This window comes from Ammospiza caudacuta, chromosome Z, assembly GCF_027887145.1.
Source record: "Ammospiza caudacuta isolate bAmmCau1 chromosome Z, bAmmCau1.pri, whole genome shotgun sequence".
Classification (NCBI taxonomy): Eukaryota; Metazoa; Chordata; class Aves; order Passeriformes; family Passerellidae; genus Ammospiza; species Ammospiza caudacuta.
In genome coordinates, this window is record NC_080632.1 from 55,290,334 (window position 1) to 55,578,691 (window position 288,358).

Genomic DNA, 288,358 nt, shown 5'->3' on the forward strand with positions numbered 1-288,358 from the left:
GCTGACTTCCCAGAGATGGAAGTCCTACAAAAGATGCACATTTCAGCTACTTTACAAACTACAGAAGAATAAGCAACCACAAATCCATGCTAAGCACTAGATATTGTTTCTCATTTCAAATACTCATCTGAAAACAGTTCTAGAATAAAACAAATCTTAATTTTATAGTTTTCCCTGTAATTCCTCCTTTGTTTCACAACTTTTTCATTATGATTATAGACTTGTAATTCCCACTTATAATGGTAAATGAAGTTTTATTAGCATCCATTGAACAGTCTGAATCCTCATAATATTAATATAAATATTAGTATTTACTATGAGATGGATTTCATTACCATTCAGGGTTAGGCATTACTGCTTTTTCCATATTTTTTCCCTGTTATTTTTTATGGCTGAAAATAATGGAAATATCTCTCAGAATTTCTTGAATACATGCAAAAATCATACCTATCTAATAAAGTAACTTACCCTCTTTTACTGATTCCTCCTTTGATTGGCTTAATGCTAGCAATCTGTTACATTTTTCCAGCTGATGAATCAGTAGGTTATTTGCATCATTGATTTCTGATATTTTCTAGAAAATTGGAGAGGGACTAACATTATATTAACATGTTTTAAGTTTTGAGTTTTAAGTGAATAAAAAATTTAACAATTCCACAATACTGCAGTCCAAACCTGTAATATTTCCCATTCAGGATATTCCTTTATATAGAAAAATGATACTAGACTTGAGATCCTTTACTGTTCCAAGTTTACCCTGCAGAACTAAGAATGCTGACTTACATAACGAGTTATAAACTATTTTCCTCTCAGTCATACAGCCCAGAGTCCGGGTCAATCCCCTGCAAGGTTCTTTCTACTGCTTTGCATATGAGGCTGTCAACACTCTTGCAGAGCAACAACTTGAACAATATGTGGGAATAGGAACTGGTATAATAAGTTTATTCCAAGAGAAATGCTAAATTTATTTCAGGTGCTCCTTTTATACTACCTCTAGTATGGATTTGCTGGCCAGGAATCAGCAGAAAGCTGATCAACATCAGTCTAAAAGAAACGCAGTACTGATTTTCTTCAGAGGGTCAATCATTGGAGAAATGACCCACACATAAGATAAAGGAAGATCAATGCATATGGAATGTAGGAATTCATGCTCCTGATAAGGGAATGACATTTTTCTAGGACAAGGAACAACTTCTGAAAGGATACCCCAGCATTAGACCATGTGGTCTAGCGAGGGGAGGTTGGAACTAGGTGGTCTATAAGGTCCCTTCCAGCCAAAACGATTCTGTGATCCTATGAAAGCAGTGCAATGCAGTTAATCTTCAACATCATCTTCCAGAGTCTTCCTAAGAAAGCCAGTTTGGCCTCTGGATGATTAAAATCCTAGCACAGAAACAAAGGCTTCTCAGATTTCACTCAGAGTCCACTCCTATGTCTCCAGGATACAGTCAATACAAAGAGCTTTCCAAAGGAAGTTGGTATTACAAGGCATAACAGTAATCTGATACAATTTAACATTTTCAAAAAAATTTTGAAAATGTCACACAATAATTATAGGTGGCAGTCTCAACATTTTTTACCTTCTTCACTTACTTTTTCTATCTCTGAGAAGTCATATAAAAGCTTATCAAGGTTCACTATACTGGTTTTTTTCATAGTTTCTTCATCACTATGATTCATTTATTTCTGGATCGTATAATCAAATGATGACTAGATATATGTAAAAAAAACCTATAAATTAATATATTTATCATTAACGCGACATAAAATCTAAGGCAAAAATGTAAGAATAACAAAGAAGACTCTTTTTAAAAATTAAAACTATTTTTGCATTGAAGATAAACTTCAGTCTATTTAAGATCTTGCATTTCTGGGAAATACAATGAATGTCAGAAAGCCCAAACAATACCCCCCAAGCTGATGTATTGTGGCTGAATTTGGAAAGTTTGCTGTAATTAAAAAAGTTAATCTGGATTCACTTCCATAGACAGAATAATGCACCGGGCACATATTATTTCAGCATCTTTTATCTGTGTAGATGCTCTAATACTTGGCTACTCAGGTTTAAAGGTACTTACATATTTTCTTATAAACAACAAGCGCTAAATCAGGGATAGGCACATAAACCTTGCTGCAGAATAAAAAGACAGTATTTTGAAAGGCACCCATATAGTTCCAGATTTTTAACATAACCCCTATTTTTGTAAATTCTACTTACAGAATCTTCAACATGTATTTGCAAGATGGATCTGAAATACACAACATGAATGCTTCTAAAAATATTCAAACTATTTCTCAACATCAGGCTCCATGAGACAAAAATTCCAATACCTACTAGTAAACCATGTGGTCCAAACAAAATCACCACTTCTATGTGGAAATGTGTGAACAGCCTTTTTACAAATAACAAAAAAATTGCAATCAGAGAGATGAACTAGAAGTTAAAATGTGTTCACTACCCAGAAACTGAATGAGTTTCCAGACAGAAATACTTGCAGTACAGTTAGGCAAAAATAGGTAAATACACAACACTAAGGAGAAACCAAAATTACATAACTGAGTAATTTTCTTAGTCATTCAATATTTACATGCTTTTGTGTATATGTAACTTCTCGAACAAAGCAGTAAGATATTGGTTCTGTGTGTTTAATATTTTTTCCTTGTGCCCACTCCTTCCTCAGTGATACTAAAACTAATTCATAAGCCAAAGCTCATTTTTTTACATTAACAGTTTTAAATTACAGAATATAGGAAACTTTGAAAAATTAATGCTTCTTAGTTAAATTAACGGGGATTTTGTTTTTTAATTAATTAGTAATCTTAATGACTTACAGCTTACTACAATGCAATGATTTGTCAAATTGGGGTTTAAAATATGTATTCAGAACACTCAAATTTTTAAAACAATTACCCATCCTAATATTCTGTTAGTTAATAGTCTAAATGTACACTATGAATGTCGGTCATTTGACTTTTCCAATCCTTATCATGGGCAGTATCTTATATTTGTCAATCGCCATTTTTTTCATTATACTTTTAAAACTGTGTTGTACTCTCCACATTTAGACAGCGGATAGAATTCAGGGACCTGCCGTGTTTTGTTTGTGTGTTTCCTTATTCTATGGCATCACTTGTTTTCTCGGAGACAGGATGTGCTCAGTACTTGGCAGCAGTACCACTGGGTACAAAACTCCTGCTGAACTGGAACAGTAAATTAAAAATGATGTTGTATTATTAATGTTGTATTTTTTTCCAGCAGGAAAACTCATCACTGTTATTTTTGTTCATATTACTATTACACATTATGTCTTCAAAAGGCATTTTTGTCAAATCTCCCACTCCTGTTTTGAACGGTACTTATGTCACAGAGGAAAAAATTACAGATTTAAATCGTGGGTTTGATTGCTGTGACACCTTTCTTTAATGCCTCTTTGACCGCTTGCCACCCATGCTTTCCCAGTATCACTTTTGAAACTATTGTAGCTGGTGATCCCGTTTTGAAAGTTAAGTTTTCCAATTTTTTGCTGCATATGGCAGTAAAACATATATATATATATATATATATATATATATATATATAGGGAGGGAGAGAGTGAGAGAGAGAGAGACATTAACTGAATGTAGGAATTATTCAGTAGCAGGCACGTCAGCGCTCCCCGTCCTCTCCCGGTCCCCGCCTACGCCGCGGCCCCTCAGGCACCTGAGGGAAACGCGCGCGCCCGCCAAGGCGGGAAATCTCGCCCCGCCGCGGAGCGTACCACTACCGGCCCTGCAGGGGGCGCGCCATCCCCCCCTGCCCCGCGGGTGGGCTCGGCCGACCTCCGCTGTTTACAGAGTCCCCTCAGGTGCGATGGGCTCCCCCTTAAACCGGGGATATGTCCTCACTTGGCTAGCTGTTAATTTACTTTATGGACCTAGGTTTTTTACAAAAATAGGCTTTATATTGCATTCCTGGAGCCCAAGGTGCATTCTAGTTTGTGACATTTCACCCTTAAGCTGAAGGGAGTAGCTGAGATTCATAAATGCTTGTAGTTGAACAGAACGACAAAAGTCGGGGGAGTCTGCACAAGTGTGAAGTGGTATGTCAGCTCCTGACCTACTCTGTAAGCACATGGCAGTGGGCTAAAGGGATAAGATGGAGGGGAAGGGAAGGGAAGGGAAGGGAAGGGAAGGGAAGGGAAGGGAAGGGAAGGGAAGGGAAGGGAAGGGAAGGGAAGGGAAGGGAAGGGGGCTTGGGTGGTCTTGATCTCCCCTGTAGTCCATGTCCACTTGTTAGCCTCATTCCTGCATTTGTACTGTGCTGGGTTGTGCTCCAGAAACTGGAACAACTTTGTCCTGGAAAGTGCTGCGCTACTTCGACATGGCCTTCTCCAGCCACATCTTGTTCTTTCTCACACTGTGTTGCTACCAACAATCCTTGGTGATTACCAACAATTCTTGTCTGTTGGTAAGCTGTCCTTTCTTGGCTCCACAGCCCTCCAGGTATCTGTATTCAAGACATACGCATCGAGACATACACCTTTATCTTCTGAGATTCTAGAGTATAAATGAACTTCTTGTCCAAAAGGCTAAATACTGCATAGCTTTCTCAGATGAACGGTTTTTGTCTGTAATAGAGTGGGAAGATGTTACATCTTGAATATGTTTTGGTGCTGTCCCCATGATCAGAACTGTCTGCTGTGCAAATCGGAAGATGTGGGTGCATGCAGAACCTTTGTGCCTGCTAACACCCAGAGAAATAACAACGTACCAGTCAGAGTCACACGTGCTGTTTGGCAGGCAGCTGCTTTATCAGAACATCTGTGGGTTGGTTGTGTGCACTGGGACATTGACTAGGCAAATTGATAAAAATAATTTTCATGGATAGAAGGTCTGCAGCTGACATATCAGTGGGGAAAGGACGCAGTGCCAAGTGTATCATGGGCAGATATTAATAGAGAAAGAGGTACTCAGGGAACTTGGTACAGGCTACTCACATTTTCTAGCTCACTTTCCCTGCTTCACATACCCATTTTTACAAAAACTCTTTCACAGTTTCAATTGTCCTTGTAAATTGCACAAATTTTTCAAAAGATTGGAACTTTCAGAAAATTAGAATGAAATTTTTTAAATTAAGTTAACAAAATTGTTAATCACAGCAATTAATGTTCTTCTTAGACCTAGAAAAAAGTCCACTGTCAGTTACTAAAGAGAGAAAACCCCACCAAACTGTTGAGTAGTGAGCATTTTACCACACAGTAAACCACAGCATATTGCACAGACTGGTTTTTATGTTATTTAGCTGTATTTTTGTTGTATGGATTACATTCATAGGAAGACAAAAAGTGAAGACTAAAATCCTATTCTTACAATTAAACAAAAATGTTACTCAGTATCCACATGTTAAATTTGTAATAATGCTATGCTAAATGACCCATGTGTAAATATGTCATCTGACTTCTGGGAAGGTGATTACTGTGAACAGACTGGGCAAATATGCAGAAAATAAACATTGAGGAAAAAATGTTTGACAGATTTTGACGCAGAAATACATGGAATGAAGTCTATAAGCCAGGGTTGGAACATTTAGCTTGTAAAAGATTTAACAGTCAGCAAATATTCTTTTGTTTTAAAATATTGCTGCTAAAATAAGCAGTTTAACACTGCATGCTTCCAAAAGATGAGATTTTTATCTGTAGTTCATTTAGAATTCATTCTCAATTTTTTTGTCCTTTTATAGGGTAGTAACTTCTCGCACAAGGCAGTTCAAGCATCTGGTGGTCACTGAAAAAATGTTTGACATCCAATGTGTATGAGGCAGGAAAGCAGCAGGTAGCTGATGATGCATACTGCAACATACAGGGAATTTCTAACATGTATGGAAAATACTGATGCCTTTTATTGCCATTGTGAGCATCCCTGTAAGAGAAACTGCTGCACCAAAGGCCTGTGACAAGACATTGTTTCATATTGTTTCTCACAAACAGCACTATCCATGTACATTTAAAATCTCATGGCTAGGCGTGGGCTTGAGCAGTGTTTTAGTGATCTTCATGCTGTTTTGATGGTCTTATACAGCCGTCTGTACAACCCTAGCCATCTCAAATGGATGTGTCAGATTCTTTCACAGAGTTAAACTTTGCAACATTCAATGCAGTTCACAAAATTATTTGTTTTGTCTTTTTCTGAAGAACACACAGAAGGAATAGCATAGGTTTTAACCTGCTCTAGACTGCCAGAGCACTCATCCCAGTGTTTGGCAGAGTATTACGTTGACTTTAGCGTCAGACTGCAGGGTAGCTTAATATGATGGGAATATAAATTGTACTCTCATGTATCTGGGGCATCAATGTACTGTTTGACATGTTATATTCCTTTTGACAAAAGGATTTGTTTTTCTGGTTTAGGAGATGAAAGCTGTCAGAAAGGGTATTTGGTAAGTACCCATTTCTGTTGCATTCTCCAAAATGTTTAAATTTTTCCAAACAATGAAAGCAGAAATATACACAAAATACATACAAATGCGTGTTTATTTGTATTGAGTTTGCATGGCCAAGTTTTGGTAGCAGGGGAAGAGTGGGGAGAGCTACAGGAGTGGGTCCTTTGAGATGGTGCCAGAAGCTTTCCCCATGTCTGGCAGAGCCAGTGCCAGCTGGTTCCAAGGCAGACTCACTGCTGCCCAATGCCAATCCCATCAGAGACAGGAGAACCACCTCTGTGATAATGTATTTAAAAAGGAAAAAAGTTACTGTGCAGTTGTAATTGTGCTCAGAGAAGAGAGGAGTGAGAATATGAGAGAGGAGCAGCTCTGCAGAAACTAAGGTTAGTGCAGAAGGAGGGGCAGGAGCTGCTTCAGGTGCTGGAACAGATTCCCCTGCAGCCTGTGCTGAGACCCTGGTGAGGCAGCTGTGCCCCTGCAGCCCTTGGGGCTCAGTGCCAGAGCAGGAGGCTGCCCAAGGGAAGGCTGTGATCCTGTGGGAAGTCCACGCTGGAGCAAGCTCCTGGCATGGTGTGGCAGGTTTGCTGGGAGGACCAGTGACGCTGTGGGGGACCCATGCTTGAGCAAGCTGTTCTTGAAGGACTGCAGGACTGCCCCCCATGGAAAAGGACCCATGGTGGAGCAGTTCATGAAGAACTGCAGCTCATGGGAAGGACTGACACTGGAGAAGTTAATGGAGAGCTGTCTCCCATGGGAGGGACCCCACACTACAGTAGGGGAAGGACTCCTCTCCTTGAGCAGCAGCAGGAACAACATGTGGTGATGTGACCATAACCCCCATTCCTGTCTCCCTGCACCACTGGTGGGGAGGAAGTAGAGCTGGGAAAGGAGGGAAGTGTGGGTGGAAAGTGTTTTCAGGATTTGTTTTATTTCTCATTATCCTGCCCTGGTTTTGATTTGTAATAAATTCAGTCTGTCTCCCCCAAGTCAAGTCTGTCTTGCTCGTGATAATTGATGAGTGATCTCTCTGTTTTTATTTCAACTCACGAACCTTCTGTTTTACTTTCCGCCCCCTGTCCAGTTGCAGAGGGGAGTGATAGAGCAGTGTTGGTAGGTACGGTACCTGTCATCCAGCCAGGGTCAACCCACCACATCCCACCACATTCTTGAGTATAGTAATATAGTAGAACACATTTAAATACATAAGTATATAAATAAATATATCTATTTCTGTTGTGGTGTGCTGTATTGTCCCATTTTGGCCTTCCAGGTCACTTCCCCAGGTGTGCCTATACTCTCTCCCTTCCCCCTTACCCCCATGCTGAGTGAGTCCTGTCACTCAGACTTAACATTCCAGCAAGGCGTCGTGTGGTTGGTCAAGTTCAAAGGATGCCACTCAGGCCTGGGGGTCATTGGCCTGTCTGGGTGTCATCTTCCCCTGAGACCCTGCCCCTCTCACCTGGTTGGTGGCTCACGTGTACCTCCCCTCCCCCTGTCCCTGAGCTTAAAAAGGTGATCAGACCATGTGGTCAGTGTTCTGTTGGAGCAGGTCCTCACGTTCAGACCTCTGTAACCATGGAATAAACCTCTCGACATTAAACCTTCCAGCAGAATCCTCTCCTTTTTCTCTTCACCATCACCTGAAGCTATTCCTCTTGAGGTAACGGGGTTCCAACAAGCCTGGACTTGTTCAGTGCCCAGCTGCAACCACCAGCAAGCTAAGGTATCTCTGGAGTGATACACCGCAGTTGCTGCCTTTGGCCCAGCAGCGAGGGTCAGACTGGCCCAGGCACAATCCAACTGGTAATATTGGGAGCTTTTTTTCCAATAATTTCTATGAACAAATATACCTGCTAAAACAGTGTCTGTAGCCATAAAAATCACTTCAGGAAAAAATGTTGATTTCATGTTTGTTACCTAAGTATTAGTGTGGGAGTCTTAAGGGGGAAAAAAATATTTGCTTACTTTCAGCATGTGTTCTAGCTGTTATTTTCCTCAGAAACAGAACAGAAATTTCTGTTCACAAAGTATTTTTTTCCTCTCTTCAGGTGTCCTTTTGCTTGTTAAAGGATGACCTGATCTCTGCTTTATAGCTTCAGTAGTTGGAAAAAAAAAAGGTTTAGCATTAGAGATTTTCATATGATTAAAAGTTTCAATTTTTGTAACTTGAGACTGGTAAGCAGTAAATTTCTTTTCTTCCTTATATGAATCCCATACCTTGCAATTTTAGCAGGAATGTTGTGTGATGCAATATGAACAAAAAAAAAAAAAAGAAAGAAAGTAAACACTAGCTAAATGACAAATGAAATCTCCTAAAATGTGTATCATTCCGTGAATCTGTGAAATCATCTTCTTTGTGAGCTCTTTTACATGCTCAGTATAAAATGGCTTTTTTTGCCTTGAGAAATAACTTCCCAAATTACTACAGATGGAAGACTATCTCACTGTATCTTGCTGTCTACAGGTCTTTTTCTGGAATAGCCTGTGTTCATCTGCAGCATAACTCATAATAAAGTACTTAGTCATATGGAATGAAGGTAGCCTGTTCCAGTGCTTTGTTGTGAAGACTGGCATGTGCTTTTTCCAAGAGGTAAAAAAGCCCCTCGTATGCCATTAGACCTTTGCAGTCATTTAGCTGGTCAGAACAACGCTTTTGTTTTAAAAGTTTCAACCATCACCCAGGCAGGAGGAAAAGCTTTGATTTGTAGCAGAGCTTGTTGTTCTTTTTCTGACACAGTTTTTTTTTTCATAGATCACAGAATAATAGAATGGCCTGGGTTGGAAGGGGCCTTAAAGGCACTGTAGTTCCTACCCCCTTCGTGTGGCCAGGGACACTTTTTGCTGGGTCAGGTTGCTCAGAACTCCATCCAGCCTGGCCCTAAAGACTTCCAGGGATGGGACAGCAACAGCTCCTCTGGATGTGTATGTATCTACGGCAAAACAGAAATCAAATACCTAGACTAAATAATTTAACTATATTAAAATAAAAGTTTAATCTATGCTACAGGGAAAAGAATGTCTATCTATATTCAGTTATTCTTGTGCCCTGAGTTCTTTAGTGGTCAAGTATTCTTCAGTAGTGTATCAATATAATCCATTTGGAGGCACTTCCATAGACAATATAATTATGCAAAGCCAGATTCTCGATCTTGCTGAAAATCTTGAAGTCATTAGTATAATTTTATCCTCAGAAGATTTTCACTTTGCAAATTACTATTTACTTTTTATACTGCATCCATGTCAGCATTCCAACCATGTCAAAACTCTATCCTGCAAGCCATGGTGCAAGCCTACAAAAACTCAGTCTTTTCTTGGAAGCATTTAACAGATATTCTATCCACTTTAAATAGAGAATGACAAAGATGACTGATGGAGCTCAGAGATGAAGAATAATAGAGAAAGAATTAACTCAAGAGAAGAAATTGCTTTCTGGTTTTCTAATTAAGCTCACATGTATTTCTGTGCTTTCCCATCTACATTAGATTTCTGTTTTTGTTGTACGCTGATGGGTCAAACTATTATAATTTCAATTTTAAGCAGAAATGTAACAATTATATTCTTACAATTTATTTGTAATTCTTGATCTCTTGTTCTCTTAAAGTAATGTTGAATTTCTTACCTAGTTTTTCTTGTACACCTAAAAAAACCAGGTTGGTAGTGAGTCCTTAAACCATGCAAACGTCTGGCAAGGAGCATATTATCTGAAATACATTTCGCTGAAATCACAGAATATTCTGAGATGGAAGGGACTGAGAAGAATCACCAACTCTAAAGTGAATGCCCCATGCAGGGATCAAACCTATGATCTCAGTGTTAGCACCATGCTCTGACAGTACACCATAGGATGTTTTGTTAGGGAGTATATTTTCCAGCAATTATCAAATCTTGTCTTATTGATCCTATCTGAAGCTGTCCATTTGGATGGTATTTTCTTTGTTTTCTTACTTGTCCCTCCATTAACTATTAGTCCTTCTCCTGTGGAAGTTAAACAGTTGGGGGCAGTCTTGTGAGAAAGGAATACTTGTGCATAATTTACTGCATCATTCCCTGTGGAATCAGGAATGTAAAGACATGCATATGTCTATTTTATTTCTGTTTATGACAGTGCTCAATTTCAGTGCCAAGCTGAAAGCATGCATCTTGCTTCTAAATAGTCATTTAATACATTCCTCAACAAAGTAAATTCAGAAGGTTTTTGTAATTGATTGATTGGTGATTGGTAGAAATCAGCTAACTAATACTAACCACATTCAAAAGAAGGTGACACGATTTTGCCGTTATTTATACTATAAAATCAAGAGACCACGTGTCTTTTGGAGACATGGAGTTTTTATTAAAATAGGTCATTCTTTGGCTAGTCTGTTCTTGGTATCTGACTGTGACTATAAAGTGTATGAATCCTATCTAAATAAAATTTTGCATTTTCAAACACAGTAGGTTTACAAATCTAATTGCAGTTAACACAGGAGCTTGTCGAGAGTTACACATTGTTCCAGCAGTAGTTTCACTCAGAAAATGTGACTTAAAATTTTCATGACATTTCAGGGCACCAATAAATCTTTTTCATTCCGCCAAAAAATATGCTGCAAGAAAGAAGGAATTCCACCACATAGTTAAAATCTTGGCTTAAGGAACCCAACACAGCTAGGCCACAGGTGGAGGATAGGATGCTCATCATGATCTCTGGGTCGCAACTATACCTCAGATGTGCTCAGATGTCTGTTGAAGAAGGGTTGGACCAACTTATTTGGTACCACAGTTTTCACTAGATGTCATATTGTCTTTTGTAAATTTCCAAGCCTGAGACTTACTCTTCCAAGGAAAGTACATTTAGTTGGCTCACAGAATTAGTTCCTGAAGGAGTTTTTAATGCAGAAGGGCAAGGTTGGTATTTCTTCTGTAACTTGAGACTGTAGCACAGTACATGCTACACAGCTGCTAGGAAATAGATCTGAAAAGTTTTAGTATGAGGAAGTTAACCGATACTGTATTGTTCTATACTTTGTCTTTCTAGTATAATATTGTAAGGTTTTGTATTCAAGGGAAAAAATACATATTAAAAAGAAAAATCTGTTGAAAATTCTCCTAAAAAATAAAGAGACAAATCAGTTTCCTGGCATGTCTAGGTCTCAGGTGTCTGTTATGTAACAGATTTAATTTCCTTCAGTATGAGCTCAAAAGCAGACCAAGGACAGTAGTGGGACCATAATTTGTAGCATTGTGATGGGAAGCTATAGAAAGTTGTAAGCATAAGCTCATTGACTTTGCTTTTACTCCCACTAAGCCTTCTGCAGACTTTTGTTTCTTCCAGTGTCAAGGGGGAGTTCACCTATGTTTTCTCACAAATTACCACATGATGTGGGATGATCTGCTTTCTCAGACTGATTGCAGGAAGCTAATGTTTCATTAGTCAGCTAATTTTCATATATTAAAGAAGCTTGTATTATGCAAAATAAATACCAAATACTGTAATGATAAAAAATTAAACCTGTCAAACAGTGTGCCAGTTTACTAGATGCATTGGTTTTAATAACTGCATCTGCTTATCATGCTGACTCCTGGCAGCCTCTCTGCTGTGCCTGTTTCTCTGACATCACTGGTAGAGTTTCTCTTCTGCTTCTGCATGTTACCTACTCTAATAGCCGTGATTAGAGAAGATAAGTAAGCACTCGCTCAATACAGTTATGCCAGAGTGTTTAAGTAGTATACTAATCACAGAAATGGATTTGGACTACATCTTGCTTCTCTGTGGCCTGAGGGCGTGGTTTCTATGGCAGTTAAAGCACTGATTGTGTAGCAATTAATAATGATTAGTCAGAAAGAAGAATTTGTACTGCTAAATTACATCTAGACAGAGTCAGTTCCAAGAGAGAACATATCCACTTGCATCTCAAAGTTAATTGATTATAAAAGCTGGTTAAATTCTTACCAATTCCACCATCTTGGTGAAATAGATATTCTGAGTTAAACTGAAAAATTTGTATTGCAAAACTAAGATTCTGTAGTGTTTACTTCTTGTCCCACCACCCAAATTTGCATTTCTTCTGTAATAAAATAATATCATGCTCCAAACATTTCCACAGAATTCACAGAATGTCTAGGTTGGAAGAGACCTTAAAGAACATTTAGTTCAGCCCACGCCCCAACACCTCAAGTAAACCATGCCACTGAGTGCCACATCCAGTCTTTTTTTAAACACATTCAGGGATGGTAGCTCCAGCACCTCCCTGGGCAGGCCATTTCAGAACTTTATCACCTCTTTCCATGAAAATTTTTTTCCTAATATCCAACCTGTATTTCCCCTGATGCAGCTTAAGACTGTGTCCTCTGGTTCTGTCAGTTGCTCCCTGGAGAAAGAGATCAACCCCGCCTGACTACAGCCACCTTTCAGGGAGCTGTAGATGGTGATAAGGTCACCCCTGAGTCTCCTTTTCTCCAGGCTGAACACCCCAAGCTCCCTCAGTCGTTCCTCACAGGGTTTGTGTTCCAAGCTCCTCACCAGCCTCATTGCCCTCCTTTAGATGGGTTTGAACATCTCAACACCCTTCCCAAACTGAGGGGCCAGAACTGGACACAGCACTCAAGGTGTGGCCTCACCAGTGCCGAGTACAGGGGGAGAATCACCTCCCTGGTGCTGCTGGCCACACTGTCCCTGATACAGGCCAGGATGCCTCTTTTCTCCCTTTTCTCCCTTTTCCTCTCAGATGAGGTAGTCTGCAACAGGCACATATTTTTTGTCTGGTAATAGGCCCCTGAGCCAATCTCAAAGGAAAGAAAGTTGCCTGTGGCTAAATGTCATATAGTTTGAAGTTCTTCTTTGAACCAGAGAATTATTTCCCATTCATACAACTATGCTGATGCATATGTAATTAAATATACTAAACTGTAAATGACAGTAAAGTGTTCCCAATAGAGATTGCCATCTATAAATTGCAGTGTTTTAAAAATCATGGCAGGTGTAAAGAGCACTCAACTCTTCTTTAATACTTCATTTTAAAATAGAAAATATACCTTTTATAATGTTATTTTTCATTCAGACTGAACAGCCCTCATAATCTGCTGATCTCACTCCCCATATCATAAGTCAGAAAAAATATTTCACCCTAAGTAGTAAAGAGTAATAGTGCAAGTCATTATGTTTGACAAAATTATTTCTTATCTTAATGGAAACTAGTATAGATGAAGCTTTTTTCAGTTTCTTGTAACACTAAGCCTTGGAAATTTACATTTTCTTTGATGGATAAAAAGAGGCTCAAACTTTTCCAAACCAAGGTAGCTTCTTGCTGACACCAACAGACAGGCAGCAGAGCAACTTGAGTCCTTGCTTTTGATAACCAACATGTTTTCTGAACAGAGATACTAGGACAGATTAAACACTGCCAGGTAATCTATGAACAAAGTGTCGTTCCAAGAAAGGGAACACAGGCAGGCAATTTATATGCAGGCTGGCCAACGTGTTTGAGACGGGTTTTAATGTGAAGGACTTTGGAGATGGGATCCAAAATGGCAATGCTCACACCTTTCCATCAAGTTAGGACATAGACTAGGCCAACCAGAGCAGTGACAAATGTTCCCTAGCTGCCTTTAAGGGTAATAACCAAAAGGTCAGTCACCTCAAGGAGGTGGGTGTGTGTGGCTGTGATAATTCACCAGTACCCTTCTTGGGAGACCTGCATGCCCAGCTACCTCCCTGGAAAGTTTCTAGACCAATGCATGCAGCATAGGGAATAAAAAAACCTTCTGATATGTAATGCTTGGCTGGGTAGAAGAGAGAGGAGCTGTGGATGTTGTCTACCTAGATTTCTGCAAGGCTTTTTAACACTATCTCCCGTAACGCCCTCACAAGAAGCTCAGGAAGGATGGGCTGATGATGAGTGGACAATGAGGTGGGTTGAGAATTGACTGTCAGAGCTCAGAGGGTTGTGATCAGCAGTGCAGAGTGCAGTTGGAGCCTGCAGTCAGCCGAGTTCCCCAGGGCTCAGTACTGGGTCCATCTTGTTCAGCTTATTGATCAGTGACCTGGATGAAGGGACATGGGATGAAGGGACAAGTTTGAGGATGGCACAGGGCTGGGAGGAGTGGTTGATACTCCAGGTGCTGTGTGAGACCTGGACAGGCTGGAGAGTTGTGTGGAGAGGAACGTAATGAAGTTCCACAAAGGCAAATTTGCAGGGTCCTGCAGTAGGGGAAGAATAAACCCATGCACCAGTACAGGCTGGGGACTAGCCTGCCCATCACAGGATGTTCCAGCAGCATGTAAATGTGTCAGCTAAACTGGCAACACATCTTGGCCAGCTCTGGGTGCAATATGTCCTATGTCTCCATACACATCCATTAGTGAAAACACTGGTTATATAAGGCATTGTTTCTATTCTAAGGAAAGTGGCTTTATGCTTTATTCTATGAGAAATACTTGTTTTCTCCTAATAAAATCTATTTTCCCTTAAAAAAATTACCTGCAAAAAGCCACATTGTGTCCAGACAGATCAAAGACAATAGATTTATTAAACTTTGAGAAAAACAAACAAAACACTAACATAGAGAAAGTTAAATAGAAACTGAAAGACACGTCTTCTGACCGGCATATCATGGCTTGTGTGACCAGTAAAGTACCAAAATGACATTCTGAGTTTGACTGAGGTATTTAACTATTTTTGGCAGTCGAAACAGAGTAAGAAACTTCTTTCAAACACACACATAGGCATTACTTGCATTAGTGTCTACCATCTATGAAATTTTATATGAAACTAAATAATGCAGCTGTTAGAAAATTGTAGCAGCAAATTAGCAGAATATCTAATGCACATTTACCATAAAGTACGTGCTAAACTTAAAAATCCCACCCAGTAGTTGGGCCCAGTTGTGTAGCACTTGGTCACAAAAAGAGCATCAGTGAGTTCAGTTGGAGACATCATAAGCAAGACCTGAATTTGTTGCACATCATACACTTCTCTTCAGGTCAGAGTAAAGAAATGAATGTTCCTATTTGCCCTCTAAGAAAGAACCCTGCTGTGATGAAACCATGGCTTAGGAAGGTAACTCCTGAAACAATAAGAGTTAATTGCAAAGCTCTGTCAGGCTCTTAACATGTGCAAGAACAAAGAGAGCTTCCCCACTGAGTTTCAGTTTTCTCTCCTTTCCTTCTGAAAGTGTGCCTAACACGGTCAGAGGAGATGCTGTTAGGCTGCAAAAACGAAAACCATGTTTGAACAATACTGCACTTGATCCCCTTGTTCCACTGAAGTATTTTAATCCTGTTATATATTTAAAAATTAACTGCTGGCTAACTTCTGAAGTCCTTAATTTATTTTTTTAAAATAAAGACTTTATGTGGCACTGACTAATAAATGATACCTTTGGCTCACGAAGGGCTTCAGAAGTTGGTCAAATATGAAGATACTATGCTGCTAAGTTATCAGAGCTTATTCACGTGTTCTCAAAAATATTCAGTGAAAATTTAGTTGCACAGTGCTTAATACTGTGCTCAACAAGATTTTGTTTATAAAAAGTGTATTATTATTATCATTAACTAGATTCTGATGAGGAACAGAATAATTTGCCCAAGTATGCTGTATATTTAAAAATTTTACATAGAACTTTAAATTGCATGTATATTTCTATAACAGTTCCCATAAGAAAGTAATAGAATCAGTTACTTTTAAGTTTCTACAATATTCCAAAAATTTATATAGGTTTCTTTGGAGGTATAAAATGGCTCTGTAAAAACCTATTTTTATTTTAGCTGTGAACAAAATTTTAAAAACCAGAAAACTCCTTTTTAGGACTGCAGCAATTACATTACTTAAATGGGTCACCATAATTGAACAACAATATTTGGTGTAATAGAAAAAACTTATGGTTTTACAACCAAAGTATTAAAATATATTTTACCAATTTATAGAAATCAAAATAGATGTGTTATTTAGTCAAGCTACTTTTGTGTTTTCACCTATATGATCAGTTCCCAACTATTGATATAAAGATCTCTGCCAACAGCAGTTTTTTCTTAAATTCTTACACTTTTAACCACCTGATTTTTAGCTTTATTAAAATGCACAATTTACTGTAAATTAAACAGCAATTTCAATGTTTAATTTCACAAAAATCAACACCCACAAGAACAAGACAAAACAGCCTCAAGACAAATTCATAGATAATATTTACAGAACACAATAGGAATATTTTGATGTATATTTTACGCTGCAACATTTCAGATAAAATTATAGGAACCACGAAAAACTTTTAGACTTCATTTTGGTTTCAGCATACAAGCCCGAAACTGACTCTCTGCTGTGAAACACTACACACACTTAGTGAAAAACAGAGCTATGGCATGATTTTATTCAGCTGGTCTGTGCTCACATAGCCACAAGACGTGTTGAATTCCTTGTCTGGCACTGGCAGCGCGGTGGCATTGAGCACAAGGCCTTGTGGAGACTGAACGATGTGGATCGATGTATAGTCTGCCACAGGCATCTCTGAACTTGGGGCTGCTGCTGTTGAAGCTCCAAAATTGGCAACAGTAGTGGTAAGGCTCTCTGTGGTGAAGTAACCATCTTCATTATAGCCTTGTTCCTGAACACCTGGCTCATTCTCTTCGTGAGAAGTCACAGCAATGCATTTTTTCACATCTGCCTCACAGAAATAGGTGTTGTCCATGGTGAAGCTTGGTTCTGTGCAGCCTTCACGCTGTGCTCTCCCCAGCTTGGATTTCTGCCCTGGTGAAAGTACAACCCTGCCTGCTGGAGTAATATCACTCACTTGAGCATAAAAGTCAGTACTTGCCAGTGAATTCTGGTTGCTTATCTGGGTATGGACTGACGGACGGGGTGACTCAACGCTGTCTCCAAAGGGTGCCCACAGGTGGCTGTTTTCAGACTGAGTACTCCTATGTTGGCGTTGCAGGTCTGTGTTGGCAAGGCTTGGAAGTGACTCATCATTATCTTGCCTGTCAAGACACAAGAGATCCTCTTCTTTTTCAGTAGCCTTTTTGAACTGATCACTATCAGAGGTGGCATCACACGTGTCGCTTGCGCTGAAGTCTGTCTCTGGAATATCTGGTTCACAACAACTGGCCCGTCCAGAATCATCATCCTTAGCTCCCAAGGAGCTGTGAGATTTCAGATGATCTTCACTCAGGAGCCTGTCAGTGTCTGAGGCTCTGTTCTTTTCATCAGGGTCTTCGATGTCCAACTCAATAAACTCAACCCACAAGTCATCAATGTAGAGCTGTGTCTTGTAGTTGTCATGGCAGGCTAAGATGGAATTCACTTCATCTAGCTTTCCTTTCTACAAGGCAAATAAAAAAGAATTTTATAAACGAAGTAATAGAAATGCTTGTCCTTTTTATAATGTTGACTTATGCAAAGGGATTCAAAATTATTTTATGCAAACTAATTCTATGGCAACTCCCCAACTCCCCAAATGTCAGAATTTTCTTCTACAAAATTTTTCTGCTTGGGACAACAGTTGTCATCTTCTACTACTATAAAGATTCCCACTGTAGATTTTAGAGTTCGATATTACCTTCAAAAGATCTGGGTCAATCCCTTTAATCTTTGGAACTGGCACAGGAGGAAAAATAAGCATTTTTAACCTGAAAAAAAAAAAAGGCTTTTAATTGACAGTGGTCTTTTTTGAGGAAGTTAGAAAGAAGACAGGCTTACATTGCATTTATATTTAATTACTTGAAAACTTAAATATTTGAAAATAAAATTTCAAATACTCCTAGGGAAAAGAATATTTTCTCTCATTGCAAATTAAGAAACAAGTTCTCTGCAAGCTTCCTTTTGGAAATCACTTAAATTTATGTGGGAATCCATTTTGGAGTCTGGTCTTTGACAATTCAATGCTGTATAGAAAGAGAGCAAATTCCTAGAGCTCTGTGAATATATTCCCTGTATACATACTTTCAATTTAACCTGATACAAACCTCAGTATGTGACCTTTCCAAATTTTTTTTTCAGAGATACAGCAGCCTTGCATATGCCCAATAAATTTAAATAGGGGAACAGAAAATAGGAATTGGTGGAAAGAGTGAATTACTTTAGAACTAATAAATAAAACTGATAAACATCTGCAAAAATTTAGGCTAGCATTTTGCCATCGCTATGACATTTCTGCTTCTTGAATTATTAGTGCAACAAATAATAAAATAATTTGTAATTAAGGCAGGGGGTTACCCTTTTGGAGAAAGGTCTAGTAACTTCTTGGGCATTTGCAGGCTGTGGAAATACATACTATTCTAATCCTTCATAAAGTGCATTCCTAATTTTTAGGGGACAAAAACCCCCTCCAAACCAAACCACTCCCCAGTTCTTATTTTCCCTTAATACAACAGTAGCTGTTCATGCCTGTCTCCTCCGTGTTACCTCTCTGCTTCTTTTACAAACAGATGAACAAAAGAAAAATTCAAAATTCTCTTTATACTGGGTTAATTGCCTATTTTAGAAAGTAAGGTGTGGAAAGTGGTTAATACAAATTCAGGTATTAGTTTTGCTGCCTTTTTAGGGACATTGGTGAGGTCCAGAGAGGGTAGCAGATGTCTTAAAAGAGAGTGCCTAGGGAGAAATCTAGGCACCTTTGGCTTAACCATGGCATGTCCAAATTCCTCAGATGTTTCTGGTTTTGAGCAGATCCTCAGTGTTCTGCCCAGAAAGCTTAGTGAGAGCTAGAAATACAGTAATTTTCCATCTAATCTCTGGAGAGGCAGTGTAAACTGGTTGGGTTCTCAGAGTTCGGACTTGTGCTTTACAGCTGAATCCACAAATCAATTATTGTGACAGGACTGGGCATTGCTTCTAATGAAACAGACAAAGAATTTTACCACTCACTGCCTGGAGAAGACATTTGGGAGGGAGAACTGTGCTCTGCTCCTTTCTTAGCCTAGCATAATTCAAGCTTTCGTCTCTCAACTCGAATGACCTAAACCTATGGCATCTGTCCTACAGAGACTTGCTCAGAGCCTGTGAGATCATAACTGAGGAAAATATTAATTGGCATCTTTCAGAATCAGAAGGTAACCAAGCATGGATATTTTGCATTATGGAAAACCTATGCAGGCTGCTTCTCTGCAGAAAATATTGCCATTTCACCACTAAATGGCAATGCTTGAAGGAAAGGGTGTATACCTGCAGTCCAGAAAAACTTTCCACATGAGATCCTCAGTGGAGAAAAGCTTCTTCCAGCATTCATGACTAGCGTGGAAGATATTTATAAAATCTGATTAGAGATATGCTTCAGACTTGAGGATTTTCTCACTGAGAAAATTTCTCAGTCTGAGCCACCTGTTGTTCAGTGTGCTGACCTTAGCTCCTGGTGCTACATGCACATTGCTCCATTCTGACACATCAAGCTTTTGTCATAAATTGTATCAGGAGCCTTGCTCTTAAATCTGGGATTGGGATGCTATTGCAGGGAATGGTTTCCTGAAATTAAACTCTGTCAAAGCACAGAGCTTGCCTAAATAAAAAATTACTGCCTAATGAAATTTTTTTTTTTTTAGATCTGCTCCAAATGCACCAAATTGTTGTAATTTCAGAATGTGAAATGAAATTTCACCATTTTTTGGTATGTGCAAAACTATTCAGTGTTCATTTTCAAAGTACATACACAAGACCACTGACAACACCCATGTGTGCACTGGGTCTTGACCATGGTGTTGCTCCATAGTGTACAACAGTACTGATATGACATCCAAGTTGAATTCTGCCAAAACCTACCCCTGAAAAAACATATTAGAAGATTCATTAATTTTAACACCTGTTATTTTTATTTATGTTTCATTCTTTCATTTTTGTATATGACACCATTTCATAATTTTTACAAACAATGCGATTCTGTGCTTAGTTTCATTTTATTCCTGTTATCTACAGAAACTGCACTTTATCCACAGAGACCAAATATTGCCCTATGAATCAATCTCTTTCCCTTGGTTTCCAGAAGTAGAGTTTAGTGGAATGGTCTAAGAACAAAATCAAATATATAGACATAGGTTTGTATTAAATTTTTGAACCGCATGTGAATAAAAAATAATATGTTCAAAATTTGAGTGAACTAAAAAAAGGAGTTCAAAGTGTAAGTAAATCAATCATGTCAATTCTGCAGAATAAAATGTACTGCAGTGAGAGGAAGATCAAGATAATCAGATTCCCCATGCTGAAGGCCCCATACATACTAATCTCAGTTATATGTAATTTACAAGAATAGACAGAAATGCTCAAAATGGTTCCTTGTCCCCCATATTTGAAATAATCGAAAGATCTTATTTTTTCCTTTTTTTTTTTAAGCTACAGGTACATAAAATCCAACAAATAAAAAGTCTCTACCTTGGTTGTTTAGACAGCATGATTGAGATCACTGTTACAGCCAGCCCACACACTCCAAAGACAACAACTAAGAACCATGGAAACTCAACTTCTGAAAGAACAAAACATGAACATATAAGCAGGAATGTCACATCTTTAACTTTAGCCTTGTCTTCCACCACTTGAGGATTCCAAAATGGTAAAAACTGATGAAAATGTCTGTTACTCAAATGTAAAAGTTCTATGTTCAGCAGAAATAAAAATGTGCTTTTGTCCTAGTTCTGGCCAGCACTTGGATGTTCCTGGATACCACCTCATGTCACAGCCAGGGGCGGACGAAGGGACTCACTGCCTTCCAAGAAGAAGGGTGTAACTTCTGGTTGAAAAATGTGGTGGCATTGTCTGACATTGCTTGTTGTCTCTGCAGTGAGCATCTCTCACTCAGAGGGTGTGAACCACACTCTCTTTTGTATACTTTTGCTATTAATATTGTGGTATTAATATTATATTAATATTGTGGTATTGTGGTATATTATTATGCTTTTACTGTTTGTTTTCTTATCTCATTGCTGTTTCCAGTAAACTGCTTGTATCTTGACCTGTGATCTTCACTTTTTGTGTTATCAGTTTCAACTCCTTCCCACTGGAGCAGAAAGGGGAAGAGGGACTGAGTGAGCAGGATGTGGTTTGGGAGAGCCTCAGTCACGGCACTGAATTGGGAAGTATCATTCCTAATCCATGGCAGCTTTTGTTCTCAGCAGTTTCCATGCATTTATGAGACCACTGGGACTCCTTGCTAAACCAGACTGATTTCATAAATCTAAACAATATCTTAATAAAGATAATGTCTATAGCAAAACGAGCCATGAGGAACATGCTTGGAACATGGTATCAAGTAGTCCTGAGGGCATATAATGCCACAGACCATGCTAATACTTGTTCATTCACGCTGAAAGAACATTACTAATAGCACATAAGATCACAAGCAAACTATTTGTCTCTCACAAAAACTAAGGTATGGTGGTGTCAAAAAACATACCACTTCTCTTTCTAAAGGTCGAACATTAATTATTTTGTGGACCAACTGAAAAAAAGTCCCTTTTATTTACCTTTGCAGGTAGCTACAAAGAATTTAGAAATTATTGAAATAAGCAATTTAGTAGAAATTACGAACAATGCTGATAAATGCAATGTTTTATCTCTTAAATACTAGCAATTCCCTTATTCTTAATATTACATTGTAAACTACAAAGCATAGAGAAATTTTTTCTAGCTTTAGTCTTAGATTTTTCTAATTTTTTTATAATTTAAAATTTCCTACAGAAATGTCACTCTTATTTTTTTGGGCCAAGGAACACTGGACAGAAAGCTTTAAAACTCTTATTTACCTTCTGTACAATGATCACATCCAATGCCTATTTGAGAAAATGATACATAGAGGATTTCACTGAACTCCCCAAATTTTTCAGAAGTTCGTTGTCTTGATCGGATTCGTATCTCATAATCTCTCGCTGTCTTCAGAGAGTACAGTGGAACCATTGTTGAGAGCCTGGGTTTTAACTGTAAAGACAGAAGAACTGTGATTTATTTGTTTGAGTTGTACTGGAAATTTTACAATGTTGCTTATTTCTGAAGGCATTTTTGCTACTGAGCATTTTAAGGATAGCACAAGAACAGTTCAGAGAACATTCACACCATTTACTGTCAACTTAGTAGTCATCAGGCATTTCTGTGATTCAGGGGACCAGAAGCAGACAATCCAAGCTCTGAAGATACAGTCAGTGAAGAAAGGCAGCTTCCCCCAGTTACATACCATAAGTAGGTGGTGTGAACATCTTTCACTGATCTTTCAGGTTGTAAATACTTTTTACTGTTATAACACAACATTACTGATTACAGAATGCCAAAAATGCTGTTAAAATAACACAGGAGTTCTAAATTACTGCAATCTCCACTACGGGTTTAATGGTTATAACGAAACATTTTGCATGCTATAAATGTTTTTATTTGGTGAACAATCAAAATATCCAGCTATATACAAAATGTGATAATGGAGACTGTGTGGCAGCTGGCATCAGATTGTGGTCTTTGAAACTTCTATATTAGCTGAAACATTACTTAGATACTGCTGAATATGAAAATGTTTAGGAAATCACACTGGAGGTCGTAATAAGTAAAATTTCTGCCTTTTTCTATTATACCTCTATATGCATTTTCATTCCAATAACCCTACAAAAGTATACAAAATAAGGAAAATGCACTCAAAATAGAAATCAAAGTGGCAGATATTATATTCTACTTTTACTTTAGAATCAAATATGATACCAGAAAAAAAGCATCATGGCTAGAACTTAAAATATCTGGACAACAGCTGCCTTTGGGAATTTGAAGGAAGCTTCAACAACACAGTCTCATAATCTCTATAGCTGCATAACCTCAACTTGAGACAATATTTGTTGGTAGGTATGATCTCTGGAGTTGTCTGATCCCTGGTGACTCCTGACTCCAATGTTCTTACAACCAACCAGTCAGATTTTGGAGGAGACAGACTGCTCTTCTCTCCTAGGAGTTGAGCATTGTGGAGAACCATAGCTGTACATCACCAATGTTTTTAATATGTGTAGAATATCCATTTGGAAATCATTGGGAAGGATATTTCATATATACCTATTTCATGGTATTAAGCCACAAAGAAATAATTCACTGAAGTTTTACGGATAAGTTTACATGCATCCCAAATAATGGTCTTACTTGGAAAAAGCCAAGAAGAATAAATCAGAGCCTTTATGAAAGACTCCTGGATGGAGCAGGATGTATGGAGTGGGGAAAGTTCAGCAAGAAGTGAAAGGATGAACAAACAGCATTTGTCATAGATTAATTCAAGTAAAAGTCATATGAGAGAGACATCATAAAAGGTAATCAAAAATTTATCTCTGTCTCATGAACACCCATTATGTCAGGGTGGATTTTATTCATTTAGAACGTTTCTCAGAAAATAATTTTGGTCCTCTTATCACTATAACTTACTGTTTTAACACTTACTAATTAATGTTTAATCTTCTTTCAATTTAGAAATTATTTATTTTCAACTAGTAAATATATTGAGAAAATAATAAAAGCAATGAATCGTCCCAAAAAATCTTGAAAAATTACAAGCAAATCTTAGTAAGGAGGGACTTAGTACCATAAAAGGTACTATAAATCAATTTTTTTATTCGTTACATGTACAAAGCATTATGGTGTATTTAAGCAGTCAAGGATTATCCTTGGTGTAAAAAACTAGTAATAAGTAGACATGTATAACTTAACCATGTATAAGCAGACATTTATGTCTTAATGTGCTTCAACATTGATTAGAGAAGGCATTTGTAGCAAGGAATCCAAAGAGTGAAATTGTAGCCTTGCTCCAATGCTGTCATTCAGAATTTGCTTTTGTTCTAGGCCAGACCAGGATTTTGTTCAGAAATTTGTCTTTTGTACTCTCATATATGAGTCTCAGTGAATTATGCTATGTTTATATTCCTAAGATGAAAGGCTTACAAAACCTTCCACTACACACAGGTTAAGTCCAACATAATCTATAACACTTTGTCTCTTGAGGCAAGTATCACAATCAGGAATTCCTTATCTGTGTTCAGAAGGAAGACTGATCTTCAAATCTTTCCTCTCCTGAGAAGAACTATTCTCAAAGCGTTCTGGGATTATTGACAGTACTGGAGCAAGAACAAAGCTTTACTAGGGTATTTATATGACTGCTATCAAAATTCTTATTAAAAAAACATTAAAATGGTGCATTTTTAGAGACATACCTGTATTCTGCTTTTGAACATTTACAGATTTTCAGCTTCTTAAAGATTATTGATTTACTGCCTAAACTTAACACATTTCACAGGCTTTAAAATAGAAGCTAATACACTAAGTATATATATATTAAGAGGCTAATATATTAAACCAGTATAGATAGAAAGACAGAGAATTAATGGGAAAAATCATTACAGACATTATAGGCCTGTTTGGCTGTAGACTTGTTAATAAGGACTAGGTTAAAGAGAAAATACTAACACTGGGAAGGACCAGAAGTGAGGAGTGAGCCAAGGTCTTTCGCAGGGGAAGGCAAACAGACCAGTTTGACTACATTTCAACTGGTAAATCTAGCTATGTTCAAATTGTTGGAATTTTCCTTTTGTAGTAAATGACAAATTTGTAACAGTATTTTCTGGATTTTTTTCCTGCCAATTAACTCAGTTCACATTAATAAGAAAGCAAGGGAAGAATTCTGCTCTGACATAATGTTCTTACTGAATCGAATAAGAGCTCTCCATATGCAAATATGCCATGACACATTGGAATTTAGCCTATGCATTCAGGTAAGATGGGCACAATATCTTACCTGTAACAGAAAAGCTAACTACATGAGAAATTAAGTGGTTTTCAAAAAGTAAGCTTAAAATATTTATAATATATTATTTTATATTTTCACAGACTATCCCAAAACTTCCCATTGATGTCTGGTATGAAATATGTAAGTCTTATCTATGTTACATTATTTTTATTTGCTTATTGTATCAAATTTTAAATTGTAACTCAAAGTCAGTTCCTTCCTTCCTTCCTTCCTTCCTTCCTTCCTTCCTTCCTTCCTTCCTTCCTTCCTTCCTTCCTTCCTTCCTTCCTTCCTTCCTTCCTTCCTTCCTTCCTTCCTTCCTTCCTTCCTTCCTTCCTTCCTTCCTTCCTTCCTTCCTTCCTTCCTTCCTTCCTTCCTTCCTTCCTTCCTTCCTTCCTTCCTTCCTTCCTTCCTTCCTTCCTTCCTTCCTTCCTTCCTTCCTTCCTTCCTTCCTTCCTTCCTCCCTCCCTCCCTCCCTCCCTCCCTCCCTCCCTCCCTCCCTCCCTCCCTCCCTCCCTCCCTCCCTCCCTTCCTGCCTCCCTCCCTCCCTCCCTTCCATCCAAGTTACAGGTACTCTGAAGAATCTGGATTAACATGGTGATATTTGCCAAACAAAATAGTCCTGTTCAGACTACTGAAACATCATGCACTGTTTAAATAGTTGAGGTTTAAGAAAACAATAGATTAATATTTTATCCTTGAAAACACTTGTATATATCTGACTCTTCCTATACTTACTAATATAACACAGGTGTTTCTGGGCTTTTCATTACCCTGCCTGTCAACTATATTGACACATAAAGTTACAGCATGTGCTAGAAAATGTCAGAAAAAATGCAGGTATATTGTTTAAGAAACAAGGCATTGTCTGATTAGCAGTTACAAACATGTTTTTCATAGTGGTACAAGAGTGTTAGGGATAGAAAAAGCCTGCACTGCACTATGACTAATGTATAATAAATATTTGTTTCATACCTCCTTCCATTTTGTCTCATTAACTTCTTTGTACTGCAATTCATATTCCAGAGTAATCCATCCCTTCCGAACATCTGCTGTTGGTGGTGGATCCCATCTTACCTGGATATCCCCATGGATCCCAGTTTGACTAGTATTTAACAGAGTCCAGTTAAGGTTGACAGGGGGATCAGGTAGTACTGTTTAAAAGAGTATTTGGAATAAAACAGCCAGTTTTCAATGTGAAATGACCATTCTTAATACATAATGATAAATTATTTCAGGACTTTAAAAGTATATTAACCATGTATTTTCTGATTAAAATAAAATATATTGCAATGTCAAAGCTATTGCAAGTTTGATAACAAGAAGGCACTCTGCCAATTGGTAGTAGATATGTTCTGCACAAATCTCACCCAACCAACTAATAAAGAAGATTAAGAATGAATGCTCAGCTGAATAAAAGACAGCATTGGGTATTCTAGTTAGCTGTAGGAATAAATTATCTGGATATGCAGAATGCTTGTTCAGAGTGGTACACTACCACTCTGAACAAGCAATAACATCTGTAAAGTCCCAGGCAGTCAAGATTCATATTGCCGTAAATATAAATCCTAGCTTAGAAATACTAGACATCCTGATCCTTTAGATTACAGTTGATTCAGGAAAAAATAGTGTTTGGCTTCCAGAGTTTTGCAGGATCAAGGTTTTAATGCCAACTTTGCTCTACAAGGAGATGTAGTATGCATTAGAAAGGACTCAAAGTGAAAGCAAAGACAAGCTCATTTGAGCATGCACACATTTGAGAGACCACTGGTATTTAGAAAAAGAAATCGCATATTTGATTTTATCCTTTAAGCTTTCTTCCAATCTAGGCAGTATTTTCTGGTGTGGATCACATTACAGTGTTGCAAAATCAAATCCCTTCCCACGTATCATATATTTTAGGTACTAACTTTTCTGAGAGGCAATATTTAAATACAGCCTAAGTAATACAAAAACTTATAGAGGTAAGATACATAATGGAAGCATACCTATTTCATCAACACTGAAACATTTTTTATCATATACTTCACTTTTACTGGCAAGTTGAACACAATATGGTGTCCACACAGAGGTGTAGGATGCATTGAAGTAACAGCTGTTTTGTCCTGAAGTCATATAATCAGGGCATTCTTTCCAGTCTTCCTCATTACTAGAATGAAAACAAAAATGCAATATTCGTGAGAGAGAGATTTACAGACCTTACAAAGTACAAATTACAGATGTTACTAGACACAGTACTGATAAGTTGTAAAATTTATAAAAGGGATAAAAACATGTCAGTACTGATGGTGATTTACAATTAAACCACTGTTGAAGAAACCTGTGTAACTGAGTTTAGATACTCAGGTACTTAGTGGCCTGGAAAATAGCTAAACTTTAAGGTGCCTTCTAACCCAAAGCATTTTATGATTCTGTTATTCTATATTCCTATGATTTCTGAGATGTCTCAGAGTAACTAAGAAAGCCAACGTTGCTATTAGGCTTAAGTCTGCTAGGCAAATGTATCATTACCATCATCTGTAGATCAAAAAGATCAAAACCCTGTTCATTAGAGGGAACAGAAATGCACGTCCTCCTATTCCTGTGAACAAAAGGCCTATTTACTTAATAGCCATTACTGGTAATGTCTATGTCATTTTTCAGGCTAATCATTGTAGCAACCTGAAATTTAAAAAAGCTTAAAGTGGAGCTGAATCATAATTGAACAGGACTCAATGGAACATTATCCCAGTATCATAGCAGCCTTTTCCCCTGGACCAGTACATTCAGATTTTATCACATCAATTGATCAATGGGGGCTTCATAAAACTTTAATAAAAATTTGAAAGGGCCTGTATCCAACCTCCACATTTGTGCACACCTATAAGGAATCTTAGTGTTGCAGGTGAGATGGATAAAGAATAAACTGAAGTTGCCTATTAAAAAATCCTTACCCAAGCTATATAGTGTTCAGTTTTGGATTCTGCAACCTGGACCTACATTTAGTAAGAATGTGTTCTTAATTATCTGTCAAATAATGCTTGTTGCTGCAAATTGCTCAGTAACTACCAACAAAATTTAACATTGGAAAAAATGTACTTAAAACATGGGTTTATACCCTTTAAAAGAGTATGGTTCATATCGGAGCAAAAAATTAACAGTAGCAACCTAACAAACATGCCAAAAAATACTTTTCTCTTTTCCTTTTTCAGCTTTTATTACCTCTTCTTGTACAACAGCTGTAGTATTCTTGGAACAGTGAGGTTATAAAAATTTCCAGCAGTCCAAAAACATGAAAACGTCTCCATTTCAGGTGATCTGCATTTACTGATTTGTGGCCACTGCAAGAGGTCTGTCAGAAAAAAAAAAAAAGCAGGGGATAGAAGGATACACATTAAACAAATCCAAACCCCAGATAACCTGCTGTTAAAATGAAACAGCACCTTTAATGAATAATTAACTTTTCTTTCAATCCCTTATGTACAATGAGGCAAGATTTAAATTCTTACATGCATACATATAGAGGGATATAGAAGCCATAAATTCAAAAGACGCATCAAGCTCTCTTTTGTGCCATGTAGAAGTGAATATAATCACAGCTTGACACTAGGCAAAGGGATTTGCCAGCCCTACAGCTGTAACTGAACAGAAAAGTCTGTTTCAGATGGAAGGGCCCTAAAACAATCATCCAATCCAACTGCCTGACCACTTTAGGGCTAACCTAAGGTTAAAGCCTGTTATTAAGGGCACTGTCCAAATGCCTCTTAAACACTGGCAGACTTGGGGTGTCAACCATTTCTCTAGGACGCCTGTTCCAGAGTTTGACCACTTAAAGAAGCTTGTCCTAATGTCCAGTCCCAAGCCCTCGGGTGCAGTTTTGAAACATTCCCAACATGTCCTGTCACTAGCCCTCTTATCAGCTTTGTTTCCCTCCTCAGGATGCAATCAAGGACATTCAAATCTTCTTAAACTGCAGCGCCCAATACTGCACACAGGGAGGTCACACCAAGGCTGAGCACAGTGGGCACATTGCCTTTGGACTAGCTGGCTGTCCCCAGTTTGGTTAGTTCAGTACAGATACATCTGAATTAGCACTTCATTTGCTTTGAAGAAGGTGTGGTACTGCAGAGCTTCCATCAGACTCACCACAGCTTAGCACATACCCAGCTGATGCATTTCATGACACCTGCTCATGACAGAAGCTACCTTGAGCTGAGCTACCTGAGCTAAGCATGGGCATGTTCTGCCACATGCCCACTTCTATATCCACAATTTCTATTCTTTGTCAAAACTGAAACAAGGAAAGCTCATAAAATGACTGCTGCAATAAGTCAGCCACATCAACTCTTGTGAGAAGTATAAATGCAAAAGTTGCAGGTATGATTCACTGCTTCCAAAGCCAAGCCTTAACTTTTCCCTGAGTTTGAAGGTTTTAATTGCCAGTCTTCCCTATTTGGCCTGAAAAGCTTTCAGAGAAAGTACATGGAATTGTCTACCTCTCTTCACAGACTATCTGGGAATATGATTGTTTATTTAAGAAAATTTCTCCAAAATGCATTTAAGATGTAGATGTTAGTCAGGTATTTATGAGTGGTGAAATGATCCCTGAAAAGGGAATAACATGGTGCTCCTCGACCCTGCATGCAAAGTTCTTTACAAAGGTTTTGGCCGCTGGAAATATATATCACAGCTGTGAATATCAGAATTTCAGACAAAATAATAAGGAAGAAATATGTTAATGTCAGGTTGGCAAAACATTGGAACATATAGCCCAGAGAAATAGTGGGTGTCCCACCCAGGAAACATCCAAGACTAGGTTGGACAGGAGTCTGAGCATCCTGGTCTAGTTGAAGACAGCCTGTTTGATTGCAGGTGGGTTGGACTAGAGGATCTTACAGATGCCTTCCAGCCCAAACCATTCTCTGATTCTGGGATAATACTTGATACAAGACATTTACCTTCAAAGTCAGATGCAGTTATCCACAAGCACTAGGGACTTCCTGCTACACTAGAGGATATTGTGGCCTTCATGAATGCTGACTCCTTTATTTATGGCTCAGACAGACGCAGCCACTCCATGCCTGAGCAATCTGTTTTTCTCAGGCTCAATGGTTTAAATTGTGTACTTTATATTACAAACTGCCAAGTGTCCATATCAGGCACTAACTGGTACATGAGTATTATGAATTTCTGTTTTGCTCATCCCATAAAATTGTCTGATTTTACACTTTGGACAATGAACAAGGCCTGAGAACATGTCTGTAAATAGATTTCACAAGCTGGTTAGATTAAATTTCTTTGCTCTCCCCTTCCCTCTCCTGCCTCCCAAAGCATTGAGAATTCATCTTGCCACCCTAAAATAAGTGAAGTTTGATTGGAAAGATTTAAAAAACTGGCTTTTTTCTTAGCCAGCATGTTCTGTTTCACTCAACTTTAAATAAGTTTCAGTTTAAAACTGAAACAAATATTGAAATGAACTGTTGGTGCAAAGGGAAACAAATTGCACTGTTCTTTTTCCAGAAAATATTGAAACAGAACATTTTTACTATTGTGTCTAATTATTTTTAGTGTGATATTTAGTGTTTGACAGCTTTGGCAAAACTTCAAAATGCTTCTGGGATTGATGTTGATTTGAGCTTTTACATAGTTTCACATCATTTGTCAAACAATTTCTATGCAGTAGACGTCTTTGTTAGAAACAGCACATGATCACGAAACTGCAAATCGTTGCAACATAAGTCCAAAACAAAATAGGATAAAAGATTCAAAAACAGTATTGTATTTATAACTTTTACCAGTGCAAGTGTCCCAGCTTTCAAATTTGAAGTTTCTTATTTAATTGAAAATCAAATTACTATATAAAAACAAAACAAATGAAAAAATGTTTAAAAACAGAAGAAAGAAAAATGAATTATATTTTCTGCTTTTACTTCAAAGACATGAATAAAATTGCATAATACCTATAATCAAGAAGACACATGTCTCTCCCTTCTTCTATAAACACATAGTGTGCAAGGAAATACATGCTATGGCTTTTCCTGTTTCTATCCTCAGCTACATGCAAATATAGTTATTTTTACTGCAACACATTAAGAATTTGAGAAAATGATATATTGGAAAACTACTAAATTAGAGTATTTCTGTTGATGTATTTCACTTAGATCTTGAGAGGTCCAGCAGAATCTTAGATATAGGCTCTACCATGTCTTACTAATCAATTATCTGCAATTTACCAGCTTTATGCACACTTTCAGATGTACAAACTCTTTTAGGAAAACAGATCATAGCACAACCAGAATGGCATCATTTACAATGGAGAGGATTAGAAATGCAGAGTACAGATTAAGACTTGATCTCTTACATCCTAACTTCAGAAGAATGTATCCCCAAGTCTCTCATTTTCACTTCATCATGACAGGAACATTAATTCTCTGTCTCATAGATGTTCCATCAACAGTCCCAAGAATTTTAGAACAGGGAGTATTTTTGTTTGGGATTCAGTACTCCTGGTTAACCAGTTTATATGAATACGTATATTTTTATTTTATGACTATTTGAAAGAAATACTATCTTATGATAAACGTTTCCAGTTTCTGTATCAAGTTTTCAGCCGCAGATTTTGTGACTGACTGAAGAAAACTTTAGCATATTAACTTGTGTAAGGCTTGGCATTCCTGGGGTAGAGCTCATGAATTCCTTGTTTCCCACACAAGTCAATTATCAGCATTGTGCATCCTCTGTGAGCTCCATCTGAACAAACTGTCCCAGAATGTGATAACTGTAAGCAATAGCTCAGCTGAATGCATTTAGGCATAAAGACAGCAGGGCAATAAAAGTAAAGGCTGTCAAACGAAGATTTGAAATAGACTAGAAGAGAAAAACAAAGAAGAGCAAAACAAAGCATGGATGCATACTTGCTCATTTCCTATCTAAACCAGTAAGTTCCAGTCAAACTGTCATTAATAAAACCACTTGCTTTACTCAAGATAATGGCTTGACCAAATATGCCATTTCAACAGGAAAAAACATGGGAAAAAAAGTGTCAGAAGGCTAATTCTTTTAGAGATTGAATTTACTTTTTTATTTTCCTTTTCTTCCTCTTCCTGCCCTTCCTCTAATAAAATATAACTTTAAAAGGAGCTGAAAGTGTGGAAGACTAAAGAACTGACATATGTAACCAGGGTGCAGCAAAACAGTTTATCATCATCTTGGAGAAAGTCCTACTGCTACCAGACCTCTAGCATTTCTGCAGGGACAACAGTGGAGGAGTATACAAACTGTACAGAAATATCTCACTTATTGGTGTAGGACTTTGGTAGGTGAAATGATAATAAGCATATGACTGATAAAACTCAAGCTAACTAAACACAAAATGATAAAAGGGGCTGCACTTTTGCTGAACAAAATGAGGTGTTTCTAGTGTGAATTTTAGAAGCTTCAAGTAGAATTATCCATTATCAGAACTTCCTGTACCAATCAAACCTACAGCAAAGTTAAACTCACAGAAGAATAACATGCCCCAATATGCAAATCACTGATAACTAAAATCTTATGCAACAGCACATCTCTTAATATAATCCATTCTCAAAGCACATACAATGTGTCACTGCTAGAGCGCAATACAGAAAGTTGGAAATGGCAATACAATGAAGGGAATTAATTACAGTTAACACTGAAAACAGCTATGAAAAGCTGGAGTGCTATTTCCTGTAGCTCAAATTTGTACATTGGCAGTAAATGCTCTGTCAATTAGCTCCTGCTCCTGAATCCACCAGGCCCATCAAAGGTTGGGTCATTTAATTAATAAGAGACAGTTGATTTCTGTGCTACCAGGAAATTCTAATTTGTTTAAATTAGGCAGTAAAATGGACCACATTTGGTGTCAGTGGATGATATGTTGAATAGGTACAATCTAGTACTAATAAATTGTCAGACATCCTATACAGAGAGCAGGAGAAGCAGTACAGGGAGACAAGAACCAGGTCACCTCTTCACATCAGGCTGCTTGCTAATCTGACCCAGTTTTTGCCCTAAGTAAAAGGGACCCATAAAGGACCAACAAGTTCTGGAATATATTTTTGTGGAAAAGAATAAAATTTATTTAACATCAGTAATAAATCAGATCCTTTTGTACAAAATAGTTGACAGAAACAAAGCAAAGCTTGATAACTCTGATATGCTGTATCACAGTGAAAACAGAATGGAAATGTTGTGTAAGAGAATACTATGACCATGAAGTAAGCCTAAATATATTAATAGTTCATGATAAATTCAGGTGTTTTTTTTAGAAGAATGAAAGTGGGATGTTTACTTCTGCATTGAACATTAATTTGGTGACTGCTATCTCAAAATACATTATGTAGGCATCCCTGCAAAGCAGCTAACTATTCTGGCTGATCTTTCAGAAAAAAACTCGAAAAAAACTTCTTCTATCTTTAGTCTAGTGAGTCTGATATGGTTAAAAGCACAAAAGCCAGGAGAAACTGAGCTTATTCCATAGCATAGAAGTCTAACAGCTGTGCTGGTTTCCCACACTTTCTATGCTATCAAGCATCCACAGAACAGAAATCAATGTGGCTCACACATGTAAGGGTAATACACACAAATGAAGTAAATAAAGCTCAGGACTGAGAGAAAAAACAATCACACAGCATTACTCAGTACCATTGCCCATGGGAAAGTACAGGGAGGAGAGTGGATGTGCACATGTGCCATGTCCCATGGTACTTGGTATGTGCTTTCCAAATCGCGCCCTACCATGTGCAGTGGTGGAATCAAGGGATTTCTGTTTCAGGTAATCACTGTCTACTGGCTTGTCTTCATATACAACAAATAAAGAGAAGCAAAGCCAAAGGTCATGGTAATTGTAAATGAAAGGCAGTTAATGTAACAAGCCCATTTTCAATTCTCTCTTAATTGCTTATGTAGTTGTAACTTAAATTGAAATGACCTTTTCAAGAAATTATGTACAAAAAAAAAAAAAAAGTGTAATGCTTTTATCTGTTACAGCCATTGCCAGAGATGTTCAGTATTGGCTAGCATTATGTGGAAGATTATGTGAGGAAATATGGAAGCACAAATGAGGTCCTGTGTCAAACAGAATGTGCAATTAGCAAACACCACAAAAGGTCTTCCATGCCCTTCTCAGTGCAAACAAATTTTTCAGTTTGCAAACTGAAACTGAAACTGATAAAAATTTTCAATATCCTTCTTTCTCCTGCATATGTACTAGCAATTTATATTCTGAAGCCCAGTTCAAAGTTAACACTGTCTAAAACCAAATGTATTGCTCCCTACCATGCAGCAATAAGGGGTTATCTTTGCTGAGATTGGTGCTCAGAACCAGCACCAGAAAGACAAGCTTTTCAGAAAGAGAAGCTAAAGTTCAACTTGGCATTCCCAATCCAGGACCTAACACCTTCCCAAACTCTAAGAGAGTACTCAAAGGACATGGGGAGTAAGATTGTCAGGTGTAAGAACTGCAACTTGACAAAACAATGAAAAGTCACTCTAGGGCATATTTTAATGCTCCTGCCTAAATGTTGCAACTTACTTCCCTTGTTTTAACATTAGCTCCCTTCCTATAAACAAGAAACTGTGCAGATGGGGCACTTTGACTGCACTGCAGTGGCTACTGGCACTGGGTAAGGGAAGCCAGGTCTTGGTCTGACCAGGGGATAAGAGGGGACCAAGCCTTGAGCCCCAGAGCCTGGTGGAGGTGGCTGGGGCATGGAGCCCATGGAGGGCAGGGTACTGCGGGGCACACCTTGCAAAACCTGGCAGCAGCAAATGACTGTGGAGTGATGTTAGGAAAGCAAACAGCACAAGTGCCAGCCTGACAACAATACAGAGACTGTTTTAAAAAAAGAAGCAGAGTAGTGGGAAGTAGAGGAGTGGGAGTAGACAAATGGAGCCAAAACAGGGAGAAAAAGAAAAAGGAGAACAAAGGCACAGGTGAAAAGAAGAATGAGAAAACCACATGTTTGGAAAGAAAAGCACAAGAAAGCATAAGTGGTTATGACAGGAAGATAAGTAAGGGCAGCAAAAGACTTGAGGTAAGGCAGAACAAGCATAACATTGAAAAACTATAAATGAAACACATGAGCTGATGTAAGCCTGCAGTCACTGTTACTCAGTTCAAACAGTGAAGACAACAATTTTGGGTCTGGCACATGCATACCTTGATAATGTAGAGCAGAAACTGCATGTACCTGGGATCACCCAAGAGAGATACTAAGGCAACAGACTGGAGGAGAAAGCAGATGGTTGCAAGGGCAGTGTGAAAAGAGACAAGCAAACACTGACACAGCAAACCTGTTTAAGGACTACTGCAGAATAATGCAGTTCTGCACAACAGAAAGACTGAGGTCTTCCTCACAAATCTAAGTGTCAGACATCAGGTCTAATACAATCAGTGCTCCATGAAAGCAGGGCTGTGAGTTTGCCTGGTTTCATTCATCACCAAGATGCAGCCATGCACTAACAGTGATATTATATCCCAAAATCCATGGGCAAGATGACAATGACACTGTGTCCTAAACATCATCAAAACAGTGCTGGTTATACAGAAATGTGTCCTGATATTTCTTGTTTATTTCCTATCCACACCCTTGTTACACTTGAATGAAATAACTCACAGAAATATGGCCCCCAATCTGGCCTTGTTCTTGACATTCAGTCCTTTTAATTCACACTGCTTTTGGGAGATGAGAGTTAATCTCTTAATTCTTGTACTTTCCACAGTTAAACTTTCAAGTTATTTCTGACTTCTGTGGATTTTAACCATTCTTCAAAACAATGGCTGTCTGGTATATTTGCAGTATCTCTTTCTACATGGCAGGAAAATCCTACCTTTTACTCTACAGAGATTTTAAACCATCGCCATTTGAAGCAGTAAAATTTGGCCTTTATTCAAGTGAAGCAAAAATTCTAGATCTATCCAGAGAATAATTATCTGAATATCTTTGAAGGGCATTCCAAAAAGGCAACAACAATTTGTTCCTTAGTCTGGAGGGAAGTTCCCTATTACAGTCACCATATAGCAATTTAAAAAATATGGAGATAAAAAAAGATATGGAGGCTGCTACTACGAGAGTCATTTGTTACCTTCACCTGGAATGAAATTCCATAGCATTTTACTGAGCCATTCCCTGAGAAGTGCTACTACAAAAAATATCCTTGGCAAGCAGAGTCACAGGCACTCAACAGAAGCTGAATTCTCAAAGGAGTCCAAGGATTCCTGTGGCAGTGATGATTGAAAACTTTTTGAAGACTGCAAGTCTAGTGATTCTTCACAATTCTTCATCACGACAACCACCCAATTTCATCATTAGACAGACTGTGAAGTACACAGGGACTTACATGGTATTTTCAGTCTTTTTGCAGCTCTAGGCCATAACACTTTCTTTTGGATCCCAAAGAAAACTTAATTGAGTATTTTAGAATATTCTGTTGTGCCATATTTCTCTTGTGCTTTTTTAAGTATCTGTTTTATTACTGTGGCCAGAATGTTTATTCATTCCATAATTCAGAGCTTTATTATTGCAATAAATCGTGAACTATGGGTTTCCAACTTCAAAGTGAAATTTAAAAATTGAACCCAAGAAGAATAAAATAATTGTTTTCTCCTCCTTTTACCTTCAAACCTAACAAGTACATGAGTCTTTGCAGTTTTGCAGGGCTCTTGCTTTTGTAAGAAAGTTTTTTTTTAGTAGGTTTTAAAATGAAAATCACTGTGACAATAGTTCTGTCTCCTCTTAAGCAAAGTTCTAGTAGCCCTACTACGATTGTCCTTTTAATCATATTTATAAAGCAACAATCTCCATCTCCTAATGGTCAGAAATGAAGCCAATATTGTGATAGATCATTTAAAAGTCCTGCTAATTTACAAACTACTTTTATTTGAAAAAACCCCAACCAAGAAATTGGAGTACCAAGCAGTTCTCACAGCCATGACTTGACACATGTGCTGTGGATCCCAGCTGGATTCCTGCACATGAAAGGAAATGTATGTGACACAGCTGTAAATTACAAACAGGGAGTATCTGAAGCTCTTCCCAAAATGGGAAAGTTGCTGAGCTGGATGCATCTTGACTTTATCCGAAATTCAGGATGATGTAAATACCAAACAAGAGAAGAGCTCATGTCAGTGATGTTAGACTGGTGGAATTAATTCAACAGTGGAAAAACACACACCCCACCCCCAGAAGTACTGGCAATTCAGCACTAGGAGGAACAAAACATCAGAGAACATACAAACGGGGGACACTCATGACTAAGAAGTGAGTTTGGCTTAAGGGAATAAAACATATTTTCCTTCAGCTTTTATTTCTGTCATCTGGTTTTGAACCTAAAAGATCTTCTGATCATCTCTATGGCACTGGGTGGCCAGAAGTAAGCCTCCAGACTAATCCTTATTTTACTACTGCAGAGTAGTAAAATGGAAAATCCAAAAATCACAGTGGACAGATTTATAGAGGATTTTTTTTGACAGACTGCCAAAAATGATTTATTTACATTATGTATCCTCTGCTGAACTTGACTTTCTCTGGCACCTGTTTTGTCTTTCTAAGAATCCAGTGCTATCAGCCCTGAGCTTCAGAGCTTACGTAGGGAAGACTCATGGACAGAATACTTGAAGTCTTTGAAATAAAGGCTCCTGAGATATTCTTTAAGTTTGGTGGCTATTAAAGAATGAGACTTTCCCATCTGGCTTGTTTTCCACCTTCCATTTCATAAACTAGTCTTTTCAAATGACTACAGGAGGTATTTAGAGGGAAGATGTGTTTTTTAAAATTTGAAAATACAGACATTTCCTGACAAGAAAGAAACCAAGCCCAAACATTCAAGTTAACTAAAGACCAACCTAGGTTTCTTGAATTACTGTAGTCTTTAGCATGCCTCAGAAGACTTCATTTCTGATAAAAGCATGGACTTTTAACAATACTATGCCAAGGAGAGATCCATTCCCCTGAGTGCCATTCATGCAAAAGGAATACATTTTTCATGCTTTATTTGGATTAACAAAAGATTAATAGGCACTATCAATAAGGGAAGATCTAATGAGCCTTTAAAACAATCAAAGAAATAGAGGTCAGTCAGGAAACAGTCTTACATATTATTTATAGTAACACACTTCCTTCTCCTCTAGGAGCTCTCCAATATGCAGTTAAAGTCAGGAGGTCACGAACATTTTACACACAATACATGAAGACTTTTGCAATTGCCCTCATTCAATTTATCATTAAACATTTACACATCATCTCCCCAAAACTACTGCTTTTTGCAGGGAAGAAACAGGAGCAGCAGAGAGGTTTGCTTCAAGTGAGCTCAGATGGTTCAAAGGAAGAATAGTTCCTAAATCCCAAATGGTTACTCAGAAAAATCCTGCCATCAACAATTTGCTTCACTGTGTCAGACACACATTAAAGAACACACTAAGTGCCAGTCAGTTAGAAAGCTCCATTTGCAATCAGTTTTCTAGATGCAGGTGGTTAGTCACTGATGTATGCGCTATTCATTGACACTGGGTACTACAATGAGATACACCTTGCCTGCTCTAGAGACCCTGTAATTTTGGAAACCGTGAAGGCAAGTACTGCAGAACTTGTCTCCTACAGTAAACATGCGTCACCTCCCTTCCCGCCCACTTTTCCACGCTCTCTTGAGTTTTCTTACAGTATCCTCTCCTACTTTGTAAATGTCAACAAACGCACCATTAGAGCCAGAAGCTGTGATTTTGCTCCAGCGCGTTAGTAAGAGCAAATTGGTTTTAAAACAAGTCACAGACCACTTTTGTGCATTCAGCCAGATTTTCCTGATATAGTCTCAGAACTGTGATGATTCCATCTACCCCTGCACAGTAAGGGGTAGATTTGCTACTCAGACAGGTATAAACAATAATGTTATAATCACACCATCTCTTCATCAAAAATGGCAAGCTGTAATTATATAAATTGACCAAACCTACATTTTTGGCACACTGAGGAACATGAGATTAAGGGATTAATTCACTCCATCTACAGGTGAAGAAAAAAACATGTTATTATGCTGAGCTAAAAGCAGCACACAAAAAGTAGATGAAAAAAGACAGAAGAAAAAAAAGGAAAAGCATGCAGAAAGAAGACAAGAACCCAAGTATTGAATAAATCCTATGACACCTACCTGGAAGCACCTTTTTAAATGCATGTTATAGAAAGAAGCTTAAACGGAAGCCTGAGAACAAAAAGCCAATGCACAAATGTTGCTATTCAACTGAAATAAGTGACACTAATTAGTCTGTATTACAGCCATAAGTGTATATTTATTCTGGTTTTCCAAAAAGTCAGAAGGGCTTGCACAAATTGGCATCTGCCTGAAGAACCAGCCTAGGCTCATTCACAAGCTCTGAGTAACTGACGAAACCCCCCTAATTTTAAACAAACACTGCTTCTTTCAAAATATTTGATCTTTGCTACTCTGAGTAGCTACAAAATTAATTTTTAATGAAAACATAAAAAGAAAGAGCAAAATATTTCTGTGGAAAGTTGACATTCAAGAAACTCAACAGAAAGGCAGCAGTTACAGCAAAACGTTAGATCTGAAAAAGCTCAAAACTGAGGAAAAAGATTAAATGGCAAAAGTAAGCATACAGTCTGTTTAAAATGTTGCAACATTTTAGACCTACTTGCCCTTACTGACACATCTAAGAAGTAAACTTGTCAATAAAAGTCCATCATGTTTGTTCTCTGTCATTGATTTTGAGGCCAGAACAATCCCGAACAGTTGGACAGGTTTACATCAGCCATTACAGTTGAACTTTGCAAACTGTGAAAAACATGGATTTGTTTTCTAAAACACTGCAGTAAAGACTCTACCAAAAGAACAACACTATTTCCATTAAAAAACCCTTCCTTGGCAGATGTTCATTAGTGTTTAATGCTGGTCACAGCTGGACTAAACTCAGGAAAGCTGAGCTCAGCGCTTCAAGCCTGGAAGTTTATTTGCATCTCTACAGACAAATTCTTCAGCTTGCAATCCAGCTGAGTATAGCCAGGCAAGTGTTACAGGTTTTCCCATGGTGTTCAAAGCTGACTTGAAAGTCTCTGAGCAGGGGCTCAACTGTGACTTTCATCACCTTCCTTTCATAGCTGGGTTAAAAGTAATGTTAAAACAGGGGATGCAGTTAGACCTTGGAAAAAATAATTACACCTAGAGAGAGGCTATCTGATTGTTTCCACTGACTTTGCACTGCACCACACATAAAGATAGTCCCCAGACTGAATATGAAAACTGCAGAGGTGACATTCAAAACTCAAGTCAGCCTCAAAATCTGCAAAGTTCTGAGTTTATGGTGAACTTCTGGGTTTCTGTCACCTTGCTTATTTCAGTGACCAAGAAAAAAAAATATACTGAATGACATCAGCCATCACATTCTGATGGTTAACCCAGAAATAAAGTGCAAATAATTTCTGCTGTGTCTGCACAAGATATAGTATTAGTATAGTGTACAGTATAATATGATGAGCTTCTGCATGTAGGCCTAGCACAGACGGAGACAGGCCTAAGACAATAAAAATACATATAAGTATACTACTACTACTACTAACTGTTTAATTTCAAAATAGGAAAAAATGGTAACTTAGGTAATGTGAAGATCATTTTTTCTTCAGATGCTCTCAGCTCTTTGTTTTGAAAAGGTAAGAAAAATACAGATCACATCAGACAGTGTCCAGGCAATGACAGAGATCTCTTTAGCAAATTAATCTTTCACAAAACAATAGGAAATGGAAATACATAACAGCTTTGTTTTAAAAAGTAGAAAGATCCTCAAGCAATGATATCCAGTAATGGTCCTCTATGTATTAGTATTAGGCTCACCCTTCTTCCCTAAGATAGAAGAGTAATACAATAGACAAGAGGGCCTGACATGGAGACAGAGGCCTCACTGGTGACACAGAAAATTCCATCTGTATTTTACAATATGTATCTCTGTTCCTTTTCTCACTAGCAAGCCAAGAGACCTAACTGCTTCAGGACTCAGAGAAAAAGAGACATGCAGACATGATCTACGTACACTTTGTCCTGGTGAAAGCATGCAGATGTTACAGAAGAAAAAAAATGACAACTGCTCTGAGAAGAGAGGACAATTGAAACGTGACAGATTATATTCCCCACCATGTTCCCTCTGCTGCACCACATGCAGTCAGGATTTTGGAGTACATACTGCTCCTCTTGGGCAATGAAAACACAAAATTAACAGTGAAGTCACAATCCACAGCTCAAAAGCCCTTCTTCATACTCACAGGACCAACAAAGTGTTTCGATACAACCATTTGACAGAGTTTTGCCATTATGTCAGACTCCCAGGAACCTCACTACCTTGACTTTGGTCAGTATGACAGCAACTGAAGATAGCTGGGATTTTGCATGCACACATCACATCTCCCTTCCCCCCAGGCCCATCCTCCTTGTCCCTCCCACCCTTTTTTGCTTTTCCCTGATGTTCAATGTGGTTCTTCCTAACAAAGGAACATCATGTGGGTATTGCAGGAGGAACTGTCTGTATGATCGCACAATCAATGCATTCCAGAGATGGGAGAGCTGACATGTTTGCATTTACTTTGGAGGACATCAGCCAGTAAAAGTGTAGGGAATGCTGCTGGAGACTGGGACAACTGGGCAAACTGGCCTCCCAAGGTTGTAGGCAGCTTCCAGGTGCAGGCCTCCTCCCTGCCAGGGATGCCAGCAAGGTCCATCCAGGCCGAAGACTGAACATTCCCTTTTGGATATCTGAGTAAAAGCGAGTAAGATTCAACCAAATATGGAGAAAAGAACCTAGAGCATCTCCATAGGTGCTTTGTTGCTTTGTAATGAAGTTGTGAAGTCTGCAAGGCCGAAGAAACCTGTATATTTCTAGCTGAACCTGCTTATATTATAACTCTTTAGATACTATAATTCATTGTAATAGATTATAAAGTTGTTATTTAGATACTGCACTGGCAATTTTTAGAGACTCTATTAGCCATAAATCCAATAATAAACATCCTCACAAACCCTGTGTCTTGCTTCTCATGTGCAGCCAAGAACACTTCCCTCTGCAACTCTGCTACACACAGTTTGGTCCCTTCATTGCCCAGGAAGTATCCCATGCTATCAGGCATTTCCTTCAACATCTCAAGACACATATAAGAAAACTAAACAGTAAATCAAATCACTTCCTAAACCAATTGTTTGCCCTAAACAGGAGACACAGGATATTTAATAGGTACAAATTGGATAATCTCTCTGTGGGTTTCCTGCTACTATCAAAGCAAGAGAGCACAGGGAATCTTTCCATGATGCAATCAGTTGTTCCTGATCTCTACAAACAAGCCTGGCATCACTTCTTTAACATCTGTAGCACGGTGATGTCAAAACAGCCCCACTGAACACTTCCCAGGGTGCTATGGATACATGCCACTACTGTTGCCCTAAAGGTTTCCTTCTCCCCGGGCTCCCTGGCATGCTTTCTGAGTGCAAAGACATGGAATCTTACCTTCTGACTTCAAAGGGCTTAATTCATACCCTGAAGAAAGGAGTTGAGGTGCTTTGATCTGCCATATGAAGATATTGATCTGCTACCTGGAGATGCTGATCTCTCATCCTTGCCTGCAGTTCCTTTGCCAGCTCCTCCAGCAGGCACAGCTGCCTGTGCTGCAGGAAGGAGGAAGCTCCAAGGCCACTTCTCTCCCTGGCCCAACAGCCTGTATGATCAGGTGGTATAATGGACTAGGAAAGGGATGCAGCTGACTGCTGCCATGGGGGTGGTGGTGAGGTGGGCTGGGGGCTAGTGGGGAAAAGAGTATTTTCCAGCCAAATCAGTTTATCAAGCCAGCCTTCCATGTGACTGCAAAAAAAGCTTTTGCCAGGCATGTGGGAGGCAGCCATGGTTAGGAAACAAGCAGCCAGGCACAGATGAGCTCAATTCTTTCACTTGTAGTGAAAGTATTTATTTTGGGGAATAAAGAAAACAAGAAACCACCCTTGCTCCTCATGAGGTGTCTTAAGGCTGAGTGCCAGTGATTTTGCACAGCTTAAACATCATTCAGGGGTACGTTGGGTGGAGTAACAGCCACAAGCAGAAGAACATTTGGTCCCTTTTCTTGGCCTGTAGTGTGGCTCCAGCAGCAGGAATGAACATGAAAGACAAAAGAAATCAGCTTGTACTGCTTTCACATGCCACACATGAACTTAATGAGAGCAATTCATACCAATTAAGTGAACCTGAAATTTGGAAGAACATTTCTGTGTTGACTGTACAACCAGCTCCAGCAACTTAGGCCCCAACAAATCTGAGAACCATGTATATTAAAGACAAATAAGCAAGCTGGTTTAGGAAACAACAACACAAAGTTTTATATACGTTTAATGTCCAGCTTTGCCTTATTTGAAATATGAAAGATTGAAATTTTTTTACAATCCTTCAATTTTTCTTAATCTTTAATTATGTTTGTTAGTTCTACCAGGAAGAGTAAAATGAAAAGTCAAATTATCAGTAAAAATATTATTTTCAAAGTAAAAATTATTCCAACAAAACCAGAAACCAAAGAAAATGGGAAATACTACAGTATAATATGTAAGACTTCCAGGTTCATTTCTAGATGATTAAGCTTGAGGAAAGCGTTCAAATGAAATCAAAACATTTCAATGAAGAGAAAAAGGAAAATTATGGTACTCCAGACACTGCTGTGATAACTGTAAAACAAAACTCAAAAAATTTTAGTAGTTTTTGCGATCTTATCTTAGTGTATGAGAGAAAAATTGTTGGAAGATGGGAAGAGTAGTGAGAATAGATTCAGGGTCCACATGACAAAACAGATATAAGACAGAAGCATGTTAAAATAAAACATGTATCAGTAGCAGAGCTAACAATGCCATCAGTTAAGTCTTCTTTACACATCCCACTACAAAATCTAGTACTTGAATGTTTTAATCTTTGCTCTAACATATTTATTTGAGGTGACAATCTCAGTGTCAGGAACCTGTTTTTTATGGAAATCTCCACCTGAAACGATTTGGTGATTCCTTAGTGGTTTGCTCCTGCTAAGCATTATGGGTTCTTCATTTTGAAAACAGCTTTTGAATTAGAAACACCACATAATTTTGTGGAAATTTGCTCCAATTCCACTATAGGCTTCACAGTGTGCCTAAATTTGCACTAGTCCCTGGCACAAGGCACAATTTTATCACATGAGGCACAGATAGACTTTTCTTGAGGTGACTGCTTATATAATCCTATTATAGGTCAGTGTAGGTCTCAGTCTGTTGGTGAGATGTTTGTACTGTTATTTGAGCTGGGAAACCAAACATAGGAGTGATCCCTTTTGAGTCCTAAGGGCATGGAACATGGTGGCACATGTTGGAAATTCCTACGACAGTGGCAAAATGCTGACAGACTAATCTACACCTGGCCCCCAAACATGCCTACGTATGTCTCACTGAACCATAAATCAAATATGTTTTTACAAGTTTTCTTCTTTTAGAAATCACTCAGCAGATATTTTGAGCTCAAATCAGGATCCTTTTTCCCATAAAAGTGCCAAGCCCTTTCCAAACCAGGTTAAGTGAGGAGCAGATTAAAGTATCAGTTGCTTAAGCATCTAGAGAAGCAACATTACAAAAGAATATCTAATGCTGCCTTGTAGAAGGTAAGTCAAAGAACCATCACCCCCTGTCACTGCAGAAAGCCTGTAAACTTCTTCCAAACAGCTGCTCTTACATTTGACGGCAGCTGATTTGCACAATGGGGCTCTCTGTCCTCTCCCAGGTGCATCTCCTTCGCTGGCTTCATCAGAGTTGGAAAGGAAAATCAACATCCTATCCTAAACAGTTTTCAGACAAGCCTACCACAAAAGCTTAATAATTTATTTATTTTAAAATAAATATGCTAGGACTTCCCTGTCTGGAAAAGAGATAGCAAAGTAGTGAGATTTACAAAACTAGAAAGAAGAGATGACCTGACTGTCTGAGTCACTGTCTCTTTAAATTAAAAAATAAAGAACAAAACCCAATCAACAAACCAAACATCCCCCCCCAAAACCAAAGAAACAACCCCCCCCAGAAATGAAACAACTCAAAAACCACAAACCAAAAGGAAAGCTAAAGCAACTAGGAAGTAGCAGATTAAAGGAACAAAAAGACACATTTTTCCACACAGCTTGTAGCTGAGCTGTGAAGATCCTTACTAAATGGCATTTAGGATCCTAAAATTTTCTACATCTGCATGTTCAAGAGGGCAACTGTCAACTTTAGATGAAAAAGTATTCAAAGGTAATGAATATCAAGGTACCATCTCTGGCTCCAAACCCCAGAGACACACAACACCAGCGGAAGGTGTGTTATTCAGTGATCACTCCACTCTGCTCTCTGCTGTGCACTTGGCAAGCAACCACTGGAGCTCCAGGAGATATGATACAAAGCTAATAGAATTTTAGGTTTACACTGGCACAGCTATTACTGTTTCACAATGCTTTTGAAAAGACAGGCCTGCAAGGAAGACAGACATGAGTAGCAACTTGTGGTAGTTCAAAATATGTTTTCTACTACAAAGTAAATTACAATTTATTTAATTAGTCAACCTAGTTTTGTTATCCCTTGTCAGTACATTACAAAATTAATAAAACTTGCTATGTAGTACAAACATGACACAAGTTCTTTCCTCTACTTTTAGTAAAGAAATACTAGGCAAGCTCTCGTCAGTTCACAGCTCTGTGCCAACAATTCCTATTTTACTGCCAGAAGAAAACCCAAGTTATGTACAATGTACACAGAGAGCTCAGAAGGAGATGTATGGCAGAGGTAGCATGAAATTCAGTTTTTAAAGGTGTAAAGCCCTCTACTCTTTTCTTGAGCTCTACCTTGTCTTCTGTCTGTAAATGGCACCTCTCAGGCTCACTTACAAATTACTATATAAGCACCAGTGTGGGAGTGCAGCCAAGAATGGGAAGCCTAAGCTGCATTCCCTCTTTAGACCAGAAACAAAGTAGTTTCTTTAGTATCTTTTACAAAAAGAGGCAATTTGTTGTAAGAAAGGACATACCATACCAAACGAAACGAAAGGCAGCTTAATAAAGTCTCTTAACAAGTAGTCATTTAGGACCAATAAGACTGGCAGGTATTCCCTTGTGAAAAAAAACCCTCCTAATAATTTTTCCGTTACCAGAATAAATACAGCATTCATGGTGGTTTTTTAACTGCTCTAAATCCACCACTTCCAATAGCCGGCAGCAACTGTAAGTTCCACAGCCAACCTGTCTGAATTCCAGGCAGAGCTATGACAAGCAGGAGTCATTTGAAGAACTAAAGGAACAGAGTATTCCCTAAGCTTTTGACATATGCTTATTTTGCTGCTGAGATTGTACCAGAGATAGATGGAAAAAGACTTATTTATTGCAGATTAAGATCTGCCTCACTCCACACGCCACTATCTCCCCTTGCAAAACTTGTGGAGCAGTTCTTGCAGCATTTACTCTGTCTGTGATTTCTGAACTACACGTAAAGATAAGGCAGAGGATGCACAGGTTTGGAATCCAGTCACTGATGACTAAGATCAGTTTGAGATTAACAGTAGGGATGAAGAAAAGCGAAGGGGGCTATTATGGCTTGTAAGCCTGTGAAGTCTCAGTAGAGCCAAAAATTACCTAATTTTCAATCCCTCAATAATCAAGTCTATGGCAAGAATCAATTCAGTTTCTGACTTCTGTGTTATAGTGTGGTAGGGCCCTGGACAGAACAGCAAGAAAACGTGCCTAGTTGAATAATCTAGTCCAAGTGTACAATTTCAATGAAAACTGAGTACACCTGGGGCCAGGCACTCACCTTAGGAAGGTGAGAGTCAAAAGAAAGGCAACACTAGGATTTTTTAAGCCCAGTTTGTAAAAAGACAAGAGCTAACATTCTTGTGATGGGAAGATCAGAGAAAACATTCCCTTTCATGCTCTTTCAGAGCATTGAATGTCTCAGGTTTGTCACTTAGTGACAGAAATCCTAGTGACAGAAATCCTTTTGCACACTTCTCGTTTTCTCCTTTTGTCATCCCCTTCCCTCCCTAATGTCCTTATTTCCACTAATGTATTCCTTGCATTTTTCCTTAAGGTGCTTTCACAGAATGGGTCAAGTTGGAAGGGCCCACTGCGAGTCATCTGGTCCAACACCCTTGCCCAATCAGGGCCATGTCACAGCACTCTGTCCAGATCATTCTTGGATATCTCCCTTATGGGAGACTCCACAGCCTCTCTGGGAAATCTGTTCCAGTTCTCTGGAATCTGTTCCAGCCACAGCACAATAAAGAAGTTCTTCCTCATTTTCAGGTGGAACTTCCTGAACAGCATGTTCTGCCCCTTGCCTCTTGTCCTATAGTTTAGCAGAGCCTCATCCATCCTCTTGACATCTTCTTCCCACTACCACTATTTTCTTTGATTTTCTCTTTGATATTCCACATTCCTTGACTTCAAGTAAACATTGCATTTGATGAGTGCATGAGGGAATGTGTGACACATCATTTCTGAATGGCAGCAGACTGCTTGCTGAGGGACAGACCCTGCTGTGGTCCCAGGACACAATTTTGTTTTCTATGTAGGACCAAGAGTTCCCAGCAAACCTCCTGAAATGGGATAGTAGAAATGAGCTAATCCAGGGAGAGAAAAAAATAATCCCAAAAGATCTTTGTATCTTCAATTAGGGTGCATCCAACAGTTGTCCTGGCTGCTTCACAGGGAACACTGAGTTTTTGCTATAGGGACAACATAAGTCACTACTAAAATTCAGAAAATACATTTTGGCAAGTATTGAGGAAGAACATATGAAGAACTAGGAATAATTACCATTAGGAATAACATATTAGAAGGAAATTCTTCACCATGAGGATAGTGAGGCACCAAAACAAGTTGCCCAGAGAAGCTGTGGATGGAGGTGGTCGTGGCCAGGTTGGATGGAACTCTGAGCAACCTGGTCTACTGAAAGATGTCCCTGCCCATGGCAGGGGGGTGGAACTAGATGGTCTTTTATAACCCCTCCAACCCAAGCCACTTTATGATTCTATGATTTGTGTGAATTCTGTTTTGCCATCTGAAGTCCAGAAGGGTCCATGAGAACCACAGCTCTGCTATGTGACATGTGACTGTGAAAACTTACCTAAGCGTGTTTAAAGACTGCAATAAGAAACACAAAAAAACCGCTCACAAGCATTACAAATGAAAAGGTATCAAGACCTTAAAATACTGCAAAGCTTTCTCTAAACTGCTGCCACAGAATCCTTGTTATCATTACTAACTTCCTTGCATAATGTACAGCATTTAGTAATTTTTTACAGAATTTATAAATGGATTTACTTTTGTCACAGGCACTCTGGTGAGAAATCTTTTGTTGACACAATGGTAATTTCTTCTATGAAAACTGTCTTTTAAGTTCACATAAAAGATACACTGAATAACCATTAACATTTCAACAGCTTTTTTAGAAAGCTGGGTTGTAATTTAGGCATGTCAAGATCATAGTCACTCCTAAGCAGTTTAAATCCTATCACTAAAAAGGATGGAAACTAATTATCAAACAAACACAGGGTGGGGCCAACTGTGCCCTGCTTACTCATGCAGAACAGGGTGTACCTAGACAATTCCCCCATGGGACCCTTCTGCAAAATGTACTACAGGCCTATCCAGATTAAATTGAGAAGAGAAATGTAATAAAACATTGCCTCTCTAACTTCTTAAAGCTAATATGTTACTTCTAAGCAGACAAAACTAGTGTGCTTCTGGTGCAGTGCCTAGGGTAATCTCAGTCACCAGCAGATTTATGTTTTCTTTTGCTGCAGCTCTACTGCACAGTGAATAAAGCACACTTATGTACATAGGAGGAAAATATGGAATAAATATGAGCCAACCTTCCTGAATTCCAACTGCAACAACCCTGCCAGGATGGGAAATGCCTAAGTGCTGGAACTTCGTATGTCTTTTTCTTTGACAAGTGCTTTGCCAGTGAGATTTACATCCCTTCAGCAGGAAGCACCAGACTGACGAGACAGAAATACAGTCCTAATTCAGGCTTTGGATGAAAGCAGCCTATAGGGATTATACAGGGAGTTTCTGTGCATTTCTTTGCTAGTGTGACCTCAAGCCTCAGTATCACAGACCTGTCATTTGCTTCCTGCCCTTTTCACAGAATGCACTCTTCAAGTTGTGCTCAGCCCCCCTTTTCCATTCAGATAATCTTTATCTTTTCTTTGTGTGTCACCACAGTTCTTCAAGACACAGCAAGCTGCTGTGCAGGTGCCTTCTCTTTCAGTCTGTCTAAAACAGGTCCAGCCTGCTCTCTGGCTGTGTACCCAGCCCTGCATGTCTCAGCCAATACAGACCCTCATCTGCCCTGAAGTTACACAATGCACGATCACCTTTAGGGAATACCTGCATGATGTTAACAGCAGCAGGTGACAGACTGTACAGAGAGATGGGTTCAACTGCACTTCAGGTAAGCTTATTCTAAATGACTATCCAAACGAAATTTCAATATTTCAAGAATATTCTCCTGGAATACGGAGATATCACTACAGGAGGGAGCCACAAATGCATGCAAATGATTAAGTAAAGCAGATAGGGATCTACAGGACCACTGAGATGCCTTCAGCTCACATCCACACAGCTGCAAAAATACAGCATCTGTATTTTTGCATACTTGCCTGTATCCCTTCCTCGCCGTTTACGTTTTGTCCCCACTAAATTTGAACCTATTCCCTCCTCCACACTGCTTTGGCACCAGCAAAGGGGTCACTGAACGCACACAAGAGACAGGCTTCCTGCTCTTGCTTCCCAGGCTTGGCCACATCCCAGCCCACAGCAGCTGGCTCTGGCTGCTGCAGAAACTCGGCTTCATCCCTGCAGCCCGGGGACACAGCGTGCTCTGACACCCTCCTTCGGGAGCACACACAGCCTCGTCAGTGCTAATTGCTGGGAGAGCCTAAGCAAACTGTGATGTCAGGGGCTTTGGAGATTTTAGTTTCTAAGTGCAAGCTACTTTCTACTGAGCACACACAGAACTGAAGAGCTCTTGCAGGAGCACCAGAATTTGAGCACACACTTTCACATACAGAGTAAAAGAAAATTCCATGGTAAACTACAGGCAACTGTGAATATTTCAGTAGGAAGACTGAGGCAAAATGTAACCTCATAACATGTTAGCACCACTGCCCACACTCATTCTGCCACCAGTGAGCTTGCAAGTGCAGAGGAGGACATAAAATTGTGTTTATTTATGATGCATCTCTTTATGAGAAAAATAACAGTTTAGGGTAGGAGGGACTTCTTGGGGGTCATCTAGCCTAGGAAGGACTTTTGAAGTTATGTAAGTATGCTGAGGGCCTTGCACTGTCCTGCTTCAAGTACTTTGAAGACGGAGATCCTATGTCCTCTCTGGCAAAACCTTTTCTGTCTGCAGAAGAATGTTTTTCTTATGCTCATGCGAGTCATCTCTTCTTGCAGTTTGTAAGCCATTGCCACTTCTTACTTTTTGTGTACACCTCTCAGAAGACACTGGCTTCTGTAGGTATGAAAGCTCCTGTAGGTAACAAAAAACAAAGCCAGTTTCTTCCATTTCCTTTGTTTATTGTGTGTCCCTGCCCTCTACCCATCCTCGTGTCCCTCCACTGGACTGCCTCCAGCTTGTCAGCAATATTTGCAAGTATTTATAAAGCTCTCAAGATTGCTCAATCCCACAACAACACATTAGCTTAACAACAGTAATATAAATATTATGAATAAATTTTACAGATCATTCATGATTCATTAAAGAAAATTATTGTAAGCAAAGTGGTAGATCTAGCCAGTAATTACCACACAGCACAGACGAGTTTCTGTAGGTGTGTTGTACAGTAAGATTAAAAAATAAAGCTTATGCAATAATATAACTATTAGGAAGAAAATGTCCCAAGGTATTTGTGCATTACACCCCACCTGAAAGCATATTGGGTGTAAGTACAAGGTTACAAATTTTGAGCCGAAAGTACCTTCTTTTAGAATATTCCACATCTGGCAAAGCACCATATTTCTGTGAACTGAGATGATTTTCATGTGCTTCTGAAAAATATTTCTGAAAAGCCTCATTAATCACTTTGTACACTTAAGAATTGGAAATACTTCTTGCAATGAACACCAGTTTGTTTGAAGTGGTCTACAGAAAAGCTCTCCAAATTATCCAACTCTTGGGAAACAATAACTGATGAAAACTCCTCCAGCATAGTAAGGGCAGTTACCTTATCCCATGGCACTGTTCTGCAGCCGTCACAAAGGGTTTAACAGATTTGTCAGGTCACAGTGAGTTCTTGTTGCCTCGAAGCCTAACTCCTCACTTTTCATTGTACAGAGAAACAATGAGGAAAGTGGGAACCATGTGGTACCAGTTGTGATATTCCTGAAGGACAACAGAAATCATGTATTTCTGACAGTGCCTGCCACTGCTAGCAGCAGGGCTGCCAGCCTCATTCCTGTATTCCTAATACCAAAACCATTGTAATGTCTTTGGGGAAGTTCAAGTCCAGGTTTCCTGGAAGCATCCTTCCTTCACAGGGTATTTCTGAAGGGGCAGTGGCAGCTGAGATGCATCAATAGTGCCTGACACTCCTTATCCACATGACACCACAGGTAGAGGAGCCACTCTACCTCCTTGGTCATGCAGTTATGGGTCAGTGCCTATCAAAGGCTCTGCACTTCAATGCTCATTCATGATTCGACTTCTCCAACTATATTTAAAAATACATTTAAATCTCTTACACAGATAATAAATTTAAAATCTGAGTATTTTGGATTAGTCTACAAAGTCACAAAAAATGCACTGAAAACACCAGTACTTATAAATTACAGCCTATATAGTATAAAAAGGATTGCAGTCATGGTGTCTAGTGAGACTTGCAGAAACTTTGCAATGTAACTTCATATATTTATAAGTTTACTATTCTAAATTAATAATAAAATCATAGCCACCATGATAAAAACCATAACAGAATAAAAACAATAACAACAAAGACTACTGAACCAAACCAAACCCCAAAAGTTTTCAAAATTAGCATTTGGAATTGAGGGGCTAAATATGTTGAGATTGTTGCAAGTATATTTAAAACCTCAATAAAAATTTCTATTAAATATATATGGTCAATTACTATATTCTTAACATAATCAGAAGCAATAAAAATACCACCAGTATAGTAACAGCATTGCTAAAAGAAGGGATAGAAAAATATTTTTTGTTTAATTTTGTGTGCAGCTATGCTCTTTGTTTCTTCTACATGTACTGGTGCAGTCACTAATATCTTTGCACCTTGCCTGCTTTCCATACACAACGATGTGATAGCAAGAGAAGAAGAGGAAAAGAAAATGTGGACATAAAACTGCTATAAAGCTTCTCCATTTGCAGACAGGAGGAAAATCCTTAAATGTTTAAAGCATAATTTTGAAGAGCAGTTATGGAGGAATCTCTTGTAACTCCTATGCATTTTTGACAAATCTAAATTACAGATAAAGACTGCCAGCGAAGAGAAGCGGGAGTCATGTGTCTGATGTGCAACGTTACCTAAAATCCCATAACAGCTGTCCCATTTCCCTCCCTATCTTTACAAAACAACTGTTGAATTCTCCTAACAACTCCCTGCTCCAGCTTCACATACTCCTTTCCTATCTGGCACAGCACCTTCTGCTATGATTCTACATGTCCTCCTGACACAACGCTTGTGCACGTACTGCTGCATCTGTTACTAATTAAGGAGGGATATTTAGGCTGGTTGGAGAATGACACTCTTTGGCAGGGAAAGGAAGCCTGCAAGTTAGAAACACCTTTTCACTCTATTCCTAATAATTTTTATACACAGCAAAACTGAAAGAAAAGAGCCTGTGAACCCACTAAAGAAGGCCAGTGTGTCTGTGCAGATTCAGGTTTCTTCCCAAGATGCTGGAAATTTTTTTTTTTTTTTTTTGCTTTCCTTTGAACTCCCAGTCAGATTGGCATTTTTCCACATACCTGTCCAAGACCAACCTTTTCTATCAACAGTTGTAAAAACTCTTGTCTAGGCTTTCACAGATTGAACAATAAAATGATACTGCCTAATTAAGCCAAAAACTATAGTATGGCACTGTGGAACAGAAGCAGCAGATAAAATTATCAACTTGTCAGAACATGTGCAGAGCAGACAAGAAAGCATTTATAGCCTACATTAGTTTAATTTGCAAACATTTTTGGGCAAACTAACAGGATATTTAATATCAATAAAAGTGTTATAGTAAAATAAAGTATGTTCTTGCCAATGTTAAATGCTAATGCCATAATGACATCCCCATAGGATAGGTCCTTCAGAGTACTGCAACTACCATATTCAGTAAGTTTGTACTTTATCTGACAGGATTCCAATACCCATGAGTTACACAGAGATGTGGTCATTTATGTCAGCAAAGGCGTGACTAATTGAATTCAACTTTAGATACCCATACATAGCACAGTCAGCAGCCTTTACAGTCAGTGGAGAGAAACAGGAGACGTAAAATCGGATGGACATCAGCTTTATGATGAGGTCAATCATGGTTGAAGTTTACCTGTCATTCTTGTGTTAATGTCAATCTATCTCCAAAGCATCTCTAGGTACAGGTGTTGAAAATTTCCCTATTTACTTTTGCTACCTAGGTTAACTGAGTCTGTTGGTGACAATTTTTTACCTCAGGATAACTGAAGGAAATGCTTTGCAGGACCTACAGTTAAGGAAGAGCTGGTAGGGGATGTGAAGGTCTACACTCATAAATTCAGATGTGGAGACTACGCTAGTTTTGGAACTGGTGAAGGCAGTGAAGAAGTTGCTGTAATGGAAATTCTGGTTAGACATAAAAATTCGAGTTTTTGCCCCACAGTCAGGGTGGTCAAGGACAGGAATAGGTATGCCAGACAGTTTGTGGAACATTCAAAACTTGACAAAGCCCATAGCAACCTGATTTAAGTTTAAACTCAGCCCTGTTTTCAGCAGGGGGGTAGACTAGAGACCTGAAGAGTTTTCTTCGGATTTATTCTGTGACTGAAAGTTTCTATGACTCAAAAGGGGCCATACAGAATAGATGACTAATTGTTAACTAAGAAGGCTGTTGTTCTTCAGTTTTATAAACTGGGCTTCAGAAGTTCAACTTTGGATGAAAATAGTAAAATCTGGAGATATTGTAAGAACTGCTAGGACTTTTCTGAATCAAGGCTTTCTTAAACATAATCACTCCAGACACATTTGAAGACTCAATTTTTTCCCTATTGGAAGAAAGGAACAAAGAATGAGTAAACGCTGACAAAAATAAAATCAAAACAATCTTACATATTCTGTCGCACTCTGCCCTTCTTGATGAGCCAGCATTTTGCAGCTTTAATTTATATAGTATTTTCAGTGTGTCCCTGATTTTCACTTTCCTCATATTGTTATTCTTACCCTTCCCCGCCCTTACTTCAGCTCTTTTATGCATTTTTCATCCACGTCAGCCATACTCTGCTGTCCAGTTCATTCTTGACTTGAATTGCAATCCTAAAAATTACTTTATTTACTCTCTCTCTCATGTGAAGACAACAGATAAAAACATTCAGTTGAATACACAAAAACACATGCATATATACACACTTGCTGCTTTTGTTTCCATGTAGTGGACAAATTATGTTTACTTTGACCTAATCTCCCATATACTGGTCTGTTTATTTTATGCAAAAGACCTCTACACAATTCACAACTGAGCTAGAAAATGGCTATTTGTAGAACAATGTATGAAATCTTACTGAAGTCTTTTCATCATAATAACATTTAGAAATAGGCCTCTCAGACATCTGGCAGCAAGACTAGGAAAATGATTGCTGCACATCTCTATAAATGCATCATAAGCATTTCCAACAGTAAATCTTACTGTTTCCCTGGAACACTTATTCCACAAAAATGAAAACAGATCTAAAAATCGTTGCTTTAAATGCTTGTGCTTCTGTCAGTAAAAAATGGTGCCACTCATTCTTAAAAAGGAAAACTTTTTTATGAGAACTGTTAAGTCCTATTGACAAATGGAACAGTTTATCGTGTTCAGGACAAATGTTATAAATCAACAATTCGTGACAACCAGCAGAGATTTAGGGCTCACTATCCTGCCCTAAAGACATAGAACAAAACCATCTCCAACTTCCATGAGAGTAGTCCATGAAGAGTCCAGTTGTATCTGCTCATAAGATCAGGACGAGCCATGGTTTGTTTTTAGAGTGGACTGCTATTTAAAGAAACACCTTAATAAGGATCTTAATTCTTCCTAAAGCAGAAACAAGACTGTCCAGCTTGTGATGGCAGAGAGGAGGGTCAAATCACACAATCAGCATGATGAGAAACTTACTATTTCCTAAACCTAAAAATAATTTGTTTGCTTTTTTCTGGAGGCAACCTACCTCAAAGCATTAATGCATTAATGGTTTTTATCCCAGATTTCCAAAACACAGGAATGGGTTCTTATGCTGACTGTAGTATGTACATAACTCATGCACAGAGCTCCAGACACTAATCAATAACAATTTTGCCTGTCTTTTTGTCATAATGTTTTGCGTGAAAAATATCTAGTTGGTACAAATTCCCTTATTCTCTGAGGAAAGAAAAACCTAAAATACTTTTTTCTTTGACATGTTCTGCATTGAAATGCAGAAAAATTTTAACAGCAGCATCAGCCTTCTTCATTTATCCTTCCTTTTTCCAGAGAGTTTCATACTCAATTCACAGTTTTTAATTGCTCTGGTCTTCCAGTATTTTCTTTGGTTGCAATTCTGTGTTGTACTCAATGAATGCTCAGTGCCGTGGATCTGGCAGAATTGGTATCCCTCAGCAGAGATCACCATTTCCCATGTTTCCTGCTCTGAACCACTTAATAACGTTTGCAATTTTCTATAATAAAGTAGAGTAAATCCAGAAAGTGCTTTTAATTTTCAGTGCTGTTGGGTGCAAAGGATTTTCAGCTCGTTGTAGAAAGCAATTAGTGTGTAACAGCCATACTCAACCATTTGAAATGTAAATGTTCTGTCAGAATTAAGGAATTACTTGCATAGGACTATAACCTGCAAAACAGAGCAAGAGTGAAAATCTACTACAAGTATTTAAATAGAAATGTAACTTAAAATCAGCAAACTCTGAATTTTCTGTTCTTTCAGAATACAGACAATATTGGTCCTACCTTTCAACTTAATACATATCAAATGATGCCATTATCATTAAAATTACTAAAAGAGTATTGCTCTTGATAAGAGTGGTCCACTGTGTGGCTAGCTTTCAAACTCATCCATCACCATTCATCTCTTCTACTTTTATGTTTTTCTTCTCTCTTATGTGGCATGGATCAATCCTTCAATAAGCACTCTGTTGTGAGCGTCCTCAGAGAGCACACTCATAAATTGAGTATTACCAAACAGCACAGTTCATACCATAAATTTTTTTTTCTTTGCACATTTTTCACATATTTTTCAGGTTTCAGGAAACATTTAAATTATTCTACCAATAAAGTGATTCAGAAAAGCCAAAATATTCATATAAATGACATTTGGTAAATAAGTGAAGCTGCCAATAGTTGATAGGATTTTTTGGTCTCAGCAGACTGAAAGCTGATAAAATATAAAGAGTGTAACCAGCATTGCAAACAAAATGTCTCTACTTTATGCTTTCAGTGTGGGGAATTGTATCTGAAATTAAGTAAAACCCAAAATTAAAAGAAACACGAAAGAAATTTTCTTCAACTCCTTCCCAAAATAATCTATTGATCTTCCCTACCAGTAACTAAAAGTCAGAACCAGACGTTCTCTATATTGCCAAATTATACTCTATAAGTATAGCACACACTTTTAAAACATCACTTTTATTACTAATATAATAGAAATATGCAAAACTCAGTAAAATGAGAAACCTGCCTCTCCATTGTTTCTCTGCCCAGTCTGCACATTCTTAATCATTACAGTTCTGGAAAATCACTGTTTCTTTATACTGCTGTTTCCCTCAGCAATTAAATGAAAATAATATTAATGAAACCTGTTGTCATTCTGTATTAAATCTCTATTAAGTATTTTGATACTCTCAAATGTAAGGTCCTCTATAAGAAGCATATGCAGCAATTTTTACCTCAATATATGGTTCTGTTACTATGTCTGCACTGCATATGAAGACACCAATAGCTTCCTAAGGATCATTTATCACAACAGACTCTACTACTACTACTACTACTACTACTACTACTACTACTACTACTACTACTACTACTAAAGTAGCCCACTTATTTTGAATCAAGCTATAGCACTAGCACAGTCTAAGGATTTATTTTTAAATGACATAGTGTCTTGCCTTGAGTGGGTGACCAGGTCACAATACTCCCACAGCAGTGGCTGGTTAGATTGCTTTAAATTAACAGGCACTGCTAACAATTACTTGAAAACAGATAGTCCTATTAGAAAAAAATGGTGATCCAAATTCCACCATTTTTTCCCCAACAAAATTGCTAAGGTTTTACTGATCTATTTACCCAACATTATTGTTAGCTGTACCTCTTTGCTCTTAACATAAATGAGAAAACTGGAAAATAAGCCAACTCCACTTACAAAACAGTACAAAACAAAGACTGAGCATTGATGTCAATGACTGAATTTTTTCCACATAATTCAAAACTACAGACTGGAAATTTGGATTTCATATGCAGCAGCAGGTTTGATATAATTTATCTTTGTGGGTAAACTGTTCAGCTGTTTATTTTTGAGGAGAAAGAAGAAAAAAAAAACTAGCACAACCCCCCACCCTAATCTCCAATGCTCTAATCACACAAAATAAATACTCTAAAACCTAACAACATTAGATAGTCATGCCTAAAGCTTCTCCCTTAGGAAAGCTATTTTCAGTTCTCTTGCTACATGGGACCAGCTTGCTGCCAAGAGCATGTGTTCTTGGATGGGGCTGCAATTCTTGAGGATGGATAAAGCCTCCTCAGCTGGAAAAACCTGGCTGTAGAAGGAACTATAGAGAAGAAACATTGAGTGCTGCCCATCCTTGTTCTGAAATGTCCTCAAATTCTTCTTCTCCTGTTTTTTTCCTGTGTTTGTTTTTGTTTTCTTGTTTTTTACTCTAACTGGAATGAGACTTATTTCATACCAAGAGCAGAAGAGGAGCCAAGGACTCCCTCAAGCTGACTACAGACTAGACAATTTCCAGTATTTTTTGTGGAAATAGCACAAATACCAGAATGGAGGAGAACATAACATAACAGGAGCTGCCCTTATTCTCTACTACATTTCTATTACTCCTGCTCAATAACTGAGTTTTCATCTGGGCACAATGTTTTTAAACTCTAACTTAAGGTTGGCAGACAAACAAAACAACTACAGAAAAAGTAGGACTTCTGAGGCCCTCACTCTTTATTGGTGTTCTTTTAAAAATTGGCTGTGTAGTATTTGTCTCCATCAACTAGTTTTGACCATGTTCCTCCAGAAAGCTTGTGTCAGATGCAATAATCAGTACAAGAGTGACTAGACCCAACCAAAACTACTTTGACTATTTTGCACACACTGAGACAGAGTGCAGGATTAGCCACGCCAGTGGCCTTCTTCTCTCCAGGGTATGGCTTCATGCAACCTGTGTGCTGCCATCAGGTAGTGCCTGCACACAGCAACCCAGCTGGTCTCTGTGAGCACAAGTGAGAGAGACCTTTTGTTGTTGAAGGTCTTGGTTCTTCATTTCAGGACATCAATTGTAGGAGCATCTAAGAAGTAACAGCTTAGGAAAACTGAAGGTGAAGAAAGACCTTCAAAGAATCTGTTCCAGAGCTTTGTTCATCCTTATTGGCCTTCTCTGCACTTTTCCAGTTCTGCTCTATGTCTTTGGTGTGGGGAGGAATGGAGCTGTGAAAAGCAATGAGCTGACCTTCCTGGGGACACCCTGTCACAACAGCAAAACCCCATCTCTGAGTCATAACATTTAGAGTGCATGAATTTATGTGCCATGTTAGGGTTGTATTTTGCCTACAAGCATAATTTGGCATTTATCTACACCAAGCATTGCTTGCTAATGATTTATTACCCAAGCATTTGTCTTGTAAGGACTTTCTGCAGCCCCTTAGCTAGTCCTTTATGGTTTAGTGGGGCATCGACAAACTTCTTGTTTTGTAAACTTCAGCATTTGCCTCGTCTGTTGAGTTGTTTATGAATGCACAGAAAAGAACAGGTCCCCACACAAATATCACCTCAGCTCACTGACTCCTTCTCTCTGTTATCTAGTTGTCTGTCAGTTCAAGTACTGCCTCTCCTGTACCTCTAACTTTTCCCAACACAAAAGTGAATGGTGTCACTCCTATTAATGGTCACTTTACAAGTATCTACTGTTTTGTGTCTTGTACACAAATGACAATTCAAGATGAAAAAAAAATTCCAATCAATTGCAATGAATCTACAAGATTTCATACACTTTCCTGAATTGATGTACTCCCCACTCAGCTTTGCTGATTTGGCACACTGTGCTTACTGCTTTTAGGGAATAGCTGAGTCCTGGTTTCAGCTGGGGTAGAGCTAGCTTTGTTCCTAGCAGCTGGTACAGTGCTCTGTTTTGGATTCTCTATGAAAATCACACTGGTTACACAGTGATGTTTTGGTTGTCGCTCAGTAGTGCTTATCCTATGTCATGGACATTTCAGACAGGAGGCCCACAAAGTGTAATTTCTGGGGCTTTTAAAGTTTTCTGAGCATTTTTATTCACTCATTCTGCACGAAATGTTAAATTAAACTAGCGGTCTCAGTAAATAACAGAAAAAGAAGAGACTAATTCATAAGGAAGACTGAATCCTGACTTGGGCAACAATTGTGATCCAAATCTGTCCTGGAAGCAGGATGTATTTTAAAGTAGTAAAGTAAAGTAAAGTATTTCCATACTACTTCATCTTTGAGGATGAAAGATGGATTTCAGTTTCAGCAGCTTTCAAAACACACCATTCTAAATACACCAAAAGTAATTAAATTTAAAAAAAAAAAAGAGAAAACATACAAATAGATAAAAGTCCCTTACAGCAAGAAACCTCCCACAACACTGAACTGAAATGCTCAATATATATTTCTGTTTACTCTAAAGAGATTTCGTTTTCTGTATTTTGTGTTTTATGAACAACGAACTATTTTAAGCTTCTAAATTGCTGTATGATTCACACTGATGATAAGAGCCAGCAGAACACATTTGAACTTTGCACACATCTATCTCTTCTTGTTTTTAATGGTTTAGAACAGCCCTAATGTATTTACACAGGTTAAGCAGCTTAAAAGCTGGAACACGGGAAACCTTTGGGCTAAGCTCAGTATGATTAAAGTTCTCAGTAATGGATGAAAAGAAAAAGAAGAACACACAAGACAGTACAACAACAACAACAAAAAATTCTATACAACTGTTTTGCAAACACTTAAAATAGAAGAATTTTGTTGATCTAAAAACAACTAAGTACAGTTTTACTCACTTATTAAAAATACTTTTAGTACAAAAATTTCTTAATTTTTCAAAAGATACTTCAGCTAAAGGATAAAATATTGCATCTGTAATATGTCCCTATGTAGTACATTTCATGATTTAAAGTAACCCATACCCCTAAGAATCCTTTTTCTCCAGTAAGGCACTTCACAAAATGAAAGAAAAATGAAGTAAATTAGAAACTCTTGTTGTGCTTATGGTTCTACAACTACAACTATAACATGACAAACATCTGTTATTGCATTTCAAAGAATTGAAAGCAGAGATTTATCTACTTGGAAATCTATAAAGATATTTTAAGTGGCCCAATTAACAGAAATACAAAATATTATGGTAACTCATCAAAAATACAGATAGCAGTTAGATAAGTAACCTTGAGGGTGGAAAAACAAAAGTATTCTTCTTTTACAACTTCAATATTGATATTTTACTAAAAAAGGTTCTTTCCAAGATCATGAAATCTTTTGTAGCTTGAACAGGTTTCTGTCTCATTTATGCAATTCAGTTTAACTAATTCGTAAAATATCCTTAAGATCATTTAAAAATAGGGGAACTTTTATAAAATATGTTTTAAATTCACATTATTTTTGTAAGGTCTTTTCTTCATTAGTAAATTACTCAAGTCTAGGAAAAGGAGGTAATGAGCATCAGGTGGCCTGCATGCAGAGGTGTTTAGCTTGGTACTCTCACTTTCAATATTAAAGAATCAATTTGGTTGGAAAAGATCTCTGCAATCAAGTCCAACCTGTGACTGAACACCACCTGTAAACCAGACCATGGCAGTGAGTGTCACTTCCAGTCCTAAACACCTCCAGGGATGGGGATGCCACCATGCCCCTGGGGAGCCCATCCCAATGTTCAGTCATCCCTTTTGTGAAAAAAATCTTTCCAATGTCCAGCATAAACCTAACCTAGCACAGCTTGAGGCCATGAGCTCTCTTCCTGTCACCAGTTGCTGGAGAAGAGACCAACCCCACCTGGCCACAGCCTACTTCCAGGCAGTTCTGGAGAGTGGTAAGGTCACACCTGAGCCTCCTTTCCTCCAGAATAAACACCCCCAGCTCCCTCAGCTACTCCTCACAGGACTTTTCATCCCCAGCTGACCCTTCACCAGCTCTGCCACCCTCCTCTGGACCCACTCCAGCACCTCAATGTCCTACTGGAAGTCTATACTGTAAGTATGTACTTCATTATAGCTAAAATTTTTGTGAGCTCTCCCAGAGTTAAAGCAAAATTGTCATTTAAGGAAATGCAAGCATAGCAATAGTGTGACAATTAGATGTAAATCACATCTCAAAATCCCACTAAGTTTATCTAGTCGCCTGAAGTGCCAGAATAAATCATAATCATAAAAAAAATAAATCCACCATAATAAAATTAAATTCATAGCATGTGTAGTCTCTATTTCTTCAGACTTTAAAAAACCTTTCAAAACAAAAAATGAGGAAATCAGGGGAACAACTTAATAAATTGTACAAAGTCAGACAGTTAGGGGATCATTAAGGCTCATGCTCCTGTGACAGCTGTGGCTTATCCTGTATTTATGGAAAAGAGCTGCTGGTGACTAAAGGTGCTCACACACCAACATGGAAGTGCTAGACAGGAACAAGTGCTAGCTTGCTGTCTCAAATGATGCTATAATTAACACGTATATTAATCTAGTCAGTATTTGGGTATGCAGAAGAAATTGGCAGGTTAGGCTGTTTTGAAGGCAGGGAGGGAGCCAAGCATTGCACTCTACTGCTGGTGTTTCTTTCGTCTCAATAAATGGTGCCAAATTCACAGTCCAAAGAAAATGTGTAGTTCAGCCAGCGACAACGAAGCCTTTTCCACAACATTTCATCAATATGTTTGAATCTGCTTCACACAGATCTGCTCTGAAAGGACAATGGTACAGTGAGAGAAGTCCCTGTTTCTTGAGCCTAGTGATTGCTAGCTTAGCAATTAGTGCTTGGTACTAGCCTAGCAAGTAGCTAGCAAGTACCTTGTCTTCAGTAGCAGACCTAAAAAAGCTTTCAAAAACTAAGCAGCTTAAAAATAAGTCAAATTTTACCTATCAACAAGTATATCTAGAATTGCTTGTCCAAGTACCTTCCACAAGCACTTGCTGGTTAGCAGAAACTGTGTGCCAGTGACATTGCCTTCTCCTGTCCAGCAGACACCTCAGTCACTACCTGCCACCAAGGATGGCTAGGTCACTTCCAATTTCTCCAAACTTCAGTCATCTGAGCTGGGATTCTCCAAATCAAGTGCACATCTCACAGTGCAAGTATTTTAGAAAACTTCACACAGGACAATACAGTCCGAGTACAAGAAAAGGGCAAAATAGGTTTATAATTCAAAACACCATATTTTCTTCTTTGAAAAACTCCAGTATTTGCATTTTTATGTTTGCACAATATTTCATTCTGCGGGGAGATGGGCTGCAGGGTCACGCTGCCAACAATTAAAGTGAAAATTTCCTAAGACTGGCTGTGCCTTTCATCAGCTCTGAGCACGCCAATGAACTGAAGGAAGACCACAGGGTACTCTGGGCACGTCAGCGCTGGAGCAGCCCCATAAGACAGAGTGTTCCAGGGCTGGTTGATGCTTCCAGAATCTTTAACATGAAAGGCAACCTTTCATAATTCAGCTTGACCATGCTAGACCAGGGAAGAAACATATATACACACTAATCTGCGTAGGCTGACCCACAGATGGAATGAACACAAGCTCCATTCAGATATAAAAGCGTGGGTGGCCATTTCAGAGTTTCCCATGGCAACAATTAGTTATGGGCCCACATTAGCGTAAGACCTTTCCTGTTGGAAGAAAAGCATAGTTTCTGCAAGTATGTAGATTTACTCAGGAAAAAAAAAATACATGCGCTGGAGGACACTTCAGCTCTTTCTGTGCTCCTGGGTGGTGTCCCTTACCTCCTGACAAGCGTACAGACACCTTTCCCTGCCTTGGTGGAGGAGGGAGCCTGCCAGCTTCATGAGCGCTGGAGGAGAAGATACAATTTTCTATCACTTTGTTCTGTACAATAAATACAATGCTGTTGACAGAGGGTATTGCACAACCTCAGCAATTTCATTCACCATAATATCTGATAAACTCAAACAGATTAAGAAGTTTATCCCTAAAGTGCCTTTTCACTTTTCAGCTAGGGAGCCAGGACACAGATATTAATCAATTTTCCAAGGACACAGAGGAATTTCTATGGCACAGCCAGATGCTGAAAGCTTGTTTCAGACCAGTGTCATTATAGAACTATTAGTCTTGCTGGAGTCACAGGAATTTTGCTTTCTTTAGGACAAGTAAATGGCTTTGGAAGCTCACCATTTCTGCCAACACGCCTCAGCCTTATCTGGAGATCTCAGATTATTGCCACTGATTTGCCTTTCTGCTGAGACCAGTGACAGGTATGTCTGTCAGTGACAATTCAGGTAAATGTTTCCCTCCAGGAAACAAAAACAATACAAATTGTAATTTCACACCAATCAGGTGAGAACCACCCACAAAAATAACAAAATTCCCTAACTAACTCCCCAGCTCACTCATGCCTTAGCACTGAAATAAACACTTGAGAACTCAGGACAGTCTGAAACTCCTAGGGACATATCTACCCTGTAGCCATCTCAAATATGGATTAAATTTTATTCCTTATTTAGTACATTAGACTTGCCCTGATTAAAAGGAAGGATGATTCATTTTAATGTATTTTTGTAAAAAAATAATGTCTTTCTAACATGCTGCATTTAAGTGCTACAGTGCATTACAACCAGAAAATGCTGTATGTTATACCAGTCATGGCAGATTATCTCCAGTAACAATATGATGGATTCAGAACTTTTCTAAAAGTAACTTTTTAGAAGACTACAGCAGCTTTTCATAAACTACAATTGAGTGCATGATGGTATTCCCACAGCAATTAGAACAACATACAGAGGCCAGCTCTCTTTAGATCAAGGACTCCCACCAGTATAAGCCATATACTATTTTAATCAGGTCCCACTTGCGTTCTTAAACAGGGTTAAGAGCCACATACTAAGGCTAATACTCTGTTTCCTTTAGGGATAGCTATGACCTTGGGAAAAACAATGCTATGTCTAGAAAGCCAGTGTTTATATATAGGTATCTTGGGACCACTGGAATTGTTAATTGTATTTCACACATCTTTGCAAGTTGCTGAGATGTGAAACCCATAAAGTGAAAAGCATTGACATGGTCATAACTCATGTTTCTTGAGAAATTTCCAGGGGGTATAATGGAATTAAATAGCATGGCCTTAACTGTTGACACTTCTCTAAAACAGAAGAAAACATAGCCTTATTCTCTTAAGAAAAAAATGCCCTTTTTGGCTTAAAAAATTGGAACAAAAAAATAAGTTGAATTCCAGTGGTAACATGCTGTCACAACTGAAAAACAGCATTTAACAACAATTTACAGTCAAGTCTTCTGTTATAATGCTGGGCAACGGAGACAAATTGCTAACTCTGATAGATATAATCCTTTCAGCTCTTCTTGTAACTAAAGCTGCTACCCAAGACAATTAGCATGAAAAACTGTTGTAGTAAAATATCAGCACTGCTGTACTGAGGGGATAAGATAACATGTCAGACTGGGAGCTCTGCAAGAAGAATATAGTTATTTTGAGATGGTCAGGGCTTCTGGAAAGAAACCCTCACCTCCTGCAGAACACCAACTGGAAGCTGCCACTCACTTATCTCAACAAAACATTCACAAGCTTGTACCACATGCAAACGTGCCAGATCCTGTAACGCATGTTCCTCCTGGTAAAAAACAAATGTTTCTTGATTCAGGGAGGAAAAAAGGACATAACAGAGAAAAATCTACTTTAAACTATGAACATCATTCACAGCCTTGAAAAGTACATAATATCAGCTGCATGTTTTGGGTCACCACAAGAAATTCTGATGGCTTTGTCTCTGTTACTGGTCTTAACATTACGTCTCTGTCAGAAGGGTTCTTGCAATATTATTACAAGTATTTTTGTAGACAACGATTTAACTCTGCTTAACTGGCTTGACCAAGAATGGGAGATTAAACACAGTCAGCTGTGACAGCTGGACAGCCTGAAAATCTTCCAGTGCATCCTTCCTAGAGCGAAGTCTTGCCCTCTGCATCTATAAAGTATGGCATGACCCAACCAGGACTTTGATTGAGTTCTGAAGGCCCCTAGGTGTGCTGAAAGGCATGTGACAAGAGTACATGGAGATACTTCGGGTTTTTCTGATAAACTTCTACAGTTTCCTATTGTGTCATAGCTGTGAAATCAGAAAGGAAGGATAATAAATTATTGATCTCACATCAATTTCACTACTTTTGGAGTTGCCCTAGATGCTTCTCCTTTTACTGCAAAGTGGCTTAACAGATCTTTACAGCATGAAGGCTGAGTTCTGGAGCCAGGTGGAGATATCCTTGAGTAACGGGGCAATTTTAGACAGGATAGTTACAGTCAAAGCTGATTCAACAAGTTAGCAAGACCAAACATCCTCTATAAATCCTCTGAAGAATACACTGGAGAATGACACAGTTCACTAGAAAGAAAATTATGTTGTTTATGTATACATGCCAGCATTTCTGACATTCTTCCCCAGTGTTTTATACCTCCCTTTTAATAAACCACCCATATTTCCTTTGCCCTGTGAAATAAATGGGCTTAATTAAGTGGTGGAGAATAATCAGACCAGTGACTTACACTTCCAAACACCTCACTGGGATGAACCCCAAATATCACATAGACTTGTGACAGAAAATACTCTGTGTTATACTCCAACCTCAACCATTTCTGGTGCAGGAGCTCTCTAAAAGAGACACCAAGAACTTGAAAAGGCATTTCTTTTCCTTGCCAAACCACGAACCACTAATAATTTCCATTCCGTTAATAATTACTTTTAACTGCCAGAAAAACACTTCACTGCAAGTAAAGATCAACCCAGGATATATACAAGGATTAAAACAGATGGTTTGAATTAAAACCTATACAGTATTAAAACAGTAACTATAGTTGACATCAGCATTTTTACTGAAGTAATTACATTGACTATTAACTACTTGATCACTAACAGCAAACAATAAATAGATCATGTTAACATTTATAGTTATTACCTAAATTTGCTTCCTCAACACTTGCAGTTTTCCTGTTAAAAGTAAATTAGCACATTATTCTTTGTTCAGTGTTTCAGCTACGAGGAGACCAGACACATATTCAAAGGGCATAATGACATTATTTTATTTGTACAAATTTTTTGTTGAATATCTACTATTTATTAAATACTCTCTGTTTTTCCTGTTATATAGTAGGCATAGGTAGCAAACACAAAGTGTATCTTAAAAGCAACATGATGCACATGGTGTTTGCCTGCCAGGCACATAATTGGTCTTGTTATTTTGTCTTTACAAAGTGCAATACACAGAAAGGTTCTAGTAGATAGGGATTCAAGAGTAAATTTTTGATCCAAGTCAGTTTTCAATTTGCTTCTGAAGTTTCTGTGTCAGCCCTAAAGCCAAGACTACACATTTCTAGGGGAGTAATAAATAAACAAAATCCCAGACCAAATACAAAATAAACACATTTCCTTTCAGCATGTTTCTCCAAATATGCTCAGGGTACAATCTGGGATAGCCCACAGAAGACACACTTGTTGGTCTGGGTGACTCTGTGGCGTTTCCCAGGGCAGCCCCATTCCAGCAGTGCCCAGTGTTTGTGCACAGGGCTGCAGGGTTCCAGCAGCTCCCCCCGCATCCTTCTCCCTCATTCCCTCAGCGCCTCCCAGACCTGCACTGCTTTCCAGCCGGTCCTGCCACAGCAGAACAGACCTGGATTTAATTCTTCCCTGCACAAGGGTAGACAGGAGATACCCTTGGATGTGGGAGCTCATTTTTCTTTTTTACCCCACTTTTGATTAATTCTTTAATCCATACAAGTCCTTCCATTTTGTCCCTGGTGTTTCTTCAAGGAACTGTTGCTTACAGTGCTATATCAAGGACTCAAAAAAAATCCAAAATGGCAGAGAGCGAACAACTGTCTGTCTCCCTGACCAACTTCATGAGAATGAATCACAGGACTGAATTGGTATTTTGTATGGCTCTTTAGACACTCGACCAACTTTATCAGCATACATTATGGCTTTTCTTTTTTTACCCCTTTGCACCAAATGACTTAGTAGAAGACATATAAACATCTGTAAAAAAAAAAAATGCAATACTTCTAAAAAAGAAAATCTTCACTGCATTATGCAGGAAGAATTTAAAATCCCCAGTAGAGTCACAATCTGTTAGATGTGCTGAATAAAACTGACCATTGCTCTTACTATTTGATTATGCTTCTACAAAAGGCGAGAATAGCAAGCAAAGTAGAGAAACCTCCATCTTGTTAAGTAGCAGGACTTGTTCCAGGTTCAGAAGCTAGAGAGAGGACTCCTAGTTTGCAGCTCTGCCTCTCACCTACTACATCACTCTTCCATAGTTCATGGGCACCTCTCCAGTAATTCAGAAGGGAAACATTATGCCAGGTACTTTTGTTTTCCAAGGGAAACCTTGCCAGAAACTTGTTGTGGAGGGTCACACCACAGCCAAGCTCCCCAACAGTATCTCATCCCCATTCCCCTTTCCATCCTCAGAAGTCAATAATCAGCTGGGTACCAGTTCAGTGTGCCAGAGTGTAACAAGGAAGACTGGGGCAGTTGCCAGGGCTGGAAACAGGGGTGTCTCTAGAGCCCAACTGACCAAAAATTCCTCAAGGCTGGAATAGGGCACACTTCAGATGGTGGCTCCAGTTCCAGAACTACCCAGCTGTGCTGAAAGCTCTGCTGCAACCCTGAGAATCATCTGATTCTGCTGCAGGTGCTGGCTAGTGCAAAGCTTTCAGGGTCACTCTGTGTGCCTCAAGAATGGCATCTTGGGAACTCCTGCTCTAGAATGTTCCTTGTTCACTTTGGATCCCTTGGAATGGTTGAAGGGGAACACCCAATTGTGTCAAAATATTGCTGAGGTGCACACAATACTCCCTGATTTATAGAAACCAGATCTGTTCAATTACAGCTGTCCAAATTCCAGTCACACTTTTACTCAATTTCCAGTACAATCCCTGCTGTCACAGCATGGATAAGGAATGTGCAAAATAGCGAAGAGTCTCCTGGTTGTAAAAATCTCTGGTGTTTTAAATCAGGCAGTGCAAGTTACTGCACAATAGCTGCATCATTGTTTAAATAAATTGAAAAAGTCACCCCTTTTCAGGAGCATTTCATTACATACTATGAATATGCAGCAACTAAAGGTTCTTTTTCCTGTTAGAGATGGATGGTATTGAAAGAAATTTTCTCTGTGTGTACTTTACTGTATGGAACAATTTATTCAGTCATGTGGAATGACTACTCATGTAGTCTGCTTTTATAATACAGACTAGTGTTTATTTGCTAGAGCTACTTTTCTTTCCCCTGCTGCAAAGTTAATTAACTGCATTGATTTGGCTAGTGCAGTACACACGGTTTCTCTAATTCGCATTAAATACACAACTACATTTAAAATACTAAGCGGAGTTAAAGATTGTAACCAGGAACTTTCTCACTTGTTAGCCTCTTAGATAGTGGTAACTAACTGCTGTGCAAGGTTTTGCATCATTTCCACCACCTGATCTTCCTCCACAAATACAAAAGCTTCACTCTGTTTGTGGGCAAAAAGTTTGTGTTTCAAATTGGCCTCACTCCTCTGAAAGCAAGTGGCCACCATCAGTCAGTGGTTCTGGATGCAGCTCCGTCCTGGTAGCAGAGGAGCAGTTCTGGCTCACAGGAGGACCAGGGCGCATGTTGGTAGCTAGCCTGCAGTCTGTAAGTCTGCTTGGGAGAGCAAAGCCCTGCTGGGATCACAAGTTTTGCCACTGGGAGGGAGAAAGACTGACCTCTCCTTCTGACTAGACCAGGCACTAACCACTGATGAGTTGCTAATTCTTGCAAGTTGCCTCAAAACACAGCAATCAGAGGACAGCAAATTGGCAAGTCTGTGTTAAATAGAGAAGAAAATATGATAGCAACAGTAGAGCAATGAAGGAAATACACACAATAGGAGGAATATTAAGGATGACAGAGATAACTGGATGGGGAAACTTTGGCATGTACCGTCTTTTACAGGGTATCTGATTGAAGCTGATTGTCCGTGAAGTGTTTTTGGCAGGCTTGCCGGTGAAGATATTCAAAGCCTTGAAAATCTTCAGTACATGCTGGAGTCACAGATGTGGTTTGGAAGAAAGGACAAAGGAGACAAGTTTCTGCATCTCAGGTTAGCATTTAAACCATTGGATCTACTCAGACGTAAGCCTAAACACAGACATTTCGGGGCACAATTTCAGGCTTCAAATACCTTAAAATGCTTTTGATTTTCTGAGTTTTCTTATAAAATATAGCCCCATCTGCAATTAATTTTCAGCATGTGTTTTCCACATTTAGAAATCCCAAATAGTTTTCTGTAAAAGACAGGCAATGTGAAATCCTTTCTTCCCCATGAGATACTGTCACACAGGCCCAGACAAATGGTTTACCTGAAATATATACTACTGGGTAGGAAGCAAGAGTGGTAAAAGTAACTCAGAAGTGCACTTCCTTGGCCTTCCCTTGGATTTTTCTGCTAGTCATCAAAGCTATCCTTAATCCCAATGGAAAGTGATGATGGAAATACTATTTTTTTCTCTGCCAAAATGAATCTTCTCTTCAGCTGAAATGGCTTAGCCAGATCGCAGTGGTATAACTTATGCTTCTCTGTGCCAAGGTTTCTGATTCTGGCTCTTGGAATGTGTCTGTAGCAATTTCTTCTACATAACGGAACACACTTCTTGCTTGGAAACACTTAAAATAGGCAAATAGGGCAACTATTCTAAAGACTTTGTTTTCAGGTGGAAGTTTTAAACCTGCCTTCTCAACAGTTCTGCCCCCATCCACATCCACCAGGATTCATCACACTGATCACAGTTTTCAGTTTATCAGGTTTTCCTGCCAGCTCTGCTTGGACTTATGCTCCATATTTAGCTGCATTTAACTGAGAAAACAGGCAAAATAGAGAAAGGCCATAGGAAAGATGACCCAAACTAAAAGAATCAAGAAGAGAAAATGACCACTGTGAACAAATGACTACTAACTGTATTATGTACTATTTACCAAGAGAAGGCAAGAATGTTTGCAGCTCAAGCTAAGGAAGATTCTGTCCTTTTGTCCCTTCCTAACAAGATGAGGATTTTAATATATGCAAATATATCTAGTCTTTGTGATTATGAAAGAAGTTATTAAAAAAACCCCAACAAATACTTGAGAAATGTTTTTTTACTGACTGCATCTATAAAATTTGAGTTCATCTAAATCACAAAACATGTTTACAGATAAGACCATTTTTCTGAATCGTTTGGTACCTCCTGACTCCACGAACTGAAGGACAAATTTCCCTGTCCTAGAAGAGAATATGCTGCCATTCAAAGTCACCTTTCTGCTTAATTTAATTCTAATAATTTCTTCACATGTCACAAAAGCCTTCAGACAACATGTGTCTGCCAGCAAGATCCCACATGCTTTCCCAACAGTCCAGTGAGAATACCTCTCACCTTGACAGTAGCAGAAAACCTACTGTGTCTGGCTGAGTAGCTATGACACTACCCAGAAGAAAGCAAGCAGAATTATGCACATTGAAACAAGTCAGCTGCAAAGATGAGGCTCAGTTCAAAATAAGAACACCTAAAGTTAGCTCCCTTTATGCCCTATAGAGCAAAATATAGTTGCCTAAACATCTGTAGCTATCTCAGACTGCCCAGGATACTCTGCTTGCCTTCCAGCTTCAGCTTAAAAGGCACAGGTGTGCTATCTACAAGTTTTATGCACACTTTTTGAGTATCTAGAGATATCCCTGTGATGAATCTTAGCCTTAGGTGTCCAAGCTCCCAATAGTAAATAGAGAGTTAGGCAAAACAGGCCCTGGCACATAGAGTAGCTGATAGAGTTGACTTAATTACCTGAAAAAACATGTTAATTATGTATCAGATACCTGGGCATAAGGTTTTAAAGAGAGCTCTTTAAGCTTTTGACCATCCCAGGAAGATGCAGATGTCCTGCAGGTCCACTGGTATCACTGGGAGCCCTGCACAGAAATCTTGGCTGCTCAGCCATGTCTTTAATGACTCTGAAGTCGTATGCATGGGTTATGGATTCAATCTCCAGTTCTGCAACTGGAACACTGATACCCAGTGCACACATATAGTTAGATGGTTTATCATCAATGTGTAATGCACACAAAACATCCAAGTACAACAACAGACACCAGTAAAACAAAAGGACATCCAGATGGAAATAAAAATTGGACTGTGTTTGTTTCAGAAAGGAAAATAACTAAGTCTATTTCTTAAATAAAAGTTATGAAAATAGACTATTTGAGCATAGCAGGTTCATAAAATAATTTTAAAAGCTGTGATGGAAGAAGAAAAATATTTTTTTAAAATCAAATTAGATAAAATGAATTATAATATAAGGCTTGTTGCTCTTAAAATTGTCATTGTACAATCAGTTCACTCAAAATTATTTTTCTTGTGCAACAATTAAAGATTAATGCCTTTCTAAAGCTGTTTCAGAGGATAAATTAACATAACTGTAATAGTCTGGAATTAACTTTGTCCTAGCATAAAAATATGGTAAAAGACATTTCTCATTTTTTTTCACTGGGAAGAAATTAATTTTGGAGCTGCTTGAGCTTATGTATTGTTTTATTGACTGGGACTAGTTCCCAGTTTATTTCTCTATGTCCTTATTTGACTTACGCTCATCAGACGTAGAGAAGGAACAAGCAAACAATATCACAACTTTCATTTTGCTTCCTAAACATATTTCAGTCTGTGTCTGGAGCAATCCCCCTCAACTACTCTGATGTCAGCAGGTACAGTAAACCAAAGTACTTGGTGAATTCTGGATATAGTTTTGAAACACTACAGTTACATTAATGCAAAATCTCAAATACAAACGGTGTATTTGCATGCAATTATATATTTTTATATCTGAACTACAATTAATACTGCACAGATATACATCTGCTTATGAGGCAGTACTCTTTCTTGTTTATGTATCTAATTAACTAAATTAAACTAAAATGTCAATATCACACAATTACCCATCTTCAAAGCAACCTAGAAGCCTAATTCTGCTGAAAAAAAGGTCTTAATCAGCTGTGAAAACAGCCCTTGTGCTTTCCAATCCTGAAGGCAGAAAACCCATTTACCTATGGTAATTATGCACCTATTAGAAATTACCTTCCTGTTATTGCACCCTTTACTTTCTTTCCTTGTCACTGTACATCAGGCAGCTCACGGGAATGGACAGCACGAGGGCCAGCAACCCTGCTGAAAGGCTGAAAGTGCCAGACCTGCTCAGCCCTGAATTACAGTCAAAGGCCTGGAGCAGTGGACACACCTGGTCACTTCGAGCATCACCCTCTCAGAGACAGTGGGAACCTCTCTCACTTCATGCTAGCTGCAGTCTCAGTTTAGGGAGCTGGCAGCCAGCTTGTTTGCAAGAGGAGAGCATGAAAAACAAGCTAAATCAATAGAAAGCCTCCAGCGGAAGTGGATACCAGCCTGGAGACAGGAAACAGGTGACTAAATGTCCAATATCTGGTCTCAAATGCTGTGCAGTTGCCTAGCCAACTGCTGGCCTCACATCCTTGACCCTGCCAGAAGGAAACTTGTATGGGGTTTCACTCTATCTTGGGTGGATCTGACCCCATGGCACAAAGCCAACTCCAAGCACTCTTGCAAAGCTGAACTTGCACTTTGTTTACTTTCAAGACATGTAGGTATCCCATGTGCAAGTCTATATTACACTGGTTCAGTACTGGGCTTTGGTACAAGACTACAAAACATATGTAATTTTTATCTCTTCTGCTGCCAGAAGAAATATAACTACTGAAGTGAATTTTTTAGGGAATCATGACACCATAGATCCAGTCACCAGGCAACATATCAGATATGGTACAAGTATAGAGCACATTTAATGAACTTTATACAAAGGTCTCAGCAAGACTGTGCTGGGCCGAGCACTGTAAGATTGTGAGGATTCACGATCTGAGTGGGGCTGGATCTTCATGAGAACTTTGGTAGATATGAGCATATTCACATGGGAGAAAAAAACTCAAACATGTAATAAAGAGATCTTGTCTAATACTCTGTTCTAAATCACAAAAGAACAGCAAATGGATGTTCTTTCGTACTGTTATCTCAAATACTGCTGCTCAATTTATACTTCCTTCTTTGACATTCTCACTGTGCATGTGCCCAAAGAATTAGAAGCAATTAAATAAATAGCAATCACTAAAAAAAGCAATTCCCTTCACACACACAATCTTTATTAGCACAACAAATCAGAACATAAATATTTAGTACTGTGTCTTGTATTTAAGCACAGAAACAACCAAAATATTCTTAAATTTTTGGTTCTGAAGGTAATATCATAGAAATTACTATTTCATCAACATTGACAAAGTCACACAAAGACGATGCTATGGTCAAGTTTTATTTATAACAATGATTTTTACTGCACTTAGGACATCTGGACAACAGCTCATCTGCCAAGGATCATATAACAATCATGTGCTCTTAAAACTCAAGAGAGAAATCAGTTGGTCCAGACTGCCCTGGGGATTATTTTTGACTGTTGAATGAGTCTACTGTAAAATGCAGACATAGCGGGAGAAAGGATGAAGTCAGGATACATTAATTTTTGTTCTACTGACTTTTCTGTGGTTGCAATGAATAGGAGCTGGTGCATGTGTATATGTTTGGTAAATGTTAAAGAAAAAGTCTTAACTAGCAGCCTTACAGATTCTCTTTAGCACAGAGGACAAGCATTTGAGCCACTGCATAGAAGTAAATAAACAGACACTTGTATTTTCTGTATCCAAACCTGTTTGTTAATAAACAGAATGAACTTTATAGAAGAATTGTCTGAGAACTGATCACCTGAGTTTTAATTATTTCCTATTTTAGTTTAAGGTCTCCATTAACATCCAAGTAACACCTCATATGCCTCTCCAGTGCTTCAATGTATACAAGACACCTAGAAATTCAAAGTAGGCAACTCCAAGAAAATACAGAACTGTATCAAGACAAAGAGCTATGGCTATACCTTTAAAATGTGAGCCAGTTATGACTACAGGCAACTATGTCATCGCCTTTAGGCTTACTACCATACTTCAAAACTAGCACTAGAAAGGCTGATGTTACATGGCTTGCAAGTCTATAGATGTTTAATTTGCAGTCAGTAAAACCAAAGTATGGACCTAAAGAAAAAAAAAATTGAGATGTCAGAAAATTTCACTGAAAATTATATCACTTTATTTAGAGTTAGCTGTGGACACTGTTTTCATCCCACTTTAATAAAATTTTCTGACAAACTGCCCTTTCTGACTTGCTCTGCTAAGTCAGGAGGGGCACCTGTTTACAGAGCTGCAGCTGCTCTGCAGCTTTGCAAGAAGCAGTGACATGTCTGCATAAAATTAATTATTATGGAAAACTGTTACTGCTGTCTGTTCTGAAAACCAGAACAGTACAGAGCTGACCAGGTTGAGCTGCACTTCTTTAGTTAATTAGATCATAGCAAGCATAAGCAGATCAATCTGACACAACATGCAAGTCCCATTGAAGTTCGTGTGTTTTGTTAAATGAGTTAAACACCAGTCCCAGCTGCCTGGTTAAGGGTACATGTTCTTTTGAAATCCCATAATCTCCACCCAAGAACTACTAAGTTTATTTCTTATGAAACTTGTTCCTACTAGCCTGAGATTCAAAGCATACAGTCTTCAAATGCTTATCCTGTATGTCTAAATACTTAGTCCTATACTTATACTAAGTCCTACACTTAAGATATTAATATACTAAAATTAAAATATGAATATGCTAGAAGACTTGTTAGGGGAAAAAAACGAACTAATCCCATACAATTCTTTCATTCTTTCAATTTCATCTTGCTTACACATCAAAAACTGTCTTTGAAATTCACCTTCATTTTGCAAGGTGTCTCAGCCTCACCCACTATGTTTACAAAAAGATTAACTGATGCGTTTGTCACATTAGGTACCTGGGTTACTGCAATCAAGAAAGTTGCACAGTCATTGAAAATTCAATATAAAAATACGATTTAAATAAAGCTACATATTTATACATCTACACACATAAAGGCATGGAAAGGCATCATAAAACTTACCATCACCTGCAGAAAGTGAGTCATTTGCACAGATCAGTGCCAAAGTAAACAGCAGATGCCGAAGATCCATACTCCTAACTCTGTAATACGAAAAGACAATTAGAGAGTTTCTTTACAAGTAAATATTACTAATCTGATACGACATTTAAGCTATTATCTAGTTTTATTGAATTTTTGATTGGATTTAAACCAGAAGTGCATTTAGTTTATTGTTCACTGCCTCATAAAACAATACATCATCTTGCAGTCTGGAACAGATAGTAAATACTGTATTTACAAGAGAAGTAGCTTATGTGTTTCTAGTCCATTAAATACAGAGGGAGGAAAAATCAAGTATTTTCTTGATTTCCCATTAAATACAGAGGGAGGAAAAATCAGTGTTGTCAATTGATAGACTACATCTGCGAATGACTTTAAAACATCCAAGAATGCAAATCCCAGCATAAACCAGCATAAACTAAACCAGGGCATTACAACTTCCCCCAAAAAAGCACACTCCTTGTTTTCCTTAATTCACTTGTGCCACATATGTACACACATCGTATAACCCCATCACACAATCCTGTTTTGAGGCTCTACTTTGCTCTTGCCATTATCACCAGCATATAGTAACAATGGTGAAGGGCAGCAGCTGCTCTGTGCTGGACTTGCAGATTGTGCAGACACCTGCACAAGATGACACCTTACTCCCAAAAACCTACTGAGGTGTCCATAGGAAGTATGGGGAAAACATCCATACCATGGATTATAACCTGACCATTTATAGCCATGGAGATTACCAGAGACCTTCAAAACTAAACCTACAACATACATGCTAAAATGAGCATGGATGTTTAAACAAGTCAGGCAGCATTTTTTTTGCTCTGTGGCATCAAACCAGCACCATACACTAACACCTCTCTCAGAGAGGCAGCAGAGAGAGAATAGCTCCACTTCCACATCTGACTGTAAACTGGTATGACAAATTGATTCTACACTGGACTGTTTTCATTTAGAGATTTTATTTCTTTCTTCTTTATTTCTTTCTTTCTAATCTTCTTTCTAATAGGAGATTAAACGACAAGTGTCCAAAGCCAACTAATGAGTAACAATCTCGATGTAGGTGTTAGTTATCAAGTAACAATGCTATCAAATCTGGGTGTCAAAAACTAGTCAGTTGCTTTGTACAGTTATCAAAGTTTGAATAAGGTTAAAGACCATAAAACACAAGAATGTAGAGTATGTAAAACTATAGTAATGCTGAATTTAAAAGGTAATTCCCTCAATTTTCTTACACTAAGAGAGCAGATGGAATCACAGTACAGAAAAAACCCAGAACTATTACCATCTCCATGAGTTGGCATTTACTCAAACTGCTCTATACTAGCAGAACCTAAGCCAGACCTGCCAAGGTAAGCCAGGAAATGCTCCCCATCTCACACACATCAGGACAAGGATGCCCAGCAGCACCACCCAGACAAGCTTGGGCCAGCCTGAGTGGGCATGGGACTACTACACCAAGAGAAGAGCTATAGGAGCTCTTTGGACTGCCCAAGCACCTGCAGGACTTTTTTCTGGCCAGGCAGACATGGGTCACACCAAAGGGGGGCACGGAGGGAGGGATTGATGGAGGAGGGGGGAAGAAAGGAGGAAAAGAGAAAAGGAAGAGAGGAAGAAAGGAAGAAAGAGAAGTGCTTTAGTGAGGATTTGGGGCAGTGTAGGAGTGAGACAACTTGGGGAGCAGGACCAGGAGAAGTGACAACTGCAGCTGTTGGAATGCACAGACCTGGGACAAAGCTAATAAAGCAAACCATAGGCCAACAGTTCCTCCTAAATCTCAGTAGAGGAGCTACATTGCCACAGTACAAGGCTCATCTGAGATCAGCTAAATTTTCAGGTAGCTCAACTGGTCCTCCTGCTTCATCTGTACTCTTGTTTACAGGATTCTTACTATCTGTTATTAATAAATCTACTACAAAAATGTGCCTCTGTGTTTGTCAATTCTTCTCCTGTTACACAACGTATACCCATCAGTCTCTTCTCCCACTCTGCTCTTCCGCTTTCCCCCTAAAGTTTTATTTCCTCTTTCACAGGCCTGAGAACAATGTCACTTTATTTACAACTCTCCTTTCCAAGTACCCAGGCATGACATGCTGCCTTCCTATTCCCACTTTCCTGTTCTCCCACATCCATCAGCCTCTGTTAATCTTCCGACTAATTTTTTTCCAAGTCTTTCTACTTCTTCCTGCCTAGTAACAGTCAAAAGAGAAGGCCAAATCCTCACAGGAGTCCTCCTGTGAAAACAAACGTGATCAGAATCCATCATTCACTTTTCAACACTGTTTCACTTTTCATAATCACACCAAACAACTCTGGTAGGACCAGGGTTGGTCCCCATGTGCAGCTGTCACAGCATGACTATCACCTCCATCCCTGGACACCTGACTAGTAGCCATTTCAGTCTCCTTCCAAGAAGAGTCTAGAAGGTTTAGAAGCTGAAGCACTAACCCAGGAGCCTGGAAACACATTACAGATGTCAACAAACACACTGCACTTCAGTAAGGTCTTGTTATCCTCTTCCAGTACTGCTGTTCCCTCCTGCAGTGGTAGGCTTGTTTACATACCTGCAACACAGTGAACTCCATCAGGAGATTGTTCTAGTCAAAATTAATCCATAAACCATTATTGTAATGAACCTGTTTGCAGACCTGTTTTATCAGGACTCCCCAAAGACACAGCCCAGGAGCAGAGCTGGGGCAGCACAGGCATGGGAGTGAGCAGTCAAGTGGAGGGGAGGGCACAGCCACCCTCCAGCAGTAGCTATTACTTGTTTAAGAGCAATTCTACAATTATTGAAAAATGCCCTGCTCAGCCACAGACCTTGACAAAAACAACCATCACTCTGAAACGGGGCACAGGATTAACTTGTGTTCCTAAACATCAGAAATGAACAAAATTGCTGCTTCATCCCTTGCCCTTCTGTTAGTAAAACACAGTATAGAAACAAATTATGTTTCTTCAGTGGACTCTCACAAATTCCAAAATCTCAGCAAGACAAAACACTGTCTTGGCTTTGCCTAAAACCACATGGGATATCCCACTGAGTTATCCATTCAGATAAGTTGTGTCAGTAAATAATATCCAACTGGTATACTCTGAACATACCTAATATGGATAGGACTGAGCTCAAAAACAGTAACTGCTCTGAAAATATGGATGCATGATGCTCCACCCTTTGTGGAAGAGCCTCTGTAAAAGGCCAAGTTGTTCTATCTCCTTGGAGCTGCAACCCAGAGCCCTTGGGATAGGGCTTGTACTCAAGGCCTCACCCAGGCAAATGGAGCTCTGCACAGGGTGTGAAGCAGCAGGGACGTGACCTCTGCATCCAGCACAAACACCATAAGCTCGGCTGGGCTGCAGTTATGACAGCCACTTCTAGCAGTATTTGAGATGAAGTGAGAGCTACATTGCCATGGCTCCAGGCTCATGGGAGAAAATCTGGTGGAAAGCAGCAACTGCCCCATCACAATACCACTTTTGGTGGTACAGAATAAAAATTCTGAGAGAAGGGTTCTCTGAGGTACCACCTGCATCACCATCAGACAACTACTACCTTGCAGAAAGTTCTTGAAGATCTGTTCCATAATGACCCACTGCCCTTCCTCTAAGCATTCTTGAGAGCTTGCTGTCAATAGGAGCAGTACTGTCCAGACACTTCTCTGCTAATCAAGCAAGAGACAGCTTCTCTGCAGGCATTAGGACAAAACTGACCTTTTACAATCCAGTAGTATTTACCTCCCAACACCTACCCTATGTGCCTATGAAAGACAAATGGCACTAATAAAGTGCCTCTTATTCAACAGAAAAAAACCCCAAACCTTAAAGTTTCTGAAACATACTATTCTAAAGAATTATATTCTATGTCTTACCCAACTCCAGCAGCCTGCAAGAATGAACAGAGTTAAAATCAGGAAAAAAAAATTACAGCAGCTGACTGTCCTCAAGCCAGCTGAAACTTGACCACAGAAACATTTGGCTAGAGGTCAGCTCAGGCTAATTACTTCAGTACAGAAAGAGAGCCAGGAGTTATAAAAAGGATAAAAAAATATCTTGGCCCTTTTCTATAGCAATGTTGGAGTAAGGTCAATCACAAGTGAATTTAAACACAACATCTCTCCAGTGGGACATGAACAGAGTCAGCATAAACAGGCGAAACTGGGCTAAGAAGCTCCCTGAGAAAAGAAGCAGTTTAGTCACAGCACACTGAGTTGTTTCCATCTACTCTGGTCAGGTAAAAATGTTAACACTCAAAGTAAACCAGAAGGAGACCTTCTTATAAGAAAAACTTGCTTGAACTGAGATCTTGACCTTTACATAGTTTCCGAACCTGAAAGAACCAGAAGGAAAGAGGAGGACAAGGACATTGAAACATACCTATTATGGCACTTCTGGTTTTGCCATGACCATTAATTCAGGGTACTCCAAATATGACAGTTTCTCCCCAGTAACCCCCTCCCTCCCTTTTAGCACCGCTTGCAACAGCAGCATCTCTGCAGCTAGCACAGGACAAAAAGCAGCCTCTCTACTGCAAACCAAACCACAAAATTACTGAGTGAAGATTAATCTGAAGAGTTTTCCATACACTGCTGTTTCATCATTCCACTAGATCAGAAAGAGGCAATAGCACAAGAGTATGCCATGCATGAGAATATACACCAGCAGATCCACCACCAAATAAGAATAAGTGTTGAGAAGGGAACATAACTCCAGGCTCCCCAGATCTGAATCTTCTTTATTGCAACTACCAAATATGTATGCATGTACCTGTGCAGAATTTTTCTGGGTGAAAGGCCTTTATTATTCACAGTGTGAACATTTCTTAAAAGTTATTTCAGGGCATGAACAGTGACACCAAGAGGTAATCTTTCTGTGCTTGCCTAAAAACATTCCCATCACTTTGGCTGATAGTGCATAGCTGAAATCACTTTGCCTGCATACCCTCATTCCCCTGAGTGCCAACAGGATGGAGTCATGCTGCAACTGAAATTAGTTTTAGCCCTTCCGATCAACACAATCTAAAACTGCAATGGACTTAAAGCCTTCTTCCCTTGCTTGCTGATGTTACGGCTTGATTAAGTCATCAGCAGCCCTTGGACGAGTGCCTGCTTTTACACAGCCCTCATCAGGGCTCTATACTCAGCCACAGTAAGAAACAGAGATAACAAATTGTCTCAGCTGATATGAGGTACACACCACTCACCTATTGCATACTGTTATCCTGGATACAAAAAGATCAACGAATGATACCACAGAAGCAGAAGTTACGTATTCCAAATTAAAAAACCAACCAAACAAACACCTCACAAATGGTACATTTCACTTAAAAAAAGTCAAAATCTTAACAAAAAAAGAAAACATAAAGTTGCACTTACTATACATGTTTTTATGCAAATTTGAGGACTTTAAAAAAGTACACTATAAATACAAACTAAACCTGCAGAAGCAACTCTATTAATTAGGTCTTTATGTCAGCAAAATAATTTATAGTGATTTCAAGTGTTAAAATGTTAAAATTGCAAATAGAATCTATTGAATTAATTTCTCACTTTGAATTAAAAAAATCTCTTTCCCTATACAAACTTATGATTTTGGAATAGAGAAGTATATTAAATTTTAATTTCAACACCCAGTTTATTTCTCTCTCTATTGTAAGAGACACCTTTAATGCTTTTAGTGGGTTTCTTTTTTCTATGGATCAATGTGTCTATTAATTACTTTGATTTAAACTTGTAACAGGCCAAATAATTATCAGTTCTTTGATATGGTTAAGGAGCCCTTCAGTGAATCCACATTTGGACATTTCTCTGGGGTTGTACTGAAAGCTCTTTAAAGTCATTCTCCAAAAGCTTGGCTAATAACTCTAAGAATGGCTGTGGCAAATGAAGTATCACTTCTTTATTTACAATAAAATGTGCTGTACTTTGACAGCAGTAACCTAATGGACTAGGTACACAGAAGGAGGATCTCAGCTCTTAGACTAGTAGATCTCTCCATCAGAAAATAGTTCCTAAAAAGAGGATTGCAGTTATAGTCTTAAGTTACTGTCTACTACACAGATAGAAAAAATTGAACTTGGAAAAGACTCAATTGCTCTGTTTACCTTTCAGCCCCCCAAACTGATCAAAGCAGTGAAATAAATGCATCTCAGATGAAAGTGCAAACATTTAGCTGCATAACATGCAGATGGGAATTCCTGAGCAGATACTCAGCTTTACATATAATTGTATCATTAAGGAAGATTCAGGCATATTTGTGAGAATCTAAGTTTTTCAGGCTAAAAACACTTTCTCAACTTATAGTACTAATTCTTCCAAGGCTTCTCGGTTTGGTGTTTTTTTTTGTTTTTTTGGGGTTTTTTTTAGTTATTATTAGTAATTTAGTTATTATTAGTATTATTAGTATTTATTTAGTTATTATTAGATAGCAGTCATCCAAAAGACAAAATTCTGCTCTTTGCTTTGTTATTTGTACAATGAATTGCAAAGAAAAGTGCTAGAAGCAAATGTATATTCCAGTCTGTTTGAAGAAATATAATGCATCCAATTTAATGTCCAATATCATGTTAAGAAAGCAAAGAGAAATATCTAAGTCTGTATCTATTACACCCCTAGTAATCTGCAGTAAAAAAATGTGATTTTACTCAATAGCCTTTCACTGAGATAATTATTCACACCTTACATAAAGAAATTAAACGGTATTTCCAGCTCTGTAAAAAAATCCCAAACCACAAAGCAAAAGCTCTTCATTGCCTTGCTGGCATTGAAGTTCAAATCCCATCAGGACTACAGCAGTGTGGACCCAATCCAGCAAAGCAGTAAAAAACATCTGATTTTAAGCAGGCAAGATTATACATTTAACATGAGAACATGGCTAAGTAATTCTCCTAGCATGGTGAGAGAGCTTAGCACCTCACAGAAATTAGGGAAAAATAATGAAGCACAGGAAACATGGTGCAAAGCAACCTGTGTGACAGCACTGTGAATTTAGGCTGGAACATGAGGGAAAACAGACAAGATTATTTTATGCTTGATAACAAATTACCATTTTATATGTGCTGTTGGATCATCATTACACAGCAGGTCAGTTCCACTGTTCAGTCAGGACAATCTCTGCAAGCTTTCTGCTGTGTGCCAGGAGAAAGCCAGTATCTGCATTATTGCTCAAATTAAAAAAAATACTACCTGGTACTTGGGCAAATATATTGTTAGGTTTCAGCACATATCATAAATAAATCCACATCTGATCTCTTGGAGCTCTTCTATAACATGAAAACCCTGCTCCCTCTGATTTCCTTATATTGCTCTTTGAAGTCTGCAAGGCAGGTTTGAGTTCAAGGTGATTGGAAGAAATTGAGAATGCTTTGTTCAAAAATGCTTGGCTGTAATCCAATTCTATTTCACTCGAGATCACTAAGAGTTTCATTATTTTGGAACAGTTTGGTAATAGCCAGTCATTTTTGCTCAAAGAGCAATTTCAGGAAATCAGAGCTAGCAGGCTTTTAATTTTAAATAGTACTTATTTTAAAAAAAACATTTCTTCTAGGAAAAAAAAAATCCTCAAGAAGTTGTAAAATTTAAGTTCAAGGCCTGATATTTAGCCTAGACTAACGGAATTACTTAACAGCTCATTACCATGGGACAAATTAATTATATGGTTTAATCGCATGCTAAATTATTAGTGTGCTCCTAATCAGATTAAAGACTACATAACAGAGCCTGTATGGCATTTAGGAAGTCATTAACTTAAATAGCACAGTAAGTGAAAGCTAGTGAATGACAGACAAAGCATTTCTGAGTGCATTTCTGCATGACCACTCAGGACTCCAAGCACTACTCACATACTTACTATCAGTTGGTCTGCAGGAAAAGTATCTTCCTGACGGAAGGTTTAACAGCAATCACTGCATTTTAATTTACTGCAGTTTTGTAGGCCCTGCAGCTCATGCAAGTTTAAGATATGACGTATATTCGTATATTTTGAGTCTGTAATATGCAGACTGAAGCCAACTTTAAATTTCAGTTAAAGTGATTCAGATTTAACATATAAGCACACCTATTCAATGCAACTGTTTTTCACAATAACTGCAAGCAAAATTAAATAATGTTTAAGAAGTTCTGTTTTAATAAGAAACAGTATGATTGGCTTTCCATGTGCCCTCTCTGTGATCATACCACCATTGTTCCCTCCCCTATTTGTTGCTGATTTGGCACTTTAAGTCCACACAAATCTGAATATAGAAATGGTGGGCACCTACCAAAAAGTAGGCTACTGCATTCAACAGCTGCTTAAACTACTTCATATCAACACATAGAGAGATTTGGAACTAGATCCTTAATTGTGAAAATCAGCTAAAAGTTGAAATAAGCGCTGAATGAAACGAGCAAGTGGAGAAGATCATTCAGTATTTTTAAATGCTGTGCTGCCAAAACAAGTTTTCATGAGGTAAGAAATAGCTTGTAAAGAAAAGATGATCTCTGTTCAAACCTTTCATAAAATTCTTTAAAAGTCTGTTAACTTCTGTCTCCACCCGTGCTGGTAAGACCTGGGATACAAAATACCCAACTTTTAAATTTAAAGTATGTTTTGATGAAGCATCACATATACTATGCCCACATTTACCAAAGTGGCTTAAAAACATATGAGCATTTTAAGATACCATCCAAACAGGATCTCTAAAACCTTTATACTGAAACAATCCTTCTGATACGCATTTTTATGATACGGCTGTTGATGACACCTTTTAGGCCAAAAGCTGTAGGAGGAATGCTGCTAATTTTTAATTGGAGATTTTTCCAAGGCTAGAGTGTCTAGTATTTCCAAATATAGGGAGCCTGACTAGCTTTTTTGCTGACAGAATTTACTGAAAGTGCACAAACTGTGTACACAGCTTGATTTTTCATGGCCTTCAAGGAACTTCTTCCAATCCACGTTTTGCAACATACAATGGCATTATTTTAGCTGTTTCAGTTATCACAGGCCCTAAAAGAATTCTTCCCAAGGAAGCAGCATAAGTGGGGTCTGGTTTGTGTCATGTGCTTGCTGCTTGCACATACTTAACACACACATGCACACAGTCATATTGGTGTTTTGATGAAACCTGAAGGTGTACCTTCACAAGCACTCAGCTCATCATTTACATCCTCTCTCTCTCTCTCTCTCTCTCTCAATCTCTCTCTCTCTCTCTCTCTCTCTCTCTCTCTCTATATATATATATATATGTATATAAAGATATATTTATATCCTGAGTTTTTACATATGAGAGGGTGAGATTCCATCCTGTGAGGCAGATGAGCATGGCTTAGATCTGATGAGCAGGAAGTATGGGATGGCTCATGGAAAGCCTTTTTTCCTGCTCTGGAGAGGTAGAAGGGTACGTAACATGGGATCCAGAACAGCTTTGAAATATGACTGATTATTAAGGAAGGGGAGACAAGTTTGGATTGCTCACTGAGTGATGAAGCCAGCCTGCTTTTTAAGGTGCATAGTCCAAACAGACATGCCTGGTAACCTCTAGAGTTAACGATCTACTGAAGAGTTACTGGTTCAGAGAGTTTACCTCCTAGTAAATCTGCGTGGGCACCTGCAGCTATCATAGCACTACAATGATGGCTTTCTCTTTACAGCTCATTACCTGTTAAGACATAAAGAGAAATGCCAGGCTGTTATTAAAAATGCACATTGGAAACTGACAGAGCTTTGTTCCAATGCCCATCATTTCCCGTAAGAAAACTTCACCAATGGAGAAATTAAGAAGTGTCTGTAAAATAAGCCACAGAAACAACCATATTAATTTTAAAGATAATTTGACAGACCAATTTATAAAGAGGTATTTTAATTTTAATACTATGCCAGATAGTATTTTCCATCAGCAAATCTGGAAGCAGCCAGCAGCAGGAATCAGTGGCATTATCCATTTAAAAGACAGAGAAAGGGACACACTGGGAAGAGGAACATTTAAACCTGCCTGCATTTAAACCTCAGCCTAGCAGCAGAGTAAAGCATGGACTACAACACGCCCCTTATATACCACAGAATATTACAGTCTTGTGGATACACGGCCAGCCATCTCACCAACACAAAATAAAGCTGTAGTGGATTAAAAAAAATCCCAAACCCAAAACCAAACAAACCAACCAAACTGACAGTTTGCATTAAGATGGAAAGAATTGCAATTAAGAGGAAAGAAAAGCTCATCTGAAACACTCAAGCAACTAGAAAAGCCATCTTAATAAGTGTATAGCTCTTTCACAAACAACAGAAATGAACTGTGCTCTTTAGCTGTAGTAACACCGGTGTAGTGGATGTAAGCCTATCATACCACATATACCACTTTTCAAATGTCAGAGACCAAAGCAATCATAGCTCAGCATTACAACACTTGATTTTAGACATCACACATAAAGTACATCAAGTTTGGACTGATCAAAATGGGATACTATGCAACAAACAGGTGCTACAAACAACAGAGCTGCCCCGTGCAAAGCTGGCTGGCTGGCCAAGTGACAGCACCGCTGCCTTCACTGATTTTATGACTTCCTTCTCTGCAGGAACTCCATCACAATACCAACTCATTAAAAAAGTGAAACTTTGGAGCACATTCAACTGTTCATTAAAAACGGGAAATGCACCCACATTTTTCCACTGCTGTTGCTGTTATTTGCATGGGACCATGAGGAAATAGATATTTACAGATAAAATTCACAGAGCCTGGGGCTTCACCCACAACCACTCTAAGTATTTCTCAGGCACAAACCCACTCTGTGCTGTCTATTCACAAATATAAATCCCATACCAAGCTAGATCTCAGATATATCATTCAAAAAAAGGAGCAGACTAAAGGGCAGGACATTGCAGGGAGTTTTGTAAAGCCCTGCTGGGGGCTGTTCTCATCTAGCACATCACCCAACTTCTCTGAAGTCTGACTAGGAGCCTTGCAATAGTATGCATTTTTATACTAAAGCAGGAATCAAGACTGCTTGCACAGAGGCCTGTCAGCAAAAGGCTTAGGAACTGGCTCTCTCCCTTTAATCAGCCACCACTAAACACCCTCACATCACTCAGCCCTGGGCTCTGAATGGCAGTCTCACTCACATGCCATGTGGAAAGTGTCAGCATGGAAGGGAAAGAGCAGGACTGTTCCTTTTTTGTAGTTCTTGTACTGAATTAATTTTATATCACAGGAAGCTTTACTATTGGAGAGACCAAAGACTTTCATCTTAAGAGAAACTTTTAAAAAATGTAAAATAAAAATATATATACATAAAAACATTTAATCTTTTTTTTTTTCATTATCCTTAGCAATGATACTATCTGGTAAAATATGCATGACACCAATCACACCAACCGTGTGACAGGAGCCATGTTCACATATGTGTTATGAGACTGACTGCTGTCAGGTTCAACACAAACTGTACAGCAATATTTAATAAATCTCTTCCTCATAGCATATATTTTTCCCGACATTATTAAAACTGTGGAATATCACAGCAGAGAGAGTTTTGAATTGCCCTGATGCATAAATAAGTCCTTATTTTTAGTTCATTTGCTGCATACAAGTTTTTCTTCAGTAATCACACTCATTAACTGGTGACTAAATTCATATGCTTGAAAGAATAAAAATAAGTCACACATAAATGCAAAAGGTTTAAATTCTCCCCTGGTAACACCACGTCAACATGACATCAAAGATGATAAGCACTGTGCAAATAGCACTTCGTAAGGATTGGGATCTTTTAGTCCCTTCTGAAAGTTCATAAGTATTAGCCTTCATTTACAAACAGGAAACTGAAACACAACAAGGTTACAGAAGGTGACAGAGCCCGAGTGAGTTTGCGGTGGAGCTCAGAAGCAAAGCCAGACCCCGGGTCTAAGCTGTGTCCTTCTAGTTCTAGGCAGCTCACAGAGGAATCAGGAATGGGCAGTTTAACTATGGATCAAATCACTCCCTGGGCACAGGAAGCCAAGAAAACAGAGCCCAGAAGCAGTTTTCTGTATGGTTGTTTGGCCATGTTTCAGCTATAAAATAACAGAAGTCATTCAAAAACTGTTTTCCAGGTGTGCTGAACTCTGTATGAAAAAGCATGGTAACCAAAACAAAGAAGGCTTTGGTTAAGAACATCGCTAATGACTAATTTATGCATACTTTTACAAGCATTTTTACAAGTAACTGTTCACTGTTCTGACCTTCTCATTACCTTGGTAAAATTCATATAGGTAAATATCCCAAGCAGAGATCCAAGGTGCATGAATGAATCTAGGGCTATACCATCTGGTTTCAGAAACATAAAAAACATAGACATAGGATAGCAAGTTTTACCTACTGTTATAGAAACTGAAGCTAGAAATATCTATAATTTCTCTTCTATTTAATGACAGTACAACTATGTACACTTAGACAGGAATAGCCAGTTCAAGTATCATAAAACTGCTACAGTACACACAGATAGCAGCTGTAAAGTCTCATGCAGCAATTTAACACCAGATTACAGCTTTTCAGCTTCACGCCATGAGTAACCACGGGTCTGAATGCCTTATACACTAGATATTTCTGTGATGTTCAATTCAAATTTACACCACTGTATTCTGATTAGACTTTCAGTAATACAGGAGAGAACCAATGAATTAGACATTAATTAAAACAAATATGTATATTTAAATTCAATGACACTTTTAAGTGTTATTTAAACCATAATTTGTTACCTACAGTGTTCTTATAGGCATTTTCACATTCTCCTTTATTCATAAAACAGAGATTTTTTTCTCTATTTGTTTCAATAGTGTGCATTTAAATTCAGCTAATTAATATCCTAAATAGCACTCTATGTGGGAAATGGCTAGTTAAAATGCAGTATAATAGTTTTTCTCTGACAAGGAAAAATGGCTTTTAACCACTTCAAAGAGTCACCTAGTCCTCTGTCTCAAATGCTGGCTACTAGAGATTGACAGAAGGGCTTGAAGTCATCAATTTAATCAGGACTGAATCTGACAGCCCTAATTCATATATCTAGATTGTTTTGGGTATTAAAATAGGACAATTAGATCCCAATCAGAATTTTGTATAATGCACATTCTAAGTATCACCTCCTGCAGGAATGAATCCTAGGATCTGTGTGGATTATTTTGGGGTATTAAACGACACTATTGATCAATCTGCTTAACCAACACTGGTAATAAAGTCACTCGCAGGTAAGATAAAAATTATCACCCTACCTCAAATGTCAGCAGGGGATGGACAACGCTTCACGCCTCCCTCAGCTCAACTGCAGATCACGACCCTCTCCAGCCATCCCAGCACCTTCATGGAAACAGAAAAAACAGACAAGAGTTGAGCTCTGGAACAGCAAAGGTCACCTGCAGTGGGAGGGCACCATGACAAAATCCAGGCTGGTGTCCTGGTCCTGCTGTCCCTGAGGGAAGGCCACCAGCAGGGCCGTGTGCCCGGCGGCGCCGAGCGCAGCACCTGGGCTGCTCACTCAAACTGCACCGGGCCCCAGCCCCGCGCCGCTGAGGCCTGCCAAGCCACAGCACCCTGCCAGCCTTGACATTAACGTGAACACATACTCAAAAGGCAAAGAGAGGTCAAGGTGACTGATCAACTCACTCTTAATGCACATTCCTGGTGAAAATCAGCTGCCCTGGAAGTAATCTCTGAACCACTAAGAGGATGAGTAATATCTCACTACCACAACAACAACAACAACTCCTCCTCCTACTACCACTTTAGAAAATGAATTACAGCACAGTAATTTATAAACTGGTGAAATTAAGAAAACAACATTTCATTTCGCTCTTAAAGGAGGATGTCTAAATCTCAGGAAGATGGCACACTGATTTAAAAAAGTAGCATGATATGTTCTGAATTCCTAAGCACATTTTCACTGCCATGATATTTTGGCACAGCAGCAGCATCCAAAAGAATTCTTAACTAGCAGCATTTCTCTGTTAAAGAAAAATAACATAAATTCAGCATGGAAAGTTACTTCTTCCCAAGAATTCAAGTCAGCTTTTGAAGGCATTTTAAAAAGTCAGATATTTTAAAAGTCCAATAATGCTCACATTATTTGAATAATTCACAATAATCTGGTTTCTAGTGGGTGGGACTACCAGATTTCACAGCATCAAGTTCTTTAAAACATGGGGGGAAAAATCAGACTGCAAAACCCCTCAAATAATGTTTAAAGAACTACTGTGTACATGCAAACTGAATGCCTAGGGTCACACTGCCCTTGCCTGAAAAGAAAAAAGTAACATTTTAGAAGATAATTTTCCTCTACTGAGTTAGCACTAGCTGAAAAAAGAGCATCAAGAATCTTTTTGTACCCCCAGAATTTTCTATCTGTTATGTGTATAATTTTAATGTACAGACAGATCACTAAACAATGGAAAGCAAAATGTGCTTTTGAGTGAAAGTTTCATCAAATTTCTCTGGAATCCTTCTATAGTGCAATGTGTAAAAGGCTGACACCTCCAAGTTTATACTAAAAAGCCTCAAAACAATACCCTCCCCACCTGCCAAATGAGAAAATCCCTCAATATAGAGAAAAATTGAACAGACATTTGAGATAAACAGAAAGCCGTTTCCATGCAAAAGCATGACTAACATGTAGTATTACTTTAAAAAAAACCATCTTATGTGCGGTTATCCAAAGTAAAACCTGTAAGCACGGTTCCCTCCTGGTTCACATCATATAGACAAGCCCCTACATTATAAGTCTTTACATTAGTCTACCCCATAATATGCTCAGCCAAATTCTATTATCACACTTTTTAGAAAGCGACAGCTTACATTTCGGCAGGCTGAGAATATTACTGATTGTGTCCCACATTCATATGTAATTCTACAAGGAGTCTTGTGTAATTTAATTTCGGACTTTTGAAAGAACTCGGAATTTCAGGCAGAATAACTGAGCAGTGAGCCACAACTCTCATTTCCAAAAATAAAAGGACAGCTTAGTGTGGAACAAAGTTATAAAGTCTTAGCCAGCTATTGACTGAAGTGAGCTACTAAGGACTACTGACAAATTCCTTTTTCAAAACACTCGCTGTGGCACTAACAAGGGGAAATGACCTTTATATGACAAAGTCAGAATCCTATTACAATAGGACAGAAAAAATTATTCCAGCAGTCCTTCCAAAATATTTTGAAACCCTGCTCAGCAGCAGAAAAGATCTCTCATCTACTTTATGGGCAACAAAGGGAAATGTCCTAAGTTCTGACTACCTGATTGTACTTAGAACATTTTGTTTCACTCTTGGCAGCTGCAGCGATGTAGTCCAACCCCTGCCGCTTTCTGCTTGTGCAACAGCCACCCGGGGTGGCTGTGACAGCTACATCTGGCTCACAGATACCAACACAATAGTTAAGGGCCATAAATCTTGCTTGACACCTAAGGCCTGTGAGGCTTGTTCAACAGCTGAGGGCTAGTTGAGCATGCGCCAAACGAAATACGGCTGCTGTGCAAATATAATAAGTCAATCATCTTACTCCATAAACAGTGGGCAGCCTGAGGCTTGATCAGCTCTCCTGCACAGAAGGGGCTGTGTTCCAGGAGCTCCCTTTCAGCATGGACACCTCTCTACATTAATTCTTGGGGCTGAGAGACTCCTCGCCTTAGAAGATTCTCGGTAAGTGATTAGTAACATGCTAAACTTCAAAATTTTACCTAAGTGACATAAAATATTGATTATGCAATTACAATCCTTTAGCCATAAAGTGTTGACCAAGCCTGGGACTAAGTCTGGATCCAGGCACAACTAAACTCACATCAGAAAATTTGGAACACAGGGGAGCCCTTTGAACCTTGTGACTCAACAGGATGGTCTCCTGGACAGTTCTGTATGACTCCATCCTCTGTGCTGTAAAAAATCAAGTATATCTTGCCATTGAATATCATTAAACTGCTGACGCATTTACCACAAAACTTTGTTAAATGGCTGAAATGGCTGTTTTACTTCAATAAAGATATTCTTACTTCTCTCTTGCAGGTGAAGTGCGTCACTCTATCTGTGGCAGCAGCTAGGGGTGATAGCACAAAAAATGCCAGCAGCAACAGTTTAGAACAACCATACAAGCACAAAATCAGCTATATTTGCACTTGGCTCTGACAGTTCATTATGTGTGAAAAACAGGCATTACTGTACATAAGGTAATAGGCTGGATGTTAAAATTATTAGCAGTCTCCCTTTAAAATGATTCTTGGAAATACTGCAGCTTTGAAAAAGGGTAACACAGATTCACGTGAATAACTGATATAGGTGAAGCTCTTTTTTTTTTTTTTTTCAGGGACACAGAAGCACATTTGATTACTGTAATCCACAAACAGTAAAAAGGCAAACAAAAGGATTACAGCACTGAGTTGATAGGGCCAATCCAAACTAGTTTGTTTCACAAAATAAGAAACAGACCCAGATGCATCAGTGCCTTAACTGGGACGTGACGATCTTTGCCCATTATTATCTTCTCATTATGTCCTAAGCTAACCTACCAGAAAATAATAATCTGGACAAGATCAAATGACTCAAATGTGCTGGAAGTTCTTTCAGTCTTCAAAAAAGCATCTAAGGAAAGGTCCAGTGCTGAAAAAAAGCTGGAAAGGCTTTTGAACCTCTCCCATGTAAAATCTTAATGATGAAGTACAAACTAGAGAAATGTACTGGAAACTGGCTGAAATGCCCTGCTCAAAGGATTTCAGCCAATGGCAAAAAGTCCAGCTGAGGCACAGCCACTAAAGCAGCAGCCCAAGAGTAATTTCTGTTTAAATCTCCATTAATGACTTTTTTCACTGAAGAGGGGACAAAACAGTGGAAGAGATTTTTTAGAGGTTGTGGAGTCCAGGGGTACTCAAAAGTCCAATGGACTCAAAGCACAACTGCATTAATGAAATCTCGCTCTGAGCACAAGGTTGGACTAAATGATATCCAGGCATCCTTTCTAACCTCAGTAATTCCACGATTCCACAATTCTGTGGAATTTACATATCTAGCTGAAAAGTTGCAGGCAGCAGACTTTTAAGTATAAGAGGAGCGTATAAATTACATGCTTTGGAAGAAAGATTGCAAAAAACCCCTGTGATTGCATGGAAAATTGAAAAGGGGTGGACTATTTCCAAGCAGACACGTGACATGGATTCACAAGTCCTACAAGATTGTCCAGGAGTTCCTGCTTCTCCATTATGCTGGGCTACCTCTAACGGATGTGTCAGAGGCACCTGTGATATCTGGCACCTATTTCCAGAGCATTTGTGCTCCTGAGATTGACCTAAGGAATCCTGTCTCTTTATTCTATTTCTCTTGTATTTTATTTCTTTCCATTTCCAGTTAAACCACTACTCTACACCTTAACTCAAAGGAAAACAAAACAATTTGTCTGGGAAGTATCCTAATTTTACCTGAAAAACACTTTATTTCCCTAGATTGCATCAATTGTGATGTGTGACACTTGCTCAGAGTCTTGAACTACTTTTCCCTAAACCTTTTGAAAGTATTTATCTCAAACAAAAGGAAAAACAGACTCTTCACACGCACTTTTGAGTCATTCCAATCATTTTATGGCAAGCTGAACATGAGCCAGCAGTGCCCTGGCAGCCAGGAGGGCCAAGCCTGTCCTGGGGGCATCAGGGACAGCATCAGCAGCCAGGCAAGGGAGGGGATTGTCCTGCTCTGCTCTGCACTGGGGCAGCCTCATCTCCAGTGCTGGGGGCACTTCTGGGTGCCACAGTGTAAGAATGACATCAGATTGTTTGCATGTGTCCAGAGAAGGGTGACCCAGATGGTGAAACCCCTTCAGGGCAAGACTTACGAAGACCATTTGAAGTGAGTTGGCTAGCTCAGCTTGGAGAGGAGAAGGCTGAGGGGGAACCTGGCACAGCAAGGTACACTTTCCTCCTGGGGGCAGAGAAGGGGAGGTGCCGATCACTCCCTGGTGACCAGCGCCAGGACACAAGGAAGTGCAGTGAGGCTGCACTGGAGAAGTTCAGGTTTGACATTAGGAAAAGGTTCTTTACTGAGAGCATAGTTGGTCACTCCAACAGGCTCCCCTGACCATGGCACCAAGTATGTCAGGGCTCCAAGGATTGTTTGGACAATGCTCTTGGTTATATGGTTTATTAATACTAACTAAATTTATTAAAAATTATAAATTTATACTAACTAAATCTATTAATACTAACTAAAGCAGTTCTATATGGTCCTGAGAGGGGCAAAGTTGGACTCAATGATCCTTATAGGTCCCTTAAAACTTGGGATATTTTGGGATTATGTGCTCTTTCTTAGGTTCAAACTTCTCACCTTCAAACTTGCAATGGGGTTTCACATTCTCAACTAAAATAGTGTTCTGCAACTGTGAACTCACTTCTTAAATTCTCTCATCAACTTTCTCTTCTGCACAGGAATTCCCTATATTCCTTCAAGGAAACACGAAGAAAACACATCAGAACCTTCCATCACCATTCCCTTTTTCTTCTGTTCAGACACCAAAAGCTTTGAATCTGTTTAACTTTACACTAGTCTCACCAATCTACTCTGGACAAGGATCACATTCTAGTTCCAAATCAGAGTCTTTTTCCCCTCCCCTCCTCAATCTATTCATATCTTTAGGAGTCTAACGATAAATCCTGCCCTTCATGCTTTAAATACTTCACTGAACCACATTTCTGCCCTTACAGACTTGGCAGTCTTTGCCCCTTTGACATAACAATAACCGGAACATTTTCTTAGCAGCACTAAGCTGAGTAACAACTTATTCTTTTTTGGCACTCATGGTAGGATAAAAGATGAATTTATGTTTTCCACTGCATTATGGTTACAAGAGTATATGCGGACGGATAGCTCAGGACGTCTACACTGTGGTACAAGGCGAAATATAGGAATTAATACACCTCTTTGACCTTTTAAAAGAAACCACCAGTATTGTAAAGGATGCAAACAGAAATCCTAGCAATTTCACTTGTCAAACAACATAGCTCTTGTGGTAACCAGAAATTCAGACTGCCTTTCTTAAGTGAAATATGTCATATTCCCAGCTACAGCTAATTATCTTCTTGTGCTGGAGGAATGTTATGAAGAATAGCTTAGTCAATGTTTACAGAAAGTATTTTGAGATCTGGGCAGCTGGAAACCCAGAACTCTATTAGCTGAAACTGTTGCTGACATATCAGTAACTTAAAAGGAAAAGTCTTTTGATAAATTAACAGGAAAATGACAAAGAAAAGATTAGAAAAAAATATATTACTGGATTATTGTAGTCACTTCTTATGTCCACACTTAAGAAACTAACTTCAAAAGAGCATAGACATAAAAATGTTGCTTGAAGTCTGGAGCACCTTTTTACTATCAAGGTAATAGCCAGTTAATTAAGAAAAATACATAATGGATTACTGTACCTGGTGATAATCCACATGTAGCAGAAACAATAAGCACTAGATTGCTCTTCAATGGAACCGAAGAAATACTGAGGAATCAAAAACAGAAATAAAGAACAAAAAATATTTTACAAGGCTGAAACAAAATGAAAACTGGAATTTACTAGAAGAAAAATAATATTAATTTTAAAAAATCTCCATCACTTTAACTCATTGTTCAAGTAAACAAATTACTGGGCACAAGTAACTGGTGATCTGTGTGACAGAAATGGAGAAAATCAGGCAGTGCAACAGTGTCAGACATTATCTGGTCCAATCCCCTTCTTCCCAGCCAGATCACTTAATGCAATTAATGCAATTCAATTAATCTCCTTTTTGATTAAACATTTCTCAATAGGCACATAAAATGGTCAGTTGATATGGAAAAACAAATCTATTAATACTATCTAAAGCGGGAATAAAAACTGGTTCACAGAACTAAGACTGTAAAAAGGAAGAAGAAAAAATACAGAATTTTTGAAAAGTAAATACAGCATATTCAGAAAATCACCCAATAAATGTATGCTGCCAAAATTGTCAGTGCTTTAAGAAAAGACATAGTATAAAGAATGACTTGGCAAACTATTAATACAGAAACATACAAACAGTATTTATTGGATCAAAAAAGCTCATGACTAACCAGCACAGTGAGTAAACATTTTATGCTTTGAAGTACAGGGTTTATAATTCAGAGATACAAATATTATTTTAGGTGTACTGGGGCCTTAGTATGTAACTCAGGCAAAGACGAAACCTCCAGGGTTCCCTCTCCCTCTCTACTTTTTGGAATGGTGCAACCTTAGCACATCATTCTTGAGAACAAAGGAGAGAGATTTCGGGGATAGCAGCAAATTTACCTTATCTCCATCTCTTCTACATTTGAGTTTAGTTTGGCCATTAAATCTTGTAGCTGCTACCCTAAGCATTCCTAATGTTTAAATGCCTGGCTTTACAAATTCTACAAATTGGTCACATTCAAACAAAGCGTTGCCTCTGAGTAGTTACTTTCTCCAGTGTTCTCTTCACTCAACAGCAAATACAAAAAGCCCACTTTGTTGCCATATCCTAAAACAGCTACTTCGCTTCCTGCCTCACTATCACTCCTTTTTCCTCAAAAAGGCTAAAATTTGCCATTTCAGCTTAACAGGGTTCAGATTTCACTGACACGAGAAATGTAACTCTTCATTAGTTACTGGGTATTTTGAGTTTCACTCAAAGTTATGTAGCATAATGGGCTGTTCTTTCTACACTTCTGAAGTATGTTCTCAGCTTTTTAGTCCTGAACTGCGCTTCCTAAGAGCTTCTGCAGTCAGGGGAACCTGGACATCACTTGGCTACACAGAGCAATGCCTAAACCCTACACCACTGACCACACAGCTCCAAGGTCTGCATGACTCGTGCTATCAAGAAGAAACCCCTGTGAAGAGATTAAGCATTAAAGAAAGGGGTGTACAGAAGCTTGCTAAGAAGAAAGGTGTTGAAGCCAGCCAGGACTGAAAAGTGTGGCTGGGAAGTACACAGGCATGCAGGACTGAAGGGCTAAAACGCAGCCCCTTCCAGCGACTCTAGATGCCCAGCCAAGGGCTGAATGAGACATCCAGGCCTCACCAGATGTTCCTGCAATATGCTGAGATACTTGTGGCCTCAAATACTGCTGGAATATGAGTGAATGTACAAATCATGTTCAAAATAAATATTTTGTTATTATAAAATACGGGTCTTAATTTTGTTCTTCAACAATCACCACTGAGGTATCATGTAACAGGCAAAAAGTCACTAAGATTTACATCTTAGCTGTGGCTTTTCTATTGCCCTCTGTTGCAAGCTACATATGTACTTTATATATTTTCATATTCTAAATATATTTCTATTGTGGTAATCCTCCACAATTCTGGAAAACAAATACACTTAGTGCTAGAGAGCTGTCTCTTTAACAAAGCCAAAGGAGCCATATATGTTATGGCTTTTAATATGTTATGTTATGTTTAATATTAATAGGTTATGGCTTTTCCAAACTCTAAAAGTTGCTGAAGAAGAAACATTTTTTGTTGGTGTTAGTCTTATCTTTCTTCAAACTTTCAAAATTTCTGCTTTCTAAAACCTAAATCTGAAGAATAACCCTACAACAAAGAAGTTAATAGATCGGGAAAAAAAATATTTTAAAGGTCGCAAGCAAGACTCAACATTTTATTTCAGAGCCCAACATTGCTTGTAGGGAGATCTCCAATCCAGTTCCTTAACTCAATGACGATTATACATGGCATTACTGGCCTGTGTCACCCATGGAAAGAGAGACCCAAAAGAGATATTCTATGTCTCAAATTCTGATGCCTATACAACAAGGACATTTTAGAGTAGATTTTGTATTTTTCTTCCATTCTATTTTAAACATTCTATTATTCGATCCTTTTATTAGATCAACAGAAGAAGGAACACAGCTCCAGAATTCCTCCTTGGAAGTCAGTCACAATGAGGCACTTGGGAAATCTGAGCATTTAATTCATACCCTTCCACTCATATTTCCTAAGACTGCCTGGGCTTGCATCGATGTATATATTTAAATTAAAGGTTTTATGTATAAATACAAGTTTCCGTTTCATGTTGCAAGTTCTTGTCATAACCATCATTTACTTTCTCTTAAATTCTGCTGCTGATTTTCATGTACATTTACATCCACACTGCCTCTTTAGCTTTAAGTCTTTTTGATACATCTCAGGAAAAGAATAAAACAATGTGTTATCCAGCCAATGAAAAATTGAGTTCAACTATAAGACCACCAGTATCACAAACTAAGATTTATTTACCTGTGGCTAACTAAGGAACAGAAAGTATCATTAGCAGGGTTTTTTTGGGGGCTGGGATCAGAATTTACATAGGAATGGGGTGGAGAATTCCTCCAGAGTCTTTTACCTAAGGTCTCAAGTGAGAACATGTATCTTGTGCAATTGAAATCTCCAGCCAAGTACTTCTCCATTGATTTAGGCTTGTTTTTCCTTCTAAAAATATTAAATCAACAATCTTAAATCAGACTCAGGAATTCAAAGAGGCCTATTTTCAGGGGTTGGCAGGAACACCACTGATGGCAGGACTCAGCTTCCAGCCGGTAGCCAATATTAGACTGAATTAGGAATATAAATTTACTTACATATTTACAAACCTATACTTATTTCATATAGGTATTTATTTCCAACTCTGTCATATTTGTTTATACAGTCCACAACATAAATACTGAATAATTGCAAAAGACAATCAAGTAAACTCACTTAACACTTTCACTTAAAACAAAGGCTTCCTCTTCGCACCTCAGTATGCAGACATCATAAAGCTTCACTGAAGAGAGTCCTATATGCCTAATCAGATAATCTCTAACAGCTTCCTTATGACATAATTATACCTTGATGGTAAATGATGTCCTTAAAAACAAAGGGATTCGCAGTTTTCTTGCCTTTGTAAGCTATGTTTAATAATGTGTTTGTAAATTTATTTGCCTCAGTACAGAAGTGACTTGCAAGTTATCAAGGACTCCGAAATATTTTGAAGAACCTAAACAAAGAGATGTGGGTTTTGTTAGTTCTTCCAAACCTCAGGTTATTTCAGAAGTTTCATCATAGTGGACTAACTGGCACTGATAGTAACTGAATAGATGCTACAAAGAATGCTTCTAGGCTTAATAACTAGATTCCCACAAAGCATGTGCATTTATACAGATGCAAATTATGTTTCTTTGTTCTTTCATTTAATGGTAAGTTTCAGGTAAAGTTCAATTCATGCCTTCACCTATTATTATAAACTTGAACACTCATTTTCCATTACTGAATAATTAATTTCATGAAGCTTTTATTTACCTGTTCAGTGTTTAAGAACCTAGATGAAGGGATCAAGGGCTTCACTTGTTACAATGTGAGTCTTTGAAAAGATTATTTACAAGCATCTATTTCTGTAAGCAGTTCTGTACTGGGCACAAAGAAGAATGAAGTCAACTTTCTGGAAATAAAACCTGAACACGATTTAAGAAAAATAATATACCAAACTCAGAATTAAGACAGTGACCTACACAGATAAATAAAAAAATTTTACCAAAAAGAAACCCTAGGGTTAAAAAAAAAGAAAAAAGAAAAAAGAAAAAAGAAAAAAAAAGAGAGAGAAAAAAAAGGTATCATATTTCAAGCAACTTTCAATTCAACTTGTTCCTCATAACTCTGGTGCATGCTACCTTGCCTTGCCAAAAATAATGAATCAGAACAGTGGACATCAGTTAAGATTGCCAGGGCAGCATGAATTATAGAATTGATCATTGCCAGACTGAAAACTCACAATAACGGTTATAAAGATAAAAGTAGCATTTCAGAATTTGGTCACAGATTGGTAAAAATAACTGTAGATATGGCTTTGTGCAATTTTTAGAATGCTTTGTTTCCTTCTAAAGTAGCACTAAGTCCTCAGACCACATGCTGATATCAGAACATTTCAGTAATTTTGTCATTTGGAACTAAAGATCAATCAATGATTTAAGTTTTTTTATGAAATATAGTTTACTTTGGTAGCTGATTTTTCAAAGACCTAAAAAAGAAAGCAATTGTTTCCAGCAATTTCAGTTTAAGTAGCAGTGTGAGAAGCTGAAAGTGCTTCTCACCAGGGTGAGTATTATTCTCCAAACTCATGAATTTTTAATAAAAATTATCACATAAAATCACACCCAAATACCAAAGCAGTTACCATGCCATGAATTTGGTCCTTCTGAGTATCAGCCTGCTAGAGAGCTCAGCAGACAGAATCTGCTACACTCAGTTTTTCCTGTGAAAGCCAGTGCACAGAATACTGAGGTAGGAAGAGATTTATCCTGTGAGAGCATTTCCTACCAGTAGCAATCCATTCCTGTAACCACAGCTGAAGTGACATCCATCAGGAGAAATCACCCCAACAATTAATTGATTTACTTAAATAATTCACATAGGAAAGCCAGTTTCAAGTAACAATACATCCTCTTTTTCTCATAAGCATACCACAGACCGACTCTTTCAGAATGCCACAGCTGCCACAATGACTACAGCAAGTATCAAGACTGGCAGGGAGAATACATGCATGCCCCTCAGCCCCCTCCTTCAAAGGGAGCTCATACTCTTGATGAATGACTCCTAAGAATCTTTCAGCTTTTTAGGACATGGTGGGTCCTATGACATCTCGAAGAACTAGACTTTTCCATAGGGAAGTGTGAATAAGGACATACCTGAATGAGCACAGATGAATTCAACTCTGACAGAGCAAGAAAGAGCTCACATGACACTCCCTGAGCATTAGAAAAATTAAGTGAGAAGAATTAAGAGTGTAACAAAGCCTGAGGGTGGAATTAAACATGTGTAGAGAAATTAACAGAGAAATAAAATATTTAACTAAGTCTAAATATTCACTATTTCCACTTAGTTCAAAGGGACAAGGATCACTGCACAGGCAGGGAAAGACAGAGGACAAGAAAAGCCTGGTAAGGTAGATATGCTGGTGAGGTGGTTGGATGTCATGTAACAAACTTTGGATTTCTTATTCACCATGAGCTGGAAAACACGCTATGGCAAAATGTTCAAAATAACCAAGGAAGATTCAAAACAGAGCAACAAAACTCACAGTTTTGTACAGCACAGTCTGTGCTGATCAACAGCTCATCTCCAGGCTGGCCCACAGATCAGCTCTTCCCACATGGGCGATGACTCAAGGATAGCATCATTCAGACAGCATGGGTGGTGTCGCTCTGCTACAGAGGCCCAGCTTCTTTTCTAGGTATCCAAAAAGTGCTCCAGGGGCATTATGGAGAACACTGAACAAACTCTGTGCTCCTTTTATGAGTCAACATTCAAGCCATTCTAAGACAGAGCCCAGGAAAGAGAAGGTAACTGCAGGTCACATCAATCTCCTGCTTACTGAGAGATCTCTGAACAGTGCAGGTAAAATACACCAGGGAGCTGCCACACAGCTGCTCCACATGGGCCAGCCAGTGCAACTCATCTACTACTTTCCTCCTCTGATATCTTTGATTTTGGAGAAAGGAGGAAAGGAGTGGATTAATGTTGAAAGAGCTGGAAGATTTCTCTCACCTATTAACTAGATGGATTTTTGGTTTTGGTCTACTCTAAATCCTTCATCTCTCTCCTCTTGCTCTCTGTCCCTCTCTCGTGTTGTCTTCTGACCTTTCACTCTAGGGCTCTACTTTTCCATTATAAATAAGTTCAGTATTTCTCATCTTGCAAAATTCTCTGTTCTACCAGCCCAGAACTGTCATGAATCTGCCTACAATTTTCACCTCAAACTCATCAAGCCAAACACATCTACTCACTAGAAGTCTAATCATCCAGACTTTAAAATATGGATCTTTTGCACCTCAAGAAAATTCCTGAAGATTTTTTTTTGGAAAACAAATCAGAATCTTAATTCTACTCTCAGTCTTCTTTGCTCACTGCTCTGATTGAACTCCACAAATCTGGTTTTTTTGTGAGGGTTTCCATTTTAGCTCCTTACTTTCAAACTCACTCCCCTCCTTCCCTCTTATCTTTTGGAAGCCTCACCCAGAAACAGCAGCTTTGCATATATGTAAATTCTTCTGACTGAGCACAATCCTCCTACTTCTTACTCCAAATGAATTTCTCTTGTCACAATGAAAAATACAGCTGGGAATAAACTGAAAATAACTGTAAACTCAAACTGACTTTAACAGAAGTGAGATTCAATGAAAGTATGCAAAATTTTTCTTTTCTTCCCCCTGAACGTAGTATCCACTGCAGTATTATATAAAAAGGTAAGAATTTGTTTGAAGACATTATTTAAAATTTTACACAAATCTTACTTCAAAGGTTAAAGGATAACTGAAATGAAAGACATTTAAAGGCCAAAGTAAATTTAAATAAATCCCCCCCTCAAGTGATTTAAAAAAAAAAAAAAAGGAAATTCTTGCCAGAAAGAAATTAGTTGAACAGCTTAAAGCTGCACAAAAAAGAAAATCAAGTTAAGAGTTCACTGATCTAATTTTTAGTGCAAGATTGCATACAGCTGAAGAACAGGTTTTTTATGGCCACATCATCACAAAAGAACACTAAGGGAAATTTGAAGTGTCTATCAGATATAACGACTTCTTCACTGAAAATTACTTTGTTTCTTTTATTTGATGCCAAAATAATAGTAAATTAAGGCAATCAGAAGGCATTTCACTACCACTGCTTATACTTGATAAGCACAAATAGCTAATGCTTTTGAAAGATAGTAGCTGTCTCCACACTAAGAACAACATCACACTAGCTTCCGATTAATCAAAACATATCAATTACTCTGCTGTTAACTGAACTGAGATATAGATGACTTCTATCTACATTACTTCATAAATATGCATTTTTAAAAATAAAGTGGCAACTGCCTCCCTTTCATAATAATTTGTGCTTATGATTAGAATATAGAACTGCTATATTTGTTTCCATGCCATGTGTACTTAGGCAGATGTAAATTTCTGCAGAGAAACCTTTTAATATTTTCCTTTGGTTTTTTTTTTGCCTTTAAAGAGAAGAAGAGCAGATACAAAACAAAGTAGAGTTAGTGAAATGTGGTAGGCCGAAATAAAAGATTAGGAATCCCAGCACATTTCACATATTTGTGACAGATGTAGGCACTAGCATCCTGGAAATCCCAACTCCCACACATACACATTGTGGCCATATGATGTGCTCAAGTGGTACAAATTTCACTGGAAGGATCAGGGCAGAGTTAAGCATTAGGAATGCCTTATAATGGCAAGAGACACTAACCCAAATACCCCTCACTTCCATTGCAGAATAGTGATTTTGACATTACTCATACAACTTTCCTCACTTGTAGACAGCAAAAACAAACTGGTAAGGCTATATATACATTGAACCAGCAGTTCAGTTGCTTACCAGTTAAATTCTTCAGTTGTCCTAGCTCAGAACTCATTTAACAAAATATCATTCTCTTCAAGTGCCATTTTGTTAAACACCCCAGAAAGAAATAAGCCCCCGCATGCAGCGTGAACTACTTTCCCCTCTCCACCACAGGGCAAATATAGAGTATCTACAACAGGACTAGGGCTTCCTGGGAAGAGCCTGCATCTCAGTCCAATACCAACAACATGGGTAACATGAATATGTAAAATAAAAAGTTTCAAAATGGGAGATATTTTGACTTCATTTTAAAATTGAGACTCATTTCCCCCTACACACTACTTGAAATCTTTGAGTGTGGTATTTTCCCTTCTGATTCTCCAGAATGTTTCTACAGGATGCTACCAGGTCCTCTGATACCTTAATGAAATCACACAAGGGTGGAGAATACATTAGTTCAGGAATGCTGGAGTTGGACTCTATTTTTTAAAAGTAAAAAGGAGAAGCATCTCTTATTCAGCAAAGTGCTAACCAGCTAATTACGTGTATGTGAAACGTATGAAGAGTTCCTAACATGGAAAATTGCCAGTGCCTGCTTATGCATCATTTACCTTGAGAAGTGGACTCGATTCTCAGCCACAAACCCGCATAGTTAAGATTTCAAAGACGCTGCAACACTAAGGAATGTTCCCTCATACTGCTCTTACTGCCCTGGGTTGCTGAATGAATGGCCTGTGAAGCACCACTGCAGTCTGTTAGACAGATGGCTGAGCGATCCTGGACAGAAAATGGGGCATTTCTAATGAAAAGCCGAAAGTTCTGTTTCCCACAATTCCTTTGCATGATTTACAGCAATCGTGGTAATTTAAACTGGCAACCGCAGACCAGAATGCTTGACTACTATTGTTTCAGTAGCACAATCAAATTACCCCTTTTGGGCTTTTACAATTAACTTGTTAGATGCATATGTTACCACTTCCTAAACAGTAATATTATCAGATGAAGAAATTCAGCAGGGAATAGCAACAGGAAAAGTACTGAATATAATTCCTAATCTGAACCCCAGAGAGAAATCCTTTATTATAATATGCATTTTATGCATAAATATCATTTTAGAAACCTTTATGGCAATACGTTCTTTTCCATTCCAGTCCTAGAAAAGGAATGAAGGAAGGTCTTTAAAAATAAACATATAAAATTCCTGAACACTAAGATAACTTGCATGTATGTTTAAGTAATCTCCAAGGCTCTCAAAGTTTTAATTAAGACTCTAAGCTACAAAGAAACCAACTGCCAAAACTAACACCAGCCAGATACCTGCTTCTCTGCCAGGTTAGGATTGTGAATTATGGCAAGATCCTTTTGTAAGCATGCATGATGAAGCAGCCAGAAGTGTAAAAGGTCATTCCTTTCTTGTGCTCACTTTTTGGATGAGATTTCTCATCAACATTAATAAGGTAATTCCACATGACTGACATGCAGCTGCGAAACACTCAGAATATTACAATAAACATTGTTGCACTCCTGTCACTGTGGTATTACACTGAGCAAAAGGGATGCAGAATAAAGCCTTCTTTATGCATCACCTTGAGGAAAAAATTATGAATCACACAGGTAAGCAGCTTAGCAGTACTTGCTCTGTAAAATAACTGTAGAGCAAAACCCTGGGATCACTCGGCACTTTTACTAAGGAATCTGGATTTTTAATAAACCACAGATCTAAGAATTGCAGTGAAGGAAGTCGATGGCTCATACTGATCAGATTCTTTCCTCTCCAAGCAAGGGCATGGCATTGCATGGCAATAGTGGCAGACACCACTCTGTGTTTACACACTGCCCTGCCCAGCTGTGGGTGAAAAATAGTATGAATATTGTGTGTAGCTCCTCTGCTGCTGCTCAAATCCTCTCTTCACAATCAACTTTGTATTACTGTAGTTCTGACTGTGGAGAGACAGCAACCTCTCAGAGGTATATTTCCCACTTGTTTACTGTGTTCAGGATTTCATCCAGCAATCTTGTGGCTTGCTCCTGTTAAGCCCAAGTTATATCAGGCTAAAGCATTAAGGAAACAGCCCAGAACACCACACCTTCCGTAACTGTAGCTGTAGAAATATCTTGTAGTAAAACAAAGATTTTGCAAACAGTTATCACAATTAGCTGTTCTTAAATGCAGCAACAACTTGAAAATTTGCCTTCAATTAAATAAATATGAAGACTCAAGAAAAGTTACTGTACTGCTGAGAAGATACCAGCACCCAGGTGAGTGGTACCAGCCTCTTTAAAAACCTCCCTGATGGTGGCAGCTGTGTGAGCATAAGGATCTGCTGCACTATAAGAATTAAACAGGCACTTCAAACCACCAAATGAGCAAAGAGTGCTCATTTAAAGAACATTATTGTTGTTGGAAGCATCAAGAGATACTGATTTGGATTTAACTGCAGAAGAAAACTGAAACAGTTAGGTTTATACCAGAGAGTAAATATGTTGTGACCAGATCCCTACTCAGTTGAAATTATTATGGAGATATAAAACATAATAGAAACCCAGTTGGCTGGGTTCAAACGAAGTTGACAGTCTTCAAATGAAGAAAAAATAACTCAAGTGAATTTCCCTTATTTTTCTCTAGTTCAAATGTATAAATGCTTAAGAATTCTACATGAATGTCAAATTTAAATAAACCAAGTCAATACGGTAAAAGAATATTTTCACCTGTTAGAAAAAGTTGTGATGGTGATGAGAATTTCTTTTCTTAATGAAAGATGAACAGAGTCCTTATACTTTTGCTTCAAGGTCTTTTTCTGCTGTTCTCTATCTGTCATATACTTATTTTATTCTTAACTGAGAACATCAGGGATTAATAATGTCCCTAAACAGTGCTTAGCAAAAAAATAAGAGTCTGTAATATTAAAAATGTGAACAGCTCACAATGGTATGCATTATACAGCTGAGACATAGCTCAAGAGCCTGACAAATAATAGACAAACATTCTTAGGCTTCTGAAGACAAAGGTTTCATATCCACAGAATTATCAGTGTCTTCCAGAGTAACACTTGCAATTCTTGGGCTTGTTATTTCTAGCTCACATCTTGAAGAATCTCATGTGTTTGTTCTTTTTGGAGAACACATATTTCAGATATTTCAAAAGCATATGAAAAACATGGCACAGAGGTACAAATTACTATCCTTCTGTTTGACATCAGCCATCGTTATTTTCAGGTGTATTCTCTTATTCTAGTCCCCTAAAAAATCCTGGTATTTCAATGCTATATTCATACAGGTCAGTTTATTTTATTTCTATTCCTTTACATTTAGACCCCTGCTTTGAAAGCCAATTACTTGCCAGCTGCCAACTTTAGAAAGAAAACACAAAATGATGCAAATTAATTTGCTATTCAGCACAGCCAAGATGAATTGCTCATAAACAATGGGTCAACAGTATGAGTACACTGAAAAACTTCCCCAACCTATATTTACCTTCTGTGCAACAAAAACTTTCTTACTGAAAGGCAGAGCTCTATCATCGTCTATAGAGACTGGGCTTGTGGCAAACCAAATAGTTCCAAAAAGAACTACATGAATTCTTTATTATTGCTCCACTATCCAAATTATTTGTAAGCAAAATTCAGTAGCTGCACCACCTACACTGAGGCAGAGTGCTCTGTCCTCTCTCTGGACTGCACAGGAGGACAAGTGCTGGCAGCCTGACAGCATGGGAAGATGGCATTTGCATCAGGTACCAGAGGAGGCATCAAGAGCCACTCAGCTTCCATGGAAGCAGCCTATGCACAGTATAAAAGAGTTCTGCATAATATTCCATGGGATTTTGATAGATATGCTGGAAAAAAAATTGATCAATTTCAGGTACTTTCCCACTGCAAACTCATGCTGAATATAGCTCACACTTAATGCAGCCATCTTGTCTTAAGAAGCACCTAGCAAGTTCAATATATAGAACAAATTTTGGTTTGGCTTTATTTTTGTATTTAGGTGCTCCTTATGCATATTCTAGTAGTAGTGGTACTTGATAAATACATAAATAAATATATTTTATAAATATATTTATATTTATATAAATAAAAGCAGTTAGATCTGAAAGTTCAGTTTCTGAAAATCTGGACCATTAGAGCCAAGCCTTAATGTTTTTAGTTTGGCTGCTGTGTTATTTTTAATACAAGGTGGAACCCCACGGCACTCTAGAGGAAGCTGCTTTGTATTTATAAGCTTTTGAATCCTATTAACTCCAGGCATTACTAGACACAACTGCCCAGTGACCCAGTGATGGCCATCAAAAGCTGACGTGATGCAAGCACTAGGTATTGGGATTTGGATACTGCACTTACTGCCAAAACCACAGGACAGCACCAAAGCATATACACACAATTCAAAGTGTCTTGATGTTAAATATGAAGTTCTGGGAAAACAGACCTTGCTAAGGCTAAATTGTAACATGTAGAGATTAATTATGTTATTGAGAGAAACTTCCTAGTGTTTTGATACTACCAGAAACCAATTATACAATATAATAAGCACAAGAAAAAGAAAAGCCTTGTGTGATGTCTCTGTTGAAAAGCCATTAAAAACAGTTTTATGCGATTATGAAATTGAAACTAAAATGCTATTCCATCCTTTGAAATTAGATCTTCACCAAGTCAAGGCTTTCCTCTTGTTAAAAATCCTTGGTCAATTTGGCCTTAGCATGCATCAGGACATTCATTTCTCCATCACAGGAATTCACCATGATTGCTTCTTTTTACTTGAAAACATTGGAAGAGTGTCCAGGTCTTCATCACCAGATTGCTGAAACAAAAATGACCTCAATATAGAAAGTCAGAAGGGGAGCAAAAGGACTAGTATCAGATGTCCTCACTTGGGCTGGGTGTCAAAATAAACACAGGAATGCTCCCAAGCACATTGCTCCTGAAAGAACAATTATGCCTTTCCCATGAAGCCTGGTTATCTCACCATAGTCCTTGGCAGATGCCTGGCTTGGGTCAAGTCCCACAGCTGAAAACAATTCTTAAGCGTGTTTTAAGAACAAAACATTTTAATAGTAAAGAGGTAGCCATTCTGCAGGTCTCAGCTCTGGGTATGCTTAAAGTACCAACGCACAGCTCCCAGGCAGCTGTTTCCACCTGCTGGGGATACCAATCTCAGAGGGATGCTGCAAGGACATTTTTAAGGGGCTTTGGTACAACACCAGTGTCGTGGTTTGACATTGACAGGAAGTAGGTTTCTTTTTTGGGATATTCTGTGGTTACCAATAGGTGCTCGGATTTTGATATTGGCACCTGATGTGGCCAGTGGGGTTCAGACACACCTCTGAGAACACACAGGGGTTAAAAGCAGAGCTGCGGCCCTGGGAGGCTCTCTTGGGACTTCGGCGGGAAAGAGGTCGGATCTCCGTCCCCCGTCCAGCTGCTGCTGCTGGGCCGGGGAGGGGCAGCCATGTGGTAGGCCTGGGGCTGGACAGAGATGGGGGGTGAGGAGGCCCTTGAGGATGGAAGGGTGGAGGAGCACCAAGAGACATCGGGCAGCCACCCCCCACCAGGGGAGAGAGAGAGGGAGAGCCGGCGTCTGAATTTGATAGCAGCCGGCCCAGGAGGAGAAGGAGTGCGGCGAGAAGGTGCCCGGCAGGGCAGCGTGGGAGTTCCAGAGCTCCAGACAGCAGAGAGTGAGATATTTAACCCTTTTCTTGCATGACAGAAACCTTGCAAATGCTGATCCTCCTGGACCTGAATGAGAACAGAGATAAGAGATGAGAGGGAATGGGCCACAAGGGAAGTGCAGAAGACTCTTGAGTGGGGGAGAGATGACGGAGTGGCCTTTTGGCTGGACTTTTCTTGCGTGGCCATAGACGGAACCATTTTTTCTCCTGTGACACAGAGACTGCATTTAGGGGGAGGCAGTGCCTCAGAACCAGGAGGGTTCAGTGTGGGGACCCTTCGGCCCCAGGGGGTGAAAAACTGGGGGGGACAGATGTCCTGAAGGAGAGACTGTGCCTTTTGGAGTGACACAAGGCATCCTTGAAAGATAACCCCAGAAGCAGCTCTGGTCCATGCACGGTGGTGAGAGCACTGGGCATGAAAGGGAGATGTCACGATGGCAAAGGATTTTCTGGGCGATGCTGAGTGACATGGAAGCACACGAGGTTTCAACGTGTTTCCAGCGGAAGCCTATGGGGCAAGAAGGACTCCTCTCCTCTTGATGAACTGAAGATTGAGTATTCTAAAGGGTGGTGCCGGACTGAGAGTTGGTGATTTTGGGGGAATGTATTGCATTGGGAAACTTGGTGGGGGGAGGAGGAAAATGCTTTTTGTAAGGTTTTCATTTTCCTTGTGTGTTTTTTTTTCCTTTCCTTGTAGTTTAGTTATTTTCTTGTAGTTTAGTTAATAAAGTTTTCTTTATTTTTAAGTAGGAGCCTGCTTTGCTTATTCCTGGTAATGTCTCACAGCAGACACAGGGAGAAGGTATTCTTATGGGGCACTGGCATTGTGCCAGCGTCAAACCATGACAACCAGGAACACTACAACCATGCCTTGTCACATCTTGAACTTAGTCCAAATACCCCTGTGGCTCCCCCAAAATATGTCATCCAAGGAGGCTCTCCTGCAGAAAGGATAGAAGGATGAAAGACAGGTGCTGGTGTTCAGCAAAAGCACCTTTGGGAGTACTCCTGGCATGGCAGGATGCACAAGACAGTATTAGCTCGCCCTGTTTCACACCAGCACAATCCCATAGTGCTGTCAGGAGGGTAATCCAGTGAAGTGATGGACAACTGCCATGTGAAAGAGCCAAAACAAAAAAATTTAACATCTTGAAAAGAAATGCAAATATCTCTACTATTTTTAAATACTGTCAATCACACCAGTTGTCCAGCTGCTTTCAGCAGAGGTGCAGTCTTACTAATGAAGAGAAGCTATTAACAAAGACCAAAACTGTGGAGGTTCATAAGTGGGCATGCTGGGAATGGACAACAGAATATGCAGAATGCAAAATTCTGAGAAAATAAACTTGAAAATCCAAACCAAACCAACCAACCAAACAAACAAAAAAACCCTCCCAAAAAACCCCAAAACCCCCAGACCTTTTAGCAGTCTACAATATCCCTAAGCTCAAAACTCTTTACCATATTGTTGGATGCTCAAAAGAGCTACAAACCACTTAAAATTTTCCATTGTATTGGAAGTGTTTTTCTGTAAAGGAGGGGATTTTAAACTAACTACATTTATCATTAACACAAATGTATTATACACCAATGTTAGACTCTAATAACAGCTGGGAAAGAAATGCTTAATAATAGTTATTATTTGTACAGAGTAATGGTCAAATAAAAGTGTGTTGTAAATTTGTTTTGCTGGTTTTATGACTACATATGTCAGAAGAAGACACCTATACTGCATTGATGTTTATTTATGGTCTGGGTGCATCTGGAACTATTTTGTTGCACTCCTTGTGCCTTAGAACACTTAAAACTGCATCATCTCTCCACTGGTTGGAGCAATCATTTGTAAAGCATCCGCTGAGCTGTAAATTATGAACCAGTATGATCCCATGTCCATTTCAGACCCAGGACTGACAGATTATACCAACTGGATTGATAAACTTGTCACAAAAGATTCAGGGTGCAACTGCTCTGCCAAAATACACGTGAGATGCACAGAGTGAATCAGGGCATAAATTAGTCTCCATGCACAAATCCTTAAAGGGACACATCAAAATCAGAAATCAGTTCTCCACAAAATGCTACTAAAGTTCAAGTTATCCCAACTAAAATACACTGCTAGATTTTAGCTATTTTTCTGATTTTGTGTACTGTATTTGTCTTCCTTGTTGGTGTAAAACTGACATACATACTAAAAATTAGTTTAAAATGCAGTGAAAATCTGAGAGCAAAAACCACCCAGCAATAAAGAGAGAATAATAATTATTTATTAATTAAACCTTTATTAAAAATCAACAATTAATTCTTTTTCATGCATTCTTTTATGGACTACTGTTTTTCAGATCATTTGAAGCAAATCTTACCTCTCACTAGGCATTTCTACAACAGTTAGTGCAAGTCATAAAAAACTGTAACTAAATCACTTTTGAAGTAAAAATACATAAATGCAAAACAATACAGCTATCCCTCCCTAAAATGATCACTTTGCAACCATTAAGTAATTCAGCACTAAGAATTTAACTACTGAAATGTCCATAAAGTGAGACAGAGAAGAAGAAAACGTGATGTGAATGTCACCATTGGATGATCTATGTCAAGCATTATCCATTCTCTGATAAAGGCAATCAAATCAAAACCTGAAAGGAAACACTAAAGGTGAGAAGGATGAAAGCACAACTTCACCAGATGAAAGCACAACTCCCATCCCTTTTGCAGACAGCAGCAGAGCTGGCCATAGTCTGCACCATGGGACAAGGGTTCAAAAGTTGACGTCTGTACAGTGTGTACAAATACAAAGCAATAGAAACCCTGAGGACAGTGAGGAGAACGCCATCGCGGCCTTGTGACTAAACCTCACTTTCTGCACAGGTAAATAAATAATAATTAGTTTATAAAAACCTCATGACACAGAGAGTAGGCAAATTCTATGTCTTTATTTTGGGGCGGCCTTTCGTGAACTGGACAGAAAATTACATTTATTCAGTATCTGCTCCTGAGATCATAATCAAAACCACGACATGCTTTACAAGTAAAAAGGCAGACAAGGGTTTTGAGACTTTAATATCACTAACTCTATCAAATAAGAAAAACAATTATCAAAAAGTTGAGACCAAATTAATGTCTGGAGATTTCTGGTGGGTTTTTTTTTCTTTCTTTGTTTTTTAAAACTAAACTGATTGCAGCAATCAATAAATAAGTTTCAAAGAGCTCTTTCAGTAAAGACCAGGCCTAGCCAGCAGGTATTACATTACCAGTCATTATCAATTAGAGCTCACTGGGCACAGACATTATTTACAAAGCAAGAGTTCTGGGAATCCAGTCATGTGCTAAAAGAACTTCTGCACTGCTCCAGATTGATGTTAGCAAAGCTAAGTGCTGCTTCATTAAATGCAGTACACACACTCCTTAATGGAGAGCAACTTTAATTGTCAGAAGGAGTCCATCTTTACCATCTACTGTGGGATAAACACATTCATGTTATTTCAGGAATTTCAGGAACAAGGGAAAACATTGTCCATTTCTTTTTTTTTCCCCTCAGAAAAAGATATAAGTAAACTAGACAAATATTCTTCAGAGCTACTAAACTCTTTCAGCCTTTAGCACATGTAAACATAGAAATGGAACGTTAAAAATTACAAAGTATTTCAGCTTCTGAGAGCTATCGCAATTCCATTCAGGCAGACATTGATAACTTCAGTTTATAATGGAAATAGTCACAAAGGGAAAGAAAAGAGAACAAGTAATTCTGATAAGTCATTTTGTTATTTCTCAATAAATCCTTCTCCTCCCTTTAAATGCCTCTTCCAGTAGATACATCAGAACATCAGAAATACATTTATTAAGTCATATGTACTTTTGAAAAGCCTGCTCTTTTGATATTTTGATGGTTACAAAGTATGCAAGTTACACAAACAGAGAAATATCACTGTAGCTGCATTTGACTTGCAGACACAAAGGGAATGTATTAGCTTATGATGCCGATGGTCAGCACAGCAACAAACCTCTGCTCTGGGTAATCAAGATGTGAAGAATTTAGGTTAGGGTGCAACAGTATGAGCCATAGATGACACAGAGATAAACAGCAACAGTCACTGCAAGAGGAGAAGGTTCTGGAATGCTGTTAGTATTTGCACTTAAACAACGAAACAAATACACAAATGAATATATCAGTTTCTTTTTGAGAGGAAAACATCTTAAGTAGTACAATTAAAAAGATTTTTAAAATCCTCCAATGCAAACAATTAAGTATAATTGTTCCTCCTTTTAATTAAAGGCCACTTGTCACCACCCTGAAGTGAGAAATAAATTGCAAAGGGCAAAACAGTTCAGTGTTCATCTATCTCCCAATGATAAGTGGCATTAAGAGTCATTGAGATGGTTTAACTGTTGCTTAAAGAAAAAGTATGAAAAAGAAAGGGCAGGATGTGTCTTCACTTTTAAAAACATCTTAATGCTGAAACATACTGAAATTCCTGTACTTTTGGTAAAGTTTGGGTAACATCCTATTAACTGGGAGCACACTCTCCTGAGATAACAATTTAACTACATTCCAGCAATCAAACACAACTGCTGGTTATTTTAACATGGAAAATAATGTTTTTCTATTTTTAAACAAGTATGACTCAGTGCTATACACTACTTTTACTCCTGTCCCTTCCTTGCACTTGAAACAGTTTTTCCAACATTTCCATGATAAAATGCACCTCGCTGCTCCCCCCCAACACTGCCCAGACATGAAATGAGCCCTTTTCAAAGAGATGCATGTGTTCTCATTCTGCACCAGTGATTTCCACACTGGCTCATGCTTAGAGATTGTACTGTAGAATAGGGACTTCAGCAGGGTCCACCTTGCGAAAACAAGTAATGCACAACACATATATCTGTACATCAGTTTTCTCACTGATTGAGAAAGAAGATGTAGAAAAAGATGCAGTTTCTACTCTCTGCATTTTAAATAGCTGAGAAATTCATACGCCAAAGATGGTGGATGGGACTGTATTAAGAAGTTACTTGATTTGCAGAGCTTACCACAGGCATTCAGTGTTCAAGATGCTAGCTTAAAGTTGTGTTTAAAAATGAGCTTTCTTATTTCTTCTGGGGCATCAGCCTTTGGGATTTGCATTTGCAAAATCAGTGTACACAACACTGAAGGCTGTAAAATTTCATTAAAAGCAAGAGAAAGTCATATTGCACCTCTTTGAAAATTGAATGCTTTAAGGCATTTTATAGCACTGTGTGTAAGATTAAATCTCAAGCAAGGTGCTAAATGGACAAGGAGGTAAAGAGGGAGCAAACCAAACAGAATGAACCTTGTTATATGTATTCACCTATTTTCAGATCCAACCCCCTCCAAACATGACAGTATCAATAAATAAACAGGATTAATGAGAAGTGGGGCTATAGCCCCCCATAAGGCATTTACTGACTGCCACAATATTCAAGTGGACAGTGCCCTTTTTTTAAAAATACTCTTCATTACAACCAATTGCCTTTAGCAGAAGCTCATACCCATTATCTCTCAAAAAGCCACCAGCCTCCCTCAAGCAGTTGAGCATAAATGGTAACACTGTACACAAAAACACTCTTCCCTCCTGCCTGGTTTGCAAATTTTTATTTAAATATAAATAGCATTAACTTTCTCCATGTGATTAATTTAGCAGTTTAAAAGGTTTACAGGAATATACAGTACTCATTTAAGTGGCCCAAGGTAATTATATCTGAGCTGTCATAGTGGAAACGGAATGCAAAGTGATTGATGCTGCATAGGGAAAAAACATTATTCCTCAGTGTGGAACAGCCCCATCTTCAAAGCCTCTGTAAACCAGTCCTTACAATAGCACTGCCTTTTGTCCTTCTTACCCCCTCAAAGTGAGAAAATAACAATTAAAATATAAAATAATTCAGCATCTGGATTAAGATGAACAAACAGGCTGCTAAGGGGAGCTCACCTTTTGATATATGAGCAGTCATGGTCAGCCTCAAAGGCAAAAAGAAGCTGGGATGGCCAAGATAAAGAGATAGGCTGGAGAACAAGGGGGGCAATCTGTGCCCAAGATGAGTGGATGAAAGTCAGTAGGTGACCCCTGGCAAGTCTTACCTCCTGCAGCCTCTCCCAGATACCAGCCCTTCCTACTTGCCCAACAGTCAGAACTCCCAGCTAAACATCACACCCTTGTGCTACCTGCCCATCTCCATCTCTAGGTACACACCCCATCAATTCATTGTCTCTGGTAATGTAAATATTCCCATCCATGGCGCTAAAAAATCAGTAACATGAATGTCCACTATGCATACAACCAAGAGCTTTCACAGCAAGAGAGAACAATTACCCTCAGGACAATTTGGAAATTGTGCTCATATTACGTTTTTCAGGAATAAGCCATCTGACAGAATAAACAAGAAAATGTGTAAAGGGATCAGACAGAATTTTAAAGGCTGAACTATTCTGTGCGAGAGCAACAGCCCTATGTACCCAAAAATCAACAACCAGATTCCAAGTATTTTGGAATATGAACTCAGTATTTCTTTTGTTATCAAAGTTTACAAACCCGATTGATGCCAAAGAGAAAGGGAACATTCTCATTTTGCAATAGACCTCAGGGAGAGTGAAAGCCTTTATGAGGGTTCTCCCTGTAGCTGAAAACAAGCAGCCTGCCAGCTTAGGAGCTGTGTTTGCAAAGTATTGTAAGCAGCAGTTAGGATCCAAAGGGAAGCTGTACTGTCAGATGCTTAGCTTGGCTACTGCAGTTACCACCTTAGTCCATGAAGAAAGGAGAGCCAAGACCTTTACACATCTAAAACCAAACAGGACTTTGGTGCTGGCTCTGACAAAGAGCAGCAGGGCATTAATGTCATGCTAATACAGCATAGGACACATCCAAGATCCACAGCAAATCCTGCATTGCCCAAACCTAACCTGGAAATAAAGATGGATGTTTTGTGTTTCACTAAAGCAATTTTCAGCCTGAAGTTTCTTCTTATGCACATTTTTTGGGGCAGCATCTGAAGGGAAAAAATGGTACAGAAAAAAAAACCCAAACAAAAACCTGATTGCATCTAGGGATTTCTCAGGATTCAATACACTTTTCTCATTGCTTTATTACAAGATTTAAGGTGTCGTATTGTACCACTGACCAGCGTAGTGTAGAGTTACAGGCTAGGCAGCAGTTTTGCAAAGAGAAGAGGGGAAAAAACCAAACAAGTGGAAATCAAAAGGGAGAAAAAGCTGATGAGAAAATGCCATTGTCTCATCGGCACCTGGTATTCTGTAGCACATTAATGGGAGCAGCACATGTTAGAGGGCTTCTCCTTTCCAATACTGCTGCCAAGTGAAAGACTCTGCCAAAGAGGGCAATGAAGATAAAACGTTCAGAAAACCTGACCTGTGGAGAAAGCTTTAGAGAGTGAGAGTTTGTTTACAGAGGAGATGCAAGACTTGTGAGGGAGCAAGGAAAAGGGAGGTGAGCTCAAAGTGCTGCAGCCTGGAAACCACGCTCTTGGTGTTAAAGCAGCTCCTTTCCAGCTAGGTAATGAATAAAAGCAAAACGACCCTGTAGCAGACCCTGTGGAGCTCACTCAAAGGTGATGAGGGACTCTGCTGACCCATCCACACGAGAGGAGACAGTTTCCTATGCATGCTGCACATTCTCCAAAGGACAGAGGTGCGTCCACTCACCAGAATGAGCACCAGAGTGCCCATCGTGGCACCAGCAGCAGCATCATGTCTACAACACATACAGCACATTATGTCTACTCTTGCCCAAGAGTAGTAATTTGCACAATCAATACCTTGTATCAGTAAGTAATCATTTAACAAAATTCTCTATTTTTCAAGGCATTTCAATATCCTCATGAACACTGTAAAAGTACTTACTTCTCTGTTAAAAAAAATCTGACAGCAGTTAGCCTGGCAGCAAAAAAACTGTTTAGTAACAGACCCTTCTGGTGACATGAAAAAAATTCAGTTGGCTTCATTCGTGTTGATGCATAATTCTATAGGAAGACTGACATTTTTATCTCTAGCAAATTTATATCATTTTATGCAATACCAAATATTTTTTGCATTTGTACGAATGCACTTGAAATTATTTGAACTTATTTGGACTTATTGAAATTACTTTTGTTTAGTTGGTTTTTAACTGGTTTTTAACATTAAAATAATCCTTCAGACTGAAAAAGTTTTTATTTTAAATGTGTTTATCCAGTCCAGCATTTATGAGTTATAAAGTCATAACTACTTCTGAGAGATGAAACTATTACTCTAATTCAAGCCAAAAATTGCAACTGGCTTGACTTCTTGAAAACTTCTGTTGTTCCAGAAAAATTACTATTTATTTAATCCAGTCAGAGGCAAGCTTATAGCGCAAAGTTTATACACGTCATTGCACAGAAGAGAGTAATTTTCTTCACTCTAAGGGAAAGATTCCAGGATTTTTGCACTGTCATATTTCATCAGGCTATATTTAAAATTCCTGTAAAACCTCAGATTTCAGGAAAATATTTTCCTACAGCTATTTTAGCAAGGTACAAAGAAGCAACTAATATTAGGAATCATTAGATTAGTAATACAGTTTACAAAAGCACACATATTCACCATGCAGTACAGCCACAGGTGACTCTATTTGTTTTGTTCAGCACCATAAATTATCCCGCTATTCCTGAATGCTGGCAGTTCTCCAGCGCAGATATCTTCATATATGTTTAGCATAGCTGACTGAATTGCAAACTATGGCTGTGGCACTGTATAAGTAATAAATTACTGTCACCCAAGGCAAGAGTCTTTGCTCGTGTTTATCACAGCAGGCAGCACACTTCCAGTGAAATTCAGCAGATACCACTGAAAAGCAGGCTCTAAACTGAGGTGGCTGAGGCGGCCTTGCACTTCTCATAGTCTGTTGAGTCTTTACAGACGGCAAACAACAATTCAGGTATCTGGTGGGAACAATACTACTTTGGAGACCACCCACACAGACAAGCTACCCTTAGGTCACATTTCTCATGTGCTGGCTGGTACCTAAGGCTGGCAAAAAGCAGCTTTGTGAAGGGCCAAAACCAGCTTCGCTGTGGGCTGCTCCCAGCAGGATTTGCCTAGCCCTTCTTGGTGACAAGGCAGGCTCCTGCCACAGGCTCCCATCTCTGGAACCAGGCAGTTGTAGGACAAGTTGCATCAGCCCAGTGAAAACAGCTTCCAGTTAGGGGTGCAGCTCATGCAGCCTGCACTACAGCTCCCATGGCAGAGAGATGAGAGCCAAATAATCAATCTGGGCTTAAATTTGCAGCCATAGCCTTCGAATGTAATTTCATGTCTGAATCTGTTATAAGCAGCCCATGTATAGACACACACCCCACAAAGCTGCATGACTCTTCATTGCAGTGACTCTGGAGATTTACATTCTGTATGAGGAACAACAGCTATTTTAGGAGATAACAGGCTTCTGATACTCCAGCACATTTCGAGAGTAGTCAAGCTGTCAAGTGACTGTCAAGAAAGTACAAAATCTAAAGAAGCAAAGGAAATGCTAGCTGGGAAACTCTGTTCTTCATTGGCACAGTTTCTATTTACCACTAGCCTCAGATGAGTTATTGTAGCTCACTTGGTAGCCTGTCTAAAGGGTCAGAACTACAAATCTGCTTCTCTGTACACATCTACGAATTTGTGCATAAAAATCTGATACGCAATCTCAATGCTTTCCTTCAGTAAAACATGCCACAGTATTCAGAATACCTGCAGGGGAAAATCACATACCTACATTCTTTGAAAATAACTATATGCTTGATGATTAATTTCCAGTTATGAAATGCAACAGTTATTATGTCTACACATTTCTTTCTCCCAAAAGTTTTCTGACTCACAGAATGACAGAATGGTTTGGGCTGCAAGGAACCTTAAAGGTTATCTAGTTCCAACCCTACTGCCATAGGCAGGGACACCTTTCACTACATCAGGTTTCTCAAAGCCTTATCCAACCCAGTCTTGAATATATTCAGAGATGGGGCATCCACCACCTCTCTGGGCAACTTAGTGCCTCACCACCTTCACAATACCAAATTTCTTCCAAATACCTAATCAAAACTCATTCTCTTTCATTTTAAAGATATTCTCCCTCGCCCTATCTCTGCCTGCCCTTGCAAAAAGTCCCTCTCTGGCATTCTTGTAGAATTCTCTCTTTTTTTCCTTCCTTTTTTTTTTTTTTTTTTTTTTTTTTTTGCTAGCCTAGCTTAAAAAAATAATCAAATGCATTTTCCTGTCTACAAAACACCCAGGAACATGCCAGAAAGTAATTAGGAATGACAAGCATATAATGACATACAAGCTGCAAGTATTCAGTTTTCAGTCTGGAAAATAAAACACTTAACGGATATGGAATGCTTTTGCTCCAGCTCTTTTATGCATAGCTGGCATGACTGATCTGAAAAATAAGAGAACATGTGCCAGTCTACTTTTCAGGCAGAGTTCAAACAACAGAGAAATTTAAACAGAGGGGGAAAAAAATCATACTAACCACACCAGGTGACTGAACTAACTTTGCAGAGCAACGAGTGTATCCAAGGGCCTGCAGTAAGTCTCCACAAAGAGACTGGTTTGTACTTGAAGCATGCCAGATTCCTATTTTTTGCTAAGGAGCAAGTTTTTAGCCATTCTGATACTGGTGACAAAGTGCTTGCTTCCAGCAGGTAAGTCATTAGGTGGCAGAGACAAGAGTTACAAAATAAGATTAACTTTGAGGATACCAACTAGTGAAGTTTTAGTTTTTCTGGATTTATGAAAATAACTTCTAAATAAGTTTGACAGCCCAATGTGAATTTTCTGAAACTATGCTTTTTAGCAAATGCTTAGAGATCTAGTACAGTCAGGAAAACTTCAAAATAAGCAGATTTGCCAGTGAGCATCAGGACAGACTGACACCTTGACTAAAAACTTACCCATTAATCTCAACAGAAGCAGAGCTCCTCAGGCTCTGCTTGCTGATGAACAATGGAGAAACGTTTTATCATAGAAAGAAAGTTGTTTTTTCTGTTGCACAACTTAGCAGCTATAGGTTATCAAAGACTTATCTGTCCCAAATAACGCTGGCACTGTATTTCAACTACTTAGCAAAATAGCTGTGCAGCATATTCTTGTCCTGTGCCTCATAGGACAGGCTTGCTGCCAACTGGGTCACACAAAAATCAACAAACCAGACTCCAGAAAGGATGCTAGATTCCTCCCAGCTGCACCTACCCTTGAAACAATCAAACATACTTAGTGGATTTTCACTTTATTAACAAATGGCGCAAAGGGGTTTGATCAGCAGATAACTTCATACTCAGCCGGGAATCTTTAACTCATGTAAACTTTTCAGCTCATGCTACTGCCAAAAAGAACAGCTGGAAGAGGAATAGTCTGTTTGCAGGGTCCCTGTATTCTTGGGTTGGATATACTATCCATGAAACACAATTAACACCAGGCTTATTACAACTTCCAAGTAGTTTTTGCATAAAAACTAAGAGCACAATACATCCAAAATCACACCAAACACACAAGTATTCCCCTCTTCCAAGAAGAAGAAAAAAAAAAGTATGAGGTTCTGCTATGGTTTGGAAAGCAGTGCCATGAGCAGAGGCTTCGAAGGCTCACATCTGGCTGAGGTCTTTCTGAACTCACAGCAGAGCCTCCCATGCAGTCATGGACAGGGTTATGGCTCCATTCCTAGCCACAAGCTCCGTATCGCTTCCAGGAGCTACTGCTTGGGAAATACAGACCAAATCTTTCACTCTGATCCCACAATCTGTGCTCCAATCCCTTTTTCACAGCTACACTGAAATCCCAAATAGAAGCTGCTGTATTCATTCCCACAGTTAACAGGATAAAGGTGAGAAATACTACCTCATAAATATAACTTCTACCTGCTGGTGTGTCATTCAAACCGTAGAAGAGTTCACAGAGTATTAATAATCCCCTAAAACAACTAGACTGATAATTGGCTTTGAGCAATTTCAGAAAACTAATTCCCACTACAGTGGTTGGGGTTCTCTTTCATTCAGCATGAGCATCTGGCAACAAGTGATTTCACTGAGTAATCTTGGCAAAACTTGGAGACATTGTTTTGAATTTCCTTCACAACTTCTCAATGCCCAACTCTACTAATAGCTGAAGAGAAACTACTCTTGTGGGTCTTCCTGACCCCACAATAAATATATCTAATGGTCCACATGGCTCTTTTTTACCATTTCATCATTTGCTTAAATTGTTAACAATTAGATGACCATGCCCTACACAGTGATTTGCTGGTAATCAAGGCAAGAGCAGCCAGTATTTACACCCATGAATACATCTTTTGAGCCAAACAATATCAAGAAGTACTAACACTACACAAAATACACATAAAATCTGTAAATTTTTCTGCAGATAGTTCCCCAGAGCCTTATGTAATTTCTCAGAAAGGAGGTACAATGACAGTTTTGAAAGCATCATTTCTCACCCATTCCACACACCACAAGTCTGCAAAGAAAAAGTCAATGGAATATGAGCATTTGTTTTGACTTTTTTCAAATGACAAAACAATATAATGCATGGGATTGGTTCTTTCATGTAGTAACTGACAAGACAAAGAAGGGAATGGTTAGAGCAGTAAGGATCAAATGTGAATGCAAAAAGCCAGAGCTGCCGATAAGCAACTATTTACAATGTAGAACACACAAAAAGTCAGTGCTGTTGAGGCAGAAGTACATACCCTCCATCCTTGACCTACATTGTTAGAATTACTTGATGTTAGACTTACTCAGTCCCTTCATGCATCCTAGAAAACTTACACAAGGTCAAGTATAGATATTAGCCTGTTAAATGTCTTTTTGGTACTCCTTCTTGTCATTTTTCTAACGCCCAAATTCCTCCAGTACTGTTTGTGTGACTATAGCACCAGCACAAATCAGTCACTTGTGTATGAACAGCACCAATGGAGCAAAACATAGATTGACATTCCTCTTTCCCCAGAAAATGCCTCATTTCTGTTCAGTAATTGTCTAACTGAATACAGTTGTTTGTTCAGCCTTCCTGCTCTTCTCTATTAGCAAGTTTCCACCTCCAGCGGTGCCACACCTCTACTGGCTTCTGCAGTTCTTCCCCCCTCTCAGGGATGGACACACAACCCAGAGGCTAAATCACTGCCTGCTCTTCTGGTACTAGAGACCACTGGATGCTGAGTTCAGATGCATTAGCCCAACCTCAGAGAGACTCCAATTTCTGCTCAGCAGAAGCAAAGGGAGAGGGGCTGGTGAGGAGCAGGGGATGGCAGCTGTGTTTGCAGCCTGCTGGATGCTCAGCTGAAGCCGCAGCTGCCATCTCTGCCTGAGCATATCCAGCACTTTACCCAAGCTGGTTTCAGCCTGCGCTGTCTGAAAGGCTCCACAAGACACAGCCTGTAAACAAGCACACTGCTTCTGACCAGGTATTTTAATAACATTTTGCAAGAGTACCTAACTGTATTCTTAGGATAGGGAGAGATCAGAGCATCTGGAAAATACCAATCTACTGGGATATGAAGCAACAATGAAAAGTCCCAAGAAGAGAGAAATGTATGACCTTCAGGCCCCAAAGCCACAGCTGAGGCTGTTGTTCTGTGGTACTGCTCAGTCTTAATGGGAATGAATGTAGTTCTCTCATTTTCAAGATACTTGGTCAGAGCAGGTATCTGAGATGTAGAAAGTGGAATGGATAATTCTTCTTTTGCCCAGAAAGCCACAGTTCTGCTTCTTATAAATGGGATATACAAACAATTTGTATATACAAACAGTTTACACAAACAGTTGCAGCCTTTTGCAAGATCAGATTTCCTGGCAGGAACCTTTTAGAAGTTTAAAAACTCCAAACAAAAAAGTAACTAGTGAGAGACAGCTCTTCTATTTCAGCCCCAACAACAAACGGTGCCAGTCCTTTTTTATTGACAGCTTACATTTTGTTTTCACAGTCCAGCATTAGTAAATGAAACACAAACTGCAAAAGCACAAACAAACAGTATGTGTACCCACCAATCACAGATAAAATGAGTAGGTGAATGACATCATCTATTTGATGCAAAAATACCATCTTTCTCTTCCCTCTATTTTTACATGCTGTTGCACTGACAGGCTGCTAAAAAATACTGCAACTAGTATGCCATTTGGAAAGCAAGCCACTGACAAAATCAGTCCGACCCTAACAAAAAATATTTCTACTCCTAGCATAGCTCTATCCATGAAACACTATGATCTTGACAATAATAACAATTTTTGAAAATTTCAAATCAGTATGAAAATACACTTCTAGGTGCAATTCAAATTGCATTAGAATTTTTTAATCATTTTGAGGAAGCTGGGTTTTTTTACTGTGTTTTAGTCCAGCCACCTCACACATCCTTAAACAAATCATTACTCTTGGTCTTAAATATGTTCTTTTGATTACTGACCACTTAATGTTCAGTCACATGTTCACATAAATGTCCACTTAAGACAGTGGAACCAACTGCTTCAGAGCCTATACCTTCAGTCTTTCCAACAACCATTAGTTCCCAAACTTTCATGTCCTGGTCTTCCTACTTGCACATTTTCCATTTTGTTTCACAAATTATCCAGAATCTGTGTATAATCCCTGGCTCTTGATCTTTTAACCTCTTCTCCTTTTCTATATGATGTAGTAAACTGAAACACTAAACACATGCTAACACTGTGAAAAACTGCTTCCCTCCTCTAATTGAAGATCTCCTGTGATAACTTGGCTCCTTGTTTCCTTGGGTTTGAAATAATGTTCAAATAATACGACAAAATTATTTTTAAAAATCTGCAAGTCCCACCTCAGCAAAGACAACAGGAGCATGGCTATAGAAGGCTCTACATGAAGATTCCCATCATATCATTCAATGTCAGTGTGAACAACTAGTCAGGAGGAGTCTCTCTTCCTAAATCCTATGTTTTTTCCTTTCAACAGATGGATTTTTTTTATTCACACTGGCTCCACAAAGCTCCCTTGGGCTTTTACGGAGAGAGCTCTTCACCTTCACCTGCAGCAGTAGAAGAGGAGAGGAAAAGAGACCTGGAATGATTTTCACAATATACCTCATAACGTTAATAAAATATTAACTTTTTATATTTGGAAAAATAAAAGTAATAGAACAGGCCACAACAAACACATGAGAACAACAGTAAACAACATTACTTCTCACATTATGGCATTAAGTGCACTCACCTATGCCACTGGCTGGATCAAAGATACAAGGGCCAAACATATTGCCTAATTTCCCTGTATGCTGGATACAGGTCTTATAGTATTATACACCATAAGCCTGAAAAATCATAGATCATAGAGATATTAAGGGTTGGAATTGCACTGTAATGATTATCTAGCCCCAGTCTCCCCTGTCATGCACAGGGACACCTCCCACTCGACCAGGCTGCTCAAGGCTTTGTCCAACCTCGCCCTAAACACTGCCAGATCTGGGAGATCCACAGCTTTCCTGGGCAACCTGTTTCACCACACTCATAGTAAAGGATTTATTCCTCATATCTAACCTAAATTTCCCTTCTTTCAGTGCGCACCCTTTACTCCTTGCCTGTCTCTACAGTCCCTGATGAAGAGTCCATCTCCAGCTCCCCAGTATTCCCCTTTCAGATACCAGCAGGTTGCTGTGAGGTCTCCACAAACCCTTCTCTTCTCCAGGCTGAACAGCCCCAACTTTCTCAGCCTGTCTTTTTAGGGGAGGAGCTCCAGCCCTCTTATCAGCTTTGTGGCTTCCTCTGGACTTACTCCAGCAGCTCCACGGTGGGGTTTCACAGGAGGAAAATAGAGGGGCAGAATTCCCTCCCTTGACCTGCTGACCGCACTCCTTTGGATGCAGCCCAGGATTCCCTCGGTTTTCTGGGCTGGGAGCGCTCGCTGCTGGCTCATGGTGAGTTTTTCATCAGCCACCACCCCCAAGTCCCTCCCCTCAGGGCTGCTCTCGATCACTTCTCTGCCCAGCCTGTGGGTGTGCCTGGGATCGCTCAATGCAGGTGCAGGACCTTGCCCTTGGCCTTGCTGAGCTCCCTGAGGTTTGCAGGGTCCCACCTCTCAGCCTGTCCAGGTCCCTGTGGATGCCATCCCTGCCCTCCCCTGTGTGGACAGCCCCACCCAGCTCAGTGTCAGCAGCAAACTTGCTGAGACTGCCCTGGATCCCACTGTCCGCATCCCTGACAAAGGTGTGGGACAGTATCGGCCCCAGGACCCACCCCTGAGGGACACCACTCCTCACTGGTCTCCATGTGGACAAGGAGCTACTGACCACAGCTCTGAGTGTGGCCATCCAGCCAGCTTTGTCCACCAAGTGGGTGATCTAATGTCTCTCTAATGTCTCTCTAATTTACAGAAAAGGATGGCCTGCAGGACAGTGTCAAACTGCATAAGCCCATGTAAATAATATCAGCTGCTCTGCCCTGTCCAGCAAACCTGTAGCTCCATCACAGAAGGTCACCAAATTTGTCAGTCAAGACTTCCCCTTCATACAAAGCCACGCTAGCTTTACAATGATGTATAAAGCAAATATTCTTGTTCCTCTTGATTTGATGCAAGTTAGGCAGGCCCCTCACACCACTTAAAGAGGTGAATGCCATGCTTCCTTACTGTCAGCACCAGCACCTCTGTGGTCAGCTAGAGCCCTGAGAACCATCAAGCCGAATCCACTGTAGTCAACCTACTTGTGTGTGTGCCTTGTGGTGGATGAAATTACACACCACTGAAAAAAACTGGATGTAGTACAACCAAAGAAATGAATTTTCTCAAAGATACCCATTATTTCAAGGAAATTAGCTGTTCAAACAAAACACTTACCCAAGAACCAGAAGCACAGGCTTCTTTACAACAGTGACTTCTTTTTCTGACATGTTTTCTCAACTGATATGGCCCTCCTAATTAAAGCGCCTCAGAGCTGGAAGATACCAGAGCTCATCACAGTTGCACAAAAATAGCCTTTCTCACAGGGAAGTGGAGGGCCGTTTCTCCCCCTGTGAGGCTGCAGTCCCTCCGTGCTGTACACGCTGTCCTGCAGCAGCAGAACTGGCTGGAGTACAGCCGGCCAGCCTGACCGTATCACGTAACAAGCACCTCTCCTGTGCAGTGTTTGTTAGCAACACCCAGCACGAGCAGACCCAGAGGCACACTGCTGCTCTCCAAAGGTCAGGAATCACAGCTGAAAAGTGTAAAGCACTGTCTCACACACTCTTTCTGATCCTACCGCAAAAACACTGCAGCTGTAAGATAAGCTCATTCACACATGCTGGACCAGTAGGCTGGCACTATTTGGAACAAGCACTGTAGTGTTTCAGCTGCATGTGTTGCAGCTATATGTGTGCCTCTGCCAAAACCTGCAAACAGATTCTAGAAAAAGTGCAGGATTTCCCACTGCACCCTGCAAATCATTCCTTCAGGTGGCTCAATGCACCTATTTTATACCCTAAACCATCCAGGACTCAACCTACAAGACCAAAGCCCCAGCATAAACACAGCTCACCAGGTTTGAGCTATGTGTCCTATGAAAGAGATGGCCTGGTAGACTCCTGACCATGTTGTATTCTACTCTGTTTACTTAACATCTGACTTGGAGCTCCTCTATCTGACTGTGAACTGTCACAGTCATTACGAAAGCTATGGTGTTCTTAGAGGTTTCTTTTTAAGTAAAAGTTCCACAGTGCCCCCCTGATATACTGTAACAGGCTTAGACATAAAATGCAATCAAAACCCAAAGATACAGCACCTTTTAATGGCTCTTCTCTCAGTCCTTGCATCAGATCTTTCTTATTCTTGGCAGAACAGGTAAAGTTTGGTCCCAAAGCAAACCACAACCAGTCTTCTTCAACTCATGCAAAGTAAGGGACAAGAACCACCATCAAGAAGGAATCCTGCTTTGTTTTTCACTCATTTTTTATAGCATCACATAAACCTATTAGCAATGCCACAAACCATCAAAACACCAAACAGTTAAAGCTGTTCTGGATGAAAACAGTAAACAAGGCATTGCTAAGAACAGTTATAAAGTAGGCTTATAACATGGCTCTTGAGCAAACACAGTTTAATAAGCATTCCATAAAAAATTTAAACAACATTTTCAGTCATGCAATGAAGGAGAGCCCAACTCATTCTCTAGGTAGCACTAAACACATGTATGAAAAAAAAAACCCCATGAAACCTAGCAGAAATCAGACTGCTTGTTGCAGCTGGGAAACAGGTACGTAAGGCAGAAACTGACTGCATGCTCATTTAACTGAGACAGCTAGAAAAAAATGTGACGGGTCTTTCAGTCTGTTTCTTCTGTCCAACAAGCTGTACTTAATGGTCAGACTACCCCCAAACTCCAACAAGCACAAAGGGAGTTGTTTGGCTGTTCCAATAAGGTTGTAGAAATACACTGCGTGTGGATTAAACCCCAAAATTTTTGCATATTGGTCAGACACAAAGACATCTGTTCACAGGACTAACACAGGTACAGTTTCTACAAACCATCAATTCATCAGCTAGGGTGACTGAGGTTCGCTAAGGAAAATGGAAGGGGCAATGGGCTTCAGATTGAGATCGCTAGGAGTAAGGCTAGTATTGGGGTTGCAATGAATAAAATTGGAGAGGATGTTGATGGTCGAATAGGCTCTTTGATAAATAGTTTTACACCATCTGCTAGGGGCTGTAGGAGTCCAAAAGGGCCAACAATGTTTAGGCCCTTTCAGACTTGTATGTAGCTTAGGATTTAGCGCTCTACTAGCGTAAGGAAGGCTACTGCGATTAAGATTGGAAGGGCATAGGAGAGGGCTATGATGAGGTTGATTAATCATCCTACAGATTTACTGCAATATGAAGTATTACTGATCCTGTTTTCTCTTGAGGCTATAAAAACTCAAATTCTATTTAAATGCTTGAATGCTGTAGCATTATAGTTGTTATTAATAACCTCTTTCCAACTTTCCCTCAGAGTTGTTGTCTGTTAACTACTGACTTTTTTGTATGAAATTACTATTGTGCATCCAAAAGAATATTTCATGTTTGGACTGACCAATTACAGAGTTTGAAGACCATAATGGATTTGTGACAGTATTTAAACAGCTTTTGAAATTCTAAATATTACCTCCATCTCTGTTAATGTCCTATTTAAATGCAAATGATTATTTGTTTTTATGTTTTCATATATCACCTCTGTTCTAGAATTACAAGCAATAAGCTTATTAAGTGATCAGAGACAGCAATCTGCTTGCTGCCTTAATGAGCACAAAGCCAGCAAAGCATCTTTGCTTCGCACATTCTGAGTTCAGTTTCACACACTTGGAACTTATCCTCGGCAGTCACTCGGCACCTGATGCAGAGGCCAAGCAGGTCTAGCGCTGTAATGCACTAATGCTCTGAGTCTCGCTAAATGGCCACAGAAAAAGAGAAATGGGGAAGCATAAATCATTCCACACCAACAGAATGGGTGCTGTGTTTATTCTCTTAATGCACAGAGGTTAAAATTTTCTGCTACATTAATCAGCATTTCATATCCTCTCACCAGCAGTCACTGTGCAGAGGTTCTCGTCTCTCCAGCGTTCTCCGTGCAGCCCTGTATCACCTTCCCCCACAGGACCACAATCCCACACAGCAGATCCCTTCCACAAAATCCAACCACTAGCATGGCCACAGCAGGACAAAAGACTATGTTGCAGACTGTGTCACTACAGGAGTACTTCTGTAACTCTAATTTCTAAAGCTGAACGTGATTTAGTAGGTACGGGTGTTGGCATTGCAGTCTGGATCTCTTGGCAAGTCAAAAGATAAACATAAATGGTTTAAATTAGCATGGTAAGTATGAATAGCACGGCAGATGGGTTTTAAAACTCAGAAATGCTTGATTTGTCATGTAGTCCTTCAGCTATTGAGTACATGGCAACAGAGTAGGGCAATATTACATCTGAAAAGTTACCCCAACTCAACCGTCTGTACACTCGCATCCACCACCAATTGTGTCTTCCAGCAGTTATTCCATCAGTAAGAGTGATTTTCATTCTCTTTTATATCCTCACAACATTGTATGTCTGAAATGCCCAGCAAATAGCAAGGCACATTAAATTGTTCAAAGGAGACATTAAGTTCCGCCCGGTTGCAAGCCATTCTGCTACTCTGATGTATTTCTGAATTTTATACTAACTTATTAATATTGAAGATAACTAATTTTAGGGATTAAGGTATTTAAATAGAATACATGCTTTCCAAAGGTCAATAAAATATGTGTTTAAATGTATTTTGAATTCATAATCTGCAGTACATGTGATATGGACAACATTAATCTCTGTCAGAAAACAGCCTTTCCAATCTTCTGGGAAAAATTGTTTCTCATACACTGAAAACCAGCTCTTTGGTAACAGGACGCTTGTTCCATCTCTCATGAACTAAAATAATGGGTAAACAAACACCCACCTCACACAAAGATTTAGACTAGGATTCATATACGGTAAAGAAAGATTTCCCTAGTGATAAACAGTTTGAGCACAAAGTGTTCCTTCAAGTCCTGACATAAATCTGTTCCTGCCAAGCTAGTATCTCATTGCATCAGCCTTTCGCCTTCACCACACCAAAGTAGCAGCCCCACTACCTCTCTCCCTGCTTTCCTCATACTGCCCTCTCCCCAGAATTACTACCTCAGCTCCACTGGGCCAAAGAATTATCTTTCCATCCCACAAACATTTGGTAACAAGAGAAGAAAACCCTTTTATTTAAAAGAAATATGACTCTCTAGCTAACCTATTACTGAAGGAGTCCCATGTGGGCTGAGTAGATTCATTATTACGGCTGGTAGCCTTGCCCTTTGTTACCCCACCAGTTTTACCCCCTCTTCTTGGTATTCCTATAATATTTTTATTAATTTGTAATGCTTTTGAAATGTTTTGATATGTACCTTAAGTTTGCAAGATCTTCAACTGGGCGGAATGCAAGCAAGTGCTGTCATGTCTGATAAAGCACTTATTTTTCAATAAGAGAAAAAAAAAAATCAAAGCATCTCTGCCTACATTGCTTCCTCAATAACAAGTATTGGCAGCTTCTATTTTATTAGTGGAAATCTGGTATTTCAAATAAGATACAGGATGCTATATTTATTGTCTTCAATGCTCCTTTCAATGGTGCAAGATAAAACACAATTTCTGCAGCAAAAGTTTGATTTTAAAGAAGCAAGGCCTAGCTCCAGGTGATATAGGCACTTAGACATGTACAAACAGTCAGGCAAAAGAGACCCCGCAAGTCTAAGTTATGGTCTAAAAGGACAACTATATACTCACACTTCCTTAGTCTCCAGTTCATGAAAAGGAATGGTACCAATCTGTAAACGGGAAATTTGCCTTCAGAGCTTTTAATCATTCCTTACTGGAAGAGGGCACAAGAGATCATACACAGTGCTACATGCCACTTCAGTTTGGAAAGATGTCTAGTACTGGGCTCTGTGGATTTCCCCAACCCAGCCAGTGTGGCACAAACACCCATGGGAGCAGTGCTGTGCGCTGCCTCTACAGAGCCCTTGATTTTTTACACTTGAACGGTGCTACACTGCGCTGTGCAAATACATCAAGACCAGGAGAGGAAACAGCCCATGGTAACAAAAACAATGATTGATCATACTCAGAGAATTTAAAAATATTTGGTGAGTGTCTATAACTTTTTTGTACATTGGTGTAACTTTCAGCAGTTATAGTCACATATTTGATAAAAGTACCACTACCACTTCCTGGCAATGTTAGAAATTACTCCTCAGAAGGATTGGAAGCTGTCTGGTTTGTCAATCCTTCATAATTATTAGAACATGCTAACATCATGAATTAACATGGCAAGTAGCAATTCCAGTAATGCGAGACTGAGATGTGGTGGAGATGAAAGACATCACATTCCTATTCAAACAGCTCAAGCTGTCTGAATAACTTTCAGTATTACTTACATTTATCACTCAGAGCCACAAGACATCTCAATTGCAATGTACTTTAATCTCAATATTCAAAATAGCATATTTTAAATAAACACCAGCATTTAAATGTGTCTTACCAAATCTCCTTAAATTGATTCTATGCCCAACTTCATTTTCACTGCTGATGTGAGCAACGAAGTCTATGCTACAGTTAAGAGTCTTTTGGATTTAAGCTAAAAAGATCTTGACAAATAACTTCAATTTTTCATATCAGTAAATACTTGCTTAAAGCATTAATAAAATGGGATCCAACTCAAGTGGTGGGTTACAGTTTTTAATTGCCTCATTCTTACTTCTGACATTATCATGACCAGAAAGATGACCAGGTGTGGGTCTTCTGTAGTTGTTCACACAAAAAGAAAAGTTAGGTTGTGACTGAACACCATAAAGTTAATAATACACTTTACTCTAAACAAAATATACTGCACTGAAAAGATGAGTAACTAGTTCACATCCACTCACTGGATCTGCAGCATTAGCCCCGTGAGAGTTTGCAACAAGTTTTACTGAAGAAATTACTATGATAAAACAATAGTTACTCCTATGCTATATAACCCCTCTGTTTGCACACTTCTGCTCAGAACATTTGCAGTATTTATTTTTCAAAACACTCTCTATTTTTTTATCCTATGCAATACTTTTAACACGCCACACAATAAGAAACAAAATTACAGACAAATGGCGTTAAAAAAAAATTAAAAAAAAAAAGTCGGATTTGCAGGGATTGTATAAACGGGAATAAATCATACAGAAGAAAAATTCTGATTAGGTCTATTACAGCGGAGAAGATTGCGACGCTGGCAGCTAAACGACCATTCTTGCTGTGCTTTTAAAATCCAAGTCCACACAGAAAAGAGGGTTTCTCTGAAGAAAACTCTTTCTCCAGATCTCCGAGGCTAGGCTTGCCTTCCCCGGCACCCCATCCATCACCCACAGCATGGGACGTGACAGGAATTCTCGCCCCCCGCCCGCCGTCCCAGCCCCGGCCGGAGCTGACGCCGCGGTCCCGGCCCGGCTCCGGCGCCGCACTGCCCACAGCAGCGGGACACGGGCGGCCCCGCTCCTGTAGCGGCTCCGACCGTGGGGCAAGCTCGCCGATCCCGCGCCAATTCCGGGCGAGGGAGGTGAAGCCGGACAGGAGCGGGACCCCGGCCCGTCGCCCCCGGGGGCGGGGAAGCCGCCGCGCCGGGCGGGCGGGCAGGCGGGGGGAGCGGCGCGGAGCCGCCGCCCGGTACTCACCGACTCGCTCGGAAACTTCCCCCAAGTTTCGGCGGCGCGGCGGGCGGCAGCGGACGGGCCCCCCCCGCGGCGGGCGCCGGCACCATGGGAGCGCCTCAGCGAGCGGCCGCCGCGGCCGGCCCCAACTTCTGGGGAGGCAGCGACCGTCATAAAACGCGAGCGAGAGCGGCGGGGCGGCGGGCTGAGTCCGCACTCCTCCCGCGGGGCGGGGCGGGGCGGGGCGGGGCAGGGCAGGCGGAAAGCAGAGCGGAGCGGAGCGGAGGGACGGAGCGAGGGAGGGGAGATCAGCACTTGGGGGGGGGCGGCGGCGGGCAGCGCTCACCCACACCCCTTCCCGTGCACCGTCCCCCGGCGGCGGCAGCAGCGCCGGCCTTGGCGCTGCTCGCTTGCCGCAGCCCGCTCCGTGCCTGCCCTGCTGGGGCGCGTGGCACTCAGCGGCCATCGCCGCCGACTCCTCGTCGTCTTTCACCGCGGAAGCCGCCGGCCGCGGAGAGGGGCTCAGAGCGGCGAGCGGAACCGTCCCTGGCGGGGGGGGCGGCTCGGCGAGCCCCGGCCGGTGCCGACACTTGGGCTGCGCCCCGCGGCTCCGTCTAGACGGGGACGGCGGCTGCTGCAGCGCGCATCCCGGCCGGACGGGCGGGGGACGGCCCCGGCGCCCGCTCCGCGCTGTGGGCACAGTGCCGCCCGCGATGGCTATCGGGGGCGAGCCGCGGGCTGCTGGCCCAGGCTGAAGCAGGGGCTCAGCGGGGCTGGCAGTCGTGTTTGTGTTCAGGATCGACGAACGTGATTTTAGGGTGAAGGAGGTGTGAGCGTGCCACGGGCGCGGCTGCCAGGTGGAAGGGATGGCAACTTCTGCGCCCAGGTGTGTGGCAGTGCACGCACAGGGCTAAGTAGTGTGAGTGTAGAAGGTAGCTACAGGAAAACGGAGAGCGTCTGCTAGGGATTGTCTTAAAATAATAAAAGATTTATTGTCTGAAAAACTGTTTAGGGAAGAAAACATTAAAAAGGAGCATACTATCATCAGTTTATTCAGGTACCATTTGCATTGACAAAGTACCGAATGCAGACCCACATGTGCAAAGGTGACCTCAGCAGTGACACATTGTTCTTTAAGGCCCTTGCGGGCCCCCTGTCATGTGTGTGGCCCCACCTTCAGAATGGCTCAGCATCTGGCTTCCTCGTAAAACAAAGGTGGGATAACAGCCCCGCAGATCAGTGTTGCAAGAGTTTCACAATCATTTAGTAAGTCACAAAGCCGGCTCTGAAATTAACTGGGAATAGAAGAGAATTGTATCTCGCCCAAGCTTTCTGCTGTGTTGGGTGTACAGGAATAGCAGTGCTGGCGTATGGAAGTTGTTTGACCGTAACGGCTGGGAACAGTTCTGGCACCTCTGCCTGCTCAGGTCGGTGCTGCCCTTCCCTTCCTATTGAACCAGGTGCTCCCAGACTGGGAGCTGTTTGTCTTAGGAGGCTGGTGCTCCTCAAAGGCTGACCTGCTAGCTGCAAGTGATCTGTCTTCAACTGTGCTGTTGATCCAGGCTTCTTCTGCCCAGAACAAAGTGATTCCAGAGGAATGAAGACATGTATAGGGGTGAGATGGATCGTGAAATGTGACCTCATCAGCTCCCAATTGACTTAAGGGAATTAAAATCTCACACGTTGATAAGTATATGATGAAAGTATTGCTTTTGAGGTTTTAAACTAAAGGCACACAGATCCATCTTCTTTATTCCTACCAGAACCATCTCTTGCCATTTCCTCATTCAAAATCACAGGAGCAGATTTTTTTTAAACAGTATCGAACAATACCATTGTCTTTGCATTAATATACGTGCAAAGGACATTAAGTTCCACTTCTTACCACTGGTCAGGGAATTCATACCCACATCTCCCAGGAGATGCCTGTGCTGCCAAACTAGCAGCTGTTATTCAGACCTTTCGTTCTTACCATTTGTGCTGAAGCTATGGCAAAGCATGATTAATAACTCAGTGTGTTAGAAATTGCAGCCACAGATCTGACCCTGGCCCTATAGTCTTGTGGTTGAAGCACTTGATAAAAGGGGAAGATTCCAGGTCCAGAGATGTTTATGGGGTTTGTTAATACAACATTCCTATAACACAGTAACACCTGGGACTATGACAAGCTGGTTTGCATTAACTAAGTGGCAGTGGGAGCTGAACATGTAAAATACCACATGAATAAACCAGAGAAAATAATTTATTTCTCCCTCATTATATATACAAATAAACTTGGATAACAATAAATCCATTGATTTATAGTCTAGGTTTACAAGCCTGGACTTTCTCTACACTAGATAAAGTTTTCTATTTCTTCACATGATAGATTGTTCAGTTTCATGTGGACTAATGTCAAACACAGTACACTGCCAACGAGACCAGATTTAGGCAAAAGCAGCCAAAGTAATTTTCAATCAGGAAGTTAGTGAGGGTATTGGGGGGGGGCTGGAAAGACAGGAGACAGGTAAGAGTGGAGTTTCGGCATTGTCTACAGGTGGAAGGTGGCCTTGGATCTATGGAAGCACAAGGCTGTGTGTTGCTTGCATGTAGGATAAATACTTTGAATTTTCTCAATCACCCCAATACAAATAAATAGCATCATAAATGGTCAGTGGTCTTTTGGCTTGTCTGTTATTAAAATAATAATAAAAATGTCTATATTTTGATAACTATTATTCTCAGTTTCTATGGAGGATTTCAGGGTATATTAAACTATTTACTAGATTTAGTACTGCTAATCTGTGGTAGTAGTTTAATCTCCCAGATAAATTAGCAGTAAAATACCCAAGATTGGTGTCATATGAAACATGAGTCTTATCTCAGCAACAATATAGAAATTGGTTGTATTTTTCATACGTCCATTAGGAACACTTTAAAAACTATGTATAACTTCATAACTTGCGCTTTTAAAACACTACTTTTAAAACTATGTATACCTTCATCCATGCCTATGTTCTTCACTTTTTGGTTTATGCTGTATTATCTATCTCTCTTCCAGATTCCATCCAATCTCCTTAGAAAGCCTGGAAAACCAAGTCTGGCTTGAGGACATTTACAAAGACACCTGAATTCTGACCATTTGCTCTGACATAATATCCAGGGAGGCCTACATCTACCCTTTTCTCTGCATGCAGTTGCTGCTTCACTCCTTTCCAAACAGTGTTCAAAAAAGTTGAAATCCTTCCTGAGCATGATGCTGTGGAACCAAGTGCAGAAGACAAAATTATGCCTGAGTCTGATTTTCCTCTCTGTTTACAATAGTGTACAATGCAGTGTTTATAAACAAGGTGTCAAATAGAATTCCAGCAGCTCAGTTCATGATAATTCATCTGGAAGAGGTTCCTTCCCTGCTAAGTGTCTAAAGCAAGTGCTGTTTGTACTTTCTGCCAGACTTGCTTGCCAGTGAGTGCTTCTGTAAGCGCTGGCTAAAGTCTGAGCTTTTACAGTGTAAAGGTAGCTGTATTGGTAAAGTCTGTCAGTCAAACTTCCATGGCTTGATTTAGTAGGCAGTAGGTGCCTGTAGTCAGCAAAAGCAATGTTAATTTATATATTTCTGTGTCAATATAATGGGGTGCACATGCAAGGTCCATGCTAAAAATGTAAAGGGGTTTCTTTGCGTAGCAGTTTGTATTGAAAGGAAATAAAGCGACTTTTTGTTGTTGGGCTTTTTGCTAATACAGTAGTGCAAAATGAACTCAATTGACACTGCTTTACCTGCAGAGCTTTTACCTGAGGCCTGAAAAAAGGTAGTTTAGACTGAGTAGTTTAAAATTCCCTGTGTTTTGAGGTTAATGTGTGCATGGATATGGTTCTCTTGAGTGAAAAACTACTTACACTAATTACAAAAAGAGTTTATATTTCTCAAAACTACATGAAATAATGCAGAAGGGAGATTAAATAAAATTATTGTTCATATTCTGCATTCCTAACTGCAGTTTAAATCTATAATCTTATTTTCTTGGCTTCATATCTAACACAATCATAAATAGAAAGTGTGCAGCTAGAAAGGGGTCTCAGGAGCTCTCCAGTCCAACCTCCAGCTCAATGCAGGGTCAGTGAAGAGGACAAATATTGCTGGGCTTTACCCAGTTGGGTTTCAAAACCTTTCATGTCTGGAGGCTGCATAGCATGTTGGGACAACCTGCTCCACAGCTGCACTGTCCTGTGGGGCAAGACATTTCCTTTCTTCTCTGCTCTGAGCTCCTCAGTTCTTATTATACTCCTTTCCTCTGGGCCGATGCTCCAACTCCTGATCTGGGCATCCTGGTAGTGCTTCACGGGCATCCTGGTAGTCCTTCCCTCCACTTTGGCAATATCTCTCTGTACCACCTCATGGGCTTTTTTCCCCCAGGGCAAGATTTTGCATTTGTCCTGGCAGAATGTCTCACAGGTCCCATCAGCCTGCTCATCCAGCCTGTCTAGGTCCTGCTGTAAGACGGCTCTGCCCTTGAGTGTATTGACCAATCCCTCCAGTCTGGTGTTATCTGCATACTTGTCAAGAGTACACAGTACCTCTTCCAGGTCATTGATGCAAATATTAAAGAGGACAGGTATAGATTACTGGTGCCCAAGCACAGGGACTATGAATCCATAGTTTTTAGTAATACAATACACACCTTTTTCCAATTAATCTCCAGTGATCTTATCTAGATGGTAATAAAAAATGGGGAATGTAAAAGGAACGTGTTGGTCTTTTGGAAATGAACTAGAGAATGATTCAGGTGAATAAGCGTTTCCCCCTTTATGTCATGCTTTTAGAAAACTTAAGGGGAAAGAAAGTCCACTGGCAATGCGTGAAACTTAGGTGATAACCTTGATAGAAAGTTAATCAGTCAATTAGACATTTACTGTGTTTTCCATCAAAATATTTGTTTTTAGGACAATAGCAAGTCAAAATTCTGTGCAGGGAAAAGTTAGTTCTTCTTTCCTTCCTTCACCTTCTTAATGTTCTTTATTCATGTAAGAAATAAGGAATAGCTGAAAGATGAGAAGCTCTCTTTTAATCTAAATTTCCATCCTAAGTTGAATTGCAGAAAAAAAGTACCATGACACACGATTGCTTGCCACAAAAAGAAACCACACTAATAAAATGCATATTCCAACCACAATCAGACTTGTATCAAGAGCTGGGAATGCACAGTTCTTGCTGTATATAAAAGTTAAACCAATATTTAATAGCAGGTCTGTTCTCAGCCTCTGAATATGTGGAAAAATTTAGTTTGTGGGTTGTCTGGGTTACTTCCTTTAAAGCTACAGAGCAAAGCTCCCCCAAATACTTTATATGAAAGCAGAATAATTACCTAACCAATAAATATCTGTGGAAACAGAGAATTTTCTCTTAGGACCTAATCTCCAATGAATAATTGTGAACATGCATGCAGGCAGGATAAGAAGGCACAGGCAAAGCAAGAAAAGAAAAATTGAAGAAATACTCTGCCAGAGCCTGAGGTATCTTGCTCTCTCATTCTGTTGTTTCTAAGTCATCTATCATGTATCATGTATCTAAGTCATGTATTATGTATCTACAGCTAATATAAAACAAAGACCTATCTGGCCATATAATGAATTCAATGACTTTCTGGTTTGCTGGGAAAGGTGTATATTGGGGGTATTTTCCTTGCTTTTTTTCTGAAGAAGGGAGATGGAGGATTGTAGAGATAAAGGTTTTGGTTCAATTGATATATTCACTGCTATTTTTTAATGCAAGAAATATCAAAGCTGGTCCTGGCCTGTTTCCAGCACTATACAGGTTGTCCTGCATCCTAAATGTTACATTAGACAGAAGAACTTCTCCACATGAACAGTGAAAAACATCAATCAATTTTATAGCATGTATATGCATATATATGTGTGTGGGTGTGTTTGTATGTATTATTTCATGAATGTGTTGTTATTGCTCTCTGGATCTTAACTGAATCCCATCCTTAGTCTGTCAAGTGTTTTTTGAAGACTGTGACTGTTGCAAAGCTGAAATCCAGAGGCTGACACCATTTTCTGCCCCAATTTGTCCATATTATCCTCCATTTCCTTCTGCCAATGAACAAGTTTGGGAGTCTGGTAGATCTCCTGCCTGAATCACTTTTGTCTAAGTGTCCCAAAGGTTTAGATGCTTCAAACAAGGCTTTCTTGCTTTCCTACGTTTGAATTCCTAAATAGTAACATGCTAGAGACCTAACCAATTAATATCTCCAAGTATTTTATGTTTAGTTGTTCAGAACATGTATTCATTGTCTACCCACATTTCATGAGCATTTTTCTGCAACTTTTGCTAGACGTTCCTGCTCTCCACATCAAGTTCTTTTGTCTCTCAGATTAAGCTGGAAAGGAAAACGCAGAGGAACAGACATTATGCTTGATTATTTATGTACTTAAAATTCACTTTACGCTTAAACAGTAGTGCTGCCATGCAAAAGACAACAGACAGCAATTTGGTCAATGTCACGGAGAATAAAGGATGATTCTTAAATTTCTTGCCTAGTCAAAGAATGTGAACAAAGCCAGACAGTAATTTTGTTTGTTGTTTTCATAAAGTCTGCTAGTTCCAGGAGCTGCAGCATCCTTTAATTTATGATTCAGCTTCAGGTCTCTAGTTGACAGATCATAAGCATTTGTGACAATAAGGGTTTTGAGATGGAGAGACTGATCAAATACATGCTGTTGCCATCTCTACATAATGGGTGTGCTTCTGTTCAGGATGACATTAACCATTATCTGGAGAGTGTGGGTTTTTACAAAAATTCACCATGTTAAGAAAATTGTAATATCAGGAAAGGAAAATCTTGACTTGCATTATTTTGTAATTCAAATACAGGGAAGTTTCTCTCAAGGGAGAATATTTGTATGTGCATGGAAGTTCCTAAGAGGATGGAAGGTAGCACTTTGACTCTTCAGAAAGACTGTGTTTGTTCACATGTTTCCCAGTTCTACTCTGTATCATCCATCTAATCTGGTGTAAAAATCAGACCCACAAGTCTGTAGTTCCCTGGTTTCCCTGTCATGGAGTCTTTTTTGCAAATGTGATTACACTGATAATTCTCCTGTCCGTAACCTTAATGAGAGCCATAACCACCCTATAGTCAAAATACAGATCTCTGGACCCTTTGGGTCTAACATAACAAGTTCCTCTCCTCCATGAGTTCCTCCCAGTGTTTTGGCTGTCCATCCACACAATCTATGGTTCCGTAGCCCTCAATCACTGCCTGGGTGAAATTGCTGCGTATGATTATTTCAAACTCTTCATCCTGCATGCTTGTACTTTGATGATGCTTGGTACTCAGAACTGTACTGATGGACACAGAAATGGCCTTAAGAGTCATCCAGTTTGGGGTGTGTCCTGCCTCTTTCTGGTTCATGGAGTTGCAAAACAATATTTTACCTTAGATGATAGCCATATGATGCATACCATATATCTTGGGGAGGCCATAGAACAGGGTTCCCAAGAACAGGAGTGTTCTTATACAACTCCTGAGTTCCATCATGGGGTCTGGGGCAAGCTAAATATAAAGATGGGTTCCAGGAAAATAGGTGACCTCACTCGAAGCAGGATCTGATGACTATTTCCCTTTACTGGTGGAGATTCAAATTAAGCAGTAGCTCCTGCACCAGAACAGCCCACCTGCTCATCATGGGGTTGACATGTTTGACATGTCATTATTTTGACATGGTTACCACACTTGAGTTACTGAGAAGCCAGATACAGTGGAAAGCTCTGAGTTAGCTACTCATAGTATAGTTCATGCATGTATCCCAAAGCAGGATTTGCTTTAATTTCCTAATTCTTGGTATTTTCTTGACTAGCTTTCTAAATATCTCAATGCAAAAGACCTCCTTACTTACTAAAGCGACCTGTGTCAGATTTTCACACGTTTATTGCTAAAATGCTTTCCATAATGCCTACCTCTTATTATTTTGTTAAAATTTAAATTCAAGAATTCTTCTATCCACACTGAAAATGATCAGATTATTCTCTTCTGTGTTTGAAAATAGTTGCCATGTACTCTAGAATTCTTCCTTTGTCCTAGGCCAAAGGGTCTCTATTTTTAAAATCTTTCATCATGGATCACATTTTCTTTGCTTCTAATCACGTGCAGTTTTGGGCCTTCTCCAGTTGTTTCATGTCTCTCCTGAAGTATAATGCCCCAAAGGGACCAAGTTCTCTACGTGATGTTCTCATAGTGCTCAGAAGAGAAAGACTTGAAGGCTATACTGCTATTTATAAATCAGAGCATTAATTTTGATTATTTCCAACTAAGTGCAGTACATAATGTAGAATTTAAACCATTTTCATTCCACCACTGCAGTTTCTCAAGATAATTCTGAATTTGAATTGTGTCTTTCAATACATTTATGTTTACACATCTTTTCAACTTTTTCTCACCTGCAAACTTATTAACGCTGTTATTCAGATTGTTAAAAAAAGATGGAATAAAGTCAAAACAAAGAAAGGTTCTGTAATTTTGTGATATGAAAGTATCAAAATAAAGAAAATGGGTCCAAAATTATATACATTACCAAATTAGATTTTATTATATTATTTTTCATTTAAAGTATTTGCAGAGTTTACTTAATTCTATATATGCTTTGAATTTGTTTCTGGGTTGTTTTTTTTTTTTTCTGAGTTGAACTTAGATTGATTCATTTAATATTTACAGCCTCCTCTTCATCTACTTTCTCCCCTCTTATTATATCAGGCAGCTGTTATTTTTTGTCCTTTCCCAGACTTATATCTTTTAGCCATTTTTGACAGATTCTCAAGTAATTGCTAATCTGAAGAATTCACCTCATTCTAAAATATCCTAGGCCAAAGTCTGCCTGGTCTGGCTAACATGAGAACATTCCATAAGGCTCTACTGACCCTGTTTTGAATTGAATACTTAACTTATTTTCATGAACGTTAATTATGCTAGTGAGATGTGTGCAACTTTTTTTGTCACTTGCAAAAAAAGGTTTTAAATATTCCAATCTTCTTGGGATCATCTGCTGTGTCATTATCTTGCCTCCAGTCTCACAAATAGTCAGGAAAAGCAATCATAATTTTGTTTTCTCTTTGGTATTTTTAATGGTTTTTTTCCTTTTGAAGTGTCTTCTAGCTCTGTGTTTGGTTTATGCCTTAGTCTTCTGATTGGATTGTACTGTTATTTTATATGTTTAAGAATTTGATCTAATTTCCACTTTTCAGATGGAACTTCATGAATTTGAGATAAAGTAAAAGTTCCTGGCCTACCTGAACTAATCTCTCTCTCAATACGTTTCCCTTCTGATAAGTATAGCTTATGTTTTCTGCTACAACTTAATTACTTTTTTCTTTGACTTTTTTATTGACTTGAATTGGTGAAAGTTGTCTGCTTCAAGTCCATGATTGTTGCTTTTTACTCTATTTTCTTCCCTGAGAATATATACTCTATAATTTCAGTCACTGTCTCCGGGTCACCTTTCATCATTCTTTTCTCAAACAGCTACTTTCCACTGGTACTTTTCCCTGGTATAGAAGCACATCCAGAAGAGCCTCTCCTCTCTCTGTTTTTAATACAGAAATAGAAGTGAACAATGCCTTTCAGTATAGAGCTTGTTAATTGATCTATGCACTTGATGTTTCCCTTCCTACCCATTCTTTGGATAGTTAGCTCTCTTGTGACTCTGCTTCTGTGCATTGGGTGTTAAATGATTTGTCATTTGTTCATGATAAAGGCTTCCCCTGCGTATTCTCTGTTCATTCTCTGTTCTGTGGTTTTGTTTACTGACAGCTGCAGCTGAGTCCTCCTCTTCTTTTACCATCATCCACAAGCTTTTGATGGGTCCAGCTTTCTCATTTGTCTGCAGTTCAGCACCAGTGAAGGGCTGTGTCCTTTAATGTTAGACTGCCCTACTATGTAGTTACCTTACTCATAACTCTATTTATCAGTAAGGTCTTTTTTGTGGTCATGTTTTAGGTATCCTTACTCCTCTTATTAATTTCTTGTGTGTCCTCATTATTTCAACTTAGCTTGCCATATTTCTCCCCAATGCATACAATTTTTTTTATTAAATCTGTACAAAATGGATTTATGTATCCAAACTGTTCATGTTCAAGCAGTCATAAAAAGTGAACACATGGTATATAAAATTAAATTCAAGCATGTAGATTTTCCCCTGTTCTTTTTCTTCGAAGACTTTTGCACTATTCTTTTGTTACTGACTATCAGAAAGACTAAACAGACAAACAGGGAAAAGAGGTCTTTTATCAAAATTCTTAGTTATATTGTACTTTTATTTTTCATTGTTTACTTGAGTCTAGTGGAGTTTAGATAGCACCCTTGAAGTCATTTGCAGTTGTAATATTTAAATGGGTTGAAACAATGGCAGTAACATTTACCTAATGTTGTTTTGTTGCTTTAGTCACAATTCTAGCCCTGAAGTGGAGCACCAACTGTGTGTGTCCTTTCCAATTGCCTTTGACTGTACTTGATAACATTTCATCCATCCTGATGTTTGTAAACAGATACTTGGATATCCAGCCAGCCCAAATCTCTGACACAGGCTACAGCTAGAAATAGCCTATGCAGAAATAATCCCATAAAATGGTTGACACAGCCAAGAGGAGGTCCGTGTTATGTTGAGAGTTGTGATACTTGCTGTTTAACAGGAGCACTAATGATTTCAACCCCAGAAGGTGTGCTTTAGTGAGAAACTGTCACAAAACTGCTGTTTCCCACTTTCATGCATTCAATCTTCCGCTTTTATGATTTTGAATTAGTAGTTTTCAGCTGTAACTCCTAGTGCAGGCATTGGCCTGACACGATGAAGAGGCAAGCTACCATGGCTGTGGACTCAGGGTTGAAGGTCTGTTTGCCTCTGACCTCACTCAGATCAATCCATGCCTGGTCAAAGCTTCTCCATAAGAGAGGCACTGGAGTACTCCTGTTGCATCCTAGAAATTTAATTTAATATTTGAAACAAGTCATTAACTTACCCAAGGACAGGGAAATGCGAGGGGAGTTTGTAATTCTGGAGACACATCTCATTAAAAATTATAGCATCTGTTACTTGTGCAGCACAGACACTGTTTATGTTACCCTGCAGAAGTGGCAGCCTACAGGACTGGAACCATCAAGCCCCATCCATTTATCTACAGTGGAAAAATATTTGGGAAGAATGGGATGGGTCAGGCAGGCAAGGATTACAATAGTAAGATTACTGTCTTTGGTATGTACATATTTCAGTGGTCTCAACAAAATATTGTCATGACTGTATATCTACTTATATGTTGGGACTTCCTCATTGTTTTTTTCTCACACCTAATGATTTTAGTGAAGTTTAGAGACAGAAAAACCAGAACAGTGTGGGATGTTTTGAATAACTGCCGAAAAGTGAAAGAGAGGCATCTCCAACACATAGCATTACATAAAGAGCCTACATTCCTCCTGACAACTAGGAATCATGAGATTCAGGTGCACACCATTGACTCCAAACTTCTTATTCACATGGGCAGAGAGGCAAGATGGATATTCTTCAACATCCTCTGCAGTTTATATACAGGGGTCCACAGTTTCCAGTTCTTGTGTCATCTGAACATCTCAAACTCTCTCAGAGCTCATTTTAAGCAATGAATCATGAGATAGGATCAAAAGACAGCTTTTCTTGTGGTTGTTAGTATTCATTGCATTCCACGCTTAAATATATTCATGGCCAGCAAAAATCCTTTTCTTTATCAGTCAAAATTGTCCTTCACCTGAAGTTACTCACTACCTTCCCAATTTTTTCCCTTGATATATTGATAGTTGCATTATTGTCTCTTTGCTTTGACTTTGAATTTAGAAAGCTGCTGCAGTCACCTCTCAGGTCAGAGACTGATAAAATCAACAGTCAATCAATTCTAATTGCAATGAAGATTCACCTGGTGATTTATACTTCATTTGCCTAATAATCCTGCTCCTGACTTGCCCTAAAAGGAGAATTTCAAGTTTAATGCAATTTTTTTTTTACTCTTTTTTTGTTTACTTTGTTTTGATTTGGACCAAAACCTGAACATTTCAAAATTCCCTGTGAACTGAACTTCTAAGAACCTAATTCAAAAGCTGCCCGCTTGAAGATCAGTAGTCACTTTAGTTCTGCTACCCAAGGTCCTAAGCCTGTCACTTTGGTTCAAGCAGTGAAATACAGCTACTTGGCTGCCATATATGAGATCTGGCTGCTCTGGAGTCACAAAATCTGAAATCCACATCAGTCCTGGCATGGTCCTGTTGCTGAACCTTGTGTGAACAAAATGCTCAGCTTCTGGGAAGCTCCCAGCAATCCAGCCCCACCTTGGGTTCTGCCGAGGTTTCTCAGATACTACAAGGTCCACATCACATTTTAGTGGGTGAAACACACTGTTCTGTGAATTTTCTGTTTTGTGTCATTAATACTGCCTTATCTCTGTACAAAGTATTTTGTCTGATCCATCTTTTGGCCCGCGGTCCCTTCTTTAGAGCATGCCACCGTCACTACGGTGCTGCTGGAGCTGGTGATTGCTGTCAAAGAGAGGCCACTGCCACAGGGACAGATGAGAAGCCTGGCCACCCTGAGGAGTAGGACAGGCAGTGCCAGGAGGAGTACATGTACCTATCTACCTTGGTCCCCTAAACCTTGCTGACAAAGCTTCATCCAGTCATCCCTTGCACTCCTTTTCTACTAAATCACATCTTCTCTCTTTAGTGAAAGTAATTTCAATGTAACAAAAAAATAAAACAAGACCTGGCAATGAGATTTCTCACTGGGCCCCGTATCATCCCCATCACATAACACACTCTTTGGCATAGTTTTGACCTGAGTCAGCAAGTCCTGAATAATGCCAGGGGAATAGCACTGGCTGGGAACTGTTTCCAGTAGAAAGTACAGAGATGACTAAACCACTGGAGCTGGCTCCTCGCTCTCAGTCTGTCCCAGCACTGTCCCAGCAGTGTCTGAATCCCCGGGCATGCAACATGGTACACTCAGGGGTTTGCAGCACATTCATGCAGTTTCACACTATGAAAACACTGGTCTGGCAGACTGAAACCTGAGCCTTCACACAATTTTAGCTACAGAAATAATAATTATACTCTACAAGTGCTGGATGGGGGCCCAGAGGAAACCATGGCCAAAAGCTATGTAAGTGTGGGTATTGCCCATCAGTGACTGCTTCTGTTTCACTTAGTAGTACAGATGTAGACAGGATCATCTGCCTACTTGAGCTGTCTCTAATTAATTTCCATAACTTAAAACCTAGTAGCATGAAAACAAAGGAGGTTTTGTCACACTCTAATCAAACACCTACCAGTTTTTTGTCTGTGTAACCCAACCAAAAACTCTCTTTGAGTCAATGCACTCAGCTTTTAAATGGTGCTTTGTGTAAACTCCTGGGAGTTCTCCTCCCTGTTAGTGATCTCCAACCACAGCCTCCCCTCCCCACATCCCGACACAGCTGCTGGAGATTGCAGTTCAGTAATATAGAACCGGAAAAAAATTACTACAGCAGCAATGCTCATTGTCTCAATTGCTCCTTTCAGATGCTGCTTCATACATCAAGACTTTCTGGAGTCTCTTCTATGTAAGAGAAAGACATTAATATTTATGCATGTTAATATTATTTCCAAATCTTTGCTAGCCTTTTCAGATCCCACCTCTTTCCTTCTCTGCTTTCTGCTGCACAGCTTTCTGCTGCACAGCTCTGCTTCAGTTCAGGTTAATGTTTTCAGAGGCTGAAGCTCCTTATGATCATTCCCAGAACACTTTTGTAACTGGACTATACATTTCAAATATTTTTTGAAGAAGACCACATTATCTCATAACTGATGCTGTTATTTGCCTCTGCATCCATGATTGCAGTAACTTGGACTTGAAGGCTTTTCTGTTATAGGAAAGCAGTTAACTCCTTCCCCCCACAGTGGGGGAAGCTATCTTCCCTTCCTCACTCTTAGGATTTATTTATTGTCTTGAAAGTTTTTTGTATATACCTGATTGAAATATCCATCTGAATAAGTATGTTAGAGGAAAGGACGCAGGGAAAATATTTGTTACAAACAAAAGTTTAATGCTATTCTGAATTGACTTATTCTTTTACATCATTAAAATAAAATCTGTAAATCCTTAATGCTAGAAGATGGTTACAGTTCTGAACTCTGCAGTTTAAAATATTGGCTGTTCCTTGTCTGCCAAGTTCAAATAAGGGCCACACCACAGGGCCAGGCCCTTCACGTACTCATGAGAGCTTTGCTATCCACAGCAGCTGCAGCAACAAATGTAGCACCTGAATGCAGGCAGAACAGCCTCTACACATAGGTATTACATTGAGCACTGAGACATTTACTTAATGAGATAAATAATTAGATGGGTCCTTGCTGGCCAACATGTGAGCTCCCTTTCCACACCTTCCAGGGTCTGGTCTGAGAGAACCAACTCCAAGAATGTGCTTGACAATCAAAGCAGGGCTGAGAGTTGTGGTGAGCTCTGAAATCACAGGGCTATGGGACTGGAAGGAAAATGAACAATATTTTTGTGCCAGTCTCATTTGCATAATATCTATCAAGTCGTCAAGTCAATTTTTAAATTAATTTTTCAAACAATAGAACTAAATTTAAAAATATACACAATATTTTATATAGCAGTCTAATCCTCATCTGTCCCCATTGGGTGATAATCATCACACTTCTTTTCCCAGCAAAATGAAGACCATGATTATTACCATGATAATTGTTACAAAAGTAAAATTTGAGTCCAATGAGAAAATTTGTCATTAAAATAGACAAAAATAGCAACATTGGTGTTAAACTGTACTTTCATTAATACCAGAATGAGCTAATAAATGCTATTAGTTACAGTTTTGCTGCTTATTTTCTTTTGCCATTTTATTCCTAGACCTCGTGGTTTTGTTAAAATAGGAACAATAAGCATCTGTAGTGTCCTGGGTCACAGATTGAAATGGCATCTTTCAAAGCATATCAAGCCAATAAAACTGGAAAAACAGGTCTAAAACAAAATCCAGTGCAAACAGAATAAGCCTGAAGTGTACTCACTTGCTAATTTTTTACCTAATTACACTTGATTACAACAGATAAGAATGACTTGGTTTTTACCAATAGCAGTAGAGTAGATGCATTGAATTTCTTCGTCCTTTCTCCTGCTATAATGGCCTGGATACCTCCTGTTGTCTCAAAATGGAGAAAAGGATTAGCTTGCCCCTCAGTAGTAAGAGAGAGATCACTTTTCCTTCATGTTTCCTAGACTCTTTGCAGCATTCAGTTATGAGCCACTTTACCCTTTAAGTGTTATATCACTATACTCCAAAGTACAAATTTGATATGATTGTTGTCTTTCTTACCATTTTTAATACTCAAGCTCTCCTTTTTCTTCTCTATCTCAACCTTTTGTTCTTTCTCCCTTAGAAGGCTGCCAGCTTAGTCCATGGTTACTACCTCTTCTTCCTTTCTCTAGAGATACAATGGAAATTCCTTAGGATGTGAGATGTGGAAATTTCCTTTGCTGGTATGCCTCTCACTGCTTTTTAACCTCCTTTTAGAATATTGAACAGTTCTTCTCCCCATCCCAACAATGCCTCTAATATTTCCTTATAATGTAAAAAAAAAATTCTTCCAAGTTCCCATAATGTAGCCTAACAACAGATTTTGTAAAGCCTTGATCTATTAAGAGTAATGTTTCCATTATTTGTGCACTCTAGCTGTTTATTCATCAGTGTCCCGGCCATTTATAGGCAGCAGAACAGCTGACTTCAGCTGACTATTACAGTTGGGGTTTCATTCCTTTTCTAAATCAAACTGTTATTCTTGAGATGGATGAGGCTCCCCTCTTTTCCAAGGCAGAATCCATGAAACTTTTATTGAAATGAAATTCAGCTTGGAAGAGCAGAAAAAAAATTGCTGCTGTGATGATCACAATGCTCATTTTCCTCCTCACTGTTTCATAAGGATCAAAAATTGCCCCTAAAGGTAGGACTTAAGCAAATCAGGGACTCAAAACTAGTTAAACAAGGCAATTAGAACAGATATGTACCTATAAGTGTTGGAAGCAGCAAAACTTACTAAAGGTATGTATGCCATTACCTGGTAATCCTGCCTGCAGGAACAAAGGGGATGTTGATCCCGTGTAGCCTCCGCTGATCTTCTGTACTATTCCATAACATTCTGCTTATTTCACAATAAGTTAATGAGCCTACTGTGTTGCAACTCCACCCCAGAGCTACTTAATTCATTGGGCTGGCAAGTGTACTGTTTGCTGGGATGATAAATACCAGCAGAGCTCCCAGGTCACCAGGGTTTGTGACATGACCTGTGATTGTAGTCTGGGCAGAGTCTGGGACTAGCATGAGTGCATCCCTGCCAGACTCAGTCTTGTGACCAAGGCACCTCAAGGGCATTTAAATAAAGCCTTGGTCCCTTGAGGTCCCTCCAGCTAGTCACTTGTTGATCCTTCTTTTTCCCTACCAGAAGCTATTCCCCATGATGATCCTGTAGCCTGTCTGCCACTAACAGTAAGAGAATGGTTAATATAGTGATTTCCCCTGGAAAAGGAAAAGGCCTCAGAAGGTGCAAGTGTTTATGTTGGCTGTTTAACCTTGACAAATATCATCTTTGGACTTGACTCTTCCAGGCTGAGTGATTCAGTTCACCCTTCCTCCTTTCCCAAGGGTTGGGTAGCCTGGGAAGTGAGTCCTATCACACTCATGCCCCACGCCACCACTAATAGAATTTTGCTCTAGACATCAGCATCTGAGATCTAGGAGAACAGAAGACTTCACTGTAGGATGCTCTATGCAGAGTGCCATTGTTCTGCCAGTGCAAGAGAGCTTTTCATCCTCCCGGACCAGACTAGTCAAGATTCAGGAAGTGAAGAAGAATGAGTTGTGGAAATGAGCATGATAGTCCATAACACACATCCTGTCCTCAGCTAGAAGATTGCCAAGCCAAACAAATCACAGAATCCACCACAAAAATCCAATGCTAACATAAAAATGAGGCATAAATGGCTTTCTAATGGTAGTTTTGTTATAAAATCCCTCTACACTAACAAAATCATAGAGAAAAAGCCTTCTTTTCTGTGTGCAAAAAGGAGATATGCCTTGAGATACAAAGCACTTGGGATGTAAAGGAAGTCTTAATGGGTGACTTGCTTTGATTAAGTCAGCCTGTGAACTCTGAGCACTTATTTCTTAGGCAATCTTCAAAGACCACATTCCCTCCAGATTCCTCAGAGTCAGGCCTTTACACGAAGTGTACTTGTCTTTGTATTGAAGAGTTGTTTGCACTATAGTAATTCTTGCTTTCTCAGCTTACTGAAACCCTTATAACTGCCTGTGATAAGTTGGTACCACCAGTCATTTTCCATTTTTTAGGTTCTGCTTGATTTCATCTGGCTTTCAGAGCTACGCTCATGTCTTCTGAGTGCACAAATAGTCTCTCAGTTCTTCACTATCCGAAGGAAGTAATTACTGTGCTCACAGCCCCTCAGCCATCACGAATGCCTCAGCAAATTTCAGAAGCATGGGCCAAGACAAACTCTATTCCCTATCACACAGTCACCCTGACACAGTAAGTTTTCTGATTTTTGTTGCGAAGCCTCCATAACGTGGTCTGTGTCCGGCACTGACACAGCTGTAGTGTCAAAGTGCAAATGCCTGACATTTTTCAGTGCACTTATTCTCATGAGGAATACATTTCCCTTCTCCCTGCTTGTGGATGAGAAGTGAGGTCTCCAGAGGATGAGATTTAAAAAGTTTCATCAAAGTACACATCTGACTATCCCTCCTGCCTACAGAGAGACCCTTAATAGCTGCAGGAACTAGAACATCTAAACATGAATTAGAACTCATCCTGAATTTCTTACTGAAACTGCAGAGGAAGTAGTTTATGATTCGGGGAACTGGGTATACATGCTTTGCAGTCCAAAATATTACTAAAGGTGTTGGTTAATATTTCCATCTTCTCAAACTTGGCTTCAAAAGGTAGCTGATATATTCTGTACTCAGATTTCATTTCCCTTGTGTTTATTGGTAAAAGACCAAGAAGGTACATCTGATTCCAAAAATAATTTAGAAAGACAATCAGTCCATCGTTTGAGAAATGACCAAAAAGAATAATTTTGATTTTGTTGGGTTTTTTCCTCTTGCGATTGGTTGAGCTCCAGGCAAAGAATATGCACTTGGCAGTGAGAGACAGCTACTCCCACTGCACTGTCATTGTAAGTCAATGACTAACTGGAAATGCATAAATAAATACACAGACAAGATTGGTAAAGACAAGATGACCCTAAAGAAACAGCTGAGGACTGTAGGTTAAAGTCACAGGCAACTCCTAGCACACCTTGAAAACTGATCACTGAACGTTTATAATATTTGCATTCAAACTGAACCACACTGTAATCTGAAACTAGGCCATAAACCAATTTTGGCTACAGCAGTAATTTTCAAGACTAAACCACTTAGCCACTTTTTTCCCTTTAGAGGTAGATTTTAAGAGCAGAAGCAAGGCAGACATTTCTGGGCTCCAGTGTGTGAGGATTTGCACAGGAACAGCAACCTCATGGTGCAGTTTTGAGCACTATTGAAATCTAGGACTGAGATAATATGCAAGGTAGCAATAGCATCAGTTTCATGGCTGTACCACAGTAACTTTTCCTGACTAAAAAGAGATGGAAAACGTGATTTATTGCTGATAATAAGATCAAGATTGGGCAAACTGGGGGTTTTTTGGAGGGTTGTCAGAGATTCTAGGCATTTTCTGTATTAAATGCTGTTCATAAAACTACAGCAACACAGCAACACTTCATTTAAGGTGCCCATGCTAAATATGGCTTCTCAAGTGAACAGTAAAGTTCAGAGTGCAAAATACAAATATCTTTAATTTAATAAATTCAGTAAATAAACCTGTAAGTTCTCAGCTAGAAGGACAGAAAGTTGTATGAGAAAGAAAGCACTTGACTGACTGTGGAATTGGGGCTGTTGCATTAGGGATTTTTTTGGATGGCATGTACATGACATGTCTTTAAAATTGGTCAAAATAATACAGAGAATGTTTATCTTATTTTAAGACATGAATACAAACAGCTTTTGACAGAAAATAAATATTACAAACAAACAAAACCAAAAACAAAAAACATCCCCATCTCCAAAACACACTCCAGAGAAGTTAGAAGCTCTTTCCAGATAAAACATATGTCAACTGCAGGGAAAAATATTAAGGTGAACCTGTGAATTAAAGCTTCTATTGTTTTGAGTGCCTACTCGTGCAAATCAGTGAAATTAATTTTCAGAAGTCAACTACTGGATTAATACAGTAATAATCTCATAACTTTCTGATGAATGACCTTCAAATGCTTTGTAAAAAGAGTATGGTAAGAAATTGGCTTGCAACCATTTGCTAGAGAGATTCTTTTTGAAACTGATTCTTCAAACAAATTTCAAGAGATCCAGTTTTATGTGTTTTTTTTTTTTTAATCAGAGGAAGGATTATGGGAATATCAGCCTTGCTGTCTTGCTAGTGAAAGAAAAACAAACAAAAAAATCCCTCTTATTTTTATTTCTTGGCAGTAAAAGCCATGGTAAGAGAATACCCTTATTCCTCTGCTATTCTTTTCACTGATGCCATGATGCCATCCTAGTCTCAACCTGTCCATGCACTCCCCTCCTGTTTCTTCTTCAGAATATGCATGGTTTGGCTAGCCTACAACGTAATTATCAATTGTCATTGCTCATTTCTTTTCTTGGTGCTCTTATCCATCCACATTTCTTCCTCTTTAATATTACAACATATAGGTTTCCCCTTTTTTTTTTCATGGTTCGCATAGCCTCAAAGTCTCCCACATTCATGCAGTCTCATCATTCCCTGGAATCTCTATTTCCATCTTTTTCTTGCTATTCCTACTTTCAATTTTACAATTAGCCTTCTTCCCCACAAGAAAAAAAGAGCAGTCCTAGAACAGAAGCTTCTCTTCCTTTAGGGATAACAGGCAGTGAGCTTTTTTTGTTAGTCTCACATACAAATCTAGATCTATGTTACAGAAGGCAATGAAAAAATCATACATGTGAAATTTAAAATGAACTTACAAATGTCCACATTCAGTGACTTTTCTTGTATTTTAGTGATGCTTCTGATGATACTTCAGTGGAAGTCAGATACTACAAGAGCATGTACAGACAAATCTAATAATTTCCACAAGATTAATATGCTGTAAGGCAAATACTCCCTTACCTTAACCTGAGCTAAAGCAAGTTTTATCCTGGGGAATTTTCATAGCCTCTGTCAATACTGTTGAGGGGAAAAGGGTAAAGCAACCCCATGTAACCATGATGTTAATAGCAGGGACTTAATCTGAAGTGAAGAGATGAACAGTTCTTCCTGATGCTGTCCTTTAGGACTGTCCTGTTCACTCTTTAAATCAAGTTAAACATTTTCGCTACGTTTGTTATTAACAACAATAGTTGACCAACAATATTACTGCCCCTATATTGTTTCCTTATTTCAAAACTTAATTTCCTCCATATATTACTGTTTCTATTTGGTTGGATAATTAAATGTGTAGTGTTTTCCTTTAACCACATCCATAGCAGAGGTTCAGTGAAATGTAAATGGTGATTAGGTGAGCCAGGGAAACTCCTATAGGTGCAATACAAAGCTTTGCCGTACAAAGCTATGAAGGAGTGTTGCAAAAGGATTACTTAACACTTTCATTAGAAAGACATCTGTCTTCCTGTCAGATTAATTCATCTTAATTTAGTAGGTATTTTGCAGGTACTTCAAAACACCTTTTTGATTTTCATGTGTATTTGTCTAACTGGTTTCCAGCCTGAAACATAAGATCTAAATCCCACCAGTCATAAAACCTTTATACTGATTTCAGTGGGTTTGGATACAGCCACAAACCCACGCAGCCAGGAAAGCAGTTACAAATGCAGGGGAAAGTACTACCATGACAAACACAGCTCAGACTGACACTACATGCTGCAACTGCACAGATCTTCTCTGAGAAGTGTAAAATCTGTGCAGTAAGAGTTTCTAAATGCATAAAGAAATAATTCAGCAAGCATGGAAGGTGTTGAACTCAACTCTTGTTGTGGAAGGGAAAGATGAACTGAAAGCTTCTAGCTGGCTCGACAGTATGAATCATAAACTGGCTGTGCTCATTAACCTTACAAAAAGTCAATACAACTCTATCAGTTCCTTCTGAAAGCTTAAAAATCTGTACTTTAGGATTCTGTCTCAGAAACTTGAGAAATAAGACATACAAAAGTAAGGAGTACCAGTAAAAGTAATTTGAACAAATATAACTTTAATAAGGGGATAAAGAGACACAATAAAACAATAAACCAGTCAGAGATAAAAAAATTAATCTGCAAAATAAGTTATGTCAATATTACTAACCTTCTCACATGTCCATGGCAGCCATCCAAACATAGGCTAACATCCTTATCCAAGCTAAGAAGTATCTGAAATAGTCTCTACAGTATGTGGAACTCCAGGGCATGCATTGCCGGGTAAAAGGCAGCTTTTGTTATTTGTGTTGCCACTCTTCAACTCTACCACCACTCTTGCTGCCTTCCTACCCACATATGTCATCATTGCCAGAGAACTTTCCCAGCTGCTGTTGGTTTTCAGCCTGTGAGCTCTTTTGGGCTTCTGGGAGACTACTTCAGTGCTTCGCTCATGCATGAAATATAAATTTACCCTTCAAAAATGGACAGTATTGGCCATGACTTTTACTTGTCTCAAAATCTTTCACCTTCCCATTTCTGACTGCAGCCACTGTCAGAGCAGCATTTGTCTATAGGTATATTTGTCAAAGATTTAATTTCTGGAGGTTTCCAGACATGGCTTGCAGTCCTTCAATCACTTCAGCTTCATAATTTTTTTTTTCTTCAATAGAAGTATTCTAAATTATTGCACATCTTGCATGTAAATGATGTGTTCAGTTGTTCAATTTCCCTCTTTCCCAACAGGTGTTAAGAGAGGGCTCTTCTTTCAGACAAGTCCCTGCCCACATTGAGTACTTGAGTAGCTATAAAGTATTTCTACTTCCATTTACTTTGAACTGAAGAACATCTCCTTTAAGGAGAAGAGTGAGCTGAAATTGCCTTTCCACACTGCATTTTTTCCTAATAAATTTTAGATAAGTATTTCTGAAGTGATTTTCTGGGCAATAGAATACGAGGTAATAGTGTGATTTGAACCCCATTCTGCTAAACACCATCTACTTTCAATTACTTTGATTGCTTGATATCCAACACCTAAATTCAGGAGACTAAATTCTCTATAGCAGCATGTGGAGGAAACTAGGCACCTCTGAATGGTGATTCTTAGCATGTAAATTAGATAAATAAATTCAGAATATGTAGCCATACCCTCTGTAATCTATAGATCAAAGAGAAAGGCCTGCAGGAGTGCGCTGCATGAGGGATGTATAGCTCAGAGAGAATGTGGTTCAAAGTACCACCAGTATCTCCAGTAGGCAATGAATACTCTTTATTAGTTCTAGTTTAACAACAAGTTTGGACCTCATCTGCCCTGCTCAGAGAAACTGCCATGCAGGTCTGTGTTATCCGTGGTGCACAAGTAATGAAACACTTTAGAGGCTGCTCCTGTAAATTCTGGGACGTATGCTTATGGAGTTTACAAAATACCATATCTGGGGGCTGAGATGGCTAACTCATTTGGATGGACTTTTTGCCTCCAGCATAGCACAGTGCAGTGTAAATGCAAAACCTAGCATGCACCTTGGTGCTGCATTCAAAGCAGCACTTGCTCCTAGATGCCAGAAAGTGCTGGGACTTGGGTACAATAAATAGGAGCATGGGCTGCATCTTCCCAGGAAAAAATATGTGATTGATAATGTTTTCTTTAGGGGCCAGCCTTGTCTCTTGGGATTAGCACTGCTCTCCCAGCCTCTGGCTTGTTGCTGGGCTCAACTCTGTGCTAGAGCTCAGCCAGGTCCAGGTGTTCACATGGGTTTGCATCAAACCCAGCAAGCTTCTGGGAGTCAGAGATCTGTGGGCCGGGGGTACTTGTACTCCCCAGCTGCCCTACTCTTCATAAGGAGATCAGGAGGCACCTGACCTGGATGGGCTTGCTGGAAACCAGGTTGTATCTGCCAGGGTGGTTTTTCTGTGTGTTTTGCTGCAGAGTGGTGGCAACACTGGTCCCAGAGGTAAAGTGGTGTGAGAAACAGTGGAACTGTGCTTGTGCTTGTGCCAAACCTTAATAGTCTTTCCATAACTTGCATAAATAATCTGCAATCCAGATAACTGATATTTGACTGTTGTAACAAATACAGATTCTAGGAGGTTTCAGGATATTAGAGAAAGAAGAAGAAACTGTGAGGATAGACAGAGTATTAATTTTTAAAAATTACTTTTGTGAAAACAAAAGCAAAAACCAGGAAAAAAACCCCTTAAAAAACTACCATAATCAAAGGTGAAAAATTAGAAGGATTAATTAATGAATGAAAGAGGATATGAAACAGTTCTGACAGACCTGTTCTGTATAAAATCTTTTTCTTTCTCATCAAGCATTTATAATCTTTTATAAAAAAGTGTATTTTTTATGGAAGTGAAAAGTACCACAACCTAGATACTGCCATGATTCCTCCAATGAAAATGAAAATATTTTGATTCTTCATATTAGTTTAATGCAGAAAAAAACCCTTAAATTAAGTCGGTTTGTTGAACTCTGCTTGTATAATAAGTATATTGACATTAATCCCAGCAGCTCCCCTAAGTTTTCTGAATGTCTTTTGGTGTTATACATAATAAGACTGACATACTGACATTTGTAAGCTATATAAGTAAATAATTCAATTTGACTGGCACACCCTGTCCTTTGGAAGGAATTGCACTTCTATTTTCCCATGAAACTTGTGTATATATAAAGGAAAGAACTGCGTGCATTATTTCAAGGGATGAGGTTAACAATAGGAATTTAAACAGATAGCTATAAACTCAGTAAAGTGAGGATTAGTACAGACTGTGGTGCACATTGATTCCAGACTGCAGATTTGTGGATTTTCATTTTATACTGGGTAAACAACCACACTGTACCACTAATGACATGCTGCCTCCCTTCTGGGTCCCCAGCCCAAGACAGCCACAGTCTGCATCTCGCAGATGCTGACAAGTCAGTGCAGCTGAAGCCAGCAGATGCCACGAGTGACTGGTGGCCATCAGACGAGTTCCAGTCATCCCCGGTGAAGAGCACAAGTAATGAAACACTTTAGAGGCTGCTCCTGTAAATTCTGGGACGTATGCTTATGGAGTTTACAAAATACCATATCTGGGGGCTGAGATGGCTAACTCATTTGTGCTTGTAGGGTGCTCTGATCCTATTGTAACAAGCATAAAAGAAAATAACTATTTTAAGTGTTGACATAAGGTATAGTTTACATACAATAAGCAAGATAAAGTCACACTATGACTGAGAGGAACCAAAACAAATATTATCACATTGTGTTCCTTATTCAGCACTTTTCATTTGCAACACAGAAGTGCCTTCTCTGGGGGACTAAGGAAGAGGTCCATGTGGCTTCCTCTGAGCATCTAATTGACTTTTTCAGCTGAATAACAGTACTTGTGTTTTGCCAAACCACATTCTGTATCACTATAATACACTGGATGACATAAAGGTTAAACAGAATTAATTTTGGGATTTCTGCTGTTTCTTAACTTTTACCATTCATCATAAGTAACCAGTATTATATAGACAAAAGAGATACACCCTTACACATAATCTCTTATCTAAAATGCTACACAGTTAACACTAACTGCCTAATTAATGTATCTTTACATCATATAGCCATTTCAATTAATTTTAAATTATATTACTATATAATCAATAAGCACCATGTAATAAATATAACATACAATATTAATATATTGAACATCTAATGCTATGTTAGTTTTTATAGAAACATATTGATATAATTTATAGGTATAACTCAATATAAAGCATTATTTTGTATGTTGCTCTTTCCTTAAAAACCACTTTGCCACTGGAATACACACTTCACAGCACTGGAGACATTTATGTTTGATTAACTTTACTGTTCTGCTTACATAATGATTATTTGAGAGTGTTAAAGGGATCTTAATTTAAAGGCAAAAAAGGCATCCAGAGAACTGTTAGGGATAACAGCTAAAAGGACTTGTGACAAAAGGACTTGTCTGAGATTTAATAATTGCATTGGATGCAACCAGCTAGAGAAAAGTAATAGCATTATAGAAACCAAAGAATACCTAGTCCAAGCCTATCAGACTATCCCTAGTCCATGCAGATGTAAAGTTGATGTACTGAAATCAGTTCATCTTGTCTACATGACTGTACTTTTTCAATGGGAGTATATTGCAATTGAAATGGGGGACAAAGTAAGTTTTTATTCTGTACAGCTAGATCCTAAAATGGAGGGTCATTGACGACTGAAAGGCTCTTTGGAAAATATTCTCCATACACACGTTCACAGCATGTGCAAGCCCATTTGCAGCTATTTGACCTAGAATAGTGTTGGCCTTGCCAGGACTCAGAGGCTGCCTGTCCAGGCCTTTCCTTGCTCTCTCTAACCTCCTCTTTGAATGCAGTCTGCATAACTCTCTATCTCATGCAAGATTCCGCTGACAAGGTTTTCAAAATAAAGTCTCTTCAAATGAACATTTCTTACCATATCTATACATATTGGTTTCATACTATGAACCAGTACTGCCCATTTATACCTAAACCTCAGATATTGCCCAAATTTTGCAATCCTTATGATGAAGCCAAATTCTGGTCTTGAAATGACCAAATGAGCTTCTATATGAATATTCAATCACAACGTGCCTGTAACTACACAAAAATCAGTCCCCGGTGAAACCAGAAGAGGGACTTTTAAGATAGCTAATTTTATCTTAAGTACTTCAGTTTCAAAGACTATATTTAAAACTTTTTCCCAATTTTCTAAGGCTCAGAATAAAAGTTAGTCCTTGTATGCCAATTATACTGCTGTGATAATTATTGAAGTAACATTATTGATCATGTTACATGACAAAAAAATAATTATTTTTTTTTATTCTTTTATTTTCCCTAGCACGTGTAACAGAAAGGACTTGTATTTCTTTTCCAGAAATCATTTTGAGACAGCTTCAGAGTCAACATACTGCCATATAAGTGGCACCAAACTGCACCCTTGAGATGACTGGGATTTTTGACATATGAGCACATTCTTTCTTGCAAGAGTTTGCTTGAGTGGTACTTGTATTGATGTAATAAAAGAAGTGCAAGACCAACCTAGGCATGAGTATTTCTCTGCTATTGCTCTCTATTCAATTGCAGCCATAATCATTGTCATAACAATTCTCAAGGCACTGGAACAATTGCAGCACCAATTAAGAGAGGAATCCAAAAGGGCTCTTGCAGCTCATAGAGAAGATTGCCATAGTCTGTTATTTAAACTCTCATTTGTCAATCCTTTTATGTTACACCTGCTACATGGCAAAACACTCAGATTCTGACAAATTAATATTTTTATGCAATTCTTGAAAGAGGAACTTTTCAGGCTGATAGCAGGACAAAAGACTTTGTGTACTGCTGGTCAAGAGTATCACTGGGGTTTTAGGAATAAATGAAATGCACACCTTGCCATCTCCCTTTCTATCTTTTGAGAATGTTGCATAAAATCTTCTTGTCTAGGAGCTCAAGTGACCACAAGCAATAAAACAAGCCATGGAGAAACAGATGATGGCTCCTATCATTGTCTTGTCTGGATAACCTACACTATGCATAGTATGGCCTTGTGCAGTAAATATTTTGGGTAAGAAATGCTACAGCCAATCAGCAAAGTAGGTTGTTTTTTTTCACACTTAAGTATTTATAAGCCAAGATGATTTGCACGCAATGTTTAAAGACAGAATTTTTTGTAAGGTGTGATGTGGTGGCTTGGTGACTCTTTTGGAGATACATGTGTTTTCATTTCATTTCATTCATTCATTCATTCATTCATTCATTCATTCATTCATTCATTCATTCATTCATTCATTCATTTCATTTCATTTCATTTCTTGCCATGCTCAGTGCTGTGCAATGCAGGTAAGGGCCAGACTCTTCACAGGAGCAGCAGGAGAGCTGAGCTGCCCAAAGTACAATTACTGCTGCCAATGAGAGTGAGCAAAGATATTGCTTTCTTCCTGGCTGGAAATTTCTCAGTAGAGAAAATTTAAAAGTCAGACTGTGATTAGCACCATGATAGTACTCACTAGAAACAAGTGCTCACAACAAGTCAGAGTACAGCCCAGGGCTTAGGCTCCTGCCTAAGCAGGCATGCCTAAGGCATTCATACCAGCAGACACCCCCAGCTCACAGCCACTGTTTTGGCTTTCAGTGAAGAAATGAAGATGCCAGGTTTCGGTGAAAGAGTTCAGCTGCCCAAGGAGGCAGAGGCTTCATGAAGAAATAAACAGAGCAATCATTCACTGCTATGAAGCCCTAACATAGATTGTGGTTCTTTAAGCACTTAAGGTAATGTCTGGACATGTTTTGGATCTGTTTTATAGTCTCACACAACACAAAGATCTTCAGATTGTATACCTGATATTTCTGAAAACTTTAAAAATTAATGCTTTTGTTTCAATAACAGGCATATTCATATTTTTATGTGTTAGAATAAGTTCAAGGAAACTTTCAAAGTTATTTTAAGTGGCATGATTTTCTTCTACTGTGCATATTGCTTGAAATATTTATGTTATTTTGTGCCATGGATTGGATACAGACAAAATTAATTCTTGATTCTCCTATATATTTCCTGTGTGTGTGTGACCCTTCTCAGCTCTGTAGCCACACTGGAGCCAATTTCTCCAATTATCTGAGACTAAAAGATTAAATTTTGCATGTTCATAGTCTTGGGAAGAAGGGGAGGTCATCAGGAGTATTACAAATGTTGCTTATTATGAGAACAGGTAACATTTAACCTGATGACAGTGCAAACACAAATTAACTATGCCATAGTTCTGAGTGAAACCTTCAGTTGTAGCTGGAGACACTTTGAATTAGATAAAGTAAGCAAGAAAATCCATGTTTTGAAGAGTAGGCATGGGTTAGTATAACATTATTTCATTAATATTCAGACAAAATTAAAATATTATTTCCTCCAAAATTAGGAAATTGTAACATATTAAAATTAAGTTGACTAATACATGTTATTTTGCAAAGCTAACCAAAAAGCTAACTGTTGGTACCTTTGACTAGCCTAAAAATGAACCTAAAAATGAATTTTGCAATTAAACCCCTTTAATTGAGGCTTTCTTTGTTATATCCTGCCACATTTGCTTTGCTTTCCTGATCACTGCCAGAAGTTAGAAATGTTCTTGTCCAGAAATGCCATGGACATCTATTTCTTTTTTCAGTCTGTTCCATTCTTTTCCCTGATTCTCCTATTACATTGTTCCTGGATTACTTCTTAGGTCCTGATTCAGTGCAAATAGAGTCAGAGATTCTGAGATCCTTGGGGTCCACCTCAGCAGGGTCTTTTCTCAGTAATTTTTTTCTCAGCAATGCTATAAATGGCTACTTTATATTAGCAGAAGATAGAAGTCCATAGGCACAAATAGTTACACAGTGCTGAAAAAATCAACAGCATGAATTTGTTCTGATATTGCATAGAGAGAGAGAGAGAGAAGAAACTGGCATCAGATGCTGAAATACCACAAATGAGATTTAGGCAGAAAAATGGCTTAATAATCAGTCACTGTTTCTTCCTCACTGAAAGCTGACATAATATTTCTCTACAATCTTTATCTTCCTATTCCAAAATGGAAGCAAATGTGCGGTTTTAGTTTAGACTGAAGAGTTCGTTCTTTGCCAAATTTTCTAGTACCCATTTGTCTCATTTCACTGCATGCATTCATTTTTGAATTATATTTCAATTTTAATATTTAACAAGTAAAATACGATTAAAGAGCTTAACAAAGCACTTAAGAGAAGTCTAAACACTGCGGCTTTTTCATTTGACTCATACTCCTGTTTCAGAAGTAATGATTTTTAATAACAAAAATAGTGGAGGATATTGAGTAAAAAAAAATTTAATATAGCAAACAGGAAACTCCTGATTTTCCAGTGGCTGGTTATGTGACTTTGGATCGATCACTTCTCACTGTGCACCCATTCCCACAAGATATGTAGGACAGGGACTGCTCTCTGCCCCATGGTTTAATGTCTCCAATGTTTCTCTGCCACACTGGATGCAGGTGGTCACTAATGACGGACCTTACAGTTTTGGATGTCTGAGTTTTCTGAGCCCAAGCAGCCCAAAATAGTCAGGACCAAGGATAAGTAAGTAAGTAAGTACTGGATATCAGTTTTTCTAACTTGCTAAGATAACTGAAGAAGCCCATACAAGGACATACAAGGCATTAACTATTTTAGTTATGAGACAAAATAATGTCACCACTTAGTGAAAAATTCCATAGAAGCTTGCCAAACACTACAGGTGTATTTCTAATAGTGTTGCATTCTGTTGGCTTGCAGTTAAAATAAACTGTGATTTACAATTTTGATGCAAATTATTTTCCTCTGGAGAAATTAACATTATTTCTCTTATGAGGCAATAACAAAATTGTTATAGGTGTTTAAACTCTTATTCTAGCCACTAAATACCTGATTATTGATTCATAAATTAACCTGAATATTAGGTTAACTCCTATCATATTCTGGTACAACTACCTTGTTCAAGTAGTTAGTAAGCTCTGGGAAAATATTCGACATCCTTTCCAAACCTCAGCTAAAGAAAGCTATATGATAATTTAAGAATTCATAGCTGAGTCATCCAGATTCTGGCATACTCAAAGAAAATTCCATTTGCTAAGGTTTGTGACCAAATTTTCAGGCCATGTTCCTAGAGTCTGGGGAAATGCAGGGTTTTCAGGAATTCCGTTAGGAGCTGTACAGATGCAGTGCTTGGTCTACAGAAGCTGCACAGATTTGTTTTCACCAGTTTAGCCTCACCATAGAAAAGAGTATAAATAAGGTGAACATACACCACTGAATTGAGACATAACTAGAGTAGAGCTTATGGAGTTTTCAAAGGATTTTGTGATTACCAAACCATGACAGTGTTCCTCCATAATTTTTAGTATAGTTGTGTAATGTGTAAAATCTCCCAAGGAGTTCACTTTTGTTTTTAAGACAAATGTCTTACAAAAATATTTGATATTACAGTGGGAGAAACCATAAATACAGCTACAATTAGAGCTCTGGTAAAAGGTAGCTCTTCAGGAATGAGGAATCCCAAATATTTCAGAGTTTTTGACTCTTGTAAAAATAAACAATACTGTGGTAAAACAACTTAAACTACATGCCACCAAAACGAATTTCAATTTCTACAGAGAGCATCAGTTGTTTGTAACTATAGATAAATAATTTTAATGTTTTAACAGTAAATTAATCTAATATAGGTTTGAAATATTAATTAAAATTAGATGATTTCAATAAACAATTTTGATTAAAAAAAAAAAGAAATTAAAGGCATTTTGAAATTGCTTCAAATCAAATATACAATTTTAACATGCCTGAACCAAGCTTCCTTTTTTTTTTTAATTTGAATTGACATATGCTTATGAGCTGATTCTCATTTCTTAAAAAGAAGAAAACTGCCCCAGGATATTTTATAAAAAGAGCTTAGTACAGAGGAGAGAATCCAAAATTATTACGTTTGTGGATGCAGATTTTAAAACATTTGGTGTTGATTCAAAATGAAATGTTTGTGCTTTCTTTTATTTTGCAAGAAATCCGAAAATCTTTTCTAATTCTACCCAAGTAAAGGCTCCATTCTCCTATTCTACATCTCAAAAATTTCTGTCTTACATGGAAAGAAACACTAACAGATCATATAAGTCAAAATCTAAGTGTCAAAGAAATCCACTGTCAAGATGGGAAACTTCAGGTATGAAAAGACTTTAAAAACACACTTGAGATATCAAATTGAACAGACACATTGCAAAGCCTTTATGAAGCCCAGGTGCTCTGGCTTTCGGTGTGCAGGGAAATTACATGTTCTGTATACTTCAGGTGAACTCTAAATACTCTGCCAATGTTTAAAAATGTCTGGATATGCAGCAGAAGAATCAGGGGTACACAGAGCCAAGAAAATCATAGCATTTCCAAACATATCTCATGTTTCAACAGCAACCATTCCTGAAAGAACAGGATTTACCTTATGGCAAGTGTGCCACATCTGTGAAGTCCCACTGTGGACCTTAGCACAGGCCAGGAGATCCCCAGTGGGTTACTACACTAGCTCAAGATTAGTTAAGTCTTGGAACTAACACTGACAGGATCTCCAGAAACTGACTTAGAGAAAAGAATTTTAAAATTATGTGATTAGCAGCTAAGTCGCTAAATTTATTTCCTCAAATGCAACATCATCACATCATCTATTTAACCACTGTTGTCTCAGTGTAAACTGGACTGCAATTATAAAATAACTAAGAGATTGCTTGTGCTCTCTACGCAGGAGAAAAATATTATTTCAAATGCTATATATTCACTTAGTTTTCTTCTCAAAGTTATGCTACACATCACATTTATATTTTCATTTTTTGCTGCTGATCCTACAATAAACCGATATGCAGAAACATAAAACTGAAATTAATTTTCCAAAAGAAAACTTTCAGTGAAACAAGAGGAAAAAATAAACTGTAAAAATTATATTTCAAATTTCCAGTCATGTCACAGAATTGTCATGAGAAGAAATGAAGTTTAAAGGCCTGGTATTTCAGCTTCTTTCTCTGAAAACTGAAAGTATATTTTGATCTGCAGAGATCCTTTGTGTTTTGTAAATTTGTTAAAACTTCCTCTCCCAAGCATATTTTCTCTTCTCACCGTGCTCAGTGCCAATGAGAAGGAAAAAAGAGCATGTGAGAAGAGAGAGACAGATGCAGGCGGTCACCACCTGAGTGCTAACCTGAGCCCCATCAGCAGCTCAGACTGGACACGGTGGTTTATCTGGATAAACTGCAGAAACAGAGCCACTCCTGTCTCACCAGTCAAGGCCTGGAGACACTGCAGAACTTTCCCAGTAGGTCCATTGCTTTAGAGATGCTGGTTTCATATTTCCCATACTTTATCCTGCAGCCTGCAGTGATGAGCCCCTGGATTAGGCGGAGGTTTGGTCACCTGAGGCCCTGCAGAAATCCCCATGCTCCTACCTGGACTGGGCTGCGCTGTGCCAGGCTGACAGCGTGTGTCCCTCATGTCCGTCCTGCGCCCACTCTGGGCCCCTTCAGGGCCTGCACAGCAAGGCTGCAGTGCTGCTGGGCCTAAAATAAAAGTGTCCGAAGGGGTAAAGTATGGGCTCGTGGTGTGCTTACAGGAGTTCAAGGGTTCCTGGCCAAAGCTGGTTTGCACCAGCTCTGGCACTCCTGTCCAGAGCAGGAGTGAGAGAGATATGGCCTATCTGCATCTGCCTATGTCAACATGTCCCCTGGCCTTGGAGCAGGGATTGCTTACACAGTGTGACACAAAGCAGTTATTTCATCTAAGAGGCCCTTTATTTGCTGGCTTCAATTTTGTTATGAGGACTTAGAAAAAGAAATTATTTCTCTCACAGGATTTATGAACCTCAGCATCTTTGCAATCAGTGCTTGAATACTCTCTGAATGACATCAGGATTTTAACTCTTGCAAGCAGAGGTGTTGTCTTTGGTGCTTTGTTGCTTTGTGGCAAAATGTGTCTTTTTCAGAAGCTAAACTCTTCTGATGGACCTTAAATGCTGGCTACCTGATTGGAAAAGTAATTTTGAAGGAAACATTGTACACGTATATTAAGTACTTGTTCTGTCTGACAAGGGAAGGCTCATTCTTTGATCGAAGTCCAATCCTTTTATACCTGTGCACCATCACAAAAAATTGATATTTTGAAAGCGCTAAAATTGTGTATCTCCCTAATGCTTGGATCAGAAAGGAAAAAGAAAAGCTGAATTGATCTTCTGCAAGTGCAATGTACATCAGGTGTGAAAATTTCTAGAAGGTGTTTTCTTGAGTTATGACTATGCAGGAGCCAGACGTGTAGGTAATGCAAACCTCCAGGAAGCCACATCTCTAAGTGGCATAGGAGAATTTGATCCTGATCCAAGTTGTTGTCAGAACAGTGTTAATTCATAATTGGTTTTTTGTCTTTTGGGTAGTAACAAATGGCCTGTATCAGGGACAGTGTGGCCAACAGCACCAGGGAGGTCATTCTCCCCCTGTATTTTGGCATGGGTGAGGCTGCACCTTGAGTGCTGTGCCCAGTTCTGGCCCCTCAGTTTGGGAAGGACATTGAGACTCTTGAGCATGTCCAGAGGAGGCAACGAGGCTGGTGAGGAGCTTGGAATACAAACCCTGTGAGGAACAACTGAGGGAGCTTGGGGTGTTCTGCCTGGAGAAAAGGAGACTCAGGGGTGACCTTATCACCATCTACAGCTCCCTGAAAGGTGGCTGTAGTCAGGCGGGGTTGGTCTCTTTCTCCAGGGAGCAACTGATAGAACCAGAGGACACAGTCTTAAACTGTGCCAAGGGAAATATAGGCTGGATGTAAGGAAAAAGTTTTTTATGGAAAGAGTGATAAAGTACTGGAATGGTCTGCCTGGGGAGGTGCTGAAGTCACCATCCCTGAATGTGTTTAAAAAAAGACTGGATGTGGCACTCAGTGGCATGGTTTACTTGAGGTGCTGGGGCATGGGCTGGACTTGATGATTCTGAAGGGCTCTTCCAACCTAGTGATTCTGTGATTCTTTGACTATAGTGTTATAAGATTATCAAAATATTTAAAAAAGGATATCAAAATATCTCTAATATTCTCTGTTCCTTTTGTTTTTCTTTTTTATTATTTGATTAAATTCTTTCCCCTATAGTTGCTGAAATTTAAAAAAATTACCTGGTTTCCAAAATGGCTTGAACTTTAAGAGAGAAGGAGTTTGAGCATGTCTCAGATGATGTATCTTGAATATGGGGAAAAAACCTCCCCTTTTCTTCTTCCTTCAAGTGTTGCTTTACACATATACAGGTTCAACACTCTGGGTCCATCCCAAGACTGTTACTCAAGAGAGATCTCAGGATCTAAAAGACACCTTTTCTGACAGGACAGACAATCTTTCTTTACAAAAAAGGGAAGAGAAGTATTTTGAACCTGGTTTTGGTTTTGGTCTAATGAACACTGTCACAGCTGAGTTATATGCAGATTTTTTAAAACAAATGAAAGCAAAGAAAAAATTAATGTTTTCAACCTGGAGCCGCAAGGTTCTTGCAACATCCACAGTTTTTCAGAGAAAAACCAGAAGCATAAACATTCATTGAAAATATTCTCCACTGATGCAATATGACTTCATTTGAGCATGGCCTCCATGGAACGTTACTGGGTTGTTGCTAAGAAACACTGATATATGACACCAAATTACATTACTGACATTGAATTTTTACTCCTTTTCATGTTATAGCTTGCTTGAAAACAGCTGCAATTATACCGTAAATGGAAGGAAAGCTACCAGCCTCTATTCAGTGCCTTTTGTATTTTAGTTACAGGCTGAAGTCCTTATCTCTTTACTATATGTCTGTAATGGTCCTACAGTATTTCAGTTAAAAATAATACCAACATTATTGATGGTCTGCGTCCGCATCTCCTACACAGTCATCTCAACAATAAAACAAATGTTCTCTTTGATTTTCGCCCAATATATGCTAAATTGCAGAAAGCTAGGTCTTAGGGTTTCCCTATTTTCCATGTTAATGTGACAATCCATTTTGACCTGCAGGTAATAAAATTCAAACTCATAGATAATGTTTTCAAGGTACTTCACTTTTCTCTTGTTTTGATCTATGCAATTGACCAGTGGAAAGCTGAAAAGGAATGATGTTTTTTAGTATGTATTTTAAACCTCTGTTCTTTTGTAAAGCATATGGATGTTTTTCTTCTTAAAGAGCCACTCATCCAACTGTTGATTTATGGCAAGTATACACAGCTTGTGCTAGGAAAAGTATATCTTAATTTATACAAACAGAGCTGTTTGATTACTTTTTCATATGAAAACAGAGCCCAGAACACCTGTATCTGAAACTGGGATCTCAGCGCAGCCAGCACTGTAGAAATACACAAGTGAAGAGGGAAGTTCATCCTGAAGCGTTCAAACCCCTAGGAGTAAAAATGGACAAACTCTGAGAAAAATGGTGCTAGAGTCATAAAAATTTCACAAAAGGACTAATGATTTAAACCATGTATATTTGCATATATATAAGCTTTGAGTAGATTGCTCATAATTTCTGTTCCAGGGCTGGTGGGGTCCCATCTATTCAAGAAGGGGAAGAGAACTTCAGTCACAGTAAAGATGATGAAGAGGGCTTTAAACTATAATTGCAAGGGGAGGGGACACTCAATCCGTTCCACCCCTTACACTTTCCATTTTGATATCAGGACCAACAAGAGAAGCCCAGAGCCTGGAGAAGGATCACAGGTCATCAGGAGGACATCACAAAGTAGTTCCAGCCACTCCAGACAGCAAACTGGCTTCATCAAGGGCAACTTCTACTGGAATGCACTCAGCGTGGGGAGTAAACAAGAGTGAGAGACAGCTCACCTCTATGATCTTATCAGCTTCATGGAGATGTTATGGAATAGCTCCTATGGCTGGAGTGTTGAAATGGGTACATACAGAGTTTTTAGGAAGGACAGGACGAGAAGACAAGGAATATTTGTCACTCTCCCTGTCAGTGATCACCGGGAGGGCATTGGATCTCCACCTGAGGATCGGTGACAAGATGACTGATGTCATACCTCACTTTAGTAACTATTAAAACATATGGGGGGTGGAAAAAGTAAGCACATCACTCTATCAGGAAAAAAATAAGTAATTTGTAGGACAGAAAAAACCCATGAAAATCTGCATGCATGTAAAGATCGAAAGAAATCAGTGAGTCAGAAATCAGTACATCGAACTGCATGTTAGTTGGACAAAAATAAGAAAAAAATACAGAAGGATGGTTGGCATCTGAAGACAGTGCAGAGGACTATCTCACATTTCAGGAAAGTGGTGAGAACTTTTTGTGGGCTACAAAGACCAAGACAATGATGCAGATCCACCTACACATTTAATCTGTGAGACGAAAAGGGACTACATTGCAGTCAAAGGAAAGTGGATGATCAGGATGAAAACTACCAGTAGGTTAATATAAAAAGGGATCTTCCTATAAGTTTTCCTGAAGAATGGTTGTGGAAGCTGTAACAGAAAAAAGGAAAATTCACTTTAGAATGACAAGATGAACCTTCCTTAAAAGTACGGCTAAACAACAAAAAGGAAAAAAGCAACAATAAAGGCTGGAAATCTACACTTCTCAAGCTTCATGAATACCAAATAGAAGAGTTCCAGAATATCTTCTGAAGACTAGGGAAACACTCAGCAGAACAGAGAATAAAACTAAAGGAATTTAACTCTTCCACCATGACTTCTGGGAAATTCTCAAGAAATTTGACTGTAGAAACAGGTAGACTCATTGTGTTTGCAAGCATAAAGCAATAAATCCAGAATATGCTAATGAAATAAAAGAGTGGACCATTATAAGAGCCAAATACCAAATAATCAGATCACATATCATGATATATGATACATCCATTCACTTTTTTTGACAAGAAGATACTATATCACTGTATTTTCAATCTGGTGCTACTTATCTCCTCTTTCTTGAAATCTTGTTTTCCTTCCTTCTTCTGATTCATATTGCAAAAATTTCTGCATGTCACCTTGGTTCCTATCTCCACATTTCTTTTTCTGAGTGCTGAAAGGCAGCACAAACTTTTTAGCCTTTGTCATAGGCTGAAGTACCCTGTGTTCTCCTCAGATGTACGTCTTATTACTGAGAATATACATATGTTATGGTTTGCAACATCATAGTCAGGTGCATGTGTGCCTTCTTGCAAGGAATTGCTTGTATGGTGATTGCCAGCTGCACAGTGGGGAGGTAAGAGCCATTCTGAATTTTTTTGGGGTTTGTTTTGCACTGAAAATTACAGAAGAAAGGTATTAAGACAACCTGCACTGATAAAGGCCATTTGCTTTTTGTCACGTTTTATTACTGCTTCCCTGACTTTGATTATTCATTCCCAAAATTTTCTTCTAATTGTATGCATTGTATGCTTTGGGTTTTTTCCTTCCCCAGACATAAACACTAAACTTTTCAAACATCCTTGGGTTTAAATTTTTTATTACTCACTGGGACTAGGGGTTTCACATGATATATAGGTTCTAGTAATTTGAAATAGCATATTAACACAGAGTAATAGAGCTACAGAAGAATTTTAAAATCCTACCATTGCAGACTGGCAGTCTTTAAATAGACCTGCAATTTGTCCAGAGCTTGGACAGGAAAATTCTTATCTCATTCACACCTAACCTGAGACATCCTCATTTGTAGTACCTACTTCATTTCAGTCAACTTATTTTTAATATGCACAAAACAGTATTTCTTGTGAAAGTTTCTTTCACAAGAAAGAAAAAAAAGAACTTACAGTTTTGGTACGAAACTACAACTTGGTAATTTGTATCACCAAGCACTATTTAATTGCAGCTCATCTTCCATATTTGTGCATTAAACCTTGTATTTTATAATGAAATAAAAGAGTGTATGTCTGTAGTTTACCTCTGAAAAACCTGCAACAGTTACTCTGTATATTGAACGAGCTGTTGTTTCTCATATGAGTGTGATGAAATGCTGCACTAGAGCATTGCAAGGACACTACAATAATAAATTGAAGGAGGCAGAATTAGCTCCGTAACAACATTTCTCATGAATAATATTTTTTGTTTTTCTCCTTGCCTGCAAAGAATGTTTACTAATTATTTTCACTCTCAGCAACAGGAATATCACAATTTGTTTCAATATTCACTATCACAGCAAATACTAGAAGCTCTGATTGTTTTTCTTAATAGTTTGAATGGTTTTCTAATTCTTGTTAAAACATATATATGGATCTAACTGTTAATCTTTCTTGGGATGAAATCCAGAAACCTTGTAAGTCAATGAAAAAACTGATAAACTGAAATAAGTTTTAACCTTGTTCTTCACAGCTTTGAAATATGTACAGGCAGTTGTTACAGCACCAGAAGTTCCTGCTTGATTATGAGGAGAGAGAAAAAGCCTCAGAACTGGTTACATTCTGCTGTGCAATTTGGATTTCTGTTGAAGGCTCTGCACTTGCTTAGTATTAAAGAAACTTGGATTGCCAACAGATAGGCTTCAATATTGTTTTGGGAGTCTATGTTTTGATAGTACTGAATGTTTGTATAAGGAATTACATTCTTAGTGCTTCCTGAGTTTGTAAGAAACAAAATTTAAAAAACAAACATGAAATGCAAACAGAAAAAAGAAACACATACACATACAAATTCCTTGCCCCAAAGCCAGTATTTGTGTTCTATTAGCTTCAGGTTTCTCAAATCTACACAAATGAATAAACACCATGATATAAACATGAAGAGAAATCTTCACACATCAGAAATTAGGAACCCCTTGCCTTAAGCATAAAGTATTTCTCAATCTAACACAAATGTAACCAAAAAAGATGATGAAAAAAGACAACTGAAGTAAATTATATAAATCTTGTTTCAGTAAAAAATACAGTGTAGATGGAAATACTGGCAAGACATTTTTTATTCTCAAGTAGTGGAAATGATGGTAAGAGTTTACTGCAGTGATTTCAACAAGGTCTGTATTAACTCAGAAAAATTTGATCTATAAAAACATTTTTATCTTGATTATCTTAGTCCTGATATTAGACATCTATGATTCCTTCAAGCATCATCTTGAAGTTTGCAAGGACAGTATAGAAATAAATCCAAGGAATGGCAGAAAGTATTCAATTTATTTCCTATTATTCAAGTTTTCTGTTTAGAGGCCAGTGAAACCACTGTCCTTGCAATTTCTACACAACTCAAGAGGCAGCTCATTCAGAAAACACTACTGCTCTCAGCCAATATCCTGTCTGAACATTAGGCAGACATCCTAAAGTTTTATTCAGAACATGCCTGAAAGTACTTTGTTTTCCACTCATTGTCTGCAAACTTTGCCTGCAATTAGTCCTAACTATGATTCTTGAGAATGTTAGTGTTTTCCCAGGATTCAATAATGCCTGTCTGTCAGACTAGGTTCCAAGCAAAAAGCAGCTTAAAATGTTCTTTCTTGCCCTTTTCACTTGTCTCAAAGACTGGACCAACATCGAGATGCAGGAGCTAGAGATTTAGCTCCTTGTGTTCCAGGATGGATGTAAACACACCTGTTCTCCCTCCTGAAAGAAAAATACATATTGCAAGTGCTGGAATGGAAATCTGTTCTGTCCTCCCAGTGTTTTTCACTTTGTGTGGAGTAGCTAAATATTCATGGAAAATGGTAATGCTTCTCATGATTTCATGCTCTAGTGACTATAGCAGTTTTGCAGTTTCCTAGGAGAGTGGTGAGCTGGTGTTCTATTCTTGTTCTAATTAATTTTTCATTATCTCTATTGAATGGCAAAAAAAAGGAAGAAATTTTAAAAAATCAAAACTCTCTCACTGCTGATCCACTCAAATCCAGTACAGCTCAAAGTCTCAAAGTCCAGAAGCAGAAAAGTCAATGTGGTCTGCTTGCAGTCAAGAAAAACTCATCATCCTTTTTTAGAAAAAAAGACTAATGTTTTCTTACTTAGCAGAAGTGTGAGCCTATGACCTTCCCTTCCCTTCCCTTCCCTTCCCTTCCCTTCCCTTCCCTTCCCTTCCCTTCCCTTCCCTTCCCTTCCCTTCCCTTCCCTTCCCTTCCCTTCCCTTCCCGGAACCTTCCCTTCCCTTCCCTTCCCGGAACCTTCCCTTCCCTTCCCTTCCCGGAACCTTCCCTTCCCTTCCCGGAACCTTCCCTTCCCTTCCCGGAACCTTCCCTTCCCTTCCCGGAACCTTCCCTTCCCGGAACCTTCCCTTCCCTTCCCGGAACCTTCCCTTCCCGGAACCTTCCCGGAACCTTCCCGGAACCTTCCCAGAACCTTCCCTTCCCTTGTGCCTTCTGCGAGCATCTTTTCACACATTGTTTACTCAGTCTAAATGCCAGATGCAGAAACACATATATACTTTTGAGACCAGATATCTTGCTATGCTCTGCAAGATATCTGACGGGGACTGAATTTCTTTTACATATAGATCTTTAAAAAGTCACAGATAATTGAAAAATGAGCAATTAGGTAAAAAAAAAAAATTCAACATAGTATCTCAAGAAAATTAGTTTGCTAATCAGTAGTGGGCTACAACTTGTAAGGAAAAAATCATCTTAAGAAAACATTAAAAATTTTTTTGAAGAGAATATGAAAAGAAGAGATCTTAGAGGCAGAATGGGAAAAGAAGTCATCTTTGGAGAGATGCTATTTCTCTAAAACGTTGAGGTAGGAATGAGTAATTAAGAAATCAAAGCCCAAATTCTTATATTACTTTTAGTGTTAATTTGTTTTCATTTGAGCTATCATCCCTGCCCTGACAAAAGGCCAGGAATCTGCCCTGTAACTCTTGTTTTCCACTTTATTGGATATTTTATCCTTTGTGGGTAATTTTCTGTACTAAATAAGGCAGAAATAAAGCATGAAAGATAATACTTTAGAAAGAATTCTTCATTGTAAGTTCTGGCTTTCAGAGTTTCAAATGTAGTCTGCCGTACAAGGTGGAACTTTAAAACAAAGAGCCCAGATATTGAACACAGAAGCAAGCAAAAAAAATCAGGGTAAATAAAGTATAAACCAACTTTTAACATTTTGGCTACGATGTACTTGATTGTTGAAAAAAAACAGGGTGAGAACCCTGCACAAAATGGTGTGTAGATGTTCATGCAAAAGGAAAAGGCTGAAGTACTACATATATATATATATATATATATATATATATGTATGTTTTGCATATGAAAATGACAGTTGACATATTTGGTGTCAGACCACGTAAGACAGCACAATGTCCCCAGAAAGTTACTTAGGGTTGCTAGGTTAAGATGAAACATTTTGCTGGTTTTGTGGAAGTGTTAACATCATTACTCTTTTCATTTATGCTTAGCTTGAAACAACATGAATTAATCATGCCCAGATAATATCTTGAACTCATCCATTTATTTGTGACCAGTTTCAGTACCTTATTATTATTTTTATTTCCCTGTCCTAGTCACCTAATATAAAAGTTGTGGGTTTTCCCCAACCTTTCAGCAAAGGTATTGAGTTGTTATTTCCAAATCAAAAGCTGATGTTCAGATCTCTAGTAATGATGAACCTGTTTTCACAGGTATAATGTAATGTAGTGACAGAGCAAATGAAATATCACAATTTCTGTTTTTCTTTCTTGAATGGCAAGGAACAGAATTTAAGTCATTGACCTTCTCAATATTTCATGTCATTCAATAACTCGGATCAAGTTTTTCGGATTGCCCTTCTATTTATAAACAGTGCTACCTACCAGGCCCCATGATATGTTGTTTCCAAAAAATTTTCTTCTGGATCTCATGGCAATAGAAAGAGCAAGACCACATATTCTTTTGTGATTCTACAGCTATCAGAAAAAGGCAGTGATTGCACTCCTTCTTAGGCATCGAGGCAATTTCCACCAAGCCACCGATTTTGAAGGAACAAGGGCAGGTGATGGAATTTTCCATGGACTACAAGTTGTAATGGTGGCCACGTCCTGTGCTCAAGCCCAAAGCAGTCCTGTTCAATATGCATTCTCTAGCATAAACACACAACAGTGTTTTATAAGCCCTTATAGAACACTGTATTGACAATATACTCAACCTAGTATTTTCCCAGGAGAAGATAATGAGAACTTGGCAGTGGTAATAAGCCCTCAAAAGACACATCTTAGCATCTCATAGTCACAATGGCCTAAGAACAGCAAACAAAGGATGAGGTTTATTCAGTAGTTTTCTTCAGTGTTGCTGTCAAGTTGGATAAATTGGACAATTTGTATAATGTGTCATAGCAGAAAAGTACAGAAGAAAAGTCCAAAGGACTGATGTGTTCCTAGGTGAGCTGGGGAATATGCATATTCCTCTGTGTCATGCAGCTGGAAAGGCAATTGCCCTTGACCTTGGGGTGGTCAGTATGAAACTGGTTTCTGGGAGTACCAGTTTCCCAGGAACCACCAGCTCCCTGGCTGTTTTCCTGGGAGCCCAGGCTATGCTTCTACAACAGTTACCAACAGGAGAACGTAGCTGTAGAGTACTTAGCTTTTAATGGAGTATCTTTCATGACATTTGGTTTTCAATGGCAAGGAGGTCTAATTTAGACCAAAGGAAAACAAAAAACCTTAAACCAAACCATACCAAACCAAGCAACCAACCAACCAGATAAAAACTGAAATAAAAAAGAAAGAAAAAAAAGTAAAGGGAAAAAAAGGGGAGAAAAAAAGGAAAAAACCCAAATAACTCACTCTCCTTGAGCTGATCTTTGATCTTTAAGCTTGTTTAGTCTCAAAAGCACCTGTTGGCATGTTCTAAAAAGCCTATATTTTTGATATTTTGTCCCAATACAGGAAAATTAATCCCAGAAAGAAAAGCTGGGAGATTTACTCCTTTTGTCTCAAGCAGCCTACTGTCTTTATGTGTTGATGACAAGTTAAATACAAAAATAGAGAATGGTTTAGAGAAAAGAACAATGTAAGTGAGGCAGGCATTACCATACCCTGAAACCCACACTTTCAACTGTTGTTTTAAACCAGGCTGATTACTAATGGAACTGTTTCTCTTCAAGTGTCGCCATAAAATGAAAGTTGCAAGAAAGCTTGGCACTGTGGGTGTCACCAGGGAAATAAAATATTCCTCTGTTTGTGGTAGTGAAACAAATTCATGTCAAAATCATCACTTCTGAAGTTTAAAATGAAAGCAACAATGAAATGGTCTATTTACAATCTTTTAAAATATCATAGTGCATTGACTGTGTACACTGAAAATGCTCATCATTGTTAAAAAGACATAGAAGAACAAGTTCTCTCTTACTCCACTCTTACAGATTTGGAGAAATCACCAAACTGTATGATGACATCTTCAACATTTTAAAATATTTTAAGTGTATTTAAATATTTGGAACATTAAAATGCCATATGAAAACACAGTAATTACTTCCTCAGACCTGTAATGACTAGTCTGAAGAAAGTACAACACGATAGCAGTCACGCACAAATTGCAAATAATAAGAATTGAAGTTGAAAAATTGGATTTATACTTCCCTTTATGTTCCCATTGGAGAATGAAAATTTATCATGAATATGTAGGCATGCGAACATCTGAGATTTGTAAAATGTCATCAGACTCCCACTCTCCTGCTACTGAATCACAGAAGTGCCTAAAATGCTCAGCTACATGGCTACACTGACATTCTAAGATCCCGTGTGTCTAAGCTATACTGGTAGATATCTCCAAGTGCTTTCTTAACTGGAGAAGCATGAATAGATATTAATTATTGCATCCTGCTGGAGCCCACAGACAAGTGGGTTGTAGGCCAGCCATCATCCCTACATGAAGCTCTGCTTATGCCTTTTATTCAGCCATTTTCCATGTAAATTATACATGGTTTCAATGGGAAATGGAGACCCCTTCATGTCTCTGCCACCTGAAAAACTTATCACAGGAACAGCAAGCAAGTCACATGGATCCTGTCTATCATTCAGTTTCACTTATGAATTGTTTTGGACCTCTTCAGGCAAATAGTTTTAACAGGAAGAATCTGCAACCCTCTCGGCTCAGGGGCTGGAGTAATTTCTAGGACTGTTGACTGTGCGTTTCTTCAGTTTGAAATGATCATGGAGAAGAGACTTATTTTCACTGAGCGATGTTTGTATTCAGTGTATTATGGTACAATTATGCATGCAGCAAGGAGCTTGTGTGCCATAGAGCTCTTGGTACTTTGAGGTAATTCTTTTGAAGTTAAGAAAAGATTAGTTCAAGGTATTTGTTTAGGGACCTATTTATTGCCTGCTGGATTTTGAGGTTCTTTTTCTCACAGTTCACTAGCGAATACACTTTCAGTTTTGATCTTTCTTAATACACAGTTGAAAGATCTCATTATGAGATGTTTTTTTAAAAAGTCCATACAGGTATATTCAGGATCTATAAGTATTTTGCTGAAATACTACATTCCCAGCTTGAGAAGCTTGTATTAAATTTAACACCACAGGTCTGATGAACTTCCAAATTCCAAATGCCTGTTTCATAAGTCTATCTGTCTTTAAAAACTATTTTAATGAATGAAGACATTTCAAATTTACATTGTCAATTACATTGCAGGTAAAATATAGAGCAAAATATCTAATTGTTTTTATAATAACAGCCTGTTCACATTTTTCTTTTAAAGATTACAATTTAGTGCCTCACTGATAAGAAAAATATTCAGTTTTCAACAACTTCACATATAATTTTTTAAAAACCAACTACTGGCAATTATAAATGATATGAAGCTGAAACTTATGCTGAAGTCAGAAATGCTGTGGTTTGGCAAATCATGCCTTTTTCTGTAAACAAAAGAACACTGGGATAGAGTTTTCTTTCAAACACTGATTTCAATGATTCTTTCATCATGTTTTCCTTCTCTGTTTTGACTAAGGATCTTGGGAGCAGAAACCTTCTCAACATATGTTTGAACAGCATTTGAACAAAATGATGCGCACAACTGACACAATATATCTAGAACTAATACAGTTAGAAAGACAGCTTTTAAAAAAAAAAATTAAAATAATACTATTAAAGAACTGATATTTTATTCACTTATTCAGCAAAGCATTCTCTGGACCAGAATTCTGTTATCTGGTCTTTTCTTAAAACAGGAAATATTTGTTTCAGATAAGCTCACCCACACTAGCCAGCAGAAGCCAGCAAGAGAAGGCAATTGTAGTCTCACAGAAGTCCTGTAGAACACAGGCAGCTTAGAAAATCCTAGCTATGTAAACTTAGAAGTTGGGGTCAGACTGCATCTGTAAATATACCCAAGTGTTTCCAATAAATCACTCCTTTAGATGACAGAGTAATTTACTAATTTACAGAATTATTGTTTTTTGGTAGGCTCTGCTTGGGGATTTTGGGAGAGAATCCTAATAGCATTTACCACTTTGTGGTATTTAGATCCTTGCAGTAAATATGCACTCTTTCCAAAGCAAAACTCTAAACACTACCCCCCCCACCACTACCTAAAAATCTCTTTAAAATGTAGAGAGATGAGAGGCTTTTTTCTGTCATTCCTTAAACAATCTCCACAGTAATAGCAATATTCTTCCATGACAAATATGATCAGCCAATGGAAAAATATGATATCCATATCATAGACAGAAGAGTGAAACTGGCAGGTGACATTCTGAATCTATTTCATTTTCTTTTCCTCGAAAATTTTTAGTAGTGTCAGGACTTTACCAAGGCAAAAACATTTGGATGTGGTTATACAACCATAACTGGCTGACAGAGTAGGCATCTTAGTAATCATAGAATATTAGTCACATTCAGGAATTAAATATTTTATTGTTATAGCTATCTAATGCATAGCATATATAAAATGCTGTAATACCTACTTCCCAATTTTAAAAGTGCAGCTCAAATAAAATGTAATTAAATAAAGAACACAAGCCTCTTCAGAAGAGTGAGACATGGAAAAGATGAGGAAAATGCATATTGCATTTAGTGTTTTGGTTCGTTTGTTATATTTATACTTCCCCATGAGCATATATTTTTCTCTCTATTTTTCTCTGTCTCAAACAAATCACTAGCTACACTAAAGGATAATATTATTCTTAGATATGAATTCTCAGTATTTTCTACTCTGCTTTGGTGAGACCCTGGAGCACTGTGTCCAGCCCTGGTGTCCCCAAATTAAGAGGGACATGGAGCTGCTGGAGTAAGTCCAGAGGAAGCCACAAAGCTGATAAGAGGGCTGGAGCTCCTCCCCTAAAAAGACAGGCTGAGAAATTTGGGGCTGTTCAGCCTGGAGAAGAGAAGGGTTTGTGGAGACCTCACAGCAACCTGCTGGTATCTGAAAGAGGAATACTGGGGAGCTGGAGATGGACTCTTCATCAGGGACTGTAGAGAGAGGACAAGGAGTAATGGGAACAAACTGAAAGAGGGGAATTTAGGTTAGATATAAGGAATAAAATCTTTACTGTCAGGATGCCAGGACATTGGAGCAGTTTGCCCAGGGAGATTGTGGATAACCCAGCCCTGGAAGTGTTCAAAGCCAGGTTAGATAAGGCCTTGAGCAGCCTGGTCACGTGGCAAGGGTCCCTGCCCATGGCAGGGAGAATGGGACTTGATAATCTCTAAAGTTCCTTCTGATCCTTAATATTCCATGACTGCTATAAATATTATGAAAATTAATATGTTATTCCAGCCATTTGGAGGATGCTTCCTTTCCTTCTTCTAGCTTTTTTTCTCCAGTCCTTCTTATTATTAATTCTCCCTACCAAGCTCCAAATCAGCTGTATCCTGCGGTCTTCTCACCAGATCATCTCCTATGCCCACTGTGGTCTACTGCAGTTGTCCCCCCAATAACCCTCTACTGATTTTGCTCCTGGACTAGGTCTCACCTTCAGGTATGCTCTGGCTCACCTGCAGCCCCTGCACCCTGGACCCCTGGACCTGCTCCACACTGCCCTGTTTCTGCGATGAGCACAGGAGAAGAATGGAGGGCAGTTTTCTTGGTCTCAAATTGCATATAAGTATTACCAGCATGTTGCACATGCATATAAGTACTACCAGCATGTTACACAAAACCTGTAACAATTTTGAGCCTTCGCTCCATCCTGATGATGCCTCATCTGGAGTCTGTGTCCAGTTCTGGGCTCCTCAAGCACAACAGAGACATGGAACTCCTGGAAAATGTCCACTGGAGGGTGACAAGGATGATCAAAGGACCAGAGCTTCTCTATTATGAGGACAAACAGAGGAAGCCGGGCCTGTTCAGCCTTTAGAAGAGACAACAGAGAGGGGACCCCATCAGTGTCTGCAGGGAGGGGACAGAGTAGGACCGGGCTCTGCTCGGTGCTGCCGAGCAAAAGGACAAGAGGCAAGGGGCAGTGAGAGGTGCACAAGAAATTCCACCTGAACATGAGGAAGAAATTTACTCTATGGGTGACCACACTCTGGAACAGGTTGCCCAGAAAGGTTGCAGAGTCTCCCTCAATGGAGATATTCAAGCACCATTGAGATGCAATCCCGTGCTGTGTTCTCTGGGATGGCCCCGCTTGAGCAGGGAGGTTGGATCAGATGAGCCACCGTGGGTCCTTCCAACCCAACCCATTCTGTGATTCTGTGAACATTATGTTTCATAAGGTGAGAACCTTATGATTTGCTTCTGTGCTAATAAATATTATTTTGATAACAGAATAATCTGAACCACATGCACCAGAAAGAAAATTAAATTAATCCCAGATGTAAAGATTCTAAATACCTTCTGAGGGTCAACATATGAGTTTTTAAGCTCCAAATCTTCAGAGGTTCAACATAGGAGTTTTTAAGCTCCTAGTTTTGGAAATACTGGATGTATATGGCTGATAAGAAACAATTTATTTTTGGTGCAATGTTTCCATTGGAAATATTCATTCATCTAAAACAAAATATTTTGTGGGAAAAGGTAATTTTCAAACAATTTCTTGAGCATTATTGAACATTTTGTGTTAACACTTTCACATTCAAACATTTCATGTTCAGGACCAGAACACTCTGCTAGCAGTTCACAAGTTGATGCACAGTCACACTGAAAAGCACTCATTTCATGGGCCACTGAGTTGTATTATACCAAAACTACATTTCCCAACAGCATTCCATTAGAAAAGATAAATTTCCAGGTCTTCCTTATGAAGCATGAATCCACTTGAGAGGAAAACAAAAAAAGTTGTCAGTTTACTGGTGGTTTCACAATGTGCATATAATATTTGTGTAGGGAAAAAGAAACAAGCATATCCCTGAATTTTTCATAGTTTCATACAGAGTGTGTCATTTTGGAAGAAAGCACAGTGGGTCACCTGATCCAACCTCCATGCTCAAGCAGGTCCATCCCAGTGCACACAGCACAGGATTCCATCCAGGTGGTTCTGGAGCATCTCCAGTGGGGGAGACTCCACAACCTCTCTGGTCAGTCCATCCCAGTGTGAGGTCACCCCCACAGTAAAGAAGTTCTTCCTCATGTTTAGGTGGAATTTCCTGTGAATCAGTTTTTGCCCTTACCTCTAATTCTAAAGTCAGAAGAAAATGATTTTTGAGTATTTCCTAATAGTCAAGTGCAAACCCATGATTCTTCCTCCCCCCAGCTTTTATGTGCCATGCTTAAAGAATAAGTACCAGGAGCTAAAAGTCAAACATTAACAGGGCAGGTGGGTGAGGTGGATGAACAAAGTTTCATGTCCTGGTATTACTTAGATTTGTAGTACATCCTTTCAATAATGGAATTTCTTACTCAAAGATTTAAGAGCTTATGGGGTTTTGGGTTTATTTTAATGGAAAAATAACCCACTGGGACTGAAAACATCCCATTATGAGCGCAGTAGTGGACCAGATCTGCAGTTAAGATTGAGAAAATAAGAAATTTGGATGAAAAGCAGAAGAGCAAAATTAATTTGGAATTTCCTGTTTAGTAGATAGCTTTCAAACTGGGAAATTCTGTCATGAAAATTTCCTTCAAATTTCAAACATAGGTTTCTTTGATCTGAGGATTGAGGTTATACTTAGTGACTGCATTTTTAAAACTCTAGTGACAATTTTTTAAAAGGGGGCATAACTCATTGTCTGCTGTCATTTCCATTTGCTGCCTCTTAAGATCTGTATCTTTGTCCTAAAGAAAACAGCATCATTAATGTACGTTCTGAGGTTACTTTTGTTCAGATGATGCTAAAATGACCTAAAGGAGAGAGATCTCCATGTTGTAGCCAAGTATTAGAATGAAACATAGCATTCTTCTTAATGCACGTCTATTTGTTTCGACACATGGAATCAAAGCAGGCTCAAATACATAAATTAGCTGAGATTTATGTCAGCAAATAAAGCTTATGCAATCATCTGACATTTTCTACAGCAGGTATGTGTTAACTCTGCCATTCTTGTAAGTGCAGCAGTGAGTAAGACCTAAGACCACATGGAAAAGGAGGGCAACCAGTCTTTTCCAGAAGTCTGGCCCTTGAGTGTCAGGCAGTGGCTGAACTTTCTGAACTCTTTTGTTTGGTTGGTTGGTTTGTTTTGGGTGGGGCTTTTTGGGGATTTTTTTGTTGTTTGGTTGGTTGGTTGGTTTGGTTTGGTTTAGTTTTTTGTTTGTACATTTAATTAATATATCAGGTAGGAAAGTTGAGCACGAGAAAGGACGGGGCAAGAGAAAAACTGCACAGCTGTGACTGAACATATCCAGGCTAGCTGTGAATGAGGCATCTGCCTACTCCAGCAGTGAATCCATGGCAAGGTGAAGTTTAGCACACTCCAACGATTTGCCTGCATTTTTGGATAAATGTTCAGTTACAACAGCTTTCCAGCACCTGTGCTGCCTCAGCTGCATTGCTGGCAGTAACTTGCTGGGAATTTTAAAGATAGTTCAACCACACAAAAAATATCTGAAATATGAGGAAAAAATATCAGGATTTATTGTCTCTGCTATGGCTTCTTCCATGACCAACTTTAGTCTCTGACTAACTTTTTGAAATTCCTTTAAGACTATGTCTCGGATGGCAGGGGTGAGTATGTGAGGAGTAGGAAGCACAACACTAAGGTTTTCATAATATGATCTTGCTTTTATACTTTGATGTAGAAGTTCACAGATGATAGTTGCTGATCCTCTTCTGCTCTATCCCATTCAAACATTAATTTTCAGACAGCACAACAATCTCTGTCCAAATTTGTCTGTATTCCTCTGCTGCCATCAGTCATAATCCTGTATAGGTACTGCTAGAGAAACTGGACTTTCAGAGTTTTTCTGGCATTTGGTGTTCCCCAGCTCTACATTTTAGATATATGTAATTTTTTTAATAGTGTAATCTTATGGTTTTTCTTCTTTTTTCTACTCACACTTTTTTTCTTGGACTTATACACCAGATTTAAAACTGGCTTTAATTTGCTAGACCATCTTGTTAAGTTGCATTCCTATCAGGATACTTCATGTTTAAAGCAGATTGCTTCATCAAAACTATTTATCAGTAAAATTTTCAAAGACACTTAAATTAAATCAGGATGATAACTTAGAATTCCTCCAGCCCCAGAGAAAGCATAATAATGTTGCTCCCCTTTCTCATTTTGTGTTCAAAACTTTTTGTTCCATTTAATAGATCAGCTGAAAGAAGTAATCAGAAAAACATAGTTTCTATAGCAGAGCCAAAAGGAATGAAACAAGCTGTTCTTAAGTCTGAAAACAGTAATTACAGCCAGGGTGAATTTTCAACACATGAATGTTAACACTTGTACAGAAAAGGGTAAAAACAGATTGGTGTGTCTAGATAAAGAGGAAGGTTGCTTACATGTTAAAGTGGGGGGGATACATGTAAGTAAGGACTAGTAGCCCAGATCTGCAGCAAAATCAACAGTTTAAAAGCTCAGTGTTTCTGAAATAAGAACTACCATGTATATGTTTCTAAACAATAAAATCCACCCATGCTTAAGGGGTACACAGTTGGTGTACAGTGAGAGCATAATGAATACAAAACACGTCTTCATACTAGCTGGGCTGGAAGAAGTCCTTACCAGATTTTAGAGACAGGCTTCCAGAATCTAATGCACTATGCTTCTAATTGTATAATACCTATTTTACTCCTTGTGTTTTCTGCTCTGTTTGATACACTCATGTTTCCAGGGGGTTAATTAAAACATTGATAGAGACAACAATGTGAATAGTTTGATACATAATTTACTGGCTTTGTAGAACAGCAAATAGAACTTTAAATTCTGGTTTCTTGGTGGATGACTGAATATGCCCCAGCCATGGCACTCCCAGCCCAGAGAGCCAAACGTGTCCTGGGCTGCACCCAGAGCCCCATGGGCAGCAGGGCAGGGAGGGGATTCTGCCCCTCTGCTCTGCTCTGCTCTGCTCTGCTCTGCTCTGCTGAGACCCACCTGGAGCACTGCACACAGAGCTGGGCTCCCAGCACAGGAGGCACAGGGACCTCTGGAGACAGTCAGAGGAGGCTATGATCAGAGAGGGCTGGGGCACCTTTCCTACAAGAACAGGCTGAAAGAGTTGAGGCTGTTCAGCCAAGAGAAGAGAAGGCTCCATGGAGACCTTAGAATACCTTCCAGTACCCAAAAGGAGCTTCAGAAAAGATGGGAAAGACTCTATCAGGAAGTGCAGTGATGGGATGAGAGGTAGCATTTTAGACAGAAAGATAGTAAATTTAGATTTGATTTTAGAAATAAATTATGCATCGTGAGGGTGGTAAGGCATGGGAACAAGTTGCCTGGAGAATTTGTGGATGCCTTCGCCATGCAAGTGTTCAAGGCCAGGTTGAATGTGGCCCTGAGCAGCCTGATCTAGTGGAAGGTGTCCCTGTCCATGGAAGGGAAATTGGAAGAAGATGATCTTTAAGGTCACTTCCAACCCAAACCACTCTAAGATTCTGTGATAAATGTCTGGGTAAATGAGACTAAAGTGTTATTTGGCAATTTTTTTGTGTGTGACAACTGCAAATGATTTATTTACTACACATGGAAAATAGAAAATAGAAAACCCTTGTTGTGAATTCATTGTGCCAGAAGAAAAAATGGATTTACTTACATTGTTACAGCTTCAAGTCATCTTCTTATGGTTTAAAGATTCATGATTCCAGCTATAACTCCCATTTACATTCTGTACTTCAAGAAGAATTGATTTTAACTTTTCATGACAGTCTTGAGGAGTGCAGCAATGCACTGCATTTATATAGGAGGAAATAGAATAGAAAATACATATCATAATATGCCGTTATTACATTACCACTCAAAAAAAAAAAAAGCACTAAGAAGTAGTTTTTGGGAAATATCAGCTCAAGTTTGTGTAACAGAATATTGGAATAATTATTAAAAGGTAAGCCCATCTTTCTTCTGAACCTTTGTTTTACTGCAATTAAAGTAATTCTGAATTTGCTATGCACGTGTGATCTGCCTCTCCATTGCCTGAATGAATTTGTATTCATTCAGAGGAGATGCTTCTTCCAAGGATCACTCCTTCCCAGATCACAGTCTCCCAATACGATACTGAAAGAAATCTCTTGAGATATTGCACATCAAGTTTCAGCAAACAGGCACACTACCTGTGATAGATTGTTTTATTTTCTAAGGAAAAACATTAAGTTATTTGATCTTGCTCACCCTTCAGTGAGAAAAGCTGGCAAGAAGCTGAGGAACCCGCCAGCATGTGCTTTGGAACACATGTCAGAGGATAATTTATCAAGCAGGTACATGTTCAAGATTCTAAGCCCTGACACTTGCAGAGGGGATAATGAGTTCTCATATCTTTTGGACTGTGTCAGAGGAAAGTGGGCTGGGTGAGAGGGTGCAACAGAGTGTTCGAACAGCTATTTACAGCTATTCTCATGCCACTATCCTTTGATCTGAATGCTGCTAAAATGAATCACTGTCATTGGCATTGCTGCCTCTCTCAATTCTACCCAGACAAAGAAAATTATATTAAGATGTACAGAATAAAACTACCTTAGATATCAGACATAACTTTATGAGCCTGAGAACTGATATCCAGCAGTATAATTTCCAGTTCTCACCAGAAAGTAATAATAAGTATTCTGCAAAAGCCACCTCAGGTAATATAAGTCATTGTTTGGTACATTATGGTTAAGAGTTCTATTTCTACCTTGGAAAATCTCTCATATTTATTTTCCCTGAAATTTAACTCCTTTCAGTTAAGGACAAGCTTAAGCTTCACAGTACTTTCTACAGCAAACAAAGTTTGTATACAGTCATATATGTCAAGATTTACAAGTGAAAAAATATCAGTATTTATTTAGTCCTTCCTGAAACTATGAAGATTTTCCCCTGTCTGTAGATGTTGTTTTTGTCTGAAACATTACAGGTCTGCCTGCAACTCAGACATTACTATTTATTAGCACAGTATGTTCTCTGCTTCTACCACTGTGTCAGAGGTATATGGCATTGACTTGGTGCCTTAAGCAAACAAAAGTGTAAAAGAATAATCAGATAGTCGATAAAAAGATTTTCAGTTGAGTAGACTTTGACTTTTGTAATTCTTTGCAAATACCAGTTCATTTAAGGTTAGCTTGTTTGTACAAAGTGAGAACTTGTCACGAGGCTTCAGATCCCACCTGTTATTGATAGGGTGGATCTCATTAGCAATTTAATGTGACTGAAATTATGAAAACCTTCAATGCTGCAATAGAATGCTGGTCAATATTAAATTTCTTAAAAAACTTATCTTCTGGAATTCACAGGAGTACAAGTTGTGCTAAAAGAATCACTCTTATCATGGTCACAGTTTCTTTACATGAAAGCTACTGCAATAGCATGTCCCCATTAAAATAACTATGAAAATAAACTCATGAAGATCTGCAGCTGCAAAGACATCCTTTTCATATCAGCTGACCTTTATGAGCTTGAGGCATATCCAAGTTACCTCTAATCAGTGCCAAATCTGATTTTAGAATAATCTGGTTTTAGAATAATTACTAGTCTGAGATATCTTTATCCTGAAACATCATGAAAGAACTTTGGGTGGTCTCCAATAGTAATCAATACTACTTCACTACAGGCTTGACAAAAGCAATTTTCTTGGTAAAATAATAGCTTAATGAAAGCCTGTGTCCTCCAGGTGTAGGCAGTCAAGAAATCAGAAGTGACATATCTTTCTGTTCTGAAATCCTGAGAGAAATACAAATTCATCTGAACATAAAAATAAAGCTGTGACAAAAAATATCCTTCAGAGGGTTCCTCATTCTCACCAGTGCAGACAGGGAACAGGTATTTTTACCAGGCAGAAGAGAGATCAGAAAAACTCCAAGTGACACTTTAGACAATATGACTAGCCAAGATCAAGTGGAATTCATACCTAAAGACAAACACCTGGACAGGCATGAGGGTATCCAATGGGAAAATGAAACAAATAGATTTCAGCAAGCAGGTGACAGGAATAGAGGGAACAATCAAGTACAACAGCAGTGAGGGAAATGGGTCAGGCACCAGGAATGAGGAAACCAAGGCAGCAGCATGGTCAAGACTGAAATGGGTGTTGTCAGAGGAGTAACACACAGATGAGTGGACATCAGACACTCCAGGGCATGAGGCTTGCCTACACCCAAGGTCACATGAGGAGGAATAAACAAGTTATACAATCCCAATGCATACCTTGTTGTATTTAGAGCAAACCTTTGGACAGCCTCCTGGGACCACCTGCTGCAACATTACACAACTGCTGCAATAACAGGTTGTGGACAGGTGCAGGTCTCACATCCTCAGCAAACATAGGAGAGGCTTCCAGGAATCACAGGACTGGTTGCAAATCACATTGTAGTCTTATAAAATGCATAGGGGTTCAGATTGTCCCCATCCACTTCCCCATGACCATTAATGGACAAAGAGATCCATCATTTAAAGCATATGCAATGAAGAACCTGGTCTCCAAGGATAGCTTTATTTAATCCAAACATGGCTTTAACCGTGGTGGTCATGAGGAGGGCTGAAAAGTAACAGATGTAAATAATCCTATCTAATAAAAAAACCAACACCGACAAACAAGCAAATACCCCTCCTCCTCCCCATCCAAAAAAACCCTCACCAAAAATCTGCACGTCAAACAGGATATTTAAAAATGCTACACACTGTACCCAGAACTACACAGGGTTCCACAAGGTTTATGGAACTCTCTTTCACAAGACACTGTGATTATATTGCAATATTAGGGATTTTTTCATTTAACTCTGCTGTATTCAAAATCTCTTTTGGTTCAGGGTTGCCTAAATTTATGGTAAAAACTAAGGAAAATAGAAAATGTAAGATGCAACAGAAAAATTCTTGATGATGTCCTTAGTGTAGTGAGACTCTGGTGGGATTAATAAAGAATGAGGGGGTGAAAGGATGGAATTAATAAGGAATGAGGGGGTGAAAGACTTCTGATTCTCTGATTTCTTCTGATTCTCTGAAGAAATACCTGGGCTTACTCATTTACAAACACCAATTAAAATCTTGGATGGCAGCCCTTTGCGCTGCTACTCAGTGTTGAACTGTAAGTGAACTGATAATAGACATACATTTTTTTAATGCAAATTCTTTTTTTTGCTAGATTTTGAAAATTATGCCAAAATACTTATACCAATTTGATACTTAATTTATGGAGGCAATATTTCTTAATAATTTGATTTTATTATTTAATAACCAAAGAGTATGCAATATTTCAGAAGTTCACATAGTCCTTTGTTCAACTGACTTTTCAGAGTGATTCTGAAGTTTCTCTCTAAGAGTTTATATACTCTACCCTGTTTGTACAATCCAATTTTCCCAAGGACACGGCCTACACATTGGCTTATTTCACATCTTCATCCCAGTTCATGTAAAGAACACCCTGCCTGGTATTACTGACATGCACAAAAGCATCTCATATTGTGATAGTCTAAAAACAGACCTTATTTCAGCCTTTCAATACTTAAAGCAGGCTTTAACAGCAAGGTAGATACAGACCTTTTTTTAATAGGGCTTGCAGTGATACGACAAGGGGTAAATGTTTTAAACTGAAAGAGGACAGTTTCAGGCTAGGTATAAGGAAGAATTTTTTGACAGTCAGGATGCCAAAACACTGGAAGAGGTTGCCCAGAGAGATGGTGAATGGCTCATTCCAGAAAACATTCAAGGCCAGGTTGGACAGGGCTCTGAGCAGGCCGGTCTAGTTGAAGGTGTCTGGGCTGATTGCCAGGGAGCTTGGATTAGAGGACCTTCCTTTCCAACCCAAACCATACAATCCTATTATTCTTTAATTCATTAACAACAGCTTTTCTTAAAAAAATAAAGGTAAGAACAAGGTTTTTGCACAACAGAGAGGTACTCAAGATATCTGAATGAGCTGAAAACAGCCTAAGAAAATTAACAGAGCTCTGTTCCTAAGCGTATTCCCCACAGTGCATGGCACTGCATTGTGAGAAGAACATGTACCTGAACATTTGTACCTAAACATTTAGTTTTAGATTCAGGCATTTTACATCATTGTATGAGGGAATTCTAATTCTTTTCCCACATATTTACCTGTAGAACTATCTAATACTAAAGTAAACAAAGGTACATAAATTTTGTACGTCAGGTAGAGGTATTATGTAGAAGTAACCTGGGGGTCCTGGTCTATGCCAAGCTGAACATGAGCCAGCAGTGCCCTACAGCCAGGAGGGCCAACCCTATGCTGGGGGCATCAGAGACAGCATCGACAGCTGGGCAAGGGAGGGGATTGTCCCGCTCTGCTCTGAGCTGGGGCAGCCTCACCTCCAGTGCCGGGGGCAGTTTTGGGTGCCAAAAAACCCCCAAAAATTTAACTTTAGATTGTCCAAAAGATCAGTGAAAATTGCCAGCTTTTGTTCTTCCCATTTGAAAGCATGGCTATCATCAGAGCAGTATTACATATTTTTATGAGGCCACGTCTGAAGCTTTTTTTTGTAGGAAATAAACACACTTGAAAATAAAAATATTTGCGTACCTTGAAGGCAGCAAGGCTCAAAAAAACAATGGAAAACCAGAAATAATCATTCTCCCTGGAACTACAGAAGTATAAATGTACATTTTAAAAGGTTAAGTCTAATATGCCTCACAGTTTCAGACTGTTGAGCTGGCACCCTGAAAACAACTAACCTTCCAAGAACACTAAAGCACACATTTAGAAGTGCTCAGAAAGGCAAAAAATTGCCATTCTAGGAACAGAGGCCTCAAAACTCAATTTTGTGCATCTTGATTTGTCCACCCCATGGCGCTGAGTTCCGTGAAGCTGAAGTCATAGACTAAATGATACTTTAACAACAGAGCTGAAGAGGCAATAAGAGAATCTTGAATCCTGCTGGAGAGAAGGACCTGTGATGCCCCTTTGAACTTGCACAGAGTCAGCTCCCCTGCGTGCTCAGCCTGCAATAGAAAAAAAAATCTCCTGCTGACATTCAATTGAAATGAAGAATTATCAAAAGAGCAAATCACCATTCATTTGTACCTGTGATATAATTACATGAAGAACCTTTGTTAGTCCCTTGCTCAAGAACTTCAAAGATTATGTTAATATATAGACCTCCTCTTCCTTTTAGAAGTGGATATCTCAATGACCTTTCAGAAAGATGGGACTGTAATGTGGAGATTCTTCGTAAATTCATCCTGAATGACAGTGACTGGTGAAAAAGAAATAGTTCATTGACTTTACATAAAGCAAGACCCATCACATTTATTCATTTGATGTAGTTGATTAAATTTATGTGCAAAAAAAAATCAAATCCCTGGAGAAATAAAATAGTTAACTCCTGGTATTTGCTGATATATCCTTTCAATTTAAATTTGATGCCTTTCTTCTTGTCTTGTGAAGATTTTCAACATATTCATCCACAATTTATGCCAATACTTTCATCTTTTAGTTCATATTCGTTTTGTTCCCTTGCGGATAGTCAGAGATTTCCAACAGACTGAGGGAGTAGGCAACCCAAGAAAAATAGTAATTTATTTCTAAGAATGCTATCAGCTGATCATTACAAAAACTCTATTATTGCTTGACATATCTCCTTATTTGCAAAGGAAGGAGAGTAATGTAGAACAGTCAAGGAACAGAAGAAACTCCTACTGGCATGACGTGGGGCAATTAGACAGCAACACTTTTATTACTGATTCTCCAGCAAAAGAAACACAAGAATTTTTATACTTGAACCAAAAGGTTTTCTACATGTTCTGTGAAGAAATATCATCTTCTCACTCCTGTCACTAGCCTTCATGAGATAATTAGTTACTGCTAGCAGCTACTTCTTGAACGTCCTTTAAACTTTTACTACTAGTCTACACCATTTGTTTTGAAACACACACTCTCTGAAACTGGGATTGTAAACATCAAGCTATTGAAGTGTAGATGTCAGGAGCAAAAATTAATTATCATCGCCAACACTTGGCTTTACCATTCAATGATCCCTTTATAAAATGTGCCACTCTACAAAGAGTCCTGATGTTGAAGTCTAGGGAACCTGCTGCCATTTGAGAGCTAACGTTTTCCTGAAAAGTAAGTTACAGTTACAGTTAAAATCATGGCATTGACAATCATATAATTATTTCCCTCTCTGTAAAAACACTTTTCAGTGAAATCCTGGAAATAATAGACACGTTTCACACAAATCTCTTGACTACACTTCCTTTTCCTAGGAAATTAGTTAGAAGGACTTTGGGATCTTTTTTACAATTTATTCCATATTATACATATTACACCAATTTGAATAAAAAAAGCCAGAAACCAACAACAACAAACCCTTACAATAAAACACTTCAAACACACTTCTCACAAAACAGGTATGTATAAAGGAATCCATAGAAAAATAAATAATCAGGAGAACTATTCAATTGTCTAAAGTAATTAAATAATTTATAAACTGAACAAATGCAAAAAAGGTAGAGGAAAGAAATGCGTTATTTAAGTGCTAAGCAATTGAATTCCAGAGATTGCACAATGTCATCATCCTGGATTTGGACTGTTATTCACATAATAAATTGCAGGAAGCTCCTTTAAATCTGGTCAACATAAACTATACTATCAATACACATGTTAAGCTAAATTTCTAAACTGTCTGCTGCAGTACTAACTATGTATTCTCAGGGCTTAAAACTAGAGAATCACGCAAATATCCTTAGAGGCAAATATCTGAATTCATTTACATTCCATAAATCTTGCTTGACTTAACAGGGTGGCCATTTCTGTCTGAGCAGAGGCTTATCTCATTTGAAGAAAGGAAGAATGATTCATTAACTTCATCATGCTTTGTATAAGGCTACTGGAAAACAATGACTCCCTTAAGGCAAATCTGTTTTATTTTCCTGATCTGGAAAGAGCAATAGCTGGGAAGCTCAATAACCTGTATGCTGCATGGGATACTAGGCAAAAGTGCTGCTGATAAAATTTTCCTACCTGATGTTGGCAAGCAAAAAGTAACTTTAAAAGCGGCATTCCAGAAATGAAGAACAAATCTTGTCCTCAGGCAAGTCAGCAGAATTTTTTTCCCAAAATATTCAAGAAGGCAGCAGCATTATGCCCTCACCTTATTTCCATTTACTGTGACCAGTCTATCATTGTATTTATGGTATGAATCACTTCTGTTGTTGCTTTGTTGACAGCACTGGCAGAAATCCCAATTAGCACTGTTGAGACTGAACAGATTTAACACATACTAAAATTTGGTCTGTTTCAACCAGCAACAGAGAAAAGGAAAAAATATTCTTAGAGAAAATTGACCTTACAGAGTACAGTATTACTTCCTTTCTATGTCTGTTTTCTTTATTTCTGCACACACAGAGAATAAAACTTAAAAAGAAAAACAGGTAGGCAGCCCTGATATCCCAGTGCCCAGGAGGCCTCCCCCTTTTTGACCTTTTGCTCAGCCTGCTCCCAGATGGGATGGTATCAGTGTCTGTGTCTCAGTACTCTTGGAAATGTCTCTGCGACTGTTCTCTGTGCTCTGTGTGTAAGCTCCACCCAGGAACAGAACGCTTGATGTTGTTGATCTCTCTGCTGAGCTCAGACTAGCAAACAAAATAGGATTTCAGGGTCTTTTTGTTTCTTCCTCATTAAGCCTCTGAATTTGTTTCATTTCAGATATATACCCTATGGCAGAAAACCAAGCAAATCAGATTTCAGCAGGAGGAAGCACACAACACAACTGTGACAATTTACAATTGAGTGGGTTAGGATTTGTTGCTAGTGTAGGGCTTAATTAAATAGAACCCAATTTTAAAAGGTTACCCTGTGTGCAGCTGTTAATATGTAAGCACTCAGTACAGAAGGTGGAGAAAAGCTTCAAGGCAATTTATTCATTTAAACAACAACAAAAAAGCACCTAAAGAGAAAATTGGAATTGATTTTTTTTTTAAATCTTGTTTTATTAGTTAGAACCAGGTCTTAGGTAGCAGATTTAAAATCTGTAGCCAGAAAAGTGACTGTGAAGTCCACAAACTCTTAGACCCATATTCAACAGCAGAAGGAAACAGAATAGGACAGAAAATATTTTTACACAACAAGTAAAAGCTGAGCCTGCCAAAGATGACTAGAGTTGCAGCTATGTTACTGCCAACAGTGCATATGTTTCACATGGGCAGCTGAATGCCTTCTATTCAGTGTGTAAGAATCCTGTTCTCCTGACCTATATTAACTGGAAATGCTCTAAAACTTTCTGAAACAGAAACCGCTCACATATAATTACTCCCTGCTCTGTAAAACTTCTGAAGGTTTCTTTACACATGTATACATGGGCTATTGTTCTTAGTATTCCAATTAAAAGATAGTTGCCTTCACTTCAAATTTGAACAAAACAGCCAAACTCCAGTAATTCCAAATATGACTAGATTGCATCCTAAGCAGGCTTCTTGGCAAGCACAGAGTCCAGATGAGATATACTGTGAGAATATTTTAGATCTCCCTGCTGGCCTCCATGCCCAGATTCTCCCCTTAGAAACAGTGTCCGTATATGTGCGTGTGTGAATGGAAAACAGCACAGATTTTGTCCTACAGGGAATCAACGTGCTCAGGGAAAGTGTCCAGGTCTGGAAACTGGGAAGGTTTCCCAGATCCCAAAGTACAGACATAGACAGTGAGAGGCAGGGTCTGGCTCCTCAGTTCTCTGGTTTTCCTAATCCAATTGTCCAAAAGGGTCTGAATGCTGGCTTAAAAATCTTCACTGTCCTCTGGTTTTTGATAAAAGCTGTCTTCAGGAAAGAAACAATTGTTAATTCTGATGTGAAAAGCTTCAGATCCCAGTTCTCAGGTCCTCGTGAATAGGTTTGTTCAGAAATCAAAAGAAGGACGCAAATAAGGTTCTTGATTAAGACAGAAAACATCCACCAATTAAGCAAAGCACATGAGAAAACACAGTTCTGAGGAATGCTGTGGTACAACTCTTGAACAGCATCCACTAAGCAGAACAAACAATGTTATCCCATGGCCATCCCTTCTGTAGGCTTAGGAGAGAGCATTCAAACATAAAAATACATGGAAGAGAGATAGCTACACCCAAATAGGCCACCAAGACTATGGAAAATCTGTGTACTTGCTGTAAATCTATAGCCAGTGCAGTGGCCACAGACAGTACATTATTTTCTCCTATCCAATGGATTTGTGACCTACGTAGTCTATGGAAAAATTCTTGCCCTAAAGATCATCACTTCTGAATTTCAGAGGCTTCTCACAACAAATATTAAATAATTCCAAAACTCAAATGCAGTGATTTTACATCAAATACGCAATAGGGCGTACAAGTAATATATAAAAATAAACACTTTCACATCTCACTGAAACTCTAGATAGCATTTTTTTTCTTAAGAGATTTTTCACACAAAACACTGACTAAACTAATTTGCTTGCTATCTGGATCAGTCAACAAAACAATAAATGAAAATTATTTAGTAGTATAGCAGAGTATTCACCCATTTTCTTCTCAGAAAATATTCAAATAAATAATTAGGTCAGACTAACTACATTTGGAGTGATAGTGATCTAATCTCTCCACTAAAGTTGCACTTTTCTCTCCATAGTTCTGACCATCAGAATAGAATTAATGTGGCTGATAGAAATCTTACATATTGATCTCCTTCAGGATACTAGTTAACTTCATCTACTTCTGTGTTAGTTGCCAAGGGAACCAACAAATTGAGTCTGTGATAAACAGGGTAATCAATTTCAGTTCCTTCCTCTGCCTTTCTCTACTAAGCCAAAATGTCCTTTTATCTCATTAAGCTGATCAAGCATGTGTTTGGACTTTTGTTCATTTAACACAGCTCTTATGAAAAACAATCCTTCTGCTGCATCACAACAGTAAAGTTTGACAGCTGGGTGAATTGAAAGCTAGTTAAATTCACAAGATGCAAACCCGAGCTTTGTAAAAGTGGCACAGCTCTTCATAACTGACTTAAGAAATGCCCAGTCCTTGAAAGGCAGATAGACAGTGCGGACATATCTGCTGGAATTAATTTGTTCTTCGTTTTTCATTCTCAGCTAGACAGAGCTAGCTGAACTGAGATGAAACAAACCAGAAGGAAGCAACTTGTGGGCTCATACTTCAGACAGGCATTAAAAAAAGACACCTAAGAAAACCTTAATGGAGTAGAATAACAATGAGATGTAAATCTAGAAAAACATTTTGGAACAAATTTTTAGTGGAAAAGGCGTTGCTATGACAATCTTAGCATACACAGCTAATGTGGTTACCATTTCAATGGTAAATCCCTAAATCACAGTCTAAATATCTTTGGATGTTTTCATCCCCCTCTTCTGCTGATAAAGTCAGTCTGGAAGAACTGTTTGGAAACTGTTGCCAATAAAGAAGGTTGGTTCTGTTATTTTGTTCATAGCAGCTAGACTTTTAGGTAGCACTGAGGAGATAACGTTAGCCCTTGGCTTTGATATCTTCCCAAAAGTTTGGCTTTGAATCGGAGTTCAGTTTCATTGAAGATTTCCTGGAATATCCTTTTGATATTCATAATTAGTATTTGGATTGACTAATTTAGGAAAGAATAAGAATCCTTTCAATAGTACCAATGAGGCCTGTGTCTAAACATTGATACTCATTAATTCTATTTTTGTAATGCTATCAGATATTTATTGTATTTTTGTGGTACACAGAGAAATATTCCAGATAAAGAGATACTAAACTTTTGGAAAGGTTCATTTAAAAGTTGCCTGAGATAAATATGTAGTTAAAAGGTTTAGAATTGCCAGATCCTATCCCACTAGTTCTGGCTTCTTATACTCCTGCCAGATGTTACCATAGGGAATGGCTTTGAACAGTCCTGAGATCTGATCTCTCTGCAATAGCTCTGCCAAACATCAGCAGGCTGTGATATCACACCAATGAAACCAAAGACCTGGAAAGTGTTTGGCAATTTGATTGGAGTTCAAATCGCCCAGTTGTGACCTAGGGGAAAAAAATGTCCTCACTGTTTAGAATACAGACAGTTCAGAGATTTGTTATAACAGACTATCCTCATATTCAAAGGTCAAATGATCTGCCGAGATGTTCCATTACCAGATTTTGAGACATTTCACTTGGCTGTTACCCAAGAACACAAATTATTACCAGAAGCCCTGCACACTTCCTTGTAGACAACAATTCTACAAGTTCTATGAATAGTCCAGCCAACAGTAAGACATTCCACTTGTTTTTTTAAATAATAATATATGTCTTTTATTGTATTTTGTGATAAACCATGAAACAAAAGATTATCTTCTGTGAAAACCATAGGACATTTTTACTCTTTTTGTGCTGATATTTTTTGAAGTTTTTATCAGATCTCTACTTTTTAAGAGAGAGGGATATAATGTGTCATGCTATAGTTTACTTACAGGAGCATTATTAAAGCATCATAACATATATAAAGCATGCTTAGGACTTAAGCATGCTTTATATATATTCTTGGTTGCTCTTGGTTGCTTTGTTAATATTTCTTAAATGGCAACATAGCTAACACAACTTAAAACCATGAAAAAGTAACAGATTTAAATATAAGCCATTACTTTAGCACTCTATCTAATCTCTTCTTTTGCAGATGGCAGAAAAGCAAGGTAATTCATATATATGCTTTGATTTAGCAATTCAGGTTGAACAGATAAAAGAGAGCTCTGAGGAATAGATAATAAAATGAAAAGCTGTAATAATTGGTGGGTTTGGATGACAGCCTCAGGAGATGGCCCAACTTTTTAGTACTCATCATGTTTGGTTAAACCTTAGCAGTATGAGACATGTACAAAATAAATTTAAATATACAACAGATGTGCTGTTAACATCTTCAGATGCTTTAGCATCTCCTCCTGGATTTATTTTATTTGATTCTCTGGTAGCACTGAGAGACGGTTGCTACTATTTTTATTTTCTCCATGGCAAATTGTGTGCACTGTAGAGCAATCAACTGTGATTCCAAGCACTGAAGAGGGGTTTTCAATCTCCATAGAGAAGCTTTATTTGCTGAAAGTCCTGAAGATGCCATTTGGGGTGATAGAAATTCAAGACTCATCAGTGATTTCTAACCAGTACATCACAGAATATGTTGGCCACAAGAAACACATGGCTCAGAGAAATTTGGTTCCAAAGTGCCCTTTTAATTGTCACCATTTACTATGCCTTGGCTCAAAACATGCGGAGAACTAAGAGCATCCAACCTTGTTTCCTTTCAGACAATGTCAGTCTGGAAGAGCTTTTTTCTCTCCTTTTCCCCATGAAAAATATGCTCAAAGGCACTGCCACTGGCAGAATCTCTTTAAAGCTTGTGTTTCCTCCCCAAGCAGAACTTATTCCAGAACTGGAGACCTGACCAGCAAATGCAGGAAGCTTCAGGTTCAGGACAAGATTGACCTGTGGTGCTGGACTATAAGCTCACTTTCTGTATGTGCTGCTTGGCAGGTGAGAGGGGATGGGAGGGCTGTGAAAGACAATCTAGTAAGCATACAGAGGAGCAAGGTCTTCCACAAAAGAAGTGGCATCAGCAAACATATGAATGGGAAGAAATGTGACTCATAATCACAAAAAACTTTTGTTTCGGTAAACTGCACTTTGATTTCACTCTCCTGGGCATAATGCTTCTTCTTGTCCCTCTCTCTTCATGTCTTCTTCTCTCTTTCTATTTGTATTTGCTTATTCATGAGGAGGAATTGGTCCTTACAGAAACTGTTATCTCATCTGCTCTGTAGTTCAGCTGAAGTACATCTGAGTGAGGGACAATGCAATGAAGGAAGCTCTAGTTATGTGCTTAAAAGCCTGCAAAGTCCAGTCCATGGATCCAGACAAGACTCTTAAAGTAATTTTGAGGCTGACAAGTCAGTTTATTAGTTTCATCTCCTATGTAGCCAAAATTGACAGATGTATTAAATTTTTTAAAGACACCTGTACCTTCACCATTACTCTCCTTCCTCATCCTCGCCTTCCTCTCTTAAATGTCTATTGATATGTAGTTAGACTGAAACACAGTACTAAAATATTTATCTGTAAATAACAGCAATCTTAAAGGCCCCACATGTGCTTGTCCCTTCTTTGCTGGGGATTAGATTGAAAATGCATTTGTGAGAATGACCCTCATCTTTATAAATTCTGATTATACTTTAAATTATTGGTTTTATCTTTCAATCATAAGTAAGAAATTTAAGGTATTCCCTTGATCATTTATGTTGCTGTGACTTTAATATTTTGAAGCTGATATAAAATAAAATATAGCACACATCATCAATTTTTATACACTTAATGTTTTAGAACATTCTCTTTCTTATACCCATACAAATTAGTTTTGAATTTTCAATTTAATATATACAGTAAAATTATTTGATCTGTCAGAATTATCTATATTGCCTGAAACAGAAATACCGGCTGCCATAGCACAAAAACACCACTACAATAACTTCATAATTGACTGAGAATTGGAGCATTTATTTCCTACTTGCTTGTAGAGTCCACAAAGTCCAGAGTCTGCCCTGTGCTAAACAAGCTATGCTCCCTTTAATGATGTCCATTTAATTATGAATGAAACTCTAATATCATAAACTAACAGACACAATTTTTTTTTACAGAAAATGTAAAAGAATGACACCAGAAAATCAGATCAGCCATATTTCCTTCAAACTACTACTGGCCCTCAAATGTACAGGGTGCAGACATGAGTTTTCAGACTTGTTAGACTCTAACTTTGCCTAAATCTCCACATTTTCTTATGCTGTCTTGATCTGGGTTTTTTTACAATATAGACATGTTTATGATGTGTAATTGGAAATCTGCCTTGGGTAGAGGTTCACGTGTATCTGGAATGGATCAGCATTTGCATCTTGATTTGCGCTTGTCTGGGAAATATCAGCTGCAGAATATCCATGAAACACTTTAATATCTCAACCCAGACCAACAACTTAAAATACCAAGTACTTTAAAAGCACACTAGCTGTGATGACATTAATCATGTGCTAAAGTGTGTGTCAGGATAAGGCCTGACAACACCAGAAGGCTGTGAAAAGAACACAGATAATTCTCACAACCATCAAAGTTATTCATAAAGCAATAATACTCTGCACATGCAAAGACTGTGGAATCTAGCCTCATCTAACCACTATTTTTCCCAGATTTGATGGCACTGAAAACTATTAAATGGCCACTTATTCCTTAAACCATTTTGTGCCAATGTACCCTATGAGACATTCTATTATGTGATGGGAGAGAAAAATTAATGACAGCATTCACTGGGAGTTGGTGGATGTGACTGGCAAAGGGGGAGGAGCAAAAATAAAGAGCAGGCAATTTTTATGGTTTTAGCTTGGACATCTATTTACTCTCAAATATTCAGTGTAATGAGTTGAAATAAAACAGTGAAGACATTATATCTCCCTTTCAGGATTAGTCAGTATACACTGTTGTTAGCTGCCTGGTTTAGGATTCAAGTTAATATTTCAAAATAACTCCTGCAGGCAAATTGTTTCACTATCTGATGAGAGACAGTGAGCTCGTTTGCATGGTGATATTTAGCTTGTGAGACTTTTACAGCACTCTGACAGTTTGCAAAATAGAGCAACCTCTGCAGCTTTTTGAGAAGGATAATTACATAGCTCCATTTCATTTATCTAGCATGTACAGGCACAGTTATATTTAAATGGTTGAAATTGCCTGACACTGAAAAATAATTCCAGCTTGCTTTACTTGTAATTGATCTAGCTGAAATAACCCTGTATTTCATACCTGTATTGTCCTTTCATGTAAGTAATTGATCTGAATGATGCTAACTAATACAATACAATACAATACAATACAATACAATACAATACAATACAATACAATAGAAATAAACTCTAAATGTTGAGGTTTCCACCATAGGAAACATTGTTCTTTGTGTTCATTTTGACAAACCTCACTCCTAAAGTGACAATCAAATGGCAAACAGAGGTTGGTGCTGACAGGCAAGCGTTAATCCACACAACATGAGAGCTGTCAGCTTGCCCACAGCATGGTCAGAGATAAACCTTCCTGTCTCTCCACAGTAATGCCTAGATCTTACCTGAGAAGCACAGCCAAACCCTTCGTGATAATGATTTCCATTAGGCAAACATCCACTTCTAGCCATTTGAGAGAGTTGTCAAGTTACCACTTTCACTCGTTAATTGTCAGTTAATGATCCAGGGATGAATTTTGCTCTGGATCTGTGTGAAGGACAAAGATTCAGTGCCAACACTGCCTCTCAAAGCATTTAACTGGAGAGCCCCAAAAGCCAAGGAAATTTAGCTTGGTCTGGGCAAATATTTCTGTAAGAGCAAAAGAGCTCAGAGCACCTGCTATTTCTAAAATAAAAAAAAAATAAAAATAAAAGAGAACACTCGGAAAGGATAAAAATCCAGACAATTTGAGGACAACTTGATCTTCACTGTGTGCTTGTTTCTCCAGATCATCAACAAAAACATTGAATAAAACCTGTCCCTCACCAGCACTAAGGACTTGGTTTCCATTATGAAAAGCCCTACTCTTTACTTCCTACACCTCAATTGTTTTCAGTACTCAAAAGGACCTTACCCCTAAACCCATGGCAATTTACAATAGAAAACACTCAGAAATTATAATCATGATCAAGAATTGGATCCTTTCAAAATTGTTCATGTTACATTCACACATGCAGACACAGAATGACGTGTTAGATATGTCAGGGGGGAAGTGGGGAAGAGAGAGAGGGAAAGAACCTCTGCACTTATTCATACCCTCCTTTTTTTTTTTGTCAAGGAGTGCTAGAGAAACTCTGCTCATGATCAGGAATATTAAATAGTGCAAGAACTGTACAGGTAGTCCGGAGCTATAAAGAACGCACACATAATTAGAGACACCCATAAATTAATAAACCATACTGTAAAGGAAGTCCCATGAGGAGCCTAAGAATATTTTTTTTGCAGCATTGTTGACCATAAAGAATGCTAGAAAGACAGCTATAATGAAAGAGCTCATAAAGTAAAACAATTAGGATGCTATAGAAAATGTGATGTTGGGAAAATGAATGGCTAGTACCAATTACTGGTATCTAGGAAACTGGAAAAAAGTGAAGTGACAAGGTAAAAGTATTTCTTTTCTCTGGCTGTAATAAGAAATCAGGAAAGCTGCTGGTAAATACAAGTGAGTAAGCCCTACTAAACTGCAAAATATTATTGGAAAAACCACAGTTACATCACAGGGGAAAAAACCTTCCTAGTAGAAGTATCCAAATGACAGGCGTAGCTTTGTTTCGCCAAACACTATTCCAAAACAGACTGCAATGATGACACTCATAAGATATCTGCAGAAATAGAATGTGAAAGCACACAGAAAGGATCCCTCAGAGAACAATCATCCATCTCTGGTAAACTGATTTTTTAAGCATGACCACAAAATGCTGGATTATGGAATTAGTCAATATGTTATTTGGCTTCCAAGACAGGGACAAAATGGTTACAATATATATTAGAACCTAGCCATCAGAAAACAAAACCAAAACAAATCAAACAAAAAACCCCATCAAAACAAAACAAAAGAAAAAACCCAAACAAAATTAAAACCCAAACAAACAAAACCCCCAACAAAACAAAAACAACACCAAAAGCATACCCCAACAACAGCAAACAACAAAACCAAAACAGAATAACCAAAAGCAAAGCCGTAAAGAGCAAGAAAAAGGGACTGCAAGATTGGAAATTCTTGTTGAAAGATGGCATTTGATGGGCCATAGACATAGAGGACATGAGGAACCCTAGGTCTCTTTCTCAGAAACTTGACTTCAAAAGTACATTGTCACTTTAAGAGTATTTTCTTCTTTTGTGCCATGTATAAATGCTGCAGGTCTGTAGACTATAGCAGTTTTAGCTGTTATGCAAGACTGACTGAGATGAATTATTTCTTCATATTGAGTGGGCCACTGTCATGAAGAGCATAAAATCAGCACTCTTGTAAAATTACATGATCTTTGAAGTGTATTTATACTTACAACCGGAATCTTTGACTGGAATGTATTATAAGAGGACTTGAGAGCAGGTATTTTAAATAAAGCCCATTTGCTTTTATCAATCATATTGAGCTCATATCATGTTCTAGTCTTGTTCAAAGTACCTAAAACCTGCAGATCCAGTACAAATATTTCAAATAAACTTGTTTGGAAAAAAGTTAAGAACTCAATGTATCCTGCAGAGATTAATTGAACTACCATGTTGCAAAGTAGTCAGTAATGAAATTACTAAAAGCTGCCCTGGAGTTTTCATTAGCACTAATACATTTGTGTTTGAGACAGAAATAATTGTGTTTTTCTTAATACAGAATAATTTGGTTAGAAAGCAAAATTGATTATTCTTATAATCTTTCTGCACATTAATGATTTGATAGCAATATCCAATATATTCAACATACCTCACTGAGCAGTGTAGCAAGTTTGGCATGGCATTGGCTATGAGAAATAAGGGTATATTTTGAGTAGCAAGCTCTAACCTTCCCTTGTTTATCTTAGCTCAGCATGGAGGTTCTGTGGGCCACGCACATGGCCTGGTGACGCTGCTTATTCTTGCCAGTGCCTACACATGCCAGTCACCCCACTGCTGGCAGAACTCATGGAGCAGTAGTGTTGTGGTTTGTTCCCCAGCTGGCAGCTCAGTCTCACACAGCTCTGTGTCACTCCACAGGGCTACTCTGAGGAAAATCAGCTCCACCCCAGCCAAAACCTTCACAGTTGTACCTCTGCAGGTCTGTCAGCCAGCTACAAATAGCTTCAATAATAGGTCTGCTCCTGGAAGAGGAAACTGAAAAAGAGATGAAGACCTGGAAACTATTCAGAAAATAAGTCTAAGAATGATCCTGAAATCCCATTCCTTAACCCCACCTGTGTGGGGTCTGGAGAACCAGGGAAAGGCTTGCTGTGCTCCCCTGGAGAGCCAACCCCTAAGGCACAGCCCTTAAGTTAGGGTGGGCAAATGATCACTCCCAGAGACTTTGCAGTCATATGTTGATTTCTTCTGTCCCATTAGCCCTATAGTTCTGCTCTGCCCCTCAAGGTCCCTATATAAACCCCAACCTTCCCTGCCTGAGTGATTCCTCTCTCACTGGACTCCTCAGGAAAGAAGCTCAATAAAGGCTCTCCTTGGAAGGCCACAGGAAAACCTCGTCACTCCTTCTGCATTGCTGGGATCCCAGAAGAGCTGAAATCACCTGGTGTGAGCAGAGCCTGTGCCCCCAAGGTGCCTTTTGCAAGACACTTCTTCAAGAAGGTCATGGCACTCTCAACACCCACTGCAACACACCTGGATAAGATGAAGTGGTCTGTAACTGCATGCAAGAAGAAATTTCTAATACCAGACAGTTCCTTCCTCAACGCCAAAAGTCATAATAGAATTCATCGATTATGAAGTGATCCTAGAAGATGTTATTGTTTTCAAATGCTACAACAATTGGTGTGTGTGCACAGTGTACACTCTGTCAGTTGAAAAATGTAGTTTGAATCATTTATTGGATATTTGATATTCAGGTACAAAAATTATTGTCTTAGGAACATTTGTTTTGCAGCAGGTCAGGCTGATGTACTACAAGTTTGGCCTCTGCTCTTAAAATCCATGGCTACACCTGTTTCATGAAAGGCATCATTACAAATGCCATCTTCTGGCATTCCAGGGGACTTTGAATACAGTTTTTTCAATCTTACTGAGTAAGTTTGATACTCTAAGTGGATTCCAGAGACAGTGATATCAGAAAGTGAGTAAACAAGCAAAATGAGAATAAAAAATGAGGGGGGCAGCATCTTGAGAATCCTACCTATTATTTATTTGGTAGTTTTGCCTCAAATAATTGTCAAAGATTTATTACATTATTATTATAATAATTTTAAGAATAGAGAGATTTAGAAACAAATACTTAAAATAAAAAGCTGAGCAAGAAAACTTTAAAATGGAGCCCACCTGTTCTTCCAGTCCCCAACCCTGAGCAAAGAGGATTACAGTGACTCCTTTAGAAACATTAGATTTGTTTCAACCATTGACAAAGATCCTGATATGACAGAGCAATTAATAGATCATTTTTTCAAAAGCATGATTGTTAGTTTTCAGAGTGCCAGGCTTAAAGTGGTAAGTGCAGAACAAACCCAGACTGGAAAATAAATACTAAAAAGGAAACCTTAAAAAGGCATTAAATGGAAGTAGAACCCATACATCAGAATTTTTCTTCATACTATTCATACTAGATGAACAAGAAGGAAACTAACACATTTGCTCTGAAACCTCATCAAAATAAAACTAATTTAGCTCGACTGAACTGCAAAGCTGTTTTCAAACAAGTTCTCACTTTTAGGGTTTTTTTTGGTTTTTTAACAAAACGTTTTAAGGCTAGAATGAATAAATCATACCCGGGAAGTAACGTAACTCCTGGAAGACAGACAAACTCACCTGTGACACACAGCCTGGTGAGCCATTTCACATGGGGAATGGGATTGCCAAACTGCAACACACTGGTGAGCCCACTAAGTGACAAGATAAAAGTTAGAAACACAAGGTTATTGTCCCTGTTTAATATCCAGTCCAAGGGGGGAGCAGAGGCAAGCAGGCCATATGCAGTTCCTACGGGAGCAATCACTGGCCATCCCCATGCATCCAGCAATGCATGAGCGAGCACTGCTTCTGGGGAACTGTTTTAAACCCTGGGCATGTGTCTATTACAAAAAAAACCAAGAACTTGTGCCCTGCAACTTGATATTCTATTCTTGAACTGTGACTTCATTACTGAAATAAGTATATAAGCAATATATTTGTTGAATCCGGACCAGTGACTAGGTACAATAAAAAAAAGGCAAAAATGTTGATAGTCATCACTGGGAGGGGGTAGCAGGAGTGTCTGGAAATAGCAAGTGTTACATTTGAATTGGCATAAATAGGAAAAAAAATCAAAGAAATAATGCTTGGATTAACAAAAGCATTAAATTGTCATCCCTGTAGGTACCTAAATTACAAAAAAAGAGTCCTGTTCTACTGCCATCTAGACATAAACATGTGTACTTGTCTTTGGTGACCAAAATTCCAAGATTAATGCTTATTAGGATATGAGGGATATTACAATGATACAATTTTTTGGGCAGTTTTGATAATAATAGATAGAATTATTGCCTTCCTCAGACTTTTCCAAGAAAATTCCAAGCACGCACTATGTTTCTCTTCCCTGCTTAGCACTATATTTGCACAAGTTTTTGAAGGCACACCTAAGAGATGTCTAAGTAGAAAGATTATAGTCTCATTTGTCTAGAGGCTCTATGTGGTTAAATGTATTTAAATGGAATAGTGCCTGATATAACTTCAAAACCCACCTTTGTCTCCCATTAACCTACACTAATTAACAGGTGATTGAATGCTCTCCGAACCCTTCACATGGAAAGATGTTAGCACAAAATTGCATTTTCGGCAAAATTACTCTTTCTTCTTGCTCATAGCATGTATATATGTTCCAAATATATATGTTCCTATAAGTACATCAATCCAATTCTTCAGTAGTTACCTTTTACAGTTTTTACCTGAGGTTTTTAGACTTCAATTAAATATGAAGCATATTTGTGCATGTTTTTGTAAATGGTTAACTGAAAACACTCCCCCACTGAGAAAGCCAGAAAATCCAGACCTGATGCTGAGTGCACTGTTCATGTAAGGTTTACATTACTAAATTAAGTGTTGAACTGTGATAAGAGAAGAATTTTCTTCATGACATTTGAAGGTAAATAATTGCTTTCACATGGTTTACCTCCAGCACTTGGCAATCAAGGTGCACCCTGACACACTTGCTTCCACTCCCTCTTCCCTGCCAGAGAAGAAGCAGAAAAAAATCACAATCAGATACAAAGGTATAATGCTCATGAGAGTTTGTTTTTAATTAGAGTAGATTAAAACTGCTGCCCTGAAGCCTGTAGCATTTTCACTTTTATGAGTCTGGTGTACAGCATGCTGAAAAATTAGAAACTGTAGATTTCACCTAATGCCAATAGGAAGATTTACATTTATCTTTAATCAGTGTTAAGACAAGGTCTTCAGCCATTTTGTCTAAATCTTTTACTTGGTATTAGAGGTACAAAAATACAAGCAGCATGGTTACTGCCTTTAAACTTAGCTCTATACATTATTCACTGTTTTCTACTGGTAGTAAGAAAGTGGGTGGTAATCACCCCCTCAAAGTCATCAGCATGGGGAAAAGCTCTCAGATATTCTTCACTGAAGTAGCACTTTAAACACAGTTCATTTTTCTCTTTTTTTTTCCTCAGAGCTAAGCCACCAATGTCTGTGTCTCATGTCTCTTACCTGTCTGCTCATTCATCCAAAGAAAAATCAACTTTCTTTAAAGAAACACTGGGTTTTTTTCCAACAATGATGAGATTCTATGTGTAGACACCCTATTTCAATTTGTTGGTTATGTGAAAGATTTCAACAGCTTCTTACTGTTTCAGTGAGCCAAAAGAAGTGTTAATGTTTTTCCAGGATATTACATGTCATGTGTTAATGCTGAATTCCCCATTGAGTGCATTTTAGCTTTTACATAGAAGACATTCTTTCTGTCTAATAACTAGCACACAGTCCAAAGAACTTATATGGATGAAAGACTCACTTTATTAGGTGTACAGGCATACGTACTTACTTACCAGGTATTAATTAACTTTCAAAGAACAGATCAGAATTTACTGAGTATATGTGAAATTATTTTCTCTCACTGTTGCATTCCCTCATGATGTATTTTTGGTTATTGGTTAGTACCTTTCCACCAAGAACAGGACAAATGTTTTTGACTTTTCATTTATTCAAAGTTTGTAAACAGACACGTATTAATACCTACTTGAATGAAAAGATAAATTAGGTTAATCAATGTTCTGAAAAATATATATTTATCAAATAACCTATTCTGCAAATTAAATACAATAAATAAAATACTCCTTAAAATAGAAGTGGACAGTAAGGCCCATGGTAGCATATCAAAATTTTGTAATACCTATATTATCAAAATACAAAACATCAGACTTTTTCCCTCTTTTTAGCAGAACTGTTGCCTTCACACTTATCTGTGAAAGAAAACTTTAACGGAAAACCTAAATCAAGACCAACGTCCCTTTTTTTGTATATAAATTTCAGTTAACAGCTTGGAAACATTTCAGTTCACAGGCTGAAGGAAAAATGCAGGGGAGTTTGCTTTTTAAAATTAAGCAACTCAAATTCCAGGATTTTTGTGCCTTCTGTTTGTGCAGACACAGTACATTGATCTTTTTTATTGAAACAAGTTCATTTGTGCTACCCACACAACAAAGAAAAGTTAGTTAAATGAAGAAAGTAACTTGAAGGTAAAGAGACATGAGCAAAGCTCTGAAGATGAAAATTTCCTGTGGAACCTTCCCAGGCTGACCATTCCCAAGGCCTGAGCAGCCTCAGTGCCGAGGTCAGAGACTTTCCCTGCTGGGACCAAGCCCCTCCACCACGGGTGGCTCCGAGGGGTCCCTGCTGGGCTCCTGCCGCCAAGTGGACCACCATGGAGGACCCCAAACAGCCCAAAACCCTGGGCTTTTGCACCCTCTCAGTCTGCTCAAGCACAGGTCTTGTTCTCCTTCCTGAATCTTTGACTCCTACCCTCCTGTCCACATCCATCCTCCTTGCTGGCAGCTCCCATCTTCACCTCCTTGGTTATCCCAAAGGTCAGCTACTCTCAGGTCGTGCTGTCTCTCAGTGTCCATTCACCTAGCTGGCCTCATCCATCTTCAAGCCCTTTGTTATCCCAAAGGCTGAAAATTCAAGGCCTCTTGTCTTAAGCTTCCACCCAGGGCTCAGTCTGCATTTCAGTCTTGATCTCAACCTGCAGCTCGTGGGTCCTGCCACCCAGATCAGACGTATTCCTCCACCAGCTTAACAGAATAATGAGATTTTTATAGGTTGAGATTCAAAAGGAAAATTCTCAATGATTTCTTATTAATTCTGTTCATTTCTTTAGTGAGTCACCCTCAGATCTCCTCAAATGCATTGCACTTGAAAGGCAAGAGGTTCCTGCCTTCCTTTCATTAGCTCAAGTCACTTGTAAGGGAACAAAAAGCGGTTGCCATGAGCTTGCAGAGATGTGATCAGACAAATTGACAGATTTCATGTATTCTGTTATTTATGCAGCAGTGATACCACTTTTTCAAATTCCAACTTCAGTTACACTGACAAGTACAAAGAGATTTTGTATAGATAGAAAGGTTTCTTCTGATTTACAAGTACAAATATGAGAAAAATATCTCCCCCAACAGAGAACTACAAGTAAAATCCCAAAAGCTGCTAAACATTTAAAGGCAAAAGGAAATAAAAAAAGACACTAAAACATCTCAAACTCAGGCGCTTCATGTTAAGGTATGACGTCCTAATTGCAGTCTAATTAAGACATTAGTGGTCATTCAGTCTTCTGACAAGCTTTCAAACAGGTATATATAGGTATATCAACATTTGCCCACAGTCTGGCAACACAAGAACTATAAAGACTGAAGAGCAATTGAACGAGCTTTGGAAAGAGAATTTATGTGCCTGGAGAAATGGAGTTGTGTAGCATATAACACAAAATTATGAATGTCACTTAGGCAGCAAACATAATCAATACTATTTTCAAAATTTTTTTTTTCATTTAACTCAGATGCTAACAAAAGCTGCCCAGTCCTTCTTCCACAGTGGAAAAAATATACCTTTCATCTATAAAGACCCTTATTGCATCCTAATTTAGGTAACAATAGAAAGGACATAAACATTACAATCCCTGCAGGAAGACTTAAACTTAGAAGGAAAAAGAAAATTTATCCCAGTTGGATTTCTGAGTTTCTTTTTCCCATTTTTCTGAAAAAAACACACTGAAAGAAGCATCTTCCTTCTTATGAAAATGCAGGTTTCTTCAGCAATCTTGACTTTGGCAATAAAAAGTAATTCTTCAGATGGGGTTTTCTAGAGGACAGATATTAGCAATAACATCTGCTGCCTGCCTGTTCTAGTCAGAAATTCAGTCTATGTACCCAATTCTATTCCCAATAGATTTTTTTTTTAATGGCACATTAATCTAAGTGTTTGAAAAAGCTAAATTTCATATGACTCATACCTCTTCCTGTTAAAATAGACTAATAGTCATGTTTATCCACACAGCACATGCAGCCCCATCAATAGCAGAAGGGCTTTCCTGGACTTGAATACATAACACTAGACTGCCATCACCCTTTTTGATTTATCTTTTCAGTAGGAAAACACAAGAATGAGCAAGCTGGAAGATGCAAGTCTGCTGGTTGACCATTTCTGTAGTCCTCAACTAGCTCACTCTGTGTTTTTCTTGGATCTAGATGAGGACAGGTGATTCAAATCCTATAATCGTAGACTCACAGAATGATTTAGGTTGGAAGGCACCCTAAAGATCATCCAGCTCCAGGGACCTTCCACTAGACCAGGTTCCTCAGAGTCCCATCCAGCCTGGCCTCGAACACTTTCAGGGATTGGGCATTCCCAGCTGCTCTGGGCAACCTATGCCACTGCCTCCCCACCCTCACAGTAAAGAATTTCTCCCTAATATCTAATCTGAACCTACTCTCTGTCTGTTGGAAGCCACTTCTTCTTGTCCTGTCACTACATGCTCCTGTAAAGAGTCCTTCTCTACCTTTCTTGTAGGCAGTCTTCAAGCACTGGATGGCCACAATCAGGTCATTCTAGAGCCTTCTCTTCTCCATGCTGAACAATGCCAATAATCTCAGCTTTTCCTAACAGGAGAGCTTCTCCAGACCTGTGATCATCTTAGTAGCTTCCTTTAGGCTTGTTCAAATGGGTCCATGTTCTTTTTATGCCGGCAGCCCAGCTCTGTGTGCAGTGCTCCAGGTGGGTCTCAGCAGAGCAGAGCAGAGCAGAGCAGAAGGGCAGAATCCCCTCCCTGCCCTGCTGCCCACGGGGCTCTGGGTGCAGCCCAGGACACGTTTGGCTCTCTGGGCTGGGAGTGCCATGGCTGGGCCATGTGCAGCCTCTCACCCACAGCACCCCAAGCCCTTCTGGGCAGGGCGGCTCTGCCTGTGCTGGTACCAGGGGTTGTCCCAGCCCAGGTGCAGCACCAGCACTTGGCCTTGAGCCTCATTCAATGCCTATGGACGCACTTCTCAAACTTGTCCAGGTCCCTCTGGATGGCATCCCATCCTTCAAAAGTGTCACCAGCACCACTCAGCTTGGTGTCATCTGCTAATTTGCTGAGGATGATTCCTTCATTGATTCCATTATTGAAGATGTAAAATAACAAAGTCCCAATACAGACCCCTGAGGGACATCATTGTCACTGATCCATCAGGACTCAGAGCCATTGACCATATGGATGTCCAACTTGCAGTCCATCCATCAAATCCATGTCTCTCCAATTTAGACAGAAGGATGTTGTGGGGAACACTGTTGAAGGCTTTACAGAAGTGCAGCTAAATCTGTAGCCCTTCCTTGCCCACTGATGTGGTCACTCCATCATGGAAGGTCACTGGGTTGGTGAAACAGGACTTGGTGAAGCCATGCTGGCTGTCTCAGATCACCTCCCTATCCTCTAAAGCATAGCATAGCTTCTACAAGGATCTCTCACATGATTTTCCCAGGCACAGACATGAGGCTGGAAGGTCTATCATTCCCAGGGTCACCTTTCAAGGCCTTATAAAGATAGATCCAATGCTTGGGACTTGACCTGACTGCCATGACTTCTCCAATATCATGGGAAGTGGCTTGGCAACTACATCAGCCAACTCTCTCAAGGCATCAGCTTCCTGGGAATTATATTCAGGATCTTCAGGTGGACACAAACCTGGAATTTACTGACATTGATGTTGTGGCTAAAGCCCAACTGGAAATTAAACAATATGTAGCTACTCATTCAAGCCCCCTCTCTCCCCTAACAACCTGATGGCATATAGAGAAGAATCAAAGTAAAACTTGTAGGTCAAGATAAGAACAGTTTAGTAATTGAAAAGAAATTTTTAAAATACAGTTATAGTGAAAATAATAATTATAATTACAAGGAAAAAACAAGTGATACCCAATGTAATTGCTCATCACCCAATGACAGATGCCAGACCCCCTCCCCTAACCCAGGCTTGCCTCTCTTCAGGGTAATTGGCCCCAGATAATACACCAGGCATGACATTTTATAGTGTGGAATATCCTTTTGGTCAGTTCAGATCACCAGTTCCAGCTAGGCTTCCTACCAGTTTCTTTTGTGTACCTACTCACTGGCCAAGAAAGAAGTCCTTGACTTAGCATAAACACAATTAGCAAAAACTGAAAACATCAGTGTGTTATCAACACCATTTTCATTCCAAATCCAAAACACAGCACTGTAATGGCTACTGAGAACAAATTAACTCTCCCCTAGCCTGAAACCAAGACAAGTGGGAAGTTCTTTGCTTGGTCCATCCCTATAAGGGTCATCAGCCCTCTAAAAGACAACTAGTAAATTTTGACCTATGCAACAGGTCCTGGCCATCTGCAGGCATACAAGGGAAAAGCAATTCAGTTCATGAAGCTTGTTCTTGTCTTTGGGAAAAGGGCTTTGAATCTGGGCATTTCTCCAGAAGCCTTTGGAGGGTCTTAAACCCTTTGGTGGGTGGGAAAACAACACAGCTTTTGAAAAGAGCAATCCCTGTCCCACTGGGAGAAAAGGGGGTTTAAACTTCTGCTTTTAGGATAATACTCTGAATTTCACATCTTAAATGAAGATGGAAAGTAATACCTGTCTAAATATATCATATGATAAATTCTGAACAGAGATGTATGCAGAAACTTGGCATAGATCTTCATCATACTGGTCTCTGGATCCAAGTTAACTGTATAAAAACCACATACTGCAACACATAAGGTTATTTTTTGGAAATCTAGCCCCAGATTTGTACATTTAATAATTTCTAATATGTTTTACTCTGTTTACAAAATAAATTGCAATAAATAATTGAAAGTTCTTCAGCACATTTTAGATGTGGTCAGTCCTCTCGGGACAGAAGTGGCCAGCAGCTAAAGCACTGAATTGTCCTTGTCCTTATTAAGCAGAAAGACTCCACATTTAAACACATGCACAACATTAAAATACTGCATAACTGTTAGGAAGCTATGACTAGAGCCTGGCATTTCCAAGCTGGTTCTCTTACCAGTAACATGGATCTCTACCTTCCCGGGCAGAAAATCTCCTTTGCAGGTGGAAACTGCCTTCTCCCTTACCAGAACCTGCTGCTCTGGCATTAGAAAAGAGACGGAAAACAATAGCCTAACACAGTCTGAGGATGGGACACAAATGCCCCAACTCCTCATTATTGAAAGCCATGGGAACCTCAGCATAGAATTTATCCCATGTACTAGACTGCAATCCAAACCCCAGGACAGTCATGAGTGAGACCTGGAGGAGTCTCCTTACAGGATCAGTGGTGCTCATCATGTGCATGCCTACCAGCTCCGCAGAAAATGCTCTTATTTTTTGGTAACATGTGGGCATCATTTGGCAAGATATCTTCATTTCTTAATATGAACGCTCTGGAAAGAGACTGCTGAAGGGGCTCAGGCAACTATATAGAAAGAAATAAAAATTAATATAAGTAACAACAAAATTTGGTGGTTGTCAAAGAAGGGTTTGAGTTGGAAGGGACCTCAAAGATCATTTAGCTCCAATCATCCTGCCAGCCTTCCAATAGAAAAGTCTGCTCAAAGATGATCATGACCCTGCTCTTCATTTACCAGCTGTTATATCATCTTTGAGATGTAATACAATTGTTTCTGATTTAATTCTTGAGTTTGTAGTAGTTGTACCTGCCGAAGTGATACAGTTCATACCTACAGCCCACTCACTGCTTTCACAGACAGAGCTCTGGATGTATGAATGCTCAGGATTTGGTAGCTATTGAAACCAGTCACAGGTACCACCTTACTGAGAAGTGAAATTTTCTAGATAAGGCCCAAACATTCTTGGGATTGGCACTACTCTTACAATCCTGTATTTTACCTGTTTTCCTTTTGCGGTAAAATTTGGCCTATATTCATATCTTTAACTGTATCATTTTATTATGCTCAGCATTTTCTTTATTTATCCCATACTTCTGAACGCATGCCAGTTAATCAGAACCATGCACTGAACTTTGAGAACTATTCTGGAGGATCTATTTCCATTTCCTGTATGTATCATAAAAAACCAGTCTGCAGACATATGCAAAATGCACAAAAAAAATCCCCCCAAACAGCCACTACAACCAACCCCCCTCACCCACTTCCAGATCAGCATCAGACACAAACCAGATTGGTTTTAGGCAAGTTTTCACAATACCCCAACACCACAAAACCAGTATAAGATAACACAGGAAGAAGAACTTAATGTTCACAAAGACCTCCTTCGAGCATAGTTGTGAAATGGAGAATTTTGCAGCACTGAAAGCAAGAAAATGGACCACTCACCACAAGAAAATGGAACACATTGGTTGAGAGACACCCAACCGGGACAGGATGAAAAATGGAAGAAATAGAGACACTGATGAATGGCCTGTGCTGTAGCCATACAAAGGGAGTGGGAATTGTGTAGACTCTTAAAGACAGCAGGACCACCAGAGTCAGGGGTGGTAGAACACAGGAGCACAGGCAGAGTGGACTTGAAATGGTCACTTGTCCTGGGAAATACAAAATAATACCTGAGACACAAAAACAAAGGGATGATCTAGGAGAAGGATATAAAAAATTTGCTTTGAAAATTAAAAGCTGTTCAATATTGGAAAGGACATGAACAGCCAATGTATTTGCAGCAACTTGGATAATAGCTATAGATGTTCATTATCCCTTTGCAAAACCATAGCCAGGGAGGGGTAAGTGATATTAAATTATTACGTGTTAGGTGAAATAGCACGAATAAAAACCCAGTTGCACAATAAATATACTCGTTAACACCTTAACTCAAACCTTAGCCCACATGATCGCGAACAAGACATCTTTGGGATGTGCCCCAGCTACTTGCTCTCCTCACAAAAGCTTTGAAAATTCTTTACTTTTTGGGATCACAGCAGAGATCAGACAAAATAGTGTGTGTGAATGGGGAACTGCTATTGAATATTTCTTAAATATATAATAGAAGAAATATATAACGCTGTTTTCTGAAGTTTCACTTCAGGACGTTTGATACAGGCTACAGAAATACATTCTAATTACACTGAACCCGCTGATAGAACTCACCAATCCAGCTCATCGAGGAGGCCAAAGGGATTCAACCAGTTCAAGGAATACAGACCATCTACCCCTACTAGCCTCCAGTTTGGAGTGTCCCTAAGTCACTGACTGCATAAAGCCAGGGAACACAGTAGGGAAAAGACCAGTCCATGGTTGCTCTTATCCTCTCTAATAACTTGTTACTAATGGAGACCAGGATACTTTGGTCTGATTCAATACAACTGCTCATTAACCGGATCAAAGTGAGATGATATAGTGATGAAAACTTCAAAAGGGAGCAACACAATAAAATTCAGAAATCCAATACAGAGCAAACTGTCTGTCTGCTAGCACTCCCTCAGCAGAATTGCTTTCTTGAAGTTTTACTTTCAAGGTTTACTGTTATCTCCCAATTCACAGACTCGGACAAAGAGAAAACAAAATGAGCACAAGTCTTACTACAGACTGAAACTGCCTATTTGCTTTCAGCATTTTGATTTAAATCTGTAAAGCAGTAACTGAAGCACTGCACATGAAAATTACAATACTTTATGTTCATTAAATACTATGAAGTGGTCAAAATGAAAACAATTCTGCAGCCTTTTTGCACTTTGCTTAGCTTGAGTTAAGATCTTATAAATTCTTTGAGCCTCTCCAATTGAGACTGAGCCGAAGTCCAGCATAATTTTGCAATGGTCACATGTTGGCCGAAAAAGCACATTCCAACCCAGATATTCAAAGATGATATTTTTATTTTTACAGTTTAACTACAGGAAGTGTGCAGTGGCTTCTACATTTTTAACCATGTAGAGCTCATCTTGGCTGCAGTACTAAGGATTATATCCCACCTGATTGCCACTCTCTAAAACTATAGTTGAACAAAGTGATGTGTCTCTACTATTAAGTTCTCTATAAAATTCAGTGTAAAATGACATTGTTTAATTACTTATGGAAAGGAAGTTGAGCCAAATAGTCTTGAAATAAGTTAGTTCTAGTATATGTGATTTTGCTATAGAAACATCTGGGAAGATTCCCTCCAAAATTAAAACCAAGAAATATTCAACACTTTATATGCTTTCAAAATAGACAGTGAAGTAACAGCTCTGCAAAGAGTAGAGTTCAGAGAAGTCAAGCAATTGGTAATATCTTTTTCTATTATCCAATCAAGGACTACAAAAATACTCTTCACAGTATTGAATATTATGCTTATTTTAAAGCTGCACATTAGGCTGCAAACAAAGCATCATCTCTCTTGCCCTCAGCTTCCTGCCTACTCAAAAGACAAAACTAGAGCAACCATATACCCAAATTGTATGTAATATGAAAGAAAAGGGCAGTTACTGAGGTGGTTTTTCCTTTGTCATCACCAGCGTTATTAAGATAGCCTGGTCTGATGAGCAAAATCAGACATTCAAGTTCTAAACTGCAAAGAGATCCTCAGAAATTAACATAGTCTACATGTTGCAATTCCTAGGTTTTTAGAATTTTCTCTTCATGTCTCATTAATATGTTTAACACTGCTAATTTCAATAAAGGGTAAGATTTTTTCTTTAAATAATCATTTCCTACAAGTGTGTTTAATATTACAAACTTCGGAAAAACTCAACCATTTGGGCCACACACTTCCCATGCTTTATATGCAGAGTAATTGGTACATCTGAAAAAAGACAGCTAAGGGTCTAAGAAGAGAGTATAGAGCAGCTGAGGCTAGGTTAGGAAGTCCCAGAAATCTGTGCATAACTGAAATGGAGTTATGAACTTTAATCTTTTCCACATGGACTTCCAAAAGCTTATTCATATTTTATTTTAAAAGGATGAAATATGTTTTCTCAGCACATCAATATGGTCAATTACAAAAGCCACAATAAATACACCAGAAATCATATATTCATGATGTGCTGCAGACCTTGTTTAACTGGATCTGAGTAGGCTTCTGCCAGAAAAGCACATTTCTTTGTCAGGAGGAATTTCTCCACTGAAAGGGTTATTAAGTATTTGAATCAGCTGCCCAGGAAGGTAGTGGAGTCTCCATCCCTGGCAGTGTTCAAGAAATGACTGGATGTGGTATTTAGTGCTCTGTATTAGTTGACCAGGTGATGTTTGGTAAAAGGTTGGACTTGATGCTCTTGGAGGTCTTCTCCAACCTTAATGATTCTGTGATTCTTTTCTGTTGTTCTGTATATTCATTCAGGCTGGCAGCAGCGCTCAGGTCGCTACCTCAACCAGCTGATAAAAAAGCTTCAGTGTAATTTAAATCTGAAACTGCACCCCTACAAGGATTTATTAAAAAAACAAAGTCCCAATTTCTTTAATCAACAAAAAATTGACATAATTTTGCTTTTGAACATGTAAATATAGAAATGGTTCCCAGTTCACATAATGCATTTTACTGGAAACAGAAACCTACAGAAAGTGATTCTTGTCTGTCCTGGTTTCAGTTAGGATAGACTTAATTTCCTCTCAGTAGCTGTTAAAATGCTGTGCTTTGGATCTGAACTGGCTGCCAGTTGTTGATAACACACTGATGTTCTGTTTTTTTCTAACTCATGCTTATCCTAAGTCTAGGAGTTTTTTCTTGTCTCATGCTCCATCAATGAGGAGGTACCCAAAAGAAACTGGAAGAGAGCTTTAGACTGTCTAAGTTCTGAATTTCTAATAGAGTTCCAGCTCTATTCAATCCCATGGTAATAACTTGATATATGAGGTTGACAAACATTGCATATTGTCCAAAAAAAGTTGTGGCTTTACTGACAATAGGTTAATTGGTGAAATTCACTAAATGCTACCAAGATTGGAATTCCCTTTCAAATTTAGTTGCACTATCCCAGAATACCTTTCAAATTTCAGTAGGAGAAGTGCCCTCATTGCCTTTCCTTCTAATTAGGGGGGACAGTCAACTGTATCCACACCTGATCTTGGATACAATAAAAGCATAAGAGATACTGGTTTGTGCTGCACCTAGAGCACTTATCACTACTATCAGGTGATTCTGTTCATCAGTCCCTTGCCACTTAGTTAATATATCTGATAAGAGCCATTGATTAGTTCCTAATGCTGATAGGGAAGATCTAAGTGGATGTTCCAGCTGGTATCAATCACTTGTTAGTGAATTTATCTTGTTTGCTAGGAGTTCAGCTTTCATCTTAACACTCCTAATCCCTCCCCAGGATGCCTGTCACATCTCTCCTTGATCATTTTGGAGAGGTGAGGGTCAGTCCATGCAACCATGCTGGCCATCCTGTGCAAGATGTGCTCAGGAGTGGTGAGTAGCCTGGTTTAATTGCAGAGATACTATTCTGTGCTGATAATTACACTTATTTGAGAGACCATAAAGGACTAAATAGCACTTGTTGCTGGCCTGTATTGTTGATGGCATAGGGTCCAATTTTAGAAATTTGTGGAAGTAAAAATTTCAATACTCCTATAGGGGGTATTAGAGGTAGTGGAAGGCATTGTGTAGACTATGTTAGTCTCCATTGTGTCAATATACATTGCACCAACATACATTTATCCCAGTTACAGTTGTGCATATATCTTCACATGTATACAACTTCCTGGGCTTGCAAGTCTTTGGGATATCTTCCTTCTAGTTGCTATCCTCATTTCTCTGAATTGAGGGTCCTCTCAGAACCATGTTAATTAGACCCTAGATAGTGCTGCGAGACTGTCTCTGAATTACAGCTCTTGGAATGCCTGACATTGAGATTTGATTACACAGCTCTCTCCACCTCCAAGTCTTGGGTGGATGATCAGGGAGCTCGGGTTCTGGGGAATTTTTTTGTCTGATCTTGTGACTTGTATTTTCAGTGTCACTAGATGCATTACCCCTTCCCATCTTTTGCCCAAAATTTATGCTATCATGCTTTAATACTGCCATTATAGGGATATCTCTGCATAGTAGGGCTTCTCCCTGATCTACAACAATCTCTATTACAACTAACAGAGAGCACTGAAGTCAGTGTCTATCTCAATTTCATCTTGTTTTGCAATGAGATAACACTTGAGGATGTCTCCCTAAATTAATTAATGGGTTTAGTAAGACATAGCTCACAGGCTGAAATGGGAACACTAATAGGGTTATGCTTGTGCATTGTCTGGATACAGGCAGCTTTTGTAATGGCTATGGAGAGCCCATTCAAGGATCTAATGGTTATTAACAGAGGCTCTTCTCAGCCCAATATAGTGCTTTGCTTGTTATTAAGTAGGGAGCATTGGTTCAGAATTTAGACACCATTACCCCAAAATCCATTGGATTCTTCACTATTTAGTAAAATTCTATCTCCTGTGGTTAGACACACTTGCCATAACTATTCAGTTTCATTTTTACCTGGCTTACAGCCACAGTGTTCTCACCACCTGAATAAAATTGATGGGATCATTTTCCAGGTGTGATTTCCTTTTCCACCAAGTGGTCCAGTTGGTACTTCTGCTTTTATAATTGATCTGGCTTCATATTCAGGGAGATTTGGAAGATGCATTCCATGCTATACCATCTGGGTTCTTGGAACCATCATCACCATTACTGTCATCATCATATGAAGCTCTAGTCCTCATGACCCAAATGGCAGTTAAAAAATGTGCCATAAAAAGTGACAGCAGGCCTTAGAAAGTGTGAGATGCTTATGCTGACAAAGCTTAAATCCCACTGGATAGGTGGTAGAGTACAACTGATAAGCACAGACACATGCCTAATTGATTACTCCTTACAAACCTATAATAGCCACTACTGACAAAGTGAGAAATATATAGTATATTTTAAAGTGTTTGTTACCATTTTTGACTTTTAGGGAAAGAACTCCATTTCAGCCTTAGCAAACATGCTTGTAAATATGTTCTTAACTCTTTATTACTGCAAAGTTTAGCTGGAAGCCATATATCCTCTTAATTTTTTTAGACAATAGTCTATCCAGATTGCTTCATGGAAGTGCATCTCTCAATTGAAAATGTAGGAAACAAAGATTACTTTGGTCATGTTACAAAAACAGCACTGAAGTCAGTTACTTAAAGAAGGCAAAGTGAATACTCCTAAAATACTGCAGTATTTTTATTTACTTCTCTGTATTGAACCCTCAGGACTACTGCAATACTCAGCTGGTGCCAAGGCAAGGAGAGCAAATTTTAGTCAATAGTACAGACTCCAAGGGAGCAGTACTGGCATCTATTGCACAGGCAACCTCTTCACACTGCTGCAGAGAGGCTTGTGTCAGGGGAGTCAGCAACTGCCACATTCACACAACTCTGACAGTGTACAGTCAGGATATGACCAAAAGGAACCATATGCTGACCCTGCCATAGGAGGCATATTCCAGTCCATACAGTTCTTTGAAGTAATGCATGCTGTCCTGAGATATTACTGTAACGTCATTTTCAATTCAAGGGGCCCAAAGGAATGAGGGCTGCATTGCAACTTGTCAGAGCAGTGCTTCCATAACAGGGAGCTGAAGTGGACAGTATGTGCTGAATGCCCAGGGGTATAACACGAGAGCACATGAGCATCTAAAGATTCAGCAACAGTGGTTAGAGGGCAGTTTCCACACTGGCTACAGTTTTGGTGCATGCTAATCCTTTAGGTGTGCCTGGACCAGCTGGCACAGGTTAGTGGACAGACAGGACAGCCAAAGACTGGCTGGCACAGTCAGAGTAGTAATGGGCTGCTTTCTACTGACCAAGCAATGGGGACCATGAGTAGTCCAGTGTTCAGACTTGCTCCTTCACATTTTTGTTTTACAATATATAGTAAATGTCCATGCCAAAGCATCAAATCTAGAGGAAAACTCTCTTCATCTGGTAAAGAAAAATTATTATTTCTGTAGTTACTATTTATTGCCAAGTAGGCATGCTGCCTCAGTAAAAAGGCCAGTGTCCCAGTTACTCTCTTGACAAACTGCAACCCCAAGGCTGGGAAACAGCTGTAACTGTGTGGAAGGTCCACTCTCTCAGCTTTTTGAAACCTTTGGCTTGCACATTGGCAACTGCACAAAATTACACCCCTCACTACATATCAGAAAACTAATAATGCGGCTTGTAATCTCTAAAGATCAAAGTTACAGTGCAGCGTTGATAAAAGTTATGCAGTGCTGGTTACATGCCAACATGTACACCTTAAACAGATTTATCTGCAGGACAGTTTCATCATTTATGAAACTATTGTACTGAAATTCTCTTACCTCAGGTCACCTTGGTTGGATCACCTGCATATCTATCAGCTTTTATACTTTTCAAATGCATTTCCTTAATTATATGTCCATATTACACAAATTAGTTCATGCTATATGACTCACCAAAAAGAAAACAACTTCCTTGTGCATTTTTTTTCTGTATGGACAATCCTAATTAATTTTCCTTCTATTAATTATTTAGCTTTAATAGTGTAGAAGATAAATATAAGATGAATTTTTTAAAAACAAAAAATATTTTTTAAAACTCCACCTTTGAAAATAAAGGTATTCTAGTCATGTTTTCTGCTCGTCCAGTGTTAGCTTGCTAGTATTTATGAATAAGATGACAAAAGCAAAGTTTTAATTCTTTTTCTCACTGTCAAGATGCAAAGTTAAATTTAAATATCTGTTTAGCAGAAAGGCCACAAGATATACTCTGCTGCTAGGACAACATTGACTGAATAACTTGAATTTTTGGTTCTTTCAAAACTTTTTCAGCATTTGGTGTTCCAATCCTATCACTTTTATGAAAAATATATTATTGCAACCATTAGAATAATATCTTCATTTATATAACTATATTAAATAAGTTATTACACATTATAGCTTATTACTTTAGCAATCTAAAGTGAGGCACATCTGAAAACAGCAGCATCATTCTGCCCCAAAATTCAAGGAGAGGTGGAGTTATAGCACTATTCTAGTGCCGTCATTTGGGTAGGAAAAAACAAGTTTAGGGCTCCTAAAAGGGAAGTAATTGGCAAACTGTGATATTGCACAGGCTTCTTCAGAAGGCCTTTTATACAGAAAAAAGGAATTTTTCTTAAAAACCTGTTAAGCCTGTTCTTGCCTCCTTATCCTGCTGATCACCTGCCTCTCTAACTATGGAAAGAAATGCCAAAGACAAATTCATTCCTACCTGAAACCTTAATGGGATGAAAACTTGGATATTAAAACTCAGTTATAGGAGTATGGACAGGTAACAAATATTGACTGGGTATTCCTTTTCAGATTTGGGTTGTTTTGGGGTATTTTTGGGTGTGGAAGGGGCTGTTTGGTGAGTTTTGGGGGTTTTTCTCTATTTGTTTGTCGGTTTGGGGGTTTTGGCATTGTGGGATATGTTTTTTGGTTTTTTTTTTTTCTTCTAGTTTGTTTGGGGTTTTTTGTTTTTTGGCTTGGGTTTTTTTGTTTGTATGGTTGGCTTTTTTGAATTGAGTGAAAGGAATATTATTGTAAGAAGTAGATTTCAATTTCACAAAAACTCTTGAGGAAGACTTGTTTTTTCAATTTAAAATGCTAACAATCAATGAAAGAAGAGAAGTGCTATTTATGGAATTGTGTCCAATATCAGGAAATAAAAGGCACTCCTATAAGGTTCATTCATCTAGGGACTGAAATTCTAGAGAACTGAGGTTGTGTATTTGTGCACAATCTATTCACAGGCCCATTGTTCAGTGAAACTAAACAATAAGAACTCTAATCACTGCCTTTTTATGGGATACATTAGAAAAGACAGTTCAATATTAAGAAGCAGATTGAAGCAAAAACTGAATTCTTGACTGTTCTGAACTCCCCTGTAGGTCACAGCGCAGGGAGACCCAAGACTTATGATGATGCACAAAATTACCAAAAACCCTTCTGTCTGTCAGTGAGCATCTTTGGGTCCGTGGAGAAAATACCCAATTGTCTTCCCCACGCAAATACTACCCTGCACTTATCAGCCTTCGCTCTTCAGCCACTGAAATGAGAAAAGAAGCTCCAGCTGAGAGTGGTCCCCAACACCAGGGTCACCAGTCCCACACCAGCGCATGCTCTACAGCCATTACTAGTACTAACTAGCATATTTACAGTGCTGGAATGTTTCTGTAAATACAAGCGCCGGGGAAATTCCTTGGCACATAAGGAATTACTCTGCTCATTCTCATGCTGCGCCCTCCTTAGTTGTACTGGCTCATTTGTCAGCCTTTATTGCAGCCAGGAACTCCACTTTTTGACTTCTTGCTGTGTGTAAAGTCTTTTAGCACTGAGTTACAATTGCATGCCACAGAGTTTCATTCTGTAAGCAGGGCAGAAGATCCTTCAGTTCCAGTTAAACGTTCAACCAAGGAATGACTCAGAAATTTTCCCATGAATGCCTGTAAAACAATCCTGGAATGAGCTCCTTTAGACTACAAATAGTTATAGCATCTATCACGCTTCCTTTATATGGAGCAAACTGATTTGTCCCACCATTTCTTTGGCCACAGATGTGATCAACAGAATACAGTTTCTTTTCATGCACAAGACATATAAATAACAGCAAAGCATGGCCATCACACTGCCATTTCACAGGATGTGAAAGGGATAGAAAGATGTCCCCAAAATCTGATACATAAGGGAGGACCACTGCCCTGCACAAGACACCAGTGCCATCTCAAGGTGCTGCCAAACATTCTCCAACAGCCTATAAAAAGGAATCTGATAGTGGTTGGTCAGAGTGAATCCATAGTGATTGTGTAGGCAAATGGTACCATGCGTCAACACAACCTGGATTAACCAAAGGTTCATTTCAGACCACTGCATTATTTATTGCCACTAATGGTAGAAGACTCTCTGTCATTACTCTGTCCTTTCTCCTCTGCATAATAATACTTTCTCCTCATGCTATCTTTCCTTCCTTCCTAAAATTTATTTCTGCATCTTGTAAATATAGAAAATCTTATAAAAATGTCCTTATATATAACAATCTTATATAGACAACGTATTATAAATAATGTTGTCCTCCTGTTTTTGTCAGAAAAAACATTTACTTTTTTCTAGCAGTAATTGTCATTTAAGTTCAGCATGGCTGTGTCAGAATACTAAGTTCTCTATGCTTTGTATGAAACAGTGACAACTAGGGAAGTCGATTAGCTCTAAACCTACTTGCTAACAGCATGACAAATGGAGGAAAAATTACTTCTGTTTCTATGTAGACACTAGAATCAAAATGACATTTTATGGTTTTATAACCAGAATTCCCTATATTACAAGATAAAATGCAAGTACATTCATCATTTATTAATATATATTAAAGTGAATTGAACATTGATGAGTTGGAAAAACAGAGCAAAGGTTTGTTTGCTTCATCTAAGTGATACATTAAATAAACTAAAGCAGACAAAACAAATAGTCTGGCAAAATGCTAACAGTGGGTCTAGAATTCACTGCAACTGCAAATACAGAGAATCTTTGTTAGCAGTGAATCACTAATAAAAATAACATTCAGTTAATGATAAAAAGATCTGTTTAGGGATAAGACATTAAATGTTGTGCAAAAAAATCAGCAGTTATCAGACTCCCACCTGTCTCTAGAAGCCACTGAGGCAGAAATTACACTTCTGGGAAAAAAAGGACAAAAAATTAAACAGTCAATAAAATTATCTGGAAGCTTAACAAAGACATATGAATACAGACAGAACTAAGTAAACTAAGAAATCAAATTCCTGAGGACAGAGTATAATGAGGGATGTAATGTGAGTTTTTCCATTATCAGCTTCTGAAACTAGAAGATTATTTAAAATTCTGCCCAGTCATCCAGAAGACTACTTTTTCCAGAAAAATTACAAAATAAACCTAGAAATTGAGTCCAGGGGTTATTTCTCTATTTACTGACAGAAGTAACTCTTGCTAGAAACAAGGACAGTACATAAGTTTTTCTGTAAAACAGCTTTACAAAAAAAAAAAAAATCCCCAAACTGCCAATTGCAGTAGAGGGTAAGGGGAAAATGAGGGAATGAATAAAACAGTATGGGAACAGGAATCAGTGATTTTTTTACTGAGGGGATTTGGTGCCCACTGTACCCATAGTATGCCAGCTACCAGTCACACGGGAATCAGTTTGGGGGTCATCTGCAATATGGTAAATTGCTTTTGAAGGGGTTCCCCAAAGACTATAGATTTCAGACTATTTTAGACTGACAGACTGTGAAAGACTCAGTGCTGATGGAGTTCAAGGCTACCTCAAATCCTTTAGCTGGTCAGACTTGATGTATGATGATCAGCCAGTAAACAAGTTCAAAGCGCTGTTCCTCAGAGGGTACAAGGAATTGTAAGACTTCATGGTGGGAAAAACCAGTAACTTGGCAGTTTCTCTAAAGAACTGGTTTCCAGATCCTGCTTAAGCCTTCAGCACTGAGAAAAGTCCTGGCAGCTGAGCATTTTATGATCTTCTGTCATTTGTCTCTCACACATTTGTCCTTCTAGAAGGAATATCCCTAGGTAGTGGGTGACAGCCCTGCCCATGGCAGAAGGGTTGGAACTATGAGGTCGCTTCCAACCCAGATCATTCTGTGATTCTATGAAGAAGCAGTCACAGAATTTTCTCACAGAATGTCTCTAGCTGACAAAGCCTTCCCCCACCCCTGAGTACTTCTCCTGGCTGCCTGAGCCTGCTTTTGCCCTCTACACCAAGTTCATGTTGTGAATGAAGGAAACTTGCAAAGTGAATTGAAATCTGATTTCACAATGCTAAGCACTCAATAGTATCTTACCAACCCATTTTAAGGTATCTAATTTAAGGGAAGCCCCAACACTGGAGTAATTTATACTCTGGGCAAAGTTTCCCAAGTGGCAGATGAACTCCATCAGAATTAAAAAGAGAGCAGTACTGCCAAGCTCACTACTAATTCTTGTCCCTAAGTGGCACATCTCCATGTCTTTTATCTATCTCCAGGGATAATGATTCCACCACATCCCTGGGCAGCCTGTTCCAGTGCTTGACAACCCTTTCTGTGGACAATTTTTTCCTAAAATCCCATCTAAACTTTCCCTGAAACAACTTCAGGCCATTCCCTCTCTTTCTGTACTTGTTATCTAGGAAAAGATGCTCACGTGCCACCTCACCACAACTTTCAGGCAGTTTTGGAGGGCAGTAAGGGCTCCCCTGAGCCTCCTTTTCTCCAGTCTAAACAACCTCAGCTCCTGCAGCTGCTCCTCACAGCACTTGCAATCCAGACCCTTCACTATCTACATTGCCTGTCTCTGGACACACTCCAGCACGTCAGAGTCTTTCCTGTCATGAGGGGACCCAGAACTGGACAGAGACTTTAAGCTGAAGCCTCAATAGTGCCAAGTACACAGGGAAAAGCTCTGGTCCTGCTGTCACACCATGGCTGATCCAAGCCAGAATTCCATCAGTGTTTGTGGCCATGTGGGCACACCCTGGCTCACATTCAGCTGGTGCTGATCAGCATCCCCTGATCATTTTCCACTGCTCAGCTTCTAACCCCTCTGCCCCAGCTTGGAGCGCTGTCTGGAATTGCTGTGAACAGCAAGGCACTGGGCCTTGTTGAACTTCATACCACTGGCCTCAGCCCGTGATCCAGCCTGTCCAGATCCTTCTGCAGAGCCTTCCTGCCCTCCAGCAGATGCACACTCTCACCCAGCTTGGTGTCACCTGCAAACTGACTGAGGCTGCACTTGTAACCCTCATCCAGCTCATGAACAAAGTCATTAAACAGGACTGGCCACAGTGCTGAGCCTGGGGGAACTCCACTAGTGACCAGGAAGTAAATCCATTCACCACATCTCCCTGGACACAGCCAGCCAGCCAGTTCTTTATCTAGGGAAGAGTGTATCCATCTACACCACAGGAAGCCACTTACTCCAGAGCAATGCTGTAGGAAGCTGTGTCAAAGGCTTTACTTGAACAACTAAGTGGCTCACCTGCCAGAGAAGGAGGTTGTGTTGGTCAAGCAGGACCTGCTTTTCATAACCCCATCTGGCTGGGTCTGATTCCCTGGTTGTCCTGCATGTGCTGTGTGATGGCACTCAAGACTTCCCATGTCCTTCCCCAGCACCAAGGCCTGGTTGACAGGCCTGTAGTTCCCTGGATCCTCCTTCCAGGTCTTTTTGTAGATGGTTATCATATTTGCCAACCTGGGGCCTCCCCAGTTAGCCAGGAATGCTGATAAATAATGCAAAGTGTCTCAGTGATCACCACCTGCTTCTTCAGTATCCTTGAGTGAATCTCATCAGGCCCCATAGACCAATGTGTATCTAAGTGATGTAGCAGGTCACTGAGCATTTCCCTTTGGATTATGTGGGCTTTTTTCTGCTCCCCAATCATGTACTCCAGGAATTTTGAGAACACCTGTTTTTACTCTTAAAGACTGAGGCAAAGACAAAGAGCAATGCTACATCTTAGAAGGATTTTTAACATAACCACTGTAGCCTCCAATCCATCTCAAAGAGATTAATCTGAAAATATTAGATAATATCTTTGTTGGCTGTGGTGTTCCATTCAGCATGGATGCATGCACCCATGTAGAGTTAATTAGGACTGATATTGCCTCCCTGATCCACAACTATGGTCACATTATCAGAAAATATATTTTATCGGTGCGAATTGTCTGAATCCTCATCAGTTGGTCTTATCACTTTTTTCTATTTTGTTTTATTTTTTGTATGTTGCACCCTGCAGCCTGGTCAGTGAGGCCCCTGATCTGGCTGTGAGAGGGCCATAGCCAGTCTCTTCAGATGGAGTGTGTGCAATGCTGCTATGAACAAGCCCAAGTGTTCCCTGTAGAGCACTGCCCTCTAGCTTGATTTAATGTCAAATGCCGCTAGCACTCAACATTTACACTTTTTGCTTTGCCAAGACAGATTAGTTATATAGTATATCCTGATGATGCTGTAGTGAAAAAAACCTGAACACTTACTGCTGGCACATGATACAGATATGCTGTGACCTTGAAGAATTTTCTAACCAGCAGCTCAATTCTCTTCCACATTTTTGAGCAGCAAATATTTAAGAGTTTTATTAAAAGCACATCAGTTTCACCAGGATGTGGAAAGGCACAGTTTGAATAACATGATGGCAGAAACACTCAACCAGAAGATAAAGGTAAAAAGCAAGGAGGTCTTGGTACATGCATCACTTGATATTATATTTATGCACTTGCAAAGGGGTTATAATACCATTAATATTACTGCTAATGACAGGAAAAAAATACTCCAACTGAAACAGTTCAGAAGCATTTGAAGTAACTTTTGTCAAGTAATAGTGACAGAATATTTTGTTGAAATCTATGACACATTTGAGTTGAGAGAAGGATGAACACATCAGTACGAATATTCTTCCAAAATAACTAAATTTTAAAACATGGCTATATCACAGTGTTTTGGGAATTTGTTTTTTCTGACTAATTTCCTATGGATGACACAATCATGAGAGGACCAGCAGGCCTTATAAACCAACCCAGCATTAACTTAATATCTCCTTCACCGCTGATTTAACTTTGGATCCTATTTGACACAGCCCAGAGTCACAATTCCATGCTCTTTCCTGACTGAGGACCTTGCTGAATGCAATCCCTACCCACAGGACAATGTCCTGCCAAGCCTCAGCTCTATCCTGGATGCAGGAGAGTGCCTGATGTCCGTGACTGGGGCTATCCATCCCCCTGGCTGGCTGCTGGGATGGGGCCTGGCTACCAAGCTCCTGCCCTGCCATCATGGGGATCCTCTGAATCCCTGCAGAGCTGCCAACCTGTGCAGTGTCACAACAACTGAAGGGCAAAAACCTTTTGGAGGAAACTAGGAATACCAGTTTCACAATAAACAAACAAAATATATTACTATAAAGTGATTTATGCACAGATTTGCATGTGATAAATGTATATGTCATAATTTAACTGTTTTTATTAACCTCATTCTTGTAAAAAACAAATAAATAGCACACATTTCTATGTGATTCTGTTCAAACAGTGTATATTATTAATAATAATTCCCAGTAAAAAGTATGATTGGTACATACTATTGCATTTCCCCCACAAAATCCTTGAGGCATTATTGCAACTTTAACTACATATTTACATCTATTTCACACATACTAACATATTTTCACTTTCCATACTCTACTTACAAAATTAAAATGACAGCTCCAATCACTTAATACCTAGATAAGTAACTTGATTTCATTTTTTTAGTCTAAGCAGTTACTATTGCATTGCAAAACTCCTCAATTTATATAAAACAACATGCAATGTCAATCAAGTTTTCATCTACACAAAGCAAAATGTACTTCCCTTCAGAAGTTACCTTCTCAGAAATTTTTTTAATATTGCAGGAGACAATGAAATCAATGGCATAGATCTGAGTACAATAGGGAGCATTTGTTTTAGTATTATGAAAATTCAGGCCCCTGTGCAAACCTGCAATAAAATTAAGCATGGGAAGTTTATGCAATATTTTAGAGTTGCTTTTCATGTCTTTCAATTCCTTTGATTTCCATGGATATAGTCTCCCTCTGGATCTCCAGTCTTGCATGAAAAAAACCCATTTCAGTTCTGAACACATGCATCTACTTTCTTCTCCTGCTTCCCCAACTGATATTGAAAGTATCCCACTGAGAAATAATTACATGTCAATACTCCAAAAATCTGAGGTACAAGCAGATCCAGACATGGGAGTATAGAAGCATGTGGTAGGCATCTAAAGATTCAGTCCTTTGTTCTAAGCAGTCCAAAAGGAACTAAACATTTTGTATTGCTTTCTAAGAAGAAAATGAAGCACAGATTGAAGGTATCAAAATCAATTTACTGTTATGTTTTTCAAAAAATCCTTTTACCTATCTAAATGAAATTACCATTCCCTTTTTAAATCATTTGAGGAACAGAAATATGTTATTAATACTGAATACCATTAATATTGAATTGTGCATCTCTTCACAGTACTTCCTGTGATACCACAACTCTGCAAACCTAAGTTCTTCAGAGCAGGTTAACTGGAACATATTTAATACATTCACTGTTACAAAGCTGAACTATTTCTAGGTTCTAGCAACAGGACTATTACACTCACTGAAATTTTAGTTGGACAAAATGACAACTCCTGATGTCCTTTAAAAATTTAGTGAAGATGAGCAAATGTCATCAGTCAGCTGATAGGAAATGAGATGCAAAAAACAGTTTTTAAAAGAGACTGGTTTCTAATGCTGGACCTTTATCCTAAGCATTAGAAATTAAGCCTCAATGCTGATGCATTTGGAGCAGCTAGTACCCTAACTTTTAAACATTCAACTCCTAGAGACTGCTAAGGAATAAACATCATTTGATCTGGCTACTTCTCCATTCTCATAGAGTTTCTACTCTCCTAGGAATAAAATCTGCTTGCTTCAAGTAACAGCAAAACTGCAATTGATTTGCAGCGAAAACATAGAGTAAATGTAAGGCTCAGTTCTAAAAGATAGAGATAATACTACCCAATTTGGTCAAGAAGAGAAAGAGGAACATTAAGCCTCAGTGGATTGCCTGGCAATTTTGCAGTCATTCAGTGTGGTTGGACAGTGATTAAGATGTTTTAGTTCCCTTTCTAAATCCATTTGAATAAGCTGTTTCTGTTTGAGACATTTGAGATGTAAGGATCCCAGTTTTCACCTGCTCCTTTGAGAAAGCCAGCTGCTTCTGCTGCTGGGTTTCCAGCATGGCCACAAAATGGAGCAATGGAAGCAACACCTTGGGTGTAATATTAGAGCAGCATTAGAAAGCCCTCTCACACAGCTTTCTGCAGAATTTCATTATGAACAAACTCAAAGGAATTTATATAAAAGCCCAGAAATTATAAACTTCTTGTTTTACCAATTTTAATATATTCAATATATTCTTGTCCTTTTTGGTTTTTTTTTAGATTCATCATAACATTATGTCCTAACAACGGTAATAAAGAGGTGGAGAAAATAAGCTGGCTGTAACAGGGGGACCTCCACAGTAAGTAGGAAACCAAGTATTGGTCATGGCAAGAACGATCCTAAGGGGAAAAAAGCCACTACTCTTTCTTTTAAAGTTCCCTTGTCCACAAGTACCTAAAAACAATTGAAGAGAAAAATGTTTTAGCAAAAAATTTTTGTGATACTTCTTATATTTCTTTATAGAAGAAACCCATCTAAGATTTTTGTTCATCTGTGCTCTAGTTTTCTATGATCTTTATTTAAAAGCTACACAGAGAACAACTTTACACTCACATTCATTGCCATATGTAGCTTCTTTCCTGAAATTGTCAAATTCAAACTGATGCTTAATGTCTTCCTCAAGTATTTTTCATGTCAAACTATTCAGATTGAATCATCTGTTCTACTTCTCCCAAAATAGACAGCATCTTTTGTTGGCCATGAGGACATTTAAATTCTTCTGGAAGATCCATGTCACTAATGACATCTGCAAGAATGACCATGATGATACTCAGACTTTATGCAATTCAGTTACTTGATAAAATCAAAGGAAAGAACAAATGAAACAGAAAGTGATAAAATTTCTCCCTTTAAATACAGAAAAATTCTGATTTTGAAATATGTTGTCTGGACTGAGAATGTTCTATATTCAACCTCTGTCCCAAGATCATTTTGTTGTTTCATTTAAAATATCCCTCATGTTGTTGTGTGTTCTGATGCTGCTAACATTCATTATTGAAACGAAATGTTTTCTATTGAAAAGCACGCTTCCTGTCCCTACAGGCTGTCTTCTTAGTAAGGAAAAGAAGCTTAATGAGGTTTCCTTGTAAGCTAATGCCACTAATAAATGCATGAACTAGGAACAAGAAAGAAATGAGGAGAGACTGCTGATTGTTTTCAAGGTCTTCATTTCAAAACAACATGTTCCCTTTAGTCCTTAAATGCTGTGGTCTCATGAAAAGCCACAAACTTCAGAAACATTAAGGCTTCACAAATTCTCAAACAGGTAACACCTATTTTAGTCCTATTTCTGTAGGCAGTAAGAGAACCACAATATTATTTCAGGTTACAGGTGTAAGATCCAGCAGAAACATGGAAGAATATCCTTTATATGTGAAAGTGAGACCCTGACACAGACCAATCCTTGTTCTGAGATTCAGAAAATGGAAACTGAAAAAAACATTTAACTGTTGCTTGTGATAAAGATGAGAAGGAAGCAAACAGCAGCCAGCTGCCTACCATATAGATGAAAAAGAAAGATACATTCTGCAGACAGGTCCATTCTGCAGAAGAGAATACCACAAGAAGAAAAAAAACTCTTCTATAAACAAACCAGGTATTTACCTGTTGTAACAAATTTGAACAGTCCATCTGCATCAACATGCGTTTGCAAATGGAAGTGAAACAGGATACTTTATATTCTAGTGAGACATTTCCCATCTCACCAGCTAATGAGACATCAAAAAGTAAAAAACAATATCAGGCAAGGACAGGACAAGCAAGCTACTATATGATGCCAAAGTTTCAACCTCACAGAAGATTCCACTGTTTCTGTATGTATTTTTTGATTGTATGTTACTAAAATTACTTACAAAGGTCCCTTACAATCTCATCCTTTTTGAAATTCTGTGAGTACTAACAGAAAATAGGACCTTCCCTTCGTATTTCTTTCTGTATTCTTTATCATAACATACCTCTCAGCACTATTAGAGAACACATAAAGTGCTAATTTTGAGGGGAAAATGGATTAAATTTGTAGGCCAGAGTTATATAAATATGGAAGACAGGAAAACATTGACTAAAAAGTGTTGGGATTCATGTTATACCTTGGCAACTTTAATATAATTTGATGAAAATTAAGCTATCAGGCAGAATAAAAGTGCTCTCCTTCAGAGGAAGTATAAGGAAGATCTTCACATCTCACTCAGCATGTCACAAACAGGAACAATCCAAGGTATGCAAAAAAGAATCCAAGAACTTAGCACGAAACCTGGAAGAGTTAAAACAGTATAAGATAAAATATACACATGATCAGCAAATTTGGAGACTAAGCAGCAGCTGGATTTGAACCTGAAATAAATACTCTGTAAACTAATTCTGCTTCTGTAATAGCATGTTTTTCCTGGTGCTCTAATATTCAGACAATATTAAGTAAAGAATAAGTGATAAAGCTAATTCTTTAGTGTGCCATATAGCAGTAACTAAATAATGGCACTAACTAAAACCAGACACAAGCAGCAGTTCAAGTTGCCTTGTTGAGGTCATTCTTTCTTTTTAAATACATAGTTTTCCCAAAATGGATGATACAAAAGATAGACATAAAGAGAGATTAAACCAGATGCCAGAAATGTTAATCTGATGTATCTTCATCTTTGACACCAAACGAAGTCACACTGCTTTCATAGCTGAGTGCTTGGAAGTTTTAACATCTGTGGCTCTTTATCCATGTGATGGAAAGATTAATTCTTGACTTAGCTGCCTCATACTGATCTGGGAAAGTGACCTAAACAGACAAGCTGTAAAAATAGAAATTAATTTCTGAATCCTGGCTGCTGGAATATGTTTTTTCTCAAGAACTTGTTCCATCAACTGTGGAACACAGACTTACGATAACACAGACCTCTTATTTTTCATATGATCACCAATGCCACAAGAAATATTACATTTGTTTGCACGATTCAAAGTCAAAACAGAGGTTTATGCCTAATTAATTAAATGTTCACATACACTGTCCCCATGCTATTTTAGAGTACCACTCTAGGAAAAGGACAAAGCTTTAACTACTTAGATGAGCAAAAAGCTATGCCTGGTCGCATTACACCTTGATTACTGCTAAAAACTCTTTTCTGACCTGACAAACAACTCTTGTCCTGTCTAATATATCTATCTGCAATTCTTCCAGTAAAGCAAAAGATCAAGAGAATAGAAAAATTAATTTAAAACACACAGAAAATGCTGAGTACTTTTTGTATGAAGACAAGCGTCTTATCTTCATTTTCAAGGCCTGTCAGTCCTTTTCCTGGTTGTGCAGTTCTTTATTGAGTATGGAAAGTTCAAGTCTCCTCCAAACAGGGAGTCAGAATTGCCTCCTACTTATTTCCAAGCAGTATTTACTCTTTTTCAGACAATATATTTTGAGGAAACTACTCTTACACAAATCCATGCAGCTAACTTTGCTCTAAACCAGTCCTAGCACAGCTCAAAATTCCAAATATGTAATTTTTTTTCACAGAAGAAAAGGCACAAGTTCCTCCCTTATAAAACCACATTTTGGATGGTAATTGAAATACCCAATCTACAGCCCCTCTGGGAATTGTGACGTCTGCTATCTGGTCCTCATCTAGTTAGGTCTTTCCCTCTAAGACATAACGCACCACCAACTTTTCATCAGATTGTCACTTGGAAACAGACAAATGGGGTAGGTATTCTAACCCACTAAATGCACTCTCCCTGGAATTCCTTCTGCTCTGCTTCAGCCAGTTGTACCTCAGTATGGATTCGGCTGAGGGCTGCCTACAGTGCCCACATTTTCCCTTCCTCTTTTGTAGTAAGATTCTCCTGGACTCCTGTAGTTGGGACCAGGAAGGGTCTTGAGTGCTCCCTGTAAGCTCTGCCCTCTGCAGATAAGTCAAATGGGTTTAAGACTTCAATATCAGAAAAATGTATTTGCCTAAAAGCTGCTATTTGTCTAGGTATTTACCAGCTTAGAACTAAAGCTTTCAAACACCCTTCTTACATCAGACATGAAGTTTCTCCTCATCAAAAATCATGTTAACAGTATAAATCAGTACACTATTTCCCCAGTTCAGTTAATTTTATTATAGAAATTTATTCAGCTGGTACCATACCAGATTTTCAGTCTTTTGTATGCTTCCTTTTCTCCTTAATAGCAGAGTGGTTTTGATAAAATTCTTTTGGTGAAGGTATAATTTCTGTATGTTTCTCTGATAAAACAGGAGTCAGATCCACCCTGATTTACAATTGCAGTCTTACCTAGTCTCTGTGATATATTTCATTTGCAGCTCTGGGTCCCTGGAAAATTGTAAGGGTTATGCAGTACTGTTACCAATTCAGTCATTTAGAACTCTGAATTCTTTAAGAATGGGGAGAAGTTATTTGTGAGCTTCTGCTTGATGCTTGTTGTGCGCATATTGTTACTGCTTCTGTCGCCTTTCTTCCAGCACTTTGGTGTTGAGGAATAAATTTGGTGTAGTTACATCTGGGTGCAGCTGCTGTGGAGCTGCAGGTTGAGCTCTGGGTGACAGGGGGCAGAGGCAAGAGGCCATGAATTGCCCACTTTGTGGTGGGGTGAGCAGAAGTCTAGCAGGGACTGTTGGGTCAGAGGAGCCTCCCACGGTGAGAGGATTCCAGCAGTGAAAGTCTCTGGTGGTGTGAGTGTGACCCCCAGAGTGCCTCCTGAATGGTCACACTGGGACATTTACACAACATTTGCCAGTTTGCTTGGGGCCTTACAGATTACTCTTGGAACCTACTGCTCAGGTAAAACTCTCATTTTGTTGTAATTGCTGTTCATGATGTCTTGTTTTGTACAAATAGCTGGTTTGAAAAAGCCAGACATGGATTCTTCATGTAAAGGAGCAAATTCTTCACTGTGCTCCCTTACGTTTCTCTGGAGGTATGCTCTGGAAGATGAGACACTGTTGTATTATGTAGAACATACAGCAGTGGTTTCTTTGCCCATTTGCTGAATTTTATAGCTCTTTGGCTTTGAAAAGGTACTCCCCAAACTTTTAAAAGTTTTTCCTGTATGGTAATTCAAGTGAATATCTGGACTGGGAAAATGCAAGGGTAAAGGCCAACCTATGTCAGGACTTTCTGGAGAGCTAATGACATACACAGTGTAAAGCTGGATTTTATATCATTTAGAGTTTTACACGCTTGTGATACTGAGTTCTAAGTAGTTAAAAAATATTTGAGGACACCCTTTCCTCAAGTATTTTGTCAGCTGCTTGGTAGGGCATTATATAGCACTTGGTCGGACCCTGCTAAATGACACTTCATTTTCCCTGAGTGAAGAAGAGCCACCTGCTTGTACATGTTTTGGATGGAACAAGACCAACTGGTTCTTTACAGTTTACATTTGATTTATGCTTTGTATTTTCTCATTGAACAGACGCCACCCTGAAAATAGTTATACCTGACCTGAAAATAGGGTAGGAAAGGGCACATGTGACCAGTTGAAAGACTTGAGGTAGTCTTGAACTTGACGAACACTAAGTCCTTCATTGTCTGCCAGGTTTTAGATAGCTTTTGGGGAGCTCCTTCAATAAAAAATTTACCATATTGCAGATGACAAACCAAACCTGATTCTCCCATGACTGGTAGCTGGCATACTGTGGGTGCTGCAGGCACCAAATCTCCTCAGTAACAAATTAGTTTCCTGACTCTTTTCCCATCCCATTTTATTTAGTCCCTGATTTTTCCTCTCTTTTCCCTTCCACTTAGCAAACTAATGTATTTTACTGTCCTTATTTCTAACAAGAGTTCCTTCTGTCAGTAAACTGAGATCCTCAGCTTCTGGGCCCAATTTCTGGCACCTCATCTAGAAAAGAAAATATAACAAAATGATACCTCTGGCAGGCTCTTCCATAAGATAAAATAACACAAATGAATATAAAACCACTGTGACTTCCTATTTTATGAAGGATAGACACAGACACATCAGAACCGACTATTTTCTGTGAAGATCTGCAAAACTGCATTCAGGTAACAGGAAGGAAAAGGTTCCTTGAAGTGGGAGCTGAATGTATATATTTCTACAAGGGGCTGCTTCCTGTTGCAACCAGGTTAGGCAAATGCTTTCTATGGCCGAAGAAAACCTGGAATTCATTTCAGCTCACAGTACATAGCTGAAAACAATGAAGAAAACAGCCTAATTAGGCAGTGTGCTGGACAGTACCACAGTATCAGGCATGAATGATTGCTTAGGCTCTTTCCCACAGTATTCAGACCCCTGCAAACTAACTTTACTACTTGTAAACAAAAAGTTTTAACCTCCAGAGAGTCCTATCAAACACCTGGCACTGAGACGCATTGAGACTTTCTGTCAGATTAGGCAAGAGCACTGGGTGGCTCAGCACCTTGCAGAGCTGAAGCCTTTAGAGGAGGTAAAGCCTTGAAGGTACAATAGGTGAGAGATTAGGAGAAGATGGCAATAAACAGAGCTTTTAATTTTATTTTCCAAAATAGGTCACCCAAGACTCTTAGTCCCAGATCAGACCTGGTACTCTGATCATCAGTCTGGGTGAACAGATTGTTGCTGTCATTGTTGCTCTACTACTGACTGCTCTGCCATTTTTCCCCTGTGCGGAACACCGTAGTGTTCATTGGTCGAGAGTCAGGAAACCTACTACTATTGCAAATGCATTAGCCAAAGAGAATGTATTAATAAAACAATGTGAGGCACCAAAAACCACATCAGCTACTGAAAAGCAATCCAAAATTTGCTGTATTCATAATTCACAAAGATCAAACTGTAATGCCTTTGGAATGAAAAAAATAGATATCACATATGAATTACGGCATCTGATCTGCAACTGAAATCCTTTGACTCAAACAGATTTAAAACCAAAACTAAGTACCTAGTCTTTTAACATGACAGCAGGATACTCTTTCTGTTCCATTAAGTGCACCTAATTGCAGTCCAAGGCTGCACAGGCTTCTTCATCAATATATAATTTGTTTTTCAAAGCATTCTGAAGAGAAAGAGAATGAGTCAGAGAAGACCAAAAGACATGCTGATTGATCCTCAAACCAGTACATTTTAATGTTCACTTACAAGAGGGAGTTTGAAGGCAGATACTGCAAAATAAATACTTCCTTTCTTGTTTTTTTTTTTTAGAGAATTACCTGATCTGACTCAGAGCAGCACCAATAAAAAGAAAGGTGAAACAAGCAAACAAAAAACTGTTTAAAGTACTTTTTACACTGTTTGGAAATACTTCATTAAAAAACCATCACCTTTGAGAGGAACAGAAAGATAGGGCAATTCCAGACCTCAACTGGAAGGAGACAAATAAAAGTAATAAAAATAAGGGGTAAGGAAAAGTTAACACAAATAATCACAGTATTAACCTTTGCTTCAACTACATTAACTCACAGCATAAACCATGCCAGTTTGTTCTCACCTTCAAGTACCTCCTTTATCAGAGTATTTGCTGCTTCAACTGTTCTATTAGAAATGCTGTGAGAGAAACTAGCCTTGAAATTATCTACTTATACTTTATCTATACTGCAGTTAATTCAGTGTTCAAAACAGTATCCATGGGACACTGGGGAAATTCCTGATTTAACTCTTAATTAGCCATTATGGATACTAGTCTTACCTTAAAAACATTGAATCCAGAAGGGCTGATTTAGATAAAATTGTCTGCCTCAGCTGTGTCTATGCTAAACTTCTAGATGATTTCCCATTATCTTAAAGGAGGAAAGACTTCTTTTCATTTTGAACTTGCCATTCAAGAACTGATCCAAACATCTAGTTTATTTTTCTGCTTGGAACAGCAGGGAACAATGAATGTGCCAAAAGACTGCAAGAATGTAGAAGAAAGAAAGCATTATGACCTGCATGAATCTCATTTTAACCTCTCAGACTGGTTTCAATTCAGAAATGAGCAGCTTCATTTATCTGAGAGTTGTCTCCAATTATGATTACACCAGGTAAATTACTACTTCTGTATATATTCAGTTTTTTGAAGCATAATTATACTTTCTAATATAGCCACATATGGGTACCAGTTTCTTGTGTCAGCATTAAATTAACCATTTTATTGATTTCTTGCCATAGTGAGCTCCATTGTTCACATGTTAACATTAAAAGTGTTTAAAAAAGGAATTAACATAGCAAATTCATCATAAAGACACAATGCTCTCACCAGGGCCTCCTGAAGGTTCAGGTGAATTTCAAAACATCTCAGTGGGAATGCTTAGGTGAAATACATATCAGACTGAATACACAGAATCTGGTTTCCACTAGATGTTGCTTTATATGAAGCATGATGCATCCACATCATGTTCTTGAATATTGTAAGCTAGATTTCTAAAGGAAGAATAAATGTACCAGCTTAAATGCAATCAGTAGTATACCTTTCACAAAAAAGGCAAAATGACCACATGAGTACAAAATTTACTACAGCTTTGTAAAATTGCTTCTAAATGTAAAATGCACATGAAGAGGGTTCTGAAATATTGAAGTAATGAAATTTTTATTGAATATATAAATAAATGTATAAGGACAGCATAGGTTGGTGAATTAAATTTCTATTTTTATTCAAATCCTTTGTTTTCATTTCTACTAACTTCATTCTATGAAAACAACTAAAACCAAATTATTCTCTTTTAATATGCAAACTAAAAGTGGAGATTAAATTTTATATAAAGTTTTATAAAACTGGAATTTTCTTCTTGGGCAGCAACAACTAAGTTCAAGATTTTACTGCATTAGGTCTTCGATTAATGTATTTTTATAATACATCCATATGTAATTAAAAATGTCACCTGTCTTGCATTTATTCTCTAAACTTATTCATTATTGAATGTACACTCTAGAATTACTTCCCCTTTCTCTTTTAAAAGGACTTCTGCTGATCTTTAGGGGGGTTTTTCCTAATCCTTGTTGTTTATATTGTCTTGAAACATGAAATATATTTGTTCAGTGAACTTCACTGAACATGTTTTCATTATATTCTAGTATTTTCCTCCAGGTTTCCTCTACCTTTTTTTTTTGAGTTATAATTCTGAGGTATTTCTAGATGTGGGCTGTATATACTGAGTGCTAACACTAACTATTTAGTGTGGGTCTCTCAGAAATGCCTACAGTCACATACATACTTCGTAATACTTACAGAATTAAAATTGTTATGACATGAATTAATAAATTTTTTAATAGACATGGTGAAGGAAGCTGTGTTACATTTGCAAGATTTTCACTGGGTCAAAAGTTAGGTCCAACAGCTGATCTGTGAGTAAGAGCTTCCTCTGATCCTGTCCGTGGAAGAAAACAAATTTGTGAAGACATCAAAAAATGTACTTCCTGTATAGCAAAAGTTTTTTATAAAAAACACTGAAAAGTAATAAGCACAACTGCCCTATCACCATTAACTATATTAACCTTTAACAGGCTTTGAAGAAATTTTAAGGACATTTAAGAAAACTTATACCACTGCAATGTGATCTCAATATTTTTAACTCACTTGTAATTGAAAAAGTATAAGGGGAAAGACCCAAAACTACTTCATAGAAATAACCCATTTTTTATCAATTTTTAAAAATTAACCTGAAATTTTCCAAAGGTATTAGCTAGCTAGCTTGTACTCTCACTCATAATGAGAAGTGAAGTCTAGGTAGATGTGAGGAAATGATTTAATTTTGATTTTTTGCCTCAACACTACATAAAGACTACCAGAGGGGTGGAGGTTGGGGCTGCACCTGTTCTGGCAGCCATTTCACGTCTCACATAGAACAGGCAGTGTCCAGGAGGAGGAGGAGAGCAACACGATCACTGTGCCCTCCGGAAAGGTTCTCCAACTGATGGGCAGCAAGTCTGCACCAGTGGAAATCAAACACTCCACTGGCCAATGTTCTCCTGCCAGTGAGCACACCTTGGGAGAAGCCTTGGGGGATAAAATAACTGCACCAAAAGTTGCAAAGCACAGCCCTTGGCTTGCTGACTCCAGTACCTGAGACCACTGAGCCCTGGGCCCAACCTGTCCTGCTGTATCACTTCTTCTCCCTCTCCTGCTCCAGCCTTTGCTCGTCCTACATACCTGCACACGTACCTGACACCCCTGCCTGCTTTGTCCCTGCCTACCTGGCTCCTGCCTGAGCCACCTGCTTCCAACGCTGCTCTGCCGCTCCAGCCTGCTGCCTCAATCCTGCTGCAACCCTGTCCAGGGTTCTGCTCCTCATGCCCAAGTACCCCCTCTCCTTGTTTCTGGCCTGTTGACATGGAAGCTGTGCATTCCTTCGAAGCTGTGCCTCTCTTACAACTTTTCTACCTTGAGGATGACTTCACAAGTCGTTTAGTATTAAACATAGAATCATCAAGGTAGACACCTTCAATATCACCCAGTCCACTGATCTGCCCAGCACAGCCCCTGTAACCCTAAACCACTAAGTTACATCACCCAGAGCCAGAAGCCTCTTGAGCATCTCCAGGGATGGTCACCCCACCACCTCCCTGGGTCACCTATTCCAATGACTGACCAATTGAAAGTCAAAGTCCTTTTTTTTTAATCCGATCTGAATCTCACCTTTCTCAGCTTAAGGCCATTTCCTCTTTTCCTCTCACTGTAGGCACAGTAGAATAGTCTGCCCTTCCAACTCACTACACCTTCCCTTCAGATTGTTGTTGAGACTGACAAAATCTCCCCCTAGACTCCTTGTAAGACTAAGCTCCCAGCTGCCTCAGCCATAAGACATGTTTTCCAGGCCCCTCCCCAGTCCCACTGCCCTCCTCTGGACACAGTCCATCACATCAAACCCCTTCTGTGTCATCATGCTGTCCTACCATTATTCTGCAAAGGGCCCTTGCAGAAACATGACAGAGAACACTTTGCATTTTTTAAAACAGAAAGGGAGAACTGTGATAGCTATAGCTGGTCTTCAGCTGAACAGATAATTTGGCCATAACAGATACCAACTCAACCAGCCTAGTTCACAAAGAAAACACAGAGTAAACAAGTCCCCAGGTTTTAAGATGACATGCTGAATTCAAGTTCAAACAATGGGAACCCAGCCAATCCCTTTCAACTGGGAATGGACCCAGTGAGCTGGGTGGAGTTAAGATCCTTGACCAATTATATCCGTAAGCATGGGATATTCAAAACTCCTATAAAAGAGGGTGGCCCTCAATAAACTTAGGCTGTTCCTACATGAACTCAGTGTGTGTACATGTCACATTCCTTTCTCCAACATCAGCCAACATTAAATGCATTGGGGGTATCACAATCACTAGCCACTGCTGCAGTCAATCTAATACCACCATGGGAGAAAACAAGTGTCACAGTTACCATGGCAAAAGTGAAGTTTCTCCTAAGCTTACTGGTCTGGATGTTTTGAAGGGGAGTAAGTGGTATGACAACCAGGGGCAACAGTGGTTCTTTGGATCCAGTAACCACCAAATCAGATTGCTACAGATGGCCCCCAATCTTCCTGCTTCAAAATTCACAATTGTTAAACCATGTCCATTGCCTTTGGGAGCCAGAGAGAGGAACTAACCCAAGTCCTGGAGGATTTGAAAAAATAAGAAACTGTTATTTCTGTTCATTCACCATTCAACTGCCCACTGTGGTCAGTGAGAAAACTGATTAGATCCATCTCAATGCCAATACAAATACTTTGATAGCAACCATAGCTAACATTGCTGAGCGCATAGCCAGCATCCAGAAGAAGGCATACTATGTCATGGCCACTACTGATATTAAGGACATGTTTGATTTTTATGCTGCTTTTACAGCCAGGGGATCAAGACTGCTTTGCCTTTACATGGGATGGGCAGTAATAAACATTTATTAGGCTTCTTCAAGGGTACAAACATTCACCTACCCTGGCTCATCATGCTCTGTTAAAAGAACTGGGAAAAGTACTAGTAAGAGAGACAGTTAAAATTTATCAATATATTGATGATACACTCATTGGAGGGAACTAGAAGGAGGAGGCTGGGACTACTCAAATTAAAATTATCACTCAGCTGGGATGATTTAGGGTTAGAGGTTCCTCCAGAGAAAATCCAAACTCTTTCAGAAAAAGTACATTTTCTAGAAATTTGGTGGAAAGAAGAAATGACATGCATTCCCAATGACACTCTTTCCAATTTGGAACAAATTAAAATGGCTGTTGGTGTTGGTTCAGCAGCACAAGAAGAAAACCTCAGCTTAAGGCTGTGCGAATACTCTTTTCAGTCCCGGTGAGCAAAAGGCTCACTCCCAAGATCCCCCTGTTCAGTTATGTAAATTGGTGCTAGGAAGTTCTAGGTTCTCCTTGTTACTATTGATTACTTTTTGCTGCAGAAATTGTAATATTCCTAATCATTCTCTCCCATTTGATCCTTCTCTCAGATCTTGCCTTAACCCCTCCCTATGCTCAAGTGGATAACTACCTCTGTTCTACTTTGCACCCAGCTCTTTTTCCAGTTTGTTCCTAATAACGTGAACATTGTCCTGTTTGGATTTTTCACCTTTTTAAAGTTCTGTTTCTGAGCAATTGGATCAGAGTAGTTTCTCCTCATAAACTTGCCAGAGCTGATTCCCAAGAAAGCCATTGGTCAGACTGTCTAGGCAAGGGCCAGAGGGGTTTCATCGGGCACCTGAATAGGGACCAAATAGGTATCCAAGGGACCTGGCAGGACTTGGCTCTGTCCTTTGAGAGCTGAGTGTAGGCCACAGCCCTTCTCATCAGAGTGCCAGCAGTGAGTCAAAGAAAGGAGGACTTTGATGGCTAAGGAGCCAGAAGGAAGCTACCCTAGGAACAACCCTCAGAGGAAGGCAGGAGAAGGGCAGATATCTGCCTCATTGTTATTTTCCCCTCATCTGGGATTCTAAAATTTGCTTTAAAATGGGAGCATGGATGTCTGTAGTTGAGACAGACACCTACAAAGACTTTGAGTTAAAACTGGCAAACCACAGAAAGAAATTTGAGAAAAAAGAACTCCAAGTTTGGATCCCGTGAGTCTTTCAAGATACCCCAAATATCACTGAACCCAAGTTATATTCAGTTGACCACTGGGACTCGGTTGGAAAAAAGCTCTACCATTAGGCTGCCAATTGGAATTACTCTGCACAGAAGTTAATTCCTATATTTCAGAAGGTATATGACATGAAAAAATCAGAAGAAATATGAAATTAAAATTCTTTGGGAAGGAACAAAAATCAAATGTTTTGGACAAGCCCAGGAATGCCAACTCTGCCTTTTCTTTAAAAATTTATCCACTGACCATCCCAGAGGACAGATATGGGGCCGAGATGGCAAAGGCCTGTGCCCATGGCTGGAGAGAAATGCAGCTTAGCCGGTGACCCCATCAACCGGTGTCCATCATCATCAAACCCTCCACTGAGATCTATAAGGGCAGTAGGCAAGGTACCACCTCCTGCCCTGCAGGGGCAGGCCACTTTGGACCTCTCCCGCTCTGTTCCAACAGTTCCTTGTCCCTCCAACTTAACTAACATCAAGCAGTCCAACTCCATCAAAAACACCAATAGCCATAACACCACCAGCCGTCATTTTAAGAGTGTCAGCCATTTTGAAGAGCACACTAACACCTCCAGTCAATCCTCTGGTCCATCTGGAGTCTCCACCTTCAGCCCCACCCATGAATCTGCCTACACCTTCCTGTGGCACATCCACCACCTAGAAGAGCCTCCAGTTCCCGTTCCTGCTGGAACTAAATCTAAATACCACACCCCTTGGAGGAGGCTGGAACTAGGTCTTCTGTAGTTCTGAAAGGGCCTGCCCCCAAGATGATGGGTCACTGTGGCCTACCTTAAAATCTGGTACGGGGAGGAATCACAAATGCAAAAGAGTGTTCCTAGCTGAGGGCTAGTCCTTGCTATCCAATTCATCCTGCTCCTCCTCCTTTATCAGAGGAAGATCTCTGCTGGCCAGAATCAAGAAAAAATTAAAAGAACAGCAATAAAAAGAGGGGATTGGGAAATGGCAAATAAATTGGATGTTATGCTGGTCCAGTATAATAGGAGAAGCAATCCCTTCTGGGAGACCTTGGCTTTTAATGTGATCAAAGAATTAGGTAAAGTGGCTAGAGAGCATGGAAGAAGCTTTCCATATTTCTCTAACCTTATCTCTGCAACCTTCTCTCTCTCTAACCACAACTTAACCCCACATGATGTGCTCTATGCTCTACCTTATAATGTAGTTGTTAACCCCCACTGAATACTCCCTTTGGGAACTGGGATGGATGCAGTTGCTGAACAACCTGCTGCAGGATTATGCCAGAGATCAAGTAAGGGCCGGACTAACCACAGACCAATTGGCAGGAGAAGAGGCTTTGGTAGACCCAGACCAACAAGTAGCGAACCTTCCAAGGGCCATTCTTAATGACATCAAGGATGCAGCCAAGAAAGTCCTAATGCAGAATCCAGAAGCTAACAAACCACAATTAGATTTTGCAGACATCAGGCAAGGCCCCACTGAGCCCAATTTGACTTTTTTAGACTAAACTGACTGTCAATAAACAAGTCACTGAAGATCAGGTATGAGAGGTTACTAAACAATTAGCTGTGGTTAATGCTAATCCAGAATGTAAAAAGTCTTCTGTGTTTTACCATCAGATCTGGAACCCACCATCCCTCAAATACTGGAAGCATCTGGCCGCCTCAGAACATACCGTCACCATCCAGGCACAAATATTGGCCAATGCTTTAAACAACTTTCAGAAAAACTCTCAAAAACAACAAAACCAAAAGACGGGACATTGTTTTAAGTGTGGACAAAAGGGTCATTGGGTGAGGAACTGTAATAAGCCAAAAGAAAGCAACTTTAAAAAACAATGCAACTGTGGTAAGAATAGACAGAATGTTAACCAATTTAATCAAATACAGTTTCAGCATTGCTGTTGTCAGTCAAGAAATTTCAGGCAGAGCATGAGACAGCGGCATGTGATGACACAAGGATCCCTGTCACCTGCCATGCTGAGCATTGGAGACTAACAGGTCAACAGCTACAGCATCCTATCAGAGACCTCCCCACCCCAGTACCCCCAAGCACCCAAATGGAGTTGTCAACTGCTTAGACAGTAATGATCACAGATTTTATTCATCATGCCATTTCTACAGGTCATTTAGGGCCAGAACCACAGCCATGAGACGTCTTAATAATAGGACTGGATAGAATAACGCAGAAGGCTTTTATGTGTTATCCACAGTTTTAACAGACACTTCAAGCGTAGTAGTTTGGCGTTTTACAATTGTTTTGATATAAAAGTTGGACCTTTATAACTAAACCTTTTATGTTTAGTTATAATGGTTTCTCCCATGTACCCCTGTAGCTAACTCTGCGGTCACCAGAGCAGAGAGGTGCTGGCTAGCTGCTCCCTTCGTGACCAGAGGGGGCCGCAAGAATGACCACTCGCAGGCTCTCCTCTGAGAACTTCTGGGTAGTGGTGCTGTCTGTGGTATGGGTGACACAGACAAGAGTGTGCTGCAAAATCCCGAAGCAAAGAGAGAGTGGACACTTGTATGGCTGCCAAGGAAACTTTTTTCCCAGACGGGACCAGGGCCAAGCGCCAAGGAAAAGGGGAGGCACTTATAAAGGGAGTGGCCATGATGGGAGGAGACATAAGGCAACCAATAAGCAAAGGTGACTCCATTCCAGGGGAGGAGTGAGAAACACAGTTGAACTTATGAGGATTACACAGGGAAGAGAAGAAGCCTCGGAGGCAAATCATGTATCAAGTTAGGGATGACTGATGCAGAAAATTCTCAAAATAAAGGGGGGGTCGTTACAATGACAGGCAGTGGGAGTGGGCAGCACCATAAGGGTGGAAAGAAACTTGTAAGAGCGTAAGGGGATGAACAGAATATCAATCATTTTGAGGGGCAATTCACTGGAGTGAAAAACAGGTGGTAAACAACTTGGGGAGAAACTATTTTGAGGGGATTACATGGGAGGAGCTGAGGATCGAACCATTTCTTGAACTAAACAGAAAATAACTATCTTTTACAACAGAACCAACATTAATATTTTAAAAAACACACAACACCACATACCCCATTCTGTTCCCTCAAATGGTTGAATCCTAAATTTTGTTTACCACAAAGTTTTCCTGCCACTTGTTTGCTCATCATGTGTCAGTCTCCTATTCCTCCCCTCATTCCCCTATATGTCCCTGGCAATCCCGGTCACCCTAACCCTTGCTCCTGTCAGTCACTGTTGTCAGTCCCCTTGTGTTCCCAAATGCTCCCTGATGATTGATTGGTTTGAAAGGCTTCTTCCTTCCCCTGAGTACCCCCTATTGGTTAAATTATGTGATGTAACCCTCCCCTAAGATCCCTCCATTGTTTAAGAGTTGTATCCACCCCTTGTACCATCCCCTCCTTAAAAGTGCTAGTCAGACCCATTTTCTGTGTCATTTGTTCCTGACCCCTTCGGGAAATAAACTTTCCTTGGAAACTCAGGCAAGTGATCTTTCCCTGTTTCCTTCACCTTGGATTCCTCATGTTGAGCCCCTGCTTTGTCACCCAGTCCACAGCAATCTCTGCCACCCTAGACAGTCTCAGCAGAGATCAGAGGGCAGCCATCCTCGTGTGTGCCCTCCAGCCACTAAGGGTGAGCTAGCCAGTGAACCTCCACCCTGTGGCCGCAGAGTGCAAGTCACATTCAAGAAATAAAATTACTGTTTGCTTGGTGTCCTGACCCTCCTTGTTTTCAAGCTGAAGGATTGGGTTTTGCCCAAGCTTTCTTACTACCTGAATTAAAGTGTCCAGTGTTCTTTCTACATAGGTCCTGTGACTGTGCAGGAGAAAACCTTTCTTAAGGCAGAAAGTAACAGCAAACAAAGTTCAGATGAAGAACTAGAGGCAATACAGGACACCAGCAGACCTGCTCAGCCTCAGGGACATTCAGGAAGTGAGTGCTTGGGAGACACTTGCTTAAGGAAATAGGAGCATTTCTGCTTAATCCCTGCAGCACTCTCCATGGATGAATTGCAGCTGCCCAGCACACAGTCCTGGACTGCAGCCCAGAGGAAAAGACAGGGGCAGTGTGCTGCTCCCTGGCACACACTGGGCTCTTGTCCATGACAGCTTTATGGGATCCCTCTTGGTCCCTGATGCTGAGACACCAGAGCCAGAGGAACACATCTCTGAAGACAATAATCCTTGGGCATCTGAAGCACCCTGTGGGATTATCCCTAGTGCGAAGTTTTGGAGGGTTTCTTATACTTCTGCCTCCGGCGGTAAAGACTGTCCCAGGACAATTCCCTTTGAAGTGGTGAAGAGGAACTGTTGGAAAAGAAATTAAATTTAGCAAAATGTTTAATTATAGTTTAGTTATGAGTTGTGTGTGAATTGGTTTGTTAAAAGCAGTTTTGTAGCCGTTGAAAGTGTGTGTTGGGTTTTGTGTGTAACCTAGCAGGTAGTCTTAGGGATTTAATAAATATTTAAACTAGTGTAGGAGAGTAAGAATGCTAACCTGTCTGGAAGCAGCATACAATGCTCTTAGAATAAGATAAGCAGAAGATTTATGATTTTGTTCGTGAACTAAGGAATGCATCACAAGGGGTCTGTGGCTAGGCAAGGGGAACTGTTTCTTGGAGACCTTGTTATGAATCGCATGTATAAAAAGGGAAGCACCCATACGTGAAATTGGGGGCTCGGGCTTGGGACATTAGTCCACCGGCTCCCCGGGCCCTTAATAAAGCACCCACAAAACTTATCCGAGTTTTGTGTCATTTATCAATCGGGCAACAGAACCACGGAGCTCCTCAGCCTTGTCCCTCTCCTCTCCACAGCAGCTCCAGCTCCACCTCTGGGCTGTCTCTCATGGGCCTCTCAGCAGCCTCTGAGATGCCCACCTCCTGAGAGGGCAGCCCAAGGCTCTTTTCAGAAGAGAGCTGTGCCTCATCCCTTGAACCAAGCCTCACAAACTCTTGTCATATGGACATGCACACTTGCAGTCCCGCAGATGCACATGTTAACTGAGAGCTGTGGGACATAGGTATGGTCATGCCCTGCAGTGCCATTTCTGAAATGCCTCAGCTGCTTCGAGGGAGCTGACATGCCACTGCAGCAGGAAAACACCTCTGGATTCAACGGGCTGCAGCAAAAAACACCCCTGCATTTCTCCTTGTGTGTTGCTTTGTCCAGTTCTCAGTCCCTTGGTTGCTCGTTGCATCCCTGTTCTCTCCTACTCCCTATGTTGCTGTCCCTCCAAAGCTTCTTCAATAGCGTCCATTCTCCCCCAGCCCAGACCTGGCTCTCTCCTGCTCCCTCCTGCTCATTCTGCGGCTCTTTCTCTGTCCTTGCTGCCCCTTCCCGCAGCTCTGCTCCCGTTCCCGGCCCCTCCATTGCTCTCGTTGTCTCTCCGTTCTGCTTCCTGTCCCTGTCTGTCTCTATTTCTCGGCTCTGCTCCCTGTGCCATGCTCGGCTCAGACTCCCAGGCGAACTGCCCTGGCAGCTGTTCTCTGCAGTCAGGACACGGCGGGGAGCTCTCCTGCAGTGGCACGACAGCGGCCAATGGGGCATAGGACAGGCGCCTCAGCCCTCGGGCCGGAGCAGGGCCGCTCCGAGCCAGCGGGAGCAGCTGGAGCTGCGGCCCGGGAAGCGGGGCTGGCACAGCCCCACAGCCCCGTGCCCGCCCCTCAAGGCCCCTGTGTGAAATGGCGGCAGCGGGGGGCAAGGAGGCCGCGGGCTGCGCTGCCTCCCTGCCGTGCCACACGCAACAGGCGGTTTCAGCAGCACCACAGCTGCTCTGGGGACACTGCTCCCACGGCTGGTGACGAGCCGCCGAGCAGCACAAAGCTGCAGAGTGCGCTAAGGGAGAGACTGGGTGTATGGCCCGTTAAGGAACAAAGAAGGGCAGTGTTCATCGGTGCCTCCCCTCGGGCAGGAATGGAGGGCCTGTGAGAAACAACTGCTCACTTTGAAAATTTAAAAAGGTTTATTAAACCTTAACAAAAATACAAAAAGTGACTATATAAGGAAAAAGTTGCAGTGCTGCAAAGTACTCTCGTCGATTCAACCTGGCCAGTTCATTATGAAGATGGATGCTCAGTCTTTTATACCCGTGGGGGGGTTGCATCAGCCAGCCCTGGCCCCTCCCAAAGTCTGTCAGTCAGCTCTTCTTTGCCATTTATCGGTGGAGACTGCTTGCTTGTAACTTCATTGGAGATCAGGTGTTGCCGTGCTGCAGCCCCTAAGCAACAAGGTTTTCCCAAATGCCCCAGGCAAGCGCCACCTGTGCACATCTTCTTTTTTACCTGTTCTAGACAATCCCGGCTGTTTGATGATCACAATACACCGGGGGGGAGGAGACATCTAAAATACAATAACATAACTATACATTACTAAAGCTTTTCTTAATATTCACACAATAATTTTCTTTTAATTGCAAGAGCCAATCAACTCAGTATCCATCTATAACAGGCCCAAGATGGTGCTCAGACCCAATGCCGAGGCAGCTGGGCAGCCTGCCTGGCTTCTGGCTAGGAGATGTCACCAAGACACCCTCCGATCTGGTACAGCCCTCTGCTCATTATGTGCTCCAGCCTTCAAAGTGAGCAGTGATATGTGCTTGATTCCGGAGGATGGCATTGGCCGAGTTTCTGCAGCTTGTCAGCTGGAGACTGCTTATGAGCCCTGGAGAGACACCCCAGGAGTGGAAATCTGGCAGTGCCTCTGTGCTTGCAGCTCTAAACACCTGGGGCTTAACTGGTGCTTCAGGAACAGTTATACCAAAGGAACTCTCTAAGGCTTTCCAAGAGATTCTGAACATAGCGTGCCTGGCACACAGAAGTCATGAATATTTCCTTCCCAGAAGAGCTGTTCAGCTAAAAGGCCACCCGTGTTAACTGTTATTTGCAGCAGCCGACACATTTGTGTGTGTCCTGTGGCAGTACCTCATGGTGTCCAAGGACAAGCAGGAGGGAGATAAGGGCCTCTGGATGATGGCTTGAGGGATCTGAGATGCATGGGGTATTTACTTGTGCCACTTGCAGTGACCCAGACATAGGAATGGTCTAGAGGTGAATCCCAGGCACGATGGTGTTCCCAGCAGGAGTGTGGGACTTTGACCGTGGGTTACTCTACAGGACACCAGGCCTGATGGTGGCACATGGGCTACAGCTGCCTCAAAGGGAAAAAGGATCTTGGCTCAGGAGTTAGCGGGGCTCCTTTAGCGAGCTTGAAGTAGGATTGGAAGTGGAAAGGTGTGGTGGTTTGACCAGGAAGAAGTGGGAATTCTGGGATGCTGTGGTCAAACCAATGGGTGCTTGGATTTTGATATTGGCACCTGGTGTAGCCTGTGGGTTTTTGGACACACCTCTGAGAACACACAGGGGTTAAAAGCAGAGCTTCGGCCCTGGGAGGCTCTCTTGGGACTTCGAGGGACTGAGGTCAGATCTCCCTTCCCCCGTCCAGCCGCTGCTGCTGGGCGGGGGAGGGGCAGCCATGCGGTAGGCCTGGGGCTGGACAGAGATGGGAGGTGAGGAGGCCTTGGAGGATGGAAGGGTGGAGGAGCCCCAAGAGACATCGGGCAGCCATTTTCCCCCCCCCCCCCCCCCTTGGAGACAGACAGAGAGAGAGGGAGTGCAGCCTGTGTTTGTGTGCCGTTACCTTGAAATTTAGTAAATATGTGCTGGCAGCAGGCAGCCCAGCTGAGGAGATGGGGGGGGGGGGGTGCAGCCAGGAGTCCAGCTGCTTGGAGGAGTTTTTAACCCTTTTTGGACAATGAAAACCTTACAGAACATTAACCCTTCCTAGATGAGAGATAAGAGTGGAGGAGGACGAAGGAAATGAGCGAGTGATGGAGGTCTGGACCAAAGAGAGAGTGAGAGATGTTAGAAGAATGGAGAAGATGGAGTGGCATTTTATGCTGGACTCTTTTGTGTAGCCATGGACAGAGCCATGTTTCCGTGTGATACAGAGACTGAGTCCAGGGGGAGAAATGTCCCAGAGCCAAAGAAGATTCAGTGTGGGTACCCCTCGGCCCCAGGGGGTATATAAAGTGTGGGGGGGACAGATGTCCCAAAGGTGAGATACTGTGCTTTTCTGGAACTGGACAAAGCATCCTTAAAAAGACAACCCTGGAAGCAGCCCTGATTCTTGTTCGGTGGTGAGAGCACCGGAACAAGGATGGAAAAAGCCACCACGACACATGGAAGGACTCCCTCTCCTCTTGAGGAACTGAAAGTTGAGCATTCTAAAGGGGTGGTGCTGGACCCAGAATTGGTGATTTTGGAAGACGTATTGTATTGGGAATTTAGGGGAGAGGAGGAGGAGAGTGTTTTTGTGAGGTTTTAATTTTCCTTGTGTTTTCTTTTTTTCTTTTGTGTGTAGTTTAGTAATTGTTTGTGTAGTTTAGTTAATAAACTTTTCTTTATGTTTAAGCTGGAGCCTGCTTTGCTTATTCCTGGTCACATCTCATAGCAGACACCAGGGAGAAGGTATACTCATGGGGGCTCTGGCTTTGCCAGGCCCAAACCATGACAAAAGGGAATCAACCAGACTCACTTGGGAGAAGCGTGAGCACTGCACACCCATGTTTACATGGCAGTGAAGGATGGAAGCAGTGCTGCTATCAAAGGTGATGAAACTGTAGAAGTAATGGGAAAAGCAGGTTTCTTGCCAGAAAGCTGTCAGACAAAAATACTACCAAAGAAAGACACATGCATCTGAGTTTTTTACAGCAGCCTTCATAGAGGGCTTCTGATGGGGATTTCTGAGGAATAGGGCATGAGTGCCTCTGCATTCCCCTGCACAGTGCTGCCTCCCAGAATACATCGACCCTTTTCCATTTTGCTCCTTCTATTCCTATGCAAAATAAGGAAATTCAATAGAGGGGAGGTCCAGGAATTCACAGGCAACATGGGCATACAATGGGGACTTCAGAGACACCACTTTGTCATGAGGTCACAGAGCTCTGTTAGTTCTGAGGTTCTAAAGCTCCACTGTGTTGTTCAGTGCTCGCTCTGGGCAACACTGCAGCAGCAGTAGTGTCAGCAGCAGCAGCAGAATGTTGTGAGCAGGGGGATCATGGCCCTCACCCACTACCTCCTGCTCCTCTTTCTTCTGGCCCTGCAAGCCCAGAATGCCCAGAGTGCTCCAACAGCTGGGCAGGGAGCAGGTAGGCAGGCAGGGGCCAGCACACAGCCCTGGCTGGCAGCAATAGGGCCAGGACTAGGGCTGGCTGAGCCAGGAGGCCACCACGGTGTGGGCAGTGGGGCAGACACACCAGGGATGATTGAGGGGCTGTAGCTGCTTTGGAGTGCAGCATGGACAGAGGTTCCTAAGGAGCAAGGAGGTGGGAAGGGGCAGTTCAGGCCCAGAGCCTCAGCACTGGTTCTCTATCACTCAGCTCTGGTTATCATCACTCAGCACTGATTATCCAGCCTCCAGGCCTGGTTCCAAGGCTGGAGGGGGTCGTGTGGGCATGGCTTTTCACTTAATGTGAGAGCTGCCAGCTGTGTCCCAAGGGCAGCCAGACCCCCTGCAGCTGTGAAAATACAGAACCACCTGTGTGTGCCCTGTTAGTGCCTTCCACATCCAGGCCTTGAGGTGTGTCCATGAGAGGAGTAAATGTGATGGTGATTTCTTGTGTGTGCTTGGTTGTAGTTGTGGACACAGAAAGTGTTCTTTCAACCCCTGAGCTAGAGGCAGATACTGTGCTGATTCCAAGCTGGTACCTCAAGCGTGAGTAGTCAGTCTCTACTGCCTTCACAAAAATGAGAACTCCTTTTCCCCGTGTTATTCATGAGAAATACACCTTCATAGGTGTAACATTCTTTTGTAAATCTAACATAGGGAAGAATTATGACAAGGTTCCTGAAGAATTCCTTGAAGGATTCTCTGAAGGATTCCCTGATGTTTCAGAGGAGCTCCTGTCAGGCTTGGATGAAGCCCCATCTGGTTAGTATATCCCGTTCTGTTAACCCTGGGATACCAAGCTTTTGGTTCCTGTAGGGTGTACTGAATCCTGGATAGCCAGAAGTGCTCAGTCAGAGTCTTGCTGCAGGGACACTCCATTTGACATCTCCTGGAGTGAGCCATAGAAATGGTCCAGCACAACGTCTGCTCACAGCTGTGCTTCCAGATGATTGCCAGGGGCATCTCCAGCTACTGCTGCAGTACTATTACTGGTCAGAGCTGTTGTGTGCAAACATTGGCATCCAGATGTTGGGAAAAGGCCTATACTAAATTTGTGTTCTCCACACACTCAACACAACATGGAGGCAGAAATGATATCCCACAAAGTCTTGGCTATCCCTACCAAACCTCAGGCTCAGGGATGGGTTGAAGCTGGACCCCAAGTATGAGGGTGAACCAGAAGGCATTCTTTCTGTGGGTCATTTGGTTGATTAAGTCTTGGGTGGTTTGGGTCTGCATTTCTTGTTGGATTGTAGAAAATCCAGCTGTCAATTCCTCTTGTCTTTGGGGACAGTAGGCTCCTCAATGCCACTTGCCAGAATGCCCAGGCCATGGCACCGTGCTTTTGGTAAGGAGCACTGGCTTCTGGTTAAAGTGTCCAATGTTTTTTCTGAAGAGACAGATTCTGAGACTGTGCCAGAGACCCGCCCTGAGGAAGAAAATGACAGTGTTCCAGGCGCAGATGAAGAAAGCCAACCAATACAGGACACCAGCAAACTTGCTGTGCCTGAGGAATATTCAGGTGAGTGCTCAGGTGATGCTGTCTTGGGAGAAGAGCAGCATTTCTATTGTATCCCTGCAGTGTTCTCCATGGATGAATTGCAGCTGCCCAGCACACAGCCCTGGCCTGTAGCTTGGTGGAAAAGACATGGGACAGTGCTGCTCCGTGGCAAAAACTGGGCTCTTCCCCATGAGAACTTGATGGGATCCCTCTTGGTCCCTGAGGCTGAGACACCAGCACCAGAGGAACCCATCTCTGAAGACAATAGCAGATGTCAATCCTGATTCAATATCCATGGCAATCCTTGGGCATCTGACTCAAGACTGTGGGATTATCCCTAGTGCAGAGCACAAATATTGTCTCTCACATTCTCTTTTGTTCTGCCAGGGTCAGCTGCTAGGCAAAAAGCCAAGACTTCTGGACACCATGACCAGAGCAAGTACTACATCCTTGGGACAGCTGCAGCCTCAGCTGTGCTTCTGCTTGCAGCAGTGGTTGGGTACGTCGTCATGTATCAGCTGCCAAAGAGAGACATGTGAGTTATTCATTGCTGCTATTGGCAATTAAGTGTTTGCACCATGCTGGAGTGCCCAGGCAGCTCCTAGCAGGGCTCTGTGGAAATCATTGCAGTGCAATGCTTAACTGTACTCCAAATTTGTATCTATGAGGAATCTTCTTGGAAATCTGTTTCTACAGGAGGGCCCAGGAAGACAAAGAAGCACCAGAACAAGTCCACACTGACTCTTCCTGGGAGTGCCATGGTCAGCCTAGAGGTGCAGGTGAAACAGAGTCAGGAGAAGGACCAGGAAGCAGTGAGGGACCCCAAGCCAACGGGTTCAGGGACAGCTGCCGCCTGTTTCCTGAGATCTTTGCAGCAGAGCTTGCCCAGCTATACAAGAACATGCATGCAGATCCGTCACCTCTGACCATATGTCCCTACTGTGCTCTGGCTGAGGGCGCTTCACGGGACTACTGGATTTCCCTGGAGTCTCCTCAGCCCACAGCATCCTGGTGCCCCTCTAATCAGTACCAGGAGGAATTCTTTATATTCCAGGATGATGGTTATTTTAGTGATAGTAATAGCGCTAAATAGTGATAAGGATAGTGACACTTTTAGTGATAGGGATAATTTTAGAGATACTTTATTTTAGAGGTCGATGATTATTTTAGTGATAGTGATAAATAAATCCATTTCCAAAAGCAGTAAGTTCTTGCCTGTTGTGGCTGTTTCTTGTTTGTTGGGGAAGAATGCACAGAGCTGGGAGCAGGGCTGGGGCTGTGACAGGTGCTCTGAGAAACTTGCACTGCAGTGCAGGACCTGTTTGTGCCAGCCTCAGCCTGCTTTCCCAGCAGTGCCCATTAACAAGGCTTTCCTGTAGCAGAATAAGGACATGCTGGTGAGGAGTCACATGCAAAAACTTCTCTAGGAGCTCACTTGGGATGCTGCCCTGAATCAGGAAGGTCTGGGCAGAGAGGGAAGGATGTTCTGGGAAGGATGGTTGTCCAGTGCTGAGCACATCAAGGAGACCTGAGATGGTGACTTAGGTCATGGGGGATGTGGCAGTCCCTCCTCAAAGAGCAAAGGAGGATCAAGCAGCAGAAAGCTGGAGCCGGGCTGTGAGATACAGAGGGGAAGGAATGAGATATTAGTCACAGGAACATTACCAAAAATTAATTTGATGACAGAGACAACAGTTGTACTAAAAATGACAGTCTTTTCCCACTCACTATGGGAAAAAAGCTGAAGGTGGAACAAAACACAGGAAGTGCTGTGGTGTTTTGCTTGAGTGAGGGTGGCAGAGACATGGTGAGTAGTTCCTTAATTGCTGTTTTGGGATTTAACTTTTGGTTCAGGGAGATTAAGACTGGAATGTAGGATTGTGAAGAAGGCGGTCTTCTAGGAGGAAAGAAGAGACAGTGCCCATCTCAGATGGAGAAAGTAAGGAACTGCAAGAAACCAACCTGCCAGAGAACTGCTGTCCTGGGCTTATGACTCAGAATCACTGTGGGCCTGCAGGCCTTTCCCCATGCCCACTCCAGCTCGGCCATCTGCAGCCAAAGCTAGAGGTGTGAGTGTTACAAATATGAACAAGGCCAAACTTTCTCTGGAGAAAGAGGTTCTCATTTATTAAAACAGCTGCAAGGAACAGAGTACTCAGGATAAGCCCAAGAACCCACACAGTGAGCCAAAAACAGAACAGTGCGCTACCCCCAAGTGCACTGGGCTCTCCCCAGAAAACAAGTTTCCAAAAAGAAGAACCTCAATCCAACTGAACTTCCCCCATTTATAGCCCGCTTCGAGTCCAGGACTGGTCCATTTTGGATCCGCTTGGTGACTGATCCCTTTTCTGGCTTCTCATTGGTCTTTACTGCTGTTCATTCTGGACCAATCGTTTCTGCAGGGCTTCGAATGATTGGTCAGATCTTCCATCCAATCCCTCTTCGACCTCGCCTTGCCCCGCCAGACCGCCCGTCCACCAAACCCCGGACCCTTCTCCTAGCACATTCTAATCAGCCCCCCCCAGTCTTAACATAATACAATTAATATAACATAATACATACAATATAATTGAACTATACCCTAATTAAACATAACTTTTACCTATAACACATAACAGCCTCAAGAGGCACCTCAGACACTCTGTTAACAGTCAAGGCAGTAACATATGGACAGGACACAGATGGCGCTTCATGGCTAGGAGAGCATTTGTAGACATATCCAAGGACAAATTTCCCAGGAACTCTCCACAGCTCTGGGATCTGCCCATCAGCTCTGTCAGAAGCTTCAGCAGCACAACTTATGTACTAAGATGCAGCTTCCAGACACTTTTCCTACTATCCTGCCTGAGTAGCCAGGTTGCTCGCTGCTAAACACTCTTTTTCTCCTCTTCCCCAATGCCCTGTGGACACTTGCAGCCAAAATAAAAAGCTCCTGGCCCTCTGTGTGATGTGATAATACAATTTTTGTATTTCAATGCTGGGAAGAAAGAAAGCACTGTTGTGGGTCAGGAGAGGCCAGGACCCACTTGGCCTTCCTGCAGGCTGAGGTGGTCCCAGCAGACACAGCTGCTGGGATCAGCTCTGCTCACAGCTTGCAAAGCATGGCTGGCCATGGACCCAGAGGGAGGGTTATCTCCTACACACCCTGTGCAGCAGGTCTTGTAGCAGCTGCAATGGGCCAGGCAATCCATTTCTTTGTACAGTTCTTAGGTTGTGCAGTGTTTGATCTGCCAGGGTTGAGACAGAGGGGCTGATGTCATTTGCCATGCCTAGAAGGGCTGGAACACAGAAGAACAGACAAGGTCAGACCATGGATCTGCTGAGTCCCCAGGACCCTTCCTGACATATCCAGGAGGGCCTTCCCATCCAGCTCTTCCCATGGCCAGGAGAGAGCAGGTGCTAATGGAATCACCTGGAAGGTGCTGGCTACAAATATCCCATATGCCTCTTAAATATTTCTCTGCTCTGCCTGCACTGCACCTCGTCTGTGCAGGGAACAGACCTCTTACAAGATGGGGCAGGAATTGAAGCTTCCTGGCTCTCTACTCCTCCCTGCTCAGCCCCAGCTGACACCCCACTGCCCTCACTCACCATCACAGATGATCTGGAACTCTTCCTGCCGTCGTTCCCTCATGCGCTGCCCAATGAGGCCTGGGAACACAGACCCTGTTATGCCCCAGTGATTCAGCTCCCCCACACCAGTGCTGCCAGCCCAGCCATATGCCCTCCTCCCTGGCAGGGCTGAGCTCAGGACCTTCCAAGATTGTGAAACCCCAGGGTGACAGAGGGTGGCAGTGGCCCCAAGGCACTGTGGCCCTGAACCAGGGAGCCAGGGTTCTAAAGTCACTGGGCTAAATCCTGTTGCCAGCACAGCAGCCAGGGCTGGGGCAAAGCTGCAGTGGGACAGGAGTGCCCCTGGGGCTGTGGCTCACCGAGGAACTTGATGGCAATCTCTCGCATGGACTCCTGTGGGCTTTGCAGGTATGCCAGGGACCGGCGCCAGTACTCGTCTGTTGTTTTTCTGTCCTCTGCCAGCTGGAGACAGTGCAAGGGCAGGAAGGGAAGGGTTTGTACAGACTCTGTGCCTTGACCAGCTTGCCCCTGTGCCCAGGACTGGGCTTTCGTGCTCAGACAGCAGCTGGATGGTGCCAGAGTCTGAAGGGAGCAGAGGGCTGGGTACTCCATAGTGAACCTTTATGCCAGTCTGCTGCCAAAGAATAACTGGGCCAGGGCTCCATTGGTCCCCTGGGTTGTGGGGGAAGGAGTCTGGAAAAGAGTTTGTGAGCTGACAGGCTGACAGCAAGAAGCAGCATGTGGGGTGCAGGCTGGTCGCAATGAGTGCAGGAGTGGGCAGGGGCACAGCTACCAGCCCCACAGGCCTTGGGTACTGCAGGCAGAGGGTTTGTTCAGGCTGTGTTTTGGGTTTTGGAGCTGTCCCTACCAGGCACATACTACACTTCCATAGCTTGTTCTTCTCCAGACGTCTCTTGAACTTCCTCTTCTTCAGAAACTTGGTCGCTTGAAGCAGGGTTTCCAGGGAAGCCTAAAGAGCAGCAGAGACCAGGAGATGGTACCACAGCCTGGGGCAAGGATCTGTGTCCCTGCAGGCAAAGCCAGGAGGAGGCTGGAGAGCTGCAGTCTGCAAGTCACTAGGCAGGAGGCAGCTTGGAATCCTCACTTTTGCCACATGCTGGTTCTCGTCATACAGGTGGTAGAAGAGTGGAAGCAGACTCTTGCGCACACACATCTTCAGGAAATTTTTTCCCTCTTTCTTTAGGTAGACTATCATCTCTCGAAAGAGGCAAATGGAGAGAAGTTGCACATGGCTGATGTCCTTGTGGAAAGGAAGTGGGCAAGACCTCAGCACTGGCTATTCCAGGCCCACCTGGGCAGGGGCCTGAAAATCCACAGGGCACAAAGTTTCCTGGCAGCACACAGCGCCATGATAGAGGGTATAGTCTTACACTGCCGAAGAGTGGCCAGAGTGCCTCAGTCAGCTGCAGACCAGTGGGGACAGGAATTGTCACTTTTTTGTCCTGAAGCATCTTGCTGAGCACAGAGAGGGTCAGCCCAACCAGTTCCCCATCTGCATCCTCCAGTAGTTCCACAAGGCTTTCAGGAAAGCTCTGCAACCTTCTGGCCTGTGTGGAGCACAAGACTGTATTGCAAAGCTATGGAAGGCTGCTCCAACAAAACTGTTCTGGTGGTGCAACTCCACTCTGCAGCCTTGGGGCCCAGAAGGCACAAGTCTGCCCCAAAGGACTTGGGCAGCTGAATGGGGAGGCAAAATGTTGGGAGCAGCTGGCACAGCCCTCAGAGCCCAGCCATATTCTAGGTCCTGCATCACGCAGTATTCCCTACCCAGCCCCATGCTGCCAGCACATGTTCAGCCAGCTCTTCTCACCTTCCAGGGACTCTTGCAGAGCACAAGGAGGCCTCTGAGCACCAAGCGACGCATTTCTTTGCAGTCACTCTGCAGATGACTTGACATGAGCTGCAGGATGGTATCAACCATTTCCTCTTTTTCAAAGCATTGCAGGAACTGAAAGACACAGGTTGCATCATACAGTGACGGGGCTCCCAGTTGGCAGGACCCCAGCACCACACAGGGCAGGAGCAGGGTCCCAGGCCGTCCAGCCCAAAGGCAGCAGAGGCTGTGCAGAGCCTCTGGACTCCCTGCACAGATCTCTCACCCACTTTGCTGCGCCCTCCAGCCCTCAGCAGCCTCAGATCCTTTGACCTTGAGGAGCCATGATGGAAGAGTGAGGGGTGGCACCAGGGTGGCAGGAAACAGAGGTGGAAGTTTCACCCCTGCAGCAAGAGGCCAAGGGCACAGAGCAGAGTCTCTGCTCTGCCCTAGCTCCACTGATAGGGCTCCTCCCACAGCTGTGGCTGCAGGAGATAGAGTGTCAGGAGGCAGCTCAGCGAGGCAGAGCTCGCCATCAGGATCACCTCGACAAGGAATGCCATGGCAGGGACCTGCCAGCATGACTCCTCCCTTCTGAGCAGCATGACCAAGTAGTGTGCGATCATTTCCCGGAAGGACCTGGAGACATGGCGCATCTCTCTGGCACAAGGAAGAAGGCAACATCAACCCTGAGCAAGGTGAGCAAGCTTCTTCCAACACTGACTCACACAGGCCTGGTCTTTCCTGATGCCCAACATCAGCAAGCTGCTTTTGGGTAAGACACTGTAGAAAGCCTCCAGGGGAACCATGTCCCCCAGGCTCTGTCACTGCCCCTCAGTGCAACCTGCCCTGCCCCAGCAGGCTGCCCTCAATGGGGCTGCATGCACAGTTTGCCCCGCTCTGTGCCATCACCACAGGGGCTGCAGGAGGCAATGTGGATGCTTTGAGAGATGGCTGCTCCTGTGCATCTACTTCTCCCAGCCTTTTTGCCTGCTGCACCATCCTTTGGTGAAAGTGTGGGCTGCCCAATCTGCAGGGTAGAAATTATGGGGGCAGCAAGGAGAAGGAGGCTCTCACCTGGCCAACAGACCCACTGCATAGTGGTGGGTGTCATTGTTGAGGAGTGTGTCCCAGCCTCTCTTACGTTCAACTGCCAACACCACATCCTCGAGCCACAGACGGCAGAGCAGTGCTTTCACTGTCAGCACTGCAAACCTGTGTGCAGGGCAAAGCTCAGGTCACACAGAAAGCCTTGGCCCAAGGTCCAGGGGCATGGGAGAGACAGAAAGACTGGGAAGGGACACCTTTTGGGGTTGGTGGGAAAGTGCTCTCTCTTCTGCCATCTCCTCCAGAGTAGATTGATGCATTCTGGCATTTGCTCTGTGCTGCAGAAAACTTGGACCAGCAGAGCCACAAAGAGGGAGGGGGCCACTATTGATGCCTCTGGGGACAAGGGCAGATGGATGATCTCCCACAGTGCCTTGGTTGCCTGCAAAAACAAAACACCCAGAGACCATGCTTGGGCATTGTTCTGGGCCATGGAGGCACCAGCCTGGCTGCCCCTGAACCTTCCCCTAGCCCAGGCTTCCAGTGAATCTGAGGGAAGGAGATGCAGAGGTTAGGGAGTATGGAGAGCTGACTGAACAGTAACCCTGGGGGCAAGAAAAGACCTGGGGACTCACAGCCAGGGCAAAGACTTTCTTTCTGTCCCCATCAGAGGTGCATGTGCTGTGCTCCGGCCAGTCCTCCAGAATGCAGGGCAACTCCGACAGCACCATCTTTGCAGTCCTGCTCGAGGAAACGAGCACTTTCCACATGGTCAGAGCAGCTCTGCAGGCCCAGAGCTTTCAGTCAGTGGGGTCTCAGACCCAATCCTGTGGCCTAGGTAGCCACAGGCTGGTCCCCAGCCCTGCCTCTGCCCTCAGCTCCCTCTGGCAGCACCCAGCAATCCTGTCCCTGCCAGTGGGCAGGTGGCCGAGAGACAGTCATGAGGGTAGGGAGGGAGCATGGGAACAGTCTCTATGACTGACACGCCACTGCTTCACTGGGAAATGAAGCAGTTGGAGGGTCCTGGAACTCTCCATCACTCTAACAGCTTACATGGGACGGGGTCTGCAGACTGATGGGCTCTAAAGGCAGATGTGCCCCATACCTTTCACATGATGGGGCAGAGCACAGGAGGGTCACAACCACATCACTGGGGTGTGCATAGGTCAGCTCTAAAAGGGACTTGTCCAGTCTGCGCTCAGAAGACACATCCTTGTTGGACACAAGCCACCGGTGGATGAACTTCACAATGGTTGGCACCTGGAGGAGATATGGAAGAGGAGCTAGATTGCTACCAGACTGAGCCAAATGCACAGCTTCTGCAGAGAATCACTTTGTTCCCCACTACATTGTGCTGGCCTAAGCAGCTTTTGGATGCCCATCTGACCTGGCTTGTGGGACTACACAATCCCCAGAGGCTCGAGCTCTGGCCACAGCTACTTACATGCTTCAGATTGGAGGTTTCCGTCTGTGCAAGCAAATCCAGCACAGCAGCACAAGCCTCAGCATTGTAGGGGTCACAGCGTACCATGCCCGCAAGGGCTGCAATGGTGGTCTCTTCCCGTTCATCCTTCCTGACATATTTCCAAAAATTCTGCAGGAGGAAGGGCCAAGAAGAGAGAATTGTCCACAGCGGTGCTGCTCAGCTGTACAGCAAGAACACCGGGCAGGGACGGCTGTGGGTACCTGCGCTCTATGTCTGAAACGCCTGTGAGTGTCCTTCTGGTCTTCTGTCAAGTCCTCAACTGGCTCTGGCAAAGAGCAGGCACAGTGAGAGCTGAGGAGCTGAGGGAAAGGCTGGAGAACACAGCTGAGCCCCTCTGGATCCACACTCCCGAGGCAGGCCCAGCACAGGGAGGCTCAGTGAATGGAGCACGACTGCCATGGGGCATCGGCCCCACGCCCTCCTCCCCCTTCATCATCCCTGGGCATGTCCAAGGGGATGGGATGGGGCCAGGCCGGCTGCAGTCACTGGCCCTGTGACCCTGCTCTGCCACTCACCGGCCCAGAGCGGCTGGAACGTCTCCATCTTTTCAGGAGGCCATTTGGGGGCAGCCCCAGGGCCTTCCTCCGCCTCCTCCTCCTCCTGCTTCACCCAGACCTGCCCAGAAACTCTGGAGGGTTTTCCTCTGCCATGCTGCTGCTTGGCATTGAGGGATCTGGACATAGGGGCAGGAGAAATCTACAGAAAACAAAAGGTCAGCAAGGAGGAAGGTGGCTGCTCAGGGGATCCTCACAGAGTCCTCTGCTGTTTCATCGTGTCCTTGTCCTGTCACATCCTTCAGGCACTGTGGGTGTTGCTGCCAGCACCCATTGCATGGTGGGTAGTTAAAGGCCCTGTGACACACTGCCACATGGCATCTCATCAGCAGCATCTGTGTCACAGCATGTCACAAAGGATCCTGAAACCACAAGTGCCCTGGTGCCACTCCCCCATCCTCTCAGTAGCCTCCCAGTAGTCCAGGTTTCAGGGCCAAACAACATTTTGGTATCTTTAGTAATGGTGGAGATGTTTTGTAGATTCCTTGAAGAGGTATCAAATGAGTAATAGTATTTCTAAAGCAGTTAGTGGTGATTTGAGTCCTAAGGTAAATGTTGTTTCCTTGTAAACAGATTTATAAGACTGTGCATGCAGGATGTTTTTATATTTAGATTATGGAGAAGGTAATATCAGAACCATGCTGTCTGTGTGAACCATGCAGTTTCCAGATAGAGTGGAAGAAGGTGTGTTTGGAAATCAAAAACTCCTCAAGGCAGGAAGGAACACCCTGAGTTTACTGTGCTTGTGATGAGGCTTCCCCAGGCGGACACACACCTCTGAAAACCAGCTTTGTTCCACACAACAAAGTACCAATCCAAGTCTTTCCAAAGAGAGAGAGATCTTACTGTGTTGCAGTGTGATGCAATCCCAATTCCTCCCTCAGGTGGGCCAACAACAACCTCTCCCTTCCCCTCCCCTTGCCTCCTGCTGAGAGCTGTCTGTCAATCTCAGTAGGCCAGCAAGGCCCTCATCTGTTTGGCAAAGTTCAAAAGATGCCTCTCAGCCCTGGGGACAGTTGGGCCATCCAAGTGTCATTTGTCCCCTGAGCCTTCCCCCTTCCTACCTGGTGGGTGGCACACCTACCCCTTCCCCTCCCCCTTTCCCCAGGCTTAAAAGGACACTGGGACCACGCGGTCCGGTATTCTGTGGGAGCTGTTACAAGATTCAGAGATCTGTGTGCCAGGAATAAAGCTCTGGATCGAAACCCTCCAGCAGAACCCGACTCCTTTTCACTTCACCTCACCTGAAGCCTCTCCACCAGAGGTAACACTGAGTTCCAGCATGCCTGAACTTGTTCCAAGTGCCAGCTGCAACATCTAGCCAGCCAAAGGTGTCTCTGAGGTGAAAACCATCTCAGTTGCTGTGTCTGGTCAAGCAGCAAGGGCCAGACGAGCGAGGCACGTTCCATCCGGCAATATTGGGATCATATTCCAATATTAGTGTAACAGAGAAAGTAACTGAATGAACACCATATAGATGCTATGAGTCAGAAAACAAAAAAGCAGCACAATCCAGTCTAAACAGGGGTTTGTAATAACTGTTATTAGTTCAAGGTATTGATGCTAATAAATAAAACAGATGTAAAGGAATTAAACTATCCAGAATGACAGTGATTTCAGGTTTGAACTTTGAAAACTGTTGTGTTGATTTCAGACCAGAGGAAGAGAACAACTCCATCATCAATAATTTTTTTCCCACCTCTTTCCAACAGTGTCATTAAATTTTTGTCTTTTTCCTTCATCTTCCATGGTCAGACAAAGATTTACTAAAAAAACATCAATTTACCCAAGCAAGCACATTCCCCTTTCCACTACTTAAGTGAGGATGGTTGTGATAAATAGGTATGATTCGTGCTGATAAAAATTGAAACTAATCAATATTGATACAGTAATTAATATTTGAGAATAATAAAATAGTTAAAAGTTGTAATGCCAAAGAAGAGAGGGAGAGGAGGGGCTCCACACCCCCCTTCCCAGCAGATGTTCTCAAGGACCACAGGAAAGAAGCTGAAGATACAGTTGCTAAAAATGAGCAAGAACCTGGTTGGGTCCCAGAAAATGCTAATTATAAGGGATTGCCTTGATTATTGCCTTGATATGTAGATGCAGTGATATTTTAGTCTTGGCTTACATTGTACTGGCTTGGTGCGCAGGACAACGAAGAAGACTACAGGGCCTTCATCAGTGACGACCCCCAAAGACTTGTGCGACCACAAAAACGAGTGGTGGCGCATGTGTGATAAAGGTGGTAATGAGGGCGGAGACAGAAAAGTGACGAACTGAAAATAGGAGGAGATGGTACCCTCCGTATCCCGCGGTTATCTTTTGCTTATGCACTATTATTGGAACCAAATTATCTCTTATTTTAATCAAACTATATAGTATTCAATTTTATATTTTTTATTTTAACTATTCAATTAAAATTGCTACTACTTTTAATATTGTTTGGGGTTTTTTTATGATGGGATAATTGGGCAAACATAACAATGGTTATTGCTCTTCACTGGGTTCAGAATTAGAATCAGATTGGCCATGTGGCAGAAAGCTGGGCCTATGTGAGACCTCTTCTCTTCATGGTAAGATGGCTCATGCTCCTCCTTTCTCAAAATATTTTCACCTCTTTCTCCTTGAAATGGTATATCCAATTGTTTGTCCAGCACAAATTAAGATCTAAATCTCAGAATGAAAATATCAGCCTTGCATTCTAGTTTACCTAAAACAGACACATTTGATTGCAATTTCCATCATTTGCTCTGCTGTCTGAAAAACCACATTCTGACATCAAAATAATTTTGTGCAATAAATTTGCCTAATTCTAAAACAATGTCATTGCTCTAACCATAGCGGTGGTAATTTTGCATTTTGGCTTTACAGAAGCACATAGTCCTCAGCTGGTGCCAGGAAGTACTGAGTGTGCCTCAGACCTCTGAATGTGTGGAGTTTGATTGCTGGAGTGCAGTGTTTTTAACAAACATCCCCAAAGTCCATACCTGTTCCCATAAACAGCAGGAGTTCAGAGGAAATGGCTTCTGCTCCTTTTCACCTGTTTATCTCCACACACCAACATACCCTGAGAATTATGACTATTCATCAGCAGACAAGGAGCTACTATTTGGCTGATTCAGCACTGGCTGTAATAACATATCTAGAAGTGATGTTTCCAGGAAAGTAAGGTACCAATTATTTTGCTAAAGAGTAAGGGTAAAATTCTTGCCACACTAAAATGTCCTCCTTTCTTATTTATTCAGGTGAGAATTTAATCTTGCTACCTAGAATGTATGTTTTTCTTTTATGTTCAAAAAGAGGTCTAAACCTTCTTGTGTCAAAGGAGAAACATTATGGAAACAAGATCCTCCACCTACTTTTCATTTGGTTTGGTGGTGGGGGGCGGGGATTGGTGTTTGGGGTTTTTTTCTCTCTTTGTTTGTTTGTTACTTTAGATTAGTTTAGTTTAGTTTAGTTTAGTTTGGGGCTGGGGATTTTTGTGGATTTTTTTAATTTGGTTGGTTTGGTTTGGTTTGTCTTCATATGGTTTTAGCCTGAGACGTACAGTATACAGAAATGTAAAATCCCTAGCAGGTGTACACCTATAAAGCAGTTGGATGCATAAGGAGGCAGACTTTCATTCCTAGCTTTAATAGAGTAAACCCTGCTTTGTTTCTTCATTTATTCACTTGAGCCTTTTGCAAATATTTGTATTTTCTGAATACTAACAACATAAATACTGACAACATATGCTTAAGTTTTTTGTTCTATTTTACTTCGGTTTAGGTCTAGAATGTCTTCAAGTTCCTCTGATAAGAAGACATTCTTTACTGAAGGACAGGCAATATGAGATGATGTTTTGAGTCTATGAAATGTCCAGGTCCCCAGTACTTCCCTTGTCATGAGCTGCAAGAGGCAGATGGCCACGCTGATATTCCCGGACAACAAGAGGGAGATGTATCTTCCATTGCTTGGCAAGAAGTTTTTCCAGCAAGCAGAAGGATGCAGGAGGGCACCTGAACCCCAGGAGGCCTGCAGAATTTGTCTGCCTCTCACAGTTTTTGTGTCACTGATAAACACACAGGCTCACAGCCACACATCTGGGTGAGGAATAGTCCATACCACTTCAAGTCCAAGAGCAGTATTCCAAAATTACTTCTGAGCTACCTTAGGCAGTGACTAAACTACCAGTGACAGCAGCCAGAATAAGATGTGAGTATTACTGAAACCTCCCCCTAATCCCAGTTTTGTTCCTCTGCCACAGCCCTCACCAGAATATTTCATCATGACCTTTAGTCCTCCTGGAGCTCCCAAGCAACAAATGCCACTTCTCCTTGGCAGAGTCACAGATGGCCTGAATGGGCACAGATGATGAGAATTTCTTCCACTTGAGCTACCTGGGCTCTTAAATGTCCCTGACACGCTTCCACCAGCTCAGATCACTTGAGGGAGGATAACAATCCTGGCAGACCTGAGCAGCACGTGCAGCAGACAGGGTGACCCAAACCAGGGCATCACAACCTCAGGTGTACCAAGACCTGTGCAGCTGTCACACAAAACAGTTCCTGGAGATATTCAGCTGAGGCTGGGAATGAACAGACAGATTTTAGTCAGGGGGGAGCAGCACAGACCAGCCTGAAGTGGTGTTTGCAGGCAAAACAAACACAAGTGAGGAAGCAGAGAAAGAGGCAGAAGTTGCTTATGAAGTTCAGCAAAGAACCATTTCACATCGAGTTCATCCCCAAACTGAGGTGCATTTTCAAAGCACTTACCATAGCTTTTTGTTTTGCAGTTTTGTTTTTTGTATAAAAGACTTTATGTTCCCTCTTGTTACACTCTAAAGTCCAGAGACTAAGGTGGCTCCCTAAGTGCTGGTTTCAGTGTTTTGAATTCACTGGAGTCAAAAGCATGGGTACTCTGTACCTGGTGTTTCAGGAAGACTGCCTTTGACTGAGGGATTCTACCTCCTATGCAAATATTTTTAGTTATGTAAAAGTAAAATTTGGAGTCAAGGTGTTCCTATAGTGGGTTAAGACCACACTGTAAGAAGGAAGAAAATGAGCAAGATTCTCTTTCCCATTCTGTAGACAAGGAATCCAAGAAATATAAACTAAATCAAACGATTTACTACTTGTTTCCCAGGAATCTGTTTGCCAGGAATTTCTCACTTTTATCACCCATGTAAGTCCAAATACAGGTAAACTGGTCAGAAAAATATACATTTATTTCTTTTTACTATTCACAGTGCTGTGGTTAGACCAGGTAACCTGAAACATTGACAGGAACACCCTTTGCCACAAGTATTGACTCATTAAAACTGAAAATCACGGACAAAGACTCTCTGACTAGTCAGTAAGAACGTGGTATGTTCATTACGCTGGCAGGTGGCACAGGGTTAGTCATTCCCGAAATGTGTGACCGTGCCCCACAAGGATTTTTGCCTTCTGTTTATTTCCCAAAAATAATACATATTTCCCAAAAATAATACATATTTCCCAAAATAATACATAATAGCACCTCACATCCCCATTTTGTATTAAAATGAGGTTATTAGTGTTTCACGTGTGCACAATTCTTCTCTTGAATTGGGTCAGTGGTCCCAGGGATGAAGCCAGGAATGTCTTCAACAGGTCTCTGTGACCCTCTGGCATGATCCAAGGCCCCCTGCTTCGTGATGGATTGACACAGAGTCCAGGTGCTGGGCATTGTTCTACTGCTTTCAGTATGTTCCTAGAATGGTTCGCTTGCTCCACTTCCTTCTGCAGATGAGCTCATAATAAAACAATCAGCTTTAGCTTAAGCACCTAATAATCATTAACCTATCGTTGGTGTATCTAACTTCAATACGAATTGGTTTTAAGTCTCAGCTAAAATCTTAACCCTTTTAAAATCATGATTCAGTATAGTGTAGAAATAAATAGGAAAGGATGGATTCAGGACCAGCTCCCAGAAGATCAGGAAATGCTTGTGTGCTGCATGCACACCACTCCTACATCACCTTAAGGGATACTGCTGTCACAGGAAGAAAATTTGTCCAAGCATGTGAGATGAAAAGGTGAAGGCAGTGACATAGCTCCATACAAATCAGAAAGTGAAAATTGTGTCTTCCTGCAGTGCAAGGAGATCTTACATGCTAGCAGTAGAGCCCAGAGGAGAGTTTCAGCTGAAACACATACTAATGTATGGCAGATATACTGAAAATATTAATAATTTCTAACAGCTTCTCAAAAAGAAGTCTGTGTAGACTGTTTCAATGTTGCCCCTGTTGCATGTAATACCAGGAGATTAGTGAAAAAAATACTTACAACATATTTCACTTTAAGAACTGTCTGTTCTTTAACTTGGAACTGGTAAATATTCACCAGTAGGAAAAACATTGCATTTTCAAAGTGCTAACAACTGTGATTCAAAAGTTACAGTGTCATATAGGGAAAAAGGAAAGATATGGAAAAATCATACTTGAAATGATCAGGCCTGTACACTGAGTTATGTTCTTTACAAATTATTTTTAAAGTGGAAAGAAGTCATTTTTAGAAAAAAATCTTAATCTAAAACCATATACCACAGTTTTAAGGAGTTTTCTTTCCTGAAAAATAACAACCTTTTCTGTTGTTAATTTTTAAACCAATTTTTGGCCCAAACACTGAAATGTGACGTCCATCATTTACCTTGTGATGTTTGTAAGTGATATTAAATTCTAAGAGTACCACAGAAAAGAGTCATGGGGAAGAATCATGCTGCCAGACACAAGATATGCACATTTCTTTTTAAGTTTCAGTATCCTTAAAACACAGCTAACTTCTCATTCTTAGCCACAGAGTACTGTGGCAAAGTCAATGTAACCATAAGTATACTACAGGTGTGACTCGAGATTCCAATGGACAATCCACTTTTCAGCCACCTGTTTCCGCATCCCTAGTAGGGCACAGGGCTAGTATTCATGTGCTTCTCATGAGCCACAGAGATTACAAAGGAGGTCTTCAAAATGAGGCTTTTCTTGATGAAGCACCACATAGATGGACACATGGGAAATAAGGGCCATGAAACATGAAGAAAGAGATCCCTTCTTTTCTGAACTCCTGTCTTCTCCTTTTTGCCTATTCATTAGAAATTGTACTGTAATTCAATTGCTGGGATAATTTTTGTGAAGGTTGTTACCCTGTGTTTAAAGACAGACAAACCCCATCCCACTGAGGTGGATCATTTGAAATTCAGGGTCTGTTTTAAGCTATTTAAGATGAATTGGGAAGACATTTTCTAGGTAGTAGGTTTCAATTTTTCTGAGAAAGCCAGCACACAGAGATGACAGAGCATCTTTAAAACAATCAGTTCAAAAAGCTACTCCAGAATGTGAGGAGACCAACAATCCCTGTGTCAGCATGTCACCCACAGGACAGTGTCTGAAGTGACAGGGTTGAGCCCTCATGGTTAAATGATGTAAGGACATTTTAAAAAGCCCCAGTGCCCCCCCAGTACTCCTTAAAAAGGGGCAGGAACTAAATTAGATGAAAGGTCTATTATTTCCTGCTATGAAAACTGTTTCTAGTTCAAGAGAGAATTTAAAATAAAAAGAACAAGTGACACTAAGCACATATCATTGCAAGACCACCTTTGTTAGGTTACATTGAAAAGAAATTTTTACTGAGGAAAGAAAAATGCAAAACCTCTTAGTGAAAACACCAGCATGAGTTCACTTTAACTGTAGGCAATTAATCCCTTACGTAAAGCAACATCCTTCCAGGGGCAGGATTTTAGCTTTGATGAAAATGTTGACAAATTTGCTGCCCCTTCCTGTTGCTTCTTCTATCTTCAAAGAATCAAAAATGTGCCAAATTTGCTGAAGACAGGTGAGGACTGCGAGAAAGAACCAGTTGGCGGGAAAAGGGGCAAAAAGAACGTCAATTGTCTCCTCTTCACCATTTCCCCTTCTCCGATTTAACCTTTCTACTTTGAAGTGGGGAACTCTGTTTGCAACCTCAACTAAAATACCTAAGTTACTCTTTCTAACATCTTTTCCGTCCCTTCAGGCACGCAGAAATAAGAGTGATTTTGCCTTCACTGGACAAAGGGCAAGACTTTGTCCAGTGAAGGCAAAGACGATGGGATTCCTCAATTTAGACCTTTCTGAAAGTTCCAGCGCTTGTCTTGTTGGTTCGGGGCTGTGCCGCAAAACCGAGGCAGAAGGATGACTGGAGCCACAGAAAGAGGGGGGTCGCACCGAGCCCGGCCAGCCCCGGAGCCGCCCCGCCCGCGCTGTGCCCGCAGCCCCGGCTCTGCCGGGCTCGTCCCCGCGAAGGCCGGCCCGCGTTGTGGCCACAGTTGGCGATCGGCGCCATGGCGGAGCTGCCGCTGCCCGCTGGGCTCAGCTCCAGCACCTTCCCCGTCAAGCTGTGGCACCTGGTGAACAGCCCTCGCATCCGCTCCGTGCGCTGGGACAGCCGAGCCCAGGGACTGCTCATCGACCGCTCCCTCTTCGAGCAGGAGCTGCTCAACTCGGGCGACGCCCACAGGGGCCGTGGCCATGGGCTGGCCCCGGTCCCGCACACCTTCAGGGCCACCGCATTTCCGCAGCTTCGTGCGGCAGCTCTACCGCTACGGCTTCCACAAGGTGCCGGGCTGGGTCGACTCGGCTGCGCCGGGCGATGCCGGGGCCTGGCTCCACTACAGCAACCCCTGCTTTCGCCGCGACCGCCCCAACCTCCTGCTGCGCATGAAGCGCTGAAGCGCGGCCAACAGGCAGCGGCCGGCGGCGGGCCGGGAGGGCAGCAGGCGCTCGCCCTGCGGCTCCCAGCAGCTCCCCGGGGCACGGCCGCTGCCGGACGGGTGCCCGCCCAGCAGCTTCCTCCTGCTGCACAGGCAGCGGGCGCTGCCGGCCCCGCGGGAAGGGCTGAACCGCTTCCAGGAGTTCTACGGGGGCGGCCACTGCCACTTGGGCGGGAGGGACCTTGCAGCTGCTTGCAGGAGCTCTATGGGGAGCAGCTGCCTCCGGCCGAACGGGAGGTGCTTGGGATCCAGCCCTGCAGCTTCCAGCAGCTCCACAGGGAGCAGCAGCCCCCAGCCTGTGACCCCCGAGGTAGGAAAAGAGTTGTAGCCTTGTTTTTCCAAAAGGTCATGAAAAGTGACCGTTTGAAGTAGTTTTCCACAAGGCTCTGTCATTCTCAGCCAGAAGTTGTCAAGCCTACTAGGAAGGGGCACCTAGGAGGCCAAAAGATTCTCTGGCTGGTTTTCCTGTGTGCTTCCTGTGATGTTTGATGCACAGCAGCACTAGAGCTCTGTGTCCTACAGCCACATTGTGGAGTCTGACCAATGTGTTTGGATTCTTGCAGCCACCCCGGGCACTTCAGGGCTCAGCGCTCCCGCTGGCAGTAGTCTGTGCAGCACGGACGGCCTCCAGCTCAGCACAGAACGCACCTGGGGAGGAGGAATGGCCACCAGCAGATCTAGGCCTTGCCGCAGAGAAAATTATTTGGGAGATCAGGAGGTCCCTGTCTGAAAGATCTCCCTCTGCTCAAGTAATTCCATTGGATGGGGATAAAAGGGGTGGACTGAGAGCTTTTGAACCTTGTTACATGCCTGAGAAGCAAAGGCTTCTTTAATTGAACTTATTTCATCATTATTTAGTTATTGAATTATTCTTGGAAAAGAAAGATTTCCAAAAGAGGAGATGAAGAATAAATGAAGAAGAGGTTTTATTTGCTGGGAAAGAGGAGAAGAGTGTTTGAAGAAGTGGCACTGAAGGCCAAGTGTTCCGTGCAGGGAGGGGCATGCCAGAGGTGCCTCTGTAGCAGCAGATGTGGGCTGTGCCTCTTTTGGGTGGGAAGGCCAAGGCAAAGCAAGGGCTGGGCTGCAGCTGTTGCTGCTGTGTGAGCCCTGCCGTGGTGTGGGCGCTCCCAGAGCCGTGGCTGGGGTTGGGCTGCAGCTGCAGCTCTCTGTCCTTTTGCAGATTATTACACGTGTTGGCCAAAGAATGTCTCTCTTTCTGTTGATGTGCTGACCCATTGCCTGCAGTACATGATTATGACTCAAGGGGAGAATGGGCTTTTTTGGATTTACCAATACCTTATTCTCAAGTGGCATGACTTTTGTCTTCTGTAAAGTCACACATAGCAGTTTTCAGAAGCATTTTATTCCATAATAAAAGGAAACATTGCAGGCTGGGAACCAGAATCTTTAGGGTTCTGATGGACAGGCTACGGCAGAAGAGATGAATATTCTGAAACTGGTCATAGGGAGAATATCTTTGTGTCCAAAGGTAATTTGCTTCATTGTGGACATTTACTTCCTCAGTGGAACAGAAACACTACTTGGTTGTCTGGCTTTTCCTGCCTTTTGGGTTGTTTTTTTTCTACTCTCCTGTTTTACAGATTTTTGCCACTGATCACAAATGTGATCCTAGAAATACCCTGGCTGCATAAATGTTTGCCTGGGTGACACACATGGGGCAGCAGCAGAGGGCTCCGAGAAGCAGCACCTTGTGATGGGTTGTGTGAGCGGTTGGCTGGGGTGCTGAGACCCCAGGCAGAAATGTGTGCTTTGTCTGTGGGTTTGCAGCACACAGCCCTGGGCAGGGCTGGGAGCGGGCTCTGCCCTTGCTGGCAGCTGTGCTGGCAGCAAGGAGAGCCCTGGCTTTGTGGTGGCTGATTTCTCACAGCTCTGGGATAAGGCAGGGTCAGAGCGTGAGGACATGTCCCCTCGCTTCGTGTCTTCTGGTTTTCTGTGTTCCCCTTTTGTCTCAAAGGTCATTCTGTAAGAGCTTCAGTTTCACCTAGGCCCCCTGAATCCTGAGTTTAATAGGCTTGTCATGTGAACCGTGGGGGCAGTGTTCCCTCCTCTGTACTCCATGTCCTTTGGGAGTGGAGAAGGAGTTATTGTATCCCTGATATGATTCCAGCAAAATAGTGAGTGGTTCCTTTCTTTCTGTTTTTCTGCTCAGGGCAATGTTGGTGTTGCCCCTGATTCTTCAGGAGGGGAGCCTGTGAACACAGCTGCAGCAGAGGGAGCTTTGCCTGGCACCAAGAGCTGCAGGAACAGTTCCCAGGAGCCCGAGGAGCCTGGTAAGGACAGAGCCCACACTGATTTAGAGAGCTGTGAGATGGCTGCTCTGAGCAGGGTTGGTGCTTCCTGGTGCATTGAGTTCAAATCCTGCACAGGCACAACCTGCCTGAGCCCTGCCCTCCACACTTCTCTAGAGGCTCTGACCCTGAGTCCTCTGCTGGGGCAAGAGAGCAGGGAATAAACCTGAGCTTGTGGGAGTTGTGTCACCAAGCCGGGTGTCCCAGTTTTGTGCTGAAGCTGGTGGATAAATTTGCTGCAGGGTGCTAGGGGAGGCCAGGCTGAGTGACTCTTGAAGGAACAGGGGAAAAAAAGAGCAAAAAGTCAGGGTGGAAGTCCAAATCACTGACTAAATATAGTATCAGTCTGCTGGTATTGGTCCTGACCCACAAGAAAAACAAGGAGCACAACATCAGAAGCCAACCAGCTGAAAAATCACAGTAACTCCAGCATCAGAAGGAAAAGCTTGAATGACCCCTGATTAGGGAGGCCTAAGAGGAGAGAGAGAGCACTGTGGATCCATTCCTTAGCCAAGCTGGTGCAGCCTGCAGGCCTCATAGGGAACTCTGTCCCTCCCAGCCCTTCCTGCCAGAGCTGATGGTCGAGTTGCAGCAGCTGCTGCTCACTGCAGAGGGCAGGTTGTAGATGCCAGGTAATGGAGCTGGTTCATGACTCAGCTCCCAGCACCTTCAGCTTCAGCCATTTCAGTAAGGACTGAGGTCTCTGTCAGCACAGAGAAAGAACAAGGCTGGGCTTCCTTGTGGCAGCTGGGACTGTCTGTGTTTCAAGCTCTTGTGGGTGCCCTTTGCATTGTGAGTGCTGAGACTTTATCGAGATACTTCAATGTGTTGAAACACACTTTTGAACACTTGGAATGGTCCCTGTTCTTTTAAGGGCAGATTGCTTCCAATTGCCAAGTGAGAGTCTGCCTTTCAGGCCATCTTTGACAGCCCCTGGTAGAAGGACAATTGCTGCCCAAGGGAAAGGTACAGAAGGGCCAATATTGACTGAGCGTTCCCTTTGCTTCCCAGATGCCATCTGACCAACATCTCCAGGAGGGCTGCCCTGCATGGCAGGAAGAGACAGGGGAGAGCCTGTGACCATCGGGCAGGTAGAATTCCTCTGTTTGTAGATATGTTTATAGATTTCTATGGTTCTATTTATTAGTGGTTATGGTTCCATTTATAGATGATAGTGTTCTGTTTACATAGGCATATATTGATAGATCTGTACAGTTAAATGTGGATATGTATACAGTTAGAGAAGTGATATAATAATACTTTATAATTCATATACATATATATCTATATATGTAAATGAAGTTAGATTTATAAATGTGTATAGTTATATAGTAAGAGGAATAGGAATGTTTAGATGGAGAGATTGATGGATAGATTGTTGTTTGTGTAGGCCTAGGTTGCATTTGTACCTCTTTCCACCTCGGCTGCCTTTTTCACCTCTTGCTTTTCCCCCGGTGCCCCCTGTATCCCCTGTCCCTGTGCTGGGTCCGAGCTGGCGGCTGGGCCGGGTGGAGCAGCACTTCCAGCCCTGGCTGTCCCTGGAGCGGTGGGAGCTGCCACTGGCCCCAGGCACTGTCCCCTGAGGAGCTGCTGAAGGACGGTGAGACTGAGGGGGCTGAGGGGGCAGTGGCGCCCAAGGGACGGTGACCCTGAGCTGCTGCTGGGGCTGAGGGCTGTGGGGCAGCCGAGGGCCATGGTGGCATTGAGGTGACAGGGAAGTGGCACAGGCTGATGGGGTGGCAGGTCTCAGGGGACGGAATGGCTCAGAAGGGACTGAGAGGGGTGAGAGGACTGTGAGGGGCTGAAGAAACTGAAGGGGGCTGGGGCTTCACCGAGAGCATGGCGGGGCTGAGGGGATGGAGGGGGCCAGCAGGGAGCACAGAGGGCTCCGGGACTGCAGCTCTGTCAGGCCTTGGAAGCAATTCCAGAGCCTCCACTTTTGCCCCAGCTGCAAGGAAGACCTTGAGGACAGCCACAGACTGATGGGAGGCAGCAGGGAGGAGCTGAAGGCCAGCAGCAAGAGCAGTGAACGGGGACCTGCTGCTGCCAGCCTGGAGAGAGCCCGGGTGAGGCCACAGGCCCGGGCAGGCAGGCTGGGGCTGAGGCTGCCGTGGGCTGCGGCCGTGGGCACTGCCCGGCGGGGCAGGAGCGGGCCCTGCCCGTGCTGGGGCTGCTCAGCACAGCTGCCCCGGCTGGCACAGGGGCTGTCCTTGGGCAAGGCAGCTGTGCCGGCAGGGCCCGGGAGCTGTGCCGGCTCTGCCGGGCTGCCGGGGCTGCGGGACAGTCCCGCCGCGGCTGCGCTCACGACAGCCTGGCCCGCTCGGCTGCTTTCTCTTTCCGACCCTCCTGGGGAGGCTCTGACATTTCCTCTTCCCTGATGGAAGTGCAGCTGCTGCCAAGGGAAACGTCCCCATACTCACTCAGTGTTCCCTTTGCTTCCCAGATGTCCCATCTGCTGCCCCTGCCCAGGAGAGCTGCTCTGCATGGGAGGAGGAGACCATGCTTTGAAGATGGGGCAGCTGGGATCCCTCTGCTTGGAGTGCTGTTTACAGATACACGGACTTGCACGTAGCCACAGTTTATTATATGTGTATTTCCATATTTGGATTGCTATTTGTATATGTTTATTTCCATGTGTATATTCTTATATTTACGTATTTATTTTGTTATGAATGTATGCTATGTATATATTTTTTTTGAAATTACATATATGTGTGTAAATTTATCTATGTATACATGGATATTGTTATATTTGTGTTAATTTCTATTTCCTGTGGGTAAAGTTGTGTAGGTATTTCTTTTGATATAATTTTTATTATATGGCTTTTAAAATAGGAATATTGGTATTTGTATAGGTATATAAGTCTATTTTTATATGCATATTTATCTGTTTCTGGATGTAATTCTATTTACATATCTATGGAGATATTTTTGTATTCCTAGATGGGCTTAATCCTTGTAGTAATATGTAATAAATTAGGTTGTTAAACACCTAATTGATCTTTGTGTATAGTGAGTTGTTGTGGAGGTTGGCAATAAATTAACTGAAGTTGGTATTTGTATAGTATTACATAGGTTGTAATTATCTAATAAATTCCTGGTTTTTACCTAAATTGAGATTTGTATAGTTCTATATTGTCAGCGTGGGTGTTGCACTTTGTAATAAATGACATTTTCTAACTGAAATTGATTCTCGTGTATTTGTGGCTCAGCAGTGTGGCTGTAGCAATCTGCAAGAAATGCCATTTGTCAGCTGCGATGAGTGTTCTGTGATTTGTGCTACCCAAAGCCATGGGCAGATGTAAATGCTGGAGGATTTTGGCCATGCAAATCTCCAGCCATGCCCAGCACATGCCCCACCTGCACTCAGGCTGGGCAAGGGAAGCGCAGATTTGTCTGGCAGCAGAGCCCCACGTTGGCTCAGAACTCACTGCAGAGGCAGCTGAGAAAACTCCAGGGCTCCACTGAGAGTAGAACTCCAAGCAGGAGCAGCCCTGGCAGGAGAAATCATTCACAATGAAGAAAAGAGAGAAACTGTGGCAAACAGATGTGGGGATACTCTGTGAGGCTGATAAAATGCTCTGAATCACTCCTGCCTAGACACGTCTTCTGCAAAAAGATTTTGTTAAAATCTGAGCACCTCCCATGAAATACAGATTGCACTTTCCTTGCTATGTAAGTGGAGATGCTCTCTCCTTATCACTGAGAATTTTTGCCCTTCAGCACCTCACATTAGGTCAAAGATGATGTACTGCCACTTGGCACCATCAATGAAAACAGCCCTGCCCTCGTGGCAGTGTTTGCAAAGTTTCCCTCCTCCTGTCCCCACATGTGACAGACGGAACCATCCCCTTCTGTCCAAACTGTGCCTGGGCTGAGTGAGGGCTCCAGGAGCTCAGGAGGTGCAAGAGCACCGCACGTGGGAAGGTTTAGCAAAGCTTCCTAAGCACCAGTAAACTCTGGGTTTGCCAGTCTTGCCCTGCAGTATTGTCCTACTCAGAATGATCCTGGAGGACACTGTGCCTCCAGCTCACTCAAGTAAAGTTTGTTTTCTTCAAGGCTTGAATAGAGGAAAATGAAAATTGTGATTTTTAGAGTGAAATTTGGGGGTTGGTGCAGCTGGGTTTGCTCCACTATTTGCTGTGGAAAGTAGGGTAAAAGCTTTAAATTCCCAGCAGAAGCTGACTACCAGCCCACACAGACCTGAATGAGGCCCGGGTGGGTTGCTGCACGCTGGTCCAAGGGAAAAGTTGGAACAAAGTCCCCTTTTATTGCACATGGAGTCTGTACTGGTGCCTCCAGGGCTGTCTGCGGTAAGACACGGCAATCCAGCCAGAAACTGGATATGAGAGCTCCAGCAGCAACCTGCTTCTCCAGGATGAGGGACGAGGCCAGCCCGAAAGCCTGGAAGGTGCTCTGGGCACTGGAGAAGGCCAGGCTGTCCTTGTGCAGGGATGGCCCTCAAAGGGGACCTCACACCTTGTGCTGCTGACCAAGGGCAGCTGGTGGCCTTCCACAAAATGCTTCTTTTGTCCAGCTGTTGGAAAAGTTCCAGCCAGCAACAATCCCTGCTGCTCACACCAGCCCTTTCCAAGCAGGAGGAATTTCAGCAGCCGCCTGACAGCTTAGTGGCAGGAGAATAAAATACTCAGCTGAGCATTATCAGCTCTCTGTCAGAAGCCACATCCTCAGCCCCTCATCTCCTCCAGTTGTCTCAGACATGGAGGAAGCAGCAGGAAATCTCTGATCCTGGAAGGGAAAGCAGAAGGAGGAGAGGCAGTGGCCAGTCCCTGGGGCCTTGGGAGCAGTGAGAGCCATCCAAAACAGGATCTCTGCTGAGCTGTGGAGATAAGAGATAATGCTCTGTGTGAGACTGGAGCTATCTGTCAAGGTGAGCATGAAAATCTGACCTTGCAAAACAGAGGAAAAGGTGTCCTTGGGTATTTGCCAAACTTGGAGGGGCTCTGAGCCACCTGGTCTAGTGGAAGGTGTCCCTGCCCCTGGCAGAGGGGTTGGATCTAGAGGATCTTTAAGGCCCCTTCCAACTCAAGCCCCTCTGTGAGTCTGAATTACAAAGAGAACACAGCAAACCTGTTTCCCTGCTGCATTATTGGAGGTGTCTGCAGTCACTTGTGTCACCTGGACACTGGTTTGGATCTAGAGAAATTTTCATGATCCCCCAGTATTTTGTTGTGACTTTCCTGGTTCAGGGCCCCAAAAGATGCCAGAACAGATTATCTGCAAGCACAGAATTGGTTAAGCTGCCTGTGAACCTGATGGGAGAAGTGTATTCATGTTATTGCAGCGTTTACCCTGTACAGGTGATATTTGGTTTCCATTTTGAAGATGCAATGTTCTTGCACAATGCTTGTATATGAAGAAATACTGGCTTTAAATCCTAATTCCATCCTTACACAAGGATTTGTAATCCATCAGAAATGTTTAGCACGGAGCCATATTAGCTTTGGGCTCGGTGGTATGGGTTGTTTAAAGTGTGTGATGAGTAATGGCAGCTCTAACGAATACCACTCTTGTTAATTTGGGTCTGTCCTTTATCAACCCTGTTGCACAGAAATCCCTTCTTTACAGGAGAGACTAAATGAAATTCCTTCATCCAGATGAAAATTGTGCAATTCAGGCTGATTACAGGGGAAGGTTTCTGTTATTGTGAAAAGACTATCTAGATAACCTGTTCGCTGTACATCCTGGAGGGGCTTTGCAGTTAAGAGTGAAAAGGAAAAAGACATTTCTCTTAAGAAGTGTCTTGAAAGAGCTTTTTGTATTACCAGAAGCAGCTACATTGATATTGACCTCCACATTAGAAATGCACAACAACCACTTAGGTGACTTAATCTGGCAATGATTTTTAGCTGCAATGTCAAAATTTCATCAAATATGTTGCTATCTGTTAAACAAGGAAGGAGAGCACCAATACCAACAATTCTCATCAGCCTTCTGAGTTGGAAAGACCATTTAATTTATGCTCCCTTAGCTTTCAGCCTAAACTCTGCTGTGCAAACTTTAGGTCTGTGTTGGACCTTATGAACTTCTTGAGCATCAACTCAGGTGCAAACCTGCTACAAAACCCTTCAGGCACCACACTGATTTAGAGTGGCAGGACTTCACTCTTCCAGCACAGAATTTTATTTACTTGCTCCTGCAAGTAATTTCCAGAGTGGAAGTGAAATCAGTGCCTTGCTATCTGGATGTGATAGGATTTTCCTCCTGTCCCAACAGACAACAGGGGAAAAGATTTGTTTCTATTATACCATTACATCTAAGTCTTTGGTTTGAGAGCAAAAGGAAAATGTTCCTTTAAGAGGTAATTTCTGCCTGGACTTTTTGGCATGAGGACAAACTGTGGTGTGCTGGCAAGAGCAGCACTGTCCCTGTGGGTGCAAACGCCCTGAAGGATGAACAGGCTGCTGTCACAGGGACCACACCTGCAGCATGAAAACCCACCGTGCCATTAACTCGATGCAAACTAAACGCAAGTGACACAGCTCTGCATCCTCAGCAAGGACTTGCCTCTGCAGAGATGTTACTGACAGACTCAGCTCTTGTTTGCAAGTGCTGTTAAATTGTCACAGAAATCTACCACCCCTCCCTCTCTTGTCCTCCTTGGCATCCAGCTGCTGAGCTGCTGCTGAGAAAGAAGAGGCAGAGTCCTTCAGGGCAAACGGGGACTTTCCAATGGGCAGAAACTTCCTCCTGTCTTTTGTTTTCATTGACAACAGAGGGGTTTGTCTTCAGTCCCTGTGTCAGCAGGGAAACTGTGCCTGCCCATCACACCTAGGATCTGAACAACCTGGATTTTTATTGGTGTAAAACCCAGGGTGACCTGACCTCTGCAGGAATGTGGAGAGAAGAGTCAAAAGGGATTCCTGGAATGTTGCAATAAGCAGATAGTGGTATTAAACATATATAGATAAAAAGGCGTAAAAGCTCATAAAAGCACATGGAACTGATGTAAACCTAATAAAAAGAAGCATTTTATTGTAATAAAGAGTGAGGGTTGCAGAGCACAGTGTGAGAAACAGCCACTCACTTTTCATATTTAGGAAGGTTTATTAAACCTTATCAAAAATACAACAGAAGACTGAATAAAGAAAAAAGGTTACAGCACCAGCAGCAAAAGATTTCCCTCACCATGTGCTCAGCCCCCTCACACTGGAGGCTTTCCCTTTTTAACCCTTTAACCCCCCCCAAAGTTCTGTCCATCAACCCCTTCTTCACTGCCCAGTGGTGGAGATCTCTTCCTCAAATCCTGACTGGGGGTCAGGTGTCGCCATAGCGACAAGCCAGCCCTCCCAGATGTCCCAACCCCAGCTGTCCTTTGATAACCACACGAGGGGTACAGCGTAACTATAAATCTGTAAACTTTTCTTAACTTATATACATGATATTTGTCTATTAATTGTGAGAGTCAATCATCACATCACTCATCTATCACAACAGGAAAAGAAGTTTCTGGTGGGAGGGACACTGGTTTTAAAGGTAGGACCAGCTCTTGAGGTTTGATTTGTTCCCTCTTTCAGAGTACAGGGAAGTCATGGTGTTCCAGAGTAGAAGCTGGTGCCAAAAGTTTGAGAACAGGGCGTGATAAGATCACCAGAGTATTTTATCTGTATCTAGGAAGAAGCCCTGCAGAGCTTCTCTTTGGCTTTGACTGAAAGTAGAAGTCCTGTTTTTACCAAGAATTTTGATCTCTTGGTGTTTTGGAGGAAGAAAAAGAAAACAGAAAACCACCTGAAGTCTACATTGAGGTGAGGTGTATCACAGAGGGCTGAGGGCTCACCAAGGCAAGAGACCCTCCTGTAATTTAAACTGTTCTTTCAAGAATAGCAATAATTTCTCAGTACATGTTGATCTCAGCAAGCACTATATTCTCTTTTCTTGTTCTGGCCTTTCACATATCACTAAGGAAAGGTGAGGCTGTGTCAATCCCATTTGGATTTTTAATTCTTCAGAATTCAAAACTGAATTCAAGTCAGGTTCATTAACACTGCAATTTACATACTTCTGAAATCTTATAGCCTTTTATATTTACCTGGAGATTTGAGCTCATTCCTTGACAAGAAGATTACATATGGTACTAATCCTTTTGTGATATGAAACAGTTTTCAACAGAAAATGGGGGAAAATTGCTTTGAATACATCTTTACTTGGAAGAAAGGTGGCTGCTGCAGCAAATACTTACCAGGACAAAAGGCATGAGCTGTCATTCTTTATGTTATTGTGTGTGCATGAAATACTGTTATTAAGCCTCTGTTTTCAAGACTATAAAACCCACATGCAATGAGAATCTCTATTTAATCTCCTCACCAGTACAACTTATGCTGGCTTCTGAGAACCCTGTTTAATTATTTTAATGCTTCAATCATTCCTGTAAATGTTCAAAAGCCATTAACCATAGCATTCAGTCTCTGGCAGATGTTTGGTCTTGAAGGAAAACTTTTTACTAATTTTTTTTCCTATCTCTTTTATAACTCACTGTGTTCAGTTAATATCAAGTGCTAGAAAGCCAAAGCATATGGGAAAGCACTATTTATTGTAGCAAACATTTATGTTGTCAGAAAATGTCCTTTAGATAAAATCAGAATTTCCAAAGACTCTCCTCCCCCTCTCTCCCTTTCTCTTTCCTTTTCCTAGTTTTTTTTTTACCTTTTCCCTTCCCCTTTCCCATTCCCTCTTCACTCCTATTGTCTCTTATTTTCACAGAGAGAGGTTTTTATAACCCAGCCCCTTCAAAGGAATTTACCAGCCCTTCATTAACTCTGCCAGCTGCTGTTTGAAGGTGTTCTCTCCGTTCTCTGAGAGGCATCTCTGCACCATCCTGCCCCTGCAGACGCTCTTGCTCTCACAGCAGAGGCTGCCTCAGCACTGCCAAGAGCAACTGTGCAGCCAGAGCTGCAGAATTTGTCACTGCTGGCCTGAAAGTGCCAGCCCTGGATGGAAATATCAGTAGGAGCTGACGCTCTCCCTCCCCGTGCTGACAAATCCCTGGAATCCCTCCTGCTGGGCTCTGTGGCAGCACTGCCAGGGGAGGCAGAGGATGTGACAAATCCTCAGGGACACCTCGGGCTGGCTCTGGGCAGCAGCACCTTCCTTTGGCCCATGGTCAGTTCTGCAGACAGGTATGGCCCCGCTCCTCAAAGCACTCCTTGCTTTTTGGGGGAAATCCCTTCAGCTTTAGTCATTCAAGGCTCTGAAAGGGCCCAAAGACTCAACCCTCTTTTTCTGAAAAAGCAGATGATGGGCAGTTCTTCAGCCCATGGAATTAAAAATCAATTCCTTTGACCTAAGTAGCCTCCAAGCACATATTTTGTGAGGGAATTACTTTCGCACACATGGTGCACTTTGCCTCTTTCACTGCTAACAAAATCCCAGTGTTTGATGCAAACAGCCCCAGGGTATTTGCATGAATAGCTCACAAAATTGCTCACAATCAACCTCTTGAGAAACGCAAAGTGTGTTTTCTAATGTAACCAATTAGCCTGAGTTTTGAATGTTTTGCATTTGCAACTGAGGCCCTGTAAGCAATTCTAATTGTTGTCAGTAGGTGAGGTACTTCTGAACAAAGAAATAAGTTTTACATGGGATTTCCTAATGGATAATGGTCATAAAAAAGAATGGATGTTTGGAGAGCCTGTTATTATAATGTGGTATGTTCAAAGTGTGACGCACAAACACTCACTCTATCTCTCTCTGTTGTACATAGAGAGTGTACAACATCTCTTCTTTATACTTTTGTTTTATAAATACATAGTTCTATGAATTTTAAACTTTTATTTAGGTTAAAAGCTCAAAGACTCAGTATTAAACACCTATCTAGCCTCCTGGCCCTCCATTCTGGCCATCCAGGGCCATAGGGGGCCACTTCAAAAGGTATTTTTCAGACAACAGTAACAGACATAGGTCCCAAGGCACCAACCTGCCCTCTTTGTGTATTATCAGCAATCGAAATTAGTTCCTTTTGTTATAGGTTAGTTGTGGTAGGGAATGAATCACCGACTAATAAGGCCAAATAAAATGAAATTTATTAATTGATAGAGCAAGCGATAATAGGCAAAGTCAGCGCCCTGGGCGCGCTGTGCGACAGGAGAGTCTCCGCTCTAACACTGCCGCACTCTTCTGATTTTCCGTGGAGTTCATATACAGCCCTTCTTCCAGGTTGATGTGTAGTACTCTGCGTATTTTTCTTTTGTGTTTAGGTGGTCATAGTCCACCTCCCGGGGTCTGAAGATGAAGGTTGGTAATTTTCCTTTGTCTGATTCCTGGAATTTTTAGGCTCAATCTGCTGAGTTCCTGGAATCTTAGGTTTACTGAGTGGATAAGCTGATACTGTGTTATCAATCATAGCAAACCCCCCACCCATATTAACAGTTTACTAAACAGATAAACAAATGTTTGTGAAACCTATTGTCTTTTGGTTTCACCTTCCTTATCCTTTAAAGTCTGGAAATTTACTTAAACAAACTAGAGGTGGTGCAACAGTCTTACTGGAATAACTTTGTCAGCTTTTGATGAACAAACTTAAAGTTTTAACCCATTACACCTTCCAGTTCCCAAATGTCAAAACATGTGTATTTTTGCATGGAAACTATGATGACTTTTGCTGGTATTTTTAATGTTTCACAGGGCCAAACATGATTAAGATTTCTGAAGTTTTACAAAAGAGAGATGCAAATGTCACAGCAAGCATAGCAAGGATGGAGGTTTAATCAGCCTGAAAAAACCTTCTCTTGCTGAAGGATCCACAGAATCACAGCTTAATGCAGAGTGCCCCGGTACCACCTCACCCTGTCCGTGAGCCATCCTGGAAATGCAGAGCATGCCAGCCCCAAGTCTGGTCCGTTCTTATGCACAATTATCTCCAAAACCTGCAACAGCATGCTAGGAAAATTAATCCACAAACACCAGAGGTTTATGTCCAAAAAGGAGACAGGAGAGAATCCTTTTACTTTATTCAAATAGAGGGAGAGGCCATGGGGCATTCCCCTGGGATCTCTCAAATTTTTGGAGGACACAGCCTCCTTTTTATCCCAATTTCCCATCCGCGTTTCCCTTCTTTCTTTCCCCATTGGCTGAGGTAGTTGAGAGGCACAGACTCCCCAATATGCCTGATACCAAAGTTTTTCCTCTGATGTATAACCCTCCCTTTTCATTTTTAATTCTTATGGAATTTAGGGGTTTTTCTTCCCCATTGTTTCTTTCATCTTTCAATGTCTAATTTTATTTATCAGCAAACCTAAAGTTTATTTGTAAAAGCAAATCTCCTTTTCCATTCACCAATCAGTGGAATCCTTCCCAGTGCTAGTTTTATCTACCAGCAGACCCACAGCTTGTCTGTAAAGACAAATGCACTATTTCTCTCACTAGCTATCCCATAACTTGCCTTTCTGTGCAAATACAGGTTTCAGTTGCTCACCTTTCAGAGATAGGAGCTTGCCAGACCAGGTGGAGCATTCAGCAATGTCTACTTGAATTATCTAAAGTTTTCAGTCCAGAAGCCCAAGCCTATGAAGGGTGATTCCTCATTTAATTTCCTATATTGAAAACTGATTATTCAGATCTACTCATGAGACTGTTCTCAAGGTCTGCTGAGGTCATGGAATGGTTTGGAAAGCAAACTAAGGAACAAGGCACAAAGAAAAATATATTTCACAGGGCCAGGGAGAAAATGCTAAGGGGGAAAAAGGGCAATTGTGTTTTTATTGCACTGTTATTAGCTATAACTTGCAATTGCTCTGGGTACTTAATAGTTTATTCAGTTTGAGAACTTGAATCAAAAGTTTATTACTTCATTCGTGAAGCTGCACACTTGAAATTCTTCAAGTTTGTACATGCCCCGTGAATCCTGAATGCAAAATACTTGAAAACACATTCTTTATCAGAAAGGAAAAATAGATTTAAGCATCACTGCAAGCATTTTGAAAATTCATAAATTCTCAAACTACTAGGTTAATTCCTGAGACTATTTTTACCTTTTGCTCCTGTGCTCTTTGTTGTCTTATTTCATATTCTGTTACTACCTGTAACCTACATTAATCCTATCTCACTGCAGTGCAATAATAAAGCAAATAATTACCTAAGGGATGAAAAGAGTCTATTCCTCACTATCTTGCATAAGGATGAAAACAGAACATTTCAGGGACATCAACAACTCATTTCTCTTAATAGTACCCAAAAAAACTCGCCCCCCCAAAAAAGCAGCAAGCTTTAAACACTCCACGAATTCTGGCTGAAGTAAGAAGCTCACAAAGGGCACTAAGACAGGGAGACATGTGCACACCATCACTTCATCTCACAAAAATGAACCTGTTTCTCACCACCAGCCAGTTCATAGACCCAAGCTCCTTCCCCAGCCCGTGTGAAAGCCATGCCAAGGCACAGGAATCGGGAAGTGTCCCAGGATACAGAGATAATGCTGCCAGCAGCGCTGGCTCAAACACAGTGAAGTTAAGCTGTTGCTGTACAGCAGTTTCTTCAGACTGCTAGGTTTCGTGGTCCTGGCTGCATTTTTCACAACATCCACTTCAGTACAGGACCTGGTGTAGTGAAAAGTTTTGGAGCTCTGTTTCCTGTCTCGTAAATTCTATTTCTCTTCTTCTTTAAGACATCCACAACTTGAGACACCTCAGGAGGCAACACTTAATTGCAACCAGTTCCCAAAGTGAGCTTGTAAATTATGTTCTATGTTTATATTATGTACTATGGGGATTTCAAAACTCTAAACTGTGTTTTTTCAGTTAAAAATGCCTGCCAATTAAAAAGTTGAAACTTGGCCAGTTTTAACTCCAGAAGAGAATACTCTTTCTCCCAGACCACCATCCAAACACACCCTTGCTTGGGTACATACAGCTTTTGTACCTTTTGGGTATCTTGAGTGCAGAATTAAAAGATCCAAGAACAGGGGTACAAATACAAACACTTGTGTAAACAAATAGAAGCAACTAGGAAATTGTTGGGTTTTTTTTAATTTTATAGGAAGAATTAACACAGCAGTAGTAGAAATCACCTTTCTACAGAAGCAGCTCTCACAACTAGCATGCTTAATACTGCACCACAACTAGTTACTAGGTGTGAAATCCAGTTGTTACATGCCACCAATAGCATGTGGAACTGCTGTAGGAAAATACCACAGACACATTTTCTTCTCTTTTTCTTTCAGTTCCAAAGAGAGTCATAAAACCTGTCTGGCTCCCTGGGTAGCTATGTTAACATTAAAAATACTGACCAGCAGAAATGATTGCAATCACACTCTATTAAATGATCAGTTTGAAATAAACAAGGGCCAGGAGACTTCTTCCCCTGTTTAATGCCTTTATTAAAAGCGATCAGCTCAGGATTGGGCAGCTCAGCAGGGCTGCAGTCTCCCATCGTCTCTCCCAGGGCGACTCAGAGGAGGAGGATATGCACAGCTCTGTCTGCAAGGGGCAGGGCTAGGGGAATCCAGTCCTCGCTGGGAGCCTTTGGGGCGTGGCATTCCCATCAGATGGTGCCCCTCCGATTCCGTCAGCTTGGTCTCACTGCCGGGGTCAACTCCCATGGTCAGGGCGAGAGGGTCCGAAGGTGTTCCGCGTCTCTGCAGGCTCAGCACTCGGCTCCTCACATCCAGACATCACTCCAGTCTCTCAACTCTTAGGTGGCTCATTGTTTTTGGGGTTTCTCCGTGGGTTTGGAGTCGGGGGTTCCACAAAGCATTCTGGTCTTGGGAGTCACTTTGCATAACCCCCCCCACCCTCTCAGGTGTCTTCACTATTCTGGGAAAGGTACAACTTAGCCTTGGGAAGGCCCCCACCCGTTACAGTCTCAGGAGAAGGGCCATTAACTCGCCCCAGCCAGGGCTTTTACTAATACAAAAACAACCATTAACGACAACGACCCGTGATTACAATAACAAAGGCAGCAGCCCAGCAGTAGTGGTAACTTTTTCTCACAGAAAAAAATATTAACTGAATTTTTGTTCATAACAGTCCCCCCTCTTTTTCTTTGATCGAGCTTAAATTCTAAGCTCGCATCAACTCCCAATTTTTGTCTTGTATCTACTATAAATCTCTTGTGCACTTTGGTAATCATGGTTACTTAACCTTGTTACTTTCCTTGGTTTCTTCAGGTTGGTCTGCACGGCAAGTACTATTCTACTAAAACAGATAAATAAACATAGTAAAAAAAAGCAATCCTCCAAGTACACACACAGTGAGAAAAACTACCTTTTCCCATACATCCTTTTTTGAAAATCTCCAGGTTCTCCCACCCACTGGGATCAAGTGTAGGAGTTTGTTCTTCATTATTTACACATGCTAACCTTTTTATTTCGTTTGAAATGTTCCTAATAATTGAATTCTTTATTTTTAATACTGCCTGTAGCCGGATAACTTTGTTTAACATAGATATTGGGATCCGAATTTGGCTTTTACAATCTCTATTTCACTTTGCCTGTTCTGTTTAATTCCCAAATCATTATATATATGAACTCCCAAACTTGATCCAGTTTCTTTGTGTAATAAGAAAATTGGTTTTATCACTCTAGCGGTGCAGCTGCCAGATGAGATCAAATCTAGGGGTTTAAGGCTCCCCTGAAATGTGTTCCAAAAGGGGTTTATCTCTTTTCCAGTACACTCATATAAATACTTGTAAGAAACAATTTTTCTTACCATTTTCACCATTTCTTTGCTTTTCACTAGATCTGCTGAGCTTGTTTCAGCAGCATCACATTCCAAGCACAACCAGGCTTCCCCTATAGGCACTCTCCTAGGAGTGGCTGCCTAAAAGTGGCAGTATTGTATGCTCTCCAATACACTCTCCTATTTTTCTGATAAAAGACCAATTGGGAGAGGTTAACACAATCAGGGTTAGAACTGATGTGGACTCTCGACAAGGAGCTTACTTCCTCCTCACAGAGGGGTTGGTAGCATTCATTGCACGGCTCAGCTGGGCTCCCCTGAGCACCACCAGCAATCAGAGCCATCAGTACTACCCTTCCCAAGAGTCCGGTATGGGCCATCTGCCTTCCGCCTGCCCACCCGGCCTTGCCTCTTGGGGAATTTGACTGAGGAAAAGCTTCCAAGCTCTTTAGAGTCCCTTCTACCCGCTTCTCTGCTTAAACCTCTCTTGGTCTGTTCCCTACCAATTTTGGTTTCCCCTCCCAGGGGAGTGTTCTGTAGAGGATTAACCTGGAGTCTTTAGAATGAAATTGGAGAACTTAACCAGACTTACTTATTTACAGTCTTAAACTTTTTACCAACATAGTTTACACAGAACAGTCTTAAAACATTTTAAGCAATATTAGAACTCTTAACAAACATTTTTTTCCCCACACAGTTCAGTCTTTTTGACTCTTCCTTCTGAGAGTCAACTTTAAATCTTTTGGTCCTTTTACCACAGTGTACTCAGGTGATTTAGCTTGTGAAGCAGATGAATCTTGTCCAGTGCCGGGGGGTGAGAGTGGTGTGGACTCTGGTCCAATGCCAGAGGGGGAAGCTGATGTTGGATCCGGTCCCATACCTGGGGGTGAGACTGGCCCTTTTATTCTTGTGATATGAGTCCAACCTTTTTCTTTGGTCTGCACAGCTGAATTTGTGATCAGGAGCACCTGGAAGGGGCCTTCAAATTTAGGCCTTAATGTTCCCGTAGTCCATGATTTTATCAAAACCCAATCTCCTGGACTAATGTTGTGAACTTTTGTGTCGAGAGGGGAAGTTTGAGGAAGGTATCCTTTCTTTCTAAGTCCCTCCAGAGTTCTTCCAATTATTTCTAAATACTTTCTGGTAGCTTCTTCCCCTTCCAGATAGTCTCCTGTGCTATAAGGTGTTAACAAGAACGGCAGCCCAAACATCATTTCATAAGGTGAAATTCTTATGTCAGCCCGAGGTCTTGTTCTGATGCACAATAGCGCTAGGGGCAAACACTTCAGCCAATTCATCTTTGTTTCCTCAATCAATTTAGTTAATACATTTTTGAAAGTTTTGTTCATTCGCTCCACCCTCCCAGAACTCTGGGGGTGACACGGAGTATGCAACCTCCATTTCATTCCTAAAGCCTCAATTATATTTTGTAATGTTTGGGACACAAAATGTGGACCTTGGTCTGAGTCTATGGTGTTCACAATACCATATCTGGGGATAATATTCTCTAGGATTGCTTTTGCCACGATTTGAGCTGTTTCCCTCCTGGTCGGGAAGGCTTCTACCCAGTGTGTGAGATGATCAACTATAACCAGTAAATATCTGTACCCTTGCACTGGGGGCATTTCAGTGAAATCTATCTGTATGCTTTGGAAGGGTCTCAAGGCTATTCCCTTCCTCCAGATGCTACTTTTCTCATAACTTTCTGGTTCACTTTTTGACAAATGATACA

General features: G+C 40.3%; 2 protein-coding genes across 5 annotated transcripts in view; both read right to left on the reverse strand.

Annotated features, from left to right (window-relative positions):
* CCDC152 (coiled-coil domain containing 152) overlaps positions 1-1,680 on the reverse strand; it is a 12,169-nt gene extending 10,489 nt beyond the window's left edge. Inside the window, exons 1-2 of the mRNA XM_058824348.1 lie at positions 1,594-1,680; positions 469-574 (exon numbers count right to left, since the gene is read on the reverse strand). Of these exons, the coding sequence (XP_058680331.1) occupies positions 469-574; positions 1,594-1,680 (193 nt within the window). The remainder of the gene's footprint in view (positions 1-468; positions 575-1,593) is intronic.
* Positions 1,681-14,900: 13,220 nt separating this feature from the next.
* Positions 14,901-132,119, reverse strand: GHR (growth hormone receptor). 4 transcript variants are annotated; one of them, XM_058823289.1, is made up of 11 exons: positions 131,988-132,029; positions 95,242-95,309; positions 89,072-89,156; positions 75,824-75,903; positions 28,307-28,436; positions 27,094-27,254; positions 26,081-26,259; positions 22,113-22,284; positions 20,746-20,836; positions 17,945-18,014; positions 14,901-17,707 (listed from the first exon to the last, which is right to left on the reverse strand). In XM_058823289.1, the coding sequence occupies exons 4-11, from the start codon at positions 75,891-75,893 to the stop codon at positions 16,745-16,747; spliced, it is 1,836 nt and encodes a 611-aa protein (XP_058679272.1). In that variant the 5' UTR covers positions 75,894-75,903; positions 89,072-89,156; positions 95,242-95,309; positions 131,988-132,029; the 3' UTR covers positions 14,901-16,744. The 4 variants fall into 4 exon arrangements, with proteins under 4 accessions (XP_058679272.1, XP_058679274.1, XP_058679273.1 ...); XM_058823291.1 differs by lacking the exon at positions 95,242-95,309 and having other exon boundaries at positions 75,830-75,903; positions 131,988-132,119; XM_058823290.1 differs by lacking the exon at positions 95,242-95,309 and having other exon boundaries at positions 131,988-132,119.
* Positions 132,120-288,358: the final 156,239 nt, after the last annotated feature.

What these genes read in the sequence shown, in the direction of transcription:
- GHR (XM_058823290.1), bottom strand. Translation starts at nt 75,893, where the DNA reads ATGGATCTTCGGCATCTGCTGTTTACTTTGGCACTGATCTGTGCAAAT. An exon ending in ATGAGACAAAATGGAAGGAG is followed by an intron (nt 22,285 to 26,080) that starts GTATGAAACAAA and finishes CTGTCTTTACAG; the next exon opens with TTAAAACCCAGGCTCTCAAC. An exon ending in ATGCTGTCTAAACAACCAAG is followed by an intron (nt 18,015 to 20,745) that starts GTAGAGACTTTT and finishes TTTTTTTTTCAG; the next exon opens with GTTAAAAATGCTTATTTTTC.